The following is a 288,358-nucleotide window of genomic DNA, read 5'->3' on the forward strand; positions in this document are numbered from 1 at the left end:
CTATCTATGACTTTGAGGTTTGTTTAGCATTACTGCAAACTCACATTCTATAGTAGTATTCTAATACAACTTTCCTGTTTGCTAACAGCGTTTCACATTAAGAAGCACATGTTGTATATGTGCCTAAACGTTTATTACAGTAACGTGAAAAACTTTTAAGTAAATCAGAAATGTACATTTTGATATTTTTGGTAACGATGTTTTCCGTTCTAAATAGCTATCTAAAAACACGACTGTATTAGAATGCAACGTTATGTCAAAATCTCAACGGAATCAGTCAACAAGTTTCGGAATTATACGATTTTGAACAAACGAACATTTACATTATTATTTGTGAACTGTCACTGCTGTCAAACATGATAGTTCACTGGCCGTAGCTCCAAGTCCCGACAAAGTGGCTTTCGAAATATTGTATTGTATTGTATTGTATGTTAACTGGGGACCTAGAAACGACGGACAGGCTCTGTCCCCGCCGCAGCCGCAGTGGTCCACAACCGCACGATGACTATCACAGTCCACTTCACCCCTCCGCCGCCCCACACCGAACCAAGGGTTATTGTGCGATTCGGCCCCCGGTGGACCCCCCAGGGAACGTCTCACGCCAGACGAGTGTAGCCCCTATGTTTGCGTGGTAGAGTAATGGTGGTGTTCGCGTACATGGAGAACTTGTTTGCGCAGAAATCGCCGACACAGCGCAACTGAGGAGGAATAAGGGGAACCAGCCCGCATTCGCCGAAGCAGATGGAAAACTGCCTAAAAACCATCCCCAGACTGGCCGGTTCACCGGACCTCGAGACAAATCCGCCGGGCGGATTCGTGCCTGGGACCAACTGCTCCTTCCCTCCCGGAAATTCGAAATATCGGTTGTAATTAACTAATAAATCGCTCGTGTGTGGGTGGGTCGAAATGAGAGCGCTATAGCCTACTGACTTCGTTACGAATGTTGAGAAACGCCGTGGTGTTGCCACTACTGTATTACTAAACCTGTATTTGATGGTGAGTGCCTGCCTACACGCCTGCAGTGTGGAGTGTGCTGTGCTGCTGCAGGCACCTGCTGAGCGGCGGCTCGTGTAGCGGGCGGGAGCGCGCGCGCTACGAGGTGTGCGTGTTCCGCGGGGACGGTCTGTGGCGGCCGCCGCCGCCGCTGCTGCACATGGTGGCCGGCGCCTCGCCGCAGGACCCGCCCTCCCCGCACGTGCACGTTGCCTTCGCGGGCCTCTCGGTGAGTCAGCACGGCCCATCACACCGCGTCGTAAGCCTTCGTGATGACCACAACGGCGGAACACACTGTTTCACCTGTTCAGCCTAGAAGTGCAAGAAGGGGGTATACACAGCTTTTTTCCCACGAATGATCACCTAATGGAACAAAAAATTAGACTTTCGTATACCACACTGACGACATAGAGCAAAATATGGCGCCAACAATCTAAACTGCAGGCGCCGAAAGCTAACCATGAATACTTAACGATACCGGAGAAAACTTAGCCGCCCCCAGGGCGTAGCAAGCAAATACTATGAACCTTCACCTCCTGCTTCGATAACAGCTTCAATTAGACATTCAGTTGTAGCCACTCTTTAGTGACTAGATCCTGTAGCGTTACCAAACTGCTTGAATGCTGATTGCTGTCTTACACTCGCTCTTCCAAACAGTCCAGCACATTTATGAATATACACTCCTGGCCATTAAAATTTGCTACACCAAGAAGAAATGCAGATGATAAGCAGGTATTCATTGGACAAATATATTATACTACAAGTGACATGTGATTACATTTTCACGCAATTTGGGTGCATAGATCCTGAGAAATCATTACCCAGAACAACTACCTCTGGCCGTAATAACGGCCTTGATATGCCTGAGCATTGGGACACACAGAGCTTGGATGGCGTGTACAGCTACAACTGCCCATGCAGCTTCAACACGATACCACAGTTCATCAAGAGTAGTGACTGGCGTATTGTGACGCGCCAGTTGCTCGGCCACTATTGACCAGACGTTTTCAATTGGTGAGAGATCTGGCCAGGGCAGCAATCGAACATTTTCTGTATCCAGAAAGGCCCGTACAGGACCTGCAACATGCGGTCGTGCACTATCCTGCTCAAATGTAGGGTTTCGCGGGGATTGAATGAAGGGTAGAGGCACGGGTCGTAACACTTCTGAAATGTAACGTCCACTGTTCAAAATGCCGTCAACGGGAACAAGAGGTGACCGAGACGTGTAACGAATGGCACCCCATACCATCACGCCGGGTGATACGACAGTATGGCGATGACAAATACACGCTTCCAATGAGCGTTAACCGCGATGTCGCCACACACGGATGCGACCATTATGATGCTGTAAACAATACCTGGATTCATCCGAAAAAATGACGTTTTGCCATTCGTTCACCCAGGTTCGCCGTTGAGTACACCATCGCAAGCGCTCCTGTCTGTGATGCAGCGTCCAGGGTATCCGCAGCCATGGTCTCCAAGCTGATAGTCCATGCTGCTGCAAACGTCGTCGAACCGTTCGTGCAAACGTCCCCATCTGTTGACTCAGGGATCAAGACATGGTTGCACGATCCGTTACAGCCGTGCGGATAAGATGCCTGTCATCTCGACTGCTAGTGATAGGAGGCCGTTGGGATCCAAAACGGCGTTCCGTATTACCACCCTGCAGCCAACGATTCCATATTCTGCTAACAGTCATTGAACCTTGACCAACGCGAGTAGCAATGTCGCGATACAATAAACCTCAATTTCGATAGGCTACAATCCGACCTTTATCAAAGTCGGAAACGTGATGGTACGCATTTCTCCTCCTTACACGAGGCGTCACAACAACGTTTCACCAGGCAACGCTGGTCAACTGCTGTTTGTGTATGAGAAATCGGATGCAAACTTTCCTCATGTGAGAACGTTGTATGTGTCGCCAGCGGCGCCAACCTTGTGTGAATGATCTGAAAAGCTAATCATTTGCATATCACAGCATCTTCTTCCTGTCGGTTAAATTTCGCGTCTGTAGCACGTCATTTTCGTGGTGTAGCAATTTTAATGCCCAGTAGTGTATTTATCCTCCCCCCATGAACCATGGACCTTGCCGTTGGTGGGGAGGCTTGCGTGCCTCAGCGATACAGATGGCCGTACCGTAGGTGCAACCACAACGGAGGGGTATCTGTTGAGAGGCCAGACAAACGTGTGGTTCCTGAAGAGGGGCAGCAGCCTTTTCAGTAGTTGCAGGGGCAACAGTCTGGATGATTGACTGATCTGGCCTTGCAACATTAACCAAAACGGCCTTGCTGTGCTGGTACTGCGAACGGCTGAAAGCAAGGGGAAACTACAGCCGTAATTTTTCCCGAGGACATGCAGCTTTACTGTATGATTAAATGATGATGGCATCCTCTTGGGTAAAATATTCCGGAGGTAAAATAGTCCCCCATTCGGATCTCCGGGCGGGGACTACTCAGGAGGATGTCGTTATCAGGAGAAAGAAAACTGGCGTTCTACGGATCGGAGCGTGGAATGTCAGATCCCTTAATCGGGCAGGTAGGTTAGAAAATTTAAAAAGGGAAATGGATAGGTTAAAGTTAGATATAGTGGGAATTAGTGAAGTTCGGTGGCAGGAGGAACAAGACTTCTGGTCAGGTGACTACAGGGTTATAAACACAAAATCAAATAGGGGTAATGCAGGAGTAGGTTTAATAATGAATAGGAAAATAGGAATGCGGGTAAGCTACTACAAACAGCATAGTGAACGCATTATTGTGGCCAAGATAGATACGAAGCCCACACCTACTACAGTAGTACAAGTTTATATGCCAACTAGCTCTGCAGATGATGAAGAAATTGAAGAAATGTACGATGAAATAAAAGAAATTATTCAGATAGTGAAGGGAGATGAAAATTTAATAGTAATGGGTGACTGGAATTCGAGTGTAGGAAAAGGAAGAGAAGGAAACATAGTAGGTGAATATGGACTGGGGCTAAGAAATGAAAGAGGAAGCCGCCTAGTAGAATTTTGCACAGAGCACAACTTAATCATAGCTAACACTTGGTTTAAGAATCATGAAAGAAGGTTGTATACGTGGAAGAACCCTGGAGATACTAAAAGGTATCAGATAGATTATATAATGGTAAGACAGAGATTTAGGAACCAGGTTTTAAGTTGTAAGACATTTCCAGGGGCAGATGTGGACTCTGACCACAATCTATTGGTTATGACCTGTAGATTAAAACTGAAGAAACTGCAAAAATGTGGGAAATTAAGGAGATGGGACCTGGATAAACTGAAAGAACCAGAGGTTGTACAGAGTTTCAGAGAGAGCATAAGGGAACAATTGACAGGAATAGGGGAAAGAAATACAGTAGAAGAAGAATGGGTAGCTCTGAGGGATGTAGTAGTGAAGGCAGCAGAGGATAAAGTAGGTACAAAGACGAGGGCTGCTAGAAATCCTTGGGTAACAGAAGAAATATTGAATTTAATTGATGAAAGGAGAAAATATAAAAATGCAGTAAATGAAGCAGGCAAAAAGGAATACAAACGTCTCAAAAATGAGATCGACAGGAAGTGCAAAATGGCTAAACAGGGATGGCTAGAGGACAAATGTAAGGATGTAGAAGCTTATCTCACTAGGGGTAAGATAGATACTGCCTACAGGAAAATTAAAGAGACCTTTGGAGAGAAGAGAACCACGTGTATGAATATCAAGAGCTCAGATGGCAGCCCAGTTCTAAGCAAAGAAGGGAAGGCAGAAAGGTGGAAGGAGTATATAGAAGGTTTATACAAGGGCGATGTACTTGAGGACAATATTATGGAAATGGAAGAGGATGTAGATGAAGACGAAATGGGAGATACGATACTGCGTGAAGAGTTTGACAGAGCACTGAAAGACCTGAGTCGAAACAAGGCCCCCGGAGTAGACAACATTCCATTAGAACTACTGACGGCCTTGGGAGAGCCAGTCATGACAAAACTCTACCAGCTGGTGAGCAAGATGTATGAGACAGGCGAAATACCCTCAGACTTCAAGAAGAATATAATAATTCCAATCCCAAAGAAAGCAGGTGCTGACAGATGTGAAAATTACCGAACTATCAGTTTAATAAGCCACGGCTGCAAAATACTAACGCGAATTCTTTACAGACGAATGGAAAAACTGGTAGATGCAGACCTCGGGGAGGATCAGTTTGGATTCCGTCGAAATGTTGGAACGCGTGAGGCAATACTGACCTTACGACTTATCTTAGAAGAAAGATTAAGAAAAGGCAAACCTACGTTTCTAGCATTTGTAGACTTAGAGAAAGCTTTTGACAATGTTGATTGGAATACTCTTTTTCAAATTCTAAAGGTGGCAGGGGTAAAATACAGGGAGCGAAAGGCTATTTATAATTTGTACAGAAACCAGATGGCAGTAATAAGAGTCGAGGGGCATGAAAGGGAAGCAGTGGTTGGGAAAGGAGTGAGACAGGGTTGTAGCCTCTCCCCGATGTTATTCAATCTGTATATTGAGCAAGCAGTAAAGGAAACAAAAGAAAAATTTGGAGTAGGTATTAAAATTCATGGAGACGAAGTAAAAACTTTGAGGTTCGCCGATGACATTGTAATTCTGTCAGAGACGGCAAAGGACTTGGAAGAGCAGTTGAACGGAATGGACAGTGTCTTGAAAGGAGGATATAAGATGAACATTAACAAAAGCAAAACGAGGATAATGGAATGTAGTCAAATTAAATCGGGTGATGCTGAGGGAATTAGATTAGGAAATGAGACACTTAAAGTAGTAAAGGAGTTTTGCTATTTAGGAAGTAAAATAACTGATGATGGTCGAAGTAGAGAGGATATAAAATGTAGACTGGCAATGGCAAGGAAAGCGTTTCTGAAGAAGAGAAATTTGTTAACATCGAATATAGATTTATGTATCAGGAAGTCGTTTCTGAAAGTATTTGTTTGGAGTGTAGCCATGTATGGAAGTGAAACATGGACGATAACTAGTTTGGACAAGAAGAGAATAGAAGCTTTCGAAATGTGGTGCTACAGAAGAATACTGAAGATAAGGTGGATAGATCACGTAACTAATGAGGAGGTATTGAATAGGATTGGGGAGAAGAGAAGTTTGTGGCACAACTTGACTAGAAGAAGGGATCGGTTGGTAGGACATGTTTTGAGGCACCAAGGGATCACAAATTTAGCATTGGAGGGCAGCGTGGAGGGTAAAAATCGTAGAGGGAGACCGAGAGATGAGTACACTAAGCAGATTCAGAAGGATGTAGGTTGCAGTAGGTACTGGGAGATGAAGCAGCTTGCACAGGATAGAGTAGCATGGAGAGCTGCATCAAACCAGTCTCAGGACTGAAGACAACAACAACAACAACAGTGTATTTATTACTGAGCTAATGCAGCCTTTAAAAGGTTGAGTCTGCCGGCCGCGGTGGTCTCGCGGTTCTAGGCGCGCAGTCCGGACCCGTGCGACTGCTACGGTCGCAGGTTCGAATCCTGCCTCGGCCATGGATGTGTGTGATGTCCTTAGGTTAGTTAGGTTTACGTAGTTCTAAGTTCTAGGGCACTGATGACCTCAGCAGTTGAGTCCCATAGTGCTCAGAGCCATTTGAACCATTTTTTTGAAAGGTTGAGTCTCTGTAAACTTAAACTAAGACATACAGTTTCAGTAGCTGTTTGCATGACGCTCTATGTTGCTGTCTTCTGCCAGTTGAGGCCTCTGACTTTCTTCATCTCTTGACCTCAATTATCGTGCGATTTGCCTTGTTGTCCTCGTCTCTCTCTGGGATGAGATATCGGGTCAATCGAGGTGCAATAGGATGCCTGACTGCGCTAACCACTAAAATACGCGTAAAGCCCTGTGAAAATTCTGTTATCTTGGTAGATGGTAGTATCCACACCTTACTGATGAAGATGTGGAAGAAAGGACAACACTTTGTTACCTAGGATGTTGTACTAAACATTCTCGTTCTCGTTCACAGCAGCCTGATTAAATGGACCCAAAAAATGGTACGAAAATCGGCGCCCAAAACAGCTACTTTTCTATATAGTGTCCGACTTAGACATTTGTCGTGGCGTTGTGCGATACCCTCGTCATAGAAGGCAGCCGCCTGTGCTTTCCACCACTTCTCTCCGCTGGTCTGCAGCCGGTAATCTGTGCCAAAATGTTATCTTCATAGCCAGTGATTCATGTGAACTGAAATGAAACTCATGGGAAACCAATTACGGCCTGTGTTGTTGGTGATCAAAGGCTTCCACTCGAAAACGTTGCAGGAACGTCATCGTTGCTCCTGTAGTATGTGACCGAGAATTGTCTTGAAGAAAGAGACGCATGACAGTTACGTTATGTGGACTTGCATGAACTCAGATGAAATCTCTCGGCGGGCACCCTTATTTGGCGGGATACACTACTTTCTGGGCATCTATACGGGGGGATGCTCAGAATTGAAAAATGCGGCGTGACGCTATAGACTAGACACTGCACGACACATCTGCGTGAAGATTCTCCGGATTTTCACTGTGTTTTAATTTCTCGATCGATTTAAGGCTGAAAAATATAGCCCTCATAGTTTGTGGTTGTTTGGTTCATTGATGACCTGCAGCTTTACGTGGCTTTTCATCAATGGTTTATCGCAAGTATAGACCCCAAATGTGTATTGCATGCAATTTCTTTCGCAATGGCCACTCGGATATTGTTTGAGATGGACCTGCATTCACTGACGGCACCAATTCCTGTCGGGTTTGAAACCGATTTTCGGAGATTCTCTTCTCCTGTCCCTTTCGGTTATGGTCTTCTGCGTCCACTGTCATTATGCTGTGATAAATGGCTGCGAGTGGCGGACCATTCCTTACAGTACGCTGGACAACCCGCGTCGATACATCGACAAATCGGACGGCTTCATTCACGGCAAAGTCGTGATCACTTCCAAACACTACAGTTCCATTCTGTCGTGGTATTACGTCTCCACGTCGGTTCATTTCACTGCGCTGATTCCACACAACCGACTGGTACCTACAGGTCAGTTCACTGTCATGACTTACGTCGGAGATCAAAGTCACTTGACCGCCAAGTACTATTTCCATACCATATACAACGCTACAAACAGAACAGTGTGGCTTTTAATGCATGACTGATATTTTTCTCGGTGAGGCTACGTAAGACATTTGTACAACATTCAATGTGTGACAATGTTATTCCTTGCATTTAGTTAGGACATATTTGCTCGCATAAGAAACGTGATTCTCCCACGTACAGCATTCTTTATTTGTTTATGAAGCACTGGTCACCTCAGCACGTCGTCATGCACAGCTGCTAATCATCGTAATTCCATAAGAGTAATAAGAAATCAGGAAATTTCAGCAGCTTACGAAAAAACGTCCAACTTCCTCCTACTCCGTTTCACTATACGCTTCTGTAACAAAAATCCAGTATCATGCATCTAATAAAAAATTATCGTGCTTTCAATAGCAGTTAAAGCGTCACCTGTAATCATCAGCGTTGCTTCTCCTTTGATATACCCTAGGTGCCTGCTCCCCACCCATGACGAGGCCGTTCGTTTATCAGCACTCTCTTAGCTTGGCTTATTTGATCTCTTTCTTTTTTCTTCCATCATCACTACATATTCTTTCGTTTTTATAACAGTGCCGGCTGTCTTTTAATGTGTGGTAATGGAGTGGTCTGACCGTAAATGAGTGATCTTAATCTGTGTTTCTGGTTAAATATAGTCAAAAATGGTACTTGAATGTATTTAATATTAATTCCTATTCCTTTTTTATCATATATACTGATGATGATGTCGTACCCCATAAGTGCAATGGCCTCTCTGTGATTAATTCAAGTTGGAGGAATTCCTGCCGTATTATAATTTCTGTACCCTGACGCAACGGAAACGAGCTGCACAGAATAGCCTTATGGAGTCGTACCCAATGTTTAGCAGTACTTCATATAATTTTCTTAATCTATTGCGTCATACATCTGTAAATGACCTGCGAGATTTGAAGACGAAAAGAGGATCTAAAACATTGGATTTATTATAGTTACGCGTGTATCAAAGAAGTTTAACTGCGCAACAAACAACGTTCTTATATGCTGCTGTACCTTATGAAATACCGACTAGACAAAGTCCTCGCACGGGGCGTGCGTCTATGGGAACAAGGGAAAGGATCTTACAAGTCTGTGCTGCAACAGAGATAAGCATTGATGAGTGGAAAGAACAGGAATGAAAACTGTTGTGACTCATTCGCAGAAATTCGCAATGCTGATAGCCTTAAAATTTCGTAACGGTTTGCACGGGACAAGAGCAGAGCGAGAGAAAAAAGTGATGTGAATTACAGTCATTGAAACAAGAGAATGTACACTCTGTCCAGTTTAAAACAGGGTGAAGTAAAGAATTTGGCCTACGACACACGTGGAAAATACTTAAGAAATTCGGAAAGAATTTAGTATGAAGAATTGGGTCTACTAACCAGTTCTGATCACGAACTAACAGTACGCCAGCACGCAATTGCACTGTGTCTCACCATCAATGCTTCATGGGGGCAGTTGACCCTCTGACGGAACACGCTGAGCTACCGTGGCGGCGAGTTGCATCTGCTCGGGGCGGACGTCGTAAGACATCCATTTATGTTCGTTGTTGATCAGTTGACTCAGTTTTTTTATTACAGAGGACACGTAACCCTCTGACCGAACACGCTGAGCTACCGTGCCGGCTAAGGATCTTACAAGTCTGTGATGCAACAGAGATAAGCATTGATGAGTGGAAAGAACAGGAATGAAAACTATTATGACTCATTCGCAGAAATTCGCAGTGCTGATAAACTTAAAATTTCGTAACGGTTTGCACGGGACAAGAGCAGTGCGAGACAAAAAAGTGATGTGAATTACAGTCATTGAAACAAGAGAATGTACGCTCCGTCCAGTTTAAAACGGGGTGAAGTAAAGAATTTGGCCTACGACACACGTGGAAATGACTTAAGAAATTCGGAAAGAATTTAGTATGAAGAATTCGGACTACTAACCAGTTCTGATAACGAACTAACGGTACGCCAGTACGCAATTGCACTGCGTCTCATCATCAATGCTTCATGGTGCAAAAAAATGGCTCTGAGCACTATGGGACTCAACATCTGTGGTCATCACTCCCCTAGAACTTAGAACTACTTAAACCTAACTAACTTAAGGACATCACACACATCAATGTCCGAGGCAGGATTCGAACCTGCGACTATAGCGCTCGCGCGGTTCCAGACTGTAGCGCCTAGAACCGCTTGGCCACTCCGGCCGGCCTTCATGATACAGCTGCACAGTGTGTCCCCAAGGCCGACAGCACTCCCAACACATACAGCCTGTACCACGTCCCGTCTTCCACTGCCACCGTTTGCTTCTCTACACCTGCGAGAGGACACACTTTTTATGCACAGCTTCCGGCCAGTCGCAGCTCTAGCTTCCAGCCACAATACGATGGCCCAATCGACTCGCTTCCAAAGCGCGCCCTGTAGATTCCTAGCTCGCCAATTTCAACGGATAGAATCTCTAGAAAGACATCTAAATTTCTACCGCAAACTTCTAGCAACCAGTGGAGACACACTGCCACAAATTCGCCGGGAAAAATATTTCCACCGACAATCATTCTTCCCACGCACTATTCGCGAGTAGAACAGGGTTGGTGGGACCAGATAGTGGTACCAAAAGTACCCTCTGCTACACACCATTAGGTGGCTTGCGGACTAGGATGTAGATGTAAATGTTCCGAAGTTACTTACACCTCTACTCGGAGGGCTGGTGTCCTCTATCACCATCTCTCTCCTTGTTCGTCGGTTCCTTCACCTGCATTCGAACGGTTCAGACCTCCATTTCTAAGCTTGGAGAGAGCAGAAAATTCTCCTTAGCGCACAGCCAATCTAAGAGAATGGATTTTATGCAAGAGATTTTACGCACATAATTTCCTACAGGCGTTAGTCAAGTAGAAAATGATAAAGGTGGCATACGAAAGTGATAAAATACGATATCCAATTGGTAGGTTATACTCAAATCAAAGATGTACTCAAATAAATGGACGTCTTTTAATTACATGAGCTGATTTTCTTTAAAGTTACTCTGCTTTCCATTTCAGTAATTAACTTCTACATATTGGATTCTCTCGATATTGCTGCAATGCCTTTATACTTTTTTCACTTATTATTAACATCTGTATTATTACTGCATGCATCTAATTTTCTATGCACATTGCAGTGTAAACACTAAACAAAATTTCTTATGAATTCTTGGCTAGATATAACAGAGGGCGTGAACATCCTAGATTTGCCAGGTAAAATGAATGAACAAATAAACATCACGTCTTCCCGCGATTGTACAGTGGTTTGTGCGGTACATGAAAGATGAACCAAGTCCACCTCTCGCCACTTACTCCTGCAACTCCAACTAGGTAGGAACATACAGACGCAGAACGCACATAAACTACCCTTAACGCCAAGTTTACGCTTAACTGCATGCAGAATACAATACCGTTATAAATTGGCAATGCACCGGCGTACTAAAGAAAAATTATGCAGATGAAATTACACTATGCGTGGACATCGTTACACACTGATGGAATGGAAATAAAGGTAGACATCAAATTCAATACTCAGTTTGTTACCAGTGTAATCTTTGACACTTCCATTCCTGTGCTCGTCGCAATTTGAAGATGGAAAGTTGTGCACATCGTCGTGTCCTATTGTGATCCTTTTTATTTTATTTTACAAGTGTGCTAATGTGAAATATGTAAGACAAACACTGGAATTTTTCAAAATATTTGTTGGATACGTGGCATAAGACCCTTGTACAGATACATTCGTGTGGTTTACAGTGTTCAGAATCTCATAATGATGACCATAATTTCATTTACTTCATGAGCCAAGCATGCAGGCCTCTTCTTATCCGTCAAGTCACCGATTTCTTTGTCTTTTTTGGTATTCTGTGACTTAGTTTGGTAGCCGTTAATTGGCCATCCGACGAACATATTTGGGCCAGTTTGTCCCAGTATTTTTTTTTGTTAATATTGATAATCTCTGCAATTCTATTGTCATGTCTTCGTTGAGGATGGAATTCAGTCTGTTACCGATGTAACTTTCTTTAATAAAGATAAAATAAACTTAAAGATTACGTTGAATGAAGTCTGATCTGTGGAATGGATACAGAACTCGGACTGTCGTGTTGCGTGTTGTAACTGCAAGTGGTGTGCTTACTCTGTGTTATTGTTAGCAAACTTTCACACGAATAGATTGGGCAATGAAACTCCCAATACCAATAACGAAATACAGTCACTGCAAAATACATCCAGTCCCCTAGGCACTGAATCATCTGGCCCTGTTCAAAACTGATAACTTTGGTCCCTGTGCACGTAATAAATAAATTAAATTATATTCCCTCTAGAGCAGCAACGACGGAACGCGATCTATTCTATTCTGGTCTCTCATAAAAAATATATATATAAATACTAGCTACAGGCTCGTCAATGTGCAATGCTAGCGATAATAGTTGAAGTGTACATGAAATTAATTTGGCTGATAAACGAGAACATTTAAGAAAATCCAACTTCCTTGAAAAATATATGACCTGAACTGAGACGCGATACTGATTATGGTGAATTACTAACACTCAGTCTCTCTTTCAGAAAAATAATATTGCCAGTTAAAACATTACACCTGATGTTACATTACTCACAACTGGTTCACAAACAATGTGATTTAAACAGGAGGTATTATCTAACTTCATTGATCCAACATAAATGCAAATCATCAATTTTCACATAGCTCTTAAAAGCATTACAAAAATGAAATATCTAACTAGCCCTTTTGTCAAAACCGTTTGCGTACATTCTGAGGTTATTCAACAATTACAAATTATCAGCCAACTCATCTACACTAACGCGCTGGCAAAAACAGAAATCATAATTATTTAACATGTTTACCTTGATTGCATGAAGACTTCTGCTTCCATGTTCAACAATATTGACATATCTACATTAATGTAACACTGGGTAGCTTCTCACCGCACACCCTAAAAACCCAAGCTATCTACAAGTGTGCGCCAAGCGCTCTCTTACTCCTACACTAGCAGTACAGTATCTTTGACTCTCCGATCGCGCATAGTCAGCGATCCGCATTATCGAGCCTATCAGAGACGTTCATCGTTTATAGTATACTAGTTGCATTTTAATTTATTAATATTCTTATCTTGTTCTGGTGCCACATACAAGTGTGCGCCAGTATATTCCTTTCACAACCCTCCAGTTAGATCTAACAAATTTGACACATATTTGGAAGTACCTTGTACAACAAATGTGTGGTAAATTTATCTAACTCTATAACATCATTAAACTCGAAAGAATTGATAGTGTTCAGGTGCACTAGTATAAATCATAATCTGGTTATAATCTGAGTTAATTGTCTCGTAAACAAGGTTGCTGGAAAATGCTCATAAATCATGTTAAGCATAATCAGTACACAATCACAGTCGTCAAAATAATGATACAGGATTGGGCTAGGGAGAGGAAGAGTCATGGTTGAAGTCTAGGATCATGTTGTAGTGATTGCATCATAAAGTCCATTTCTTTTTTTTTTGTGCAGGTTCAACAACTAAGTAGTGACCAATTTGTGTTGCATTCAGTGTACCAACACATCTGAGCTCTGTATTATTTTCCTCAGTCATGTGCAGAGATACAAAAGGCACTCGGCAACAGATTGCCAACAACCGTAGTTGGCGATCACCATAATATCAGTAACGTGATGACCATCACCATCACTGCTCTTCATAGTAGAGATTCTTATGAGATCCAAACAACATATATAGTCACTTATATTGAAGTATGAATATCAGTAGTGAATTTGTTGCAATACCATGAGCAGAGGTAGGAGACTCGATAATGAAAGGTACAAAAAAGTGGTAAAGGTTAGAAAGTGGAAGATGACTATTTCTACTTATGTCGACATAGAGTAATTTATCTATTCAGCAAATGTTCATTATTCTTATGAAATTACAAACTGGATAAAGCAAGAAGGCTTTACATCAGAGTGAACAGTCAAAATTGGAAGTGAACTCTGAGTAAGATAATAGCAATAAACGTGGCATCAGGCTGCCAATCAGACATAGAATAACCTAACATTACACAGAACATCACTGGTTCATAACATTATACTGTAACTCTCAGTGGCCTTGTATACGCAATATTAAGAAAAACTTACAGTAAAATCGAGAATTCAATGGCTCCAGGTGGCCTTGTACTTGGAATACATGCAAATCTTTTTATCTAAAACAATTGTATATATAACATGAACCAGATTCTCGAAGCTGCCTTTATACATACATAATTGCTAATCTGAATAGCTATAAAATGATTGGGGCTGCAAGTGGCCTAGCACATAATATACATGCAAATCTTAATATCTGTAGCAATTATAGGGAAGATATCAATCAGAGGCTCCAAATGGCCTTTTCACATATATAAATGCTGATTTAGTAGCTATAAAATCTTACAGACATCATATTTGTTGCTCAAAGTGGCCTAGTTTTACATGAAATAATTGCTTACCTTAATGACTAAAAGTGACAAAAATCTCCTTGGAGGCTCACAGTGGCCTGGTTTCACATGAAATAAATGCCGGCCTTAATAGCAAATGTGACAGAAATCATCTTTGTGCCTCGAGGTGGCCTAGTTTCACATGGCATAAACATCAAAGTTGAGAAAGCGTAATAAAATATCATTTACCTATGACTTTATATGGTACTCAAAGGCCTATTTATGATTCATAATGAGAATGTGTATCTTGGCATGGCTTTCTAGAAGAACAAAGAGCATAAATAGCACTATTATATAAAAGTATGGCTCTGTATGGCCTGTACGAGTACATATTAGACAAATAGCGCCATAAAATCGATGTATGGCATTGTATGAGTAAAGACACAATATTTATAGGTTGTGTAGTACCCTCGGGTCTTCATAAAACTATCTATTAAATGACCTGTATCTCTAACAATGTGCATATCTACAGGGAAGAATATGGGAATTATTGGTAAGGGCAGTGCACTGTATCTGTAAAGAAAATATTAACAATCAGTCATCATTTGTCTTGAGTCAAGAACTGTTATGGCCAAAGAACAGAAAAAACTGAGATTACAGTATATGGAAGCATAAAGATCGGAGTACTAACAAGGGAACATCCCCATCGCACCCCCGTCAGATTTAGTTATAAGTTGGCACAGTGGATAGACCTTGAAAAACTGAACACAGATCAATCGAGAAAACAGGAAGAAGGTGTGTGGAACTATGAAAAAAATAAGGAAAATATACAAACTGAGTAGTCCATGTGCAAGATAGGCAACATCAAGGATAATGTGAGCTCAGGAGCGCCGTGGTCCCGTGGCTAGCGTGAGCAGCTGCGGAACGAGAGGTTCTTGGTTCAAGTCTTCCCTCGAGAGCGCCTCGGCTGGGGCTATTCGCCCCAGCCGGGCCGGGGTTCAATCCCCGGCCGGCGCTGGAATTTAAAAAAAAGTCATTCTCGCTTCGCGCGTCGGTCGACTAGGTCGTGCTCTTAGTTCCGCCTCTACCGTAGCGCAGCGTGTTTTCCTCCTGTCAGTCTAGTGCCGTGTTGGTCTCCGTGCGCGTCGCATCGCTGGTTGTCGGCTGGTGTTTGGTGTTCGTGCGGCCCTTCCTGTCGCGGCGTCGTCTCTCGCCGTGATGTCCACCATGGTTCCCACGAAAGTTCCGCGTACAGGTACAGTCAGTTTTACCTTTGACAAATCCACGCGTCACGTCCAGCCCGGTTCTTTGGAGATACATGACTGGTTAGTCGATACAGTTAAGGTCACTACTGATCAGGTGCATACCGCATATTTCGACAGCGAATTATATGTGTTTTTTGTTAAGTTTCTTGACCCGCTCCAGGTTGATAGGCTACTTTCTCGTCATGGTTCTCAGGTACCCTTTACGCACCGTGATGGTTCCACTAGTATGGTTCTCTTGGCCAATGCAGAAGTGGTATATACGAATGTTCGGGTATTTAACCTTCCGCCCGAGGTTGACGACTCTTTTCTGAAGTCCGTTTTGCTTCCTTATGGGGACGTACGCCATATTCGAAAGGAACGCTGGTCTGCTCAGCACCGCTTACAGGTATATAGTGGTATTCGGTCGGTGGAAATGGTGGTCAAAAAACCTATTCCTTCTCACCTACAGGTATGTGGCTATAGGGTCCATATCACGTACAGTGGCCAGGAAGGAACATGTTATTATTGTAATGAAACTGGTCATTTCCGTACTAATTGTCCGCGGCGTGTGGTGGTATTAAAACCTACATACGAACAGCGTAAAAAATTGACTTTAGCTGATCTTCTCCCGCAAGGATCTCGGACTGAATCGCTCACTGTTACTGAGGGACGCAGTGATCCGTTACCCGACAACGGCCGTGATTTTCCCCCGTTGTCCTTGAGTAGGGATGTTGCTGCCCATAATTCCGATGTTCCCGCGCTGATTTCTCACAACAAGCGTCGGCGAACACAGGATGATGCGGCTGATGAATCTTCCTTATTGGCTCGCCCTTCCGATGGGCCTCCGGTAAAGGACTCTCTTTCTCAGTCGGAAATCGTGGATGAGGAAGCCACAGGTGCTATCACGCCTTTGCAGAAGCTCCCTGACACCTTATCTGACGTTGTTCCTGCTACCGCGGCAGCCTCTTCGGAGACGCCCGTGACGGAACCTGCTTCTGGTTGCCACGTGTCTTCTCCGGTGCTCTCTGACACTTCTCCTATTGACTCTGTTTCGCATCCCCCTTCTGGAATTTCTGTCGCCCCCTCTGGGTCACAGCCTCCTCCCATTAAACAACTGATTGATTCTCCAGAGCCAGTGGATCCCGTTGTTATTCACCAACTGTCCCACCGTGAACCCATGTCTGCGGACGAGTGGGATGTAGAGGCCTCTCTCTCGCAATCTGACACGGAATGTCTACATGATGCTCCTACGCAGCCGAACGCTGCAGCGTCGGCACCGCGGAGCCGCAGTCGAATCCGTAAACAGCCACGGAGAGCCGCGTCACGGCCGAAGAAAAAGCAGTGGGAAGATGAGGGTTCTGTTTCGTAGTTTTTCTCTCTGTGGTTCAGCGCTTGTTTCTGGTATGATTACTTGTATGCTGCTCCGTCAGCTGACGGCTCTCTACCGATCTTTGTTTTTCTTGTAGGTTGAAGTTCCATGCAAGCATATACATTTCTTACTCTGAATATTAACAGAATATGTTCTGAGCTTCGGCTCGCCGCTTTGCGACAGTTTATCTATCAGTCTGGGGCAGATGTTGTTTTTTTACAGGAAGTCCTATTCGACCAGTTTTCCATTCCTGGGTTCTCGACGTTTTTTAATGTCGCTTCCGAACTTTCTACGGGCACTGCCTTGTTTTATAGAGAAGGCATTCCGTTGATGAATTTCGAAGTACTTGACAGTGGAAGGGGGATCGGGTGCACGTTTTATGATCTCAGTTTACTCCTTCTTTATGCCCCTTCTGGTTCGGGTTGTACTACCGCACGCTCGAGTTTCTATAAAGAAGAAGTCATTTACCTGCTTCGTAAATCCCCGACAAAGATAATTTTAGGTGGGGACTTCAATTGTGTTCTACGGCCGGTAGATCAGTCTCCTAATTTTAATTTCAGTAAAGAACTCGACGACCTTGTGCGCTCCTTGCACCTGCGTGACGTGTGGGTTTCTCGCAATCCTACACTTGTGCGACATACCTACTTTACTCCCACGTCTAGCAGTCGCCTCGATCGCTTTTACCTTTCCGATTCCTTGTGTGGGCAACTTCTGGCTGTTGATGTGATACCAGCCTGTTTTACTGATCATTGCGCTGTAGCCGTTACGTTTAATTACGAGCGACAACCGGTAAAATTGTTTCGTCCTCCTTGGATGCTCAATATCGCGTATTTGCAAGATACCTCCCTTGGTATCGTCCTGGAGGACATTTGGACACGTTGTTCTCGTACTATGGACCGGTACCCGTCTATCGTGGCATGGTGGACACTGTATGCAAAACCTCACATCCGTAGGGCTCTCATGCGTTTTGGGGCTGCGAAGGTGGCAGAAGATCGACGAACGCAAGAATTTTACTATTCTGTCTTACGTCAACTGTACGATAGTGCTACGCATGCTCCCCTCCGGGTTACTGATATACAGCGCATCAAAGCCAAATTGCTGCAGCCCAAACGCATTCAAATGGAGGGCCTGCGGACGAGGTCTCAACCACGTTCCCTTCTACAAGAGGAACTGACGTCACTCTACCATCTAGTCCGTTTACGGTCGCGCCGGAAACGTGGGTGCCTTGCCTCCCTCACAACCGCTGACGGCCGCGTGTTCACCTCTCACCGTGACATTTCTGACTTCGTTTACACCTATTTTACTGATCTGTACGATACTCATGTCCCGGCGGAAACCTCTCTTGATGACTTTACCTCCTTGCTGCCTCGCGTCGTCACTCCTCAATTAAACGACGCCTTTCTGCGTCCCTTTCAGAAGGATGACATATATGATGTTGTTGCAGGATCGCAGTCCCGCAAGTCGCCTGGATTAGATGGTATTCCTAAGGAGTTCTATGTTCAATTTTGGCCGCTCATTGGTGACACCTTAACGTCAATGGTAAATGAAGTGATGCGGGGAGTCTCACTTCCTGCTCCTTTTCAGGAAGGCAGAATGGTCCTCCTCCCGAAATCCACAGGTCGACCTGCAATTGATTCCCTCCGTCCTATTACTCTCCTTAACTTTGATTATAAACTTGTCGCTCGAGCAATTAATATCCGTCTCTCTAAGCTGCTCGATACCATTATTGCCGCCCACCAAAGCTGTGTGCCTGGACGCACGATACTGACTTCCGTTCTCGAATGTCGCGATGTAATCTCGGTGGCGGCTGCCGCTAATATCCCAGGGGCTTTGCTTTTTCTTGATTTCCAAAAAGCGTTCGATCGCGTCAGCCATGATTTTTTATCGAGAGTGCTCACCGCTGTCGGCTTTAATAATGATGCTCGACAAGTATTAACTAATCTTTTTACCGGTATCAGTGTCTCGGTGATTGTGAACGGTCACCCTACCCCCCGGATATCGATCAGACGGGGGTTACCCCAGGGAAGCCCCTTATCCATGTCACTTTTTGTTCTATCCTTAGAGCCCTTACTTCGCCATCTCACCATGCACTTACGTGGCTGGAATATATTGGGGGAAATTTTTGCAGTCCGTGCATACGCCGATGACGTCATGGTTTTAGTACGACATGCCGAGGATATACCGCGGCTTAAGGATACCTTGGATTCATTTTGTGGTCTTGCTGGTGCTCGCATTAATGATCGCAAATGCACGTTCCTGCCGTTGAGAGGCTTTGATCATGTCGTCATTCCTTGGGCGACGGTTGTCGATCGCCATAAGACCTTGGGGATCATAGTGGATCGTAATCCGATCAAAATGGCGGCACTAAATTGGCGTGAGGTTACGAGTCGTGTTCACGGGGCGATCCTTGAACATGACCGCCGTTCCCTTAGCCTCCTTCACAAGGCACGGGTTTTAGAGACCTATGTCTTCAGTAAAATATACTACGTTGCGCAGGTCTTCCCGCTTCCCGCGATGATGGCCCGCAGGCTGAAACAGCTGTCTAGTCGATTTCTGTGGCGCCGCCATGTCTTCCGTGTCCGATATGAAGTTGTGGCCAGGCCTCGGAAGCTTGGAGGATTGGGTCTTTCAGATATCAAAGTGAAGACGTCCATCTTATTTGCCCGCCGCAATGTTTTAACCTGTACGCGGGCTCCGCATTCAGTCACCTCTCGTTTACTTTCCCGCCTCCGGCCGGCCAGTCTGACCCCTCCTGTTGATGTTGGACGGATTAATCCTAAATTGCGGCACATTCGTGAATACTTTGTACTTGTCGGTATTCTGGGTGCTGATATACTTTCTATGACGCATATAACTACCAACATGCTACAAATCCGTTGGGGTACAGCATGTTTCCCTTCTTCTGTTGAACTTGCTTCCCCGTCAACGTCATGGAAAACGGTCTGGTCTCATCTTAGTCTTCCCATTTTGCCGATGGAGATTGTTTCAACGTGGTATAAGGTCATTTACCGTCTGATACCTACTGGTGATCGTCTTTTTCGTATTGGCCTTCGTCCGACTGACCAGTGTGAGGAATGTCATCAAACTGACACCTTACTTCACAGGCTAGTTGCTTGCGGACGGGATCATTGGCTCTGGGTCCGCCGTCAATTAGCTTTTCTTACTAGAGGGCCTGAAACCGCATTCCCAGACGACATCTTCTTACATCCGGACATCTCTTATTTTCCTCAGACGAAAACGAACACGATTGTTTGGCTCTTGGGTTACTATGTCCATTACGTCATTGAAGGCGGTAATGACCCAGATCCCCGAGTTTTTCACCATTATTTGTCAACTGCGCATTGGAAATGGCAGCGGTTACCACAGTACCGAACGCTTTTTGCGAATATGCTTTTTCTTGTGTTTAACCGTCAAGGGGTTGGTTAAGTTCCCCTGTGATTCCTGTTTTCTTCCCTGAGCTCGAGTCCCCTCCCTTGTTGTATTTTTTCGTAATTTTTTTTTCTCTCTCTCTTTTGCATGTATATATATACACCCAAAATTCATACGGGTGGGGTAACGGGTTGGTCTTCCCCTTCAGAAGAAATGTTTTATTTGTGTTTCACCTAATTTGTTGATTTTCTTTTTGCAGCTAATATTAAATGATGATTTGACTATGGTTGTCTGAATTCTCGTGAAATATACCAAGTCAATCTGATAATAAAAAAAAAAAAAGTGAGAAAGTTTAGTTTATTTATTTTAGCAAAGTTATGATCTGTTCGTTCGTTCATTAATGTCTCTGTTCATTGTAATAAGTTTAGTGTCTGTGTTTTGCGACCGCACCGCAAAACCGTGCGATTAGTAGACGAAAGGACGTGCCTCTACAATGGGAACCGAAAACATTTGATCACAACGTCATAGGTCAACCGATTCCTCCACAGGAAAAGACGTCTCATATATTCTATACGACACTGGTGACGGCATGTGCGTCACATGATAGGAATATTTTGTCGACCCACCTAACCTGTGCACTTGGCGAATGGGTAAAAAGACTCTTCTACGTTGCCCGATTTAGGTTTTGTTGTGGATGTGATAATCGCTCCCAAAAAAGTGAAAAAACATAACAGTTTGTCACATAAACTGCAACAAATGAATGCAACGGTTTCACAGTCGCACAGTTTTCCCTGTACTCTGTTTTTAACGTTTTCAAATTTTTCAGTGTGTAGACCGTCAAATCCTGCATATGTCCAAGCAAATCTGAACATGTCCTGGAATTCTGAAGAGCCAAGTTCATTATATAAAAAAATAAAACTTTTCACTCGAGGGAAGACTTAAACCAAGGACTTCTCGTTTTGCAGCTGTTCACGCTAACTACGGGACCACGGCGCTCCTGAGCTCACACTCTCCTTGATGTTGCTTATCTTACGCATGGACTACTCACTTTGTATATTTTCCTTATTTTTTATGTTGTTGTTTGTTGTGGTCTTCAGACCTGAGATTGGTTTGATGCAGCTCTCCATACTACTCTATCCTGTGCATACGTCTTCATCTCCCAGTACCTACTGCAACCTACATCCTTCTGAATCTGCTTAGTGTATTCATCTCTTGGTCTCCCTCTACAATGTTTACCCTCCACGCTGCCCTTCAATACTAAATTGGTGATCCCTTGATGCCTCAGAACATGTCCTACCAACCGATCCCTTCTTCTGGTCAAGTTGTGCCACAAACTTCTCTTCTACCCAATCCTATTCAACACTTCCTCATTAGTTATGTGATCTACCCACCTAATCTTCAGCATTCTTCTGTAGCACCACATTTCAAAAGCTTCTATTCTCTTGTTGTCCAAACTACACTCCTGGAAATGGAAAAAAGAACACATTGACACCGGTGTGTCAGACCCACCATACTTGATCCGGACACTGCGAGAGGGCTGTACAAGCAATGATCACAAGCACGGCACAGCGCACACACCAGGAACCGCGGTGTTGGCCGTCGAATAGCGCTAGCTGCGCAGCATTTGTGCACCGCCGCCGTCAGTGTCAGCCAGTTTGCCGTGGCATACGGAGCTCCATCGCAGTCTTTAACACTGGTAGCATGCCGCGACAGCGTGGACGTGAACCGTATGTGCAGTTGACGGACTTTGAGCGAGGGCGTATAGTGGGCATGCGGGAGGCCGGGTGGACGTACCGCCGAATTGCTTAACACGTGGGGCGTGAGGTCTCCACAGTACATCGATGTTGTCGCCAGTGGTCGGCGGAAGGTGCACGTGCCCGTCGACCTGGGACCGGACCGCAGCGACGCACGGATGCACGCCAAGACCGTAGGATCCTACACAGTTCCGTAGGGGACCGCACCGCCACTTCCCAGCAAATTAGGGACACTGTTGCTCCTGGGGTATCGGCGAGGACCATTCGCAACCGTCTCCATGAATCGGGGCTACGGTCCCGCACACCGTTAGGGCGTCTTCCGCTCACGCCCCAACATCGTGCAGCCCGCCTCCAGTGGTGTCGCGACAGGCGTGAATGGAGGGACGAATGGAGATGTGTCGTCTTCAGCGATGAGAGTCGCTTCTGCCTTGGTGCCAGTGATGGTCGTATGCGTGCTTGGCGCCGTGCAGGTGAGCGCCACAATCAGGACTGCATACGACCGAGGCACACAGGGCCAACACCCGGCATCATGGTGTGGGGAGCGATCTCCTACACTGGCCATACACCTCTGGTGATCGTCGATGGGACACTGAATAGTGCACGGTACATCCAAACCGTCATCGAACCCATCGTTCTACCATTCCTAGACCGGCAAGGGAACTTGCTGTTCCAACAGGACAATGCACGTCCGCATGTATCCCGTGCCACCCAACGTGCTCCAGAAGGTGTAAGTCAACTACCCTGGCCAGCAAGATCTCCGGATCTGTCCCCCATTGAGCATGTTTGGGACTGGATGAAGCGTCGTCTCACGCGGTCTGCACGTCCAGCACGAACGCTGGTCCAACTGAGGCGCCAGGTGGAAATGGCATGGCAAGCCGTTCCACAGGACTACATCCAGCATCTCTACGATCGTCTCCATGGGAGAATCGCAGCCTGCATTGCTGCGAAAGGTGGATATACACTGTACTAGTGCCGACATTGTGCATGCTCTGTTGCCTGTGTCTATGTGCCTGTGGTTCTGTCAGTGTGATCATGTGATGTATCTGACCCCAGGAATGTGTCAATAAAGTTTCCCCTTCCTGGGACAATGAATTCACGGTGTTCTTATTTCAATTTCCAGGAGTGTATTTATCGTCCATGTTTCACTTCCATACATGGCTACACTCCATTCAAATACTTTCAGAAATGACTTCCTGACACTTAAATCTATACTCGATGTTAACAAATTTCTCTTCTTCTGAAACGCTTTCCTTGCCATTGCCAGTCTACATTTTATATCCTCTCTACTTCGGCCATCATCAGTTATTTTACTCCCCAAATAGCAAAACTCCTTTACTACATTAAGTGTCTCATTTCCTAATCTAATTCCCTTAGCATCACCCGACTTAATTCGACTGCATTCCATTATCCTCGTTTTGCTTATGTTGATGTTCATCTTATATCCTCCTTTCAAGACACTGTCCATTCCATTCAACTGCTCTTCCAAGTCCTTTGCTGTCTCTGACAGAATTACAATGTCATCGGCGAACCTCAAAGTTTTTATTTCTTCTCCATGGATTTTAGTACCTACTCCGAATTTTTCTTTTGTTTCCTTCACTGCTTGCTCAAAATACAGATTGAATAACATCGGGGAAAGGCTACAACACTGTCTCACTCCCTTCCCAACCACTGCTTCCCTTTCATGTCCCTCGACTCTTATAATTGCCATCTGGTTTCTGTACAAATTGTAAATAGCCTTTCGCTCCCTGTATTTTACCCCTGCCACCTTCAGAATTTGGAATAGAGTATTCCATTCAACATTGTCAAAAGCTTTTTCTAAGTCTACAAATGCTAGAAACGTAGTTTTGCCCTTCCTTAATCTAGCTTCTAAGGTAAGTCGTAGGGTCATTATTGCCTCACGTGTTCCAACCTTTCTACGGAATCCAAACTGATCTTCACCGAGGTCGGCTTCTACTAGCTTTTCCATTCGTCTGTAAAGATTTCGAGTTAGTATTTTTAAAATGATAGTTCGGTAATTTTCACATCTGTCAACACCTGCTTTCTTTGGGATTGGAATAATTATATTCTTCTTGAAGTCAGAGAATATTTCGCCTGTCTCATACATCTAGCTCACCAGATGGTAGAATTTTGTCAGGACTGGCTCTCCCAAGGCCGTCAGTAGTTCCAATGGAATGTTGTCTACTCCGGGGGCCTTGTTTTGACTCAGGTCTTTCAGTGCTCTGTCAAACTCATCACGCAGTATCGTATCTCCCATTTCATCTTCATCTACATCCTCTTCCATTTCCATAATATTGTCCTCAAGTACATCGCCCTTGTATAGACCCTCTATATACTCCTTCCACCTTTCTGCTTTCCCTTCTTTGATTAGAACTGGGTTTCCATCAGAGCTCTTGATGTTCATACAAGTGGTTCTCTTATCTTCAAAGGTCTCTTTAATTTTCCTGTAGGCAGTATCTATCTTACCCCTAGTGAGATAACCCTCTACATCCTTACATTTGTCCTCTAGCCATGCCTGCTTAGCCATTTTGCACTTCCTTTTGATCTCATTTTTGAGACGTCTCTATTCCTTTTTGCCTGCTTCATTTTTATATTTCCTCCTTTCATCAATCAAATTCAATATTTCTTCTGTTACCCAAGGATTTCTACTAGCCCTCGTCTTTGTACCTACTTTATCCTCTGCTGCCTTCACTACTTCATCCCTCAAAGCTACCCATTCTTCTTCTACTGTATTGCTTTCCCCCATTCCTGTCAATTGCTCCCTTATGCTCTCCCTGAAACCCTGTACAACCTCTGGTTCTTTTAGTTTATCCAAGTCCCATCTCCTTAAATTCCCACCTTTTTGCAGTTTCTTCAGTTTTAATCTACAGTTCATAACCAATAGATTGTGGTCAGAGTCCACATCTGCCCCTGGAAATGACTTACAATTTAAAACCTGGTTCCTAAATCTTATATAATCTATCTGAAACCTGTCAGTATCTCCAGGCTTCTTTCATGTATACAGCCTTTTTTTATGATTCTTGAATCAAGTGTTAGCTATGATTAAGTTGTGCTCTGTGCAAAATTCTACCAGGCGACTTCCTCTTTCATTTCTTTGCCCCAGTCCATATTCACCTACTACGTTTTCTTTTCTCCGTTTCCCTACTACCGAATTCCAGTCACCCATGACTATTAAATTTTCGTCTCCCTTCACTATCTAAATAATTTCTTTTATTTCATCATATATTTCTTCAAATTCTTCGTTATCTGCAGAGCTAGTTGGCATATAAACTTGTACTACTGTAGTAGGTGTGGGCTTCGTATCTATCTTGGCCACAATAATGCGTTCACTATGCTGTTTGTAGTAGCTTACCCGCACTCCTATTTTCCTATTCATTATTAAACCTACTCCTAAATTACCCCTATTTGATTTTGTGTTTATAACCTTGTAATCACCTGACCAAAAGTCTTGTTCCTCCTGCCACCGAACTTCACTAATTCCCACTATATCTAACTTTAACCTATACATTTCCCTTTTTAAATTTTCTAACCTACCTGCCCGATTAAGGGATCTGACATTCAACGCTCCGATTCGTAGAACGCCAGTTTTTTTCCTCCTGATAACGACATCTTCTTGAGATCCGAATGGGGGGCTATTTTACCTCCGGAATATTTTACCCAAGAGGACGCCATCATCATTTAATCAGACAGTAAAGCTGCATGCCCTCGGGAAAAATTACGGCCGTAGTTTCCCCTTGCTTTCAGCCGTTCGCAATACGAGCACAGCAAGACCGTTTTGGTTATTGTCACAAGGCCATATCAGTCACCCATTCAGACTGTTGCCCTTGCAACTGCTGAAAAGGCTGCTGCCCCTCTTCAGGAACCACACGTTTGTCTGGCCTCTCAACAGATACCCCTCCGTTGTGGTTGCACCTACGGTACGGCTATCTGTATCGCTGAGGCACGCAAGCCTCCCCACCAACGGCAAGGTCCATGGTTCATAGTTCCACACAACTTCTTCCTGTTTTCTCGATTGATCTGTGTTCAGTTTTTCAAGGCCTATCCACTGTGCCAACTTACAACTAAATCTGAGGGGGGTGCGATGGGGAGGTTCCCTCGTAAGTGCAATATAGCTTAGTGACTAGGTAAATTTAACATACCACAGTAAATCAAGAGACAGATATACAAAGATGAGGGTTGTTGTGGCTGGCAGGAGAGCCAACCCCGTATTGCTAAAGGAGGCCGAAATGCACGCGTTTTAGCTCACGCAGGCTGGCGTGAGGTCTGGAACATGACAAGGGAATTAGAATTGAGAAAAACGGACGTAGCTGGTGGAATACTTAACTTTAATCCATCAATGACGAACGTCGCTCTTGACGATACATGGTTTACAATATCAATAGTATAGATACTGGCGCCTTGCTAGGTCGTAGCAAATAACGTAGCTGAAGGCTATGCTAACTGTCGTCTCGGCAAATGAGAACGCAGAAGTCAGTGAACCATCGCTAGCAAAGTAGGCTGTACAACTGGGGCGAGTGCTAGGAAGTCTCTCTAGACCTGCCGTGTGGCGGCGCTCGGTCTGCAATCACTGATAGTGGCAACAAGCGGGTCGAACATATACTACCGGACCGCGGCCGATTTAAAGGCTACCACATAGCAAGTGTGGTGTCTGGCGGTGACACCACAAGGATGAACCGCAGAAATAATGGAAGCTGCAAATGTGGTAGTAACCTGGAAGAAAAGCAAGTCATGCATGGTAACATAAGCAGTCAGTATCATAAGCAATCTCATAAGGAATCCATTTTATTTACCATTCCCGTTCGTAATTTTTTGTTCTTTGGGATCAACAAACCCAAGTGTTGTTTTAAATTTGTGAGTGCGTTCGTTTTAGCCACCAGAAATCTCCAGCCTCTAGACAGGCTTCCTAGGAGGTGAGGTTGCCATCTCAAACCATCCAACGTCTACGTGATTTTCTTAGAGTTGCCTCCCTTAGGCGGAATGCCCCAGTTATAAGGAACTAATGAGTCGCCTTTCAACCTTTCCTCCATGGTACAGTACAAGTGGAGTTCATTGCCCATGAAGCAGTTGTTTTTCTTTTTGGGAGCCTTAGAATAAAATTTTCTTGCAGAATTGCTTAAAGATCGCGGATACTTTACTCAAGGTTTTGTTGTTCCACTTTTTCTGGCGTAAGGCGGGACCTATAAATCCATTACAAGCCTTAGTTCTCAAATTAAAGGCCAATAAATTAATAACATGGAAGTGCGAGTGTTATTTGTTGCAAATATTTTGGCATAGTTTGGTTTCCATAATGATATGTAAGTAAAACGACGTTATGACGAGAGCTGTATTTATATGTTGTTTACAGCCATATGGAAGCCTCGTTTTCTTTATTTCATAAGGCTGCTAATGCATTTTATCATTCAGCAGATATACATGGTATCCAGTTTATCTTGACCATCCCAAATAATTTTTTGTGCAGAAAAAAAATTAAAAAAAATGTATCACACAATATACAGGTTGATTCTTGCAGAGAAGATAACAGCAACCAGCCCTTTTTTTATAATGCTGTTTATTCACATAAATAACGTCCTTACCGATTTCGACCGACAGGTTCATCCTCAGACGGAGTGTTAACGTTAACACACATTTTTCTTGTAGTATGTAATAGTTTTCACTTTTTATTCCTCCATGTAGTGAAAATTTCTTGGGGTGGTGGTGCCCTAGAAGCAAAACATGATGCGAGAAACTGTCTGTTTAACTGTAATTGTGCCTCAAACGATTTCAAACGCTGTAAATAAATCGTTGAAATGGAAATGTTTTAGCTACTTACTTTGAAAAATTCCCGACATTACGTTGCAATGACAACTGCATTACGTGAGTAAAAAGCATTATAAAAAGTGGCTTGTTGCTGTTATCTTCTCTGCAAGAATCAACCTATATTCCGCTTACGCCCGCGGTCTCAAAATGTCATTTTTCGACAAAATAGTCTCACGCAATTGTTGTTTAGCTGCCAGGTCGACGTTCACCAGCTTGATTGCGTTTCTTGTAGCTTAGTTTGTTAGGAGGATATGAACATCAGTATGTCTTTTTTAAATATTGGATCATATTTTTTATTCGATAATCAACTTCGTCTCCTCAAGCCCCGTTCAAAAACGTACACAGTATACTATTCATGTAAATATGATGTTATTATAAATGCAACACAAAACTGACTTTGACTCTCCTATACTAACTAATAGACTGGGTACCCGTGGTAACATATGTCGTTCATCTGCTAGAGCTTACGATAAACAAATGGAAACGCAAGAAAAATGCACACCAGTCATTCAGTCTGCTGTCTTCAGCTGAAGGTTGGTACACTATACACCAGCGAAAAGAAACAGAATACTACTCATCTATGGAGACTGTAAGTTAATACAACAGTGACTGCAATAATGTTCTCGTATGTACAGTACAGTTACATGTAGTACAGTAAACGAAATGTTGTGTACAGTAAAGGTAGCACTTGATTATAAACTGCATCAAAATTACTTTTATTGTGGATGAAGGTGGGCATAATGGTAATGAGGCAGACGAATTTTACAGAGAGAGATGTCCCGACAAGAACCAACTTTCCCGACTGGTGTTTTCTCGGCTTGTAACGCTTCAGGAAACAGGGAAAATTCAGTGCAAGGCAACGCATACGTCGCAGAACGTATGCCGACGAAATTGCCGAAGTTAATGTTTTAATGGCGTAATGTTTACGTGAATGGTACACTGTGATACGTTTGTCATCAGGTCTTGAGGACAACGTGCAGACATCGAATAGAAAATGTAGTGTGCTGTATAAAAAAAGCTAATATTGCTGGTTAATGTCTCGCTGTTAACTAAAAACATAACGTGATACATCTTTTAAGTATTTTGTGTCTGGACGAAAAATTACTTGGCACAGTTAACATAAATGGGACACCCTGGATATCATTTCGAAACCAGTTATCAAAATTCGTATTGAGAATGCTCGAACAGACTACGGGTATACTGCCGGTTCATACTGTCCAACGGGCACAATATTTAGGCGATCAGACATGTCGCCATCGTCAGGTGCGCTGACGAACTGAGCTCCTGAGGGCGGACGGCGGATTTAAATCCCCTCCCCCAGCGGGCCTCTCTCTTCGCCGTCCGCGCCCGCGCGCCGGCGGTCGCGAACACGTGGGCGTCGGAATCTGTCGTAGCGTCGATGTGCTTGCTACGTCCGCCCTGGGCGCCAGTTCGTACTTCTTGCTTCTTGCTGAGAGTCTTCTTAATTACAATCAATGCCGGGTCCCAAACCTTGGTGAGACTGTAGCCGCAATCTCGGTTGATGGGGTCTTCCCTGGTGCCGGCCGCCCGCCCTCAGGAGCTCAGTGCGTCAGCGCACCTGACGATGGCGACATGTCTGATCGCCGAAATATTGTGCCCGTTGGACGCTATGAACCGGCAGTATACCCGTCGACTGTTCGAGCAACAAATACGCCGGGAGAAACTGAAGAATCACATCGTATTGAGAATGTCTAAGTTATGAACGAGAGTATAAACATTCGCATTGAAGATAAGATAGCACTCTGAACTGAGAACGGTCTGCATTTCCATTTGATCGTGTGAGACGGTTGGCGACTGATGCGACGTGCGCAGGCCCGCACGAGCACGTGCAGGGGGAGCCGGTCCCCGGAGTGGAACGAGCGGCTGGTCTTCTACGACCTGCTGCCGCCCATGTGGCAGCGCGTGCGGCTGCAGGTGCGTCACGAGGACGCCGTGCTCGCAGCCGCTCACCTCGACCTGGCCACCGTCTCCAGCCCCGGACACGACGGTACGGCGGCTTCTCTGTTTTTTCTTACAGCACCATTCAAGTTATTTACTACTGAAAATGTTCAATCACCATGTTACTCCGTCAACTCGGTCAACCGGAGGGTGCAGAAGAGGCACAGAGATCTTGCTCCGTTTGCTCCCAAGACAACTATTAACGGGAGTATTCGTATACCATACTTTGATGTGTTTAGAGACGCCACGATGAAAGGGTCCTGTAGCCACTTTTTATTAGTCCGGTAGCCCATTTTCGCTAGCATTTCTCTTTCTTTTCCTTGTTTATCTTTGCTCATAACTCATAGCGGTGTGATTGAATGAATGTGGTTGTGTGTCACGTCGCTAGACGGTGGCGTGGTCTGCTGCAGAAAGTCTGCGGTAGTCATACAGATTCAGCAGCAATTGAACAGAATAGCCAACTCTTGTAGTGGTCAAGTAGGCAAAGAGGTTTGCGCTACTTGTGAGAGATCCACCTGCGTTAGGTTCGTGGCGGAAATGGCATCTTTGGGTTTTCCGAACCACTCGGAGCGTGAAAGAGGTTGGAGAAGAAAAAGGGAGGCACTCTGCCGCCGGTACGGGAAGCGTCCACAGCTGTGCTCCAGTCGAAGAAGGGTGAGTTAGACTGACCGCTTGGCACGTTGTTATTTGGCGAGAGGAGAGCAGTTAGCTTTTGGTCTCGCTTTTCAGCTCTGAAAGATTGATTTTCCTTGTCGCAGCAAGGAATGCAAAACTTTGACAGATTTTTCTTTTAGTAAATTTCTGTAGCAGACTTGGATCCACCGGAAGAGCGCCACACAAAGGTGTCGATAAGAAGTGTGCACTCGCTTCTGTATAAATGTCTGTTTGCCTTCAGCTGTGCCTGTATAATCTTTCATCTTTGTTAATATTTATAGCTTTGCCTTGTCGTAAATTTTCCTTGCTTTATGTGTCTTCCGTCCGTGGGCAGCCAACCAGGTGGTAAAACATTATAGGTTGTTGGGCTACCGGGATCACTAACTGTCCAATCTCATGTTTGTTTTAAATAATGTTAATTGTTTATGACTGTGTGATGTAATAGTTGCAATTTGGGCACTATACCTAGAAATTGTGTCTCCACAAACCACGTGGGCACGCGGGTGTACTGCGAAACATTACCGTTGCACGAGTTACTGCGATCAGTTATCAGGCAACAGCAGTTGTATCAGTGATTCACACCAATGATTTTAGGGGTAGATTATAGCGGTGAACGTATCGGCGCTTTTCTTCAATGTTATCAGGAATTGTGTACATGCCTCACATCCATGTCTTACAAATAAATGATGTTATCCACAATTTTCTCTTGTATTCCGAGGTTACGTTTTTGCACCTAAGCCACTCACCTTGTAGCTTTCCTGTTAGCACATCCAACGCGTTTCTTTACGCACAGGTCCAGTGATTAGCTTCCCGTTATTTTAAGACAAATGCCTTAGATTAAGTCTTATTTTCAGGTGTGTTGCTGGGAGCTGATCTTCTGCACAGTGTTCTTGCATGTGCTATTTTATTTTAAATGGTTGATTCTCGTGAACAGTGCACGGGAAATACTATTCATTACGTCGCACCCTCTATGAGCGATATCACGACGTACGTGTTTTTATGAGTTTTTTGTCTGTGATCAAATTAATTTATTTTCTGACTCTGCCAAGTCATTGATTACTTGTATGGTTAGAGTCGGTGGCGACCCTAATCTTCACACGTTAATTTCACAATCAATAGGCATTTACATTCCCACTCTTAACGTAATAATCCGTAGTAACAGGTTAGTTAGACGTAACTTCCGAAAGGGGGTAGTGTGATCATTTCGGTCAAATAGAAATGTAACTAGCTGAGAAGCCTGGCATTGCCCGGTTATTTATTTATTCCAGTTTCTAGTAGTACACTTTCTCCTCCCTTCCCTCTCTGTCCATCGCCTCCTTCCCTTTTTCTGTCCACCTCATACTCCCCCCTCCATGTTCTTCTCCTCCTCTCATTCTCTCTGTCAATTTGCTCCTCCCTCCTCTCTTTGTCCACATCCTTCTCCATCCTTTCTTTCTCTGTCCATCACCAAGTCCCACATGTCTCTGCCCATCTCCTCTTCTCCCTCTCTTTATCCATCCCCTATTCTCCCTCTCTCTATCTATCTTTTCTCTCTCTCTCTCTCTCTCAGTTCAGCTCCTCCTACCCATGTGTCTGTCCCTATCCTCCACCACCTCTTTGTCCATCTCATACTCCCCCTCTCACTATCTATCTCTTCCTCCCCCTTCTTCCTGCTCAGATCTGTCCATCTGCACGTATCCACACAGAATACATTCTGATAGTACCTCCACAATATGCCAGTCATGCAGGTACTCTACATGTCAGACATTACCAACCCTTTTGACCTCACCCCTATGGAAGTTAGGTGGTTCTTATCTCCATAATACTTTTTCCAGACAATAAGTAGTGTGTGTACCAAATTTGGTTTGGTTGAAATCAGTCCATTGATTTATGATATGATGAACCATGGACCTTGCCGTTGGTGGAGAGGCTTGCGTGCCTCACCGATACAGATAACCGTACCGTAGGTGCAACTACAGCGGAGGGGTATCTGTTGAGAGGCCAGACAAACGTGTGATTCCTGAAGAGGGGCAGCAGGATTTTCAGTTGTTGCAGGGGCAACAGTCTGATGTTTAACTGATCTGGCCTTGTAACACTAACCAAAATGGCCTTGCTGTGCTGGTACTGCGAACGGCTGAAAGCATGGGGGCCGGCCGGTGTGGCCGTGCAGTTCTAGGCGCTTCAGTCTCGAGCCGCGTGACTGCTACGGTCGCAGGTTCGAATCCTGCCTCGGGCATGTATATGTGTGATGTCCTCAGGTTAGTTAGGTTTAAGTAGTTCTAAGTTCTAGGGGACTGATGAACACAGAAGTTAAGTCCCATAGTACTCAGAGCCATCTGAACCATTTTTGAAAACATGAGGAAACTACAGCCGAAATTTTTCCCGAGGGCATGCAGCTTTACTGTATGGTTAAATGATGATGGCGTCTTCTTGTGTAAACTATTCCGGAGGTAAAATAGTCTCTCATTCGGTTCTCTGGGCGGGGACTACTCAAGAGGACGTCGTTATCAGGAGCGTGGAATGTCAGATCCCTTAATCGGGCAGGTAGTTTAGAAAATTTATAAAGGGAAAAGGATAGGTTAAAGTTATATATAGTGGGAATTAGTGAAGTTCGGTGGCAGCAGGAACAAGACTTTTGGTCAGGCGAATACAGGGTTATAAATACAAAATCAAGTAGGGGTAATGTAGGAGTAGGTTTAATAATGAATAAAAAAATGGGAGTGCGGGTGAGGTACTACAAACAACATAGTTAACGCATTATTGTGGCCAAGATAGACACGAAGCCCATGCCTACTACAGTAGTACAAGCTTATATGCCAACTAGCTCTGCAGATGACGAAGAATTTGAAGAAATATATGATGAAATAAAAGAAATTATTCAGGTAGTGAAGAGCGACAAAAATTTTATAGCCATGGGTGACTGGAATTCGGTAGTAGGGAAAGGGAGAGAACGAAACGTAGTAGGTAAATATGGATTGGGGGTACGAAATGAAACAGGAAGCCTCCTGGTAAAATTTTGCTCAGAGCACAACTTCATCATAGCTAACACTTGGTTCAAGAATCATAAAAGATGGTTTTATACATGGAAGAAGACTAGAGATAATGACAGGTTTCAGATAGATTATATAATGGTAAGACAAAGATTTAGGAACCAGGTTTTAAATAGTAGAACATTTCCAGGGGCAGATGTGGACTCTGACCACAATCTTTTGGTTACGAACTGAAGATTAAAACTGAAGAAACTGCAAAAAGGTGGGAATTTAAGGAGATGGGACACGGATAAACTGACTAAATCAGAGGTTGTACAGAGTTTCAGGGAGAGCATTAAGAGAACAATTGACAGGAATGGGGGAAAGAAATACAGTAGAAGAACAATGGGTAGCCTTGAGAGATGAAGTAGGGAAGGCAGCAGAGGATCACGTAGGTAAAAAGACGAGGCTAGTATAAATCCTTGGGTAACAAGAAATATTGAATTTTATTGATGAAAGGAGAAAATTTAAATGTAGTAAATGAAGCAGGCAAAAAGGAATACAAGCAGCTCAAAAATGAGGTCGACAGGAAGTGTAAAATGGCTAAGGAGGGATGGCTAGAGTACAAATGTTAGGATGTAGAGGGTTATCTCACTAGGGGTAACATAGATACTGCCTACAGGAAAATTAAAGAGAACTTTTGAGAAAAGAGTACCACTTGTATCAATATGAAGAGCTCAGATGGGAACCCAGTTCTAAGGAAAGAAGGGAAAGCAGAAAGGTGGAAGGAGTATATAGAGGGTCTATACAAGGGCGATGTACTTGAGGACAATATTTTGGAAATGGAAGAGGATGTAGATGAAGATGAAATGGGAGATACGATACTGCGTGATGAGTTTGACAGAGCATTGAAAGACCCCGGGAGTAGACAACATTCCATTAGAACTACTGACAGCCTTGTTAGAGCCAGTCCTGACAAAACTCTACCATCTGTTGAGCAAGATGTATGAGACAGGCGAAATAGATTAGATGGGTAGATCACATAACTGATGAGGAGGTATTGAATAGATCTGAGAAGAAGTGGAGTTTGTGGCCCAACTTGACAAGAAGAAGGGACCGATTGGCAGGACGTGTTGGAGGCATCAAGGGATCACAAATTTAGCATTGGAGGGCAGCGTGGAGAGTAAAAAACGTAGAGGGAGACCAAGAGATGAATACAGTAAGCAGATTCAGAAGGATGTGGGTTGCAGTAAGTACTGGGAGATGAAGAAGCTTGCACAGGATAGAGTAACATGTAGAGCTTAATCAAACCAGTCTTAGAACTGAAGACAACAACAACAACAACATGACGGAATGCTCCCTAGAAACCACTGTATGCAGTTTTCGGTATTTTTTGTGTTTCTATTGCTGTGAGATACGTGGCTGTGTTTTGTGCAGCGTTTGTAAATATTGCGAATTTTACATATTTAAGCTCTGTATAATATCTTAAAGCCATTTCGAAAGTATTATAAATTCTTCAGTCACAGAGTTTTGTGATTAGTTAATTTTTTGTACATTTTTAAAACTAGTTACGTAACGTGTGGATGGTTAAGCCACACTTCGTCGATCATCGACCCCCTTTTACGGTTCAATCACGCGTCCGGCCATCCTGATTTAGGTTTTTCGTGAAATCGCTCCAGGGAAATGCTGTGATGGTTTATTTGAAAGGGCACGGCAGACTTCCTTGCCCGTCCTTCCCTAATCCGATGAGACCGATGATCTCGCTGACTGGTCTTCTCCCTCAAACAAAACAACCCAATCCCTCTCTGCAAATGAAACATTATGCCAATGCGCAGATGCAAACTACGATATAACAATAAACTCCTATTTGTTGTAGCGTAGAAATGGCCATTGAAATGAAACATCAAATTCATCGAGTACAGCCAGCTTTATCGTAATATATATAGTCCTAAAGCTCCCGGAAATCGCGCGGTTTGTGCCGCGCGGTACTCAGAATCTGCCACGTTGAAACGCGATTGATTAGGTAGCTACTCCTCTAAGGTATAGCGTATGGATATACATTCGCTGTGTAGCCAGAGACTATGACATTTGTAACCGAGAAAATCTTTATATACACTCCTGGAAATGGAAAAAAGAACACATTGACACCGGTGTGTCAGACCCACCATACTCGCTCCGGACACTGCGAGAGGGCTGTACAAGCAATGATCACACGCACAGCACAGCGGACACACCAGGAACCGCGGTGTTGGCCGTCGAATGGCGCTAGCTGCGCAGCATTTGTGCACCGCCGCCGTCAGTGTCAGCCAGTTTGCCGTGGCATACGGAGCTCCATCGCAGTCTTTAAACACTGGTAGCATGCCGCGACAGCGTGGACGTGAACCGTATGTGCAGTTGACGGACTTTGAGCGAGGGCGTATAGTGGGCATGCGGGAGGCCGGGTGGACGTACCGCCGAATTGCTCAACACGTGGAGCGTGAGGCCTCCACAGTACATCGATGTTGTCGCCAGTGGTCGGCGGAAGGTGCACGTGCCCGTCGACCTGGGACCGGACCGCAGCGACGCACGGATGCACGCCAAGACCGTAGGATCCTACGCAGTGCCGTAGGGGACCGCACCGCCACTTCCCAGCAAATTAGGGACACTGTTGCTCCTGGGGTATCGGCGAGGACCATTCGCAACCGTCTCCATGAAGCTGGGCTACGGTCCCGCACACCGTTAGGCCGTCTTCCGCTCACGCCCCAACATCGTGCAGCCCGCCTCCAGTGGTGTCGCGACAGGCGTGAATGGAGGGACGAATGGAGACGTGTCGTCTTCAGCGATGAGAGTCGCTTCTGCCTTGGTGCCAATGATGGTCGTATGCGTGTTTGGCGCCGTGCAGGTGAGCGCGACAATCAGGACTGCATACGACCGAGGCACACAGGGCCAACACCCGGCATCATAGTGTGGAGAGCGATCTCCTACACTGGCCGTACACCTCTGGTGATCGTCGAGGGGACACTGAATAGTGCACGGTACATCCAAACCGTAATCGAACCCATCGTTCTACCATTCCTAGACCGGCAAGGGAACTTGCTGTTCCAACAGGACAATGCACGTCCGCATGTATCCTGTGCCACCCAACGTGCTCTAGAAGGTGTAAGTCAACTACCCTGGCCAGCAAGATCTCCGGATCTGTCCCCCATTGAGCATGTTTGGGACTGGATGAAGCGTCGTCTCACGCGGTCTGCACGTCCAGCACGAACGCTGGTAAAACTGAGGCGCCAGGTGGAAATGGCATGGCAAGCCGTTCCACAGGACTACCTCCAGCATCTCTACGATCGTCTCCATGGGAGAATAGTAGCCTGCATTGCTGCGAAAGGTGGATATACACTGTACTAGTGCCGACATTGTGCATGCTCTGTTGCCTGTGTCTATGTGCCTGTGGTTCTGTCAGTGTGATCATGTGATGTATCTGACCCCAGGAATGTGTCAATAAAGTTTCCCCTTCCTGGGACAATGAATTCACGGTGTTCTTATTTCAATTTCCAGGAGTGTAGTATGTCTTCGCAACTCACCTGTGACCAACATCTCCCATAAAGATAAATGATTTGAAAGATTTCTAATGCACTGCTTTGAAGGTCAAGGGCAGTTATATTGGTGGCAATACTAATGGCGTTTAATATTAAAGGTCTTAGCTGATCTACTGATAGAGACCATTATGCATGGTTCAAATACTGTGCTCGAGGAGCGCTCAATAAGTAACGCAACACTTTTTTTTAAAAGGTTGGTTTTATTAAGAATCCCAATACACCGTATTATTCGCCGCTCTTTTGGCTACAAAATCCTATTTCTCAACATAATCTCCGTTCAGTGAGACGGCCTTAAGCCTCCTTACCGGGAGGGCCTGCGTGACTGCAGATCGAAGTCCTCTGTTAGGCGTCGAGGAAACCAGCGGGCTCACACCTTTGAGTACCCCAAATGTTGGACGAGTGTATTAGCACCACAAAAAAGAGAAGCGAGGTCTTCGATTGTGATCCGTTGATCACTTCGGATGAGAGTGTCCGCACTTTCCAACATTGCAGGGTCGCAGCAGTGTGTGGCCTGCTGGCACGTGGGTATGCGCCTAGCCCAACGACTCACCATGGTTTTTTTCAGATCTCCGTAGTGATTCTGCAAGAGCCTGGTTTCTCTGGTTTCCTCCCAAAAGAAACTCAATGACTTCTCTCTTTTTGGAACGCACCTCCGTTACAGACGTTATTTTCAAGGCTACGTATAGCGCTGCTACCTATCGGAACTTAATGAAACTCTACGGGCTGAAGTGGGAATTTCCACGATATCCAACAACCAATTCCGCATTTTTTTTCAACTGAAGTCGTCCGAGGAAAACAGTGTTGCATTATTTATTGAACGACTGTCGTATTATCTGCTTGTGCTATCAGTTTGTTTGTGGCAGGTTTCCTGCCGACGTTCGGGCCTGCGTACCTGTACCTGTACGGCGGGGACGCGGCTTACCGCGGCCGGCTGCTCGTCTCGCTGCGCGCCGTGCCGGACGCCGAGGTCTCCACTGGCGGCACCGCCGTCGAGACCTTGCCGGCCCTCGACGAGGTGACTGCGTGTGTCAGGCGACAAGTTAGCCCGCGCTGCCAACAACGAAGCCTGGGCGAAATAAGCAGACCGGGTAAAATATTAGTCGCGCTTGGACGGAGCACAAGTGAAACGGCTGACTCAGTGCAGTATACACGGTGTCAGAAAAGTATTCCATATTTTGAGAAGTAATAGTACGCACCAAAACGAGCAAGAGTCCAGTAAACATGGGATCTCAAATGCGTACCTTAAGAGCTATGAGCACTTGTTCACCTTCGCTAACGAGAAACACATCTCTTCCGCTGCTAGCTCTTTCGTAGTACGAACTACTTACAGAATGCAGTAAACAAACTAGGATACATCCCTCCGTTATTATCCATGGCCACAGCACGCAGTAAATATATATTAGTGTTGTTAATGTACACCTTATTCATAGTTATAGGTAAGTGCAGCACATACATTAGTTCTAATGGAACCAGGCTGTGTTTGGGTAAATTTGTGAAATGATTTTCCATTGCAGTTTTATCTTAGCTCTCTCCAGCATAATGGAGGCTTCGGGTTGTGTGGTATCACATATCGATAACACCCCGCACGCGCCGTAGGAACAGAATTGCAAGTTTCCATCAGACGCCGATAGCGGTAGTGGGGATGAGGGGGAGCTTGTGATGCGCCCCCACTAAGCCATACCTCCAGCGACTCTAGATTATGGCCGCCCTCTGCAGTCCTGTGAATAGCCCAAATCTCAAACACCTTGGCAACGTTTGTATATGGATTCCTCTTGTATTTACTGGAATATACGTTGGCTCATCGCCGTTTACACTTTCAGCAAGTTTACCTTCGTGGCTATTGTGCACTCTACTATGGCTCGTTTCACAATCCCGGCTTTATCGTTGATCTTCTGCTTCGAGGAATTGCCTGAAGTGAATGTGACTGACAACGGACCTCAATTTTGTTGCCATTGAGTTTGAACAATTTTGCACCGCCATCGGAACCAAGCACATCATGTATGTTCGGTTCCACCCTCAATCCATTGGCGAATCTGATAAAGGGTAACAGATGTACAAACTCCGTGCCTCCCACACAAGCGATAAAGCCATGTTGTTAGTTTTGTTTTCCTGTGGCTCGCAGCCACGCAATGGGTCATCGCCGGCGGAGTTGTTACATGGATGGCGGCACCACACTTTGCTTCGATTGCTAGTCCCTCAACGATTGGCGTCGCCCTCTCCTTCCATACAGGCAAAGTACACTATGTGATCAAAAGTATCTGGACACCCCCCGAAACATACGTTTTTCATATTAGGTGCATTGTGCTGCCATCTATTGCCAGGTGCTACATACGAACGACCTCAGCAGTCATTAAACATCGTGAGACAGCAGAATGGGACGCTCCGCACGCCTAACGGACTTCGAACGTGGCCAGGTGATGGGGTGTCACTTGTGTCATACGTCTGTACGCGTGATTTCCACACTCCTAAATAACCCTAGGTCCACTGTTTCCGATGTGATAGTGAAGTGGAAACGTGAAGGAACACGTATAGCACAAAAGCGTACAGCAGACCTCGACTGTTGACTGACAGGGACCTCTGACAGCTGAAGAGGGTCGTAATGTATAATAGGCAGACATCTATCCAGACCAACGGACAGGGATTTCAAACTGCATCAGAATCCACTCCAAGTACGATGACAGTTAGACGGGAGGTGAGAAAACTTAGATTTCATGGTCGATCGGCTGCTCATGAGCCACACATCACGTCGGTAAATGCCAAACGACGCCTCGCTTGGTGTAAGAAGCGTTGACATTGGACAATTGAACAGTGGATAAACGTTGTGTGGAGTGACGAATCACGGTACACAATGTGGCGATCGGATGGCAGGGTGTGGGTGTGGTGAATGCCCGGCGAACGTCATCTGCGAGCGTGTGTAGTGCCAACAGTAAAATTCGGAGGCGGTGATGTTATGACGTGGTCGTGTTTCTCATGGAGGGGGCTTGCACCCCTTATTGTTTTGCGTGGCACTATCACAGCACATGCCTAACTGATGTTGTAAGCACCTTCTTGCTTCTCACTGTTGAAGAGCAATTCGGGGATTTCGATTGCAATTTTCAACACGATCGAGCAGCTGTTCATAATGCACGGCCTGTGGCGGAGTGGTTATACGACAATAACATCCCTGTAATGGACTGGCCTGCAGAGTCCTGACGTGAATCATATAGAACACCTTTCTGATGTTTTGGAACGCCGACTTCATGTCAGTCCTCACCGACCGACATCGATACCTCTCCTCAGTGCAGCACTCTCTGAAGAATGATCTGTCATTCCTCAAGAAATCTTCCAGCACCTGATTGAACGTATGCTTGCGAGAGTGGAAGCTGTCAAGGCTAATGGTCGGCTATGACCATACTGAATTCCAGAATTACTGATGGAGGGCGTCACGAAGTTGTAAGTCATTTTCAGCCAGGTATCCGGATACATTTGATAACATAGTACTGCCTGAGTGCAAAAGTGCACAAACCTGCTCTTTATTTGCGGTAACAGACGGGGGCTGAACACGAGTAGATGATGCTCCGATCATTCTATCAGTTCTTTGTAAATAGATTGCCACTGTCTCGCACCGCTACACATCCAGGCCTCCCTTGTTTAGACGTAGGAACGTTCTGGCTGTCCTGGGGTAGGTGGTTGGCACTAACGCACCTCAACATTTCCGCCAAAATCTGGGAATAATGTTGTTATTAATCTTATCTCTCACTAGTTTCTCTACCTTCTGCTTACTAGTATTTGCCTTAGTTCCTCATTACTCCTGCACATATGTAATTTTTCTTCTTGTCGGACCATTTTATCAACTTCCACGCAGAATGTGGGTCTCGCCATTAACAACACTCGCGAGCCACGATTGGGTAGAATGCTCTCTGGTATACTACTAATAATATCTAACTCAGAAAAGCGTTAAGACAATGATTGGACAGTACGTGCACTACTCCTGACATACTCGTCTTTTACTCACTTCAAATGCCCATGAACCAACTCTTGTAGCGCTTGAGCCGGTCTAAAACGAAGTCAGCGGAGAAACGGTAATTTTTTCACTTTCGCAAAGTTCATACATCTTTCCAAAGATGAACACTAATCAGCTAAGCCTCTAAATAACCGGTTTCCCACAGGAAGAGCTGTGGCGGTTGGAGGAGCACAGTTTGTTCGCGGTGCTGCTGGGAGCAGACTGCATCCCGCGCGCGCTGGCCGGGAAGGCTGTGGTGCTGCAGTTCGCCATGGGCGACCAGGCCGGCGGCGGACTCGCCTCCATAGCGACGCAGGCGCCTCTGGGTGAGATCGAGTCACGTTATGTTTCGTGTTATTTGCACTGACTATCTATCAAAATCTGTGGCAGTATGATAGTCAAATATGGAACAAATGAATCTATTGACTGACACATGTAGTCCATCATAATTATTTAACTGTTTGGTCTAAATAATACTTTCTCACGGTTGTGTTCCTTTCCTTACTGTAAAACGGAATAATTCACTTAATTAAAGCTTGTACTGTGCCGAAAATCTCTTGGGTTTCCAGATGGATGGCAGTATTAAAATAGCGTGTTGCTTTAACGCTGCCACCCGAGATCTCTTCACCAATACGATACTCCGGGAGTGCCTGTATTCACATAGAACTAGTACCGCTTGCCCATTCGTGATGTATACAGTTTCATCATAAAATTTTTGATGTTATTTTGTGTGACCTTCTCTAAGTATTGCTCCCTTATACGGCGAAGGAACTGATGTTTTTTTTTCATGGTTTGTGGCCCTGTAGCCCTGTTACGTAGTTATATATGCTTGAGCGAGTGAGGAAAATTTGGAATAGAAAAAAATATAGCGATGTTTTTTCGAGAAAAACATTGTGTATTAAATGTCTCGTGTTCATTTAGTTTATTTATACATAATGGATAAGATCTAAATAGTTTATTCTACTTTATGCCACGGCATTGAGAGTGCTGGATGACGACGACCCTGTTGGAGGGCGACAGATCAGTAGTAGACTTGTCAGGACAGCTGCTTCGACCTCGTCAACCAAGGCGTACCTATTCTCCAGAAGGAAGCAACAGCAACAGATACGTACGTACCTCCAACTTGTTCTACACGTGTACCACATGTTTTGCCTCTTGCGTTCCGTTTTGGAAGTTTTGACTCTTGAATTTCTTTGTTGTAACATAGTTCTGACCCTTTTATTTGTTCTTTTCATTTCTGTGAGAAGTCTATGCGGCATCTCGCCTGCTCTCACTATTCACCGCTGAACACTAATCATATGGTAGGAATACATTACCGTCGCAAGTAAATGTGAGTGAGTGAATATGAATCGTGTGACAGGAATTCATTACTGTCGCAAGTAAATGTCATCCATAGTGAGAGCAGGCGAGATGCAACATAAGACATCTCACAGAAAGTGAAGGGATTCAAGATTAAAAATGTCTCGTGTTCATTTGAGAGCTGCATCAAACCAGTCTCTGGACTGAAGATCACAACAATAACACCGTGTTCATTTAATTTATTTATACATAATGGATAAGATCTAAATAGTTTATACGGAACGAAAACTGCGTAAGATATGGTACGTGTGTAGAACAAATAGGGGGTACGTACTTCTGGAGGTCCCTTCATTACATGTCTCCGTTGCAAACTGACATTACTCCACGACACATACACAAATCAGAATATAGTGAACAGACAAGTCAATGACCGGACGGAAAGTTAGTAATTTTGTGGAAAAAGAAATTGGAGTAAGTGAGATCTGAACTAGGATCTCCCGCTGCCTAGTCCAACACCGTGACCACACAACCACGACGCAACGGTCATGTATGGTGTTCAACATTACATTGATTACATTTGGACCGTTCACTGTTTCTGTTTTCCATCATTTTTCCAGAGCTCAGTACAACTTCTTCCTATCTTCATGCTTGATCTGTGTTCAGTTTTTGACGTGCTATGAAATGGGATAACTTACCACTAAATCCGAGGGAGATGCGATGGGGAGTTTTCTCTGTTAGTTAGGAACTGGTTGTTTTGTGTATCTCGTACAACATACAGGGGTGATTGAATACCGCTGTCCAGCAAGTGGGGTTGGGAAGGGGGAGGTCGGATATATGGTCTTTGGTAGCTGTGTGTTGTCGTATCGTCAGTCCCGGTCGACATGATTCAGTGTGGCAAGAGAGCGGAGTGTTCTTGTGAGGTAAGCATTGCCGGTCTGCGACCGTAGTTGAATCACTTGTTGGTGATGCAGTCCGACACAGCTTTACCGTAACAGGGTGTCAGTCGGCCTGCCACAGCAGTGATTGGTGTAGCCACTGACATCCTGCAAGTGATATACAATACCCGACGATTACCTGGCAGTACCTGCCAGCTGTAGTCGCTAAGTGGGTCTGTGGGTAGAAGGGTTCGGTCACTTCGACCCTCAGCCCATCAGAGCTGTTGCTGGACCGTACTCCAGGCAGTCCTTAGGGTGACGGATGTTGATGAGCGCACTAGGGCATGGAGTTAAGGTGACAATGGTTTCCGGTGGCTGGGAGGCCATTAGTAAATGCCCCAGACATCATGTACTTACCTTGCCGCCATGTTGGAGGTAAACCCTGGATTTTCGTAACATCGCTAGTTGCTAACAGGGTCGTGGCATCAACTTACTGAGCCCGGCTGTGATGCTGTTCCAGCTGTCTGTTGCAATCGAGACGGTTACGGCAGCAGTGGCTTGAGCAAGCCAGCGACACTTCATGTATAACGCAATATAATAACTCTGCGAAAGGCGAAGGCCCCGAGTTCGAATCTCGGTCCGACTCACAGTTTTAATCTGCCAGTAAGTTTCATATCAACGCACACTCCGCTCCAGAGTGAAAACCTCGTTCTGGAAACGTATCCCAGGCTGTGGCTAACCCATATCTCCGCAATATCCTTTTTTCCAAGAGTGCTAGGTCTGCAAGGGTAGTAGAGGAGCTTCTGTAAAGTTTGGAAGGTAGGAGACGAGCTATGGCAGAATTAAAGCTGCCTGCATAACTCAGATGGTAGAGCACTTGCTCGCGAAAGGTAAAGGTGACGAGTTCGATTATCGGTCCGGCACACAGTTTTAATCGGCCAGGAAGTTTAATAACATTTATCACACACTATGCTAGAGTTGATGTCATTAAATTTATAATCACTGAGCTGACAGAATAAGACATAAAACTGAAAAGTACTAATCATTAAGGCATCGAAGCATACATATGGATGAACTTACTTGTGAAATATTAAAATGAAACACCTTGGTACTCTTTGTGCAGTTAAAAGCAATGATGCTGTCCTACACCGTTGTGGCATCAGAAAAGCAAAATAAGTATATAAAGATCAGACTTGCACAGTGCTTGACGATTTGGACTTCATTGTCGTAACTAACCATGTAACATATTTGACTACTTTAAGTACCTTTCAAAGATCGCTGAGTGTACGCTGACTGATTTATTTCGATCGTAAACTATTTGTGAGCTGTAATGTTGAATTAGTACTTGAAAAAAAAATTGCAAGTATTATTAGTTTCTTATTCTTCGTACACTACTGGCCATTAAAATTGCTACATCAACAAGAAATTCAGATCATAAACGGATATTCATTGGACAAATAAATTATACTGGAACTAACATGTGATTACATTTTCACGCAAATTGGGTGCATAGGTCCTGAGAAATCAGTACCCAGAACAACCACCTCTGGCCGTAATAACGGACTTGATACGCCTGGGCATTGAGTCAAACAGAGCTTGAATGGCGTATACAGGTACAGCTGCCCAGGTAGCTTCAACACGATACCACAGTTCATCAAGACTAGTGACTGGCGTATTGTGACGAGCCAGTTGCTCGGCCACCATTGACCACAGGTTTTCTGTTGGTGAGAGATCTCGAGAAGGTGCTGGTCAGGGCAGTAGTCGAACATTTTCTGCACCCAGAAAGGCCCGTACAAGACCATTAACGTGCGGCCGTCCATTATCCTGCTGAAATGTAGGGTTTCGCAGGGATCGAATGAAGGGTAGAGCCACGGGTCGTAACACATCTGAAATCTAATCACGCCGGGTGATACGCCAGTATGGCGATGACGAATACACGCTTCCAATGTGCGTTCACCACGATGTCACCAAACACGAATGTGACCATCATGATGCTTTAAACAGAACCTGGATTCATCCGAAAAAATGATGTTTTGCCATTCGTGCACCGAGGTTCCTCGTTGAGTACACCATCGCAGGCGCTCCTGTCGGTGATGCTGCGTCAAGGGGAACCGCAGCCATTGTCTCCGAGCTGACAGTCCATGCTGCTGCAAACGTCGTTGAACTGTTCGTGCAGACAGTTGTTGTCTTGCAAACGTCCCAATCTGTTGACTCAGGGATCGAGACGTGGCTGCACGACCCGTTACAGTCATGCGGATAAGATGCCTGTCATCTCGACTGCTCGTAATACGAGGCCGTTGGGATCCAGCACGGCGTTCCGTGCTACACTCCTGAACCCACCGATTTCATATTCTGCTAACAGTCATTGGATCTCGACCAATCCGAGCAGCAATGTGGCGATACAATAAACCGCAATCGCGATAGGCTACAATCCGACCTTTATCAAAGTCGGAAATGTGATGGAACGCATTTCTCCTCCTTGCACGAGGCACCACAACAACGTTTCTCCAGGCAACGCTGGTCAACTTGCATGGGGCCTTAATTATTAAAATGCAATAATTTTAGTAGCTGTGTGCCCGGTTACGACGTCTCGTAACCGGTTGGCCCTGACTAGTATTAGTATGCAATATGACTGCATAAAATAACAATAAAGAATGAAAGGAAATTTCCGTTAACACAATTGATTAATTAAGTCCCCTGCAAGTATAAAAGCTACGAAACAACAAAGCACAAGTGTAACTGTTCTGTGTGTGGTAGTGTGATTCAACGTACATGTATCTGGCACGGTTCTTCCTCAATACGACAAGATATTTTAGACGCCATTTACAATGAACTAATTGAAAAACCAGAAATACTATAATTGCATATAGAAACCAGAATTACAATTCTAACACATGAACACGACCCAGATGCTTTGTTGACTGAACCTGTGACCAAGAGGCATTGTCATTATGGAAATGTGAAATAAACCTTTTTGTTTTACCTCCATATATATTGACGAAAAATACAATGTGATCATTGCAAAATCTTCCATGTATACATTACACCAACCGAAAAGCATCTACTCTCTCGCCCAACAGAACAACAACTGCACACGACATCCTCTGAACTAGTACTGCTCTTGACACCCTCTCAACAAGCACTGCCTACGGCAACCTCTGAACTACTACTGCCCCAGTGGAGGCGGCGGAATAATAATCTTTGGCGCAATCTCTGGCGCTGTGACTCAGTGTGACCTTTCAAACTGCTGTTTGTGTATGAGAAATCAGTTGGAAACTTTCCTCATGTCAGCACGTTGTAGGTGTCGCCACCTACGCCAGCCTTTTTATTTATCTATTTACGTCCTGAATCTTTGTGGTACATATACATTACATGAATATACTGTTGCATTGATTGTATACATTACATTTATAAATTGTTACATTTTTGTATTGTTACAACCAAAATTAACTTATTTTTGAAGATACTGTGTTACTCCCCCCATGAACCATGGACCTTGCCGTTGGTGGGGAGGCTTGCGTGCCTCAGCGATACAGATGGCCGTACCGTAGGTGCAACCACAACGGAGGGGTATCTGTTGAGAGGCCAGACAAACGTGTGGTTCCTGAAGAGGGGCAGCAGCCTTTTCAGTAGTTGCAGGGGCAACAGTCTGGATGATTGACTGATCTGGCCTTGCAACATTAACCAAAACGGCCTTGCTGTGCTGGTACTGCGAACGGCTGAAAGCAATGGGAAACTACAGCCGTAATTTTTCCTGAGGACATGCAGCTTTACTGTATGATTAAATGATGATGGCATCCTCTTGGGTAAAATATTCCGGAGGTAAAATAGTCCCACATTCGCATCTCCGGGCGGGGACTACTCAGGAGGATGTCGTTATCAGGAGAAAGAAAACTGGCGTTCTACGTATCGGAGCGTGGAATGTCAGATCCCTTAATCGGGCAGGTAGGTTAGAAAATTTAAATAGGGAAATGGATAGGTTAAAGTTAGATATAGTGGGAATTAGTGAAGTTCGGTGGCAGGAGGAACAAGACTTCTGGTCAGGTGACTACAGGGTTATAAACACAAAATCAAATAGGGCTAATGCAGGAGTAGGTTTAATAATGAATAGGAAAATAGGAATGCGGGTAAGCTACTACAAACAGCATAGTGAACGCATTATTGTGGCCAAGATAGATTCGAAGCCCACACCTACTACAGTAGTACAAGTTTATATGCCAACTAACTCTGCAGATGATGAAGAAATTGAAGAAATGTACGATGAAATAAAAGAAATTATTCAGATAGTGAAGGGAGACGAAAATTTAATAGTAATGGGTGACTGGAATTCGAGTGTAGGAAAAGGGAGAGAAGGAAACATAGTAGGTGAATATGGATTGGGGCTAAGAAATGAAAGAGGAAGCCGCCTAGTAGAATTTTGCACAGAGCACAACTTAATCATAGCTAACACTTGGTTTAAGAATCATGAAAGAAGGTTGTATACGTGGAAGAACCCTGGAGATACTAAAAGGTATCAGATAGATTATGGTAAGACAGAGATTTAGGAACCAGGTTTTAAATTGTAAGACATTTCCAGGGGCAGATGTGGACTCTGACCACAATCTATTGGTTATGACCTGTAGATTAAAACTGAAGAAAGTGCAAAAATGTGGAAAATTAAGGAGATGGGACCTGGATAAACTGAAAGAACCAGAGGTTGTACAGAGTTTCAGGGAGAGCATAAAGGAACAATTGACAGGAATAGGGGAAAGAAATACAGTAGAAGAAGAATGGGTAGTTCTGAGGGATGTAGTAGTGAAGGCAGCAGAGGATAAAGTAGGTACAAAGACGAGGGCTGCTAGAAATCCTTGGGTAACAGAAGAAATATTGAATTTAATTGATGAAAGGAGAAAATATAAAAATGCAGTAAATGAAGCAGGCAAAAAGGAATACAAACGTCTCAAAAATGAGATCGACAGGAAGTGCAAAATGGCTGAACAGGGATGGCTAGAGGACAAATGTAAGGATGTAGAAGCTTATCTCACTAGGGGTAAGATAGATACTGCCTACAGGAAAATTAAAGAGACCTTTGGAGAGAAGAGAACCACGTGTATGAATATCAATAGCTCAGATGGCAGCCCAGTTCTAAGCAAAGAAGGGAAGGCAGAAAGATGGAAGGAGTATATAGAAGGTTTATACAAGGGCGATGTACTTGAGGACAATATTATGGAAATGGAAGAGGATGTAGATGAAGACGAAATGGGAGATACGATACTGCGTGAAGAGTTTGACAGAGCACTGAAAGACCTGAGTCGAAACAAGGCCCCCGGAGTTGACAACATTCCATTAGAACTACTGGCGGCCTTGGGACAACCAGTCCTGACAGAACTCTACCAGCTGGTGAGCAAGATGTATGAGACAGGCGAAATACCCTCAGACTTCAAGAAGAATATAATAATTCCAATCCCAAAGAAAGCAGGTGCTGACAGATGTGAAAATTACCGAACTATCAGTTTAATAAGCCACGGCTGCAAAATACTAACGCGAATTCTTTACAGACGAATGGAAAAACTGGTAGATGCAGACCTCGGGGAGGATCAGTTTGGATTCCGTCGAAATTTTGGAACACGTGAGGTAATACTGACCTTACGACTTATCTTAGAAGAAAGATTAAGAAAAGGCAAACCTACGTTTCTAGCATTTGTACACTTAGAGAAAGCTTTTGACAATGTTGACTGGAATACTCTTTTTCAAATTCTAAAGGCGGCAGCGGTAAAATACAGGGAGCGAAAGGCTATTTATAATTTGTACAGAAACCAAATGGCAGTCATAAGAGTCGAGGGGCATGAAAGGGAAGCAGTGGTTGGGAAAGGACTGAGACAGGGTTGTAGCCTCTCCCCGATGTTATTCAATCTGTATATTGAGCAAGCAGTAAAGGAAACAAAAGAAAAATTTGGAGTAGGTACTAAAATTCATGGAGACGAAGTAAAAACTTTGAGGTTCGCCGATGACATTGTAATTCTGTCAGAGACGGCAAAGGACTTGGAAGAGCAATGAACGGAATGGACAGTGTCTTGAAAGGAGGATATAAGATGAACATTAACAAAAGCAAAACGAGGATAATGGAATGTAGTCAAATTAAATCGGGTGATGATAAGGGAATTAGATTAGGAAATGAGACACTTAAAGTAGTAAAGGAGTTTTGCTATTTAGGAAGTAAAATAACTGATGATGGTCGAAGTAGAGAGGATATAAAATGTAGACTGGCAATGGCAAGGAAAGCGTTTCTGAAGAAGAGAAATTTGTTAACATCGAGTATAGATTTATGTATCAGGAAGTCGTTTCTGAAAGTATTTGTTTGGAGTGTAGCCATGTATGGAAGTGAAACATGGACGATAACTAGTTTGGACAAGAAGAGAATAGAAGCTTTCGAAATGTGGTGCTACAGACGAATGCTGAAGATTAGATGGGTAGATCACGTAACTAATGAGGAGGTATTGAATAGGATTGAGGAGAAGAGAAGTTTGTGGCACAACTTGACTAGAAGAAGGGATCGGTTGGTAGGACATGTTTTGAGGCATCAAGGGATCACAAATTTAGTATTGGAGGGCAGCGTGGAGGGTAAAAATCGTAGAGGGAGACCGAGAGATGAGTACACTAAGCAGATTCAGAAGGATGTAGGTTGCAGTATGTACTGGGAGATGAAGCAGCTTGCACAGGATAGAGTAGCATGGAGAGCTGCATCAAACCAGTCTCAGGACTGAAGACAACAACAACAACAACAACAACAACTGTGTTGCTGAGTAAAAACAGTTTTCCAGGAGATATGATATTACAGATTTTTTAAAGCTATGGATTTTGTTTATGGCCTTTAGGTTACTTGGCAGCTTATTAAACAAATGTGAACCTGAGTGATATACACCTTTCTTGCACAGTGTGGTATAACAATGATGTCTGTGTATGTCACTATTTGTCCTTGTATGGTGTTCATGTACAGATTTATTTTGAATAAATACATTTCCATTTTTTAGCATGCTTTTTTTAGGAACATCACAACTTCTAGTATATAGATACATGGTAGGGGTAGAATCCCCAGTTCTTTAAAAAATGGTTTACATGATTTTCAGCTGTTAGCATTTTTCATTATCCTCACAATCTTTTTTTGTTTCCGGAATGTGGTTATGCTATGAGAAGAATTTCCCCAGAATATGATGCCATATCTCAATATGGACTGTATGAAAGCGTAATACACTGCTCTAACTGTTTCAGGACTTGTGTTGTTCCATATAATCCTCATCGCATAAGTCATTTTGGATAGTTTAGAATTTAATGAAGTGTTGTGGGAATTCCATTTAAGATTGTCTTGTAAGTAGATGCCAAGAAATTTTGTTTCAGTGACACTGTTAATTCTTTGATTTTCTATTGACATGTTTGGTTTTAATGGATTTTTATTTTGTTGTGTACGTAAGTGTAAGATGACTGGTTTTTGAGGATTTATCAGTAATTTATTCCTCATAAACCACTCTGAGACATTTGCACTTGTGACTTTAGCATTTAAACTTAGAGCCATTTCATTTTCACCTCCAATTAATATGCTTGTGTCATCTGCAAATAGCACTGGTTCGGAGTGTTGAACGTGTAGGGGGAAGTCGTTTATTAAAATTAGGAAGAGAAAGGGACCTAAAATTGAGCTTTGTGGTACACCGTGGGTTAATGTGGAAGGTTTCGACTGATAAGCTTAGAGTTCGTTTTTTCCCATGTGTTTTACCTCTGTTATCTGAGAGCGAGTTTCTAGGTAGGATTTCAGCCACTCGTGTGGCAGGCCTCTTACACCATACCACTCTAACTTCATTAGGAGAATTTCATGGTCTACTAGATCAAATGCTTTTGTTAAATCCAGGAAAATCCCCGAAACATTTTTGTGATTATCCACTGAATTTAAAATACGATTTATGAGGCTAAAACTGGCTGTTTCAGTATTGCACTGAGGCCTGAAGCCATGCTGACATCCTGAAATCATTTTCTTTTGTTAAAGAAATCAGTTAGTTATTGCAGAACTAGTTTTTCAATGACTTTTGAAAAACCTGATAGGAGTGACACAGGCCTATAGTTGACCATCTGCTGCCGATCGCTCTTTTTGTAAAGGGGTACAACTTTTGCAGTTTTTAACTGTTGTGGGAAAATACCACTTGATAGTGAAGAATTGCATATATCTAGCAGTGGTGTGAGTATCTGTTCAGCTAATACTTTCACAATATAGTCTGGCACATCGTCGACTCCGGCTGAATATTTATTTTTTAATGACTTTATGCTGTTTAACAGTTCGTCCCTACTTATTGGTCGGAGGAAAATGGATGTATTTCTTACACTATTTCCAGAAATTTACTGTAATATATTGTTTGATGTTTTTCCCATTTGTTCCTTCGCTAACTCACGAGCAATATTGATGTAGTAAGAATTGAAGTGGTTAGCAATTAATTTTGGATCAGTGATCTTGCTGCCTGCTTGTGACAATACAATATTTTTGTGTGTTTCCACCTTTCCAGCAAGTCTCTGTACTGTATTCCACATTGTCTTAGCTTTGTTTGATGATTCCATAGTACGTTTGTCATTTTCCCTTAATTTTGCTTCCCTTATTACACGACTCAGAGTTAACTTGTATTTTTTGAAGTAGTGAGCAAATTCAGGGCTGCTATCTGTTTTTGATAGTGCAAAAAGTTCTCTTTTTCTTCTACATGACACTTTGATCCCTGATGTAATCCAAGTTTTTGGTTTGGTGGGGCCTTTACAAATTATTTTCTTTTTTTTGGAAATGCAATTTCGAAATAATGTCTGTAAATTTCAATGAAATTATCCAGCTTTTCATCTGTGTTGTAACTGTTGTAGATTTTATCCCACGAGTGGGTACTTAGCATATGTATGAAGTGCTCAATATTTTGCACGCTGAATTTTCTCTTGTAGATAACACTTCCATTCCGAGACAAATCAACACTTCCGCATACGGCAAGTAGCTGTGCATTGTGGTCACTGTAGCCGGTATTAAAGTTTTCTGAGGTGTGCATGTCAGTGTTTACAAATATCGGACCGATAAGTGTAGCACTAGTTTTTGTTACGTGTGTAGGCGAGTTTATTTTAGTGCACAGGTTATATTCTTGAATAATATTAAGGAATTTTTCTCTTTGGTGGCTGTGTGTTAAGAGGTCAATATTAAAATTGCCACACAGAACTATAGTTTTGCAAGTATTTTTAAGTTTCCCTAGTGCAAGGTCAAGTTTTGTAAAGAAAATGTTTACATTGCTGTTGGGTGATCTGTAAACACACATTATTATAGTTTTTCCTGATGTAATTTCAATAGCTGAGGCTTCAAAGTCTATTATCTTATAGTCTATGTTTTCTTTTACATAAATGCAGGCTCCTCCAAGATTTGATATTGATCTGCAAAAGTAGTTTGTCAGAGAGAAACCGGTTATGTTTGAATACTGTAAATGGTCCTTCTCTAGCCAGTGCTCACAAAAACATAAAACTGATACCTCCTTCCACTCATTCCTAAGAAGTACATTTAATTCATCAATTTTTTTTGGTAGGGACTGTACATTTTGATGGACGACTTTTAAAGTGTATGTATAAGTTTGTTCTGTAACACATTCCCCTGTGGCACCCTCAGCTACTCTAAAAAACGTAAACCTGTCCCTTGGTGTGTGTTTCTTCCCAGCCATTTATCTAATGTGTTTTGGCCCATTTTTGTGTTATTCGTTCTTTCCTTGGGTTTCATCCTTCCTTGTGAGTCAATTTGGACCCCGTTAACATGTTCTGATTTGTTTTTTGAGCTTTGTGTGAATGCTGTAAAAAGCTAATCATTTGCATATCAAAGCATCATCTTCCTGTCGGTTAAATTTCGCGTCTGTAGCACATCATCTTCGAGGTGCAGCAGTTTTAACGGGCAGTAGTGTATTTTGCAGACGTAGATTTTTTTTGGTCTGTACACTACACTGAATTAGCGGAACACGGAGGCAGATTGAAAGTGAAGTGTAATTTATATTTAAGAGCATGTTAAATTTAATTTAAAATATATTGAGCTTTGCGATGCTGTTCGTCCACACTGCAATTGTTCATCGTTGTGTCTTGATAACTGCTAGTTAATTACATTTAAATAAACAGTGTGGAATCGTAATAGAAAACGATGCTCAGTGAAAGAGTCAGATAAACATTTGATGAATACACACTGATCAGCCAGAACATTGTGACAGCCTGCCTAATAGCCTGTAGCCTGTACGTCCAAATTATGCACAGATAACAGTTGCGGTGCGTCGTGACATGGCAGAAATGAGGCCTTGACAGGTCGCTGGAGGGAGCTGACACCACATCTGCACACACAAGTCACCCAATTCCTTTCAATGTCGGGGAGGGCGGCGACGAGCTCTGACTCCAAGATCAATCACATACCAGATGTGTTCGATCAGGTTCAGTTCTGGCGTGTTGCGGGGCCAGAACATCGATTAGAAACTGCCACTGTGTTCCTTGAACCACTCCATGACACTCCCTGCTGATATGGCACATTATTTTGTTGAAAAATGTCACATCCTCTGGGAAGCAATATCGTCATGAAGCGTTTACGTGGACTGCAAGTAATGTACGTTTCTCCTTGGCCGTCATAGTGCCTTGCACGAACTTCCCCGGATTCATGCATACCCACGTGAATATTCTCCAGAGCATAATGGAGCCGCCGCCGGGTTGTCTCTGTCCCACTGTACAGGTGCCAAGGAGGTGTTTCTCGGGAAGAAGACAGATTCATAGGACCCCGTCGGCGTGATGAAGAAGGTATCGGGATTCTTCAGCCAATGAAACTCTCTGCCACTACCCGAACGACCAGTGCCAATGGTCACGTGCCCGTTTCAGTCATGGTTGCCGACGTCGTGGTGTTAACGTTGTTACATGCAAAGATGCTCCGCCACTGAGGCCCATCGTTAGGAGTATTTGGTGCACTGTATGTTCAGACAATCTATTGCTCTGCCTAGCATTAGAGTCTCTAACACTCTGCGTGGTGTCTGTTTGTTCTAAGTCGTGTCTCCCTACCACTTCCGCGCAACGACGCTCTGTGCGTGTTTTTTAGGGAACTGACTAGTTTGAACCTGGGACCTGTTCCTGGTAAGGAGACGCCAGACCACACATGACATGTAGAGTTCAGAAGAGTTCAGTGAGACTAGCGATGATATAATCAAATACTTAATGATTTCAGCGTCACCTCCACTGCACTCCCTGTAAAAGAATCTTAATACTAACTAAATTTAGTGGAAGGGGTTCAAGGCTTTCCTGTTTTTAGTTAGCTGGTAAAATAACGTCGAAAAATCAGTTAAGTTTACCATTGGAAATTTTATTCTACTCACAAAACATTGTTTATAAATTGCACTATTGATAAAAGAGGATATTTTAATACAGGATAATAAAAACCAACTGCGTTCAACAAAAATATGAATGAATATTCCCTGAATGGGTTTCCAGGTTCTATAATGGATCGAAGAATGACCTATGCCATATCACATCTATAACCTAGATTTATGTTAAGTTTCATAAAAGAGAAAACTTTCGAAATGGTCTACAGTAACCTTCAATTATTTTTAATCACTTATTTGACTTGTCATAAATTGCAGTGGCTAATGTGGCTTCTCAATAATTATATAACAGAAAAATCATCGCTTTTCGGATTTTAACTTACGTAGCAAATGTGAACACCATGAGCTTTAATTGACGATCGACACTATTATTACGCAAAAAGGGGGTGTAACAAATGAGACATCTGCAGTTCTGAGTGAAGCTTTATGCGCTGTTATGCGGCATTGCGTGCGTTCATTACCTTGTCATTGGTTAGGCAGCATTAGGGGGCGGCGTGCAGCGCAGCTCCAAACAGCTCGCCGTCTCAGAAGCAACTCCCTCCTAACTTCTCCTTACTACAATTTAGCGAAGTTGGTTTTAAAAAAAAAAATATCTGGCTGTGTTTTCATCTGACCAATCAGGGTCTCAATGTTAACCTCAAGCTCCGCCTACAAAAATTCTGTCTATCCAATGAGAAACGGCAATGTTTTCAACGTTTGCAACATAACAGGGACGCGAAAAAGTCTCACGCTAAAACTTGCAGCTGGGGTGGCCCTTTTAGTGTTATTGTAAGATCTATACTGTTCTCCTGGAGGGCTCTATCTTTTAACATGGGCTGGGGGGGGGGGGGTCCAGGCGGTTGGCTGGCGACGTAGGTGTCCTTCCCTTATCGTAGGGCTTTCTAGCTTAACACGATTCTGCTCTCGGCTTCTGTTCTCGTTTCTCCCCTCGGAACTGCATCTGTTTCACGGTGGGGAGGTATGACATGCATTTAGGCATTCTTGTGTTAGTCTGTGGTATTCCATTTGCTCATTAGTTAATCGTATTACTTTGGATAATTTAATGTCACGATTTATTTGGAGCTATGTGACATACTGCTGGATTTGCTTATCTTGTCAGGGTTTTCATGGAGTGTGTTGGATTTACCTGACACCTTACATATCACCACCCTTCAAACTTAATTTTTGCACTGAAGTTAGGCAACGTTTGAATCGTTGTCTAACTCAGTCAAAAATTATTCCTTTATCTAAATTTTGTTGCCTACTGTTCAGCTACGTTATTCTGGTTTTATGCTAGTTTGTATTACTAATTTATATTTTTATATTCTTCCACATTATTCTCAAAAATGTGTTTATATTGACAAGAGAAGAATATTTTTATGCTATTATTATTATTATTATTATTTTTTAATTATTTTCTTTCTTTATTTAAGTGTGAAGTTTGTTTTTTGAGTAGTTTGTTATCGAAAGTGAGGAGTCTTTCCCATCGATTTTCTTAGAAATGTTTTTTTTTTTATAAATGTAGTAATTAAGTAAAATATATTCCTAACACATTTTCTAAATATGATGCACAAGTAAAATGTTTTTGTTTCTAAACACTCATTTCAACATTGTTACACTAAAAAATAAGAATTATATCCAAAAATTGCTTTGACAAAGAAATATACATACACAAGTATTGAGATATTATCCTAACAAGTGGTACAAATGTTAAAAAAAGGGAAAACATCCAACAAAATAATTTTTTATTCTTTGTTTTTATAAGGAGAAAATAAGTAAAATATAGTTATTCTTTTATTTTTATGAGGAGAAAATAAGTGGCATATAGTTTTAGTGTTTATTATGCCTTACTTTTGTTCTTTATATAATGTCCATTTCAGAACTAATGACTTGTTTTTATCGACACTCTATTTTTTACTGAAGTCCGTTGTCAATGACTCTTATTTTGTAGTTCATTAGCTGCCTGGTGTGCTTAACTTATTTAGTTTTTCACACGTTTCTTTTGCACAATTCCTACATCACATAATTTGATTTCACATGTTCACACAATCCTATGAATGTTTAAGCATGAGGTTGGTGAATGTTTCTGCACGGAGGTGATGGACTTGAGCGAGACGGATGTGGGCAAGTATTTGATGTACAGCTTTGTTCGTCGTTGCTTGTTGGCTTTGCAACGGTTTGTTGCTGTTGTGGAGGTCCCATAATGGAATGGCGCCATGAGTGCAGAATCTCGTGGTTTGCTGGCGCCAGCTGGAGTAGCCGTGCGGTTCTAGGCGCTACAGTCTGGAGCCGAGCAACCGCTACAGTCGCAGGTTCGAATCCTGCCTTGGGCTTGGATGTGTGTGAGGTCCTTAGGTTAGTTAGGTTTAATTAGTTCTAAGTTCTAGGCGACTGATGACCTCAGAAGTTAATACGCGTAGTGCTCAGAGCCATTTGAACCATTTGGTTTACTGGCTTTGTATGTGTGAAAGTCATCGTTATGTGTTGCTGAAAGCAGTCGTTTTTTGTTATGATACTTTGCAGACGACTAGTTTATAATAGGATAGGGATTTGGGAAGGTAAGTCGTCTATTTTTCACCCATCTTCTTTCTTCGTCTCAATCTTGCGAAACTTCAACTTCTGTTCTTGCTGCTTTTTATGTGATTCTTACTTGCTTCTTGGTTCTTCTCTGGGCAGGATATGGAAATATTTATTGATAACTCGTTGCTTTGAAGTTCTCCTCTTAGTAACAGTTTGATAAATTGTTTGGATGTGTCGTTTCTACTTTGTGGACGTTTCCTTGAGTTTCGTGCAACAGCGTGCTGTTTAATAGCAATAGTGTGACTTTCACACATATTTTTTTGCCCGTGGTGACTTGCCCAAGTGGTCTTCTCGTGGGGCCGTTTTTTGCTCGCTCCACTGAGTCGGGGCATCCCAAGACCCTCTTGCCCTTCTCTGGTCTGTCCCAGCAGGGTTCCACTTAGCGGGCAGATTTACTGCCCATTTTGGATACAAGGGCCCTCTGTTAGTCTCGCTGTCCTTTCCCTTCTCTCGATGCTTCTGCCTTGTAGGAATCGTGTCTTGTTAATTATGTTTTTTTCTTTCTTGATACTTCTCATGTTGCAACTTGTGGGTCATTGCATCTGGTCCTTGCTGGAGTTTTTACAATGGTTCTTACAAAAAGATTTACTTATAATCATCTAACATATTTCTAGTACATACATTGTCTTACGCCTTTTTACAAATTTCGGAGCCCTTTCCATGTTACAATTCTAAGATATTTGGAGTCTTAACTTCTACAAGAATACTCAAATTCGTTTTTTATTTTTGTGTAGTGTCGTGTGTATAGCATTTTAGTATTTCATTCTGTTAGACTATCTACGCTTTATCCCTTCACCTTAATCTATGCTACTATTGGTGTTATTTTTATTTTTGTTTTTTTTAAAACTACTTTCTTTTTCCCACCTTCCTCTCTCTTCATTCTTGTTTCTTCTGACAATCTTATCTGCAACATAAACTTGAAATATTGTGCTAATTATTTACCAGTAATAAAATTAATCTTCAAACTTTTTGATATGGCTCACATGGTGAAGTCCTAAGGTTTTGCCTGTTTTTTGGTCCATTAGTTCCACAGCATTATCATGAGTAATTCGGCTAATTATGACAGGTCCTTTGTGTGCAGCGTAAAACTTATGTGTTTTGTGTTTCTGTTTGCTGGAGAGATGGTGTGTTTTTACAAATACTTTCTGGCGTACTGAGAATGTTCTTTTAATTTCTGTTCTATCTCCTCTTTCTTTTCTTTTAATGGCTGTATTTCTGATGTTGGAGAGTGCTGTTGCTATGACTTGTTTGTGCTGTATATGTGGTACAATAGGAAATCTAACATTTTCTCTGGTTATGTTTGAGGGTTCAATATTTTTATGTACAGTAACTGGAGGTAGTAGTGTAGTGCCATGTGGCATTTCATTTAATACTTCTTGAAAATCTTTAAGGTATATATCCCAAGTGTTGTGTCTTTTGCCTGCATATAATCGGCATAAAGTGCATAAGTCCTTCATAGATCATTCTGCTGGATTTACATTAGGTTTGTACTTAGATATGTAGATGGGTTTTATTTTGTGTTGTATTAACATGTTCTGCCATTGCACTGATTTGTATTGTGGGCCATTATCCGAAATTATTCGTTCCACTCGACCTACTTGTCTGAGAAAATGTTGTCTAAATGCTTTACCTGTAGTAAGACCTGTTGCCCGATTTAATGGTGTCAAGGTAACATATTTAGAAGTAAGTTCCAAAACGACAAATATGAAAATATATCCATTTTTGTGTGCGTGGGGGGGGGGGGGAGGGGAGGCATCAAATCTGTTGCAGCTATTTGTTTTAATTTTTTAGGGATTATTGGAAACAAAGGTGGTTTGGTTTGGAAAGTGGCGTGTTTAGCCCTGATACATTTTTTTCATTTGACTAATACTGTTCTAATTCGTCTTTCCATATTAGGAAAATGGCTTGTTTGTTTTATTTTTAAAAAGCATTTCTTTGGTCCAAAGTGGCCATTACTTTAATGTGTATACCATATGTACTTATTAATTAGTTCATCTGGGATATAAATTAACCATTGATTCATTGCAACATTTCGTCTAAAAATTCAAACAAAGTTTTTTTACGAGGTAGTGCTGTCGAATGTCTGGAAAATCCTTACTTGTGTGTGATTCCTAATATTTCGGGATCCTTGTCCTGTTCTTTGCCTATGTTTTTCAATTCTGACGTAATGTAGTTTTCGAAAGGTACTTGTTTCATATAGTACATTGTCAGGTGGTCTTCTGCTGCTTACAAACCTATGTTATGGGATGCACCCTGTGGACATCGTGATAAAGCATCTGCTAATACATGATCCTTCAATGCTTTTAGCAAGATCTTTCACCACATTCAATCCAAGATTTTTCTGAATAGGTTCATGAGGCTTCCTTCCCATGTAAACAATTACGTCTAAAGCATATGAAGATGTAGCATCACATAACCAAATTATTTTTATGCTATACTTGGCTGGTTTAGAGGACATATACTGGGTGAAGCTGCATCTTCCACGGAATGGGATTAGCTGTTCGTCAACTGTGAGTGAATCATTGGGAATCATTCTATTTCTACACTTGTCAAGACATAGTTCTCATAGATAGCGAACAGCTCCAAGTTTGTCATCTGCAGATCAAGCTTCATGGGTACACCTGTCATCAAATCTAATCATTCTCCTTATATCCTCGAATCTATTTACTGACATGGTGGCCTTATATGTAGGATTTGCCTTTTCATCCAAGAATAATTCTCTAATAGGGACATCCCAAGTTTCTCAACACCAGAAAGCAGTAAAAGAAAACCCTCCGTTTCAGCAAGCGAAACTTTTTTCTACATGTTACCACGTAAAGCAGCCTCTCTTCTGCCTTCAATTTTTGTGCAGTTGATGATTTCGTCTAGTATTTCCTTGGAGTTGAAATAGTCCCAGGCATCCTTAGGTTTACAGGGTTTCAAACCATGGGCAGGACCAGGTGCCTTCTTTACGATATTATGGACAGGCATATGAAAAGTTGCAGGAGGATCTTATTTCCAAATCGTTCCATCCTGACTAATGTATGTGTGGTCTTGTATACCTTTTTGTGGTGATTCTTCATTTTCAGGCTCTGATGAAGTAATATTATCAGAAGGACTATCATCTGCCTCAATATTCACATATGCAGGTTCATTGGCTCATTCTTCACTACTTGCATCTTCAAAAATATTTCCTTCCTCGCAAGAATCATCATCTTCAAATCACTGAACCACAACACTTTCAAAATTAGCTGAATTTGCACGTACTGACACTCTTGCTTTGCGTGTCGAAGCCATAGCAAAAGGCGTGTCTCTCGAACAGTAACTCGTGCAGTACTAAACGAGCCATACTCGTAACAATATGGGCCTTGCAGCAACAAAGAAACTACAGTAACAATGAGGCTGACAAGAGCATCACAAGATAACAATACTATGCAATAATAAAACATTCGATAGCAAAAAGATCAATAATACACCGACATCGCCAATATGTGAAAGTACTGTGTATTATTTTTTTAGTTATACTAACAGCTACTGCTGCTGTTGGCACTCCTGTTGCTTGAAATACCACTACAGTTATTGTTGAATTTATAACTGCTCCCAAACAAATGTTGAACACAATATAGGCTAAAGAACATTTATAAATGTGTGAGGGCTTCTGAAGCCCTGCTTATGCATTCAAGGTCTATGGGTAAACGTATAGAATTATACAAAAAATTTAAAAAAATATCTCGTTCAGACTTAATAGGAGGAATTTCACAGTGTTAGTGAAAGAGTACTGGAAAGTAGTTTGAAATCAAACAAAAAATTACAGATTTTTTTTTTAAATGAAGACATACAAGGGCCTCAGAGGCCCTGTATATGCATCCTAGGGTTAAAAATTATTCATTGGCTTGTTGATCCCATACCCATGGCGTGTTTTTTCCAGTCAATGCACATAGGCGTGGTGTTGCGAGAGAGTCGATCCAAATAAATTTTTTATGGAATCCGGTGAGACCTAGAAATCCTCTGAGAGTTTTCTTATTATATGCAGTACAGAATTCTTTGATTGCCATTAGTTTTTCTGGGTCGGGCATTACACCTTTCTCTAAAATTATGTGTCCTAGAAATTTGACCTCTCACCTTCTAAATTTGGATTTTGTTATATTTACTGTGACCCCATGCACTTTCATGATCTGTAAAAACTGATTTAATGTGTCGTTGTGATGTTCCCAAGAGGGTTCTGCTATAATCACATCATCAACATAGCAAGTAATTTTTGTAAAATTTCAGGACTGAGTATAGTATTAAATCCCCTAATAAACGCTGCTGATGATATGTTTAAACCAAATGGCAATCGTTTAAATTAGTAACATCTAACGATTGCGATAAATGCTGTAAATTTTCTACATTCTGGGGCCAATTCTATTTGCCAGAAACTACTCCGTAAATCAACTGATGAAAATATCTTAGCACCGTGCAAGATTTGTATCAATTTCTCTAATTTTTCTGGGTGATTTGTCTCAGTGATTATGATTGTGTTGATCTGTCTGGAATCAAGCATTAACCTGATGCTCCCATCTCGTTTTTGTACAATATGAAGCGGGCTGTTATATGTGGAGGTAGCTGGTTCAATAATATCGTCATCTAACATTTTAGATATCTCCTGGAATACTTTATTCCTTTGGCTTAATGGGATTGTATAGGGTGGCACTCTAAATGGTTTGTGCTGTTTTACTACGAACTTGTACTGAAAGTGTTTAATACTGCCAGTCTTAGGTAAAAATACCTCTGCTTTATCTCGTAAACTACCCTCTAATTCTCTTTTACTGTGTTCCGAAATACCTTCAACTTCTTGCAGTTTTTCGTCGATTTCTTTATGGACTTCTAACATGAGTTGAGGCGATTCCGCCTTTTGTGCATACCATTCTAATTCTTCATCCTCTGTATCTCCCTGCCGCCGTTGGATAAGCAGCTGCAGCAGCAAGTCGTATACCCTTAGCTTACTTATTCGTTACATAGTTTAATTCTTAATATCTTTGCGTGTTTTTGGTTTTTACATTGTTTAATTCATAAATTTCGGGCGTATTACAGTATTTGAGAGTTGTAGCATCGCGTTTTAGTACCTGAATAGTGTAAAATCGTGTAGTCTCCTTCCGCCGCCGAGCAGTGTGTCAGCAGTGCGCAAGTAGCAGCATTACTGCTTTTAGTAGGCAATATTGTATTTTAATAACCGTTTAAATTTTGTGTCGAAGTGTTTGTGCTCTCTGCAGATTAGTTCAGACGTTCTTTGCACAACAGTTTTTAGCAAGGATAGGGACTGCAACTGCTGTGTTCGGATGAAGGCTGAATTGGCATCCCTTCGCTCCCAGCTTCAGGCAGTGTTGGCTTCGGTCACACAGCTTGAGGCTGTTGCCAATGGGCATCACTGTGTGAGTCCGGTTGGGGGATTGTTGGGGACGGCCAGCTCGTCCCACGCATACCCCGATCGGACTACGACTGTGGCTGCCCGGGATACTGCCCACATTGAGGCTGATCCCTCACCTGTGGTAGAGTGGGAGGTCGTCTCGAGGTGTATCAGGGGGCAAAAGACATTCCGGAGGGCTGAACGGAAGGCCTCTCCAGTTTGTCTGACGAACCAGTTTCAGGCTCTGTCTCAGGCTGATACTGATCTTCGGCTGGACATGGCTGCTTGTTCTGTTCCAGAGGTTGCCCGTCAGCCTGCAAAATCCGGGCGGTCGCAAAGGGTGGGCTTACTGGTAGGTGGGAGCTCCAGCGTCAGGCGCGTAATGGGGCCCCTTAGGGATATGGCAGCAAGAGAGGGGACGAAAACCAATGTGCACTCCAGGTGCATACCGGGGGGAGTCATTCCAGACGTGGAAAGGGTCCTTCCGGATGCCATGAAAGATACAGGGTGCACCCATCTGCAGGTGGTCGCTCATGTCGGCACCAATGATGTGTGTCGCTATGGATCAGAGGAAATCCTCTCTGGCTTCCGGCGGCTATCTGATTTGGTGAAGACTGCCAGTATCGCTAGTGGGATGAAAGCAGAGCTCACCATCTGTAGCATCGTCGACAGGACAGACTGCGCACCTTTGGTACAGAGCCGAGTGGAGGGTCTGAATCAGAGGCTGAGACAGTTCTGCGACGGTGTGGGCTGCAGATTCCTCGACTTGCGCCATAGGGTGGTGGGGTTTCAGGTTCTGCTGGATAGGTCAGGTCACTACACGCAGCAAGCGGCTACACGGGTAGCAGGGGTTGTGTGGCGTGGACTGGTCGGTTTTTTTAGGTTAGATGGCTTCGGGAAAGTACAGAAAGGGCAGCAGCCTCAAAAGGGTACGGGACAAAGTCAGGACATGCGAGGACCAAGCAACAACCGGTATTGTAATTGTAAACTGTCGAAGCTGCATTGGTAAAGTACCGGAACTTCAAGCGCTGATAGAAAGCACCGGAGCTGAAATCGTAATAGGTGCAGAAAGCTGGCTGAAGCCTGAGATAAATTCAGCCGAAATTTTTACAAAGGCACAGACGGTGTTTAGAAAGGATAGATTGCATGCAACCGGTGGTGGTGTGTTTGTCGCTGTTAGTAGTAGTTTATCCTGTAGTGAAGTAGAAGTGGATAGTCCCTGTGAATTATTATGGGTGGAGGTTACACTCAACAACCGAGCTAGGTTAATAGTTGGCTGCTTTTACCGACCTCCCGACTCAGCAGCATTAGTGGCAGAACAACTGAGATAAAATTTGGAATAAATTTCACATAAATTTTCTCAGCATATTATAGTCTTAGGTGGAGATTTCAATTTACCAGATATAGACTGGGATACTCAGATGTTTAGGACGGGTGGTAGGGACAGAGCATCCAGTGACATTATACTGAGTGCATTATCCGAAAATTACCTCGAGCAATTAAACCGAGAACCGACCTGTGGAGATAACATCTTGGACCAACTGATAAAAAACAGACCCGAACTTTTCGACTCTGTAGGTGCAGAACAGGGAATCAGTGATGATAAGGCCGTTGCAGCATCCCTGAATATGGAAGTTAATAGGAATATAAAAAAAGAGTAATACACTCCTGGAAATGTAAAAAAGAACACATTGACACCGGTGTGTCAGACCCACCATACTTGCTCCGGACACTGCGAGAGGGCTGTACAAGCAATGATCACACGCACAGCACAGCGGACACACCAGCAACAGCGGTGTTGGCCGTCGAATGGCGCTAGCTGCGCAGCATTTGTGCACCGCCGCCGTCAGTGTCAGCCAGTTTGCCGTGGCATACGGAGCTCCATCGCAGTCTTTAACACTGGTAGCATGCCGCGACAGCGTGGACGTGAACCGTATGTGCAGTTGACGGACTATGAACGAGGGCGTATAGTGGGCATGCGGGAGGCCAGGTGGACGTACCGCCGAATTGCTCAACACGTGAGGCGTGAGGTCTCCACAGTACATCGATGTTGTCGCCAGTGGTCGGCGGAAAGTGCACGTGCCCGTCGACCTGGGACCGGACCGCAGCGACGCACGGATGCACGCCAAGACCGTAGGATCCTACGCAGTGCCGTAGGGGACCGCACCGCCACTTCCCAGCAAATTAGGGACACTGTTGCTCCTGGGGTATCGGCGAGGACCATTCGCAACCGTCTCCATGAAGCTGGGCTACGGTCCCGCACACCGTTAGGCCGTCTTCCGCTCACGCCCCAACATCGTGCAGCCCGCCTCCAGTGGTGTCGCGACAGGCGTGAATGGAGGGACGAATGGAGACGTGTCGTCTTCAGCGATGAGAGTCGCTTCTGCCTTGGTGCCAATGATGGTCGTATGCGTGTTTGGCGCCGTGCAGGTGAGCGCCACAATCAGGACTGCATACGACCGAGGCACACAGGGCCAACACCCGGCATCATGGTGTGGGGAGCGATCTCCTACACTGGCCGTACACCTCTGGTGATCGTCGAGGGGACACTGAATATTGCACGGTACATCCAAACCGTCATCGAACCCATCGTTCTACCATTCCTAGACCGGCAAGGGAACTTGCTGTTCCAACAGGACAATGCACGTCCGCATGTATCCCGTGCCACCCAACGTGCTCTAGAAGGTGTAAGTCAACTACCCTGGCCAGCAAGATCTCCGGATCTGTCCCCCATTGAGCATGTTTGGGACTGGATGAAGCGTCGTCTCACGCGGTCTGCACGTCCAGCACGAACGCTGGTCCAACTGAGGCGCCAGGTGGAAATGGCATGGCAAGCCGTTCCACAGGACTACATCCAGCATCTCTACGATCGTCTCCATGGGAGAATAGCAGCCTGCATTGCTGCGAAAGGTGGATATACACTGTACTAGTGCCGACATTGTGCATGCTCTGTTGCCTGTGTCTATGTGCCTGTGGTTCTGTCAGTGTGATCATGTGATGTATCTGATCGCAGGAATGTGTCAATAAAGTTTCCCCTTCCTGGGACAATGAATTCACGGTGTTCTTATTTCAATTTCCAGGAGTCTAGAAGGCAGATTTCAGACTACCTAACAGATCAAAACGAAAATTTTTGTTCCGACACTGACAATGTTGAGTGTTTATGGAAAAAGTTCAAGGCAATCGTAAAATGCGTTTTAGACAGGTATGTGCCGAGTAAAACTGTGAGGCACGGGAAAAGTTAGGAAACTATTGCGAAAGCAAAGAGAGCTTCACTGCAAGTGTAAACGCATCCGAAACCACTCAGACAAACAGAAGCTAAACGATGTCAAAGTTAGCGTTAGGAGGGCTTTGCGTGAATTCGAAAGTAAAATTCTATGTACCGACTTGACCAAAACTCCTAGGAGGTTCTGGTCTTACGTTATATCAGTCAATGCCTCGAAACAGCATATCCAGACACTCCGGGTTGATGATGGCATTGAAACAGAGGATGACACGCGTAAAACTGAAATACTAAACACCTTTTTCCAATGCTGTTTCACAGAGGAAGACCGCACTGCAGTTCCTTGTCTAAATCCTCGCACAAATGAAAAAATGGCTGACATCAAAATAAGTGTCCAAGGAATAGAAAAGCAAGTGAAATCACTCAACAGAGGAAAGTCAACTGGACCTGACGAAATACCAATTCGATTCTACACAGAGTACGCGAAAGAACTTGCCCCCCTTCTAACAGCCGTGTACCGCAAGTCTCTAGAGGAACGGAAGGTTCCAAATGATTGGAAAAGAGCACAGGTAGTCCCAGTCTTCAAAAAGGGTCGTCGAGCAGGTGCGCAAAACTATAGACCTATATCTCTGACGTCGATCTGTTGTAGAATTTTAGAACATGTTTTTTGCTCCCGTATTATGCCGTTTTAGGACACCCAGAATCTACTGTGTAGGAGTCAACATGGACTCCGGAAACAGCGATCGTGTGAGTCCCAACTTGCTTTATTTGTTCATGAGACCCAGAAAATATTGGATACTGGCTCCGAGGTAGATGCTATTTTCCTTGACTTCCGGAAGGCGTTCGATACAGTTCTGCACTGTCGCCTGATAAACAAAGTAAGGGACTACGGAATATCAGACCAGCTGTGTGGCTGGATTGAAGAGTTTTTAGCAAACAGAACACAGCATGTTGTTATCAATGGAGAGACGTCTACAGACGTTAAAGTAACCCTTGGCGTGCCTCAGGGAAGTGTTATGGGACCATTGCTTTTCACAATATATATAAATGACCTAGTAGATAGTGTCGGAAGTTCCATGCGGCTTTTCGCGGATGATGCTGTAATATACAGAGAAGTTGCAGCATTAGAAAATTGTAGCGAAATGCAGGAAGATCTGCAGCGGATAGGCACTTGGTGCAGGGAGTGGCAACTGGCCCTTAACATATACAAATGTATTGTACTGCGAATATATAGAAAGAAGGATCCTTTATTGTATGATTATATGATAGCGAAACAAACACTGGTGCAGTTACTTCTGTAAAATATCTGGGAGTATGCGTGCGGAACGATTTGAAGTGGAATGATCATATAAAATTAATTGTTGGTAAGGCGGGTACCAGGTTGAGATTCATTGGGAGAGTCCTTAGAAAATGTAGTCCATCAACAAAGGAGGTGGCTTACAAAAGACTCGTTCGACCTATAATTGAGTATTGCTCATCAGTTTGGGATCTGTACCAGATCGGGTTGACGGAGGAGATAGAGAAGATCCAAAGAAAAGCGGCGTGTTTCGTCACAGGGTTATTTGGTAACCATGATAGCGTTACGGAGATGTTTAGCAAACTCAAGTGGCAGACTCTGCAAGAGAGGCGCTCTGCATCGCGGTGTAGTTTGCTCGCCAGGTTTCGAGAGGGTGCATTTCTGGATGAGGTATCGAATATATTGCTTCCCCTTACTTATACCTCCCGAGGAGATGACGAATGTAAAATTAGAGAGATTCGAGCGCGTACGGAGACTTTCCGACAGTCGTTCTTCCCGCGAACCATACGCGACTGGAACAGAAAAGGGAGGTAATGACAGTTGCACGTAAAGTGCCCTCCGCCACACACCGTTGGGTGGCTTGCGGAGTATAAATGTAGATGTAGATGTATCTCGCATCATTCTTAATTGTTTGTTTATAACTGGTATTTCTTCTAATTTTAGCTTTTGCTCAAAGAGAAGTGTGACATTGCCGAATGTTACGCTACCTTTCCCCATATCTATTATCGTTCGTCTCTCATTTAAAAAGAATCTGCACCTATAATCAAATCTACAGTTAGTTTAGGTATAATCAGGAAGTTGGCTTCGATCTTTTGGCCTTGACACGAAACAGTTAACCTTGTTTGTCTCCTAACTTCCGCAGCATTGTTTCTAATAGGACCTCTTACTTTAATCTTAAGTGTTTTCAGAACTGGCAATTCGTCATTGGCATTACACTGCATAAATAAATTTTCCGAGATCGCGGTCAGTACACTTCCACTATCAATTACAATATTGACTGTGATATGCTTTACCATGGCCTTCACAACTGGTTGAATTTGAAAGGGTTGGTTCTGTTCTTCTTCTTCTTGCATCAACGAATCCTCCACTGAATCATACATGAGTCTTTTCAGGAATTTCCCTTCTGAATTCGAACTTTCTGTAGGATAAGCTCCGACTTCTACTTGTCTCTCTTTTATTTCCTCTTCTCTATTTCTTCTTTCACATACGCTTTCTTCAACATCCTCTACTTTTTCCTCATCTTCGTATATCTTTTCCTTCTTCGTCGCTACTTCCACATAATCGCATTTAAATGTCCTAATTATCGCTTCATAACTTCCCTTATTATATACGTTGGGTTGTGTGCCCACTAGTAATTTATTTTCAACTTCTGTCGACTGCACATTATCCTCATTGAATTCGCTTTCCATGGTTTCCATCTCAAATAGCTCTGCAATACTCATTACTTCGTCCTTTCCTCCTACATTCGTTGTGCATGCCTCTGGTAATTCATCTTCCTCGTCAGTATTCTCTCAATTAATTTCTCCCAACACGATATTGTTATTTTCCTGTCTTCGTTTTCATCTGGTCCCTGCGGTTTTGTAATCTTCCTTCTTCTCTTCTCGTGATAAGGTATTTACTTCTCTGTTCAAGGTGCTGCAATTGTCCTGGGTCGGTCCGTCATTCTCTTTGGCATGGGCGCCTAGCTGTCAATTCGAACGTTTATCGGGGTTTGGTGGTTTTACCTCCACGTCTTCTATCTGTATTCTCTTTTCTTGCTCCGCTTGTTGATATTGTTTTCTTTGTTGACATATTGTCGGTCTATTGGTTCTCAAATACCCGTTCTGGTTGTCGTTATTCCCTCTGTAATACTTGTTGCCGTTCCTGGGTGAATTATAGTTATTGCCATATTCTCTTCTAAATCCATAGCCGTTTTTTTGTTGAAATCTGTTGTCGTTTCTTGGTTCGAAGTTATCGCGTGGTTCGTAATTATTGTTTCTTCGTACTGTGTCTTGTAGATTCCACTGCTTTTTGCTTCCGTTTTCACGTGCGCTTCGTCTTTTTCTTGCGTCATCTTCCGAAAATATGAACTCTAGTTCCCTTAGAATACCTTTAAATGCTTCGACGTCCTTGCCTCCGCGACCTACTAATGATTGCTGGTATTTCAGTGGTAACTTCGTCGTGCATAATTTAATCAACTCTCTGTCACTGTACGCTACATCTAAGTATTGATTTTTGTTTGCGATTACTTCGAAAAATTTCACGGGTCTCTTCTCTCCTGAATTTCCAAAATATGGGTTCTGCAATAATTCGTACTTCACTCTGTTCTGTGCTTCGTTGGACCAATATCGTGAGAGAAACTTCTCTCTGAAATCTTCGTACGATCGGCATGTCGCTGCAACGTTCTGCATGGTTTCTGCGACTGTTCCTGACATGTGTGCACATATAAAGTCTAATTTGTGTGCTAGCGTCCAGAGTTCTGGTATTCCTACTCGGAATTGATCAATAAAAGTTCGTGGATGTAATGATTTTCCTTCTCGAAAGTGTTGAAATGTTCTGACTGTGGGGAAATGATCGTTGTCGTACTTCGTCATAGTTCCATATGAAATTCGCGATTCTTCGCCACTTTTGTTTCTGATCGCTTCTCCCGTCGTTCTTTCCGGTTGTGGAAGATCCATTGGATATTGTCCACTGTAACCTTCGCCTACCCTTGCGTAGTATCGTTGGAGTGGTACGCAATAATTTTCTTCCATCGGTTGTGAACGTGTAGCTGAATGCATTGCACTGTACTCTTCTCGACCTGGCTTTCCATTGTCACGTATTGGTTGGGTATCCTGTCTGGCTAACCTTGCAGCTTCATTGCACGATCCAAACTGTCTTGAAACAAATTTGTGGTTCTGCATGTGTTTGTGGTGCCGTTTGTTCATCAAGAATTTCGAAACGTGCTTGTTGCTGTTCTGATTTCACGTATGTTACTTTCCGCCTGTGATTGGAATCGCAAATGCATGATATCTTCGTTAGTTGATTGTTTTTCCGGAGCTGTTACAGACACGGATGTGATTGCACAGTCAGTGCTTGTTCGATCTTGTTCACTATGCTCTTCAGTGGTTTGCCACAACTCTGTTCGCAATTTCTGAAATTGTTGCTTCGTTTGCGCTTCTATTTTGACTATGCTGTTATCATATCTTTTCAGCGCTGCTTTCGTGATGCGTTTGTGTAACACACTGTTTTCAACAATTTCACGCGCTGTACCTGTTGCTTGTCTAGTAATTACGTTTATCTGTTTCTCTAGTTTCTTAACTTCTCCCTGGGTGTTGTTACATAATGTTTTGATCTCGTCCTGAATGTCATTATGCAAAGTTTGTACGTCTGCTTGTACCTTGTCAATGTCTGTTCTCAATTGGTTTTGACCTGTTATTAAGTTTCCTATCACTTCTCGAGATTCTTTTGCCTCGTCTTCAATATGACTTAGGTGCAACTGAATTTTTGTTTTGTTTTGTTCTTTAATCTCACGCATTTGTCTCATGGTATCTGCAATTTGTTTCCTCGTTTCTACATTCGGAATTTTAATTTGGTTCGTAATATCTTTATTTTGTCTTGTCACGGTTTCCTTAATTTGTTGTAATAATTCTGCCAGATTGGTGGGTCCTATTGCGTTTTCTTCCGACGTCCTACGCTCTGTACTTCCGCCCAAGTGTTGGTTTGCAACCGATTGCATTGAACTGTGCGGTGACACGTTTCTGCTCGAATTCTTTGTACTCTGTGGTGAAGGAGCTCTGATTACTTGTACTATGGGTTCTACGTATTCAAGACGCATGTTAGAATCGTCATCCACTGTCTCTCTACTTCCCTGCTTCTCTGTCGTATGCTGACTTACGTTTTCTATGCCTTGACGTACATTATCCTCGTTTTGGTGCATTATCTGTCCTATTTGTCGCGATAATGCATCGTCTGTTGTACTGCCCTCTATTCTCTGTCCATCTTCATGCTGGGTCTCTACCTCAATTCGGTCAGTGTCTCGATCTGCCATTGCTAATCTTTCAGAATCCATTATTTTCTGTTTGAAAAGCAATTCACGCGCCCTAATTCGCGTCAAAATGCTCTCATACTATCTGACACGTTTCGTAAACTTTTTGTTCACGCGACTTGACACTTATTATACCCAAGACTGACAATCCATTCACTTACTTGTTGGGTCAGAACCAACTTGTCAACGATATATCCGCAACCTGTGTGCTTGCATTGGAGGGAAAACTTAATTCTAACAATATTAAAATTCATAACTTAATCATGCTATTGTCTCTGCTAGAATGTCTCACTTTCTATCGAATACTTTTTTACTATCACTGTAGCTACTGTTTCCATATATTTATGCCTATCAAAAAAAATTATCACAGAAATTTTTTAACAGGATATTTTTCTGACATAGTTTGGCATGTGGTCGACCTTCAATCATGGTATTTTACCATCCCGGCAGGGTCGCCATTCTCTAACATTCTGCGAGGTGTCTGTGTGTTCTAAGTCGTGTCTCCCTACCACTTCCGCGCAACGACGCTCTGAGTGTGTTTTTTAGGGAATTGACTAATATGAACCTGGGACCTGTTGCTGGTAAGGAGACGCGAGACCACACAGGACATGTAGAGTTCAGAAGAGTTCAGTGAGACTAGCGATGATATAATCAAATACTAAATGATTTGAGCGTCACCTCCACTGCACTCCCTGTAAAAGAATCTTAATACTAACTAAATTTAGTGGATGGGGTTCAAAGCTTTCCTATTTTTAGTTAGCTGGTAAAATAACGTCGAAAAAGCAGTTAAGTTTACCATTGGAAATTTTATTCTACTGACAAGACATTGTTTATAAATTGAACTATTGATAAGAGGAGATATTTTAATACATGATGATAAAAACCAACTACGTTCAACAAAAATGTGAACGAATATTCCCTGAATGGGTTTCCAAATTCTATAATCGATCGAAGGATGACCTATGCCATATCACATCTATAATCTAAATTTATGTTAAGTTTCATAAAAGAGAAAACTTTCAAAATGGTCTACAGTGACCTTCAATTATTTTTAATTACTTAATTAACTTGTCATAAATTGCAGTGGCTGATGTGGCATCTCAATAATTATATAACAGAAAAATCTTCGCGTTTCAGATTTTAACTTACGTAGCAAATGTGAATAACATGAGCTTTAATTGACGATCGACACTAGTATTACGCAAAAAGGGGGTGTAATAGATGAGACATCTGCAGTTCTGAGTGAAGCTTTATGCTCTGTTATGCGGCATTGTGTGTGTTCATTACCTTGTCGTTGGTTAGGGATGTCAGGTGGCGGCGGGCGGCGCAGCTCCATACAGCTCGCCGTCTCAGAAGCAACTCTCTCCTAACTTCTCCTTACTACAATTTACTGAAGTTGGTTTTAAAAAAAAATCTGGCTGTGTTTTCATCTGACCAATCAGGGTCTCAAAGTTAACCTTAAGCTCCACCTACAAAAATTCTGTTTATCCAATGAGAAACGTTATACTTTTCATGCTGGTGCAATGTTTTCAACGTTTGCAACGTAACAGAGACGCGAAGAAGTCTCACGCTACAACTTGTAGCTGGGGTGGCCCTTTTAGTGTTATCGTAAGATCTATACTGTTCTTCTGGAGGGCTCTATCTTTTAAGATGGGCTGGGGGGGTGGTCCTGGCGTTTGGCTGGCGACGTGGGTGTCTGTCCCTTATCACGATTTATTCGGAGCTATGTGACATACTGCTGGATTTGCTTATCATATCAGGTTTTTCATGGAAGGTGTTGGGTTTGCCTGACACCTTACAAGTCTGATTTTAATTTCTCGGCAGATCGCCGCCTGCCCTGTTTTACCAGTCTGCCCAGCCTACAACGTCAGAATTGTCTAATGACGGGCCGGCCGCAGTGGCCGATAGGTTCCAGGCGTTACAGTCCTTAGATTAGTTAGTTTTAAGTAGTTCTAAATTCTAGGGGACTGATGACATCCGATGTTAAGACCCATAGTGCTCAGAGTCATTTAAACCATTTTGTAATGACGGGTGGCCGCCCAGCCCAACGATGTCTAGACGTGGTTTCATCTTGGTTCGCCACGTGTTGAAAGATAGCCACCACAGCAGAGCAGTTCTGTAAATGCTTGTGCTAAACCTCAGGACCACCACAGTCTGCCCTCGGTCAAAGTCAAATATATCGCGTGCCTTCCCCGCTCTACACATGGACAGCAAGCTCATTGACACTACGTTTAACGTTCTTGAGTCTGAACAAGAGTAAATCCTCGCCAGTTGCCGCTGCTATCGCTGGGACAGGTTTATATCGACAGCAGAGCAGTGGTCATAATGTAATGGCTGTTCAATGTATACAGTAGAGAAATTTTGAATATTTATGACCGTCTTTGTTAAATTTTGTGCATCTAAACCGTTATTAGTAGGTTTTATGCAGTTAAAATAATAAGTGGTGATATTTCGATCGAAATAAAACGTATTTGTTGAGAGAATTACTGCTTCACCCCCGTTCTGACAGAGTTCACCACTCGGATCAAATGGTAACGGTCGTGCGGTTGCAGACTGTAGCACCTACAGCCGCTCGGCCATCCCGGCCGGCGTGAGAGTTGTTCTTCGAGTATATCCATTCGAGATAAATTTCCATCTCCAGAGTCAACGGAGGTGGGCAATAACGTATTGACGAGTGAGGTTGCCATTGACTATTGTGGGTTGTTATAGCGGATAGGCGAACTACGCTGCAGCATTTTAGGTGCTACTTTAATATGAATTATTGGTGAATAGCCAACTGTCCAGAACCACTTCCACCAAAGAATCGTTTTTTTTAAATACTCGCGACAGTCATACCTACATTTCACTTTTTGTCTAGAGGCAAGAAAGCAAACACGTGAAGTACATACAATACATTTTTTAATTATGGAACGACTATAAGATACAAATTTTACAAATTTATCACATAAGACGTAATGACGACGAGTTTAAATCGAAACGATCACATAGATGATGTTGTAAGGAACGCAAACCAAAGACTGCGTTTTGTTGGCAAACACCTGAAAGATTCAGTGGGTGTACAAAAGAGTCTGCCTATACTACGCTTGTCGGTCCTCTGCCAGAGCATTGCTATGTGGAGTTCGTTACCAGATAGGACAGACGGAGGTCGTCGAAAAAGTCGAAAGAAGGGCAGTACGTTTTATGTTATCTTGAAATAATGGACAGCGTTTCATGGACATGATAAGCGAAGAGGGGTGACACCTAATAACAGAGGCGGTTTTCATTGCGGCAAGACGTTTTCGCGACATTTCAATCATCAGTTTTCTCTTCAGAAAGTACAGATGTTGTGTTAGCGGCCACCTACGTAGGGAGAAATGACCATCATAATAAAATGTTCTATACATTTTATATGCGTAAGATTTTGAAGACATTAAAGATCTCGCGATGCACCTGCTATGTGTATGTGACACACCAATGTGTGGCGACATAGAGATTGAGAAACACTGCAGCCACTTTCTACTACGTATACCTCTGCGCCGCATAAGTCGCAAGGCACAGAGTTGAACGAGGGTATAGACACACGGCGTAAGGACGACGCACGGAGTAAGCAAAACGTCGTCTGGACTGATGTTGCGGTACTCGTGGCGAGCACCAAGAGCTCCACACGACTGTGCATGCAGCAGTGCATACCACAAACCAACATACTGCCGTTCACCTGATGCAGATATAGTCTTCTGCGAGATTTTGCAGTACCATGAATTGAGCCTCTGATGCGTTTGTCACCGTCTCTCACCCACGATCAATTCAGAAACACACTGCTTTAGAATACTGTTTCAAAAGACTCTACGGACATAAGAATGCTTACATGCCCACCACCCCCACTCCTCCATTCCGAATATCCGACCTTAGTCCTGTCGAGTATGTCTGTAACTGCATCGTCGGGTTGTTCTCGTCTTGCACCGCTATCCGGCTAATTCTATGCGTAACTTCAGCGGTATTCTATCACAGTGACTTGAGAATTTGATGGAATCCGTGCTACCACACGCCAGTGCTACGCGGTACTATTTGGTGTCTCTAGATCGATTTCTCTTGTGTGTACAGTATTACTCTTATGGCTGTCCTAAAGGCGGCAGAAGTATTTCTAGGTATGCTACGCAGTGAGACTTTAGCGCTGTGCTCGGTGCCTTTGCTGGTGCAGAGTCTGAGGTGACGGAGAGCGGCGCCATGTCGATCCCGCTGCGGGCGGCGCCCTCGCGCGACGGCGACGCTTACTGCAGGCTGCGGCTGGGGACGCGCAAGCCGTGCGCCGTGCTGCGCCGCCGCTGGCCGCGCTTCCACACCAGGATGGCGCTCTCCAACGCGCTCGCCTCGCTGGCCGCCTCCCTCGTAAGCTTCTAAACATTCATGGTGGTATCTGTTTGTACTATATCGTGTCTCCCTACCACTTTCGCGCAATGACGCTCTGAGCGTGTTTTTTAGGGAATTAACTAGTTTGAACCTGGGACCTGTTGCTGGTAAGGAGACGCCAGACCACACATGACATGTAGAATTTAGAAGAGTTCAGTGAGACTAGCGATGATATAACCAAATACTAAACGATTCCAGCGTCAGCTCCACTGCACTCCCTGTAAAAGAATCCTAATACTAACTAAATTTAGTTGAAAGGGTTCAAGGCTTTCCTATTTTTAGTTACCTGGTAAAATAACGTCGAAAAATCAGTTAAGTTTACCATAGGAAATTTTATTCTACTCACAAAACATTGTTTATAAATTGCCCTATTGATAAAAGGAAATGTTTTAATACAGGATGGTAAAAACCAACTGCGTTCAACAAAAAAAGTGAAGGAATATTCCCTGAATGGGTTTCCAAGTTCTACAATCGATCGAAGGATGACCTAGGCCATATCACATCTGTAATCTAGGTTTAATTTAAGTATCACAAAAGACAAAACTATCAAAATGGTCTACAGTGACCCTCAATTATCTTTAATTACTTATTTAACTTGTCGTAAATTACAGTGGCTGATGTGGCTTTTCAATAACTATATAAAAGAAAAATCATCGCGTTTCAGATTTTTACTTCAAGTGGCAAATGTGAACACCATGAGTTTTAATTAACGATCGACACTAGTATTACGCAAAAAAGGGGTGTAACAGATGAGTCTTCTGCAGTTCTGAGTGAAGCCTTATGCGCTCAAAAATGCGGCATCGCGTGCGTTCATTACCTTGTCGTTGGTTAGGCAGCGTCAGGGCGGCAGCGGCCGGCGCACCAGCTATCCAGCTCGCCGTCTCGGAACTAACTCTTTCCTAACTTCTCCTTACTACAATTTACCGAAGTTAGTTTAAAAAAACTATCTGGCTGTGTTTTCATCTGACCAATCAGGGTCTCAATGTTAACCTTAAGCTCCGCCTACAAAAATTCTGTCTATCCAATGAGAAACGTTATACTTTTCGTGGTGGGGCAATGTTTTTAAAGTTTGCAACGTAACAGAGACGCTAAAAAGTCTCACGCTAAAACCTGCAGCTGGTGTGGTCCTTTTAGAGTTATCGTAAGATCTATACTGTTCTTCTGGAGGGCTCTATCTTTTAACATGGGCTGGGGGGTGGTCCTTGACGTACCTGAGACGCTTTACCTGATGCTAAAAAGTGCGGGTTGTGTGGCCCTACTGGTTAGCTGGCGCCGTAGGTGTCCAGACCTTCCCTTATCGTAGGACCTTCTAGCTTAACACGGTTCTGCTCTCGGCTTCTGTCCTCGTTTCTCCCCTCGAAACTGCGTCTGCCTCACGGTGGGAAGGTACGACACGCATTTAGGCATTCTTGTGTTAGTCTGTGGCATTCCATTTGCTCACTCGTTACTTGTATTACTTTGGTTAATTTAATGTCACAATTTATTCGGAGCTGTGTGACATACTAAAAGTTTTGCTTATTATGTTAGGGTTTTCATGGAAGGTGTTGGATTTGCCTGACACCTTACAAGCTTCAGCAGTAACACAGACCTGTTACTATGAACATCACACTACTAACTTCCGAAGAAACACGTCATTCGCAGCAATTACGCTTCTAAGTATCTTAATTTGGTTTTATACGCAGATTATCTTGGTGACCGTGGGAGCAACGGCTTCTTTAGAGGGCAGTACATTTATATTTACATACACACTCCGTAAGCCACCGTATGAAGTGTGGACGAGGATATCCTATACCACTAGTGGCCACTCTCATTCCTCTTCCACTCGCAAATGGAGTGAGGGAGAAACGGTCCAGCGCACCAGCTCTAATTTCTCTTATCTTGTCTTTGGGGTGCTTATGCGAGATATACGCTGACGGCAGTAGAATTGTTTGCTGTAATTTGCAAACGCCGGTTTCCTGGGTTTTCCCAATAGTGTTTCGTGGAAAGAACGTCGTCTTCCCTCTAGGAATTCCCAATCAAGTTTACGACGCATCTCCGTAATACTCGTGCTTTGAACAAACCTACCGGTTACAAGTGAAACGTAGGCTTCCACTGCCGATGTCAGAGTCAATAAAATTCTTGTGGGTTTGAGGCCGCATTGTCAACTGTAAAATTCCGACGTTTCCGCGACTGTTGCAAAGCGCCTTCCTCAGGGTGTATCCTTGCTGCTAAATGAGCATTTTTTTTTGCTTTATTGGTATTTTAATATCTATTCAAACAGGTAGGCTGTCAGCGGCATGCTACGCCGCTCTTCAGCCATAGTGATGACAATGACAGAACACAGGTTGGAGAAACAGAAAGAACATAGTGATGGGCTAAAAAATAGTGGTCACAGAGACACAAAAAACATGGAGCCGTTCACACTCGATGATAACGACACTGAAAACACATTGACACGGCACACAGGACACTGACGAATCCGATGGCACAAGTGAACGTAGAAGCGTGACGGCGGACACCAAAATCACAAAACGACGTCACACACACACGAGACACAGATGGCGATGATCTCCGGCGCGCGAAATTCCGCGTATTGTGTGCGAGTCTGGGGACCTGCCAAGCGGGGAAGAAAGGTGAGGGGGGGAGAGGGTGGGGAGGGGAGAACAAAGATGCCAATGGCTGAGGAGATGGGAGGAGGGGGAGAGGGACAGGGGAGGGGAAGCTCGGGGGAGGGGTGGGGAGAAAGGGAGGAGGGAGGGAGGGTGCCCAAAGGAACAGACAGAGGAAGAGGGAGGGAGGATCAAAGTTAATAGGAGGGGTAGATGGAGGGGAGGAGGACATCATCAGGGAGAGGGAGCTGCCAGAAGCCACCTTGGGAGAGGGTAAGGAGGGTGAAGAGATGGAGACCGGGTGGGATGTGGGAATACAGGCGCGGCAGCGGGCGGGGTTGGGAGAGGATGGGCGAGACAAGCGGGTGAGGCGGGTCGAGTTTGCGGGAGGTGTACAGGATCCCTAGCCTTTCAAGGAAAAGGAGGAGGTGGGGGAAAGGAATGAGATCATACAGGATCCGCGTGGGGGGGGGGGGGGGGGGAGACGGATGCGATAGGCGAGGCGGAGAGCATGGCGTTCAAGGATTTGAAGGGATTTATAAAAGGAAGGGGGGGCGGAGATCCAGGCCGGATGGGCGTAGCAGAGGATAGGGCGGATGAGGGATTTATAGGTGTGGAGGAGGGTGGAGGGGTCCAGACCCCACGTACGGCCTGAAAGGAGCTTGAGGAGGCGGAGATGGGGGGTCCAGGAGAGGCGACGGTCGAGGGTGACGCCAAGGTACTTGAGGGTGGGAGTGAGGGAGATAGGACGGCCATAGATGGAGAGATAGAAATCAAGGAGGCGGAAGGAAGGGGTGGTTTTGCCTACAATGATCGCCTGGGCTTTGGAGGGATGCTGAATGAGCACTAATTTAGATACTTATATACTACGGAGGCGTGCTGTCGTTGGATGTGAGGGTGAGGAGGAAGGGTATTAGGAGTTCATTTTATTGGTCTTTGCATTACGTGTTGTCATTGGCGGAAATGGGCGTTTCCCATTGGAGTTTCCTTTATTGCTTGCCATTGGTGGAAATCGGCGAATAGGACACTGAGGGGCGACTGCAGCGTAGCGTTGTTTATTAACGGCCTAGTATCGACTAGGCCGCGTCAGCGCTCTGTGTACCCTCCACCGCTGTGGCTTACAGAGCGCCTGTTGCTCTGCGAGAGCTGTCCCTCCGAAAAGCTGTCACAACTGGCAGCCAAGGCGCTGGAAGTCGGTACCTGTCTTCTCTACTCATATTGTCGGGTCGCTTGGCTATTTCAATAGCCTCTCTAATCTTCCTCCTCAAACTAAACGGTTGTTTCGCCAATACGCGAGCCTTTCGAAATTCGATCTTCATCCTGCACTGTTCCTGGTGTTTGCCACCGCTGATTTGTTGTATTGTTTGAGCGGATGTATCTGTCGTGTTCAGTTGTCCTTGTGCTTAATGATCGCCCAGTCTCACCTACATACACCAGTCCACATTCGCACCCGACTTCATAAACTCCGGTGGTATGAAACGTCTGGACAAAATTGTCCATCAGCAGGCATTAAGCCGATTTTTCGTAGCAACAACACAATAAAAGACATTCTGAGCTCGACGAAACATACAATTAACAAGTTTCATGCCACCGGAGCTGTGGCCGAGCGGTTCTAGGCGCTTCAACCTGGAAGCCTGCCTCAGGCATGGATGTGTGTCATGTCCTTAGGTTAGTTAGTTTTAAGTAGTTCTAAGCTCTAGGGGACTGATGACCTTAGAAGTAAAGTCGCATAGTGCTCGGAGCCATTTGAATTTCTAATACCCTTCCTCCACACCCTCACATCCAATGACAGCACTCCTCCATAGTATATAAGTATCCATACTAGTGCTCATTCAGCAGTTAGCAATACACCCTGAGGAAGGCGCCTTGTACCGGTTGCCGAAACGCCGGAAATTTACAGATGACAATGCGGCCTCAAACACAGAAGAATTTTATTGACTCTACCGGCAACAAATCTAACATCACGCTTCTGAACTGTTTCGTTGTCTTCCGTGAATCCGACCTATGAGTGGCGTCCCAAACACTAGAGCAGTACTCAAGAATGGGTCACACTGGTCCTCTATACGCAGTCTCCCTTATAGATAAGCCACATTTTCCTAAAATTCTCTGAATAAACCAAAGTCGACCATCCACCTTCCTTACGCCGCCGTTACGATCTCATTCCACTTCATATCGCTTTGCACCGTTAGACCCAGACATGTCACCAATTTGACTGTGTCTAGCAGCACATCACTAATATTGTATTCGAACATACCGAAAAGTTTTTCCTAATTAACTTACATTTTTTTCTAAATGTAGGACAAACAGCCATTTATCACACCAAGTGATAAAGAGGGAAGGCAGCATGTCATTCTCAATGGAGAGAAGTCTTCCGAAGTAAGAGTGATTTCAGGTGTGCCGCAGGGGAGTGTCATAGGACCGTTGCTATTCACAATATACATGAATGACCTGGTGGATGACATCCGAAGTTCACTGAGGCTTTTTGCAGATGATGCTGTGGAGTATCGAGAGGTTGCAACAATGGAAAATTGTACTGAAATGCAGGAAGATCTGCAGTGAATTGACGCATGGTGCAGGGAATGGCAATTCAATCTCAATGTAGACAAGTGTAATGTGCTGCGAATACATAGAAAGATAGATCCCTTACCATTTAGCTACCAAATAGCAGGTCAGCAACTGGAAGCAGTTAATTCCATAAATTATCTGGGAGTATGCATTAGGAGTGATTTAAAATGGAATGATCATATAAAGTTGATCGTCGGTAAAGCAGATGCCAGACTGAGATTCATTGGAAGCATCCTAAGGAAATGCAATCCGACAACAAAGGAAGTAGGTTACAGTACGCTTGTTCGCCCAATGCTTGAATACTGCTCAGCAGTGTGGGATCCGCACCAGGTAGGGTTGATAGAAGAGATAGAGAAGATCCAACGGAGAGCAGCGCGCTTCGTTACAGGATCATTTAGTAATTGCGAAAGCGTTACGGAGATGATAGATAAACTCCAGTGGAAGACTCTGCAGGAGAGACGCTCAGTAGCTCGGTACGGGCTTTTGTTAAAGTTTCGAGAACATACCTTCACCGAAGAGTCAAGCAATACATTGCTCCCTCCTACGTATATCTCGCGAAGAGACCATGAGGATAAAATCAGAGAGATTAGAGCCCACACAGAAGCGTACCGACAATCCTTCTTTCCACGTACAATACGAGACTGGAATAGAAGGGAGAACCGATAGAGGTACTCAGGGTACCCTCCGCCACACACCGTCAGGTGGCTTGCGGAGTATGGATGTAGATGTAGATGTAGAAGTAGAAATTCTGTCTAAGTCATCCGACATCCTTTAGCAGTCACTCAACGAAGATACTTTTCCGTATACCACAGAGGCACCAGCAAACAGTCGCAGATTGCTGCTCACACTAAGGAAACAGTAAATAATTTAACAACAGAACATGCACCCGACGGATCACCAATTTTGTCTATATTTTGCACTTTTTTAGTACTTACTTACAGCTAACAAATACTTCTCTAGTACGATGCGCTTTTCAAGCATTTTAGACAAATCGAGATTCAAAGTTGTACGAGATTCACGATTGCTAAATGAGAGCCCCCGCCGTCAAGCAGTAGCCTTTGTGTAACCGTCTAACATGGATGACTAAAAGTCTGCCTGTGCTGCATTCGACTAACGCCATTCCTTTTCTAATCTTAGATCAACTCTTCTAATGACACCAAGAATCATGTTTCTACGGGAAGAGACAATAATAATAATAATAATAATAATAATAATAATAATAATAATAATAATAATCATTTTGCTACATTAACGAACGATTGTCCTCAGTAATTAAGAACTGTAGAGTAGCAATTCAGTCACTTCCAGTACGAAAACGAAACGGCGTGCAACACCGCAGGTAAGAAAACGGGTAACTTCGGATTACTCCACGAGTAGGGGATGCAGCTACTTTATATTGACGCTCCAAATAGAATACGGATACGGTGTACATTTTTCGAAACAGGTATTGTCAAGTATTACTCCACTGCGATACGCACATGAATGTATAGATAAATAAATGTCCATCCATCACACTTCCTTATTGTATCTTGACACGAATGTACTACGTGGCTGCCATTAACATAACGTTTCCCTTCTGAATAAACAAGATTCGTTTACCGACACAAGTGTTTGTTGTAAGATTAAAAAAAAAAATCAGTTAGACTCGAATACGGTATGGGCAGACTTCAAGTGTACTGCCTTAACCGGTTGCGCTATCGCAGAGAAGGCACTGCTCATGCTGTCGTAGTGTATTCAACAGACTCGTAAAACTTTGAACTTCCATTTCTCTAAAACGTTTGAGAAGCGCATTGTAATAGATCAGCATCTGTTGCATCCAAGTATGTGCTACAATCGACCGATACACAAGCATAATCGGTGATCCGTTCGGTATGTCGTGCCCTAACAGGTGTTCTCAAAATTTTATCCGAGGACTAAGAACGAGTGATAGTAACTTTTACTTTTCCGTCGGCGTTATGGACTTGATAATGTAAACTGAGAGATGTTAATGGATACTTTGCTTCATCACTGGGTGCGGTAGAATGTAAATTTTTAAAAAAAAATACCATCGATCTAACTGCTTATGATAGCCGTGAGACAACAAAAGACAGACACACAGATCTTCCATGAAGTTTTCACAGCCTGGCCACAGGGAATTTCTATCCTATCTTGTCAACCATGCGCGTGGCGTCAGATACTAAGGGGTTTCAAACGAAGTTTGTCACTGGATTTAATATTTCTTTGTAGGCATGTTATCTTAGACTGAGAGTCACCGACATAGGGAGTCAGCTACAGAGGTAGACGTAACTTCACTCTTGTCTCAGCGAAGTGTATTGGAATCCTTCCTGTTCATGCTGTTTGTGAATGACCTTAAACGATGATATCAATCTTAATCTCAAACTTTCTGCAGATGATATGTTTAGTTATAATGAAGCAATGTCTGAAAGAACAAGTACAACTATTGAGTCAGATCTTGATAAAATTTCAAACTGGTGCAAAGACTGGGCAACTTGCTTATATGTTCAGGAATGTAATATCGTGCACTACACAAGAAGGAAGCCCAGTATTCTCTTACTATAGCATACGTTAGTCACAATGTATGAGGGCCGTTCAATACATAATGCGACACAATATTTTTCTGAAAGCAGGTTGGTTTTGTTCAAGATTCCAGTGCATCAAATTATTCCCCTCTCATTTGACTACAGAACAGTAATTTTCAATATAATCTCCGTTCAGTGTGACGGCCTGACGCCACCTCACTGGGAGGACGTTTATGACCGGATGGTACCACTCTACTTGGCGACGTCGGAGCCAACTTCTTGCTGCATCAATAGCCTCCGCATCATCCACGTACTGCTTCACGCGGAGTGCGTTCTTCATTGAGCCATGCAGATGGAAGTCCGAAGGTGTGAGATCCGGCCTGTAGTATGGAAGAGGAAGAACAGTCCAATTAAGAATTCCGAGGAGCCCGCGCTTGCGCAGGCCTGTGTGATCTTGTTGTGCAGCGAGGTATTTGGCTGTGGTCCGTCGATCACCTCGAATGAGAGTGTCCCCACGTTCCAACATTACAGGAGCCACAGCTGTGTGCCGCCAGCCGGCACGCGGGGGATCGGGCAAGTTTGCACGACCTTGTTGCGATGATGACAGTGGCCCCGCCCAACGACTCACCTTGCTTTTTTTCACTGCCGGGTTCCCACAGACACTCTGCAGGCGCCTGTGAATATCTGCGATGCTCTAGTTTTTCCGCCAAAAGAAACTCAATGACAGCTCTCTGCTTGGAACGCATCTCCATTGCTACGCCGTTTTGAAGGTTACGTGTGACGCCACCACCTGTCGGAACTTCATAAAACAATAGGGGCTGAAGCGGGAATATTCCACGATGTCCCACAACAAATTCTGAATTTTTTAAACCGAACTTGGTCGAGGAAAATATATGTTGCATAACTTATTAAACGCCACTCGTAAGTAGTCGTATCACACAAATTCCTTGGTATAATAATTTCTGGATATGTGAATTGCAATGGTCACATGATCAGCTGGTAAAGTAGAGGGCAGACTTCGGTGCGCTGGTAGGAGACTAGGAAAATTCAAACAGTTTACAAAGGAGAATGATTACACTACACTCATACTAACCACCATAAAATAATGTTCAAGTGTGGAGGCCCCGCAGCAAGTAGGAGTAAGACAGGACGTTGAATATATACCAAGAAGGACAGCAGGAATGCTCTCAGCCGCTTGTTTGATCCATAGGAGAGCGTCCCACGGAAATGATGAAAAACTTAACTGGCAGGCACTTGAAAATACTTGTAGACGTGAAAGCCTAGATATAAAATTTCAAAAACCATATTTATGCGAGGAGTCTAAGAACATTCTACAAAGCCCTAGTATCACTCTCGTGTGGATCGCGAAGGCAAGATTATACTAATAACAGGTGCGTACAGAGGCGATTAAGCTATGGTTTTTCCTTCGTTAGATGAGCTAATGGAACGAGAAAAAGCGCTACTAATAATTGGTACAATTTAAATACCCTCTGCCACGCACTTCACAGTGCTTTGTAGAATAGAAGTAAATGTAGGTTTCACCTGCTACATATTGGGTGCAGTACATACAGCAATCACTACATCAGTTAGATGTTGGAGTGTAGAGGTCCTGCTTTTCCTTCAGGCAACTCTACATACATATTTCAGTAGGACAGTGTCTGGCGAGTAGTTGAAGGAAATGTGCAAGGATGAGTTGTCACCTATACTACAAGTTGATGATAAGATTGGCCGACAGTTTGTTCTTCACTGTTCTTAAACTTGAAGCGAGGTATCTGTACTTGCATTCATCACCAGGAACAACAATAGGAATTCTTACGGCCGTCCGCAGTTTAGCTGCAAGTGATAACATGTGTGTTATCAGCCATGTAAGCGAGACAACGTAGAAAGGATGTACAAAGCCGTCAAATTGGGTTAGCTGTGCTGCCTGATTACAATTGATACCGAGGCAACGGAAAAATATCACCATGCCGCAACAGCGGCAGTAACACACCACTAGACGTGCTCCATGAAAAAAAAAAGGTAAAATGTCGCGAAATCTAGACGCAACGTTGGATTATGCATTTTCCCTAAGTAGATAATTTCATTGGAATGGGTGTTATCTGGTGTACGATCTGTATGGTTTTAATTATTTTGGTGTGATTGGTTGGGACTTTCATTGACACTATGCCATTTACCTGTAAGTTAGCAAAAAATCACAGCAATATGTTTTTTAGGATAGTGTGAGGTAACGGGCGAGTTGTGGTACACTGAAACCATTCTAAGTTCGAAACTGGCGTGGCCGTACGGGCCGCTCGGCTAGCCGAACTCGTCGGCAACCGCGTGGTGCTGAACCTTAGCCGGAGAAAGAGGGGTAGCCCCAGCACGTGGCCCAGGCCGACCGCGTGGCTGGGACTTCGTGTTGACGCTGTGGCGAGGACTGGGCTTTGTGTCTATGAAGGAGATTTGTATACCAGGAGTGCCAAAGATGGCGGACTTTGTGAAACCATAATGGTAGACATTTCACAGTTCATATAGAAATTAAGAATAGCCAGAGGAATCATGATACCGCAAAAAGAAACATGTACATCACCATTATCTGCACTATGATTCTGACGGTGTAATGAGATTTTTAATATCTCTATTAGTTTAAAGTTTAGTATCTGACTGTAAATTACACAAATAAAATCCAGCAACGAATTTCCAAAATCTAAACGATTCATCCGATTATGTCGATCGACATATCTTTAGAAAGCTCTTAGTTTACACCTAAATTGGTATAAATTCCAGGCATGTAACTTCAATAGCACATGAGTTATTGGAGGTGAAAGTGACCGATTGCTATTAATCGCGTCAGGCCATAAGTGCTCCACAGTTACGCGAAAGAACGGTAGCAGCATGCTTATAAACATATTTATTCGTCTATGGCTTTGTCTGTATCTGATATATACTATTCATGAAGAAATTGGTCAAATATCTACTGTGTTTTAGAAAGCACAGAGACATTAGGCTACTGGCCTACTTTTGGTTTCTATTCCTTTGATATATGTTTATTTGATTTGTTTATGTATTTAATAATGTGTGTTAGAGAGTGTTTATGGTCCAGCCATAGGAATATTTATTTAATTTCAAGTTATTTAAATGTAAATCCAATATTTCGTATGTGTTTCAATATGTTTGTGAGGGTGCGTTGGCTTGGAGAAATGGCGGGAGCGCTCTAGCCAATCATAGCGCTCGTTAATGGTGAGACTGTATGGAAGTGGGGGAAGAGGATCGGGTCGCCCAGGACTCATGAGTGCTGGAAAGGAAGCAGTGATGGACGGTCGCAGGAAAGACTTGGAGAGTGGAGCAAGTGTGGAACCGCTTGACCGCTACGGTCGCAGGTTCGAATCCTGCCTCGGGTATGGATGTGTGTGATGTCCTTTGGTTAGTTAGGTTTAATTAGTTCTAAGTTCTAGTAGACTGATGACCACAGATGTTAAGTCCCATAGTGCTCAGAGCCATTTGAACGATTTTTGAGAGTGGAGCAGTATTGCACGTGGTTACGGGAGTGTCGACTTGTGAACATGTGAGATTTCCGTGGTTTCTACAGTGAAGATGTAGTATGCGTTTAGAAGTAAATATCTCGCGAGCTACGTTGTTGTTCACAACTAATTACGTGAAGTAGGAATCTATTGTTTCACTGTTATTCTACCTATATTTTATGTAATTGCTGGATCATCGACACCAATAAGTGTTTTGCAGTAATAAGTAGCATTCTTAAAGGTACTTCTGCTATCGTACTCATCATTTAAAGTCGTTAAAAATAGTACCTGCAGATTTTATTTAATTGCAATCTTTCATTTATAAATTTCTATGTAACATTCAAAGTCGCAATTTCTAAGTGATAGGAACCTTCGACCATTCAATTCATGTATATATTCATATTGCATACTGTAAACTCAACAGTATTTGGCTTGTAATGCGGCAACTACGTATCCCAGCCCATAGACAACGAAACCAGCCAAAACTTTTAATATTTTAACTCCGAGTCTGAGGGTACATAGTTGAGGGCCACATTTCATTTTTTTAATATTTGAAAGCCAGCAATATGATCGTAATGGGAAGGTATTCTTACTTCCATATCGGAGGCTTAGAAGGAGAAACGGGTAAAATTTATGACAAAAGCTTTCATGAGTGGAATGGAGAGAGGGCACTGGTGCACACAGTTAACACTTGCACAAGATTTCATGGGAGGACGACGGTAAGAAAAGAGAGAACGCGGCCGACACCAATAAATATGAATTACTGCTTAGTACAAGTAATGGCTGGTGTAATCGAAAACAAGAAAGACACTACAAGTTGAACAAGATCATGAAGAGGCAAAAACCAAACAATCTCAATTACCAAAACGTGGACACAAGAGTAGGAGGCGCTGTGTAAACAAAACAGTATGATGGATAAATTTTGAGAGCATTGTAAAGAGCAACACAAGGCTTCAGTATGTTTAAACGAAGGAAGATGAAGTCGAAAGTATGGTCAGAGAAATACAAAGAAGCAGCGAAACTACCATGAATTCGATCATGCAATAGATGAATGCAAAAATAGCCACTGCAGAAGACAAAATAGCATCTGTCTCGCAAGACTTGGATTTCAAAAATCAACCCCGGAGCCCTGCTACGCTATTTTTTATTTTGAACATATGCATTTTTTTTTAATTCGAGTATATGGACGAGACAAGGCTGAGACGCAGGTCAGCAAAAGCAAATAGCATTTGCCATCAGAAGAAGTCTACTAGTATCAAACGTAGGTCTTAAACTGGGAAATGAGTTTCTGAGAATGTACATCTGGCGTTGTATGGAAACGAAACATGGTGTGTGGGAAAACCGTAAAACAAGAGAATCGAAGAGCTTGATTACGCCGTTACGGATCGGTTCAGAAAATGAAATGACCGAACTGAATGAAAGATGAGTAAGTTCTCCGCAGAATGTGCGTGGAAAGGAATATGTGGAAAGCTAATTACAAGAAGCAGTCAAATGCTGACTGATGGAAAAAGGTATGTAAAGTGTTTATTATTTCAAAAGTAATGGGCATAACTGTTAATACATTTATCTGTCTTGTGAGACAAGACTGTCAGTATCTTCATTGCAAAATGTTTACGGCTTTCTACGGAACCATGATTGTACCCAGGCGCGCAGTTCTTTATCCGAAGCAAATCGGCGACCATAAATGTCTTTCTTCGGGGCTTCAAAAATATTAAAATCGCAAGGGGAAAGATCGATGCTGTGTGGAGGATGTATAAGGGATTCCTAGCGAAAATTCTGCATCATAGTCGAAACAACCTTGGAAACATATGGTCGTCCAATATCCTGCAACTATCCAATTATCAATGAGAAAAAAAAGTCATCGTGACTTTCTCGGAGCTGGTGTGCCTTTTGTTTCGATAACGCTGCAGAAGTTTCGCTGGCTGAGACCAGTGATGTTTCAGTTCTCTGGGAAGCTCTTACACATCCTCCAAACAGTCCCGATCTCTTGCCATGTGATTTCCATATTTTTCAAGACCTAAAGAAAGACATTCGTTTTCTTCGATTTGTTTCGAACGATGAGTTGCACGCCTGGGTACAAACATGGTTCCGTAGGCAACAGCAAACATTTTTCGATGGAGGTATTGACCGTATCTTCTCACAGTGCGATGAATGTATTAAAGGCTAAGGCGATTACTTCTGAAATGATAAACAATTTACTTACTTTATTTCCGTGTGTCTAGTTTTCAGCTGGCTTCCCCTTAAAGAAGAATAGGTTGATACGACGTGCGTTAAAACACCAGGGAAAAAATTTCATAAACTAGAGGTACTCGTAGAGAGCTAAAATTGTTGCATATATAAAAAATAATTGAAGGTGCTGGTTGTGCGTATTACTTAGAAATGAAGAAATTGGCACATGAGAGGAAATCTTAGTGGGCTGCAACAATATTTTCTCGGATTTGAAGGGAAAATAAAAATAAAACTGTGATGCGCTAATGTGACCGAGGTGTCAATATTCGTAATCAGTAATTCATTGGCAATTTCTGAATCGTAGCCACGCCTCCACTGCTTGTGTTCTAACAACAAGAATTCGGAAAGTTGGTAATTGAAAGGATACTCATGGAGTGTATGGAAGGGATTGTTCATGGGGCTCTTCTGAAACTGGAAACCCTTTGTCAGAAAGTAATTCTATGGCACAGGGCAATCGCATTAACTCTTTTTCCTCCTTCGTCTTGGCTTGGGGTCATATGTCTACCAAGTAAGAAAAGAAGGAGAGAATAACCTCGGTGCCTCTTAGATAATTAAGAGAAGCAATTTCAGGTAGTGTCCTGCAGTTGGCCAATGGAATGTATACCATCGAATGCAAGACATGACTTGAATCGAACTTTGCGACTTATTCTTGTGCAGGCATCAGCAGAGAAAACATTATTTTATTTCATTGTCATCAGTCTTCTGACTGGTTTGATTCGGTTCGTCACGAATTCCTCTCCTGTGCTAACCTCTTCATATCAGAGTAGCACTTGCAGCCTACGTCCTCAATTATTTGCTGAATGTATTCCAGTCTGTGTCTTCCTCTACAGCTTTAACGCTCTACAGCTTCCTCCAGTTCCATGGAAGTTAACCACTGATGTCTTAACAGATGTCCTGTTATCCTGTCCCTTGACCTTTCCAGTGTTTTCCACATATTCCTTTTCTCTCCAATTCTACGCAGAACCTCCTCATTCCCCCCAACTAATTTTCAACTTACGCCTGTAGCACCACATCTCAAATGCTTCGCTTCTCTTCTGCTCCGATTTTCCCCAATGTCCATTTTTCACTACCATACAATGCTGTGCTCCAAAAGTACATTTTCAGAAATTTCTTCCTCAGATTCAGGCCCATGTTTGATACTAGTAGACTTCTCTTGGTGAGGAATGCCTGTTTTGCCACTGCTAATCTGCTTTTGATGTCTTCTTTGGTCCGTCCGTCATTGATTATTTTGCTGCATGGGTAATAGAATTCCTTAACTTTATCTACTTGGTGACCATTGATTCTGATGTCAAGCGTCTCGCCGTTCTCATTTTGCCATTTCTCATTCACTTCCATCTTTCTTCGATTTACTCTCAATCCATATTCTGTACCCGTTAGGCTATTCATTCCATTCAGCAGATCGTATAATTATTTTTCACTTTCAAACAAAATGGTTCAAATGGCTCTGAGCACTATGCGACTTAACAGCTGCTGTCATCAGTCCCCTAGAACTTAGAACTACTTGAACCTAACTAACCTAAGGAAAGAACACACATCCATTCCCGAGGCAGGATTCGAAGCTGCGACCGTAGCAGTCACGTAGTTCCGGACTGAGCGCCTAGATCCGCGAGACCACCGCGACCGGCTTTACACTTTCACTTATGATTGCAATGGCATCAGCGAATCGTATCATTGATGTTCTTTGACCTTGAATTTTAATTCCACTCCTGAATCTTTCTTTTATTTCCATTACTGCTTCTTCAATGCGGACAGCAGGGCAAAAGACTACATCCCTGTCTACACCCATTTCAATCCGAGACCTTCGTTGTTGGCCTTCCTAGCTTAATGTTCCCTCTTGACTCTTGTATGTATCGTGCATTACCCGTCTCTGGCTTTACCTTACACCAATTTTTCTTAAAATTTAACATCTTACACCATTTGACGCTGTCGAACGCCTATTCCAAGTCGACAAATCCTATGAACATGTCCTGATTTTTCTCTGTATTTCTTGTGTTTATCTCAGAAAAAAGAGGAATCACGGTGCCAACTATAATCGACTTTATCCAAGTGAATAAGTAAGATATACGTTATTTACGAGGTTCTTTGACTGATGTAATGCTTTTACTTGCAGGAATCTGGACTTTCGGAACTGGAAAAAGGAAAGAGCAGACCAACAGCCGGCGGTGATGCCGACCAGATATCAACTTTGATTAACGTGGGTGCAAAACTGAGAGAAGATGCCACCAGGCTCATGAAGACCACAGACATCTGGGCGGCAGCCTACACACCACTAGACATCTACAGAGCCGGCAAATGCAAGAAGCTTGTGGTACATTCAGCATCCCATCTTACCATAACTGTCATAAAATTAGAGTTGGTGCAGATGGTGAGAGTGGAATTTTCTTCAGGAAGATTATTCTTCAAATCCTCGACTTGTTATCCATTGGGTTACTGTACCGAGAATCTGCCAAATATTATTTTAGTTGATACTGCATGCTGTTTTCTATTGGTTCTCAGCAACTCATATGAGCTTTTGCCGTTTCTTCTCTTAAAAATTTCCACATGTTGGTTTTTGGGTTCTTTTGGACAGAAATTTCATATAATTTGCATCTACATAGTTATTAAGAATAAGTGTAAATCGTTTTGTTACCTGACACCTCGGCTTACAAGATCTACGTTTCTATTCATAATTGCCTTCCAGACGTTATCTTTTCTTGTTATATATAAGGGTTAGTCAATTGATAACGATACAGATATAGAAAAATAAATAACCTGTTCATTATTTCGAAGGTAATGGTCATAAGTGTTAATAAGTTTATCTCTCTATGAGACAAGACGGTCAATGCCTTCATGTAAAAATGTTTTCGGTTGCCTACGGAACTATAAGTGACCCAGGCGTGCACCTCGTCGTCCCAAGCTTCCAAAAGTATGGAAATCTCATGGGGAGGGATCGGGAGAGTATGACGGATGTGTAAGGGCTTCCCAGCTACTCTGCGGTAGCGTAGTCGAAACAGTCGTGGCAGCATGTGAGCGATCATTATCCTGCACCAGAACAATGCCGTCCGTCAACATTCCTGACCGTTTGGACTTGATGTTGCGCGTGAGTTTTTGCAAAGTGTCCACGTACCGCCGGGCGTTAGTTGTGGCACCGTGTTTCAGAAAGTCAATGAGCAGCGGGCCCTTTCAGTCAAAAAAATGGTCATCGTGGCTGTTGTTTCGACAAGGCTGCAGAAGTGTCGCTGGGAAGCCCTTACACATCCTCCATACTATCTCGATCTCTTCCCACACGATTTCCACATTTTTGGTATCCTGCTGAAAGACGTACGTGGCCGTCGTTTTGCTTCGGACGAGGAAGTGCACTCCACGATATAGTTATGGTTCCATAGGCTATCACAGACATTTTTCCATGAAGGTACTGATTGTCTTGTCTCGCAACTGCATAAGTATATTAACAGTTATGATGATCACTTCTGAAACAATAAACAGGTTACTTACTTTTTTCCGTCTGTTTCATTTTCATTTTATTGCCCCTTATATTATCTGTTGTTGTCTTCTTACGTTTTTGTGTCGTTCTTGTTGCCGTTCTCAGTCTAAAAACTGGTACAAGTCAACTCCACACATTGATCTATCCTGCGGAGGTCTTTTCGTCTGTGCAACCTACATCAACTTGAAACTGCTTACTATATTCCAGCATTAGTTTCCATCTAAAGTTTTTATTGTACACACTTCCCTCTGTTACCAAATAAATCAACCATTGATACTTCAGAATATGTCATATCAGTCTATCCCTTCTTATACTAGTGTTGTGAACCTCTTTTCTGCCCATCTCAATTCAATACATCTTCATTAGTAACTCTATCTATCCACTTCATCTTCAGCATTTTTCTATAGCACCACATTTCAAAAGCTTCTATTCTCTTCTGTACTGTGTATCTTTAATGTTTTACACAAGACTATGCTACACACAAATAATTTCAGAAAATACATTTTTACAACTAAATTAATGGTAGATGTTACAAATTTTACTTTTCCAGGAACACCTTGCTTTGCTATTTCCAGTCTGCATTTCATGTACTCTCTAATTAGGACATCAGCTACTTTCTGCTCAAATAACAAAACTCATGTATTACTTTTAGTGTCTCGTTTCCTAATATAATTCCTTCATCATCGCCTGATTTTATTCGATTACATTCCGTTATTCTTTTTTCATATTTGAAGATATTCCTCTTACAACCTCTTTTCAAGATACTATCTATTCCATTCAGTTGATCTTCCACGTATTTTGCTAATTATGACAAAATTAAAGTGTCATTGGCAAAACATAAAGTTTTTATTTTTACTGTTGAATTTTAATTTCCTTTCCAATTATCTCCATGGGTTACTTTAGCACTTGCTCTATTCTTCTCCTTCTTCTTTTCTGTTTGGTTGCTGAGGGACTTGAAGCTCCAGTGTCGATTTCACCTGTTAACTCCAACTGCTTCTGTATTGTGCTGCTTCCTGCCAATTACTCATGCTCATCGTCGTGCACATCGTTTTAATTTCATTTGTCCACGTACTCATCGGTCTCCCCATTAACAAATGACTTCTCCATGAATATTTTTGAAACCACTTGATTCTCTTTCGTTCTTGTCAGATGGCCTGCCTATTGAAGTCTTCTGGAATTTATTGTGCTCATTATTGACTTGTTGCGATAACATTTGGATTTTTGTGTTGTCTCTTCTCTTCCATCTTTGCGATTAATTAATTATTATAGTATGGACCCAAGGTTTTCCTACAAACTTTGTTTTCAAATATTTGTGACTAGTGTCCTACCCTTTTAGTTAAACCCCATGTCTCTGTTCCCTAGGTCATGGCTGATCTAATGATTATGTTATATAGCTTCTTTTGTACTACTTGGTTCCGATTTTGTTCACCTATCATTGCGTCCAGAAATTTGAACTCTTCAGTGCGTTAGCATTTATGTTTGACGATTAAGAGATGAGATTGGTTGTCTTGTTCATCTCTACATCTTTGGACTACATGTATTTTGCTTCAGATCATTAAGTTTTAGTCCAAGTTTGGATGCTTCTTCTACGAGCTCCCCAAATAACTGCCTAATCTCTATTTCGCGTCTTCCAATGAACACATATCACCTGCATACGCAAAAACGTTAACTTCATTTCTTTGGAGTCTCCCACAAAGTAATAGTTTGAGTTTCCTCACGATTTTCTCCAAGGCTACATTAACGAGAAGATGGGACATAGCATCTCTCTGTGTTAGTCCAGTTTTGTTTTAAAAGTGGTCAGATTTTATTCCACGTAGCAAATCTCTGCTTATATTTTCAACCATGCACATTTTACAAAGATTTATAAGTTTGATTCGAAATATCAAGACCTTCATTAAGTTCCATAGGCTTCACATGTGAATGGAGTCGTAAGCTTTCATAAAACCGATCAACTAGTAATGTATTTTTTGTTTACGTTCTGATACTTTTTCATTTATTATTTTGATTACAAATATACGAGGCGTATTCGGACAGTAAGGTCCGATAAGACGCGAAATAGAAACCACTTTGAAAATCCGATGGAACTTGGCACAGATGTGTTGGGCAGTGTCTTTAGTGTCCTGTCGAGCGCTTCACGTCGCTCTTTTAAGTTGAGAGTGCGAAGTGATCACGTGGAAATGCCTAAAACAACAGTGTCTGCCGCCAAGTATGTGGATCTGGTGAGAGATTTAGCCTGAGGCTATGCAGTCCGCAAAACATAAATGTCTTGCCTCTCTTTCTTCAAGACAATTTTTAGCGGCATTCTGCAGGGGCAATGGAGACACTACCGCAGCGTTTCCGATGATAAGTGTTGGATCACCCACAACACAGCCCTTAATTGGCTCCCTCCGTTGTTCATCTCCGCTCACGTGAACTGCTCGCTTCAAAGACAACCTTTTGGCAAAAAGAACGAAAGGCAGACCAGGGTAGAGAATTGGTGGAAAGCACTGTCGTCTGCTTTCTGTGTCGAGGGTACTGGAAAGTTTGTACAACGCCACGACAAGTATCTAAGTCGGAGCAGCGACTATTTAGAGAAGTAGCTAGAAGGTGTGGCTAACTGTTGCTAATAAAATATTTTAGATTTTTGCGGTGGTTTTCATTTCGCGACTGTTCGGACCTTACTTTCCGAACAGCCCTCGTATTGTCAGTAGAGCATCTATTTCTCCGAAATCCAGTTTGACAATCCCTGATTATATTTTCTGCGTATGGTTTCAAGCGGTTCAGCAGTCAACAGGATAAACTCTTACAGGTTCTATTAACTAATGATATTCCCCTGTAGAATCTGATGTCTTTCCTGTTTCCTTTTTTATGTTCGAGAGTTTTGATGATTCTTTCCATTCTCTTCGTATGGTCTCTGTTTTCCAGATTACATGTGGGTCAAGCAAACGCCTGTGCAGCGTTTCTCCACCATATTTTAGTATCTCACCTGGAATTCCGTTACTCCCAGTTACCGTGTCATTTTTCATGTGTTTGATATTCCCAGCACCTCTTCATATGTTGATTCTGGAAGCTGGCAGTTACTATGGATGCTGCTGGAATTGGTAATGGATGATTCTGTATCAGAACGGTTCAGTACAGTATCAAAATATTCCTTGATTTATGATGAAATTGTGCATGGTTTTATGCTCATATTGTCATCTTCGTCCTTCATCAACTTAGATTTGTAATTGAAGCCTCTTTTATTTTTGATGACTGCACCATATAATGTGCGAATGTTGCTATTTTTATGACATTCGTGGATAAATTAGATCTGTTGATTTAGGTAGTGTTTCTTTTTCTTACGAATTATGTTATTATTCTCTTTATGCACCAGCCATCAGGTAACTTCTATTTCAGGATTTTTACGTGCTTGTAGCCATTTCCTGTGTAATTTCATAACCTTGTCTTTAGCTTCCTTTTATTCTTCAACAAGGCACTTCTTCCTATCTTTCTTCACTCTCTCTAATTTATGGCTTGCAGCTGTGAGGATAATTTTTTTTAAATTCTATGCCAGCGCTCATTACTGACCATTTCATGACTTTCTCGCATACCTATTAGAACATCAAATCGGTTTGAAACTTCAGCATTACATTTTAGTTTTTCTTCTGTTCCTATTACATTTTCCAGATCAAATCTGGTCACGTTTCCAGGTCCAATTTTCGTTTCAGGTGCTTCCTTCAACCTTTTTCTCACTGTATTTATTACTATACTGTGGTCTGACCGCATTCCTGCTCCTCGGAGGGTTCGTATATATGTAATTGCCTTTCTATGTTATGTAGGGGAACACGGTCAATTTCATATGCTATTTTCTTGTCACTTGAATTCCACGCTTCTTTATGTATACGTTTTTGAGGGAATATAATGCTGCTAATAACCATATCCGTTGATGTAGCAAAGTTTATCAGCCGAATTGCGTTGTCATAACTTTTCTAAAGGAAACTGTCCTTTCCAAAAATAGGTTTCAAAACATCCTCTTTCGCTATTTTTGCATTAAATCGCTTACTACTATAATGATAGTGTGTTTTAGTATTTTGTTCCTAAGGTCTGATAGGTTTTCGTAAAGTTATCCCTTTGTGCATCATCTTTATCATTAGTTAGTGCATGGAAGTTTATTAGAGATGAGCTGAATCATTTGGATCTTACTCTAATATAGCATAATCTTTCATCAGCTGCTTCAAATGATATTACTGTGGATAGGAAATCATTTCGTACGCAGAAGGCTGCTCCAGATTAATGGGAACCGTTTATTGTACCGTTGTTAAAGTTGTATACTTATCCATATCTTGTATACTTATACGCAACAGTCTCGTTTCCTGCAGTGCTGCTATTTTTACATTATAAAGGTTTTGCTGTTTACTGTGTTCCCAATCTTATATCTATTTTCCAGCTAAAGATCGACGTATTTTTGGGCCCATGTGTCATCTGAGGTATATGTGAGATATTCATTATATTTCAGTATATACAACCCGTTAGCCCTGCGTACAACCCACAACCTGGAGGACTGGGTCTTTACCAGTAGAGGTCGCCCTTGCTTATCTTTTGCAGATTCCTTTACCCACCGGAAGGCAGAACTTGCTCTATTTGCAGATTAAATAATATGGGGGATAGACTGCAACCCTGTTTCACTTCCTTCCCAACTCCTGCCCAACTTTCATGTCGTTCGACTCTTATAACTTCAGTTAGGTTCCTGTACAATTTGAAGTTAACCATTCACACCCTGAATTTTAATCCTGATAACTGCTCTATCGTGCCAAATCCTGCGTGGCTCACATCTTGGGTGTTGTACAATCATTTTTATTTGAGTGTCACTCTAATTTCAATTCAGTTGGATACCTACAAAGAAAGTTAATCCATGAAATATTTTCCTGCAGGACAAGTTGCGAAACATGGCAGAGGTCTGGCAGTCCGGTGGTCCGGTTTTAGGTTTTGACGTCGCGCTCTCCACGGGAAGTCTACTGCTGGAGGAGCTCCGCGACGCTATTGAAGACGTGAGTTGTTGTCTCTCAACCACGTTGGCTCTATATTCTCTTGATAGCAAATTGTATTGGTGACTCTAGTCACCTGAGAAGAAGCCAGAACAGAAGGAGAAAATTGCAGTAAGGCTTTCTTATCCAGCCATGCATTATAATAATAACGAATATCTATCGTTGCTGAAATTGCTGATCAGCATATCAGCACGAAGCATAATTACACACAGTCCCAAGTCCGCGTTTCAGCTACCGATATTCGTCTCGGGGACTACAACCATGAAACTTTAACCACCAGCAGAAAAATGCTTCTGGCGGTGCACAAAAAAGGCGAATATGTTCCTCTTTAAAAGAGCGACAGAGAAGTGGGAAACCAGCCGCTTCAATTTTCATTACATCTTCCTCGTCGGCAATTTTGTCATGCCAACATACTCGCGTTCTTTTAACACACAACATTCTAAAATATAAATAATTTTATCCAGTCTCTCTTTGTACTCATAGTTAAGGTTCCGTATTCAGCATCTCCCTCTCACTGTCACTGTCTACATGTAAGTGGCGATCAAGAAGTTTCCTTTTGAGGCCGTTGATACAGTGTGTATTCAACCACGCTCGTTTCCGGTGCCAGTATAGAAGCATCGACATACAGGCATGGGGTTAGTCTGACCTTCGAAAGGAAACATTTGGTCAGCCCCTTATATATATCTCTCTCTGTGACTCCTTTTTTTCTCAATGATTTATAGTATTCCCACTGGCATTGTCTCCTCTCTCACTTACAGTGTCTCCTTCAACCTGTTTTTCGCACCGCCGCTGTCTCCGCAGTACCTTAACAGATCAAAAATTATGGGGTACCTTATATTTTCCTCTATACCCACGTTTTTAAAATCACGATCGAAAATGATCCCTCCCCTACACCTACGTGTTAAAAGTTCGCTGGTATGAGCCACATGCAGCTGCCTGCCCTGTTTCAGAGGATCATTCTCAGCCTTCAAGGTCCGGGCAATGGCAGGGGGTGGGCTTACTGGTAGTTGGGAGCTCCGATGTTAGGCGCGTAATGGGGCCCCTTAGGGATACGGCGGCTAAGGAGGGGAAGAAATCCAGTGTGCACTCCGTGTGCATTCCGGGAGGAGTCATTCCTGATGTGGAAAGGGTCCTTCCGGATGCTATGAAGAGCACAGGGTGCAGCCAGCTGCAGGTGGTGGCACATGTCGGCACTAATGACGTGTGTCGCTTTGGATCTGAGGAAATTCTCTCTGGATTCCAGCGGCTATCTGATTTGGTGAAGGCTGCCGGTCTTGCTTACGAGATGAAGGCAGAGCTCACCATCTGCAGCATCGTTGACAGAAACGACTGCGGACCTTTGGTGCAGAGCCGGGTGGAGGGTCTGAATCAGAGGCTCAGACGGTTTTGCGACCGTATTGGCTGCACATTCCTAGACTTGCGCCATAGGGTGGTGGGGTTTCGGGTTCCGCTGAATAGGTCAGGAGTTCACTACACTCAGCTGGCGGCTACACGGGTAGCGGAGGCTGTGTGGCGTGGACTGGGCGGTTTTTTAGGTTAGAAGGCCTCGGGAAAGTGCGGGATGGGCTGCAATGTCAAAGGGTGCTTGGCAATTACAGGACGTGCTTGGATCAAGGAACAGTCGGAATTATAGTTGTAAATTGTTGTAGTTGCGCTGGAAAAGTCCCTGAGCTTCAAGCGCTAATAGAAAGCACAGAAGCTGATATCGTTATAGGTACAGAAAGCTGGCTAAAGCCTGAAATAAGTTCTGCAGAAATTTTTACGAAGTCTCAGACGGTGTTCAGGAAAGACAGATTAGGCAGAATTGGTGGTGGAGTGTTTGTGTCTGTCAGTAGTGGTTTATCTTGTAGTGAAGTCGAAGTAGATACTCCGTGTGAATTGGTGTGGGTGGAGGTTATACTTAACAGCCGAATTAAGTTAATAATTGGCTCCTTCTACCGACCTCCAGACTCCGATGATACAGTTGCGGAACAGTTCAGAGAAAGTTTGAGTCTCGTAACAAATAAATACCCCACTCATACGGTTATAGTTGGTGGGGACTTCAACCTACCCTCGGTATGTTGGCAAAAATACTTGTTCAAAACCGGTGGTAGGCAGAAAACGTCTTCCGAGATTGTCCTAAATGCATTCTCCGAAAATTATTTCGAGCAGTTAGTCCACGAACCCACGCGAATTGTAAATGGTTGCGAAAACACACTTGACCTCTTGGCCACAAACAATCCTGAGCTGATAGAGAGCATCATGACTGATACAGGGATTAGTGATCACAAGGTCATTCTAGCTAGGCTCAATACCATTTCTTCCAAATCCATCAGAAACAAAAGCAAAATAATTTTATTTAAAATAGCGGATAAAGTGCCACTAGAAGCCTTCCTAAAAGACAATTTCCATTCCTTCCGAACTGACTATGCGAATGTAGACGAGACGTGGCTCAAATTCAAAGATATAGTAGCAACAGCAATTGAGATATACATACCTCATAAATTGGTAAGAGATGGAACGGATCCCCCGTGGTACACAAAAAAAGGTCCGAACGCTTTTGCAGAGGCAACGGAAAATGCATGCGAAGTTCAGAAGAACGCGAAATCCTGAAGATGGGCTAAAATTTACAGACGCGCGAAATTTGGCACGTACTTCGATGCGAGATGCCTTTAATAGGTTCCACAACGAAACATTGTCTCGAAATTTGGTAGAAAATCCGAAGAAATTCTGGTCGTATGTAAAGTACACAAGCGGCAAGACGCAGTCAATACCTTCGCTGCGCAGTGCCGATGGTACTGTTATCGACGACTGTGCCGCTAAAGCGGAGTTATTGAACGCAGTTTTCCGGAATTCCTTCACCAGGGAAGACGAATGGAATATTCCAGAATTTGAAACACGAACATCTGCTAGCATGAGTTTCTTAGAAGTAGATACCTTAGGGGTTGCGAAGCAACTCAAATCGCTTGATACGGGCAAGTCTTCAGGTCCAGATTGTATACCGATTAGGTTCCTTTCAGATTACGCTGATACTGTAGCTCCCTACTTAGCACTCATATACAACCGCTCGCTCACCGATAGATCTGTACCTACAGATTGGAAAATTGCGCAGGTCGCACCAGCGTTCAAGAAGGGTAGTAGGAGTAATCCATTTAACTACAGACCTATATCATTGACGTCGGTTTGCAGTAGGGTTTTGGAGCATATACTGTATTCAAACATTATGAACCACCTCGAAGGGAACGATCTATTGACACGTAATCAGCATGGCTTCAGAAAACATCGCTCTTGTGCAACGCAGCTAGCTCTTTATTTGCACGAAGTAATGGCCGCTATCGACAGGGGATCTCAAGTTGATTCCGTATTTCTAGATTTCCGGAAAGCTTTTGACACCGTTCCTCACAAGCGACTTCTAATCAAGCTGCGGAGCTATGGGGTATCGTCTCAGTTGTGCGACTGGATTCGTGATTTCCTGTCAGGAAGGTCGCAGTTCGTAGTAATAGACGGCAAATCATCGAGTAAAACTGAAGTGATATCAGGTGTTCCCCAGGGAAGCGTCCTGGGACCTCTGCTGTTCCTGATCTATATAAATGACCTGGGTGACAATCTGAGCAGTTCTCTTAGACTGTTCGCAGATGATGCTGTAATTTACCGTCTAGTAAGGTCATCCAAAGACCCGTATCAGCTGCAAAGCGATTTAGAAAAGATTGCTGTATGGTGTGTCAGGTGGCAGTTGACGCTAAATAACGAAAAGTGTGAGATGATCCACATGAGTTCCATAAGAAATCCGTTGGAATTCGATAACTCGATAAATAGTACAATCCTCAAGGCTGTCAATTCAACTAAGTACCTGGGTGTTAAAATTACGAACAACTTCAGCTGGAAGGACCACATAGATAATATTGTCGGGAAGGCGAGCCAAAGGTTGCGTTTCATTGGCAGGACACTTAGAAGATGCAACAAGTCCACTAAAGAGACAGCTTACACTACACTCGTTCGTCCTCTGTTAGAATATTGCTGCACGGTGTGGGATCCTTACCAGGTGGGATTGACGGAGGACTTCGAGAGGGTGCAAAGAAGGGCAGCTCGTTTTGTATTATCGCGTTATAGGGGAGAGAGTGTGGTAGATATGATACACGAGTTGGGATGGAAGTCATTACAGCATAGACGTTTTTCGTCGCGGCGAGACCTTTTTACGTAATTTCAGTCACCAACTTTCTCTTCCGAATGCGAAAATATTTTGTTGAGCCCAACCTACATAGGTAGGAATGATCATCAAAATAAAATAAGAGAAATCAGAGCTCTAACAGAAAGGATTAGGTGTTCGTTTTTCCCGCTCGCTGTTCGGGAGTGGAATAGTAGAGAGATAGTATGATTGTGGTTCGATGAACCCTCTGCCAAGCACCTTAAATGTGAATTGCAGAGTAGTCATGTAGATGTAGATGTATGGGAGAGACCAGACCCCCAATCCTATGTGTGGTATTCACTTATGTCTTTTCATCTCCACTATCTCCTCTCTTTTGCTGTTACTGTTTCTATCTCCATCCATCTGTGCCTCTCTTTAACTGCCATTGTCTCTCACTGACCATCAATGTCTTCTCTGTCTTTGGCTCTCCCCGCTAATGTCTTCACCCATCTTTCTTTCTCTTTCACTGTCACTTTCTCTCTCCCACCGTCACTGTTCACTATATCCGTCTCTCTCATTGACACTGTCTCCTTTCTCTTCCAGCGTCTCTGTCCCTCTGCTACTCTCTTTCAGAACAAAAGACCGAAAAAATTTTTAGCGAGGAAGGTTGAATTAGAATTGAGGTAACGAGCTACCGACTTTTGAATCACAGTCTTTTAAAACGGAACATGTCTGTCTTTTTGTGTTCCAACAGGAACATTTTTCCACTGGTTGCCTTCTTTTGGGTGATACAGCAGTGTATAATGCTTATATGAAACGAGTTTCGACAGTTGTTGTATATACTTCGATACATATATATACTTTGACACATATAAACAACACATAAGGACGAATAGTATAAGGTTAACTGAAAATCGATTGCTTTACATTTCTTCTGGACACTTGATCATCGATCACTGTACACTAAAAACGCCTGGCTTATGATTTGTGTCTTAACAGAGCGAAAATATTATTCGAAACGTTTTATTGAACTGCCAACTTTCCAGTTTTGCATAATTTTTATCAGCCATTTTCAGTTCTTTTCAGGCATTTGAAGATTCTTTTCAGCCCGTTTTTACTCTTTTTAGTCCGTTTTTATCACTGCAGTACCACTTTGGCCGTACACATAGACAGTACGTCATTAAATTTTGTTGGTGAAAAAATGCTCACTGGAAACATATTCTGATGACTTCAGATCTCTTTGATGAACCTAGAATCTTTGTCATGTGTTTACTACGTCAGTTGATACTACATTTTCGCCCCATGTGGATATTACGTGCATGTTTTAATTGCGTAAGTACAGTAACTTTGAATCTATGGATCCTGGTAACGAACAATGATGTTGAAACACGTTTCAAGGTACCCCGAGAACATTATCTTGAGAACATATGATAAAAATTTCAATCCTCACAACTGATAGTTTTCGTATCCAAAAATTGTTATTTTTCGAAGTTTCCCCGGAAAAATGGTGCTTTTGACTCTATAGTGCATTCCCGTTCTTTCTAAATGGACCGCCAGGACAAGGTCTACCCTAAACACTTGATCCCTTATCTCTGTGTTAATAGAACTTGAGATACGACAGCCTGAAAAATTGCGTTTCCGCATGCGAGTTTTTGAAATATATTGGTATCGTGCATTGCTTTGCACGAACTGATTAATACAAAATATGTTACTTCATCATATTTCATTACTACAGCGACTCACAAATGATGAACAGTGTCCATCCACAACAGGCGAAAGTTGAGGCACTGTTGCGAAGTGATTTCCCAGTGGATTTCAAAAACTTAAAACCGATGAAAGGCTCCAGAGTCATATAATCTAAGACTCAGCCTCTTAGAAAACTTCAGACCTCTGGTCATTTCCGTTAAATGATGATAGTAACAACAAAGCAAACAACTTAAGTATTGTGTTGTTATCGGGCATCATCCATGTAGCATTATTATTTAATTTCAGTTCCGTTTGCGACTCAATTTCTAGCAGTTCATGTTTACGAAAGTTTGCGATAAATCTGTCAGGCATGAAACACAACGAATTAAAAATTTAAGATGAAAGTTCATCACCAGTTTCATTTTCATGTCACACGTAAAAGTTCGTGGAACATGACATACTGTGAATTTTTCTTACGGTATAGTTCGCTAACTACGTTTGGTTCTAGTCGTCTGGGTAGTGCTGAAATAATTTTTCTGTCGCAGATGGGATACTAGACCATTAAAAATCTTTTGGTATCGTACACAAGTAAGACTTACTCATCAGATCCTAGAAGACATGAAGCAATTTAGAATCTTTAAAAGACAGTTATTTTGCAGTTGGCAATACCGTGTCGAAGCCTATCAAGCTCTTGTCTCAGTGACCTAGTAGATAGTTTCGGAAGTTCCATGCATCTTTTCGCGGATGATGCTGTAGTGTACAGAGAAGTTGCAGCATTATATAATTGCAGCGAAATTCAGGAAGATCTGCAGCAGATAGGCACTTGGTGCAGGGTGTGGCAACTGACCCGTAACATAGACAAATGTAATGTATTTCGAGTACATAGAAAGAAGGATCCTTTATTGTATGATTAGATGATAGCAGAACAAACACTGGTAGCAGTTACTTCTGTAAAATATCTGGGAGTATGCGTGCGGAACGATTTCAAGTGGAATGATCACAGAAAATTAATTGTTGGTAAGGCGGGTGCCAGGTTGAGATTCACTGCGAGAGTCCTTAGAAAATGTAGTCCATCAACAAAGGAGGTGGCTTGCAAAACCCTCGTTCGACCTATACTTGAGCATTGCTTATTAGTGTGGGATCCGTACCAGATCGGGTTGACGGAGGAGATAGAGAAGATCCAAAGAAGAGCGGCGCGTTTCGTCACAGGGTTATTTGGTAACCGTGATAGCGTTACGGAGATGTTTAGCAAACTCAAGTGGCAGACTCTGCAAGAGAGGCGCTCTGCATCGCGGTGTAGCTTGCTGTCCAGGTTTCGAGAGGGTGCGTTTCTGGATGAGGTATCGAATATATTGCTCCCCCCTATTTATACCACTCGAGGACATCACGAATGTAAAATTAGAGAGATTCGAGCGCGCACGGAGGCTTTCCGGCAGCGTTTCTTCCCGCGAACCATACGCGACTGGAACAGGAAAGGGAGGTAATGACAGTGGCACGTAAAGTGCCCTCCGCCACACACGGTTGGGTGGCTTGCGGAGTATAAATGTAGATGTAGATGTAGAATTAGATCACTATTAGAGAACACAGTGTCTTAGTGGAGTAGCTTGGCAGTTTACTGTCTAATGAGGCCTGGATGGACGTCCACAGCCGCAGCCTGCCCTGCCTGACGTGGTTGTGCGGTTGGTGCTGGCGACCGGCGGCAGCGTGGGATACGCCCGCCTCAAGGCGCGCGACCTCCTCTACACGGAAGAGCCGGGCCTCCGTGGCTCCATGTGTGGCAAAGTCTCCACAGTCATACTGAAGGTAGCAACAAATGTCACGGTAAAGTCTGTCGTCTGCCATCACTCGCTTTTAGAATTCCTCTATTACAACACAGATATCATGTTGCTGATATGGTCTTCATTCCGACGACTGGTTGATACAACTCTCCACTCTAGAATATACTCTGCAAGTCTCTTCAAAATTACGGAAATCTACATATAAAATTTTTTTCGAGTCGAGTCTTGGTGCCTCTCTACAATTTTTACCCCACACACTTTCCTCCATTACGAAATTGACGATTCCTTCATGCAGATCACACTGAGGTGCCAAAAGTCATCGGATACCTCGTAATATCGTATCGGACCTCCTATTTCCCGGCATAACGCACCAGCTCACTGTGGCATGAACTCAACAAGTCCTTGGAAGACCCCTGCACAAATATGAGCTATGCTGCTCCTATAGCCGTTCGTAATTGCGGAAGCGTTGCCAACGAAGGATTTTGTGCATAAATTGACCTCTCGATTACGTCCAGTAAATGTTCGATGGGATTTACGTCGGGCGATACCGGTGGCCAAATCATTCGCTCGAACTGACTAGAATGTTCTTCAAACCAGTCGCAAACAACTGTGGCCCAGTAACATGACATCGTTGTCTGGGAACATGAAGTTCACGAATGGCTGTAGGTGGTCTTCAAGTAGCCGAACATAACCATTTTCAGACAACGATCTCTTCAGTTTGACCATAGCATCCGGTCCATTTCATATAAACACAGTCCACACCGTTATGTAGCCGCCAACAGCTCGCACAGTGCCTTGTTATCAACTTGGGTCCGTAACTTCGTGGGGTCTGAACCCCACTCGGTCCCTTCCCTGCCTTCAGCTCATATAACCTAAAATCGGGACTTATCTGACCAGGCCATGGTTTTCCGGTCGTCTAGGGTCCAACCGATATCACCATGAGCCCAGAAGAGGCACTGCAGACAGTATTGTGAACTAGCAAACCCACTCCGTCGGTCGTCAGCAGCCAGAGCCCATTAACGCCAGATTTCGCGGTACTGTCGTAACAGATACATTCGTCCTACGTCCCACATAGATTTCTGCCGTTATTTCACCCAGTATTGCTTGTCTGTTAGCACTGACAACTCTACGCAATTGTAACGGCTCTCGTTTGTTTAGTGAAGACTGTCGACCACTGCGTTGTTTGTGGCGAGAGTTTATACCTGATATTTAGTGTTCTCGGCACACACTTGGTACTATGGATCTCAGTATATTGAATTCCCTCACGGTTTCCGAAATGGAATGTCCTATGCGCAGAGCTCCAACTACCATTCTGTGTTCAAAGTCTGTTCATTCCCATTGTGCGGCAATAATCACGTCGGGCACCATTTCACATGAATCACACGAATACAAATGACAGCTCCGCCAATACACTGCCTTTTTATATCTCGCGTATGCAACACTACTGCCATCTGGATATATGCATATCGCTATCCCATGACTTTTGTGACCTCAGTGTCAGCCACACAATGAAGCTGCATGTCCACGGAGAGTACAAGAACGGTTTATTTTCCGCTTGTTTGTTGTCAAATCAGTCAATTATCCAGACTGTTACCTGTCCTCTACTAAATGGCTCCTGACCCTCTTCAGGAATCGCCCGCAGCTCGTAGTCTAGTGAATACCGTTGCTACCTCTGGATCACGGGGTCTCGGGTTCGATTCCTGGCGGCGCTGGGGATTTTCTCTGCCCCGGGACTGGATTCTTGTGTTGTCCTCATCATTTCCTCATAATTCGTGGCTGTGAAAAAAATTGGATTTTGGAAAAGTTGCCGGCCGCGGTAGCCGTGCGGTTCTAGGCGCTACAGTCTGGAGCCGAGCGACCGAAACGGTCGCAGTTCGAGTCCTGCCTCGGGCATGGATATGTGTGAAGTCCTTAGGTTAGTTAGGTTTAATTATTTCTAAGTTCTAAGCGACTGATGACCTCAGAAGTTAAGTCGCATTTTTGTGGAAAAATTGGGACTTTGTACGGACGCTGATGACCGCGCAGTTGAGCGCCCCACAAACCAAAACATCATCATCCTCATCATCTTGAGGAACCATAACTTATTCTAGCTTCTCCACAGATATAGCTTCTATGTGGTTCAGTCTACGGCACACCTATTTGATTTAGGTACCTTGGAAGCACAGACTGAATTCTTCAAACAAACACAAACTCGACGGTAAATACTTAGAGTCTAGTGCCTTGCTGGAACAAAATTTTTACTCGTCGTAGATCTTCTACCATATTTCGTACCAGTGATAACAGTAGTGTTTTTTTGTAAGCATAATGTTTCTATTACAACCTTTGTATCAGGCCTTCTGCCACTCCAATATTACAAGAGGATCTCTATGGATTCTGTGGTACTAGCAGGAGGCACCCGCAGCCTGGAACTTGGTAAATATCGATGAAGACTAGTCAGATTGCTTAAATGGAAGAGAATATCCTGAAAAAGACAGTTACCTGATTACAACTAAAAGTTTTGGACAAATTATGTTTCATTTACGAAACTTAGCAACAATGTTGCAGAGCTGTCATGTTTAGACAGCACCTCATAGTGGTGATTAACTGGAAAGTAACGAGAAAAGTGGCTCAATGGAAGCTTTAAATCTTCAGATGAGGAACAGAGAAAGTGATCGACTTCCTTCCCCATGATTCCTTACTCCGATGGGACCGATAACCTCGCTGTTTCGTCTCCTCCCCATAATCAGTCAATTAACCAACCAAATGTGAACATGTATTTTTGAGGAAGTGTTTAAAGAAATCATTTTCTGAAAATACCGTTACTGGATAATCGAGTGAGCTGTTTCGTAGATGGTATTCTTAGTACTGGCATGATTGATTTCGAAATTATACAATTTCTTCCTCACTTGTGATGATAACAGTGCAGCCGACTGGACTTTCTATCTGCCTTAATCTTAGCTTGTGCTTCGTCTATAATGATCTTGTTCTTGACGGGATGTTAAACACTAATCTTACTTCCTTTTCTTCGCGACAGTCCAGTTCAGCTGAAACACTGAAGCGGATGAACTAGCTGAAAAAACAGCCAGATAAAATAATCTGTGATTTTGATTGGGCATGCGTGAATTTTTGGTTACTTTACGTTTGACATTTTTTATGTAATGATCTTCGATGTCGTTAATTTTTGATCGCGTTGTATACTTCATTGTTTGTGTTGACTGGACTACCACAATCACGCCCGGAGATGAAATTGTTCAGTTTTAGAAATCGATCGTTTGAACTGAATATCAACAACAAAATAGCTGACTGAATTATCTATTTATAGCATACTAATCAGAAACAGTTGAAGGCCGTAAAGGTTACACCCGTGATATTGATTCTGTCACTAACTGCTGCAAATCTGTGTGCAGTAACGTACGTCACGGTCACGATAGTGGTAAATGAGAGTTGAGGAAATGACGGAGCACGCGTGCTGTACTGATGCCGGCAGAGCGGGCAAGACGAGTGGTGCGCGGTGAGGCTGGTGCTGTGGCTGGGCGCCAGCCGCGACGCGGCCGCCTGCCTGCGGAGCCTGCCGCCGGGCTGCTCCCCACAGCAGGACGGCGCGCACCCGCTGCCCGCCACCGTCACCTGCTCCCAGCAGCAGGTCAGCCCAGTCTGCACGCACGCTTCAGGCAGCCGAGATTTAGCAGCAATATGTCATTCTAAGCCACACTCAAATCAATTACAGTCACTTTGAGCTATGTTGTGAGGAATGCGACTGTTTTCCAAATGAAGGGAGTTTATATTTCTACGATCAACATCTACATCTACATGGATGCTATGCAAATCACAAGTGCGTGGTAGAGGTTTCATCGAACCACCTTCACAATTTTCTATTATTCCAATCTCGTATAGCGCGCGGAAACAATGAACACCTATATCTTCCCGTACGAGCTTTGATTTCCCTTTTGTTATCGTGGTAATCGTTCCCCCCTATGTAGATCGGTGTCAACAAAATATTTTCGCAGTCGGAGGAGAAAGTTGGTTATTGGAATTTCGTGAGAAGATTCCGTCGCAACAAAAAACGCCTTTCTTTTAATTATTTCCAGCCCAAATCCTGTATCATTTCTGTGAGACTCTCTCTCATTTTTCGCGATAATACAAAACTTGATGCCTTTCGTTGAACTTTTTCGATGTACTCAGTCAGTCCTACATGGTAAGGATCCCACACCGCGCAACAGTATTCTAAAAGAGGACGGACAAGTGTAGTGTACGCAGTCTCTTTATTACGTCAGTTACATTTTCTATGTGTCCTACGAATAAAACGCAGTCTTCGGTTAGCCTTCCCCACAACAGTTTCTATGTGTTCCTTACAATTGAAGTTTTTCGTAATTGTAATACCTAAGTATTTAGTTGAATTTAAATTTGACTGATTTACCGTGTAACCGAAGTTTAACGGATTCCTTTTAGCACTCATGTGGATGACGTCACACTTTCGTTATTTAACGTCAACTGCCAATTTTCGCACCATTCAGATATCTTTTCTAAATAGTTTTGCAATTTGTTTTGATCATCTGATGACTTTACTAGTCGAAAACGACAGCGTCATGTGCAAACAACCGAAGACAGCTGCTCAGATTGTCTCCCAAATCGTTTATATAGATAAGCAACAGCAAAGGGCCTATAACACTACCTTGGGGAATGCCTGAAAACACTTCTGTTTTACTCGATGACTTTCCGTCAGTTACTACGAACTGTGACCTCCCTGACAGGAAATTACAAATCCTGTCACATTACTGAGACGATATTCCATAAGCACACAATTTCACTACGAGCTGCTTGTGTGGTATAGTGTCAAAAGCCTTCCGGAAATCCAAAAATACGGACTCGATCTGAAACCCTTATCAATAGCACTCAACACTTCATGTGAATAAAGAGCTGGTTGTGTTTCACAGGAACGATGTTTTCTAAACCCATGTTGACTGTGTGTCAATAGACCGTTTCTTCGACGTAATTCATAATCTTGGAACACAATACATGTTCTAAATTCCCGCTACATATCGACGTTAACGATATAAGCCTGTAATTTAGTAGATTATTCCTACTACCTTCCTTGATTATTGGTGTAACCTGTGCAACTTTCCAGTGTTTGGGTACACTATGTGACTTAAAGTACCCTAGCACCTGGCTGAAAATGACTTACAAGTTCGTGGCGCCCTCCATCATGCTGCAATTCAGTATGATTTTGGCCCGTTCTTAGCCTTGACGACAGCTTCCACTCTCGCAGGCATACGTTCAGTCAGGTGCTGAAAGGTTTCTTGGGGAATGGCACTCCATTCTTCACGGAGTGCTGCGCTGAGAAGTATCGATGTCCGTCGGTGAGCCTGGCACGAAGTAGGCATTCCAAAACATCCCAAAGGTGTTCTGTAGGAGTCAGGTCAGGACTCTGTGCAGGCCAATCCATTACAGGGGTGTTATTGTCATGGAACCACTCTGCCACAGGCCTTGCATTATGAACAGGTGCTCGATCGTGTTGAAAGATGCAATCGCCATCCCCGAATTGCTCTTCGACACTGTGAAGCAAGAAGGTGCATAGAACGCCAATGTAGGCCTGTGCTATGATAGTGCCACGCAAAACAACAAGGGGTGCAAACCCCTTCATGAAAAACACGACCACACCATAACACCACTGACTCCGAATTTTTCTGTTGGCACTACAAAAGCTGGCAATGAAGTTCACCACTCATTCGCATTACCACACCCTGCCATCGGACCGCCACATTGTGTACCGTGTTTCGTCACTCGACACAACGTTTTCCCACTGTTCAATAGTCCAATTTTTACGCTTCTTCCACCAAGCGAGGCGTCGTTTGGCATTTACCGGCGTGATGTGTGACTTTTGAGTAGCTGCTCGACCATGAAATCCAAGTTTTCTCACCTTCCGGCTAACTGTCATAGTACTTGCAGTGCATCCTGATGAAGTTTGGAATTTCTGTGTGATGGTCTGAATAGATGTCTGCGTAGTACACATTACTACCCTCTTTAACTGTCAGTGGTCTCTGTCAGTCAACAGACAAGGTCGGCCTGTACGCTTTTGTGCTGTTCGTGTTCCTTCACGTTTCCACTTCACTATCACATGGGAAACAGTGGACCTAGGGATGTTTAGAGTGCGGAAATCACGAGTACAGACCTATGACACAAGTGACACCCATTCAACTGACTACGCTCGAAGTCTGAGTTCTGTGGAGCGCCCCATTCTGTTCTCTCACGATGTCTAATGACTACTGAGATTGAAAGGTAACTCTAGTGAGACTATTTAAATGATTTAGAATATAGGCAAAATTTAGTGTAACAACATTTATTTTCCCAAAACAGACATAAATTATGCTAAACAAGTTATTGATCGAATACCGTAAACAACTAATACACTGCACAAGGATACTTGGTGGCAAAGATAGTTTAACTAGTGGATTGAGTCAAGAACTCCGGCCCTAAAGGTATGGATAACGCAATCTGAATTAATCTGACGCTGAGCAGAGTTTGGTTGATCCAATCTACTGACTTGTCTCTACATAGGTGCAACTGAGAGCAAGTGGCGATTGGGATCTGTACGCCATGACAATGCTGGAGTGGCAGTACGTTACCCTCTTTACTTTGTGCGCCGATGTAACTTGCAGCTGACGTGAAATGTGCGGCGGAGTTGAGACGCTGGAGCGGCTGCTGTGAATAGATCGCGGTCGCGAAAGAAATGCAAAAATCTCACGGTCTAGCGACCAGGAAGAAGGATCGCAAATTACGTTCTACCAGAGCCCTGAAATCGCTGTAGATTTCAGTGTGTAACACCCTTTTCGCTGGTCGTACTGAGGAGCAATTTGGCTCACTTATACGACAGAGTGCACAAGGATACCAAACGTCAAGACTGGTAAACCAGAAACGAATAAGTGTGCTCTCGGCAATCGGGTAGTCCGAGATGTTTGAAATCACACTGTCTGGACAGTTAGAACATCACCACAGGCTCCCCACTCTAAACTAGTCGCAAATGAAGGTAGTCTCATTATAGGTCCCAAGTACCAACCACACATGCCATAGTTTCGACCAGAAGAGCTTACCAGACCAAAGTCCTGCACCCGAGCGCTTCGCAGCTCCCCAGAAAAAAAATCCGTTTTCCTGCAAAGTGCACGAGCGACACCGCTTTCACCCCATCTTGAGCCAATCACAGGGCTCTGAAGGTTCTAAATCTCCCCTCCCACACGACAGCACAAACTCATGTAGAAACAGGGCAAGTGTTAAGATACTGTACCTGCGTCTGTGAAAAAAAGAAATTGTCAATTACTGGCTTTTTTATATTTTTGCATAGAAGGAAGAGATGATTCTTCAAAGTCATGTCACTTGCCAGGGCAACCAGTGAACAGATAAAATCTCGAAGATCTTTATCTAAATCGCCTGTTCCTTGGAGCTTGTTAGTCGTAGATATGAGGTCTAATAAAGATTCTAATTCTAAACGTTTCTGAGACGCCAGTGTTTCTTTTACAACAAAGCCAGTCAATGGAAGTGGTTCACTGGCCTATTTGCACTATCAGCAAACATGAAAACATGTGAATTTATTTTACACGTGGCTCAGCACACACTGCCCAATTTATGACTCACTGCATAGATGCGTTCCTTCAGACTGTCGCCCCAGCCCAGGCTTCTGCTGGCGCCACAGCAGGTAGCGTGGCATCGTTCTGCTTTTGTGCTGTCTCGATGAGGGTCTGCCTTGTATGGCTGTGGGCCTGTCCGGCAAGATTTACTAAGGGACAGGCTCGTCGCCAATTGCTTTCATCTCCTGACGAGTTGTTTCTACGAGCTAAGAATCAAAAATACCTCATGCTCGTAGTTTCCTACCAGGCTCCATCAACATCTGCTCAGGCCATAACTTTTTCGAGTCTCACTCAACGTGCATCAGGTTGTAACAAAATCTTTAATAATTTTCCGTATGCGAAAAATAGGTGAGAGAGTAACTTGTCCTTTTTCAAGGTCACTGATAAGGAGTACCTGCCAGTATGTGGCATCACAATGAACCTAATATGAAAAACTTATGTTTTGCGGGTATCTGGGTACTTTTCATCACTTAGTGTATATATGCAGACTGAAATGACGAATGAAAATTTGCACTAAACAAAACCAGGATTCCAATCCGAGCCTCCCGCTCACTAAGGAGATTTATGAGACTTGAAAAGGTCTCTGCAAACATATAGTTTCATTTGATTACAGTACCAACACCTGGGTTTCAGGTGTGATCCCCGTTACATTCGATGCTGAGGTGCTATTCCAGTACAGATGGAGAGCCTCTGCAATGCTTTCGAGATTAGGAATACTACCAAGTGAGCTGCGGCGTGAATGAGAATTTGCATTGAGGAGGGAGGCGTTCGCAGGTAGTCTGTGCAGTTGTGCAAAGCCACTGCGCCAGGCTGGCGTAGTGGTTAGCGCATCTGCCTAGCGAGCAGGAGACCCATATTCGAATCCCAGCATTGATACAAATTTTCAATCTATATGTATAACTCGTAGATGTTTGAGACTTGAAAAGATCTCTGGAACAATATTGTTTCATTTATATTTTCGAATTATTCACGAATTTTCGTTTCAGCCATTAAAAGTTTCAGTTGTTAACTATCGTCACCATCAACCAGTAGACGGCGTCTTTAACAAGTTTCTGCTAAACGTTGGTAAAAACGTGCAGCGACCGAAAAATTAGGTTGTGTATTGCAAGCTTAGGATGTCCAGTATGTGTGCTGCACTCTGCAGCTGAGATTAGAATACGGTTCTCACTGGCAATCAGTCACACAACGTTGTTGTCATGCAGAAAAGAAGTTACTTTTTTGTAGATGAGTTTGAAACCAAAGAATTTATATTACAGAATCATAGTAAACTCAAAATTGGTTAAGACATGTAGTTACAGTTATGTGATTGTGTCACAGTCACAAGGAAAATTTTTTATACATCTTTAAGAACAGGAGGAACTGATTAAACTTAATTTGAATGTCGCACTGTTGCGTTGTTACATATCAGTTCCTACTGATCTTCAATTTATATAAAAATACTAGCTGCGAAACCTGGTGTTGACCGGATATATATTTAAACCAATCTTCTATAAGTCTGTCTCCTACTCCCTCTTCTCTCTGTCAATGTCCTCCTCCTCCTTCTAAATCAATCTTCTCCTCCTTCTCTCTTTGTCAGTCTCCTCCCCACACACTCAGTCCATCTCTTCTATTCCTTCCCTTTCTCTGTCCATTCGCCCCTCCCTATCTGCCCCATCTCCTCCTCCCCCATCTCTGTGCCAGTCTCTTCCTCCCCCTATCGCTGTCCATCTCCTCCTTTTTTCTCCGTCCATCTCCTTGTCCCCCCTATGTATCTATATCTCCCCTATCGCTGTCCATCTCCTCCTCGTCCTATCTGTGCTTGTCTTCACCTTTCCCTGCTGTCTGTCCATCTCCTCGTCTTTCCTTCTCTCTCCACAAAGTCACGCTCACCTCATTAGGAGGCTATTGATTCTTACCCCTATAGTATTTTAACTAATATGTCCAGCAAATTTGACTGAAATCCTTCCAGGAATTTATGAGGAGCTTCTTAATCGTGGCTTTACTGGCATACGCACATATCGAATATACACTGACGGAAAACGTCGCAGCGCCAAGAAGCATTTGCTCGACATAAACGAAAGTTGGCAAGCATGTTTCTACATCTGAAAGATGATGTCTATACGTATTTCGCGCCAGTTCTATAAGAGTGGCGCTAGTAACACCACTATGAGGATGCAAACCAGGATTCGTTTAAATACACGCTGTAACGCTCGTGAGCGTTAGTTACCTTTGAGATTGGACGTTGTGAGTTGATGTTAGCCAATCATGCACCTAAAGTGACAAAGACGCCATTATGAAAACCTCGCTGAGCTTGAATGGGGCTGCGTGATAGCGCTACGAGAAGCTGGATGTTCCTTCTATGATACTGCATATACACTTGACAGAAATGTAGCCAATATATATGACTGCTGGCAGGGCGCTCACGACAGTGTACGGTTGCAGGAAGATCGGGCTCCGGACTGTCACATGGTCCTACAGAGAGGGAAGACTGTCGTGCTCGGCGTATCGCTCTGCCGCATCGTACTGCATTTGCAGCGGCAATTTGAGCAGCAGTTGGCGCTACAGTGACAGAACGAACTGTTACAGGTCAGTTACTACGAGGACAGCTCCGAGCCAGACGCTTTGTAGCCTGCATTGATGGCTGCGTGTTGGTTAGGAGGCGCCCAGTTGATGCCGTGCAACCAGCATGTCTATGTGCTGGTCACACTGGAACTACACATCATGTTATGATCTGGGGTGCGATTTCATATGACAGCAGGAGCACTCTCGTCATTATCCCATGCACCCTGATTGCAAATTTGTACGTCAGTGTGATGATTCGACCTGTTATGCTGGTATTTTAGAACAGCATTCTAGGGGTGTTGCCGTACCGCTTTTGCAGCTCAACAGGCTCCCCAGAGTGACGACGTGTTGCTTTGGACTGCTCGATCACCAAATCAATCCCCGGTCGAGCATATACGGGATATCGTCGACGACAACTCCATTGTCGTTCACAACCAGCATTAGGCATCCCTATACTGACCGACCAAGTGCATCAGGAATGGAGCTCCATCCCGAAAAACTGATATCCGCCACCTCTAAAACACAATTCATGCACGTGTGCATGCTTGCATTCAACCTTCTAACGGTTACACCCACTTTTAAAATACCAGGGTTTCACATTTGCAATGACGTATGACGCACTTACATTAAACTTCGATCTTGCAATGTTAATGACGTAAATATGTTACCTATACAAATGTATGCCAATAATTTCATTATCCTGCATAAACTATTTTTTGGTACTGTGATTTTTTCCGTGGGTGTATTTCACTCATATTTAGCAGCGCGATCTGAGGCGACTTCCCACGGTCCGCACGGCTCCCCCCGTCGGAGGTTCGAGTCCTCTCTTAGCCATAGGTGTGTGTGCTGTCCTCAGATTAAGTCAGTTTAAGTTAGATTAAGTAGTGTGTAAGTCTAGGGACCGATGACGTCAGCAGTTTGGTACCACAGGAACTTACACAAATTTTCAAAATCAGTGGCCAGTGTGCCAATAAAGTTATTTCCTCCTTCCAGGAGGTAATAAAATACCTATAATGTGAATTACTAGAGGTATGAGATGGAAGCGTAGAGCTGGGGAAAGTATTGTGTGGAAAAATCTAGATGAAGCCTTTGTTTTCAATGTCCTAAACTGAAAAATCTCTTTAAACTTGTGCAGCTTTTTGGTTGTGTCAGAATGAAAATCACGTCTACAACCTGGATGTAATTATAGCTGCTATGTTTATAAAGCGAATGGAAGAATTCAATTTACTACGAAACAGCCTGAATTACAAACTATCATAATGTAAACAACGCAGGATTAATTAAACTGGCTGCAGGAAAGGACAGGATCGATATATTGTCATTGATAGATTCTAAAAGGCGACGAAAATAAATCTGAATAAAATTCGGTTTTATTGGTTATTTGGAAACAGGAAACTTTTGTCTATACTATCCACTGCTTTCTACTCCTGTGTATATGATGTAATATATCTAAGAAGAGGCGTTCGTACATGGAAGGAACTGTGTTCCGTGTGACTACTCACTTAAATGAACGTGGTTCACCAGAGACTTGGACTTTATGGGAAATCATAAAAGCGCAAAACAGTGTTCTTCTGAAAATACGCATTATTATATTCATAATTTTTTCTCAGATGTGGTACTGTCATTAATGCAGGTTGAGACTATCTTCGTTTCTTTATTTATTAGCTGAACCACTATGTCGTTTGTTCCTTCTTCCTCTGCAGTGGCTAGCACACTGGACTCCCTTTCGGGAGGACGACTGTTCAGTCCCGCGTTCTGCCATCCTGATTTAGGTTTTCCTTTGAAAGGGCACGGGGCCAACTTCCTTCCCCGTCCTTCCCTAATCCCTTGAGAACGATGACCTCACTGTCTGGTCTGCTCCCCCCAACAAACAAACCCTTATTCCTCCGCTAAAGCGCAAACAAACTACTTCAAAATATAACAGATAGGCACACGTATATCTAGCAAAGCCACTTAGTGTGGTATCTGTGTTGCAGACGCTGTTGGGACTGGCACACGTGTATGGCGGTCGCTTCTTCCCCGGAGATGACGAATCCGGCCTGTGCGACCCTTTTGTCAGGGTTACCATCGCTGGAGGACACACCTTGCAGACTGAGGTACGCCTTGCACCTTCTCATTCGTCACTATTTATTACACTCATTGGATTACGAACCACCCCTACGTAACATCGAAAAATCAGTGTGTATCTGCCAGGGCGATAGCTTGTAGTACATGGTACTGCCTACGCCATAACCTTGTACTGCTTTACCTATTCTTATGAGTTCCTTCATTCAAACTGAAACACAAAATACTAACATACTGAACTGATGAAAGATATTGATTACATCGTTCCGGTCACGAATATATTTACTGGTATTTCGGTTTTTGAAGCACGTTTGATTTAAACTATAGTGACATTTCCACATCTTCATTTGCCATGTATGTACTAAGGAAATAGTAGAGAGTTGCTTTTTGTGAGTTTATAGTATGGCATATGGAATCAAACACAATTCAAGAATATCGTGAAGAGCTTGATAATTCCAGTCTTTAATCACAAACGACTACAACTTCTAATAGTTTACTATAAGAAAGAGAAATAAAAAAGAACACATCTAACAAATATCGACTGCTGACGTACTCCACAGTGGCGATGTTAGTCTTCATCGAGGATGTCATCTGGATTCAAACTTTCTAATTTCTCACTTCTCTTTGAATAGCAACGGGACCTTCAAGCGAATAGATTTTCATCTTTGACAGTCATATCGCTTCTGCACGAGTGCTTTTTATGTATTTACGTGGTGTGTGTATTACTGTCTGAAAATGATCGATCAGTAGGATTTACTTGCCCTCAATGCACTGTATTCTTGTTTAAAGTCTAATGTATAACAATACGAGCAAATATCTCATAGTATCTAACAATAAATAGCATATTATTCAACTAAAGACCTTGCAAGGAAGTCTTTTGAGACTGGCTTCTTAAATCAGTTCTTAATGTTTTCTAAGCTCATTGACGATTTTTCTAGACACTATTCTTTTTGTACCTAAGTCTTATACTATACACAAAATTGAAGCTGTACACTAGACTCGAAACAAGTCTTATGTCTTGTTGTGCCTTTTGATATTGCTGTTGTTTTATGATTGATTTTCCGAGTTCTTGATATCTGAAATTGTTCTTGTACAACCAGGTGCAGTTTGGAAAACTGGATCCAGTGTGGGACCAGACGCTACCCTTCCAGGATGTGGCCGTATGCTGCTCTTCCGGAAAATTCATCAAGAAACATCCACCTCTCGTTATTGTGGAAGTGTTCGATTTGGATAAAAGTGTAAGATATTTCCATGGTTAATTTCGGGATAAGTTAGTTAATTTCTGGATAAGTTATAAACATAAGCAAGTTGTTATTTTCTAAAGAGGCAGCGCTTGCTTTCACAATAAACCCCAGAGTGACACAGGTATGCAGGGTGTATCGTAATTAACAGCGTAAACGCGTACAGTTGAATGAAGACGATACTAGAAGTAAAAAACTCTCAGTACACATGACCTCTAAAACGCATACCTTATGAGGTACTAGCATTTCTTCATCTTCGATACTGTGAAACAAATCTACTCTTATGAAAGCTCTTTATTTTCCATATTTTGAGATCTGGTAGTATGGAGCAAAACAAGAAAAAAAGTCCGGTTTAATTTAAGAGCTATGAGAACTACTTCATTTTCACTACTGTGAAACATATTTCTTTTACTGAACAAGTGATTGTAGCTCTTAAGGTACGAAATTTTGAGACGATTTTCAGTGGACATTTTTCCCCTTTTGGTCCATGGAAAGCAAAGAGCTTGCAGTAGATAAGATTTGTTCCACAGTATTGAAGGTTATGAAGTGTTGATAGCTTTTAAGATACGCGGTTTAGAGCTTATATGTACTGAGACTTTTTGCTTCTGCTATCGTGTACATTCGACTGCTTGCGTAGACGCTATTACTTATGATACACACTGTGTATGTTTTATGAAAGTATTTTTAGTTGTATTTTAATTTTCTGAGTTGGCACTGGCTGAACAATTTTAGTGGGAATGCCCGTGAATATGAGTTATTTACGTGCCGCCACTTGAAGTTTTATTGTTTAATACCGCAGCATGAAGATGTGGTTTCTTTAACAGATTATCTGAGAAAAACAAAGTTAGGTTGTTTAGAGCAATCTGTAGACCAGTTGATATTTCATCCTCTGCTTAAGCCGTCAATGAAGTACAATACAGAAAGGTAATGTGATATCAGACATATCACCCCGTAGTTAATATAGATTTCCAGAACAAGAAAAAAAAGTTGTTTTGCGAGTCTGAGTGGGCTCATTCCGTTTCTCCAACCTAGAAAAAATCCTTTGCACCAGTGGGGATCGAACGTGGGTGTCATGAAAATGCAAGCTGTGCACTTATGTAAGTGGCAAGGTGTTAGTCAGAGAACGATTAAAAATATACAGGATATCTGTAAATATCCATTAAGCATCTTGTGAACTGGTTGTAGGGAGCAAGAAGGAATCATTTTTATCAAAAATTTTATTTTGAGATCATCTGTCTTCGTCATATAGGAATAAATATGAGATGTGTTCTAATTTCTCACATCTGCATGTGGAGAGTGATTGGACTTGCTTCAGTTTTTCACGGGTGTGGCACCGGATGATGTTGTGAAAGGTGCACAATATTTCAACAAGACAACTGCTCATCATCTTCAGGTGCTTGTATGTATGTATGGTTGTCTGTATTAAACCAGGAACTAGAAGCAACAGAGAGGCTTCGTTCCGCCTTAGCCTTCAGTTGTTCACAACCCCACACAGGTCACAGCAGTCGGCCCACCCCATCGTGGCTCCACACCGAATCCAGGGTTATTGTGCGATTCGGTCTCTCATATCAGACCAAGGGGGAACGTCTCATACCAGACAAGTGCAACCCCAAATGTTTACGTGGTAAAATAATTATGACGTACGCGTACGTGGCAACGGCGTTTGCGCAGCAATCACCGATACAGTGTAACTGAGGTGGAACAAGGGGAACCAGCCCGCATTCGCCGAGGTATATGGAAAACCGCCTGAAAATCTATCCACAGGCTGACCGGCACACCTGACCTCGACCCTAATCCGCCGGGCGGATTCGTGCTGGGTGACTGGCACGCCTTCCCGCTTGGGAAGCAGAGCGTTAGACCACGCGGCTAGCCGGACGGGCTTTCAGGTGCTCACTGACGTGTTGCTGTAGTGGCTTGCCAATATATGCGCTGGCTCGCTAGAAAAGGGTGGACGCCAAGGGTGATGCTATAACGCATCGTAGACGAATCATAGCGGACGTCGCATCCTGACGGAGAAACAGGCCACGGTCTTTGCAAGCACGACGCGGGAACCATCTTACGTGTTAGTGGATTTCTATGCGGTCTCTCTGTTCACAATGAGTACCGTACTTCTGATGGGGTCACTAGAACTCGTAAGGTCTAAGCTTACATCATCAGTGGCGCCGACTTATAAAAAATATTGGGGGGGGGGGGGGGGCTACTGGCGATCTAGCCCCCGGGAAATTTTTTAAATAGTGAGTTTTAAGGTTTTTTAAAGCATTTTAGAGCCATATGATCAACATTAGAGCCCCGAAAACTGGACTCACGATAACTCGACGCTTCGGGAAACTCGACAAGCTTGACACATTTTTTGGTTTTGAAAAAAGAAACGAAACATAAACACACACGATATTTTCGTAAAAAGCTAATTTAATTTACAATAAAAATCCTGCTTGTAGACTATTACAGAGCAGTGTATATAGAGCTCTGGAAACACTGAAATTATATTTAAATAAATCCTAAACTATCATTAAAAGAGTAAAACATAAAATATTGCTGCCGCACAGTAATAAAACATTGATTAATAAGTGAAATAACTAATTTCAGGTAACTTTGAATAAAGCTCAGGGTTCATTAAATAAAATTAATATCTCAAAGTTAATGCTTTAATACAGATAATGAAGTTAATACAGTATGCCTAATACTTTCGGTCAATACGTATGTAAATAGCGGGTATTAATTGGGTCTTGCACCCTAAAAATATTTAAGTATTTGAAAATAAATAATACAATATTATATTAATACAATACTAAACTAGCACTAATATTTCGAAACTGAAAACTTAACATTATGTATTATTTAATTCACTATTTTGTAACGACTTTTAATATTGTTCTAAATGCCATTATTAGGTTCAAATGGTTCAGTTGGCTCTGATCACTACACCGAGCAGATTCAGAAGGATGTAGGTTACAGTAGGTACTGGGAGATGAAGAAGCTTGCACAGGATAGAGTAGCATGGAGAGCTGCATCAAACCAGTCTCAGGACTGAAGACAACAACAACAAGTAGGCTGATACTGATTACCAGAGGGAAACCTGGTTGCTATTTTCTGACAGCGCTCAGTGGACCAGTAAATTTAACTCAACACATTTATTGTGAGTGTTTCGCTATATGCCAAGCCAGAGTGTGCATATCACGTAATGAAGTACAGACAGAAACTGTACAGCACCGATGAGCTGCTCACCGGGGCATTGGCCACTGTGCAGTTGACGTACCTGGCGTATCTGCAATTCTCTGCCTACACAGAGGATACAATATGTCGACCACAATCTCCCAGTGCTGAAATTACGATTCAAGATTTACGTTTGCTCACTAGCCAGAAACAGAAATTCCACCCAAGTATTTTCCCGTTAAGAAGCATTTCAGTGTGTGTCAGACTCCATAGAGAGCTAAAGAATCGTCACCCGGGTAAAATGAATAAAACGTCTGTCACAGAGACTTTCCTAGTAGATCAAAGACCTCGCTTTGAATATCGTGGGACGTCCACTTATCCTTCAAACGCCCTAACCAATCCTTAAACTCAGGTGTGCCATTTATCGGAATTCCAACAACTGAAAAAAAATTGAGTTTACATCTTCGTTCCTTCTATTACACTCCTGGAAATGGAAAAAAGAACACATTGACACCGGTGTGTCAGACCCACCATACTTGCTCTGGACACTGCGAGAGGGCTGTACAAGCAATGATCACACGCACGGCACAGCGGACACACCAGGAACCGCGGTGTTGGCCGTCGAATGGCGCTAGCTGCGCAGCATTTGTGCACCGCCGCCGTCAGTGTCAGCCAGTTTGCCGTGGCATACGGAGCTCCAACGCAGTCTTTAAGACTGGTAGCATGCCGCGACAGCGTGCACGTGAACCGTATGTGCAGTTGACGGACATTGAGCGAGGGCGTATAGTGGGCATGCGGGAGGCCGGGTGGACGTACCGCCGAATTGCTCAACACGTGGGGCGTGAGGTCTCCACAGTACATCGATGTTGTCGCCAGTGGTCGGCGGAAGGTGCACGTGCCCGTCGACCTGGGACCGGACCGCAGCGACGCACGGATGCACGCCAAGACCGTAGGATCCTACGCAGTGCCGTAGGGGACCGCACCGCCACTTCCCAGCAAATTAGGGACACTGTTGCTCCTGGGGTATCGGCGAGGACCATTCGCAACCGTCTCCATGAAGCTGGGCTACGGTCCCGCACACCGTTAGGCCGTCTTCCTCTCACGCCCCAACATCGTGCAGCCCGCCTCCAGTGGTTTCGCGACAGACGTGAATGGAGGGACGAATGTAGACGTGTCGTCTTCAGCGATGAGAGTCGCTTCTGCCTTGGTGCCAATGATGGTCGTATGCGTGTTTGGCGCCGTGCAGGTGAGCGCCACAATCAGGACTGCATACGACCGAGGCACACAGGGCCAACACCCGGCATCATGGTGTGGGGAGCGATCTCCTACACTGGCCGTACACCTCTGATGATCGTCGAGGGGACACTGAATAGTGCACGGTACATCCAAACCGTCATCGAACCCATCGTTCTACCATTCCTAGACCGGCAAGGGAACTTGCTGTTTCAACTGGACAATGCACGTCCGCATGTATCCCGTGCCACCCAACGTGCTCTAGAAGGTGTAAGTCAACTACCCTGGCCAGCAAGATCTCCGGATCTGTCCCCCATTGAGCATGTTTGGGACTGGATGAAGCGTCGTCTCACGCGGTCTGCACGTCCAGCACGAACGCTGGTCCAACTGAGGCGCCAGGTGGAAATGGCATGGCGAGCCGTTCCACAGGACTACATTCAGCATCTCTACGATCGTCTCCATGGGAGAATAGCAGCCTGCATTGCTGCGAAAGGTGGATATACACTGTACTAGTGCCGACATTGTTCATACTCTGTTGCCTGTGTCTATGTGCCTGTGGTTCTGTCAGTGTGATCATGTGATGTATCTGACCCCATGAATGTGTCAATAAAGTTTCCCCTTCCTGGGACAATGAATTCACGGTGTTCTTATTTCAATTTCCAGGAGTGTATATAGTCCTTGTCGGCATAGAAATTGCACGGTAGTAAAAATTGTCTCAAGAGGTAAACGGCCTTCCATCGTATCACTATCTAACTGTTCATTCAATTGGGAGGCCACACTTCGGTTAGTGACAGAATATAGTTTCAGAACACCTTCTTTATGCGTAAACGTATTTTCATGAAGATAGAATTTTTCTGAAGCGTTTTTCCAGTTAGAAAACCCTAAAGAAGATGCTTCATATTCTAGCCATGTATATTTGATCAACCAAGACTTCTGAAATTATATTTCCTTACCAGATTGTCCATGTTTCGGCTGAGAACGGTTCTCGCCTGAAGATGACGAAGCAATTGATGACACAATAATTGTTGAAGGTTGACATGCAATATCATCAACTCCCAAGCTCTCCTTTTTGATGACAAATTTATCCATTGCAAACTTAATTCACAATACACTAAGAGACTGAAGTAAATGAATAAAATATAGTCATATAAAATAATCCACTACACGTGACAGTCGGAACACTAAACATGTCTGCAGCAAGGACTGAACGAATCTATCCACACTGAATGACTGCGATAGCAGGGTGGGCTTTATATAGCTGCGGTGTCATAATGCCTCGAAGTGTCAAGGTGACACGAGGTGGAGGTTTCCAGGAGCGTCTTCTCCAGTCCTTTTGATGTCGCCACGGCCGAAGCGCTTGCTCGCTGGCTGCCAGACTTTACCTGAAGGTTCGCGCACCGAGACAAATTCTAAGTGTGCCCATAGCACCGTAACACTATCATGGTTCACATCAGTCGTTTTCAGTTAACCTGCTTACTATCGTAATAATTATTTGTTTTAACTCATTACTGAATTTATTTTAAAAGGTAAATATCCTCAAACAAGGAAAATAAAAAATTCCAACGTAATTTTGTGATTTTACAAAACATAATATAACTAATAACTTTATTTAATTATTGAGGGGGGGGGGGGGCTCCACCGACACAAACGAATTTTTGAGGGGCTCGGGCCCCATGAGGCTCAATGGAGTCGGCGCCTGTGTACATGATACATCTTCTCAAACGTACAGTTGACCTCCACTTAATTTTTATTTAACGAACAATATTTCGAAAAAAAGAAGACTTGGAATACAAAATCGGAGGCTTTGAAACATTAATATTTCTGGAGATATTTGGACGCCACCTTTGTGGTATGGTCACATAGGACAGTAAGGCTTCCTTCATTTCTGGAACACCATAACTCCTTCCATCCGAGTATCTGTTTCACCAGAAGTGGAGAGAAATGCAGACCTCCCGTTCTTGGATGTCATGGTCCATAGAAAAGAAAACTTTTCCTTGGATCACCGTGTTCCGACTCATGCTGACCTATGTCTACGAGCTACGAGCTGCCATCATTCATCCCATTTCGTTCAGAGAGTTTTATCACTCCTTGAGAGCTTACCCAACTTCGCTCTGTGTACTCTGAGAAAGAGATTCGAAATGCATTTCAGCCTGCGCCCCCTAAAAGTCAAGAACAGCAAGAAGGTACGAAGACTGTACGGGGATGATATTCCTATCTTACGTTGATGGCGTGTCCCTTAAGGTCGACAGGCTGTTCAAGAAACATCTTCCGTTCTCCAGAGCGATTCTGTGATCTGTAAAAGATGACCTAATATAAAATCATCCACCAAACATTGGCCAAACGAGTCGCACTGTTAAAGATAGATAAGAAAAATTACGACGTCATACCAAAATAGGTCAACCAGAAAAGCGTGCTGTTTCTGAACACCATCATGACATGGGACATAGCATTAACACGAAAAGACAAAGATCCTTGAGTCCACCTCCAAGTACTGCGACTCCATAATTAACGAAGCAGTCAAAATGAGTATGAGTAACGGGGAGTTGAAGTCAGAAAACTGTCTGGGCGCCAACAATCTGGTCTCTCGCGCTGGGCCGCGACTTGCAGCCGCGTTTTTCCCGCGTCGCGCATGCGTAGGCCGTTGCTCGTTTCTTCGGCAAGGTGCTCCGGATGTCGTCCGCTAGGATTCGTCTACCATGACGTTATATGCCCATTCCTTGGCGCCTACGCATATCTAGTGAGTCAGCGCATATATTAGTAAGGCACCCCAGCAACACATCAGTAAGCGCCTGAAAATAAAGAGCAGCTGTCTAGTTGAAATATTGTGCAACTTTCACAACAATATCCGACGCGACGCTCGTGAACCATTGAACCAGTTATTACGTCGGGAAAGTCTGAACAGCACATGTCATTGGCTTTTATTATAACAATAACGAAAAATGCTCGTGTCACAGCACAAAAAGACGTGTATGCCTTGAGCAGAATTAAGGATGTAAAAGTAGGGAACTAGCTTTTCGGGTTAACTGTCAGCTTCGAAGGCATTTAAATTAAAACATTTTAACGTATTCGCGCTTTTTTACTTTTTTGTATTAGTATTCATGTCACGTAATATAATGCATTATGTCAATTAAATTACTGTGATACATGATATCATATCGTATAAAATGTCACATATCATCTTACAAGACATTTGTCATGTCGTGCACTATGACACAGCGTGTCATTAAAGTTTAGGGTGTATGCATCCTACTTTCTGGTGTACTTCCTATTATAGATGCATCTCCACTCTCTGATACTTCCTACTATGGATAAATCCCACTCTCCAGAAGCACATACATTTGTGTGTATTTTTTATTACATCGAAATCCATATATGTAATATGGGGTGGGTTTGATGGAGAAGTGATCTCTGTGGGGAAAAAAATGAACTCCCTCCCTAACCCAGAAAACAAAAAACAAAAAATATATATTAGCGCCTTCCTCCCTCTCATCACACGCGGATGTACAATACTAGCAAATACAGAATACCCCAGAAGACATGACAATGTAGCAAGAATAATACATCAACAATTTGCCATACAACATAAACTAATAAAACAACACGTTCCCACATAAGCATGTACCACAAAATGTACTGGAGAATGATGAATACAAACTATACTGGAACACAACCATAATAACAGATAAAACAATACCACATAACAAACCTGACATCAAACTCATCAATATAAAGAAGAAATTAACACATCTAATCGAAATATCCATACCCAATACCACAGATATACAGAAGAAAACGGGGGGAAAAAATTGAAAAATACATCCAACTGGCTGAGGAAGTCAAGGACATGTGGCATCAGGATAAAGTTGACATTATACCAATTATACTATCAACTACAGGAGTCATACCACACAGTATTCACCAGTACATCAACGCAATACAGCTACACCCAAACTTATATATACAACTACAGATATCTGTAATTTTTGATACATATTTAATAACCCGAAAGTTCCTAAATGCAATGTAACATATACCGTACAGTTAAAAGGAAGTCACGCTTGGTCAAGGTCCGCTTCAATTTCCATTTTTGATCAGACATAACGTCTGAGAAAAGAAAGAATAATAATAATAATAATACTGTACGTGCCTTGCGATCTAGACTGTTTTGTAGTAAATTGCAGCTTCTCCTGAGGAAATCAGATGCAAATTCCATGTCCTACTTCCACACAGACATCCACTTTAGAATTCTTGATTGATAATAGAATCTATTCTCATATTCAACGGAGTATTTTATTAGAACGTAGTGTACCATAACATCGATGTTGACCGTAAGCGATCAACACAGGCCGACGTGAGCTTCTACAGCGCGATGACTTTCGTTTAGCGGACAATAGCAGTCAGCTCTGGCTTGGCGCCTGCGCGGAAAATGCTGCCGTCGCAATGTTAATGCGCGCTCACGACATGAAACGGATACAAACTAACCTCTTGAGTACACTATTCCAACTTTACAAAACCACCAACAATATAGACAATAATCTTACTAAATATCTAACGTTATGCTCGTAAAATACATACTACATATGATTAGGAGCAAACTGAGTGGTGGGGTTGGGTTGATTTGGGGGGAAGAGACCAAACTACGAGGTCATCGTTCTCATCGGATTACGTAAGGATGGGGAAGGAAGTCGACCGTGCCCTTTCAAAGGAACCATCCCAGCATTTGCCTGGGGCGATTTAGGGAAATCAAGGAAAACCTAAATCAGGATGGCCGGACGCGGGATTGAACCGTCGTCCTCCCGAATGCGAGTGCAGTGGGTTAACCATGCGCCACCTAGCTCGGTGAGCGGTAGTAGACATGGTGTAACTGTCTTCACATTTAGTTACACTGTAGTTCTCACTAGGACTGTCGATAAAATATCAATATAACGATACATTGATGTTTCTCCCAAACCTCTCGATATCTACTTAGTCGATATTATATACTACGGTATAAAGATATATCTATATCGAAATAGCAACATCGAGTGTCGATATTTTTATTTTATATTATTTCCGTAATTTTTGGTAATATATAAAACTGTTCTTTTGAAATTGTAGTAGAACATAATTTTACTTTCACTGTGTGAAGGAGCCGTACTACTTTTTGAGCTTTCATCATGTCCAGTGTTTCTCTTTGATTGTGTGAAGCAAGAATAGGTGGCACAAAGAAGAAGGCCGATTGTACTGGGCGTGGCGGTGTGAATGGAATAAAAAGATTCCTGATGTGAAGAAATGGCAAAACCGTTGCGTTAAAAAAGTGTGCTATTTCTCCATATCAGCGTTCTTCTAAAACAGTTGCTGAAAATGATGAACAAAAATCTAAATGACAAGATTGGTCTTTGCGGTGAGTAGAGACGAGTGAGGGGAAATGCTGATATAATTGGTGATCGGCGCTACCAACAGAAACTGAAACGTTTAACTTCATCACGCAATTTTGACATTACGACTGCTATGACGCTGAGGTTGGCAGAAATGAAGAAAACAGGGAACTCGTCATTAAGTGTTCCAGACAGATGTGACGAAACCGAACGAAGGACACCTTTTATTGCACCACTTACTTGCGGTTACCATTGTTAGCAAAGTGGTTATCGCCAAGTGTGAATGTGTATCGTTTTCCTTTCAGTTTTTGCTCCAAGGGGGATAAACAGGTTCCTAGCTTGTTAAAGTACAAAATATCTGTTGTTGTTGAGGTCTTCAGTCCTGAGACTGGATTGATGCAGCTCTCCATGGTACTATATCCTGTGCAAGCTTCTTCATCTGCCAGTACCTACTGCAACCTACATCCTTCTGAATCTGTTTAGTGTATTAATCACTTGGTCTCCCTCTACGATTTTTACCCTCCACGCTGCCCTCCAGTACTAAATTGGTGATTCCATGATGCCTCAGAACATGTCCTACCAAGCGATCCCTTCTTCTAGTCAAGTTGTGCCACAAACTCCTCTTCTCCCCAATTCTGTTCAATACCTCCTCATTAGTTATGTGATCTACCCATCTAATCTTCAGCATTCTTCTGTAGCACCACATATCGAAAGCTCCTATTCTCTTCTTGTCCAAACTAGTTATCTTCCATGTTTCACTTCCATACATGGCTACGCTCCATACAATAAGTAATAAATATTAAATAATAAATCAGTACTTAAATATACAGTTCTAAAACTGGAATTATATTTACAATGTGCAGCCGATATTTTTATAGGCTGGTACGTTGACATCGATACGTTTTTTGATATATCGAGCGCAACATTATTCTAAATATCGATATATAGGTTTCCCGATATTTATGATAAATATCAACAGTTCCAGTTGTCACCTTGCCCTGGCACATTATTACAGTAAACGGGCATTCTGAAAGTCAGTTGTTGTACGTGTGAGGCTTGCTGCGGTGAAGAGGTGAGGCGATGCTTGCCTGATTGCGTTGCCAGGTGGTGGGGCAGCGACGCGAAGAATTGGTGGGCCGCGCGCTGACGTCAACGGCGGTGCGCCTGCAGGGCGAGCCCCACCGGCCGCCTTCGCTGCGTTGGCTGCCGCTGCACCGCGCTCAGCTGCACGCAGGAGACCTGCTCTTCTCTGCAGAGGTGCTGCAGGTGAGCCGAGCACTGCACCTGCAAGTACAGCCGCGGCTAATCAAACGTCGGGCGATCGGATTACATCTACAACTGTAATAATCTACACTGATGCCGCAAACAGAGATTTTGCGCAACTCAGCTCGCTCTGTTCCTTCATGAGATCCGTAGCGCTGTAGAAGATGACCTGGAATTTGATACACTTCCGCACTGCCATTTAGTGAAAAAAAAAAACCAACTTACCGATCATCAGGCCAGATTTTCGACTGGAGCCAGGGCTTTATTACAGACAGAATTCAACACATCGCTATTAAATCGACAGACGTAAACGTAATATCCGAAGTACCCCAAGGAAGTGTGATAAGACCGTTACAAACCCCCGTGGTATTTGTAACATATAGCGTGTGTATATCTGACTTCCTAATATTGTCTCCTAAGGATTTCTATAAGTGTCGTGTTTTAGTTTTCAGCAGTTCAGTTTAGTATATCATACCCATCATTCTTAACGGAATGCTGCTAGAATGAATCACAACGAGGATAACGTAGACCATTTATTTTCAGAAAACATATTGAGAGCGAAGAATTGTATAAATATGAAGCACACAATATCAGAGTCTACGCCAAATGTAATTTTAAGATTGGCGCAACGTATGTTTGACGTTCTTTAGACCAAACCCCATCTCCTGCACCCTATCCTCCCCCCCTTTATTAGTCAAACACAAATAGGACTTGGAAGAGCAGTTGAATGGAATGGACAGTGTCTTGAAAGGAGGATATAAGATGAGCATCAACAAAAGCAAAACGAGGATAATGGAATGTAGTCGAATTAAGTCGGGTGATGCTGAGGGAATTAGATTAGGAAATGAGACACTTAAAGTAGTAAAGGAGGTTTGCTATTTGGGGAGCAAAATAACTGATGATGGTCGAAGTAGAGAGGATATAAAATATAGACTGGCAATGGCAAGGAAAGCGTTTCTGAAGAAGAGAAATTTGTTAACATCGAGTATAGATTTAAGTGTCAGGAAGCCTTTTCTGAAAGTACTTGTGTGGAGTCTAGCCATGTATGGAAGTGAAACATGGACGATAAATGGTTTGGAACATAAGAGAATAGAAGCTTTCGAAATGTTGTGTTACAGAAGAATGCTGAAGATTAGATGGCTAGATCACATAACTAATGATTAGGTATTGAATAGAATTGGGGAGAAGAGGAGTTTGTGGCACAACTTGACAAGAAGAAGGGACCGGTTGGTAGAGCATGTTCTGAGGCATAAAGGGATCACCAATTTAGTATTGGAGGGCAGCGTGGAGGGTAAAAATCGTAGGGGGAGACCAAGAGATGAATACACCGAGAAGATTCGGAAGGATGTAGGTTGCAGTAGGTACTGGGAGATGAAGAAGCTTGCACAGGATAGAGTAGCACGGAGAGCTGCATCAAACCAGTCTCAGGACTGAAGACAACCACAAAAAGTAGGCCGATACTGATCACCAGAGGGAAACCACCTGGTTGTTATTTTCTGACAGCGCTCAGTGGACCAGCAAATTTAACTCAACACATTTATTGTGAGTGTTTCGCTATATGCCAAGCCAGAGTGTGCATATCACGTACTGAAGTACAGACAGAAACTGTACAGCCACCGATGAGCTGCTCACTGCATTGGCCACTGTGCAGTTGACGTACCTGGCGTATCTGCAATTCTCTGCCTACACAGAGGATACAATATGTCGACCACAATCTCCCAGTGCTGGAATTACGATTCAAGATTTACGTTTGCTCACTAGCCAGAAACAGAAATTCCACCCAAGTATTTTCCCGTTAAGAAGCATATCAGTGTGTGTTAGACTCCTTAGTGAGCTAAAGAATCGTCACCCGGGTAAAATGAATAAAAAGTCTGTCACAGAGACACGGCTTCACGCGCTCTCAGTGTCGAAAGCAACATTTTGTAAAATGTAATCGCCTGAGTCCCCTTTGTTTCTCTCGCCAACGAAATCTCTAGGTCGATCCCTAGGGGAAACGGGTCTCGAATTATCGCGGCAGGGAAGTGCCCTCCATCGAGCCCCAGAGGGAAATGTGTTTCCATGCCACACCCCACTTCCTCCTGCACACCCTACGTTTACATTTGCCCTCAAGCGATGATTTCCAGCAGCCTTTACAAAAACATTACCTGCCACTAAATGGACCACAAATCTGCCTGCCAGTTACCTGAAGCTACTACTCCTTTTACAAGATTTTCTGGAAGTTCCCATTTCCCTTCCTATATCCTTAGCACTCCGTCAATCAAAAACTCATCATTGCTTTTCAGCAGGAAGGGTGACGTGGTGCTTCCCATGAGAAAATTCAACTCGTAACCATCATTTGTGATCCTGTCCTTTTCTTCGCATTAAAAGGGATATCTTTCGCCTTGTCCCGCTCCCGATGTTATTTCTTCATTTACGAAAGTCTGAAATATTTTGTTCCACCAGATAGCAATCTTCCGCCTGCTCAATCCACACTACGGGGATTCTGTTGCTTCAGCTCTGTAAATCTCTGCCTCCACCCTCCGCTCTTCCTCAGGGCAGTAAATGTCCACTTCTGCAGAACACAAGTCTCTCAGTCCAGTAGAGATAACTCAGAAAAAGGGGTTTGATTGCAAAAAATGGAGTAATTTTGATTTTCATGTATGTCGTATGTATTACCTCTCTCACGAAAAATTCAAGTTTTAAACCTTCTTCTCCTTGTGTACTATCCACCAGCTTGAAAAAACCTTCATTCTTTTCTGAGTAGCTCGCTTCAGGTGTATTTTAGGCAAAAGATATCAGTATCAGTTTTAAAGCGGGGTTAAATTTTCTCCATGTTTCGTACAGAACATGTTGGAAAATTTGGAACATCTACTGAGACACGAGGCTGTGAAAATCTACAAAAATGTCAAAAAATCGCAAAACATTATAAATGTTAGTGGTTTCACCTTAATAAGTATCTTTAGTGCACACAATGCACTGTATTGTAGAGGTTTTAATTTCCTTCTAGATACATACACATTATTTCTAATTACTCCCTATAGATGCGGAGAAATGTTGCATTAACAATTTTAGTAGAAGTGGACTTGAAGCTGAAAATACCATCCACAGTCATAAATAGTATTCCTGGATGTAATATCATCTTCAAGCCATTATGGATGCAATCTGTACAAATATTTCATGAGATTCAGGTAGTTTCCAAGGAATAAGTATTATTGAAAAAGAAAAACACCGAATTTTCAACAGTATACATACACTTATATTTCAAGAAAATACAGTTTAAAATGAAACCTTATTTCATTTTCACTGTTGGCCCTTTGTTGACACGACTTCGTCTTCTCTCACTTCATTCCCTCTTCAGCAGCCCCCCTCCAACTGGACAGCCCTTGGCGTTTTGAAAAGTATCTGTCAGTTACTATTTAACTGCTGTGAATGCGCTTTTGTGCTGTATTGTAGAATGTGCTCGTTTGTTCGAAATGTCGGATTCATATCGGACTGCGTGCTTTATCTGTGCTGAAAGTCTAGGTGAAAGTGAAACGTCGTTAGTGAAAGAGAGGGGTGTAAATAGACTACGTGAGTCGAGTGCAAGACGTAAACTTACAGCACGCTCTGATTTTGTAAATAGTGGGAACGAAGTCGCATTTCATTCTTCACACCTAACGGATTATAATAATGACGAGCTGCAGCAACTTACCTCCGAACAGGGGCTTCTCAGAGTGGTTTTTAATTTCAAATATTATTGCATTCTCTGCATCTAAGGATTTTGAGGAGAAACGGAAAAACTCCCTTCGGCTAGACGTAATCTAGTGTTTTTGTGTGAAAAAACTGTCCATGAAATAATCAGTTCTCAATATTGTCAGTGCACGAAGGGACCAATGGGCACAGGAAATTCTTCAGCGCATTTCCACCTTACGTGAGGAAACTGATGTAGTAGCACCTGATGCAGCTCACCATTAATAATTGTACATTAGGGTACCTACTATGATGGAAAGTAACGTTTATGAAGCCGCGAAACCAACGACATACCTAACGATTCGCGATTTCTTGACATTTCTGAAGATTTTCGCAGTCTCGAATCTCCATAGCTGTTTCGAATTTTCGAACGAGTTATATACAAAACTTGTAAGAAATTTAACGCTCTTTGAAACTGGTAATGGCGGATAGCACGCAAGGCTGAGAATGTCTGATACTTAGTTTTTTCACGAGAGGGGTAACACATAAAAAAAGTTTTAAAGTAAAAGTTACTCCACTTTTTGAAATCCAAAATGCTCTCTCTACTGGGATATTTTCCCAGCCTCTCTTTGCTGACAGCGGCTTTTGAGGAACGAATTGCCTACTTCGCGTTTCCTGTCAATGTTCAACTCCAGTTAACTCCCAAACGTGCATTGTTACAGCAGTTTTTAGCACTTGGTGGTGGTCAGTGTCAGCCAATGAAATGATTCATCATCCGACTGTGCATCTAAACAGTGATCCAATATAAATTAAATTTAAGAGAATATTAAATGTATGGTGGTAAAATATTGTCGCTTAACACGGTTACTGTTTACATTGTATGTAAATGATCTAACAGAAAACGTTGACGCTCTTTAAGACTGTTCGCAGGTGATACGGTTGTGTATAAGAAAGTAGCATCGCCAGAAGACAGTATCGATTTGCAAAATGACCTGCAGAGTCCTGATGATTGGCGCAAACTGTGGCAGTTGACGCTAAACGTAAATAAATGAGATGTATTGTGCGTACAAAGGAAAAGAAAGGCACTACTGAACAACTACACCATTGATGAGAAACTGCTGGAAACAGTATCTACCGTAAAATATCTAGGACTATCCAGTGCGCCCTTAAATGGAATGACCACATAAAACAAATAGTAGGAAAAGAAGATGCCAGAATGAGAGTCATAGGAAGAATCTTAAGGAAATGTAACTCGTCTACTGAAGAAATGGCTTACAAGGCACTCGTTCCACAGATTCTTGAGTATTGTTCATCAGCCTGGGATTCTTACAAGGTAGTACTGATACAAGAGATTGAGAAGAACCAACCGAATGTGGCGCATTTCGTCGCAAGACCGTTTAGTCCTCTCGAGAGAGTTACAGACGTTCTTAAACTCCCTCCAGTGGCAGGCATTACAAGAGAAGCGCTGTGCATCACGGAGAGTGTTACTATAGAAATTTCGAGAGAGCGTTTTCCAGGAAGAATCGCACACTACATTACTTCCACCAACATACATATCGCGAAATGACCATGACGAGAACATTCGAGAAATTAAAGCTAAGACGGAGGCTTGTTGACAATCATTCTTCTCACGCCCCAATCGCGACTGGAACAGGGGAGAGGTGATCTCTTAGTGCTACCAGAAGTACCTTCTCCCACGCATCTTTTAATGGCTTTCGGCGTATGATGTAGATGTAGATGCAGATACAGTACGTCACTATCGTCTCAGCAAAACAGACACAGTGTCACAGGTATCAATCGCTACTGCATCGCAAAACCATGTCTCGTCGCGGTACCTTGTCATGAAAATACAAAATATAACACTCAGATTAGAAAAGAAATCACAGAAATCACAGAATAAACGAACGCCATCGATACGCCTTAGTAACAATCAATCCTTTATCTCTATGTAGCCAATGTAACTAACCAAACGTATTACTACAGCATTATTTTCGTTACCGCATAATAAAATTTTAGTGTCCATATCTACCATCAACCTCATACACGTTAAAGCGTATACCTTTTAGCTGATCGCCACGTTCTTTGCTTTCTGGACAGGTGCCGCAAAAGCGTGGACATTACCTGAAGATTGTTGTTCTCTGACAATTCAACAAACCGTTTCCAATTTTTGTTATTGTTTTTATGTGCAATATAGCGGCCATCAGTATTTCTAAACCCTTGTTTGCCTACCATTGTATGCACTAAAATCACGCAGTAAGAATTTCATGTTGTATTTCATGATTTTCATGAGTCTGGTATCTATAGCATTTCTCGATTTGTCTATGTTTTCAGACCATTTCTAATTTTTATCGTTTGTTGGTGCTACGGCGTTAATGATTAGTAGGTATCTAAAATTAGTCTGGAATACTGCGATTCTGTAGAGAATGTTTAGTAAAATACTAATTTATGAACAACAATGAAAATGTTTCGAAACAAAGTAAATACTATATATCTGAATTAAATTTAGTGACAAAGATGGCAACAGAAGATGACCGTCACGGACGACTGCTCGATATCTAAAATGTGTATTAAGGCGTTTGAAAGGTTGGATACAATTTGTGCCGATATTCAGTCTTCAAATGACATACATCTTTATGGTGTAGATGGTGTTTCATCCAGGAAAAGTGTCATAAAATGCTGAAGAAAAGTTTTGCAGATATCTTGACGTCATTCTTCAATCTCTAAAGGAATGCAGTAACTTGGTAAGAAGTAGAGACCATAGTTTCCTAATGTCAAGTAATCTAGTAACAACATGTGAAAATTTGTGTAAGAGGATTATATCTATCCAATGTCGTCTTTATTGAGAAAATAATTGTCATATAACATTCGAGAATGAAGACTGTAGTTTTAAAAAACATGCCCGCAAACTACAAAACTACAATAAAAATTACGGCTTTTAGACGTGCAGCGAAGTGACCATGATATCGACTGGACAAATGGTTGGCCGAGCTCTGGAGGTATGTTGAATCCTACTGTTTGAATAGGTCCTAAAAAATCCTTGATATTCGAAGATATGGGCTGGTCGTTTCAAGACGATGCGTCCATGAAGTTTTGTAAACGAGCCACTGGTGTGACGTCAGAGCATCGTAGTTTTACGTCATCACGACTACCGGTTTTTCCTCTGTGGTTGTTTCATTATATCTACAGCTATAAACATGTTCTAAAAACCACTCTGAAGTGCACGGTAGAGCGACACTTATGGGACCGGGGCATACTCCGAGATTTTTCGCGTAATAGTTGTTATTAAAAGTAAGCTTCCGCAAACATCTGCCAGTGCCGGCTTTTTCAGCATTTCTGTGGCGCGAACCAGTGAGACAAACACATATGTGACAATTGACGCTGCCCTTTTTTGATTCATTCAATGTATCCTGTTATTGCTGCGCCAACATCCTTGCCTCGTCGAATACAACGGTCCCCGTAAGGTCCCCGAAGTTACGGATCGCCAGGCGTTGCCGGTGCTTGGTTGAGTTACCGCTCGGGTACGTTTCGCGCTGCTGACGAATTTCCCTTTGCCGTTCCGGCAAAGCGGAGGTGGGGTGGTGGCGTAATGTTCCTGGTCACCAGACTTTGCGTCAGTGTCATCATTTAAATTTTAAACCTATTAGCAGTGTCTCATGAACTGAGGACATGTCAGGCTGTTTAAGAGTAGGCTGTGTGCCGGCACTGCGTTTGATCATCTCCCTTCTCTCATCATCACACAACGAAAAGGAAGCACAACGCTACACACACGCCCATTACAGTCTTCTAGAAGAATCAGGTACAATTAACATACAAATCTCAAACATCGCGAAGGGAACGGCCAGCGTGGGTGACGGACAGGAAAAAGCGTTCCAGTTAGGCAGCTGAACCTGCCCTTAGGGGTTGTAAGTAGGCTGTTTAAGTTTTTTATTGGTAACGCCGCCGCCACGTAGCGCTCTGTATGAAAATCACTGGCTGTGCCGTGTGCAGTCTGTGGCTGGTTGGCTTTGTTGTAATACTCGCCATTGTAGTGTTGGGCAGATGGAATGAAGTTTTGGGTTGGACTCCAGTACCAAATGTTACCCTGAAAACAAACCCTGTCCTTTCCTTTTGTGTTATCCCACTATGTGTTTGTGTACCCTTGTGAATTTATTTTCTTCCTGTCTCTGTGTACTGTTTCATAGAATTTTTTCTGTTCTAATACTAAGCTACATTCACTATGATGGGAATACTGTTATCCTCAAATATAATTTGCATCAATAATATGTTATTTACTTTGTAAAGATGTTTAGACATTATTTATTCTATTTTGTTTTAATGCTCATGTGTGAAGTTGATGTTTCGAAATTTATTCTGATTTTTTATGTATGTGCTCCTGTCATAATTCCTGTAACACTGATGTATATGTTATTTCGATTCTTTTGTAAAGCCTGTATTACTGCAAATGTTATCTGTACTAGTATGTTCTTTAATGATATATTTTGTACCTTTGTTATTGTATTCTCATGTTATAAAATTGTAATTGACACCTGTTCATCAAATTAAGTAACTTGTAAGTTACATTTCACTGCACACATTTCTGTTGGTCATAGTATATGGACAATATGTGAGAAGTAGGGCCTGATAGTGTTTGCACGTGTGTTAATAATTCAGTAAGGGACTGGATAACAGCATTCCTGGTTCTAAGGACATTTCAAAAATAATTTTTGTGAGTGCACAAGTGATGGTTATGGACTTGCTATATTATCCGCAATACTCTTCAATGGTGATTGTGCGCCTGCACAGTCAAACAGATGGCTGCTGGCCATCTCTACAAGGACTACAGTGGGTCTACACCTTTGATGACCCACCAATACCATTATTTCTACAAGGACTGCAATGGGTCTGCACCTCTGGTGGCCCACCAATACCGTAATCTCTACCAGGACTACTCTGTGACGACCTACCTACCAATATTCTTTAAAACTTCGACTGATTCGTCTGTGAGTTTGCTCTGTTGTGGCCCATTACCTGTCTGCATGTCAAGAGTCAGCACTGTCTTTCTGTTGGAAGGACAACACTACTTCAAGACTGCATGGAAATCCACTACTTCCGTGTGCATTTTCTTTTACTACTCAGACTTTGAGAAAAACACTGCAATTTTACTTTGATGAATGATCAGGACTGTCTTTATGGACTGTGAGAAAATTTTAGCTTTTGTATCGATAAGTGTGTGCATTTCATTTCTTTGTTATTATAATTATGAAAAAAATTTTCAAATCTGTATTGGCCACGGCCCAAAACAATTTGTAAATTTTTTTTTGTGGGGAGCATGGGGGCTATGTAAGTAGGCTGTTTAAGTTTTTTATTGGTAACGCCGCCGCCATGTAGCGCTCTGTATGAAAATCACTGGCTGTGCCGTGTACAGTCTGTGGCTGGTTGGCATTGTTGTAATACTCGCCATTGTAGTGTTGGGCAGCGGCAGCTGGATGCTAACAGCGCGTAGCGTTGGCAGTTGGAGGTGAGCCGCCAGCAGTGGTGGACGTGGGGAGAGAGATGGCGGAGTTTTGTAATTTGTAAGACTGGATGTCATGAACTACCATATATATTATGACTATTAAGGTAAATACATTGTTTGTTCTCTATTAAAATCTTTCATTTGCTAACTATACCTATCAGTAGTTAGTGCCTTCCGTAGTTTGAATCTTTTATTTAGCTGGCAGTAGTGGCGCTCGCTATATTGCAGTAGTTCAAGTAATCAAGATTTTTGTGAGGTAAGTTATATGTGAAACGTATAGGTTAATGCTAGTCAGGGCCATTCTTTTGTAGGGAGTATTGAAAGTCAGATTGCGTTGCGCTAAAAATATTGTGTGTCAGTTTAAGCACAGTCATGTATAATTTTTCTAAGGGGACGTTTCAGGGTCTTCCAGCCAATCCTGTCATATGGCTTTACTTTTTATTGATGTTATTTGGTATGGATCACACGCATTTCAGAAAATGCTAAGATGGTACGCATACCTATTTTATAAGCCTAGTACAATATAATGAACCAAAATCTTCCGCCTGCTTTAATTACGATTGAGTTTATGTGAACATTCGAGTTCATATCCATAGAAATTGTTACATCCAGGTCTTTGTATGAGTTCACAGATTCTAATTTTGACTCACGGATATTGTAGTCATATGACATTACTTATCTTCATTTTGTGAAGTGCATAATTTTGCTTTCTCGTACATTAAAAATAAGTTACCAATCTTTGCAACACGTTGAAATCTTATCAGTTTATGAATGTATATTTGTGCAGTGTTTTTCAGCTAGTGCTTCATTACTGATAACTACAGGCACTGAGGTGGCAAAACTCATAGGGTACCGATATGCACATACAGAGATGACGGAACTATCATTTGTACTCAGGTGATTTATGTGAAAATGTTTCCGACGTGATTATAGCCGACGAATTATTAGACTTTGAACGCAGAATGGTAGTTACAGCTAAACGCATGAGGCATTCTGTTTCGGAAATTGTTAGAGCATTCAGTATTCCGAGGTCCAGAGCATAAAGAGTGTGCAGAGAATTCCAGCGACCGAGAGCAGCGGCGTTTGCATTGAGTTGTCAGTGCTAAGAGCCAAGCAACACTCCGTGAAATAACCGCAGAAATCAGTGTGGACCGTGCGACAAACGTATCCGTTAGGACAGTGGCACAGGCCCTAAGAAGCCAACAAGGCAATCTGAGATTTAAGTAAAATTATTAATCCGAAAGTTGATGGTGGCTCCATAATGGTGTGGGCATTGTTTACTTGGAATGGGTTGGGTCCTCTGGTGCCAGTGAACTGATCATTGAATGGAAACGATTATGTTCGGCTACTTGGAAGCCATTTGCAGCCATTCATGGACTTTGTGTTCCCAAACAACAATGGAGTTTTTGTAGATGACAGTCAGCCGTGTCAATAGTCCACAATCGTTCGCAGTAGGTTTGAAGAACATTCTGGACTACTCAAGCGAATGATTTGGCCATCTAGATTCCCACCGAATATTAATGGGATTTAATCGAGAGGTCAGTTCGTCCACAAAATCCTGCACCGGCAATTCTTTCACAATTCCGAACGGCTTTAGAGGCAGCATTTTTGCAGGGGACTTCTAACGATTATTTGAGTCAATGCCATTTCGGGTTGCTGCACTACTTCGGGAAAAAGAAGGTCCGACACGATATTAGTAGATACCCCACGACATTCGCCATCTCAGTTTAACCTGAGGTTAGTATCAATATTGTCTCGCTGGTTATTAATATACAAAACGAACGGCAAAGGCTCCGTTCCCTGGGAGACGCCTAAACTTTTACTGCTTTTGCTGATGACTCTCCATTCAAAATAACTTTCTGCATCCTTCCTAGCAAGAAATCCTCAATCATGACATTCTCTGATAATCCATTTAAGGAAGTTAGGAAATACAGCATCCAGCTAACTGACCTGTGTGGTCTTTCAGTATTCCATGTGAAAAAGAACGTGTTGGGTTTCGTATGATCTGTGTTTTCGGAATCCACGCTGGCTGTAATGGAGGAGGTTCGAGATATCTCACTATATTTGAGCTCATAATAAGTTTTAGGGTTCATCAAGAGACTGGTCGTCAGTGAAATTGTACGGTAGTATTGTGGGTTACTTTTGCTGCCCTGTTTTAGAGCTAAGTGATCTGTGTTTCTTTCGAACCACAGGGCACAGTCTTTCGCGTATTCTACTTTGAAAACGAACTGTCGGAAATCACACGCAACCGTGCAACCTCTGTAATATGTACGCTTGCTTCTTCTTCGGCGCACAGAGGATGCCAGCGCAGTGCCTTGCTATAGAGCAACATAATTTCTGAATGAACTGGAGTTACTTCAGTGTGAATGTCACTAGGTTGTAAGTCATTTCTCATTCGTATTAGTGTACTTCTTTCTGGCAGAAGATGTATGCTATTCCCATGCTGTGACATTATTTCCCAGAGCTAGGTTTATAATGAACTACTTCGGTTTCTTGCCCTTCTGCGTATGCGTCTCCAAATCTGCGATAGAAAGGACTGCAATGGTTTGCAAGCAACAGGCAGCGCTCGTTATTAGTTTGGGCAGTAATAATTTATTATTGGAGCATATTTCACTCTACAGAAAATCCGATTGTCTTGATTATCATATTGCTACAGAAATTAAACATGAAGCTGCCCTTTACTTAAGCATAAGATACCGCAAGTTCTGATAGGAATACACTCAATCAATTCCTCTGACCTAACTCTCAAATTTTAGTACAGCTCGGCGCCATAGTGTACACAACTGCATGTCTATAAAAGTTTTTCGCATGGGGCACAATATATGTTTTCATGATCGGGCCAAATATCTCACGAAATAAGCGTCGAACGAAAAAACTTCAATGAACGAAATTGTCTAGTTTGAAAGGTGAAACCAGATGGCGCTGCCATAGATCAAACGGATAGCAACTGCGTTTTTAAAAATAGGAACCCCCATTTTTTACATATTCGTGTAGTACGTTAACAAATATGAATGTTTTAGTTGGACCAATTTTTGTAGCTTTGTGATAGATGGCGCTGTAATAGTCACAAACATATGGCTCACAATTTTAGACGAACAATTGGTAACAGGTAGGTTTTTTTTAAAATTAAACTACAGAACGTAGGTACGTTTCAACACTTTATTTCGGTTGTTCCAATGTGATACATGTACCTTTGTGAACTTATCATTTCTGAGAACGCATTCTGTTACAACGTGATTACCTGTAAATACCACATTAATACAATAAATGCTCAAAATGGTGTCCTGCAACCTCAATGCATTTGGCAATACGGGTAACAACATTCCTGCAATAGCGAGTAGTTCGCCTTCCGTATTGTTCGTACATACATTGACAATGCGCTGACGCATGTTGTCAAGCGTTGTCGGTGGATCACGATAGCAAATTCCTTCAGCTTTCACCACAGAAAGAAATCCGGTGAACATGTGGGCCACAGTATGGTGTTTCGACGACCAATCAACCTGTCATGAAAAATGCTACTCAATACCGCTGCAACCGCACGCGAGCCATGTGCCGGAAATCCGTCATGTTGGAAGTACATCGCCATTCTGTTATGCAGTGAAAGATCTTGTAGGAATATCGCTAGAACATTACGTAGGAAATGAGCATACATTGCACCATTTAGATAGCCATCGATAAAATGGGGGCCAATTACCCTTCCTCCCTTAATGCTGCACCATACATTAATCCGCCAAGGTCACTGATGTTCCACTTGTCGCAGCCATCGTTGCCCAATAGTGGATATTATGCCGGTTTACGTTACCGCTGTTGGTGAACGTCGCTTCGTCGCGATATAGAACGCATGCAAAAAATCAGTCATCGTCCCATAATTTCTCTTGTGCCCAGTGGCAGAACTGTACACGACCGTCAAAGTCGTCGTCATGCAATTCCTGGTGCATATAAATGTGGTACGGCTGCAATCGATGGTGATTTAGTATTCTTAACACCGACGTTTTTGAGATTCCCGACTCTCGCGCAATTTGTCTGCTACTAATGTGCGGATTAGCCGTGACAGCAGCTAAAACACCTACTTGGGCATCATCATTAGTTGCAGGTCGTGGTTGTCGTTTCACTTGTGGCTGAACGCTTTCTGTTTCCTTAAATAACGTAACTATCCGGCGAACGGTCCGGACACTCGGATGATGTCGTCCAGGATACCGATCAGCATTTTGATCACAATAGCCATACATCAACACGATATCGACCTTTTCCGCAATTGGTAAACGGTCAATTTTAACACGAGTAATGTATCACGAAGCAAATACCGTTCGCACTGGCGGAAAGTTACGTGATACCACGTACTTATACGTTTGTGACTATTACAGCGCCATCTATCGCAAAGCATAAAAAGTTGTCCAAGTAAAACATTCATATTTATTCACGTACTACACGAATATGTAATAAAAAATGGGGGTTCCTGTGTAAAAAACGCAGTTGATATCCGTTTGACCTATGGCAACACCATCTAGTGGGCCAACCATAGCGCGATCTGGTTTCCCCCTTCAAGCTAGTTGATTTTCGTTCTTTGTAGTTTTTTTCGTTTGATGCTTATTTCGTGAGATATTTGGCCCGGTCACTATCAATGGACCACCCTGTATTTGATGTTTCAGCTGATAAATGTACAGGCATCTTCAAGGCGACGCGACGACTAAATTCAAACCATTGGAAGATGGTTGTACGATTAACAACTGAAACAATGGAAGAGGAAATAAAGAGTGTTTCAAAACGATCTTTACAACTTCCATCACAAATATTTCAGATATGGGTACAGGTAGAAAGCCGCGGTTTGCGTCATAATGTTCACACACACCTCAAGTTTTAACACTGTTTAACACCATTCAATGTGAACGCTATCAGCAGCATTTCCAGTTCCTTCTATGGCGGATCTAGCATGTCATCATTAACGCGTGCAGATGCTGTGCCGATGCGAGCTCACGGTTTCTGCAGATCCCAATTCGGGCCTGATAGACAGCGGCCCCACGGAAGAATGCGTAGTGGGGTTACGTCTGGAGACCTTGTGAGGCAGGAGATGAGTCCTTCTCTGCCAATCCAGCAACCTGTAAATGTGTCGTCCGAAGCCTTCCTAACGATCGAGGCCCACTGAGGGGCGGTATCATCTTACTGCAGCTTATGTGGGGTTTCAGTTCTTCGACCAGTGGAAATGCAGACTGTTTCAACATGTCCAAATAATAAATCGGGGATTCTCAGAGCCCACATCCTAACACTTTGTCCATTTACCTTCCTGGGCACATAGAAGCTGGCTTCATTCTTGAACGTCAACTTTTTCAGTTAGTCTGTGTCATCGACGATGATACTGTCTCTCAGCTGCAGATTGCGCTTTCACTTGTCATCACGTTGAAGTGCATTCAGCAGTTGCACCCATAGACCTGAAGCTTCATTCTTTTGTGCAGCATTCTGTGCACTGTGGTTGGTGATAACTGCAACTGTCGAGACGCTTGACAGACTAGTTTGTTTGGGCTCTGGATAAATGCTTGTTGCACCCGTTCCACATTTGCATCACTCGTACTCGAATGCCCAGAACGCGTTCCCTTCATCATACTTCCCGATTCCTTCAGCATTCGCGCACCATTGTCTGATGGTCCAACGTGGTGGTAGAGTGTTTCTTTAACGTGTCCGGAAATTCATCGGGACCTGAATGTCAGCTACAGCCTCTGTCAACTATTCCAAACACTATGGCATCTGCTGCGGGGTAGCCATTGTCGCCAATAACTAACCTGCAAAAACAAAACTGTTTGGGCCTGTGTGAACATCACGCTGCAAACTTCCTCTTTCCAGCTTTCCCCATTTCTTGAACATACGTGATTAAAACAGTAGACAATGCGATCGAGAACAAGATACGTCAGCTCTCCAAGCCGGCCACACGTAGAGGTTCATATGGCTCTGAGCTCTACGGGACTTAACATCTGTGGTCATCAGTCCCCTAGAACTTAGAACTACTTAAACTTAACTAGCCTAAGGACATCACACACACCCATGCCCGAGGCAGGATTCGAACCTGCGACCGTAGCAGTCGCGCGGTTCCGGACTGAGCGCCTGAACCTTAGACCACCGCGGCCGGCCACACGTAGAGCTCTAGATGCAAGATTGTACGACCGTAGTATACTTGGCATTGTATTCCTGGTTTCACGTTCCTTAATGCTTTTATTCATCCCATGACGATGAGATAATGGCTCCTTCTGAAATTTTGTGTTAATGCCATATGTGGGTATGAGTGGACGAATGTTGGTTTTCCACATTAATTTTTAAGTAAGTTCACAGTTATGATCAATTGTAGAGACTGCTCCATAGCCTGGACCTTTGCTTCTTTTGTGCTTTTATATTTACTTCATTGCCTTACTTTAATCTGCATATGCCTCACCACTGTCATTTCTCACCCATTTTAGGCCAATCTGATGACGCCCAAGAACGGCGAAACGCGTCATCTCTTGTAAATAAAAAAGATTTTGCAACCGAGACTGTCGTATTTGATGAAATTCATAACCGGTTGTTGTACAAGGCGTCCAGTTTGGAATGGAACCAATTATATCGTATTTGTAGGAGGCCAGTAGATTATGTTGTATTGGTAACTAAATTAATGAAAATCAACTTAATCTTTAGGAACTTTAGATAAAGATTCGCCAGCAAAATTCCTTTTTTTTTTTTTTTTTTTTTTTTTTTTTTTTTTTTTTTTTTTTTTTTTTTTTTGTCTGCTGCGAACATCATATGTGGCTGTCATCTTCTTGAGCTCGGGATTTCTGTCGGTGGTCCACGTCTTTTCAACACGATATTTCGACACCGTATATCGACGTCTTCATCAAGTGTCCCCTGACCGTGTCAGCCAGGAAGCCAACCTCAGGGAACACTTGATGAAGACGTCGAGTTATCTCTGCCTCGTGACGACTGGGTGTTGTGTGATGCCTTAAGTTAGTTAGGTTTAAGTAGTTCTAAGTTCTAGGGGACTGATGACCATAGATGTTAAGTCCCATAGTGCTCAGAGCCATTTGAAACATTTTTGAAGACGTCGAGTTATGGCGTCGTAATACCGTGCTGGGAAGACGCGGAGCACCGACAGGATACCCAGATTCAACTAGATAACAATGAACTACCGGCAAAGTCTAATAGATTGTATCATCTGTCACGATTAAGAAAAACTGTTAATGACCTTTCTACGTATATAGTGCTGCTCTTTTCCTATTCAATTACAATCATCAGCTGTAGGCGGGTCATTGACCGAAGACTAACTGTTACTGGGTAGGCCATACTGAAATTACCTACAATATCGGAAATCACCATGTATTCTTCAAATTACTTGCCTGTAACGAACGTAATAACTGTATCCTTAGATTATAAACCCTGTGCGTTAAAAATGCCGTATGGCACACAAATTATAATGAAATTAATTCATTATGGAAGAAATTACGATCTGGGATGCAAGTCATGGATTAATGGCCAGGAGGTGATTCATTTTCAGTGTAAGAAAAGTAATAAATTTGTCATGCATTTCTTTATACGTCCAGAGGAGATTTTGATGTTTTATTGATTCACTTATGTGATGCTATTGGGCTGTTCTTTATATGTATTCATATTTCCGTAGGTGGGAACTAACGAAGACGTGGCGGTGGAGACGTGGTCGACTCGTGAAGGCGTGGTGGTACCCATTCCAGTGGAGATCCGTCCGCGTATCATCACCTACAAGTAAGAACAACGTAAGAACTAACAATGCGTTTGTCAGCCTCGAAGCTATACGGACGAGAGGCAGTTCTTAGTGATAATTCACGGAAGAGCCAAAGAAACTGGTGCACCTGCCTAATAGCGTGTAGGGCCCCTCGAGCACGCAGAAATGCCGGATAACGACTGAAGTAGTGCTGGAGAGAAATGACACTATGAATCCTGCAGGGCTGTTCACAAATCAGAGTACGAGGTGGTGGAAATCTCTTTTGAATTGCACGTTGCAAGGCGTCCCAGATATGTTCAATAATGTTAATGTGTGGGGAGTTTGGTGCCCAGCAGAAGTGTTTAAACTCAGAAGCCACCTGTAACAGTTATGGACATGTGGGGTGGCGCATTGTCCTGCTGGAATTGCCCAAGCCCGTCGGAATGCACAATGGACATGAGCGGGCGCAGGTTATCAGACAATATGCTTACTTACGTGTCACCTGTCAGAGTCGTATCTAGAAGTATCAGGGGCCCATATCACTACAAATGCACATGCTCGACACCATTACAGAGCCTCAATCAGCCTGAACATTTCCCTGTAACATGCAGGCTCCATGTATTCATGAGGTTGTCTCCATACCCGTACACCTCCATCCGCTAGATACAATTTGATACGCGACTCGTCCGACCAGGCAACATGATTCCAGTCATCAGCAGTCCAATGTCGCTGTTGACGAGCCCAGCAGAGGTATAAAGATTTGTGTCGTCCAGTTATCAAGGGTACACGAGAGGACCTTCGGCACCGAAAGCCCATATTGATATTTTGTTGAATTATTTACACGCTGTCACTTGTTGATGGCCCAGCATTGAAATCTGCAGCAGTTTGCGGAAGGGTTGCACTTCTGTCACGTTGAACGATTCTCTTCTGTCATCGTTAGCCCTATACTTGCGGCATCTTTTTCCGGCCGCAACAATGTCGGACTCTTGATGTTTTACCGGATTCCTGATATTCACGGTACACTCGTGAAATGGTCATACGGGAAAAACCCCTCTTCATCGTTGCCTCAGAAATTCTGTTACTCGTGCGCCGACTATAATACCACGTTCAAAATCACTTAAACCTTTGATAAGTTACCACTGTAGCAGCAGTAAGCCATCTAAGGATTGCACCAGACACTTGTATCACGCTACTGGCCACTTAAATTACTACACCACGAAGATGACGTGCTACAGACGCGAAATTTAACCGACAGGAAGAAGATGCTGTAGTAAGAAAATGATTAGCTCCTCAGAGCATTCACACAAGGTTGGCGCCGGTGCGAAACCTACAACGTGCTGACATGGAGAAGTTTCCAACCGATTTCTCATACACAAACAGCATTTGACCAGCGTTGCCTGGTGAAACGTTGTTGTGATGCCTCGTGTAAGGGGGAGAAATGTGTACTATCACATTTCCGACTTTGATAAGGGTCGGATTGTATCCTATCGCGATTGCGGTTTATCGTACCGCGACATTGCTGCTCTTGTTGGTCGAGATCCAATGACTGTTGGCAGAATATGGAATCGGTGGGTTCAGGAGGGTAATGCGGAACGCCGTGCTGGATCCCAACGGCCTCGTATCACTAGCAGTCGAGATGACAGGCATCTAATCCGCATGGCTGTAACGGATCGTGCAGCCACGTCTCGATCCCTGAGTCAACAGATGGGGACGTTTGCAAGACAACAACCATCTGCACGAACAGTTCGAGGACGTTTGCAGCAGCATGGACTATCAGCTCGAAGACTGTGGCTGCGGTTACCCTTGACGCTGCATCACAGACAGGAGCGCCTGCGATGGTGTACTCAACGACGAACCTGGGTGCACGAATGGCAAAACGTCATTTTTTTCGGATGAATCGAGGTTATGTTTACAGCATCATGATGGTCACATCCGTGTTTGGCGACATCGCGGTGAACGCACATTGGAAGCGTGTCTTCATCATCGCCATACTGGCGTATCACCCGCCATATGGTATTGGGTGCCGTTCCTTACAAGTCTCGGTCACCTCTTGTTCACAATGACGGCACTTTGAATAGTTGACGTTACATTTAAGATGTGTTACGAACCGTGGCTCTACCCTTCATTCTATTCCTGTGAAAGCCTACATTTGAGCAGGATAATGCACGACCGCATGTTGCACGTCCTGTACGGGCCTTTCTGGATACAGGAAATGATCGATTTCTGCCCTGGCCAGCACATTCTCCAGATCTCTCACCGATTGAAAACGTCTGGTCAATGGTGGTCGAGCAACTGGCTCGTCACAATACGCCAGTCACTACTCTTGATGAACTGTGGTATCGTGTTGGAGCTGCATGGCCAGCTGTACCTGTACACCCCATCCAAGCTCTGTTTGACTCAATGCCCAGGCGTATCAAGTCCGTTATTACAGCCGGAGGTGGTTGTTCAGGGTACTGATTTCTCAGGATCTGTGCACCCAAATTTCGTGAAAATGTAATCACATGTGAGTTGTAGTGTAATATATTTGTCCAATGAATACCCGTTAATCATCGGCATTTCTTCTTAGTGTAGCAATTTTAATGACCAGTACTGTGGATAGGCACTGCCGATCGCAGTGTGTTATTCTGTCTGTTGACGTATCTCTGTATTTGATTACTCATGCCTGTACCAGTTTCTTTGGCGCTTCGGTTTAATCGAGGACTCTGGGTGCCAGTGCTACTCTGGGGTGAAGAGAGCGGCACAGGAGAGGAGGTGGCGGCTGTGGCCTTGCAGGCTGGAGGCGGTGTTCTGGGGCGTGCGGCGGCTGCGGCGCGTGCAGCTGCTGCCGGTGTCGCGGCCGCGCGTCGCGCTGCAGGTGGCGGGCCGCCGCCTCTGCTCTGCCGTCATCCCGGACACCGCCGCCAACCCCAACTTCCCCACCCCGCACATGGTCTTCACTCTGGTGCGTTCCTCATTACCCCACAGTGAGCAGTTCCGAGCACCAGGCAAACTCCTCTATTTCTCTGCAAGAGTCACTCTTTTTGCCGGATTTTCGCAGAAGCAGGAATTTTGCACCGCCTAGTACGTAATGCACCGCCGTAGTGTATCGTCCCCTCGAAAGTGACAGAACAGTGAAGCCGTTTTCCGACAGAACCTAATGCATGGTCCAATAGTCCACTACGTCAAGTCCTGGCGGCCGGCCGATGTGGCCGTGTGGTTCTAGGCGCTTCAGTCTGGAACCGCGTGACCGCTACGGTCGCAGGTTCGAATCCTGCCTCGGACATCGATGTGTGTGATGTCCTTAGGTTGGTTAGGTTTAAGTAGTTCTAAGTTCTAGGGGACTGATGACCACAGATGTTACGTCCCATAGTGCTCAGAGCTACTCCTGGCAGAGGTTCGAATCCTGCCTCGGACATCGATGTGTGTGATGTCCTTAGGTTGGTTAGGTTTAAGTAGTTCTAAGTTCTAGGGGACTGATGACCACAGATATTAAGTCCCATAGTGCTCAGAGCTAGGTCCTGGCAGAGGTTCGTGTCCTCCCTCGGGCATGGGTGTGTGTGTCTGTCCTTAGGATAATTTAGGTTAAGTAGTGTGTAAGCTTAGGGACTGATCACCTTAAGATCTAAGTCCCATAAGATTTCACACACATTTGAACATTTTGAACACTACGTCAGGCGTGACAGGCCAACTCGTTCTGAGCGTGTCTAATGAGTTCTGTGTTACATTATAAAGAAGCACCTGCTGCATTTCAGGTAGAATTCGAGTGAAATTAGCCTGCATAGTTTACTAATAAGGTACAAGTGACGTTCAAATCCAAAGAAAACGAACTGTTAACTGACGCAGTGTCAAAAACATATTGCTGACTGCTACTCTGCGCTTCGCATACATCTGGAACAAATAACTCTATTCGTCATCGCACTTTACATGTTTAGCTGTCAGCAAACCCAGGAGTTTCCTATTCTTTTCTCGCACTAAATCCATTAATACTGTACTGTATATCAGCTCTTCGGTTACTGTAACATTCTTCCCAGAAAGCACACGTGGACTGAATAGTTAATGTACTCGAGGTTTCATTTTCTGGAAAATCATAAATACGAAACCTATTTAGGTTTCGCGTCCTTGCTCACACGACGTCTCGTCTTAACAAGTGATGGGTTCAAGACGTCGACCATCTGCACGTATCGTAATAAACTTTCCCACAGTGAGATGTTTCCACACTTCCTTACTACTGAACGTCACCGGCGTCTCTCGTCTGCATTGAAGTTTGTAAGGGGAACATACCGTCCTAAAAATGTCATGTCACTGTTCAACCAGAACAGCACCGGGAAAATTTCGGAGGTCGTTCACGGATATTTTCGTACTATTTTGATATAAGGAACATGTGCTCTGTGGTGTCTCGTTAGTGAGTAATTATATTTCTTACATCAATTTATCTTTGCATCTTTATTACACTGAAAATGTCAGCCCAACATTACAAATGTTGACTTACGCGTTGTGTTCCTTGCTTGGAAACAAACTTGTTCCATTCAGTCACAACACTTGCTTTTGCCGACAGTTATAGCCACTTTTCTCTTTGACGTCAAGCTTGCATTCGGTACTTCTCGGTTCTGCCACAGGTTTCTTTTCATACGCAGTAGGATGGATTTTTTACCCATGAAAAGATGGAACGAGTGCGCGTCCTGTATGACCGCAGCGAACGCAATGGAAGAGAGTGACATCGTGCTATGCTGAGCTGTTCACGCAGCGACGTAACCTACATCTCTGTATTTTGTGATGTAAGGATTGTTACATTACACTCTGTTCTGAATTGTGCGTGTACATGAATGCATGGTACAGATATTTTCACAGGAGCGTGTGAAAAATGCGGTAACAAACCAAATAAATCATCATTGCATTATTTCACTGTACCGTGCCACGGGAGCTACAGGTTCCTTGTACCGGGCTACTCAAAACATATCCCGGAACAAACGCCGCAAAGTTGTCGAGGGAGTTCACTGAGGATAGCAATATCATCAGCGAGTATTATCACTGATATCCTTTCACCTTGAATTTTAATCCCACTCTTGAACCTTCCGTATTTCCGTCATTGCTTTTTCGGTGTACATATAATTTACAATTTCGTGCACATTGGCTGAAAGATAATAACTTTAAGTCTCCTGCTAAGTTTTTCTGTTTGTTACTAACGCTAATCTCAGGATTTACTGTAGTGATTTTGATACGGTCTTCACTGATACATAGACTGTCCGATGAAGAACGTCTATGAGTATAATTTATTAACGCTACACCAGGGAAATCGTCCAGTCGTACATACTTAGTTCTACCCATGTGAAGCTGGTGCACGACGGTAGTGTCATGACTGATGGAAAAAAAACCGCAGCACCATGAATGAGTTGTGCGACGTAAACTAAAGCTGATAGGCATATTTATTCATCTGAAAGATGTCTTTTCAAATTTCGCGACAGTCTCATGTAAGTGACGCTAGTAGCCTTACTTACCTTCGAGACTGGACTGATGAGTTGATGTTAGTCAAGACTGCTTTTACAGAATCCTGCCTCGGGCAAGGATGTGTATGATGTCATTAGGTTAGTTAGGTTTAAGTAGTTCTAAGTTCTAGGGGACTGATGATCACAGATGTTAAGTCCCATAGTGCTCAGAGCCATTTGAACCAGCCAGTGTTTTTACAGCGACAAAAATACCATTATGAGCACCTCACTGAGTTTGAACGAGGTCGTGGAATAGGGCTACGAGGAGCTGGATGTACCTTGTGCGTTATTGCACAAAGACTTGGTAGAAAAGCACCCACCTTACATGATTGCTAGTTGTGGCGGTCTCGAAAATGTACGGCGGTCGCAAGGGGGTCGATCTCTGGACAACCAAGTGGCACTACTGAGAGGGAAGACCATGGAGTTCGGCATATGCAGCTGGCGCATCGTACTGCATCTGCAGTAGCAACCTGAACAGCGTCTGGCAGTGACACAACGAAGGCCTACTAATCGCTTGTTTCAAGGACAGCTCCGAGCCGCACGCCCATAGCCTTCATTCCACTAACCCCAGACTACCGACTTTACGACTTCAGTGGTGTCAATCGATAGCACACAGGATGGCAGGGTGGAGGCCTGTTGTATTTTCTGATGAAAGTTGGCTGACCCTCGGTGCCAGTGATGGCCACGTGTTGCTTAGGAGGAGTCAGTTGAGGACCACCAACGAACCTGTTGACGTGCTAGAAACCTAGGACCTATCCCTGGAGGTATGCTCTGGGATGTGATTCCGTATGACACCAGCAGCGCCGGTCGGTGTGGCCGAGCGATTCTAGGCGCTATAGTCTGGATTCGCACGACCGCTACGGTCGCAGGTTCGGATCCTGCCTCTGGCATGGATGTGTGTGATGTCCTTAGGTTAGTTAGGCTTAAGTAGTTCTAAGTTCTAGGGGACTGATGACCTCAAATTTTAAGTCCCATAGTGCTCAGAACCATTTGAACTATTTTTGACACCAGCAGCGCTCCCGTGTTTATTGCACGCACACTGACTACAAAATTGTACGATAATCTGATGGTTCGCCCTTTTGCGCTGCCATTCATGAACAGCATTGTAGAGAGTGTTTTCGAACACTATAACGCTGGCCCATTTACTGCTGTTGTAGGCCAACATGTTCTACAGAGTGTCGCCATGTTTCCTTGGCCTGCTCGATCACCAGATGTGTCCCCAATGGAGTACATGCTGGACATCATCGAACGATAACTCCAATGTCATCCATAAACGTCATTAACCGTCCGCGTATTGACAGACCAAGTGTAACAAGGATAGGACTCCATCCCAAAAACAGACATGCGGCACCTGTACAACACAATATATGGACTTTTGCATGCTCGCATTCAACATTCTTGCGTCTACACTGGTTATTAATGTGCCAGCGTTTCCATTTGCAGGCAACGGCTTTGTCGCAGTGGATACACCGGTTTCCGTCAGATCACCGAAGATAACCGCTGTCGGACGTGGCCGGCACTTGGGTGGGTGACCATCCGGGCCTCCATGAGGTGTTGCCATTTTTCGGGGTGCACTCAGCCTCTTGATGCCAACTGAGGGGCTACTCGACCGGTCAAAGAAAACCATCATAACGGCCGGGAGAGTGGTGTGCTGACCAGACGCCCCTCCTATCCGCATCCTCCACTGAGGATGTGATGCGAATACATAGAAAGATAGGTCCCTTATCATTTAGCTACAAAATAGCAGGTCAGCAACTGGAAGCAGTTAATTCCATAAATTATCTGGGAGTACTCATTAGGAGTGATTTAACATGGAATGATCATATAAAGTTGATCGTCGGTAAAGCAGATGCCAGACTGAGATTCATTGGAAGAATCCTAAGGAAATGCAATCCGACAACAAAGGAAGTAGGTTACAGTACGCTTGTTCGCCCAATGCTTGAATACTGCTCAGCAGTGTGGGATCCGCACCAGGTAGGGTTGATAGAAGAGATAGAGAAGATCCAACGGAGAGCAGCGCGCTTCGTTACAGGATCATTTAGTAATTGCGAAAGCGTTACGGAGATGATAGATAAACTCCAGTGGAAGACTCTGCAGGAGAGACGCTCAGTAGCTCGGTACGGGCTTTTGTTAAAGTTTCGAGAACATACGTTCACCGAAGAGTCAAGCAGTATATTGCTCCCTCCTACGTATATCTCGCGAAGAGACCATGAGGATAAAATCAGAGAGATTAGAGCCCACACAGAAGCATACGGACAATCCTTCTTTCCACGTACAATACGAGACTGGAATAGAAGGGAGAACCGATAGAGGTACTCAGGGTACCCTCCGCCACACACCGTCGGGTGGCTTGCGGAGTATGGATGTAGATGTAGATGTAGATGTAGATGAGGATGATACGGCGGTCGGATGGTCCCGATGGGCCACTTGTGGCCTGACGACGGAGTGCTTATTTCCATTTGTAATGGCTTATCTCCCACTTACATTAATCTGTGATCATGCGATGTTAATCACATAGGCTTAAATATGTTATCTAGAAAAATGTATTTCCGAAATTTCATTGCTCTACATTGATTATTTTTTGGTAGTGCGACTTTTTCCGTCAGTGTGTAAACTGAAGCGCAAATCTAATATTAACTAAAGTAAATGCACATAATTTTGCTAATGGCGTCACGACAAAATATAAAAAATTATTTTGCATATAGTAGTGGGCAGCAGGATGAGTATTCTGTCCTATAATTAGAACTCATCATTTACTTCACTTGTTTTTCTACAAAGATAATAATGTAATTTCTTTAAGTGGGTGGCATATTTCTTTGATGGATACTGTTTAGCGCGGCGCAAGCTGGGTTGAGGTGACATGTTATCTCTACGCTAAGAGTTCATTTAGTTTATCTTAAAAATATTTCAGACAAACTTTGACTATCATTGCACCACTGTACATTTTTTCAAGAGCTCTCGATGCCATTCTCATTTCGGATAAAAGGGTGCATCGTTCCATTTTAAAACACTAACTGTATCTATTTCTCGGTATGTGTTGATAACCTGTTTAAGTGTTCCAGTCACTATAATGCAGATATCCTTAGAACAGCTTCATCAATGCGACGCAAACTTTTTTTCGGTTAAATGTAGTCTCTATTGGTAGGTATAGGTTTGTCTATACTTAGTATCCTCATTACAACTGTATCTCAAACGCTCACTAATGCAGTCCGCTGACAGTAAAAAAAGGACGTACCTTAACTAGATGTAGGTCTGGCATTCTTCGCTTCGCTTATTCGGACTTTGTTAGGATGTTGTAACACAGTTGATTCTCACATGTTTGCCTGTTGATGTTGGAGTAATCACAGAGGTTAATGTATTATCTAGTAGGGTACACTGCAGCCACGCTACGCACGCAGCAGAAGTGTCCTGACGCCGCCCTTGGTTGTCGCCAGGAGCTGCCGGAGCAGGAGGAGTACCTGCCTCCGCTGCAGGTGGAGGTGCACGACTGCCGCAGCTTCGGCCGCGAGGTGCTGGCCGGCGTGCACGCACTGCACAGCCTCGCCGACTTCGTCGTGCCGCCTCCGCCTTATCTCACTGACAAGCAGGTAAACAACAGCGTGCGACTGTGTTCAGTACACGGGGATCTGCATGCCGGGAAACTAACGCTGTCTTTGTCACACTTGAATGATCAGTTTTATCTGGATATTATTCAGTATTCCTGGCAAAGAATTACGTTTCGCGGTTCATCCTGATATGACTGCCAGTGTGACTCTGGCTTCCGAAACAATACATCGATATTGCTGTCTATGGTGAGAGGGCTTCAGACGGCATTCGGAGATTCAAGAATGTTAAATTGTAGACACTATTTCTCTCTTCCATGCGTGCGGTTCTTCGATTCATAGGGGAAATCTCAAACATTAAAAACAATGTCTTTACAGGCGAAGCACAAGCTTCGATTCGAAAAGGGTGCGAAAGGAAATCTACCATGCCCTTTAAAGAAACTATCTCGAAGTTATCTTTGAACGACTTACAGAAACCATAGAAATCTTAAATCTAGCCTGGCTAGACGGAGATCTGAACGACCGTCCTTCCCAATAGAGAGTCCAGTGTCTTAACATTGCGCCACGTCGCTCGCTGGCCTACAGTAAAATCTAACGGGACCCGAGCCTCCAACTCTTGCTTCAGAAGAGTCAAGGTTGCTAGCAATGTCTGATGTTCTCCTGGACTAGGCAGCATATTTCATAGCTTTCAGTATCAACCCGTCCGCCCCTGGTAGCTGAGTGGTCAGCGCGACGGAATGTCAATCCTAAGGGCCCGGGTTCGATTCCCGGCTGGCTCGGAGATTTTCTCATCTCAGGGACTGGGTGTTGTATTGTCCTAATCATCATCACATCATCCCCATCGACGCGCAAGTCACCGAAGTGGTGTCAAATCGAAACACTTGCACCAGGCGAATGGTGTATCCACGGGAGGCCCTAGTCACACGACATTAGTGGCAAAACGACGCGCAGCTGCAACAATACTAGGCCAGGGATACGGTTTTCGTGGCTCTACTGCGATAAAGTATACTCTAAATTAGTATGTTACTCAGTGATTTTAAAGATGTGTCCATCCTTGCAAGACACCCAGACTCATTTCTGACATAAAGTAAGGGACCCTAATATCGTGCCTACTCCTAATTTCGTACTACAAATTTGCGGTTTCCGGAGTTGGTAATAACTGTTTAGTTGTCGGCTCATACGTGACCTGAGATCATTATTTTGTTATGAGAGCCTATTGTGTACAGCACGTTTAGCTTCCATGAATGAGGGAATTTACCTTTTTACGCTGAAGTAAGCTAGCACAGCAGTCAAAAAACAGCTTCTTAGTTTTAATGTGAGTACTCATTTGTGTTCAAATATTGGCCTTTATTTCAGTCGTCTATTTTAGTATCTGGTGTGTGTTGATTACAGTCAAATGTATGGCCTTTGTTGCTGTAGCGGACGTCATAACAAGTCTGGGGAAGTTCGTAATTTCGTCCCGGGGACGAAATTTGGAACTGTTATTAAAAATTGATTTCATTTTCTGTTTATATAAATTATTTTATTTGCTTCATATGGGAAAACGTAAGAGGAGAGAAATAGATTCATTGCACGAAATACTTCGTTTATTATCACGAACATGCTCTTTAACTACACCGACAAAGAATTCATATCCGGCAGATGTTTATAAGGGGGAAAGGACTTGGAAACATGATACATTCATGGCCGTCATGTGATTTATAATAGAGGAATAGTTTGACAACATCAGAATGGAAAATGCATTTAAATTAATTATACTTTTGCGAATTTTTATAAGGGACGAAATAATGAACACACTTTTTGTATTGACGTTTCTACCATGTTAACTTTTATGTCAAATACTGGCTTCAGTCTGTTATAACACTTTAATTGCATGTCGCCTAAAGTGGAGAGTAAACTGAGGAATGAATTTACCAGTTTTTGGCATTTCCCCTAACCTTTCAGGAGTGATACCGTTCCTAAACCACAAAGAGAATAAATTTGAACCCCTTACCCTAATTACGTGTTTCTCAAAGGCCTGGTGCAAGTATTCCAGCGGGATGCCGCTTCGGCAACTTGAGTATTTCTAATCTACTCCAGTTATTCCACCAGGGAAAGGGAACCCACAGTTTAACGTGGATTCCGAACCACGTGTTGTCTCTGGTGGATGCCCATATCATTGACAGGTGAATGAAGACTAAAAACCAGACTGAAAAATCAGTGTTCCGACTGGAATTCGAACCCGCAACCTTTCAGTTTCCATTCACGCACTTTACCGCTAGACAAATGGGCCCGCCATTTGTTGTGAGGAGGCTATATTATTTATAAATTACGTTGATGGAAAGACAACAGGTGAGACTCTAAGAAAGTTGTACGCCAGAAGTAGGACTAACCGTCTGTATTGGAATACAATCATTCGTTGAAATGACACTGAAGCACATTATGTACAATTAACAATTCAAAAAATTGTGCTTATGTTCGTACACGAATAATACGCGGTCGTGTCACATTAATGTGACAACCTGTCAGAAGCCTGAATAACTACCTTCTGCAGAGTGGTCGTGCTGGAAGGGATTAGATTATATTATATTAGGTTAATTATTCATTCCATAGACCCACAAAAGAGGGGATCGTCCTGGGTGTGGAACGTGTCAGATAAACACATTACAAAAACTTAATTAGAAACACTTGAGTTTCATTAATATTAATCATCCTCAGTCAATAAACAGGAAAATTATGTACATGAATTAAACTTAAACTTCTAATATTTACATGTTTAATACTTATATCTGCTTTCATTAAGTCCATAATTCAGACATTTGCTAATTTCTTGGCTATTACAACCAAGTATTGTCAAAAATTAAAGTAAATTATTCACTTCAGTGATTCTCAATTAAGAACAGTCAGATTATGTACAAGGTTTCAAATTAAACTTCCACTATTTACAGACTTATGACTTACATCCGCTTTCCATGCATCGATCATTCACACAGTAGGCAGTTACTTGGCTGTTGCAACCAAGTATTTTCCAAAATAAAAGTATAATAAATTTTCATTAAAATGATCTACTGCAATTGTTGAGAAACTCATGGATGGAATAGAAGGAATTGGCCACCAAAGATCCTTTTAAATTATGTTTAAATTGTGCCTTGTCTGAAACTAAACTCTTAATGGTTGCTGGTCAGTGAGGTTCTGGAATGTACCGACAGGGATGTGGAGCCATGCTGACTCCAGTACTGTGGCAAGCTGAGCTAAGTTTCTCGATTGAGGATCCATGACACAAGCAACCTGATCGAGGTGGTCCCACAACCAGTCGAATGTGTTTAAATCCGGGAGTTTGGGGGGAGGGGGAGTATAGTAAACTCATTCTGGTGCTCTTCGAACCACGCACGTACATCGCGAACAATGTGACACTTTGCATTGTCCTGCTGGTAGATGCCATCGTGATGAGGAAAAACAAACCACATGTAGGGGTGGACATGATCCTCAAGGATGGAAGCATACTTGTGTTGATCCATTGTGCCTACCAGAAGGACGAAAACATTCTCCAGAACACAACGCTCCCTCCTCCGTCCTGGACCCATCCGACGATCCAGCGGTCATCTGTCTGATGGAACATAAAACGTGATTCATCTGAAAAGGCCACCTAAGCATGGGTGCATGAACCAGGCACTTTCTGTGGATTCCATACGCAGTAATGTGCGCTGATCGGTCGTTGAGGAGACACTGTTGGTAGCCCCTTAGTTCATCCGCGTGGTCAGCTGCTCAACAGTTGACTGTCTATTCGCCCGTACACATCTACGGCCCGTGGCGCACTATAGTTGTCCCGGCGCCGGTTTTGCATAGCGCCATTTTACCATGCACGGTATGCTGTACTTTCACCACGGCGTCAGGCGAACAGTTTACAAACTTAGCCGTACCAGAAATGCTCTCGCTCTAGGCCAGGAAGCCCACGATTATTGCCTTTCGGACGTCAGATAAATCACTGTGCTTCTGCATTACGACGATTGCACTGTCTTCCACGTACTCCGACATGCTTCATACACCCTCCTCTGCTAGTGTTGATACCTACCGTCTGTGAGTGGTTATTGCGCGTTGACGTGAAACAAAGGCAATGGTCACATTAATGTGGGCCGTGTAGGAAAGCAGATTTAGTTCCGTATAGCCATGTTCGTCTAGCACAACCAAGAACAAAATGTTGTTGACTTCGAACTTCAAAGAGGAGATAACATTGTTAACTATCTATTCACGTTGTCAAAACGAAATTCGAATAATTAAGCTTCTTTAAAAAAATGCAAACGACAAATACATTCAAGAAACGGTGCAGGTAGTAGGTGCTATGTGAAATTGAATGTAGCTACGTGGCGTGAGTCGTTGTAGATAAGTCTATTGTCAACAGATATGTGATCTCCTGAAATCAATGACACTCCTCAATTATCAATAAGAGAGTACAGAAAAACATCTCCTCTTTACTCAGTACCTTTGAGAGTGTAGTTTCTTCTTTTCAGAAAAACTTACCACATCCAAGTATGCGATAAAATGTGCCGGACAAAAGTTTCTGAATCTGATCGCGCATGAACAAACCCACTATATAACTTTATCCAATCTGATAATCGTAACGAGAAACTAATATAATCTGTGATATGAAAACCTTCGTTCAAAATCACTCATTTTCTTTCATCACTGAAATCATTTTCATTTCCTGATGCAATCGTGTGTATATTTTTGTGTTACCGGTTTGAACCGTAAAGAACGATCTTCTTCAGATTTTACTGAGTTTCCTGTGTTTTGTTAGCTGATGCGTTTCCTTCCGAACATCATTTGTCGCATGCCACAGCTAGTCAGATGCAGAATTGCACTGATTGTCTTTTGCAGCTAGCAGAGATCCAACAGGGTCTGGAAAAAGGCCGTGATGTAAAGGAACCACCAGCGATTGCTGTGAAGAGAGAGATTCGAAAGACAATGACAGCAGTACGCCATTCGCACATCGAAGATGTTCCCGCCACGCCTGTAACCTACAAAGAAGGTATTGCTATTGAAAAACAATATTAACTTAACATCAAATGTACATTGTGTGTTTCGACGTTTTGCTTGCTGTCTATCGCGCCATGTCGCACTTTTCAGATCTGAGTGCACAGTGAGTACATAAAGATGTGTGTCTCCCGCCACGTGTGAAATGCCTGCTGAATGGTTCGCCTAATTTCATGCAGCCCACCTAATGAAACTGTCATGCGTTTCCTGCTTTGTGTCAATTCGGCCGCAGGTGCAACGAAGACGCTCTTGCAGCGTTCTCGATGAGACGTTTTTCATCGCCCACCATAGAGCCCGAACTTGATTCCCTTTATTTTTCATCTCGTAGCTTACATGAAGCGCTGACTGTGGGGAGAGTATTTTGGCACAAACAAAGACCTGCAGACCAAGAAGCGCTTATGGCTGCCTTCTACGACGAGGGCATTGGCCTGTTTATACATGGCTACGATAATTGTCTAAGTCATATCTAACATTTTTGATGGTTCAAATGGCTCTGAGCAGTATGGGACTTAACATCTGAGGTCATCCGTCCCCTAGAACTAAGAACTTCGTAAACTTAACTAACCTATGGACAACACACACACTCATGCCCGAGGCAGGATTCGAACCTGCAACCGTCGCGGTCGCGCGGTTCCAGACTGAAGCGCGTAGAACCGCTCGGGCACATCGGCCTGCAACATTTTTGATTTTCACTGTGTTTTCAATTTCGCACCGATCGTAGGTTGAAAAATAAAACCGTCGTAACGTACTCGTAGATTCATAACGCTGAGGAAGCAGATTTGCAAAGGCACATCACCACCAGGGACGAGGAAGAAGCTCTATTATAAATGGCGTCAAGGGGGCTATCTAAAAGAGTTGGTACAGATAGCTCCCAAGGTCTGCACAGGGCCATCTCAAGAAGACACTTTTAAAGAAAATGATAATATTAACTCGAATGAAATCTAGAAGTAACGGACATGTTTGTTGTCCATAATATGTAACGAAGAAATTCCGCATAGTGTTCATCACATATCAAGAATTGTAACCCGGATACCCTAAGGGACGTACATGGTTCAGTGAACGATCGTACCGTGTTAAAACCGTGAGTCTGAGTCTCTTTGTCTAGTATCGGGCCCACGTGTATTGTGCCACCACAAACAGTTCGAAGTTACTATAGAGTGTGAGGCAACTAAGATGCGAACCATGGTGTTTACAACCCGTTAAATTTCTTGAAACATCGTTTTAAGGGCACATTAATACACACTGGGGTGAATATTTTGGCGTTTCGTTAATGGTTGTAATTATCTACCAAAATAGTCATCACTTACACTTGCCCCAATTGCATTTGCTGTGTCTGCGGTTGAAATTATTTGATATAAGACCGCCTCGTATACAAAACACTGTATTTTTTTCATGGCCCAAACATGTTTCAGCACTTCTGTTTCTTCATTCAAATCTGAGAAATGTGAACATATTTTAAGTGATAAATAATCGCCGGCCGCGGTGGTCTAGCGGTTCTTGACGCTCAGTCCGGAACCGCGCGACTGCTACGGTCGCAGGTTCGAATCCTGCCTTGGGAATGGATGTGTGTGATGTCCTTAGGTTAGTTAGGTTTAAGTAGTTCTAAGTTCTAGCGGACTGATGACCACAAATGTTAAGTCCCATAGTGCTCAGAGCCAGTTGAACCATTTGATAAATAATCTATGACAATTAGGCATAAAGAGAGCTTTTGTTAATGATGGCCAAAACAAACAAAAACTGTCTTTAGGCCTAATTTTTCGCAGATCAGTTATCACGTAAAATGTGTCCACATTCCACACATTTGAATAAAGAAATTCCACAGGTGATGGCATAGATGTGCTTAAACATGTTTCCGCCAGATGAAAAAACATGTTTTGCATGTCTGGCTGAATTATATCCAATAATATACCAAAATGTTTTGGTGTAACATCGAGTACCACAGCGTATTAGTCTAGGACACCCTCTTCCACTCTTCGAACGTCCGTTGGTGCTATTCTTGTGCCAATGCTAATTTCTGTGTCGTGTTATCGCTGATAAGCAGAGATACATGTGTGAGACGACAGATTGCTCATGTGATAGCGGTTAGGTGATTCTGGAAGCCGTGGGTATTGTTTCCAGTACTGAACCGGCGAATGATTTTTAATACTGTGACCCTTCGATTGCTAACGCCGATCTTTGTCATCTACAATTCGTCGCCCACAGTGTCGATCAAATGGGGGTGTTTTCTTCTTGACACGGTGGTACCTGAAAAGCTCGGTAGTTGCGTCCTCTCGAAATTTGAGTAATACAATTGTCACGAACCTACGACCTAGTCATGATCAGAGAAGCTGTTACCAAGATCTTTCCCCATCTTGCACTCAAGTTATACTGATGCTATTGCATAACCTGAGATACCAACCTTCTACTAGCACAGTACCTATCTGATATTGTTATATTGCTCATGAGAGCACAGAAATTTGCCCTCGAAGCGTTTCTCATTGTCCGGAATTCGCCGTAAAACGCTCAATATCTTTGAATACAGAGAATGTTTTCTTGGAAGCTCTTTTTTTATATCGAACCTACAGTTCAGATACGACACATTGGTACCAATACAACACCACTACAGCGTTACAACACTATATCACTACAGCATCTTCCGAGCACAGAACACACCAACGCTCGAAAATAAGTAATTCAAAACAAGACAGAAGAACACAGTAGTTACTGACACTCTGCACAATGTGGTATTGTTGACTGATGGTGGATCAATGGTATACTTTACTACGTCAACTGTTGGTGATGCGTTAGATTAAGTCATAATGCAATTAGACACTTCATTTCCCGACAGAAAGGCATCACATGACTTTGTGAACGTGTTTCGTCTACTAGCTTAAGTCATAAATTCATTGCGTATTCTTGTATTTTAGATGTGTAGTATCTCGTTTTAATAACGGTCACGTGTATATGTGCGCAGTCTGTAGCGCAGTAGACATTTATTCGTTTGTTTTGCCCAGTACCTTGACTACAGCTCAGTCAACTGCCAGCCTCAGTTGGTGAAGCACCAGGAGCCTATAAACTCATATATATTTAACATTCTCTCTATGTTCTTATGGTTTAATTCTTAAGTTAGTGAAATGGACAGGGTATGTGTGTGCTTGCTGGAGAATGCAGTTCGCGAACAGCAGAACGCTAAGGCAGCGGTCAGTCGTATGCAGGCTGCTGTCTCAGGGTGTGGCGGCAGCGGAGAAAGCGGCCCGACATATGGAACACCACACTTTTCTCTTGTTTCGTCCACAAGATCTTCTGTTGGGGCACCTTGCAGCGTATCTGACGCGGGGGATCGGCGCTGACTGGCTGTCGGAGGCGTCTGGTCTTGTGGCTTCACCCATTCACTCTGTGAGTGGACACGTTGTCGCTCGATCAGCTGGTACCGAGCAGGCACACCGGAGGGAGGTGTTTGCTAGTCATCGGAAACTTCAATGTTATGTGCATTACGGTACCTCTTAGAGACAGAAGGAGTTCCATTGTATACTCGATGTGTCTGCCTGGGGGCCTCATCCGGCTATCGAGTGGCCATAATGTGGTGAACAGCGATATTGCTTCAGTCGGCTTTGCTAACCACTGTGCCCATCAATGTTACATAAACGTCCAACGCCCAGGAGTGTCTCGTGGAAGAGGCTACGGGAGAATGGACATCAGCCTGTTGCAGGACAAACAGCTGGATACAGACATTCAACGGACATAGGACCAAGTAAAGCTCTCCAACCCGCTACAGATCGACTACTGAATGGTGGCTACATAGAGCCAAAGCAATGCTTAAATGAACTGTAAAACGTTAAGCTTACCAGAAGTCCTATTGGGTCAAACAAACAATAGAATTTTACTTCCCACGTCTCTGTGAAAAATACGACGCCACCGACATCACAGTTGATTACGCTTATCACCGAATAAAGAAGTATAAGGCGACAATTACGAACCTACATCGCCAGCAAATATAAACCACGATAATGCGATCGCAACCACATGACATCGGGTCAGAAGAAACAGCCTCACTGTACCACTCTTTACAGACATTGCGGCGGTAGAAAGCGAAGCTAATTGAAGAAGTTGTTTAAGGGACGGGGACTATAGTTATAAGACAACGCGATATCTTATCACAAGTGTATAACAACTACAGAGAGCTTTACGACAGGCAGGAGATCAGTGATGCGCTTTGCACCGAAGTACGCAATCAAATAGTTTCTGTATTGTTTCGTGACGACAATGATACCCTTGAGGTCCCATTCAGAGAAGACGATGTAAAACCGGCTGTGTTCAGCGTCACGGAACGAAAATCTACTGGACCCGACGGCCTCAGAGCGGAATTTTATCAACACTATTGGAACATCGTGGCACCAACATTAAAATGGTTCAAATGGCTCTGAGCACTATGGGACTTAACTTCTAAGGTCATCAGTCCCCTAGAACTTAGAACTACTTAAACCTAACTAACCTAAGGACAACACACACATCCATGCCCGAGGCAGGATTCGAACCTGCGACCGCAGCGGTCGCGCGGCTCCAGACTGTAGCGCCTAGAACCGCTCGGCCATCCCGGCCAGCACACCAACATTAACTCAACTTGCTAATGAATTGTGGCAGCTTGAATTTGTACCAGAGGAACTCAAAGAAGGCTTCATTGTGCCTTTACCAAAAAAGGAAACTGCAAAAGGATACATGCAATGTGATCTGTCACCTTACTTAACTCAAACTTTAAAATTAAAACACGGACTGTGGAACAGCGAATACAACTAATGTTATATAAACTACTAGGAAAACGCCAATATGGTGTTGTACCTGGACGCATTGCAATAGCAGCTGCCATGGATCGGCGGGATGTCATTTGTACTCTGGCGGACAGTAGAGCCCCAGGCGCGCTACTATTTTTAGGCTTTGAAAAAGCGTATAACTGCATAAACCATGAATATCTGATTAAGGTATGGACGAAGATGGGTTTGGCCAATATTTCGTCAAACTATTGCAGCACTTCATACCACATCACGTATGTTGATTAATGGCCACCTGTCCAACAAAATTGTAATTAAGAGATGTATCAGGCAATGCTGTCGCCTATCATTGTCGTTGTATGCCATCACAGTAGAACCCTTACTTGTACACATAACCCAGTGACCATTTGGAATTAACATCAGAACGGAGAAAGTTGCTTGCACTGCTTATGCTGACAACACCTGCTTAGCAGTACGATCCATAGCAAATCTGACGGAAGTGGAGACCCTCGTCAACAACTTTAACACGGACACCGCCGCAAAACTAAGCAAGAGAAAAATGACGGTACTCCAGGTAGGAGGAGGCATTGGTGATGCTACCCATCTTGATTGGTGTGCAATGAGGGCACAACACAAATCTCTCGGAGTCTGCTGGGGTGCAGTACCAGACGCGATAGCGATAAAAAGCGGGACAGATGTGCTGCACAAGTTCACAGTGACAATATGCATTTGTTCTGACAGGGAATTAGATCTCCTGCAAAGAGCACACAATCAGAATATCTATACCGAGCAGAATGTACTTCCTGGGCCAAATTCTACCCGTCTCAGATCACCTACCAAACACCATAAAGAAGTCGTTGTGGTGACACGTCTGCAGAAGCCACATCTTCAAAGTAAGTTTTCAAACGTTGACCGTATCAACCTCACGAGGGGGGATTGGTCTCATAAATGCCAGGCATAAGTGTCCGACCTTACTAATCAACTGCATGCATAAAACTATCACTAATGACACACTAAGCTTAATTAAAAACGTAACACTAAATTGAAAGCTACACAGTATAATTCCACCAATTAATGAAGTTGTGATACCAATAACCTTACGCCATGTTAGACTCTACTATCACGAGTTCAGTTACATACGACAAGCTGACAACATCCATCCACTTTATACCAACGCGAAAATTCATAATTTTCTCACAACAGATGGTGAAGAAAACAGTCATTCAAAAATACCCGCAAGCTAAGTGGAATACCATCGAGCGAAATATCCATAGCTCTATATCGCCATCATGCGTCCGATCTTCATGGTACCTAATCATCAACGACAAAGTTCCAACCAATGAGAAATTCCACAACATCCACCGGAGCCCCACAACTGCCTGTACGATATGCGGCCACGTGGACGCCTTAATTCATGGGTTCAACTGTGATACAGCTGGACTGATTACGGAAAACATGCGAAGTAGACTGGCGATAATTGACCGCACGGTTCTGCATAACGTCGACATCGTGGAATTAACCAGACCAGTAAAAATACGATACCCAACAAGAAGCAAAATGCCGGCATTTGGATTTTAGGTCACACCGCTGCTTACATGATCAACCATCGTCATACAACACTTGAAAAATACTTTGCATTTATAAAATACAAAGGAGAAATGATAAGAGGACCAAAAGATTAGTTTGACACATCTACATCTACATTCATACTCCGAAAGCCACCCAACGGCGTGTGGAAGAGGGCACTTTACGTGCCACTGTCATTACCTCCCTTTTCTGTTTCAGTCGCGTATGTTTCGCGGGAAGAACGACTGTCTGAAAGCCTCCGTGCGCGCTCGAATCTCTCTAATTTTACATTCGTGATCTCCTCGGGAGGTATAATTAGGGGGAGGCTATATATTCGATACCTCATCCAGAAACGCACCCTCTCGAAACCTGGCGAGCAAGCTACACTATGCAGAGCGCCTCTCTTGCAGAGTCTGCCGCTTGAGTTTGCTAAACATCTCCGTAACGCTATCACGGTTACCAAATATCCTTGTGACGAAACGCGCCGCTCTTCGTTGGATCTTCTCTATCTCCTCCATCAACCCGATCTGGTACGGATCCCACAATGATGAACAATACTGAAGTATAGGTCGAACGAGTGTTTTGTAAACCACCTCCTTTGTTGATGGACTACATTTTCTAAGGACTCTCCCAATGAATCTAAACCTGGTACCCGCCTCACCAACAATTAATTTTATATGATCATTCACATTCGACGTGGGAAAAATATATCTAAAAACAAAGCTGATGCGACTCACCAAACAAAAGCGTTGGCAGGTCGATAGACACACACACAAAATTCAAGCCCTCGCAACCAACGGCCGCCTCCTCAGGAAAGAGGGAAGGAGAAGGAAAGACGAAAGGATGTGGGCTCTAAGGGAGAGGGCAAGGAGCCACTCCAATCCCGGGAGCGGAAAGACCCACCCTAAGGGGAAAAAAGGACAGGTACACACTCGCGCACACACACAGACACAAGCAGACATTTGTATTTACAAATGTCTGCTTGTGTCCGTGCACGCGCGGATGGATATGTGTGTGTGTGCGCGAGTGCGCACCCGTCCCTCCCTCCCCCCAAGGCAAGTCCCTTACATATGGTAAGATGTTGAAAATAATGGTGCAGATGTGAATCAATTTAAGTCACTGCGTAGCACAAAACAAAGTATCACCAAAGCGTGGAAAAACCAGCAAAACTTACAGTATTGCTCTATGTTAATATCATTATTATTACTATTATTATACTCGTAGTCGATCCTTTGTGGATCACAGGAAGCTTCTACAGTTCTTCCTTCGGTTTTTTCCATGAAACCTTCATTTTCTCGCTCATGGCTTTCTTTCTTTAATCCGTCCACTTTGTACCGTTTTTTGGCTCTTGTCTCTGGCTGGACTTCCCATTTGTCTGTTTTGCCTTTGTAGATGTTACTGTCTGCAGTGTCCTGAGTGGTCAGTTGAGCATCAGTAAGGTCTCTTCGTACTTGTTCGGCCCATGTCATACCTTTAAGGTTTTCAGTGGCTATGAGTATCTGGCGTTTTAGTCTACACTCAGGGAATCTATGTATGTGTCCATAGAATTTTAGGCGTCTTTTTCTAATGTCAGCAGCAATATTTGAAATTTCCTCAGTAGTTTAGTTGGTTAGCAGTCTATATTCAGCTTCGGTTTTTCATGGTCCAAGGATTTTCCTAATGATCTTTCGTTCCTTTTTTTTTTGTAGATTTTGTAGTCGCATCTTGTTATGGAATGACAAGGTTTCTGCTGTGTATAGCACCTTGGGTTTAATGACAGTGCTGTAGTGCCTGATTTTTGCAAGCATGGACATGCACTTTTTGTTGTAAAGTTGGTGTTCGACCGTAGCCTCTCTTTAGTTTCTATGCTCGAGTTTCTTGAGATTTTTTTCTAGTCCAGCGGGTCCCAAAATTTCCCCCAGGTATTTAAAATGTGGAACTCTGTTTATCCGTCCATATTTTGTGGTGCGATTCTGTATGTTTAAGAGTGTACACATAAATTCCGTTTTCTCAAAAGAAATTTGCAAGACAACCTTCTCAGCGCATTTCTTGAGTAATTCTATTTGATGTATCGAATTTTGTTCTCTGTCTGTCAAAATTGCAAGGTCATCGGCAATGGCTAGGCAGGTGACTTTAGTTTTCCTATCAAACTTCATTGGTTTCCATAGGCCACGTTTTCTAAGCTCACTCTCCCATTCCCTTATGACCTTGCCCAAAACGATATTGAACAGAATTGGAGACAGTCCGTCTCCTTGTCTTACACCACTTCTAATCTCAAAACATTCCGAGATTCACCCATGAATTTTACTTTAGAGTTTGTGTTGGAGAGTTTCTGTTCAATGAGCTTACGTGTTTTCTGGTCAAGTCCTAGTTCTATTATACTGTTGACAAGGGATTTACGGTCGACTGAGTCATACGCCTTCTTGAAGTCGACGAATGTACATATGGTGGGCTTATGTCTAATAGCTCTGTAGTTCAACGTTGTTTTAAGATTAAAAATTTGTTCAGGGCAGGATCGTCCGGGTCGGAAACCCTCTTGATACTCCCCAATCTTGTGTTCAATTTGTTCCTATGTTTTCTGCAATAGGCATGAAGAGAAGATCTTGTAGGTGATTGGTAGTAGTGAAATGCCTCGGTAATTGTTGACATCCGTTCTGCGTCCATTTTTGTGCAGGGGGTGGATATGTGCACACTTCCGATCGTCAGGTAATTCTTCTGTTTTCCAAATTTCTTTGATATTTCCGTGAGCTCCTCAAGTGATTTATGGCCTAATTTTTTCAGTAGTTCTGCTACTAAGTTCTCTTCACCAGCCGCTTTGTTGTTTTTAAGATGGTGGATGTGCTTGAGGATTTCTTCTTTTGAGGGTTGTATTGAGTCTTGAATGGTGTGTGCGGGTTCAATAAGCTATTACTATTATTAGTTATTTTTTACTTTATTTGGCAGGGAGTTAATATACGTTTCCACAAGAAGACATTTTAAATCATCACAAGAATACTTTCATCTGCCTGGAGACAGATATCGCTTGCCACATTAACGTGGCACTATTCTTTACATTTGTTGTTGTTGTTGTTGTTGTTGTTGTGGTCTTCAGTCCTGAGACTGGTTTGATGCAGCTCTCCATGCTACTCTATCTTCTGCAAGCTTCTTCATCTCCCAATACCTACTGCAACCTACATCCTTCTGAATATGTTTAGTGTATTCATTTTTTGGTCTCCCTCTACGATTTTTAACCTCCACGCTGCCCTCCAATGCTAAATTTGTGATTCCTTGATGCCTCAGAACATGTCCTACCAACCGGTCCCTTCTTCTGGTCAAGTTGTGCCACAAACTCCTCTTCTCCCCAATCATATTCAATACCTCCTCATTAGTTACGTGATCTACCCATCTAATCTTCAGCATTCTTCTGTAGCACCACATTTCGAAAACTTCTATTCTCTTCTTGTCCAAACTATTTACTGTCCATGTTTCACTTCCATACATGGCTACACTCCATACAAATACTTTCATAAACGACTTCCTGACACTTAAATCTATACTCGATGTTAACAAATTTCTCTTCTTCAGAAACGCTTTCCTTGCCATTGCCAGTCTATATTTTATATCCTCTCTACTTCGACCATCATCAGTTATTTTGCTCCCCAAATAGCAAAACTCCTTTACTACTTTAAGTGTCTCATTTCCTAATCTAATTCCCTCAGCATCACCCGACTTAATTTGACCACATTCCATTATCCTTGTTCTGCTTTTGTTGATGTTCATCTTATATGCTCCTTTCAAGGCACTGTCAATTCCGTTCAACTGCTCTTCCAAGTCCTTTGCTGTCTTTGACAGAATTACAATGTCATCGGCGAACCTCAAAGTTTTTATTTCTTCTCCACGTATTTTAATACCTACTCCAAATTTTTCTTTTGTTTCCTTTACTGCATGCTTAATACAGATTGAATAACATCGGGGACAAGCTACAACCCTATCACACTCCCTTCCCAACCGCTGCTTCCCTTTCATGCCCCTCGACTCTTGTAACTGCCATATGCTGTCTGTACAAATTGTAAATAGCCTTTCGCTCCCTGTATTTTACCCCTGCCACCTTCAGAATTTGAAAGAGAGTATTCTAGTCAACATTGTCAAAAGCTTTCTCTAAGTCTACAAATGCTAGGAACGTAGGTTTGCCCTTCCTTAACCCTTTTTTCTAAGTTAAGTCGTAGGGTCAGTATTGCCTCACGTGTTCCAACATTTCTACGGAATCCAAACTGATCTTCCCCGAGGTCGGCTTCTTCCAGTTTTTCCATTCGTCTGTAAAAAATTCGCGTTAGTATTTTGCAGCCGTGACTTATTAAACTGATAGTTCGGTAATTTTCAGATGTGTTAACACCTGCTTTCTTTGGGATTGGAAGTATTATATTCTTCTTGAAGTCTGAGGGTATTTCACCTGTCTCATACATCTTGCTCACTAGATGAGAGAGTTTTGTCAGGACTGGCTCTCCCATGGCCGTCTGTAGTTCCAATGGAATGTTATCTACTCCGGGGGCCTTGTTTCGACTCAGGTCTTTCAGTGCTCTGTCAAACTCTTCACGCAGTATCTTGCCTCCCATTTCATCTTCATCTACATCCTCTTCCATTTCTATAATATTGTCCTCAAGTACATCGCCCTTGTATAGACCGTCTATATACTCCTTCTACCTTTATGCATTCCCTTATTTGCTAAGAACTGGGTTTCCATCTGAGCTCTTGATATTCATACAAGTGGCTCTCTTTTCTCCAAAGGTCTCTTTAATTTTCGTGTAGGCAGTATCTATCTTGCCCCTAGTGAGATAAGCTTCTTCTACTTCTACTTCTTCACAGTTATGAAAAAGGTTAAGGAAATTACAAGAAGGCAGAAACGAAAATATATGTTTCACAACTATCCAGAAGAAGGCTATTTCGAGAACAATAGCAGGATACTGCTTGAAATTTAGTAGCTACTGTGTCTATTATTACAAATATCAATATATTAATATGCAAGACAAAAATAACTTTCATGATTGAAAACTAACCAGTTCATTGTGAATAAGTGCTCTGGTGTGAGGAATATTAAAGATTCAAAAAGACTATTTCATAAGAGCCATGTGTTGCCAGCTGTATAAAAGTGATTAATTTATCCTGTGGTTCAATGATGGAAATGGAACAATCTACCACAAAAAAAGGAATTCTTTAAATAAAGTACTGTTTGAACATAAGAATATTGGATACAGTGCAAAAATAATTTTCGTGAATCCCCTGCTTAATTATTATAAACTGTTGACTTTATTTGTATTCAGCGCATACTTATGCGTTCACATATAAAGAAAACTTTCATACAAAGTAAACGTAAGTTGCAGTTTGTACATTTAACTATTGCATACAGTTTAAAAGTATTTCTTTTGTGAAGCTAGGAGCTATTTCTTTTAAAATGTTAATTATATTTGCATGGAGGGCTTATTTATGTATTTATGCATTAATATAATCATATGCAATTATAAAGAAGAGAGTGCAGTGTGCAGTCTTCTGTAAGATATTGCGCGTGTCGGCACCAATGCCGCCCGTCGCTTGGGTTGTGAGGCTGTCCTCGTACCTGCAGGCGATTTGCGGGAATGGTGAAGACTGCTCGGTTCCCTCGTGGAAATTAAGCGGAGCTCACGATTTCCTACATCGTACCAAGAATCGATCGTGGCCCATTAGTTTGGAGCCGAGTGCAGGGTGTCAACCAGAGGCTTCGTCGATTCTGTGGCGGTCAGGTCTACAGATTTCTGGACGTGCGCAGTGGGGTGGAGAACTGCAGGGCTCTCCTTGATAGATCAGGGAACACTACACAAGGAAAGCATCTACTTTGGTAGCAGAGTACTTGTGGAGTGGACATGAGGATTTTTTAGGCTAAGCGGTAGATTAAGGTGCTCTGATGAACTTTAGCCAGTCGATTCGCAGAGAGTGAAATCAGATCACGTACAAAGTACAGACACAACGACTGTCGAAGTTTTAAAAGTAAATAGTCGCAGTATTATTAAATTGTTCCTGGACTTACTGCTTTCCAGGAAAGTTGCGCTCAAAATATTATCGGAACAGATGGCTGGCTGAGACCTGAAGTAGAAAGCTCCAAAATCTTTAGCGAAACATAGACGTATAACGAAAAGACGGATTAGACGCCGTATGAGGGGGGGTTTTCATTACTGTCGACGACAATATAGTGTCCACTGAGGTCAAAATTGAGTCTGAGTGTTAAGTTACATGGAAACGAATATCAGGGCGAGGGTTGTTTTTACCGACCACCTGATTGTGGCGTAACAGTTGTAACATTCAAGGACAGTTTACGCGCAGTAGCGCGGAAATATCCAAATCATGTATTATTAGTTGGAGGGTTTTTTATTCTAACGAGTATAAACAGAGCTGTCTATGGATTCAGTGCAGATGGTATGGATCACGTTACCGAAGACTGCCTCGAATAACAGGTTAGACAACCCACACGTAATGGAGATATCTTAAACCATGCTAAGTTAATAAATCCATCAAGTGTGCTAGGAACTATTTATGCCAGAAAATAGCAGATAAGCCGGTGTTAGCATTCCACATAGGACATAATTTTTCTTCAATATGACGGGTGCAGAGGAATTGTGGGCTACGTTTATATTGATTGTATATCACACTCTGGATACGTATGTGCTAAGTAAGTGGGTTAAGAATGGAAGAGACCCTCTGTGGTTTAATAATCATATTTGGAAAATTCTGAGGAAACAGAGATTGGTGCACTCTCGGTTCAAAAAAGGAAGCGCAAATGTCGGCAGAAAAAACTTAATTGAAATTCGTTCGTCCATAATAAGATCAATGCGCGAAGCGCGCAGCTTCCACCGGTTTAACTTAGTGAAAGATATTGCCGAGAAACGGAGAAATTTATGATCATACAGAAAGTCACTAATCGGTTAGAAGGCTTCTATCTGGTCACTTGACGATCAATCTTGGGTGGCATTACATGACAGCAAAAGGGAAGGTGACGTTTTGAATTTCACTTTTAATAAATAATTCATTGAGGAGGATAGTACAAACAAAACGTCATTTGATTCTCCCACAGAGTCCCGAAATTAGCATCCCTGACGTAGAGAAGCAACTGTAGGAGATTAAAGGAAATAAATCGTTAGATCCTAAAGGAATCCCAATTCGGTTTTACCGGTAGTACTCTATGGCACTGGCACCTTACTTACTTTGCATTTATGGCTAATCTCTCGCCCGTCGCAAAGGCCCAAGCTACAGGAGAAAAGCGCAGATGGCTTCCGTATATAATACAAGTAAAAGAACGGAGCCGCATTATTACAGGCCAATATTCTTAACATTGGTTTTTCTGAAGAATTATTGATCACATTATGTGTTCGAATATACTACGAATTTTCTTTGAGACAGAAATGCTTCTGTCCTAATATCAGCACTGATTTAGAAAGCGTCGCTCGTGCGAAATTGAGCTTGCCCTTTCTCTCATGAAATGTTGAAACCTTTCACAGTCATTGATTTTCGGAAAGCGTTCGACACGTTGCTTCACTGCAAACTGTTGACGAAGAACCGAACATACGGATTAGGTTCCCAGATAAGAGACCTCGAAGGGTTTTTAAATAACCCAATAGGTTTTCCTCGACGGTGAGTGTTCATAAAGAGACAAGGCTATCGTCAGGAGTGCCCGAGGGAAGTGTGATGGGACCGCGTTGTTCTCTATACATAAATGATCTGACGGACAAGGTGGGCAAGAATCTGCAGCTGTTTGCTGATAATGCTGTGGTGTATGGGAAGATGTCAAAGTTGAGTGACTGTGGGATACAAGACGACTCAGACAAAATTTCCAGTTGGTGTGACGAATGACAGCTTGCTCTAAATGTAGAGAAATGTGAGTTAATGCGGGCGAGTAGGAAGAAAAATCCTTTAACGTTCAAGTACAATATTAGTAGCATGCAACTTGACACAGTTACACCGATTAAATATCTAGGCGTAAAGGTGAAAATCGATATGAAATGGAATGAGCACCTTAGGTATGTTGTAGCGAAGGCGAATGCTCGACTTCGTCTTATTGGCAGAGTTTTTTAAGAAAACTCTACCTCATCTTTAAAGGCGACGGCATATGGAACACTAACGTGACTCATTCTTGAGCACTGATGGAGTATTTGGGGTACCGACCAGGTCGAATTACAAGCAGACATCAAAGCAATTCAGAGCCGTACTGGTAGATTTATTATCGATAAGTTCGATCAGCAAGCAAGAATTACGGAGATTGTTGGTGAACTCAAATGGGAATCCTTGGAGGGATTGCGACGTTATTTTCGAGGAACACTATTGAGAAAATTTAGAGAACCGACATCTGAAGCTGCCAGCAGAAGGATTTTACGGCCGCCAACATAGATTTCGAGTAAGGACCACGAAGATAAGTCGAGAGAAATTAGGGCTCGAACATAGGCTTGTAGAGAATCGTTTTTCCGTCACTCTGTTTGCCTCACATTTGCACTCCATTCTTTTGTATATAAAGCAGTTAAGGAGTTTTTCAGCGATATTATGTGGCATTCAACTATCTTTTTTCCATTGCTTTAGAAAAAAAGAAACTGTGGGACTTCTTTCGGTGTAGAAAAACTCCGCTGGACGATAAGGAGAAACTTCTACAAGAAATACAGGTATTTAATTTTTTAATACGAAGAGACACAACTGTCCCTATCCGTAGAGTATTAAAACAAACTTTCTCTTGAAAATTAATCCAATAATATTGTACGTAAATGATATTTGTAATGTTAAATATTGCACATCTCGATTAATATGCCATGATCCCATCTACAAATACGCTATTGGATATTCGAAATATGTAACATCTGTAACTCGTTTGGTATGATCTTATGAAATAGTCACTATCAGAAATATTATACTGAGCAGCCCTTACGTATATCGTATATGACAGAGTATTATCTTATTTACATTCATTTCTTACATTACTTAGAATAATCGGGGAATATACCGTTAGATTTTCACTAGTGTGGCAAGACTTTCTAACATCCGTGAAAATGCTCGTGGTACACAACTGATACATAGTGGTCAGATATTACAGATCTAGATATTGTTTTAGGACAAATTACTATTATTGACTACGTTGCTTCGGTGCTGTATTTGTTGGTACTGAAGCAGTTTACGTCTTTGAGCTCTGGAGTGTTATTATAAAGGATGATGTGAACGTGTAATATAACATTTGACTACACGAGTACTCTGGCAGTGACTGCACTAATATTTTCGCAATCAAGATAATATTTCATGCTGTAACATATGTAGGAAAGAGCAAAGTAATGCATTTTACGAAACGCAGTCTATATACTTCCTTCTGACGGCAAAATTAATAAACCTTAACTAGAGTCCATTATGTAACAATAAAAGCTTAGCACCAGAGAATATAAACTAATCGTCACATATTCCAGTCATGCATTCAGCAAGAGTCTGCAGCTTCAGACCTAAGATTTCTCTTCGAAAAATATATTAGCTTGGATAGATGAATCAGACTAGTCAACAGGCATAAGACCACAATATCAGCAACGACAATTTAAAAAAGTAAAGATTTTTTTATTTGCGAATACTAGGAATAGAAGTAGTTGGTAAAGGTCTCATGGGTTTTCAGAGATTTTCAGAGATTACACTTCAGATGCAATAATAAAAAAGTTGGTTTATCTAAATAATTCTGATATGCAGGATTGATTTTGAGTTCGTATCTTCAGACCACTGTGGATAAATATCTGTGTTTGGCCACATGCAAAAAATTCAAGCGTGAAGGTCTACACTCATTCGGCGTGAGAAAGAAGTAAATTATATAACTGACCACAGCGGCTTTTTACATCCAAACCGTACGGACGTACACTGAAGAGAGAAAAGTCGTGGGATAGCGATATGCTCGTATACAGATGCGGTGGTATCGCGTACACAAGGTATAAAAGAGCAGTGCATTGGCGGAGGTGTAATTTGTACCAGGTGATTCCTGTGAAATTTTTTCCAGCGTGATTGTAGCCCGATGAGGGCAATTAACAGACTTTGAACATGGAGTGGTAGTTGTGACTAGACTCATGAGACATTCCATTTCGGAAATCGCTAGGGAATTCAATATTCTGAGGTCCACAGCGTCAAGAGTGTACCGGGAATACCAAGTTTCAGGCATTACCTCTCACCACGGCCAACGCAGTGGACGACGGCCTTCACTTAACGACCGGGAGCAGTAGTATTTGAGTAGAGTAGTCAGTGACAACAGACAAATAACACTGCGTGAAATAAGACCAGAGCTCAATGTGGGACATAGGACTAACATATCTCTTAGGACAGCGCGGAAAAATTCGGTGTTAGTGGGCTATGGCAGCAGACGATCGACACGAGTACCTTTACTAACAGCACGATAAGTCCTCCAGCACCTCTTCTACGCTCGAGAGCATATCGGTTGGACCCTAGGCACTGGAAAACCTTGGCCTGGTCATATGAGTCCCGATTTCAGTTGGTAAGAGCTGAGGGTAGGGTTCGAATGTGGCGGAGACCCCATGGACCAAAGTTGTCACCAAGACACTGTGGAAGCTGGTGGTGGCTCCATAATGCTGCGGGGTGTGTGTACATGGAATATAGTGGGTCCTCTGGCCCAGGTGAGCCGATCATTGACTCAAAATGTTTATATTCGGCAACTTGGATATCATTTCAGCTATTTTTGGACTTCATGTTCCTAGACAACAACGTACCACAATTATCCGCGATTGGTTTGGAGAACATTCTGGACAATTCGAGTGAATTATGTGGCCACGTAGATCGCTCGACATGTTTCCCGTCGGACATTTATAAGGCGTAATCGTTAGGTTAGTTCGTGCAAAATACCTCCACTGGCAACAATTCCGCAATTACGGACTGCTATAGAGGTAGTATGGCTCAATATTTTTGTAGGCAACTTCCAACGACTTACTGAGTCCATGCCACGTCCAGTTGCTGCACTACGCCCAGCAACAGGAGGTCCGACACGATATTAGGAGGTACTCATGACGTTTGTCACCTCAGTGTATAGTGTATAGGTATGGCAATTTCCATAATGACAAAGACTAGTATATTTTATAATCTGAACGGAGATAATGAACCTTTGACTCCAACTGATAAAACTACAGTCTGAGACGCGCTGTCGTCGGAACACATCTGATTTAGTGTGTCTGGTACCAATAACGAAGTCATGAGATCGTGCATTTATTGTTCCATAAGTACAGACAAACAATCGCGCGACACATTGCTGACACGTTACTGGTGCACACATATTCATAATCACAGGCAGTATAACACGCTCTGACAAGTTCTGAAAGTGTCTGGATCGTACTGCAGCGAGGCACTGAATGTGTTTCAGAACACTGCCTTGTTGCATCTGCGAGAGTGTTGCTGGCATTAATTATCCAAATAAGGATAGGGTTTAGTGACTAGGGCGACTGCACAGCGCGTATAGAAAGTAGCGTAGCAAAATGGACACAGGTTGGTTTGACCACAAAAACAAACGGGACTGGATTGTATTTTAGTCACGAAACTAAATCGCTGGTAAAATATCATTTCTGTTATCACTACTTCGTAAGACTAGGGTACAGACTAAATAAGTTGCCAGTAATTTAAATTTTCAGATACTAGCATAAATGCACGACACGATGTGTTTTAGATTACAGCTTGTGAGAGGAATGTATGAACAACATCTTCCTCACGTAATTCACCTAATGAACACATGCTTGGTACTTCGTACTGAGCACGTACGACAAAGAAGTGAGACGTACACGTGATAAAAAAAAATGGTTCAAATGGCTCTGAGCACTATGGGACTTAACTTCTAAGGCTGTCAGTCCCCTAGAACTTAGAACTACATAAACCTAACTAACCTAATGACTGCACACACACCCATGTCCGAGGCAGGATTCGAACCTGCAACCGTAGCGGTCGCGTGGTTCCAGACTGTAGTGCCTAGAGCCGCTCGGCCACCCCGGCAGGCACCTAATAGAAGCTTCACTATCTCATGGCAATGCTTTCTCACAGTTCAGACAAGAAATTTCTTCTCTGCTTCCTTAAGTACTTCGCAACAGATAATCGAACAAATTGGCATCACAATACAACAGTGATAACATATTGGCTACTATACTGCTGAACACTATATTAATTGTAATTATTGTTAGTGAACAGTGCTCAAACGCAAAGCATTGGGAGTGTGAAGTATGCCAACTTGTACTAGTTCAGAAGCAAGAAATCCAGTGATCAAGTGATTTACAAAGAGCGGTGGGGGGGGGGGGGGGGGGGGAGGGCGGATAAGTATGATATACACATTTAAATTTGGTTGATTTTAAATAGGGGTGCAGGGTATGGGTGAAGAAAGTGTCGTTAGAGAGGGGTTCGGTGCAGAGGAGTCATGTTTTGTAACAAATATCTACCCTCAATACGGATAATTAGCTTCCTTTTTTAAGAAGGAATTGTAGGAAGCACTCGTAATGCACTCAGAATGGCTTCCAATTCTATATATGTATATAAAACAGGTTGTTTAAAATAAGCGAACTGTTCGTGTTAGTGTTTTAGTAGAACGCATATGAAAACTAAGTATTTATCGTTCGTCGTTTTAAAAATAAAAGCTCCAAGAAAATTATTTTTCTTTTTAAAGTTTAGTTAGGCGCTGATATTGACGGCGGTGGTGGTGAGGAAGGGGGCTGTACTATTTAATATCTGACTGCACACAAAAAGGTTTGGAACCGCTGGACCATAGGGGTGGCTGAAATGCCGAAGAAGCAGAACTAATAGACGTTGGGAAAAAGCTTTATATTTTTCAAAAGCCAACTCAAAAAAAAACTTGAAAACATTTTCTATACATCATAGATAATGAAAATAATGCCAGATAGCTAAGAAAAATGTGCAAGGCTTAGCTGAAGGAAGTATACTACTAAAAGAGACTAATGTAGTGCAAAATATGCAAACGTACAAATTATTACAGATTCAGCTCCACTGCATGTACAATTCTATGAAAGCACTCAGTTAATCATCTAATATATATTCACCTAAACGAATTTCGAAAGGGTTAGAAGAAAAGAACATTATAGAACTATATTCATAGAAGCTGCATGACCGGTTTGTCTCTGTTTTCCGATCCTCAGTTACTGTTCAGAACAAAGTCCTGTACGTTGTAAAATTATATAGTATTGATCTTGACAATACAATGAGAATCTACATTCGACGTACCTAGAACAACCAAGTACAACGCTACCGTATCTTTTGACCTCTTGCATTCCAAAAACTGCGGATAAATTATAGAAGAAAAATAAAGTGACATAATTAGCTGTCGATTTTTCATCGTTACTTTATTGTCAAGTAGAAGAAGCTAAGACCTGGAAGTCTGTCACTTTTAAGAAATTTCACAATAGAATGTAGTTATCAGAAGCCGGAAAACTGAATCACGTTATCACTTCTTCATTTTCTCCGTGAGTGGGACATCTTTCATTGTAACTGTGATTGACATTACACTGCTGATATTATTTCAGACCAGGAGTGTTTCTTATTGCACAAACCATTTCAAACTCAATGTATTTATGTTCTCGTACTTTTTACAGTTTTTGCCTTAGTTTGTTGCGTTTTGAATATCTGTCACACAAGTATTCTCCAATTTCTACATTTTCTCTACGTTCCTACATCAATTTAAAACAAAATCTTAAAGATATTTAAAGTAGAATACAGTGAATATTTTTAACAAACTTTTTGCGAATTTCCATTCGCGCTACACTTATAATTTAAAAAACTCAAACATTTTTACTTTTTTGCCAGCTGAATAATACACGTCACAGACACAAAATTATTATGATTCTCTGTTTCCATGTCTGGGCTATGGGGCGTACAAAACTTACTTTTAACAGTGTGAAAACCTCGTGTTCGGATTTACTAATGCCGTAGGAGCCAAAGAAAGACGAACCTGAGCGTAGTAAGAAGGGTCGCCTCGGAATGGGACTGGCGTGGCGCCGTAAGCACGCAGCTCCCACCATTGCCGAAGAAGAAATCGAAGCCCCCGACTGGTGGACCAAGTACTACGCCTCACTGCCGCAGGTCAGCCTCTGTTCTACGCCCAGCTGGCGTGGCTCGTTCGGTGGTAACATGTAATTAGTTCCTCCTAAACAGATTTAAGCCAAGTGGATCGCGTAACAATAGAAAAGTAAGTACAAAAGCCATTCACAGCAGAGACAGAGTTCATGTGCAGTAGGATTAGAAAATTCTCAGAAGGTTTAACGGTTTTTCAGGCTGTCCAGAAAATAGAGAGTAATTTCCCTCCACAGCAGCAGTTTCAGGGCACTCTCGTAGTCACGACCAATGCAAACTTTCATGGAACAATGTCGAAATAATCTTCACTCCTTTCTCTGCCGGAAGCGTGTAGTGTGAAAGCAGTTTCACGCACCGCCCTGTATCAGGTATTCAACACAATAGAGCACACAGAGACATTCATACATATAAAGACAAACGCAAAGTGGTGTGGGAAACATATGGAGAGAGACACTCACTCAATATAAGTGCTCATCAGAGAGACTATAAGTCTCTACCAGAAGATTACAATAGAAGGCTGCTAACACACACGAAAACAAGTTAGACATGGAAGGAGAATTTGGATCGAATACACAATACTATGTAACAAAACACTATTTGCAACAGAAAAATGGTTCAAATGGCTCTGAGCACTATGGGACTTAACATCTATGGTCATCAGTCCCCTAGAACTTAGAACTACTTAAACCTAACTAACCTAAGGAGATCACACACGTTCATGCCCGGGGCAGGATTCGAACCTGCAACAGCAGCAGTCGCGTGGTTCCGGACCGAAGCGCCTAGAACTGCTCGGTCACCGCGGCTGTCTCTCTCTCTCTCTCTCTCTCTCTCTCTCTCTCTCTCTCTCTCTCTCTCTCTCTCTCGCTCTCACACACACACACACACACACACACATCAAATTAGTTTCTTACTAGCAGACGCATCACGAAAACTTGCACCAAAAATTTAAAATTAACGCCCCATTGGACAAAACGAGAAACAAGTGGAGTGAACGTTGATAGTAACATAATCGTCTCTCGATTAATAATGGCGACATAATCTTAAAGCTACCTGCTTCTTTTAATTGTTGGTTCTACCAATTTTCACGTGCTCTATATTGCATGCTGTCTTAATATTGTTGCTTTCCATGGCATTTCTCTTTAAAAATATTCTGAATTTTTAGCTTATTAAGTATTGTCTTTAACTCAGATATAGTTAGTTCTGTATCCAGAATAATACTAATAATTAATACAAGTAACTGCACACTGTCGTTGGCGATACCTTGAATATTGTTTTTTAGGACTGTGTTATTTATTAGACCTGTCTTATCAATTATTGGTTTTAGCATTAGGCTGTGCTAGTCTGCAACTTTGTGATAGGAATTAAAGAAGCTCAATGGTTGCCAGAAATTCATTTCGAAAGAAGTGTCTCAGAAATATGTGATGAAACCATAATCAATCTCCATTTCTTTGTTGTTTTCTGTTAAATATGCCAATAGATTTTTAATATTATTTATGATGAGGTTAAAATTTTCTGTAGATGCTCCGTACATATTTAAAATTAGAAAGCACTAGATATGAAATACTACTATCATCATATATGCTTGCAGATATTGTACTGCTGCGAAATTTATTAATATTACTAGCTGCAATATTACCCGCTGTTAAACAATCATTCATAAAGAATCTCGAATTTTGGGGGGAATTTCTTTGTCTCAGAGCTGTGCTGATGTCTCACTACACCCCCCACCCGGGATTTGGCAAGGAAATTAAAATGACTCTGCCCTTTCCAGGACTCAGATGTGGTCGTTTTGAACGGAAAACCCAAGTGCAACTCCCCCCCCCCCCCCCCCCTCGCCCCCCGCCCCAATACATGCAATACATGGAAACTGTCTAGATGCACAAGAGGAATGTCAGGTTAGTGTACTTTATTTACTTTGGTTGGAAAACTCAAGTAGTGAAAATAGGTTCTAATACGTAATTAATCATAAAATCGGTCCTAACTACATAACTATATGCATAGCGCTACACAAGGAGTGCCTAGAATCTCAATACAGTTCAAAAATTGAAGACGCCATACAACTTGTATCTTCCTGCTGGGAAAATATTTCACAATACCACTCGAAACTAGGAGCATATGTACTCAAACTCTTTGCTTCACCTACAAGCTGGTGGTAAAAATGAATGAGTGAAAGGTACTATCTTTATTTTTGGTGGAATAGTGTTCAATTGATGAGTTGCTGGTGTTGGATAGAGTGTAATTTATTAAGTGTATTACCTGTAAGCATACAGCTGAGGGTTGCATCTATCACTTATTGATATCGGAGTTCGCTACAGATGTCTCCCCCTGCATTTCTCGACAATCAGCCTGCAGCCCAGGTAATTGAAGCCAACACTTGCTGCCACAACTGATGGAAAATGCTTCATTGTTCTACTTAGACAACGAAATTGCCATGAAAAAAATCACACTTCTAATCAACAGGTCATAATACAACACATGTGCTGGGGAAAATCGTCGTCCCAGAAGACTGCAACAGGACAGAGGGGCAGTTGAACTTACATTCTCCTTGACGTACAGCCAGTAACTAGCGATATAATACGCACTCCTACCTCCTACGGTGAAGACACAAGCTTTTTCAAACATGCAACTGCTACCACACTCCACATATTTCTCTGCGGCATACCATTATCCCCTGCGGTCGCTGGCTGCACCCATACCGCCTTGAGGCTATGGTGCAAGCACTGGCTCTTTGCCAAGACAAAAGCATGTAACGCCAACTAAACAATGTAAAATAAACGATGTTAAAATGTAGCCACGCTTTAGCCAGAGCGGAGTTGCGTTGGGCGACAACACACAGCAGACCGACCACCAATACCTCCAGCAGTCAGCCATTCTGCTAGGAAAAAACAGTTCACTGTAAAGATTGCATTTAACGTCAACACATCTCTTACAAGCGAGCATCTATTAAAAAGGAAAACAGAATTACGACCGTAATAAATGTCCACATTCCACGAAAATAGGTGCAGTCCATTTTCTTTTAGTTTTATGAGCAAAATCGGTATTGTTTTTACTTTTGACTGCAGGATACATTTCGCAGGGCATTGGTGGTAACTTAATGTATATTAATAAGTACAAATAATGCGAGAAGTGTGATTGAGGGTACTTACGTTTCCTACTTGAAAAGACATGTAAAATCCATTAGTTTCCTAAGAGACAGAACAGCAGTCTCCTGACTTAATTCAGGGGGAGATATACACTGAGGATGCCTTTCTAGGACATCAGAATAGTATAGAAGGAGGTAGTTTTATCATTTTAAAGTTTGTCACCATAGTGACTGGGTTAGGAAACTTGCATGGTGGTTGTATGATTGATGTTGGACAAATATATCCTGCATTAGGGTATTAGGATCGTTGAATTCTGCAAGACTTATAGTTCTGAATCAATATGGATTTAACATTATAGCATTTTTAGGTGATGCTGTCATGCGATCTACACTTTTCTCTTTTTTTCACCAATAAGATAACAGAACCTCTCTTTATTTCTACTAGCTCACGCATGTTGTGAACAGCACCATCTGGCGACAGTCAACCCTGGAACAGTAATCATATACATGACTGTACAACGAGGAGACAATGCTCTTCCAGATGGAACACCAAGACATCCGCTATCCAGTTACTGTGGAAGATGAGATTACATGTATAGGATACAATGCCGCAAACTATTCCAGTTTCCATATGTTGCGATGCCTTCCACATGTTTGTCAACGAGAAACATCGCCTCTCAGTTTTATTCATCCTGTGTGTTGTGGGAGCTGCAGAATTTACGCCATGTGATGTTCAGTTTTCTATGAGAGCCAATGGATCGAAATGTGTTAATGTCGATTTTAACACAGACCTCAGAGTCATGGTAGAAAAGAAAAGTGCCTGCTGCTGTACAATGCTGCAGTCATTCAATGCCTGGATGTGTAACAGCTATATAAACAATGAATTAAACTGCTCATCAAGGAACAATATAGGAACCCCTCTCTTTTAATTGAACATCTGTTGATTATGGCCTTCGTCCAGTGCAATCGACAAAACGTTATGCGGGATCGATGACCAAGCAGTTTGGTCCCTTCCCACCCCATTTTAAACCAACCAACCATAACTTGATGCAGGTCTGTATAAGACTTCGCCAACTATCCACCTGCTTCAGTGGAGTGATTGGTGTGTATGTAATATGCGCGATGTCAACACGCAGACGGTGTTTGTTTTTTTCGATATATCAGAAGAGATGGACATGGTAAAGTTTTATAGGAGATTCTATTACAAGGAGTGGTATAATTGGTTAAAGTTTGGATAGATATAGTCCTCTCAAAACTACACCGATTCTGCTCATAAAGCTAACAGAAATTATCTGTATCTGTTCTCTTGGAATCATGACTGTTTTTATTATTATTGTCACAACTGCAAAATGGTTCAAATGGCTCTAAGCAGTATGGGACTTAACATCTGAGGTCATCAGTCCCCTAGAACTTAGAACTACTTAAACCTAAGTAACCTAAGGACATCACACACAGCCATGCCCGAGGCAGGATTCGAACCTGTAACCGAAGAAGCCGTGTGGTTCCGGACTGAAGAACCTAGAACCGCTCGATCGCAATTGCTTGTTTAAAAATAGATATTACAACAAGTCCTGTGTTGTTTTATATTTTATAACTTCTAATTATAAAGTAGACACCACTTGAATTATAGCTCATTGTGGAACATAGAAATGATAATGTTTTTCCCGACATGTGACTAGTTTGTGTGAAACAGGCATTGATGATCAAATTGCTTACCAAACTAGAACACAAGAATCTGCTGCTATTGCGACTGATTGTCTGCTGGATGACAGAAACTTTACAGGCAGATCGACAGAGGGGAGTTATGGAGCAAAACGTGTCGAATGGAAGCATGCAAACGGTATTTGTTTTTGATGTATCGGAGAGAGAGATGTGGTAAAATCTTGTAGCAGGTTCTACGAGGGTAATCCGGAATTTAACGTTACAAGTCATGTAACTTTACCATGAAATGTCCGTGAGGGAAGTTGGTATCACTGCCGTGTAGCGGGAAGCCAGCACAGGGAACGCACATTCCCAATACTCAATAGCTCATCGATTAGTACTGTTAGAAATGAGCGTTCTCATTCTGGCTGCCACGAAGTGTGAAATGCGCGCTGTAATTCGCTACCTAAATGCTAGGGCCATGAAAGTCGCTGTGATTCATTGCTAAATTCTTTCAGTTTATGGAGAGGCCGTCAAGGCAACATGTTGCGAAATGGGTACGGAATTAAAGTTTTGGAAGGACAGAAGTTCACGATGGAGATAGAAGAGGAAGGCCGTCCATTGTGACTGATGATGTGGCGCAGAAAATTGAAGATCATCTTCTCTCTGATTGCCGTTCGACAGTTGACAACCTGCATGCAGTTTGTCCAAACATTTCACGAACTGTTGTTCATGAAATCGTAATTGATCGCCTAAATGATCAGAAGCTGCGTACTCGGTGGGTGCCCAAGATGATTACCGAAGCACACAAAATGCCAGTGCCACTGGCGAATTTCTTGACCGTTTTGAGACTGAAGGCGAGTCTTTTCTCAACTCTCTAGTGACAGGGGATGAAACTTGGGGTTATCACCGTACTCCAAGAGCAAATGACAATAAATTCAGTGGCACCATAGTCATTCTCCTTTAGCCAAATAATTCAATACTCAGCAAACTGCGAGGAAAATCGAGGTGTCAGTTTTTTGGGACAGAAAAAGGGTTCTACTCGTCGATTATTTTGGAAAGAGTTGGAACAATAAATACTGCAAGATATTATGGGACCATGATGAAACTTGGCAGAGTCATACAAAACAAACGTCCTAGGGTGCTTACAATGTGAGTCTGTCTCCTTCATGACAATGTCCGTCTGCACACTGCTCATGCAACACAAGAGTTGTTGACTTCGTTTGGTTGGGATGTTTTAAGCCAACCCTCTTACAGCCCCGATCTCACACCTAATGACTATAATCTGTTCACTAAACTGAAAGCGAGCGAGGTGGCGCAGTGGTTAGCACACTGGACTCGCATTCGGTAGGACGACGGTTCAATCTCGTCTCCGGCCATCCTGATTTAGGTTTTCCGTGATTTCCCTAAATCGTTTCAGGCTAATGCCGGGCTGGTTCCTTTGAAAGGGCACGGCCAATTTCCATCCCAATCCTTCCCTAACCCGAGCTTGCGCTCCGTCTCTAACCACCACCACTAAATTGAAGGAACACCTTCATAGAAAATACTTTTCTAACGACGACGAGCTGCAAATCGAAGTGAAGAACTCGCTGAAAAATGCGGTGGGAGATGTCTATGACACAGGAGTTGAAAAACTCACCCCACATATGACAAAATGTATTGAGGTAAATGATGATCATGTGGAAAAATAATGCAAGACCTATACTACAAAGCATATTAATATTTAAAAATAAATTCATTTTTTGTACATCAAAAATTATTGTAATCTTACTTTCCAGGTTAGACTTGTACTACAAGACAGCTCTCGCGATTTTTTTTTTTTTTTTTTTTTTTTTTTTTTTTGTAGACGCCAGTGCGATATAGCATCACACTGGCAAAACGGGGTCTGCCGTAGTGTACAACATAACAACAACCTCTTGAATTATTGCTTGCTGCTGTCGAACACAACACGATTTTGTTTTTCCGATATGTGAGAAAGTGGCATGAAAGGCTGTGTTCTCTAATATTATTTCATCTGTCTGAAATATTTATAACTCATCCGTGCCTGACAGTTTATTTACAGAGATTGGTTTGAATGCGAGAGACGCTCCGAAACCATGTAATTTGTGCATCAAGTTGAAAGAAATCGCTTAACATAAATTGTTTTTTGTTTGGAGTTTAAACTCTCATGTTATCTTTACTCTGATAATGATTTCAAAATAATGAGGACATTTTGCAGCAAAGTAATGGAAGTTCCTTTTTTGATTTGACACTGGTTGGACATGTATAGGGGTACATAGTTCGAACTTAGCAGTTTGTTCATCTGTAATGGGGTGCAGTGCTGCAGTTTTCTTTTTTGCACTTTCTTGAATGTTAAAAAATAACAGGAGAGGGGAAAGAGGCAGATATGAACTGTATCCTGCAGTTGAACCTAAAAACTACACCGATTTTTCTCATAAAACTAAAAGAAAACTGCGACTGTTTTCGTTGATGACATTTATTAACGTCGTGATTGTGTTTTCCATTTTAGTAGATGCTCGCTTATAAGAGATGCATTGACATTAAATAGAATTGTTGTAGCGAAGATTTTTCGCCGGCATCTCGTGGTCGTGCGGTAGCGTTCTTGCTTCCCACGCCCGTGTTCCTGGGTTCGATTACCGTCGGGGTCAGGGATTTTCTCTGCCTCGTGATGGCTGGGTGTTGTGTGATGTCCTTAGGTTAGTTAGGTTTAAGTAGTTCTTAGTTCCAGGGGACTGATGACCTAAGATGTTAAGTCCCATAGTGCTCAGAGCCATTTGAACCATTTTTATTTTTTTGAAGATTTTTCCTAGCGGAAACGCTGGCTGCTGGAGGTGTTGGGGGCGGGCATACTATGTGTGGTTACCCGACACAGCTGTGCTCCGATTAGGGCGTGGCCACATTTTAACATCATTAATCTCACGTTGCTTAGTTAGTGTTACATCCTCTTGTGTTGGCGAAGGGCCGATACCTGGACCGCCCCACGGCGAGCCGGGTGCAGCCATTTACGGGGGGATGGTGATATGCCACGGAGAAAGGCGCGGCGTGCGTTACCAGTTGACTCTTTGAGAAAGCAGTGTGTCCCCGTCGTAGGTGGAGCGACGAAGGGAGCGCGGGAGGGAGGAGGAAATGAGGGGGAAGGGATGAGGGGAAGTAGAAGTGCCTATAATTTCGCTAGTTCCTGGCAGCACATCAAGGAGAATGTACGTTCAACTGCCACCCCTCTCTCCTGTTGCAGTCTCCTGGGACGACGATTTTCCCCAGCACATGTATTGTATTATGACCTGTTGATTACAAGTGTGATTTTTTAATGACAATTTCGATGTCTAAGTAGAACAATGAAGCATTTTCCATCAGTTGTGGCAGCAAGTGTTGGCTTCAATTACATGGGCTGCAGGCTGATTGTCGAGCAATGCAGGGGGAGACATCTGTAGCGAACTCTGACGCCAATCAGCGACAGATACAGTCCTCAGCTGTATGGTTATAGGTAATACACTTATTAAACTCCTGTCTATCCAACACCAGCATTTTGTCAGTCGAACACTATTCCCGCCAAAAATGTAGATAGTGGCTTCCGCTCCTTTATTTTTTCCGCCAGCCTGCAGGTGAAGCATAGATTTTCAGTACATCTGCTACTACTTTCGAGTGGTATTGTGAAATGTTAGTGATTGTAGGTACTCCTTGTGTAGCGCTATGCATATAGATGTATAATGAGGACCGATCTGTAAGATTGATTACGTAATTAGGAGCTGTATTTACTTCAGTTTCCCAACCAAAATAAATAAAATACTGAACTTCCTCTTCCGCATCTGGACACTTTCCATATGTTAGGGGGGGGGGGGATGCAGTTTTGGTTTATGCCCAATTTATGTCCAAAAGTACCAGGTTTCGATTCCCAGAAAAGGCATGGTATTTTTTTATTTCCCACCAATTCCTGGGTGGTAGGTTCGGTGGGACATCAGGAAAGTCCTGGGACAAATAATTTCTCCCCAAAATTAGAAATTCCAGTCAAAATTCGAAATTCCCACCAATAGGTTAGGTGGGAGAGGGAGAAGGGGAGGGATGGAGAGGGGGATGGGGAGGTGCCGGGGACCCACATTCTGGCTGAAGAAAACATGTGAATGGATGGGGATGGGGTGGTGGTGAAAGGGGTTTGGGGTAATTAATTGATCAATTTAATTGATTTGCATATCTATTTGATATCAAAACTTCACCCCGGCTGCCATCTCCCTGCTACTCCCATCATGGTGGGGTCGAGAAGCTCAGCTGATGTCACCTGATCGATATGGTTTAGCCGCGATTTTGTATTACCACAGCGGCAAGTGCACCTGTAGCAGGTCGCTTTTTTACCATCAGTGGAATATATGAAGCATTACACCTCACCAAAACTGACCCTTTCGCGAGGAAGGCCACTACCTTTTTCGCTTTAACCTTAAAAAGTCACGTTACGATATTGTGGCGATCTGTCGGTTTCTGCCCATCCATCAGTTCTTTCCTTATATTGATCCAGGCTAGGCTGCATGCGAAGGTGCCCAAACATAATTCCGGATGTAGAAGAACGTGTCTTACATGTATTCGTGGAGGTTTTTCGGAATGTTCACGAACGACGACGGGAGGATGTCCATTTGACCTAAGTTGTTCGAATTCACGTTGCCGTCGTTCGCAGGTGAATGTAATTCTCTGCTCGCAGCTTGCGTTGGTTTCACGGTATGTACCTTAGATGCTCGCTCTCCATCTTCATTTATACCTCTATCAAAAACTGGGAGAGAAGTACCCTACAACGCAGCCTTTAATTGAAGTTCTGTTGGTTGTTCATCACGCGAAACGTGTAAAAATCCATACACGTCGTATTTTTGATCGGGTTCGGTAACCCAGTCGCCGGATTTCTGTGAGGGATACTGAGATGATATCCCCCTTTCCAGAACATAATGGGATAGTGTAGAGTAACGTAGTAGCAGTGCGTCTCCGTTGTCCGGCGAGGAAGTCGCCGTGTTGGCGTAGGACAATGTCTCTCTGGCGGTGGAGTCGACGCCCATCACCATAGCCTCGACCTCGACCACAGCAGGCGCAGTGTAGAAGCACGCAGGCCGTCCGCTCGCCACGCGATACGCTTGGATCTCCACCTCGCAGCTCCCTTCGCGCATGTTCTCGAGGGCTGTTTCAGACTCATGCACTAACACAATGTGATCCACCAGAACTTTTTGTGTTTTCAGAGCAGTCACCCATGCAACTCTTTAATTTTACACTCTCTATGAGTCTCTGCCTCGTCGTCTCACATAAAGTAAACTTGAAAAAATTGTGCTTGGGCATTTGATGGAGGAAAAAGGAATACTACTTTATGGTGCACCTGCCCCTGCACTATGAAGGCCGGTTAAAACCCAGGCATGACCTGAATTCTATCTGCCCCAAACGAGATCATGTGAAAACATAAATTATATTTTTATATGCGGCTCCTTCAAAGGATCGAGCGGCTCTCCTATTGTGGAAATGGATACCATGCCATTCCCTCCCTCCGTTTCGGTGCCGCACAAAATCCACATGCCTTGTTCGTATTTTCAGTTGTGATGAGCCTGTGATTAGTGTATTCTGAAGTTGGATCGTAGTCTAAAGCACTTTCCTTAGATACTCCCCAGGTATTTATTGCAAATATTTGCCGACGTTCAACTTATCGTTCATCAGCAACGAGTAGGCACACGTCTGCCTCTCCGACTGTTTCAGAGGGACGCCTAAAGGCCATTCGTGCTGCATTCTTCTGACGCCTAGAAGTCGGATCTCCTGCTGTCTCGGAAGCACGGTGATAGGCCATGCGTTCTGCTGTATACTGTCGTCGAGCATATGACTGCTCCGCCGCCACAGGTGCACGCCGAGACGCAATGCGTTCAACGCTCTGCTGACGCGGTCCATCAGCTTGCACCGAGGTCTGAGCCACTCGAGCATTTGTCTCACACTCTGCCATCTCAGTTATGCTCTGTTCGGCATGAACGAACGATTGTTGCCGTCTAACCACGTTCATAGCGCGAGCTCGTTTTGAGCCCCGCGAAAGATGCGACTTGCGTTTTACAGTCGTTGGATTTCTGAACAGTAATACCGAAACCGACGAACAGATGTCGTAAGATATCCGACACGGACAACCCAACCTAGTAACTCACTACACTAACAGTAATACATACAAATGGAAGAAACGATCGGAAATCCAAAACAAATGCCAATTTAACCAAGGAAAGAAACCTACAAACCTAACAGAGGAACGAACTATGGAGATAATACAGACCAACCAAATCACCAGACAAATTATGAATCACTGAAATCCAACGAGAAAACCTAACTCATTGTTCAAGAATCACGATAATATCATAATCCAATGGACTTGTAAAATCCAGGTTCTGTACTATCGAGAAGATAGAAGCAAACTGAATCTACCATTCAGATCCAAACTCTGTTAAGATTTCCAATAATATCCCAATCCAACACACTTCTCAAACATTCTATGTGCTGCGAAATATTTTCATGATCATATGTTACATTGCTATGGAGTTCAGTAATTGATTTTATTCTACAAGAATTTATTCTGCTGTCCTAGTTCTGTGTACAAACTTATTTCATTTGTCGAAACAGCTAAAAAACTCTCCGCTAAATTTCGTGCATTCATTTGATAGTTAACTTCCGTGGATTACTTTTTAGTCACGTTACTCATTCCATGGGAACAGCAGTCACGTTGACGTTTCATTTTTATTTTTTATTTTGTTTATTTATTTACTTTTTTTTTTTTTTTTTTTTTTTTTTTTAAACGAAGGTACCCTATTTCTCAATTCATGATAAATTATATTCTCCAAATCAATACACACTTCTGGAAGTAGCCTATGTGTTAATTCACCATATAAGCTTATTCCATGCCAAATTTCTCCCAAATGTAACCAACCGTTTCAGCATGAAGTATCAAACATCCTCAGACACAACCTCTCACAGTTGTAATATACAGGACCCATATGGTATTTTATTACTTGTATATCAGTTTTGTTAAATGAAGCAATTCCTTCTTTTTTCTTAACTGCTCTGCAGAAGTAAAATCTGTAACAATACACCCAAACTGCTTGTTGCAGGGTCTCCAGAGAGCAAATAATGTCATTTGGATGTGACAAGTATTAGTGGTCATGCAAATACGCAGTTCAACTGTTTGTCTCCACTGTCCTCGAATATTCTGATGTATTAAGTGTAGTTGACTTAATTATTATACTCACTGAATTATGAATGGATACAAAGATGTTATTTTCTGATAATTTCTGAAAATGCTGAATCACGATCTGTTTGTATGTGTGCAGTGTACTAAAGTACTAAATTACTTTTCGAAAGTGAATGTTCGTTCCATTCTTAATTTCTCTTAAACTATTGATACTTTTCTTACTGAAAATAAGGTCCTACCTGACCCCCATAATCGCTAATATTTTGCCACTAATAAAGGTGCCACCCTTCCTTAAGATACTTGCTACTGCTCTATCCATTTCTCCCTATACTCTTCTGTACAGAATGACCAATATGAGGCACAGTACTCGTCAGAAGCCACCACTCCAACTTCACATTATCTTTCGCTTCGAAATACCACTCTGATCATCACAATATACACGAAATACTAATGTGTAATCTCGATGATGAAGCTGTATTTACAAGGTTGTATTTATTTAGTATCTCAATGAATAGTTTTGCCCTCCACCTGGCACAGATCAGTTCTTCATTTAAAAAAATTGGAAACCTTGTCTTCTAACTATAGTGTGTCCTCCAAAATGTGACCTATGCTTCTTGTATGACAACCAACCTACGACAAAATTGGTCTTCTTTTTACTGATTTTCATACATCGCAGTTTTAAGACTTTTACTAAAATGTTTTTGAGCCCTATTTAGAACTACATCTGCCTGAGGCTCAGTGTATTATCTAACTTATTTGTCACACAAACCAAAAAAGTTGTCTTCTACATCTACATCTACATCTACATTCATACTCCGCAAGCCATCCAACGGTGTGTGGCGGAGGGCACTTTACGTGCCACTGTCATTACCTCCCTTTTCTGTTCCAGTCGCGTATGGTTCGCGGGAAGAACGACTGTCTGAAAGCCTCCGTGCGCGCTCGAATCTCTCTAATTTTTCATTCGTGATCTCCATGGGAGGTACAAGTAGGGGGAAGCAGTATATTCAATACCTCATCCAGAAACGCACCCTCTCGAAACCTGGCGAGCAAGCTACATCGCAATGCAGAGCGCCTCTCTTGCAGAGTCTGCCACTTGAGTTTGCTAAACATCTCCGTAACGCTATCGCGGTTACCAAATAACTCTGTGACGAAACGCGCCGCTCTTCTTTGGATCTTCTCTATCTCCTCCGTCAACCCGATCTGGTACGGATCCCACACTGATGAGCAATACTCAATTATAGGTCGAACGAGTATTTTGTAAGCCACCTCCTTTGTTGATGGACTACATTTTCTAAGGACTCTCCCAATGAATCTCAACCTGGTACCCGCCTTACCAACAATGAATTTTATATGATCATTCCATTTCAAATCGTTCCGCACTCATACTCCCAGATATTTAACAGAAGTAACTGCTACCAGTGTTTGTTCCGCTATCATATAATCATACAATAAAGGATCCTTCTTTCTATGTATTCGCAAAACATTACATTTGTCTATGTTAAGGGTCAGTTGCCACTCCCTACACCAAGTGCCTATCCGCTGCAGATCTTCCTGCATTCCGCTACAATTTTCTAATGCTGCAACTTCTCTGTATACTACAGCATCATTCGCGAAAAGCCGCCTAGAACTTCCGACACTATCTACTAGGTCATTTATATATATTGTGAAAAGCAATGGTCCCATAACACTCCCTGTGGCACGCCAGAGGTTACTTTAACGTTTGTAGACGTCTGTCCATTGATAACAACATGCTGTGTTCTGATTGCTAAAAACTCTTCAATCCAGCCAGACAGCTGGTCTGATATTTCGTAGGCTCTTACTTTGTTTATCAGGCGACAGTGCGGAACTGTATCGAACGCCTTCCGGAAGTCTAGGAAAATAGCATCTACCTGGGAGCCAGTATCTAATAATTTCTGGGTCTCAGTGAACAAATGAAGCGAGCTGGGTCTCACACGATCGCTGTTTCCGGAATCCATGTTGATTCCTACAGAGCAGAGTCTGGGTTTCCAAAAACGACATGATTCTCGAGCAAAAAACATGTTCTAAAATTCTACAAGAGATCGACGTCAGAGATATACGTCTATAGTTTTGCGCATCTGCTCGACGACCCTTTTTGAAGACTGGGACTACCTGTGCTCTTTTCCAATCATTTGGAACCTTCCGTTCCTCTAGAGACTTGCGGTACACGGCTGTTAGAAGGGGGGCAAGTTCTTTCGCGTACTCTGTGTAGAATCGAATTGGTATTCCGTCAGGTCCAGTGGACTTTTCTCTGTTGAGTGATTTCAGGTACTATACAGTTTCTCCACCTTTGGTTAAACTTCTCTCTTAAATCTGTTCAGATCTTTTGTAGTCTTATCTAATTCACCCTGATGGATAACAAACTTCCGATTCTGTTTCACTATGTTTCTATCTCTATCACACATCTCACATAACCAGTGAAGGGTATTATTTGGTTCCTGGTTGACCATTCCAATAGAAGACCGAGAACAGTCATATCTAACCACATCATTAATAGGAATTACAACAATTTATCAAGAATAATGTTGTACGTTATATACTTAAATGCAAAAGTCGTCCACAAAAGTTAGGGCTATACGTAAACAAACTAATATTTCTTTGAATTGACTTATCTGCAAAAGTAGCATTTAAACTATCCTTCATTAACATGTAGTGAGTAAGAATGGTATAGATTTGACGTAGTTATACCGCAATGAAAAAAATCAAAGAAAATCGTTCCTATTTAGTCCATCGAGAATGTAAACGTAGTTTACAGATAGAAACGTGTTTACGGGTTGTTTTTATAATTTTCTAACAATAATGATTATTAATAATAATTAGTATTGATGTGTCAACAGGCAGAACGAGACAGGAAATTGTCTCTAGCTGGCCATGTGGAAGCCGAGGCGACAGAACCGGTGGAAAAGTTGGAGGTAAGTGTAATTGTTCGCTTTATTTTTTTGACGAAACAGTATTCAGAAATGAGTGACACGAGTTATACATTATTTACTGAAGCAATATAAGTTTTCGGCACTCGATTTTCGATACATGGCCTTTTTTTATGGCTACGTTTTCAGGTTATTAGACTTGTATGAAGTCTAGGATACAATTTGAGGGTGGACAGGCGGAGGTGGTAGGTGGGGAGGGCAGCATGCTGCAGGAAATGTGTAATGCAGTTTACTCCCAATAGTACTGCCCTTTAAGCTGTTTTTCAGGTTTTCAATTTTGCTTATTGTGAGAACGAATAAGTGGATTTTAATTTTACGTTTGATTTCTTACGGTATTGTGGATGGTGATAATTTCAGTCACTTTCGATACATGAACAACTACACGATTGAGAGAAATATATTAAAATTCAAAACTTCCTGAAATGTAACGCTTTCTAATTATACCTGAATTTAATCGTCTTTTAATTGGAGAAGAGTATGTTTCGTATAAGAACCGAAAACAAGCTTAAAATGTTAATTCTGTGATTGGTCAGCGTGCTTGTTTCGTGTGTTATAAGGATGGCTCAGTGTAACAGAATAATGCCTTTCTGACATTCTGGCAGACATTTCCTCAGTCATAATTTTGGAGATGCATAGTTAAAATTTTCGACGGTTTGCTTGTGACGGTAACTAATGGTTAACGCTGACGAGCGTCTCTTTTAAACAGCATCCCACAGGAGCAAATCAGTTGCGTGTTTATCTGTGTTATTCGTACCTTAGGTACTTGGTCTATGCACGCTCTATTTAAAAGATTAGTTTGGTGTAGTCATAGGGCCGAAACGCGCACGTCTGTCTTCAAATCCTGCACTTTACTGCAAATATTAAACTGTTGCTGTGATCCTGCAGTCAAACGGTACATGCATTGGCTGGAATTTCGAGTTAATAAAATACACAGAAATAAAAAATACAAGTTAAATGAATAATTTAAAAACAAGGTCTCTATCCTAACGTTTGTAATTGTTGTAGATGGAAGAGAATTACGTTAAATAATGTTTCCTCAAGAAAGGCCATTTCAGATAAACAGGAAGGGATCCTATGATAGTAAGTCAAAGTTCAGACGGAAAATACTCTCATCAAATGCAGTAAAGTTACGTTGAGAGCATTACGAGAACGGTAGCAAAATCCCGAATCTAAATGGTCATCAAAGATACTTGAAAACTAAATCCATTCCGTGCTCACAATACACGAAATATTCAGGAGCTCAAAACAGTTCACAGTTGAAAATGATGATTCACAAATTAACACACCCGATAGAAACAGTAGTGTTCTACTGTATCCTGTACCATTGGCTGAAGGCCATCCCCACCAAAAATACATTGTTCTTACCTGCTATAAAAATGACTTGACTCAACATGACCACTTTCCCACACTAAACTATTACATTACAACAATATTTAAATAAAATAAATGTTATAAGCATTTGGTCACACTCAGATCATTTGCAGGAATTATAAATAAAGGAATGTTCATAAATAAATAAGCCTGTGAACTTGCACAAATGCGCTCATGTTAAACGACAACGAATTGTACTTAAGTATTATTAAACAATTATTTATGCCTTTTTGTCAACAGCGTCTTTTGGTTCTCTTTTCAGTCATGGTGTCCACTAACACATGCGACTGGCCAGTTTTGAATTTGAACAGTTTTCTAATACCAATTGCAGTAAACTTGTACATCAAGTTACTGGCAAAATAGAAACCTGTTGATTAAATAAAAACACGAGTATGACAAAATATGAACTGCTGATGCTGTATTCATTTGCTGTGCAAGTGTGGAGAATACGACCCTCTGGAAAAATTTTATAGTAAAAAAGTTATAAAAGACGTCGTAAATCAATAAATAATGTAGATACAGATACGTAGCTTTCAGGGATGGCAATGTTATCATCTGAGATACCGTTTGTTGAAATCGCATGAAACAGTTAAATGTTGTTAATTCCGAGATACATCGAGTAAATATTTATTCACTGTGAAATGTTAACTAATGTAGTTTTCAAGATATTGAGATACTATTGTGTCATTGGATGTGCCTCATTTTTCTGAGATCACAGATGTATTCAGAGTAGCGTTAATGTTTGATGTAAATTGTTGTCGAATCTCAACGACCTGTAACTTAACTATCTTTCTGCTTTGTCTGACACCCTGCCATGTCTTGGAGCATTGACCCCGCACAAACGCCATGTAAACGACAGTCGTCAAAATTCCTCGTACTGGGGTTTTCCCTGTTTTCTGCGGCTCTGCTTGTCTTTGAACCTGGATTCGCTCGTACCGGTCACCTAGCCAGAAGCTGAAACTGCCGTGGCGTGTCCTGAGTCCTTGCAATGGCCAGCTTTCAGCTGTGTATCAAATTCACCTTACTGCTAGCAACTCTAGGCGGCCGATTAGGTCGCCTACATGCTCGTAACTTTACACACTGAACAAGGAAACTCTATGTAAATAATAATAACACTAATATGTGTGTATTTACGGAAAGAATTATTCATATCTATTTACTAAAAGGAAGGTTAGGTGAGAAAGAGCAGGTGGAATACCCACCAGAGAAAAAGAAATGCGGTCAGTATGAGAAACATACATGTTAGACAAGCATTTTAAATTAAGTTTCGGACTTATTACATTGTATAAGAAAATTGCCCTTAAACGTTCTGTTACAGTAAAGAGAGCTCCCTCTATGGCTGACTACAGAACTTCGCCAGATAATGAAGAAACATAATCTGTACGTTAAAGATTCAGGCTACTGAACAAAGAAGCAAAACGTGTGCAACACCAAAATTAGGTTGTATGCTGCACGTAGAATCATGCAGCCCCTCAGCTTCGGTGTAGGAAAGGCAAATTCTTACACTGTTTTTGAAGCGTCTACAGACGAATTAAAATACGTTTTCTCAACTGCAGTCAGTTATCAAGCCGTGATAAATTATCAGCCACAAGATAGCAATTTCTAGACAGACGCGTTTTCCTTAAAACATCTTTCTACACCCACAGTACGAAAAACAATCATGAGAGTCTCTCCTGAGGCAGGGGGTAATGTTCGGATGAGCATAGGTATAATTAAAAATGTAGCCGATACTACTTCTCCAGTGCTCAAAGACATCTCCAGTCTCTCTCTTGTAAGTGATACATATTCTAGTGAATGGAAGCAAACCTTAATTCAGCCAGTACCCAAGAATGATTATCCAAAATCGCCAAGCAACTATAGGTTGATCAGCATATTACCCGGAATATCTAAAGCCTTTATGTTCATTGGTCATAAAAAACAGATGAAGTATTTTAAAACTTACAACATCTACAATAAATATCAACCAGGCTTCCGGACAGATCATAACACACTAACTGCATTAACCAAAGTAACTGGTGACATCAAATATGCCATGGACAAATGTCAAGCGACCATTTCAACACTGTTCGATTACAACAAGTATACGATCTATATCTACATGAATATTCTGCAGTTCACAATTAAGTGGCCCGCAGAGGGTTCATCGAACCATCTTCAAACTGTTTCCCTGCCGTTCTACTCTCGAAGAGAACGCGAGAGAAACGGATACTTACAATTTTTCCGTGCGTACTCTTATTTCTCTTATTTAATAACGATGATCCTTCCTCCCTATACAGGAAGGCACCAAAAAAATATTGTCGCATTCGGAAGAGAAAACTGATGTTTTAAATTTCGTGAAAAGGCTCACCGCAACGGAAGATGCCTTCGTTTGAATGATTGCCACTCCAATATCATCCCATATCTGTGACACTCTCTCCTCTATTTCGCGTTAATACAAACGAGCTGCCCTTCTTTGAACTTTTTCAATATCCTCCGTCAATCCTATCTGATATGAATCCCATACCGTACAGAAATAAGTGAGAAGAGGACGAGCAAGCGCAGTGTAAGTAGTCTCTTCAGTAGGCCTTCTTCTAAGTGTTCTGCCAATAAAAACGCAGTCTTTGGTTTGCCTGCCCCACAGTATTATGTATATGATAGTTCCAATTTAAGTAATTGCAATCACTAGATATTTAATTGAATTGACAGCATTAGGTTATTGTGATTTATCGTATTACCGAAATTTTGCGGTTACCTTGTAGTACCTGTGTGGATGACCTCACACTTGCAGTGTTTAGTACAAATATATATAAATCATTTTGCAATTGGTTTTGATCTTATGAAAACTATAATAGAGGGTAAATGACAACATTATCCGCAAACAATCTAAGAGGACTTCTCAGATTCTCTCTTAAACCGTATATATAGACTAGGAACAGCAGGGGTCTATAACACTTTCTTGGGGGTTCCAGATATCACCCGCGTTTTACTCGGTAGATTCCCATCAGTTACTATGAACTGCGACTTTTGTGACAGGAAATCATGAAACAAGACGTGTGACTGAGACGATACTCCACAGAGACGTAATCTGATTACGAATCACAAGTAAGGAACATTTCAAAAGCCCTCTGGAAATCTAGAGGTAGGGAATCAGTTCGAGATTTCCGAGCGCGGTCCAGGGCCATTGTTTCGCCTCTGGAGTAGTGGTAATTCTTAGTCTCTTACTGGTCCTGTTGAAACACGTTGTTAAAACAAATATCGGAGTAGACTAATATTGGACCGCTCTGCGAATGGACACGTAAAATTACACTCTAAAAATAATTTTATTATTAACTGGAAACAAACCGATGCTGGGCTTCGCATAAAAGACGTGATAACAGCTCTTTATTGGGCTGACTCCGCTTACGCGGTGGAAAAACAAAATTGCAAATATCTGCTGAAACACCATAGAAAATGCACCTCCTACTTCTCAGGGACACACCCTGCATATCTTTCTCCATCTTCTGGTCCACCTCCTATACGAATGTGGAACAAAGTACCCTGTAAATTGCGTCTTATCCTAAACCAGTTAGCATTCAAGAGAAGATTAAAGCTTTATTTGTTATCAGCGGCGCAGCTTTCTTTTGCGCGTATCCCAGCTATTTTCTTTATCCCAGCTATTTTCTTTCTGTCCGTAAGAAACCAATATCTATGTCACTAAACGTCTTTTTCTCGTTGCTTTCTACTTCCGTTCCCGTCCTTCCGTATCATCTGCTTCACTTTTTATGATCATACAACCTCATATCCTACTTTGATTAGTTCAGTACTTTTACACTGCGTTTGTACTGGATGACGTTACTCAGATTCGCCACAAACTTAATGAAGAAATTGCTTAATACAATGTTTATACGACTGACATTTCTTTAATTTCGTATATTGACCACTGTAAACATTGCCATTATTATTATTGTTATTGTGTTTAACATTATTATTACATATGTCTCCTATGCTATTGAAATTGTAATGTTCATTTACTAACGACGTCTGGTTAGATGTAAGAGAGGATCTGAAGCCACTAATTTTGCCAAGTGAAATCAAAAGAAGCAAGGTTGGTTTTATTCAGGATTCCAGTACACCATATTATTAACCACTACTTTGGCTATAAAACCCCAGATTTCAATGTAATCACCGTTCAATGCGACGGCCTTACGCCATTTTGCAGGGAGGGGCTGTATGCATCACTCTACTGGACGACGGCGGGTCCAACACCCTGCTGCAACGCTAACCTCCCCATCATCCAAGCATTGCTTCCCGCAAAATGCATTCTTCATTTAGCCATGTAGATGGATGTCTGAAGGTGCGAGATCCAGCTGTAGTATGGCAGAGGAAAAACGGTCCAAATAACTTTTATGTGATTTTCTTGTGTAAAGCCTTGCATTGTCACGCATAAGGAGAAGTTCGTCAGCCGCGCGGGATTAGCCAAGCGATTTAGGGCGCTGCAGTCATGGACTGTGCGGCTGATCCCGGCGGAGGTTCGAGTCCTCCCTCGGGCATGGGAGTGTGCGTTTGTCCTTAGGATGATTTAGGTTAAGTAGTGTGTAAGCTTAGGGACTGATGACCTTACCAGTTAAGTCCCATACGATTTCACACACATTTGAACATTTTGAGAAGTTCGTTTGCATTTATGTGGCGACGAAAATGCTGAAGTCGTTTCTTAAATTTTCTGAGGGTATCACAATACACTTCCACGTTGATCGTTGAACCATGACGGAGGACATCAGAAGACTGTCGCCATGGCGTTACCGTCTGACGGTGCGGATATGAAGTTGTTCCTCGGAGGAGAGGTAGTGTCGCGCCACTCCACGGAGTGCCGTTTTGTTTCTGTTTCGAGATGATGAACCGATGTTTCATCGTCTGCTTCGACACTCGACAAAAAAATTGTTACGATCAGCCTCGTAAGGAGCGAACAATTCCGCACAAATAGTCGTTCGTTGCTTTCGATGGTCATCTGCTAGGCGGCGATGACCTCAGCTGGCATACACTTTCGAGTACTCGAACTGGTGGACGAGGGTGGCAGCACTATCGACAGAGACTCCAGTTGAGCAGCTTGGTGCTTGATTCTAATATGTCACCTCGAATGAGAATGTTCATACGTCCCAACATTGCAGGAGTCACAATTGTGTGCGGCCAGCCGGCACGTGGGAGATCGAACGGGTTTCCGTGAACTTGTTGCGTTAATGACAAACGCCTCACCCAACGAATAACCGTGCTTTTGTTGACTTCCAAGTCTACGTAGACATTCTGCAAGAGCCTATGAGTAACTACGATGCTATTGTTTTCCGCCAACGGAAACTCAATGACAGCTCTCTTCTTGGAGCGCACTTCCGTTTCAGACGCCATTTTGAAGGCCATGGATAGCGCCGTCACCCACTGCAACTTCATAGAACTAAAGAGGCTGAAGAGGGAATATTTCACGATAGCCTACAACAAATTCCGCATCTTTTCAACCTTAATTGGCCAAGAATATTGCATTACTTATTGAAGGCCCCTCGTGAATAAAGTGACTGTGCATGGATTACGGTTTAAGACTTGATTTTCAAGCGTTCTCTTTGACTTGGTGAGTTAGGTTCTTTACATTGGTACTGGCCTGCTTGCAGCTATACCCGTGCGAGCTGGAGAAGCTGTCCCAGTTCAGCGCCCTTCAAGACTGGCTGCGCTGCTTTTCTCTGCACAGGGGCAAGCGCGCCGATTCCGGCCGCAGCCCGGTCGTGGGGCACGTCAAGGTGAGACTAAGTCTACAGCTGTAACTTTACACCAGAAACTACTGGGCATCATACTCGAAAAGATCCATACAATTTTGTAAGACTGTATCCTCTACATGAGTTAAGATAGGAAAACGCTTAGATTTTAGCATAAGCAGTGAAACAAGTAGTTGCCTTGGCCCAAGTTGTAAGTTGCCGATTCATGTGGTTGCCTGTAGCGGCCTCCCAGATGTATCTAGTTCGAACGCTCGCTCTCTCATTCATATCCCAAAACGTGTCGAGTTGAGCTGGCAACAGCACATCAACAAAGGCCTTTTGCGTACTCAGATTCGACAGGTGCACTTAAGTCACAGCAGCGCGGCGGTGCTTGATTCTAATATGTCACCTCGAATGAGAATGTTCATACGTCCCAACAGTGACAGTACGGCACTGCAACTCCTACAGTTCAAAGAATTCGTCGATGGTATTAGCAGCTTCGAGACACTGGTTTATGTGAGGAGGAATCCACAAGAGTCGCACTCTTCCTGTCATGAGGTGGAACACTTTCAAGAGAGTGTCGCACGGAGTCCATGCCGTATCTTCAGCTGTCGTCTCCGCCGCAGTTACCGTCTACCATACCGGTGGACAACCATTGGCCCGCGCATCCGGCATTCAGTTGATTTCACTGCGGCCCGCGGAAGAAATTTGTGGGAGAGAAAGAGAGGAGATCGCACGTACACCGCCCGGGGAGCATTTCCCGATATTTTCGCGCACACACTCGGCTCGTCTCGGGCTTGCAGCTTTATGTCACAGACCAGTGGAAGTTTCGGGTACTCAGCACATGCGCAATGCTAATTCGACACCGCTGGATTTGAGCAAAAAAGTAAAACACAGTTGCAGTCTGAGCACTTAATTTATTTAGTGATACAGAAACAGTCCATGCTTTTGGATGAGACATCAAAAGTGTTTTTGCTCAAATATTTAAAAAATGCTCACTAATAATGTTTGTCGACATTTCCACATTAAATATCAAACATTCGAATAACCTGTCAGTGGCCAAACATCGCACAATTTCTCCTAATGCGTATAGATTGCGAATGCGTATCTCATTGCCGTATTTCGTTTTCCTGGTATTTTTCGCATTAACATTAGTACGTCTTACTTGTCCTGTGAGGACGCTTTACAAAATTTCAACTGTTGAAGCTGGAGGTAGTTTATAATGAATTAGCAGCAATCAGTTACTTTTATAGGCAATTAGTTTCTCATGATGATATTTCAAGATGCCTCACAACCGATCTTCACATGTTTGCATTTGTTTACGTGTCACAATAATTATTTATTTATTATCGACGTTGCATAATTTTGCAATGGAAGATTTTAAGACAGTTACTGCAAAACGTCGTCGGCAAAAAACAATGTTCACGACGCCCAGTTGATGTAAACAGTCGAAGATGGGGTGAACATAAAATAAATGTGCTCTCAAAAATGGGTATTTTAAGGCATTGTTTGATACCGTGTCGTGTTCGGAAGGGGTGCCACCATATTGATGCTTTGCCCCTTAAAATTTAACTTCACGAACGGTATAATTTTGACTTTCTGCACTAGGAGAGATGCTGTCGGGTCACAGAGCGAGGCGATCCGCGGACTTAACTAAGTATTTGAGTGGGGCCCGCAGGTAACTAAAGGTTGCCATGGTTGATCTGCGCAGTGGCATGGCTCCGCTATCACCTCCGATGGCAAGAGGAATATTGCGTACGACAAGCGCCTTACGATCCAGCCACACGCCATACAAGAGAGGGCCACGGGTTGCCGACCGGTCAAGGCGCCTGCAGTGCAGAGATAACTCACTCTGCCTGCGACAGTTACTGCATCAGTGGGGATGCCAAATCTGTTGAATAAAGCGCTCTTGAGCCAGCACTAAGAACCGTGTAATATTAGCCTATGGCCTTCATAAGATGCCGCCTAGCAGTTCGCCAGACAGCATTATTACTGATGCTCAGCTATTGACTTCACCTTTAAAAAAAGTAAATTCATGGTAAATATATCTCCTTATTTTACGTTCAGCTTCTAACATAGTGACTATCGTCTTCTTGGTGAAGAGCAGGTTGGCTGTACAGGTGCCAGCCCCACGCCCGCCCACACGGGGCGAGGGAAACGTAAAACAGTCCGTCAGTCAATGAGAGTTTCAGATTCGACGTCAACGTTCTACTTCGGAAGTGTCGTCATCGGGAGCTAGGACATCGCGAGTGCAGCCCTTACCGACCGCGCTGGCATCTGTATCTAGCTACATCAATACTCAGCAAGCCACCTAATGGCGTGTTGGAGAGGATACTCCTGATACCATTAACTGATCCCCTCCTCCCTGTTCCACTCGGAAATGGCACCTGGGAAGGATGATTGTCGGCAAACATCCGTATTTGCTCCAATATCTTGAATTTCCTCGTGGTGATTATTTACAAAGATGTATGTGGGAGGAAGTAATATGATGTCCGACCCTTCCCCGAAAGTACTTCCTCCAAATTTCAATAGGAAACCTTTGCGTGATGCGCAACGCCTATCTTGTAGCGTCTGCCGCTGGAGTTTGTTGAGCATCTCCCTAACGGTCTCGCGCTGTCCAGTGAATGACAGTGTTTGTCGATCGTGACAGATTGAGTCTCAACCTGCACCTTCAAGAACTATTATTGTATTAGTGACAATTTTTCATCAGATCAGGATCATTTTATGTTGCTTTCACTCGGAAGCTGTTCTATTGGCTCAACGTTATCGGGTACTTTCTGAGTCGTAATAAAGTTCTACTGCTATTGGGCACCTGGGAATGTTTTTTTTTTCTTGCGCGTGCCTCACCCATAACGGGATACTACAGTTATCATTTCTTGTGTTTCATATCATACAGGATTCAGTTGCTAGAATGGTGGTAAACGAGAATATGTAGCTTTTTGTGAATTCATTCTGTACGTCGCGATGGAAGATGTCGATATCTATGAACGGTTAGTGTTCAGTGATGACGCTACGTTCCATTCAACACGAAAACTGAACCGTCACATGTGGAACACAGTAGCCACATACCAGTCGAGCATGCTGTTTTTTGAGGAAAAGACGATTACTTGAATCACGTCTCTGGGTATGATGGAAATATGGCGCACTCCTGTATTATGAGAACATTCCGAGAATTTCATTATTCAACAGGACAGAACAACACAGCAATTGCATCTGCACGTAAAAGCACTTTTTAACAATGGCCCACCTCAACGAAAGATCGGCCGTAATGGGCGTATGGCTCTCGCATTTCACTGTCTGGCGGTTTCCGGTGATTAGGGGTGGGAGTGTAGTACTGGTGTACAAGACTCACACTGCCCCTTGGTTGTTGAACTTACCTAAAGTTGCTTCGCCGATCTTCTTTCAGAAAAGCCGTCTGCGATATTCTGCCCAGCTTCTTCTGCGAAGAATAGATGCTACTCTGGAGGAATTTACTATATTTTTAAATAACTCGGTACACTCGAGAATACTTTGTACTCTAGAGGAATTAACTATATTTTTAAATAGCTCGGTACACTCGAGAATACTTTGGACTCAATCTCACTGTATTTTCATAACACATAACAGTTTTCCTACACTAAAACATTTCCCGTAAGCTCGACACCTTCCGGTCCGACAGAAGCTATTACAATCATCTTTCTATAAATACAGCCTATAAATCTCTCCAAGTTTAACAAGACAACTGTCTAGACTTTACGACAGTAAGTGAGAGAATGAATGAATAAAGTCTCTTCTTTTCTTTCAACAACCTTCAGATGTTTACACCAGCAATATTTTATATCTCACAGAGTACGACGCGTTTACCCCATGGGTGGGAAGTGTAATTTCTTAGGCGGGCTCGGCGACTACCTGCTCTCGCCTATCGTCCGTCCGATACACGTCCGTCCTGCACACAATGTGGGGCAGTAGATATAGTCCTTCTTGACCACACTTATCCCTAAAATAACGTGTGTTCGAGACGGTGGAATTACGAGTGTCTCTAGAATTTACCCCGGAATTCTCGAGGCACTACAACTGTTCGCGTGCAGCTTCCCCTGATCTCACAAAGTGTGAATTTTTTTGGTGGTTGAGGCTCTGTAATACAATGTGTAAAATATATGGACTTGTGAATTCGGATGGTTGTTTTGACGCTGTACTCCTATGAGTAAGTTAAAATTTACCCCCAGTTACTAGGCTCGTTAGATGAAGAGGATACAGTCTTGCGAGATAAGATGGACATTTTTGAAATACCCTGTACAACGCAGTTTACTCCACGACGGCCTACAGACGCTACGCATCGCTTATGAAATAAATAGCTGAAATAAAGTTTTACACCATATCAGTATCCACAAATACCTTTGGACTTCAATTCAAATGGAGTTGAGCGTGAAAGAATAAGGTTAGGAAACTAAAGAAAATAAAATAACTGTGAAATAAGTTTCTCTTAGAAAGTACGCGTCTTTGTACACCTACGAAATCTAAATCTGTTTCTGGGCAACATTCGATGGCATATTACCCCACGCCGTGTATTAACTGCTGCCAAGCGTGCTCAGTCGGGTTAATGTCAGCAGATACCACACGTTCACCCCTGTGGCCTGGAGGAAGACGTTGACGACTTGGGCGCAATATACAATTCTACTGTCCTCTTCATCGCCGAAATTTTGACTGTAGGGTTGGACAACATGTTGGAGAATTCAATGTGGAGACTGAGCAGCCCTCAGAGTACCTTGTATAGCGTTGTGAGCCGTCCAACACCCGTAAATGGTACCGGCCCATGACATGCCTGACTCACTTTCCAGCTGAACCCGTGGAACACCATGCGCTGCTACCCTGGCGACTGGCCGTTTCCATACTCTTTTATGAAGATCATCAATCCCCTGAAGTAACATGCCCTCGTCGATGAAAAGAACACGAGCTCATTTTTTCATCTTCCACTTTGCGAGAGTCCTTGCCAACCGTCTTCGCGATGGAGACAGTTACAAAATGTTTGAATTGACAAAGCCCACACATTTACTTCCTAAAAGGCAACGCGCAGTTCTTTTGAATTCTCCTTGGAATAGCTACAAGTCATAATTTGTTGGTAACAGTCTTCAATGTTTTGTCTTTGAGGGTAGCAGTTAAATTCGCTGTGGTTTCTTATGTTAACGACTGTTCTAACCGTTGTAGGTCTTATTAGTCAACGACGAGGTGTCCGCCCCCGGTAGGTGAATGGTCAGCGTGACGGATTGTCAATCCCCTGAGCCCTGGATCGATTCCCGGCTGGGTCGGGGAATTTTCTCCGCTCAGTGACTTGGTGTTGTGTTGTCCTATTCATCATCCTATCATCCTCATCGAATGTAGGTTGCCGAAGTGGTGTGAAATTGAAAGAATGGTCTGCCCGACGGGGGGCCCTCGCCATACGATAAATAATAAATAAAATGACCAGCTAGCAATCTACATAACTACAGATAACCTAACAGACGATAACCAGTCACTACATCTGCCTTAATAACGGTAACAGATGACCTCAAGCTTGCCATGGATGGGCAAGAGACAGTTATCAAGGAGCTTCTTAGATTTCAGCAAAGTATTTGACATTGTTCAGTTTCATATTTTACTTGCCATACTTAGTAGCCTAACTTACTTGCCATATGCAGTACAGTGCTTCTCTCATATCTGAAGCCTCAACAACGATGCGTAGTGTTCGGCTGCACAAAGTCACTACTGAGGCAGGTAGAATGAAGCATCCCTCAGGGATCGTTATTAGATCCTATACTCATTTCGTTGTGTATCAATGATGTGTCATCAATTTTGTCTTGTTGCAGATATCACATTTATGCTGGTGATCTTTAAATACAAGACAATATCGAGAATTTCAGTACTGACCAGTGTGTACTAACAAAATATATTTACCCAAGTGAAACTGATTGGTCAATCTGCACTCATTAGCCCGAAATTCCTACCATCTTTAATTCAATATGGAACAAATATCAACTTCTTTCTTCAGCAAAGAATCTAGGAGTAATAATAGGTGAAAATCTAAATTAGACTTAGGACGTAAATGCAATGGGCAATGAAGCATCAGCATCTCTATATGCCCTACAAAAATTTGAAAAGCTCTGCCCAGTTGGTATAAAAAAGAAATCTTCAAATTACTGATTATAGGAGTGTTATCATGCAAGTTCTCTCTAAGAAAAGCGGCGACTGGAACTGGTTATGAACGCCTCTGTTTTACATATCTGTAACGTTCGACGCTTTGATCACGTTTCGCCATCATATGCATTGCTATAGCGATTGCATGCAGACAAGCGGACATATTTCGATAACCTCTGTTTTCTCTATTGTTTTATCGACGTATATTGCCCTCATATCTCTCCTCGAGCTTAATGCTCTTGTTTGAACAACATGGCAAAAACAGCCATTCCCATCAGAGCAAAATCATTTCTGTCGCCGTTGTTGTGCACTAGGCTGCGCTATGCCTGTACCCGTCCCCGTTCCCGGAGCGGCCGGCTGTTCGCTTGCTGTCGCGACACGAGAACAACGCGCCGGTGCGTGTGTGCGTGCGCTGCTACTGCGTGCGGGCCACGGAGCTGCACCCGCGGGACCCGACGGGTCTGTCCGACCCCTACGTGGAGATGCGGGTGGGCGGCCAGGTGGCCGGCTCCAGGGACGACTACATCCCGCAGCAGGTGGAGCCCGTGTTCGGCAGGCAAGTCACATGTCACGCATGTAGCTGCACGAGCATCGAACGGTACCAGGGATAGTCGTATGTTTCGAAAAAACTCGAGCTGCGACCGTAAGGTTTGTTGTTAGTCCTTTTCTTCATATTCGGCTATTAATGTCACACGTGACATTGCTGTTTTAAAGACTACGGTCTTCTGGCAGTACGCCGATGATACTTTTGTTGTATGGCCTCATGGCAGACAAGAACTGGAGAAATTCCTTCATCACTTAAACTCATTACATGAGAATATCCAATTCACGATGGAGATTGAAAAAGATGGCACGTTACCATTTCTAGACGTGCTAGTACGCTGTAAAAATGATGGGTCATTAGGACATTCTGTTTACAGGACACCGACTCACACAGGTCTGTATCTCCAGGCGTCAAGCTGCCATCACCCAGCACAAACAGCCGGTGTTCTCAGTACCTTAATACATCGAGCGCATGTGATCTCAGATGATGAAAACCTCCACGCAGAATTAGAACACTTGGAGAAGGTTTTTTTTCAAGAGAATGGCTACACTTCACGCCAAATAAGGAAGGCCATGCGCAACTGTCATAACAAGAAGCAAGGCACTGAGGGTGCTGATGACGACTCTAAATCAACTGCGTTCCTTCCATACGCCGGGAATGTGTAGTCTAAAATAGCCCAAATACTGAAGAAAAATAAAATCAAGGTTATCTTCCGTCCACCAGCAAAATTCAAATGGTTCAAATGGTTCTGAGCACTATGCGACTTAACTTCTGAGGTCATCACCTAGAACTAACTTGACTAACCTAAGGACATCACACACATCCATGCCCGAGGCAGGATTCGAACCTGCGACCGTAGCGGTTGCTCGATTCCAGATTGTAGCGCCTAGAACCGCACGACCAGTCCGGCCGGCCCCACCAGCAAAGAACGGGGCCCTGGTTGGATCCGTTAAAGACGATTTACAACTGAAGAAAGCAGGCGTCTACAAAATTTCCTGCGAATGTGGCTCTGCATATATTGACCAGACGACAAGAACTGTCCATGAACGATGTGCAGAACATGAAAGATACACCCGTCTGCGCAACCGTCAAAATCGGCAGTAGCAGAGCACTATATTTCTTTGGGACATTCAATGGAATACAATGGAACAAAAATTTTAGCTCCGGATTCCGGTTTTTGGGATTCCGTAATCAAAGAATCTGTGGAAATACGTCTTGCCGATAATCTTATAAATCGTGACAACGGCTTTCAGCTGGATAAAAATTGGAATCCTGTTATTAAAATTATACAATAACAGCGGAATCGACAGCGTCATTCGATACTCAATGACTAGATGATCGTTTACTTTCACCACTGAGGGCATGTCAACACCTGACGCATGCGCTATAGGATGCCAGTACATTTCACATGCGCGCTATTCGTCATAAATACTGCGATTGCACCTGGGCTCTTCAGTAGTTGTGTACTCACCTGATGATGGCCGGACGTCTCTGGGCCGAAATATTGTGGCAGAATGTCGACGGGATGCGGCTGCATGCCCGGAAATTATTAGAAGAATGTCACACGTTTTCCCAAGGATACATAAGCTAGCAGAGACTTCGTTGTAAAAGTTAGTATTTCAGCTGTTCGGGTAACGTTCCACCACTAAACACAAATTGTCGTCATTCAGGAAATGACTTCGATGCAAAGAATTGTTCATCCGAAAGAAGAGGAGAGAAAGAACTCACTGACTCATATGTCAGGAACATCAGGAACATCGTGGAGGACGGCAATATTACGAAGTGTGATAGCTCACAGAAGCAGCGTATGGGAGTATGTCCTCTGCAGAATGAGCTGAGCCGCGGAACCCGGCGGACGGCGACTTTCATCGCGACGCAAGTGTTCAGTTTTAGATGATTTTTTTATGTCAATGACATTTTCGCGGATATAAATAAACTCTTTGTCACTAAATTTCGAAAAGACGTTGAGCGTGCACTCCGGAAATTGTGTGAGGTTTCCATCCAGCATATGAAGAGAGGAAACTAAAAATGCCCTAAATGTCAAATCTCACATTTGCCAGGAGAATGAAAAACCAATGTATCTCTCTTTCTAAAAAATCGATTTGTATCCAAACGGTGAGAAGGTATTCTCATACCACATTCTGTTTACTTCATCACTGAAGAAATATTACGAAAAAATAAGAAAATGATTCATCTTCTTCTGGTTGAAAGTTACGGTTGAGTCTCTGGAAAGAAATTTTCACTCTACAGCGGAGTGTGCGCTGATATGAAACTGTGTGCCGGACCGAGACTCGAACTCGGTACCTTTGCCTTACGCGGGGCAGTGTTCTACCAACTGAGCTACCCAAGCACGACTTACGCCCCGTCCTCACAGCTTTAATTTCGCCAGTACCTCGTCTCCTACCTTCCAAACTTCACAGAAGCTCTCCTGCGAACCTTGCAGAACTAGCACTCCTGGAAGAAAGGATATTGCGGAGACATGGCCTAGCCACATCCTGGGGGTTGTTTCTAGAATGAAATGTTCACTCTACAGCGGAGTGTGCGCTGACATGAAACTTCCTGACAGATTAAAACTGTGTGCCGGACAGAGACTCGAACTCGGGACCTTTGTCTTTCGCAGGCAAGTGCTCTACCAACTGAGCTACGCAAGCACGACTCACGCCCCGTCCTCACGCGAAAGGCAAAGGTCCCGAGTTTGAATCTCGCTCCGGAACACAGTTTTAATCTGCCAGGAAGTTTAATATCAGCGCACATTCCGCTGTAGAGAGAAAATTTCATTCTAGGAACAACCCCCAGGCTGAAACAACCCCCAGGCTGTGGCTAAGCCGTGTCTCCGCAATATCCTTTCTTCCAGGAGTGCTGGTTCTGTAAGTTTCGCAGGAGAGCTTCTGTGAAGTTTTGAAGGTAGGAGACGAGGTACTGGCGGAATTAAATCTGCGAGGACGGGGCGTGAGTCGTGCTTGGGTTGCTCAGTTGGTAGAGCACGTGCCCGTGAAAGGCAAAGGTCCCGAGTTCGAGTCTCGGTCCGGCACACAGTTTTAATTTACTGTTGATGTTTGTATGTGTTTGCGAATTATTATTTTTTAACTCTGTCCTATGCAAAAAAACATAATGTACTTCTTTGTCTATTTACCGACATATGTTTCGACTCCAGTCTGTCATCTTCTGTGGTCTCATTTATTTCTGTAAACAAAGGTGACATATACTATAGCGGACCCACCACAAAATCCCGAAAAATAAAGTGAAAGAATTCTCGGTCGCCTGAGGATAATACTGAATTAAAATCTTCCCAGCATTCCTGCCGACTCAGGTGACTATACACTATCTGATCCAAAGCTTTCGCACATCCCTATACAATGAGGAATTGACCACTTGATGTCACGAGAAGCAGACCCATCAGTATTAAACTAGGTGGGAACTATTGTCAGTAGAGAAGGAACAGGAGTAACGGGGGCCTCAGTGACTTCGAATGTAGACTAGCCATTCGGTGTCACCTGAGTAACAAATCCATCAGAGACAGTTCAACCCTAAAACTACCCAAGTTGACTGTTAGTGATGCGAATACAAACTTAATGGCTTTTCCTGTTTTAGATCTAAAAACAATAACATGTGGATTTTTTTTCTATTGCTCACCTGAAATTACAAGCCATTTTCACAAGTAAAGTAATTTCAGGAGATCAACGAAAAAAATTTAAAAAATTTCGCATGTTGTCGTTTTTAGGCTTAGAATAGGAAAAAACCACGAATTTGCGTGCTTTTTGCACTAAATCGAGACTCAAGATGAAGTCACACAGATATCGAAACATGGCCTCGGTAAATAGAAAAAGAAATATTTCATGTTTTGCATAAGCCACACTGAAAGAAAAAACAAGTTTTGAAAATAGATACTTTATTAAGAACGTTCTAAATGCAATACCGGGAAACTGACTGGTCCCTGTTGCCAAGAAAGTTGCATAGAAGAAAACAGCCATCACCAACAGGCACTAACGCTATTTCTTTTCAAAAATAGCGTAGGTATAGGTTTCGAACCGACAGGTTCGCCTTCAGACGCCTCTTCACGTATACATTGCATTACTTGTTGGCTGTTTTCTTTTTCAACATTTATTAGGAATTTTTTGTTTCTATTATTTGTTCTACAACCATGATAATTTCATCTATAAAATGACGGCGTATGTATCTATCTCTTTATCTAAGTATTGTCTGTGGCACTGTAATTTTATCAGATAAGGCAAATGACTAAGAAAAACGGTGGAACATATAGTGAGTGTCTTGAAAAGAGGTTATAACATGAATATCAACAAATTTAAAACGTGGGTAATGGAGTGTTGTCTAATTAAATCAGTTAATTCATAGAGAATCAGACTAGAAAACGACAAGGAGAATGTAGTGGTCAAGTTTTGTTATGTGGAACAAAATAACAGACTATGTCCAAAGTAAAGATGGTATAAAACGCAGACCGGCAGGAAAAAGTTCTCTCATAATGAGAAATGAGTTAACGTCTAATGTAAAACTGAGTCCTTAGAAGTCTTTTGTGAAAGTATTTCTTGACAGTCTGGGTGTTATATGAATGTGGACCGTGGACGATAAACTGTTCAGAAAAGCAGAAAAAAAATGTTCAAATGTGTGTGAAATCTTATGGGACTTAACTGCTAAGGTCATCAGTCCCGAATCTTACACACTACTTAACCTAAATTATCCTAAGGACAAACACACGCACACCCATGAACGAGGGAAGACTCGAACCTCCGCCGGGACCAGCCGCACAGTCCATGACTGCAGTGCAGAAGACCGCTCGGCTAATCCCGCGCGGCCAGAAAAGAAGACAATAAATCGTTTGAAACGTTATGTTTCAGAATAAGTCTAAAGATAAGATGGATAGATAGAATATGAAAGAAAGATGTGCTGGATCGAATCGGGAGGGCGAGAGATCTATGACTCAAAATTACTAAAATAAGAAAACATTCCGAGGCACCAACGAATAGTTAGACTGCTAATGGACGGACATATGTAGGGTCAAAAGTCCAGAGTGAGTGAATAATTACGTTCAAGTCGATGTAGACTGCAGTTGCTATGCATCCAGTAAGGGAGTTTTGCAGGATAGACTACCGTCTAGAATTACACAACACCACTCTTCCAGCTCCCCTAACATTCACATCGGCTCTTAAGGCACATGATGCTGTAGATGTTATTCTTTATCACATCACTTTCATAGGGAATGCACTACAGTGCTGCTCAGTACTGACAAGTTAGACAAAAGGGCGTTAACGGAATTTTTATTCAATAACTGTTCTTTGCTTTCAGATACAAAGATTATCATGCGCAATTCACTTGCCTAATAATTGTTTATAAGCATACCGAGATAATTATGTATGGTTACTCTGCGGTTACCGAGTAATCGTTCGGAATCTTCGTCTGCGTCCTTACTGGTACCGTAGAAAGAAGGAAGGCTATAATTTAATTTCCCATCCTTGCTAGAGAATTATGAGGCAAGAAATCAGCAATGGCCTCACTGAATGTTGTAGCCCAGTATTCACTTGAAGAGATCTAAAGAAAACAAGCCTAAATCTGAACAGTCGTAAGTAACCTGATTCTGTCGTTCTTAATCAGTACATCAATTTACGAGCATCAAAAAAAAAGCTGGTAATATGAGAGACCTAACGGTTTCACACTGCGAAAGTGCTACCAAAATGCTTCCATTCTTTACACCGAAATATTAGGTTGGCGTCTTGTTGACGGAGTGCCCTCTGGTTTGGTATGACGAACTGATATGCGATGTATATCATAGGGCTGAAGCATTTTGGACATCAAAATGTGGGATGGCCATTGTGGCAACTATGGATATTCGATGGGCGCTTCAGCAGAGAAGATACACTTTTTGGCCGTATTTTCCGCAGTGTTATTGTCTTCCGCTCTTCAAGGATCCTCTGTAGAGTGCAACCTTTCAGCTCCTCTACGGGAGTCAGATAACTATTGAGTTTGAAGAGAACGAGTCTGTATTACTGCATAGGTCTGTAAGGTCATTTAATTTACATACTTGACTAGTTCTGAGTGTATGCTGCTGGTTGCATCAAGAGTGTGCAGTGGTGGCAAAGATTTACTCCTGGCGGTAGAAGACGAAGCTGCTGCCGCCTCGCGATGCCGCAAAACCAGTCTCTCTGTTGTGTGGCTGCAGATTCGGATGTGCTATTTCTTCTGGATGAAGTGATATAAACACTTGCTTCATCCACTGGAGAGCAGAGTGCTCATAGTGTTCACGTTTAGCATTAGGTGGTTTGTATTTACTATAGACCACTCACTCGATTTATGTTTCGGTAGAAGTTGGTAGATCGTGCCGTCAGTTTTTTCTTTGGTACATTTCACCACAAATGGAGAACACGAGGTAACCGACTTTGTTTCACTTTTCCTAAGGGTTTTCTTCGTTGAATGCATCCTGAACAGTCAAATTTGTCGGATCTGCTAAACCTTGATATATGACAGTGATAGTACCAAAAGTAGCAATCGGACTACTTCGATCTTCTGCGGTAATTCAGCTGTGAGGATGTCCAATAATTTACGTTACGTCAAGACTGAGCGGCACGGGACTGCTATGTCATCGTTCTGCTGAAATATATAACAAAAGCGATGTCAGGGTTGAAGATTGGTACCACAACCAATCATATTGAAAATTATATGCTTGAACATGAATCTTGAATTTAAAAGAATGCTTGCTAGTTAGAACCTAACCTCACTTGAACTAGACATTATCTGCATCCACTGCTCTTATTTCTTGATAGTGATTAAATTTTAGCTTAAATATGAATGTGCTGACTGAGAATTATGACGCACATCTGAGACATCTTAAGTTATACCTGTGATTATGCGCAGTGGCTATTATGTGTGCATGTCCGACATCTCGTGGGCTCTTACAGCGACGAACTTACAGTCATGCCCATAAATTAAGGATAATGCTGATACATGGTGAAACAACTCTCTGGTGGGCGGTTTGCGGGTTTAAATCACCTCGGGGTATGACCATGCGGTGCATTTGACCTGCTCTCGTCGCAAGGTGGCTTTGGCAGTAGTCCACAGACGCAGAGGTGTGTTGGTGCATGACAGAGTACGGTAAGTGGGCAGACGTTTTCAGACGTGCTAATGGTGACTGTGAGCTGATAATGGTTCAAAGAACACATTTTGGTGACGTTATGAGGGGTTGAACACTAGGGCGACTGGAGGCTGGTCAAACGTAGCAGATCGTAGCACGGGCCCTCCGTGTGCCACAAAGTGTGATCTCAAGATTATGGCAACAATTCCAGCAGATAGGAAACGTGTCCAAGCGCTACAGTAAGGGACGCCCACAGTGTACAAGAAGACCGATATCTCACCATCAGTGCCCGCAGACGGTCACGGAGTACTGCAGGTAGCCTTGCTCGCGACCTTACGCAGCCACTGGAACAGTTGTCTCCAGACACACAGTCTACAGACGACTGAACGGACGTGGTTTATTCGCCCGGAGACCTGCAAGGTGTATTTCACTGACCGTGGTAACAGCAGAGCCCGTAAAGCCTGGTGTCATGAACACAGTACATGGTCAATGGAACAGTGGTCCCAGGTTATGTTCACGGACGACTCCAGGTATAGTCTGAACAATGATTCTCGCCGGGCTTTCTTCTGGCGTGAACCAGGAACCAGATACCTATCCCTTAATTTCCTTGAAAGGGACCTGTGTTGAGGTCGTGGTTTGATGGTGTGGGGTGGGATTATGATTGGTGCACGTACACCTCTGTATGTCTGTGACAGAGGAACTGTAACATTCAGGTGTATTGGGACGTCATTTTGCACCAGTGTGTCCGACTTTTCAGGGGTACAGTGGGTCCCACCTTCCTCCTGATGGATGATGACGCACGGCCCCACTGAGCTGCCATCGTGGAGAAGTACCTTTAAAGAGAAGATGTCAGGCGAATGGAGTGGCCTGCCTGTTCTCCAGACCTAAACCCCATAGTGCACGTCTGGGATGCTCTCGGTCGACGTATCGCTGCACGTCTTCAAACCCCTACGACACATCAGGACCTCCGACAGGTACTGGTGCAAGAATGGGAGGCTACACACCAGGAGCTGCTGATCCACGTGATCCAGAGTATGCCAACCCGTTGTGCTGCCTGTGTATATGTATATGGTTATCATATCCCATACTGATGTCGGGGTATATGCGCAGGAAACAGTGGCGTTTTGTAGCACATGTGTTTCGGGACGGTTTTCTCAACTTATGACCAATACCGTGGACTTACATATCTGTGTCGTGTGCTTTCCGCATGTGCGTATGCTATTAGCGCCACATTCTGCAGTTATCCTTAATTTATGAGCATGAGTGTAATTCGTGTGTTGAAACAAAATACCTGCGTATTAGTGCTTGCTGATTTCTTAGCGTCAACTGTTGTAAATCGGTAATTATGAGCTTGGGGAACTATGGAAGAAAATATGTCGAAAATTATTGCTCTTGGTTGCAGAAACGGTTAAACAATATTGTGTAAATCACCATAATGTAAGCAAAATTATCGAAAGTTGTCGGGCTTCTAATTAAAGATGTTGACAAATGTACATGGCCAAAAGTTGAAGCGATATAATACTTGACCACGTGTTACAAACCACACAAAGTCATGCATCAACTGTGCTTAGAAGATGCCGTGAGAAGACACACATTTCAGCAGTGTAGCTTCACATGCTTTCTGTGATGCAACTAGAATAATTCTTTAGTGACTGCGTGTTCCTGCTCTAAGAAAATGCAACACTTACATCATCCAACTAAACGAGAGGCAGGCTGAAGACCATTTGAAACATACGTAATATAGACAACCTTGTCACATTAATGTGACCATTGCCAATGGTCGACGTCACCCATCAATAACCACACACGCACACGGCACGTAGCTGCACTAACATTGGTTGGTGCATAAAGCGTTTCGGGAGACTCGGTAAACAATGTAGTCGTAGTCGTAATGCAGAAACGGAGCTACTTATGCGACGTCTAAGAGGGCATGATAATTGGCTTTCGGCCAAAGGTGAAAGAATTTCCGAAACGGCTAAGTTTTTTAAACTGTTAGGGTGCCACCGCGATTAAAATATACCGTATGTGGCAAAAGGGCGCTATCCATAACCGTCGCCAAGGCAACCGTGGATCACAACGGGCCATACGTGACAAACGTGAACGACGGCTGAGGAGATGTGTACGGGCGAATAGACGTGCAACTGTTGAGCAACTGACCGCCCAGATGAACAAAGGGGGTATTATCACTGTGTTTTCAACGACTGTTCAGCCAACGTTGCTGCGTATAGGCCTCAGCAGCAGGCGTCTGGTTCATGCACCTGTACTGACTGCTGTTCAGCGGTGATGAAGGCTGGAATTTTCACGTCAATATTGCAACTGGACATTCACTGAGCAGCTACAGGTGGCCATTTCAGATGAGACACGATTTGTGCTCCATCAGACAAATGGTCATTTGCATGTAAGGCTAAATCGTCTGAAAGCAAACACGGAGGGAGCGTTATACGGTCTGGAAAATGTTTTCGTGGCATTCACTGGATGATCTCGTCCACCGGATAATGCAACGTATCACACAGCTCGCGCTGTACGTGTGTGGTTCGAAGAACACCAGGATGAGTTTCCCCTGGCCACCAAACTCCCCGGACTTAAATCCCTCGAGAGCTGTTGACACCATCGATTCTCAACTGAGAAATCTAGCACAGCTGGCATGGTACTGGAATTGGCATGGCTCCACATCCCTGATGGTACCTTGCAGCACCTCACTGAGTCTCTTCCTGCAAGTATCACAGCGGTCCGCACTGCACAGTAATGTGATTGGACACTGCATAATGATTTCCGTTACCTGCACCACATCTCTCAGTGCGATCCATATCAAGTGCCCGAAAAACGCCTCCTTTCTATCGTGGCAGCCAAAAGGGTAATGCCTGTTCAGACAGAGGCCTTTACCGGCATTTTCCGGAAAAGAAGTGGGCATCACGTTCCCTAAAAACTTTACAGAAGAATTCCAAAAGTCAATAACCTTTTGTCTTCAAGACAACCAGAAGTCTAACGGAAATATGGCGTGAACTCAAAGACTTTCTTGCTTCATCTTCACTCGTAGTTAACTAACATCTCTGAGTTTTGCCACATTTAATCTGCTGTAAGAGTAGTGTGAGGAAAATTTATTATCCTACATGCAGCCACCTTTATATATATATATTAATAGGCTTGAGATGCTATGGAATTCATTTGATGCACTGACTATGTGTAGCAGCGTATGGAACATGTATTTCTTATATTTTGTATGTTTATAGATTGCTACGACCGTTTGCATTATCATCAGCTATTCTTCGTCACGACTACCATACCTTATCATAAGACCACAACGTTCAGCCTGAGACGGGTCAGTGGACAGTGTCGTTGGGCGGGCAGGCTGCTGCAGCTGGAGTGCGTGCTGCCGAGGGACTGGCAGTTGTCGGTGCGCGTCATGGACTGGGACCGCACCACGCGCGACGACCTCATCGGCGAGACCAGGATCGACTTGGAGCAGCGCCTCTACAGCGACCACCGAGCGCACTGCGGGCTCCCGCGCTCCTACCACACGTTGGTAACACGCCCTCACTTGCTTTGCCTCTCTCTGCGATACAACATTCACGTGCTTCCGGTACTTTCCACAAAACTGTTTCGTTTATTTAAATTTAATTTACTCCAGGAGTGCTACAAATCAGAAAATTCCTCAAGTGGAAAGACAGTAATGTTCCGGGCCACTGCTATATTTGTCAGAGTCATTCTTTCGATTTGCATCTGTATACGTGTTGAACCAGCTTTCGTCTCCAGTTCATTATGGCTGTGGGCTGATTAAGTACGTAGTTATGTAGCCAACCACCAAAACTTTGCGCAATCTGGCAGCGGGCTCTTCTGTTTCTAATACGAATAACTTAAGCCAGAGACGAATAATTACACTTATTGAAGATGACAGATTTTCCTCGCGGAAAGTTTGTTCCTATTTAATATTACAGTCATAGTCTGTTCAGCAGCGGTGGCAAATGCTTATATCTAAACATCGTATGTGTTCATTGTTAATTACTATAAACAACGATTCACTTTCGAAACTTCATATGTATTGCTGTTGCCTATTAACGGTACCAGGTAATCTCTGTGTAAAATTTCATGGTAGTATTTTAAGGGAGGCACTTAACTCATATGTGTCTATCTATCATATCAGCTCAGTTACAACAGTGCGAGGACACATTGAGATCCAGACCTTCTATTTCAGCAATAACTTGATGTAGAATATCTAAGAATAATAAGTAGGAAAACTATGATGACGAACGCGGCCTTAAATGCATCGCAAACTCTAGTTTGTCAGTTCATTTGTCCAATGGAAGATAACATCAAAATTAACATTCTGCCCTCTACTTTCTGACACATTTTTCTGTATTTTACCGGTCAATACTCTTCCTTTCTTACCTCCGTTTCCTCCCTGAAGTATCAAAGAAGCAACAGTTAATGTATACGTACACAACCTGTAATATGCGCTGTACAGCTACATTTGATGTATAGCAGAACGAAGTCCAAAGTCTGGTATGAGGTTCGTTCTATTGTCACTAGCTATAAATTGAAATGTGATACACTAAATAAGCAGATAAACAAAATATGTTGTTATTTCCTGATCGTAACTGATGGAGTCCTTAGAAGAAAGTACTAACTGACAATACTAACCCTCAGTTTCGGATCACCCAAAATGTTGTGTTTTGGAATCCACCACATGCTGTTAATAAGTAGTTCCATTGTGCCGGTGCAAAAGAACTCTCTACAGCGTAAATAGATTTTCGTAATTACATTTTATATTATTGACTTTGAATTTAACCAACATGTAACATGCAGTAACACAAAATGAAAGTCACCCTTTCAATTGACCACCCTTCACACATTGTGCTTGGTGACTACACTTTCATGAATAAATGTCAAATAAAAACTAAACAATGACGTAAATACCGAGTCTGAAGGACGATCTCTTACTCTGAAAAGTAATTTATGTAGTAGTTTTAATTAATGAATGGACCTAGTCGTTTGACATAATCCGTCTGATAAAATTGCTGAAATCGAATCTTCCTGTCATTTCGTGTTTCTAATATGTTAATATCCCTTATAAGCTCGTAATCTTGCCGCCATGGGACTTAACACGCACCACGGAGTCCACCCCACTAGAGCTCCAAAAATAATTAGTTGCTTTCGCGTGGTGGAGAAGCAGAAACATTTAGAAATGAATTGAATTCACTGAAACGAAACGAATATATCGATGACGATGACTCAGTAAAGATGCAGTTTCACGAAACTAAATCAGTGCTATCCGTTCAGAAGTGCGGAACTTGCAATGTTTGGAATATGTAGTGACATTTGAAAATTTGTCCCGGTCGGATGTTAATTTTCAGTACCTACCAGATATTCAAAACATTGATTACCATCAGATTATACTGTAACTTCCGCTAACACATTACTCGTTAAAGCCTGTGCTATGGTAAGTGAGCGGTATCTACCTTATGGGAAAGGATTTTCGCATAGATACCGACCGTGTGTACCTGGAAGGTGGCAAATCAGACTTACATCTACTCTGTAATAACAATGATCCGTCAAGTAAGTTCGAAATGCAACTACACGTCAGGATGGACCAAAAGTAACCCAGAAGATGCTACCAATTACATGATAATACGGTCGCCAGCTTAATTAGGCATTAACTGAATTTCTTCCCTGTACAAGTTGGTATATATTCATGCAAAACAACAAGTTGTAACACTGCATAAGATAGTCGAATTTTAGAAGCAGAAAATCTATTGAACTGATAGTTTCACGTTCTGTACTGATATGTATAAATACATAACAGTACACTATAATGTATACTACAAAACATTACGCTGTCTATTAATCTGATTAAAATTTGGCATAGGTTACCCTAGGAATTGCACTTTCGTGCCACACACAATATATCAATTTTGATAAAGATAAAACACTGATAAATTTTGACTTTTATATTGACTTTAACTTTTGCTGGTCGAACCAATTTAGAACACTTCAGAATTCAAATGACTGAGGGGGGACCCTGAAACTGTTATGATCGCAGTATTTAAAAAATGATTACTGAGTTTATTATGCGTTCAAGATTTCCAGTTTATAAGTTACTACTCTTTTCATCTTATTTACTGCTCATTTAAATGCCTTTAAATCTGTCTTGAAATAATAAACTTCATTACTGTATCAATACTAAAGTTATCTTTCGACTTCTTTAGTTCTTCGCTATACATTTACTGGTTCATTAACAAAACATTTCTTTAAACACCATTCCAGTGTAGCTAGTTCTGCAAATAATTAACACAGTTTTAATTTTCATTTCGGGACACTCGGATTGCACAACGTTTGGAAAGGGCCCTGTCTAGGTTAGTTGTGAGGATAATTAAATGATGGAAAACTTCTGGTAAAATTTAGGTTATTATTACACCAAACAAACACTCCAAACAGTTCACTCTCTGATCCATTCGAATACAGTACTAAAAGTTTCAACCTGCTAGTATCGATGCGGCGGTTGGCGGGCAGCGAGATGACGAGGCACAGAGCACACATACAACGACAGCTATGGCACTTTAATTCTTCTTAGCGTCGCAATACTTTCCCATTTAGTGCCTGTGGAATTTTGCCATGCTGTATGGGTGTTGGAACGACATACCCGAGGCTCAGTGAAGCTACGTCTTCCAGGAGGGCCTCCTCGCTCCAGCAGGTGTTGCTCAAACCAGTGCCAGACTCTAACTGCTGCTGAGCCCGTTGTGCCGTGCAGTGCCCGTCCACATTTTCCCGCGCTCGCCTGCCATCCACCTTTTACCGCTCCCTGACAGGCCGGGTATTCACCCGAGGTTTTGCATTCTACATATCATAACACATTGCCTACGTATGGACCAGACGCATAGTTATAATTTTAAACATCTTACAACACTCTCAACATTTGTTACATTTCAATTCTATTACAATATTACTTGGCATTTGACATAAACATTAATATTCACATTGAAACTTATTTACAGTTTTCCTAACACAATGGCGTGAAACAAAAAAATTGAAATCAGAACATCAATTACACAAGTTTATCGAAAAATCAGATGGAAAAATTACTTCTATGTTTAATAGTACAGCGTCGTTGTTGTTACAATACGTCCTTTCTGTAGTCAACCTGTTAAAACTTCCGTCGCAGAATTCTAGTATACCACTTCTAATTTATTCGAACTAAAATTTTATTCTATTGATAAAAAATTAAGTCTTTAAACATTTCAAGGTTATTGTCAGAGAGATAATGTTCAAAAAATGTTCAAATGTGTGTCAAATCTTATGGGACCTAACTGCTAAGGTCATCAGTCCCTAAGCTGACAGCCGGCTGCTACAGTGTGGAACCGCGCGACCGCTACGGTCTCAGGTTCGAATCCCCTCTCGGGCACGGATGTGTGTGTTATCCTTAGGTTAGTTAGGTTTAAGTAGTTCTAAGTTCTAGGGGACTGATGACCTCAGCAGTTAAGTTCCATAGTGCTCAGAGCCATTTTGAACCTAAGGTGACACACTACTTAACCTAAATTATCCAAGGACAAACACACACATCCATGCGCGAGGGAGGACTCGAACCTCCGCCGGGACCAGCCGCACAGTCCATGACTGCAACACCTTAGACCACTCGGCTAAGAGAGATAATGGTAAATAATTTGTGCGAGGAATATGTCATGACAACATTGTTTCATTTGATGCAGCACCCATCCACTAAATGTGACGTTATTATACCGTACAAGCAAATAAATCATTCGAGGAGCTTAACATCGAATGCATACCCATACCCATCATGTTGCAAACATATATAGCCAACTGTTGGTAGCGGGTGAGACGTTGAGCACTGAAGGAGCACCTGGGATGCAGGAAGGGCTACAACGCGTGGCGCGACGCAGAGCGGCCGACGCAGATCCTGGATGGCCTGTGCAGGAAGCAGGGGCTGCGTCTTCCTGAGTACTTGGCCGACGACACGCTCAGTGTTGCCGGGGCCACGTACTCCCTGCCGTTGACCGACCAGTCCACCGGTAATTCACTGCAACACCTTGCAGTGTCGACTTGTTGTTGTGTTTGTACACTTAGAGAAAGCTTTTGACAATGTTGACTGGAATACTCTCTTTCAAATTCTGAAGGTGGCAGGGGTAAAATACAGGGAGCGAAAGGCTATTTACAATTTGTACAGAAACCAGATGGCAGTTATAAAAGTCGAGGAGCATGAAAGAGAAGCAGTGGTTGGGAAGGGAGTGAGACAGGGTTGCAGCCTATTCCCGATGTTATTCAATCCGTATATTGAGCAAGCAGTAAAGGAAACAAAAGGAAAATTCAGAGTAGGTACTAAAATCCATGGAGAAGAAATAAAAACTTTGAGGTTCGCCGATGACATTGTAATTCTGTCAGAGACAGCAAAGGACTTGAAGGAGCAGTTGAATGGAATGGACAGTGTCTTGAAAGGAGGATATAAGATGAACATCAACAAAAGCAAAACGAGGATAATGGAATGTAGTCGAATTAAGTCGGGCGATGCTGAGGGAGTTAGATTAGGAAATGAGCACTTAAAGTAGTAAAGGAGTTTTGCTATTTCGGGAGCAAAATAACTGATGACGGTCGAAATAGAGAGGATATACTATGTAGACTGCAATGGCAAGGAAAGAGTTTCTTAAGAAGAGAAATTTGTTAAAATCGAGTATTGATTTAAGTGTCAGGAAGTCGTTTCTCAAAGTATTTGTATGGAGTGTAGTCATGTATGGAAGTGAAATGTGGACGATAAATAGCTTAGACAAGAAGAGAATAGAAGCTTTCGAAATGTGGTGCTACAGAAGAATGCTGAAGATAAGGTGGGTTGATCACATAACTAATGAGGAGGTATTGAGTAGAATTGGGGAGAAGAGGAGTTTGTGGCACAACTTGACAAGAAGAAGGGACCGGTTGGTAGGGCATATTCTGAGGCATTAAGGGATCACCAGTTTAGTATTGGAGGGGAGCGTGGAGGTTAAAAATCGTAGAGGGGGGCCTAGATATGAATACACTAAGCAGATTCAGAAGGATGTAGGTTGCAGTAGGTACTGGGAGATGAAGAAGCTTGCACAGGATAGAGTAGCATGGACAGCTGCATCGAAACAGTTTCAGGACTGAAGACCACAACAACAACAACCTTGCACCCTGCTCACTTCCATAATACAGTGTGTTTTACTGGGAGATGCAGTATAAATACAAATTGAAATGGCTGATTAACAGGTACAAAACGGTTGTTATGAAAGAAATATGCAATTGTTTGTGTCATGATGACAAAAAGTTACTTTATAGTTTCAGATGTAGATGAGTCATGCGGTTACTGGAAAGGTTTACCAACCTACGTGTGTGTAGTTATACACTGAAGAGTCAAAGAAGCTGGTGCACCAGCCTAATATCCTGTAGGGCCCCCGCGAGCACGCAAAAGTGCCGCAACACGACGTGGCATGGACTAATATCTGAAGTAGTGCTGGGCGGAATTGACACCATGAATCCTGCAGGGGTGTCCATAAATCCGTAAGAGTACGAGGGGTGGAGATCTCTTCTGAACAGCACGTTGCAAGGCATCCTAGATATGCTCAATATCATGTCTAGGGAGTCTGGTAGCCAGCGGAAGTGTTTAGACTCAGAAGAGTGTTCCTGGAGACATTCTGTAGCAATTCTGGAGGTGTGGGTGTCGCATTGACCTGCTGGAATCGCCCAAGTCCATCGTAATGCACAATGGACATAAATAGATGCAGGTGATCTGTTAGAGTCGTATCTAGACGTATCCCTGGTCCTATATCACTCCAACTGCACACGCTCCACACCATTACAGTGCCTCCACCAGCTTGAACAGTCCGCTGCTGATATGCAGGGTCCATGAATTCATGACTCTGTCGCCATACCCGTACACGTCCATCCACTGGATACAATTTTAAACGAGATTCGTTCGACGAGGCATCATGTTTCCAGTCATGAACCGTCCAATGTCGGTGTTCCGGGCCCAGGCGAGGCGTAAAGCCTTGTGTCGTGCACTTGTCAAGGGTAGACGAGTGGGCCTTCACCTCCGAAAGCCCATACCGATGATGTTTCGTTGAATGGTTCGCACGCTAACGCTTGTTGATGGCCAAGCATTGAAATATGTAGCAATTTGCGGAAGGGTTGCACTTTTGTCACGCTGAACGATTCTCTTCAGTCGTCGTTGGTCCCGGTCTTGCAGCATCTTTATCCGACTCCAGCGATGTCGGAGATTTGATGTTTTACGGGATTCCTGATGTCCACGGTACACTAGTGAAATAATCGTATGGGGAAAACCCCCACTTCATCGCTGCCTCTAAGATGCTGGGTCCCATCGCTCGTGCGCCAAATATAACACTACGTGTTGTCTTACATAGATGTTGCTGATCCCAGCGATGTATTACGTCTGTTTACATATCTCTGTATTCGAGTACGCATGCCTATACCAGTATCTTTGGCGTTTCAGTGGGAAAGGAGGTGAGTGTAAATTTGGTTCTTACGGACATTCTACAAAAACATAGGTGAAGCAAAAGAGCAAGACATTATAGTACAGACGGGCCGAGAAGACACACCTCTGCACTCAGGATACCTATTGGGAACCTATGCAGCATCTTCGGTGCCAGTAAAACATTGTCAGAGTTCAATCATTCATTCACAGTGTTTACAGGTCGTCGTTCTTCCACAACACCCGCACATGTTGCTCATTCAGCTGAGCGTATTACTCTAACTGACGTTTGTCCAGTCATGTCGGTAACTGCACTCCCAGGAGAAGTGTTAGCGAGCCCAGGCTGTGGGGGTTTCCGGCGAGCAGGGGCGGCCGTTGTCCAGCACGAAGCCATCTCGCTCTAGCTGCTGGAATGTCTTCAGTCCCACTCCAAATTCCACGATGACCCTTGATGATCCTACTGCGATTTACTGTGTCGGTAGTCGGGTGGTAGGTTGATCTCTTCTCTACCACCTGGTGGGCACCTGAAGATGCAGGAGTGTTGAACAGGAACATGAAGCTCAAGAGGCCCTGTTACTGTCTTACACGTAGAAGTTCAGTGGTGGTATCACCATGCAGTGTGGTGTTGTCGAGAAACAGTGAGTTTCTCCATCAGTAGGTGAATGCTCTTTATTTTGCTATATTCGTTTAACGGGCTGTTAACTGTTGTGTCAGTTCCTCGCTATCTGCTCTTGTGTAAGAGGTAGAGTGTCTTACACCTTGTCTTACGAGACACATATCCGTGTCTCATATTCTTTGGTTTTCTGTTACAATCGCTGAATGCGTATTGTCACTCGGCAGACAGTGTTGTAATGTGTTTAAGGCCTGACTCACTTGCGATATAAAGACTGGCTCCGTGCTTCAACCTCTGTCTCTAGTATGACTTGAATTTGCTTGTGGCAATGTTAGTGAGTTTTAATATAAAAAATTAATATTTTCAACCCCTTACTATTCAGTACTACAACAATATTATTTGTTTTGTTATTTGATATTCACAATTTTCAAATCACATAAACGAATTATGTCAGTAGAAGAATGGTTATTATTTAATGGCTAATAGAAGTCGCATCAAATGCTAATGTCGTCAGTACAGTGCAGAATGGGATATGTCAAGTTTTCTTTGATTTCCGTTTTTCCTAGAAGCTTGGTTATTTTTCATGTCGTGTCTTATCTTTCAACTTTTATTCAGATTCCATCTGACATGTCTGGGCTGGATCCTAATTTCTCTAATGTCTTTCATTCATTCTCAGTTTTAGAATATGTGTGACAGTTTTTGGTAGACGTTTCACTTATTAGTTGATTCTGAATCCTATCAGGATGTTTGTTACTGAACATTTGCGATTGATGCATTGGTCAATCTTCTTTACATAAATATTATGGCAAGTAAACTCTTGTGAGACAGAGTTACTTGGACCTGCAGAGTTTCAACGGACGCTAACTATGGGCCTCCATTTAGCCAGCTGGTTCAATCCTGCAGTATCCAGATCTGTTGATCATTTGGATTTTACTGTGGCCTGGTGTTGGACTGCATAGGAACATAACGACAGGCATACTCGCCAAAGTTCCAGATGACCGTGTCGAGCCATCACAAGGCAGGACCACTGTATTTTGTACCAGGGTCATGGGAACCCCTTTACATGTTCACCTGCGATCCGAAAACGTACAACGAATCCGCTACAACTTTCTGATCATCCCACACCATTTTTCAGGGACTAACAGCTGTGGCGCTAGTGCATTACTATCCAATGACTTGGCTACCATTAAGAGCACTATACAAACATCTTAGTTTGGAATGTTGCCACGGTTGATAAGCTTGGTCTGTTCGTGAATGGTATCACATAGTATATAGTGACAACTTATGGTACTACACTACCTTGGATGAGCACTGTCGCCGAGTCTTACGGTGACCTGAAGAAAGTTTCCATTTTTCTTGACTTAGAGGGCACGTCTGTCTTGGTCCAGGCGTCACTGTTTCGGGTACCACCTCGTGTGACTTCAGGTCACTGCTTGTAGTGACTGAGGAAAATCTGAAGGCACAACGATTGGTCACAGACATCCTGCGCCCTCCTGTGTTAGCTCTTGTGTGACAGTATCGTGAAACCTTTTTTCAACAGGACAATGCTCGTCCACACGTGCTACGTGCCCCTATGAACTGTCTGCGATATTGTGATGTTGTACTCCCATGGACAGTAAGATTCCCAAACCTGCCCCCGATATAACTTGTGTGGGACCAGCTCAGCCGTGAACTCCGTCTCAGTGCCAGCATCAAGGATGTTGAGAACAGCTGTGCGCTAGCTTACCTCAGGCGAGGATACAACGACTTTATGACACCTTTCCTGACCGAATTAGTGCTTGTATCCAGATCAGAGTGGGTGCCGTGTCGTAATGACAAGTGGATTCATACTAACGAGGTTTTGTAAATTTGATTCGATATTGTAATCATTGAAATAACTTAAAGTACAGTCTTAATCCATGAAGTTTCATTTCATCTCTTCCTCCCCTTCTCCTCTTCTAGGTACTTAACGGGATTTTTTTTTGTTTTTTTTTTCAGGCAGTGCATCCACTTTTTTTTGCGGGTGTGTTTGTTAAGAAACTTATTTCTCTGCCAAACTGTTCGCTGAATGCTCTTTTCACAATTTTTATATGTTGATATGGAATTTTCGGTTACGGATACTTGTAACAGTTATCAAGAGCCTTATAAATTTTTTGATTATTCTTGGTATTTTTCGGTGCTTGTGACTTGATTTCCGAGTTGCTATTATTTCCTGAGTTCAGTGATTACACTTTATCTTTGCTGTTGCTTGCAATTGGAGCCACGTGCGATGTTCTGTAGTTTTATTGCTTTGACAAGAGTATGGAGACACTGAGAATGCCTGAAGCTTCAAATGCTCTGTAATGAAGTATTCTTAAATCGTGTGTGTGCCATCTCAGGATCAGTCCACTGGTAGACATGGCACATAGATGTGATTTTCAATACCTATATTATTACTGTGTCTTTGCGATAAAATTACTTAAGAATGTAGTTTAAATATTTAAAAAATATTTCAGTCACTATAACTAAAGCTTATACCGTTGAAATGTCTTCGTTACTTGTGAAGAAAGAGTCTCTATTCCAGAACCACTTTGATTCCGACGACGACAACAACGAACCTGACGTTAAAATGATACTTATATAGTGCCATGATTATATCAATGACCAGATTCGGCTTGTGCTTGATTCTGAACGGTAGTATGATGATGAATAGTTGTCTACTTTACATTTTAAGCAAATGGCGAATTCTACATCCAAATTAAAATTACAAATGCCTGTTATCTTTTCATGGCTAAACAGCTGAAGAGATTTCGATTAAATTTGATATCGAGATAGTTTGAAACCTGAGGAAGAACGTAAGAACTTTAGAAAATGTGTAGTAGAAAACATTTATTGATTTGAAGAATATTGCACGGATTAAGGAAACATACATATTGAAACTCTCTGCAGGGAAGTTTCATATCAGCACACACTCCGTTGCAGAGCGAAAATTCATTCTGGAAATATATATAATCTTTGAAAACGCTGTTTACTCTTTGTAGAGTTATGTTTATGTTCACAGGCTACAGTACTATAAATAGTTGTTCTTTGAATTGCCTTTATTTTTCTTTGAAAATAAATTACATTCTGAAATGCACAGAGAGAGAGAGAGAGAGAGAGAGAGAAAGAAGTCTAGACATCAGTTGCTTTGTTTGAGTGTGTGCTATTTGTGCCCAAATAACGTTTAGAATTTAAAATACTGTGTTTTGTGATTAATTGTACTACAGGACCAACAAGTGGTGACCCCATCGTGATCCAAACAAAAAATATTCTCTTAGGTTGATCTCCTCAAAGCATCTTACCAAATCGCACTAGCTGAAAGTGATAAGAAAAAGTGTGCTGTGAGTGCACCATCTGAACTTTGTGAATTCCGTTTCATTAGCCTCAGGAATGCACCCAGTACCTTTCGGAGATTTTCTAAAATTTCGAGAGATTTAGATTTCTGTTTTGCATTCTTAGATGATATACTGATAGTTTCTAGCTCTCCAGAAGAGCACACTCAACATTTAAGCATCCTGTTTGAACGATTCAACAATGTTGGTTTAAGAATGAATATTGGAGAATCTGTGTATTGAGTTCACGAATTTACTTAAATCACTTAATAAAAGCAAGTCTTCTGGTCCAGATTGTATACCAGTTAGGATCCTTTCAGAGTATGCTGATGTAATTGCTCCATACTTAACAATGATACGCAACCGTTCACTCGACGAAAGATCCGTACCCAAAAACTTGAAAGACTGGAACAATGCAGAGGCCACTCCAATATTCAAGAAAGGTAGTAGGAGTAATCCACCAAATTACAGGCCCATATCACAGCGTCAATATGCAGCAGGATTTTGGAACATATATTGAGTTCGAACATTATGAGTTACCTCGAAGAAAAGGTCTAGTGACACTAAATCAACATGGATTGAGAAAACATTGTTCTTGTGAAACACAACCAACTCTTTATTCGCATGAAGTGTTGAGTGCTACTGACAAGGAATTTCAGATTGATTCCGTATTTCTCGATTTCCGGAAGGCTGTACCACACAAGCGGCTTATATTGAAATTGCGTGCTTACGGAATATCGTCTCAGTTATGTGACTGGATTCGTGATTTACTGTTGAGAGGTCACACTTCGTAGTAACTGAATGAAAGTCATGGAATAAACCAGAAGTGATTTCTGGCGTTTTCCAAGGTACTGTTACAAGCCCTTGGCTGTTCCTTATCTATATAAACGATTTGGAGACAGTCTGAGCAGCTGTCGTACGTTGTTTGCAGATGACGCTGTCGTATATCGACTAATAAAGTCATCAGAATATCGAAATAAACTGCAAAACAATTTATAAAAAATATCTGTGTGGTGCAAAAATTGGCAGTGGACCATAAATAACGAAAAGTGTGAGCTCAAGTGTGAGGTCATCCAAAGCTAAAAGGAACTCGTTGAACTTCGGTTACACGATAAATCAGTCTAATCTAAAAGCTGTAAATTCATCTAAATACCTAGGTATTACAATTACGAAAAACTTAAATTGGAAGGAACACATAGAAAATGTTGTGGTGAATGCTAATCAAAGACTGCGTTTTATTGGCAGGACACTTAGAAAAAAGTAACAGATCTATTAAGGAAACTGCCTACACTACGCTTGTCCGTCCGCTTTTAGAATACTGCTGCGCGGTGTGGGATCCTTACCAGTTAAGACTGACGGAGTACATTCGAAAAGCCTAAAGAAGGGTAGCTCGTTTTGTATTATCGCGAAACAGGGGAGACAGTCACTGAAATGATACAGGATTTGGGGTGGACATCATTAAAACAAAGGTGTTTTTCGTTGCGGAGGGATCTTCTCACGAAATTCCAATCACCAATTTTCTCCTCCGAATGCGAAAATATTTTGTTGACACTGACCTACATAGGTAGAAACGAACACCATGATAAAACATGGAAATCGGAGCTCGTACGGAAAGATATAGGTGTTCGTTGTTTCCACGCGCAATACGAAATTTGAATAATAGAGAATCGTGAATGTGGTTCATTGAACCCCTGTCAGGCACTTAAATGTGATTTGCAGATTATCCATGTCGATGTTGATGTACAGCAGATGTAGATGAACACAGAAGGTACCAAACCAACCCAAAACTAGTAAAATCGATAACTAACTATAAAAATCCAGGAACCGTCTCAGAATGACTTCGTTTCGTTGACACAGTGAATTTTTACCGAAGACGTTTGGAACATGTCGCTGAACATCAAGCTGTTCTAAATGATTACTTGAAGAATACCAAGAAAAACGACAAAAGAAGCGTACAGAAGGTAGAGGATGAATTAAAGCAGTTCGAGAAATGCTAAATGGATCTTGCAAATGGAGTTCTTTCAACATTCCTGAACGTAAACAATGAACTTGTATTACTTGTAGATAATACTGTGGCAGACAACCTATTCAGACCGGAAGAATTTGTACCAACTAGTTATGAAAAGATAGCAGACTCTCAAGTGAATGATCAAGAATTCGAAGTTTAAACAGCAGGAAATTCTTTGTGGAAGATTATTATTGAGTGATGTATCAAAGAGTAACATTCGTCCTTATTTTCCTCAGCAATTTAGGTATTAGGTTTCTTCAGTATTACCACAGTATGTGAAATTAGTAACGTGCAGATTTATTTGGTAAATCATCGAACAAGGAATCCAAAAATGGGCGAAATCATGCACTACACGCCAAAGGAACGAAGTCACTACACATACTAAATCTCCTATTGGCCAGTTTCCAGCCACAGAGGGACTATTTAGGATGGTACAAGTTGATCTAGTCGATCTACCTTTGACATTACATCGGTCGGTTCCGACAGAAGTCATTCTACTACGTGAGGGTCGAGCAGAAACAGTGTCGTGAGCATTTTATATCTCCTGGGTCACTAGATTTGGAGCAACTAACCAAATAGTAACTCACCAAAGAACACAGTTTCAACCAGAGCTGTCCTTGCATTGGGTAAGATTTGAGGTTCTAAATTATCACAATCTACGGCATATCATTCACGATTAACTGGGAAAAATAAAGAGATGCCATCGAACATTCGAGGCAGCCTTCAGAGCACATGGTAAAAATAAAGGAAGTGACATCATTCCGGAGCAAATGGTGAAAATAAGTGGAAATACTTCATTTTTAAAATTCTCCTAGGAATGCGTTGATTTGTGACCAAAGAAAATAATTCAAGAGATACTGAAATGCTGTATGGCACAACTCTAATGTTGCCTGGTGATATCACTGTAAGGTTGGAAAACAAACTAGAAGTATATCGTCCAGCATTCACTTCTCAGTTACGTTATAAGTGGATAAACTACGCCGTTCAGAATGTTCACACAAGGTAAAGGAAATACCATTTCGTTGTAAAGATTTGCATAATACAACTCCTGAATTTGTGAGGATGTGCCAACTGACATCTCATTTGACGGACTAAAACCTGCCGACATCCTTGTGAACTTAAATACCAGTGGCCGACAGGATAACCTACAGAGCACTTCACCTGTGAATGAGTAACCCATACCTCCAAGAGGCTCACTAAAGAAAGTTACCCGATTTGGTCGAGTTGTGAAATTCTCGAGAAGTGTAAGCACCTGACTTACATTGATTGAACGTTCCGTCGGTTCTTGCTAAAATATTTTATACATAATGAATGGAACACGAACAACAATGGTGTAATATTCTACAGTATATATTGTATAATATTACACCAATGTGTGTGTTTCATTTGTTCAGCAATTGGTTTAGATGCTGAGGGGGGATGATGTAGGGTTGGTCTCTGCTTATAACCTACAGTTCTGTAACCAGTTCTTCTTTATACTGACTTTTTCTTCTCTCTGAAAACATATGACATTTTGAAATGCACGCAGTAAGATGTCTTGATATCAATGGTTTGTCTGACTGTGCGACATTTGTCTTGTACCGAATGGAAGTTTCCAAATGATAGTTTCGAATTTAAATATTCTGTGATTGCTTGTACAACAGGACTAACAGTCTTTACCTTGTGAACTTTATCATACTTGTGAAGATGTTGAATAAGAAGGACAGCCGCAACTGTAAAAAATCTTTATTCAAAGACACAAACGGTTTCGCAAACTATATTTGCATTACCAGGTGTTTACCTGTACACAAATACATAAAACAACTTACTAGAATTTTGGCAGTGTCAGGTAATGGGAAGTAAAGTGTTTAGCTCCGTGTCTGCTTACAGTCAATCGATAGAAGTAATCTATTTGAAAGCCGAAAAAAGTACAATTCCCAACATTCTCATCAAAGTATTTAAAACGTCTCGCTTGAAAACGTGCAAACGTCCAAAAATAAGAAAAAGGGCTAAGGCCATCCGGAAACCTAAAAAAGAAACCTGTAAAAAAGTGAAAAGCGGGAACGAAGTGGATATTAATTAATAATATACAGGGTGTCCCAGCTATCTTGTCCACCCAAAATATTTCTGGAACAATAACAGCTATTGGAAAACGACTTTCACCGGCATCAATGTAGGGCTGGGGCCCATGAATGTACATATTTGGAAATATTCTAAAACGAATGCATATGTGTTTTTTAACACAAACTTATGATTTTTTAAATGGACCTCCTATATTTTTTCTTCAGAAATCCATAGCATGACAAAGCACATACATAATGGCGTTGATTGTATCGAAATATTCCCATTACATCCCGAGATATTAAGACGCGAAGTTGACGCTTGAAACACCCGAACATGCGCTGCTAGCGCACGTCCTGAGGCTCAGGCGTGAACCCCATGCTGCCCGTAATCGCGATGTAATTGACATGCGTAATACACTTCCATACTTATCGAGATAAGTCTATGATTAATGTCAATATTGAAATTAAGTCTACAACCACAGAAAACACAAGGTCCATCGACAAGTGCAGTAGCAGCAACACTATCCACTGGTATGCGGTTCTTCTTGTCTCCAGATGTTGTGGCGAACTCGATGTTCTCGATCGTTTTATAAACAGTCTGTTTAGAACGGCGACGAATTCTCCTCTAAGTATGGAAGTGTGATTACGCATGTCAATCACATCGCGATTACGGGCAGCATGGGGTTCACGCCTGAGCCTCAGGACGTGCGCTAGCAGCGCATGTTCGGGTGTTTCAAGCGTCAACTTCGCGTCTTAATATCTCGGGATGTAATGGGAACATTGCGATGCCATCAACGCCATTGTGTATGTGCTTTGTCATGCTATGGATTGCTGAAGAAAAAGTATAGGAGGTCCGTTTAAAAAAACATAAGTTTGTGTTAAAAAACACATATGCTTTCGTTTTAGAATGTTTCAAAATATGTACATTCATGGGCCCGAGCCCTACATTGATGCCGGTGAAAGTCGTTTTCCAATAGCTGTTATTGTTCCAGAGATATTTTGGGTGGACAAGATAGCTGGGACACCCTGTATAAGGATATTCTGAAGAAGAACAACATTTGAAACTTTGATGGAGTAAGAACTGTGTAGTCGACAGTTCCGTACTAATATTACAAATGAGAAGGTAACTTAGTATGAAATTTGTATGGAGAGAGCTGGAAACCTGAGTAAGAACTCAGGCTATTTTAGAAAACACAAAATCGACTCTAGGAGGGTAAAATAGGGATTGAACGTCTGTTTTACATTAGTGAACATAAACCATGTTAAAAATTCATTGTACTTGTTGTATGATGTACACAGTATATAGTGTGTGGATACTTCAGTAGCACGATGCATAGATGCGCACTCTTGCCCCTGTGTGTCTGGAGACGCCCCGCAATAACCCAAACCTGTGCCTTACCTTTTTTACGGTTTACTGGATCGCCATCTGACTGCTACATGGAACTGCGACATGAATATACTTACTCTGTGTTACTATACTCTATTAGCTGCTAGTGGGCTGTCATAATAAGTGGCTGTATTTATTACCAAAGCTGACGTTATTCTTTAATAGCAAAGCTGACGTTACTCTTTAATTAATTTGACTGAAGTTACGTAATTCATAGTTAAACTTTTTGTGGACAACAATAAAATTTTGCAAAGTTTTACGTTGATGGTTTTGGGATGGATTATAATCAGTAATGCAATATTGCTGGCAAAAATTAATTATATTCTGAAAACGATTCTTCAAATATTTACTGTTAGTAATGAAACGATTTTACAAACGTTCGAATGGGACTTAATTTTGTCAATAATGTTACAATTAGCATTGCGCAAACATACCTTCAGTAGTCTTGAGCTTCTCACAAAAATAATTCAATAACATCAGTTCCTCTTATGATAATAGTTAGCTGGTGTCTCTGTACATCCGTTTATTATCCTCTTGTGAATCATAGCTGGTGGCTGTCAAGTACACCGCTCCTCTCAACCTCTCACTTCAGACCAGCTACCGACTGGCTTCGCATCTCGCTTACTACTGACTTCCTACGAACGCTTAAGTGCGGTTTCTCCCGCCAACAATACTTTCTGGTGCAGACAATCCCTGCTACCATTACAAAATGTATCAATGTCTTTCCCACTCTTTTCTTAAAATGTATCCATACGCGGTCTCTCACGCCTTTTTAAAATTATATCAATGAGCGGTCTCTCCCGAGAACAATCCTTTGGTGCAGACATTCCCTACTACCACAATTATTTCCAAAATGACAATTATTAATTATTCCTACTTAATCCTATTAATAAAATATAAACATCTTTCATAAATAGTGGTTTGACAGCAGAAATAGAAATACACTACTGGCCATTAAAATTGCTAGACCAAGAAGAAATAGAGATGATAAACGGGTATTCATTGGACAGATATATTATACTAGAACTGACATGTCATTACATTTTCACACAATTTGGGTGCATAGATCCTGAGAAATCAGTACCCAGAAGAATCACCTCTGGTCGTTATAACGGCCTTCATACTTCTGGGCATTGAGTCAAACAGAGCTTGGGGGGCCTGTACAGCTACAGCTGCCCATGCAGCTTCAACACGATACCACAGTTCATCAAGAGTAGTGACTGGCGTATTGTGACCAGCCAGTTGCTCGGCCACCACTAACCAGATTTCAGTTGGTGAGAGATCCGGAGAATGTGCTGGCCAGGGCAGCAGTCGAACACTTTCTGTATCCAGAAAGGCCCGTACAGGATCTGCAACATGCGGTCGTGCATTATCCTGCCGGAATGTAGGGTTTCCCAGGGATCGAATGAAGGGTAGAGCCACGGGTCGTAACACATCAGAAATGTAACGTCCACTGTTCAAAGTACCGTCAATGCGAACAAGAGGTGAACGAGACGTGTAACAATGGCACCCCATACCATCACGCCGGGTGATACGCCAGTATGGCGATGACGAATACACGCTTCCAATGTGCGTTCACCGCAATATCGCCAAACACGGATGCGACCATCACGATGATGTAATCAGAACCTGGATTCATCGGAAAATATGACGTTTTACCATTCGTGCACCCAGATTCGTCGTTGAGTACGCCATCGCAGGCGCTCCTGTCTGTGATGCAGCGTCAAGGGTAACCGCAGCCATGGTGTCCGAGCTGATAGTCCATGCTGCTGTAAACGTCGTCGAAATGTTCGTGCAGATGGTTGTTGTCTTGCAAACGTTCCCATCTGTTGACTCGGGGATCGAGACGTGGCTGCACGATCCGTTACAGCCATGTGGATAAGATGCCTGTCATCTCGACTGCTAGTGATACGAGGCCGTTGGGATCCAGCACGGCGTTCCATATTACCGTCCTGAACTCGCCGATTCCATAAGCTGCTAACAGTAATTGTGTCTCGACCATCGCGAGCAGCATTGTCGCGATACGATAAACCGCAATCGCGATAGGCTACAATCCGATCTTTATCAAAGTCGGAAACGTGATGGTACGCATTTCTCCTCCGTACACGAGGCATCACAACAACGTTTCACCAGGCATTGCCGGTCAACTGCTGTTTGTGTATGAGAAATCGGTTGGAAACTTTCCTCATCTCAGCACGTTGTAGGAGTCGCCACCGGCGCCAACCTTGTGTGAGTGAGCTAATCATTTGCATAACACAGCATCTTCTTCCTGTCGGTTAAATGTCGCGTCTGTAGCACGTCATCTTCGCGGTGTAGCAATTTTGATGGCCAGTAGTGTACACACATCTTACAGAGTATATTTTTAAGCTGATTAGGTTTTGACTGAGACTAAGGGAAAGCTGTGGAGCAAAAAACAAAATGTTTAAAAAGTAAGATTTTTCCGTTGAACTCGTAGCTGTGACTAGGCATATACATGAAAGTCAAAGAAGAAGTTAACCGGGATCTCCATACTGCATTGCCGCCCATGCGTCTAAAGTCTGCAAGAGACGTTAAAGAAACGTCTCAGTAGAGAAACTGGCGGTGTTTCTCGCGTCGCAGCGGAGCGGCGGGGTTGGGAGTGGCGCGAGCAGCTGGCGCTGGAGGCGCTGCGCGCGTGGCGGCCGCGGCTGGTGGCGGAGCACGTGGAGCGCCGGGCGCTGCTGCACGCCGCCTTCCCGGGGCTGGCGCAGGGCTTCCTGCACCTCTGGCTGGACCTCTTCCCGCTGCCGTCCGCCGCCGCGCTGCCGCCGCCGCCCCTCGACATCTCGCCGCGGAAGCCGCGGGACCTCGAGCTGCGCGTCGTCGTCCTCGGCACCGAGGATGTCCCGCTCGACGAGAAGGACTTCTTCGGCGGCGGCCGCTGCTCCGACGTCTATATCAAGGGGTACGGAGGTCGCGCATTACAGTGCATACGGTTCGCGCAGTGTGACGTATAATTTTATATATATAAATTTTGAGTGCCTACAGTGTCACGTGTTTCAGTGTCACACAAATTTTTATTTTTAAAGGGGATCACTAAAGACTATTTCCATGGGTTCGCCACTCAGATTTCTCCCTCATTGATAGTGCCTGTACGCGCTGTACACGGTACGGAAACAACTGGTTCTCCCGTAGCACTCTCCATACAGTGACTCGGTCAACGTTACCTTGTACAGCAGCAACTTCTCTGACGCTGACATTAGGGTTATCTCTCACAAAATTGTCGTCTGATGTACTACAAACTGAATAAATAAATTCCGTTTACAGCACAGTTTCGTATATAATTTATATTCAAAACCTTACACCCGTGTCAGAGAACAAATCCTACATCGAGAATACTTTGCACAAGTGTAAGGGAAGAAATGCTACCGATAATTATTACAGTATTTAAAGAACATCAAAATATGAACAGGCTGAAATGAACAAACAGTACATGAGACTATGTTAATCAATCAACTGTAAAAAGCTAAGGAGCATATTATTAGCAAAATGAGAAATACGCTAAAGTGAAATGCCAAAATGAGCACTTCTCAATTGGGAGTAAATCAAAACAATCAGAATGGCTGAAAGAGAGAACAATAACATGAGCCACAAACGAATAAGAGCTAAGCAACTAAGCAAATAAGAGAATAGGCAAAAATGAGATGCCAACAAAATTAGAGCTGTCCGACGCAGACGCACATGACGGAGGGTTGTACCCTCAGCTGGGGGGCGAAGTCTTAGCGCTACTGAGGCGCTTCTCCTTCTTACATGGTGGTTATGTTCTTTACCTGATTTTTGTGCTGGTTCTTTTTTAAAGTTGAAAGGATAGTCAGAGCCATAGTAGAAGAGGTAGAAAAACGATCAGAGCTGGCCGAACGCCGTCGGCACTTATATACGGTTGCGCTCGCGGCGGCGTCTAGCGGCCAGTACGCAAGTTGTGCGATTGCTGTCGCAGGTCGACCCTTAATCTATGATGTTACAAGTACCAAGCACCAAAGCATTTCTTTGCGATGAGCAACCGGCGTGATCGAACTTTCGGAATGCGTTAACCACGATCTAAAGCAGTGGTCGTCAGCCTTCCGTGGTCAAGAGTCGATACTGATATTGCGGGGTGGTAATAATCTACATAAATTAGTGTTTTAGCACGGGCGCGGTAAGTTGGCCGCCGGCCCTCGAGCATTGATCCTTAAATGTACGCACTATTCGTCACACTTCATGTCGACTGTTCTCTGTTGCCAATTGTTTCCAACACCAGTGAAGCGAAAGTTGTCACACTGTAGTTGCCTTAGGATGTGTTATTGTGTTGCCTGTGTGAGTAAACAAAATGGTTCAAATGACTCTGAGCACTATGCGACTTAACTTCTGAGGTCATCAGTCGCCTAGAACTTCGAACTAATTAAAACTAACTAACCTAAGGACATCACACTCATTCATGCCCGAGGCAGGATTAGAACCTGCGACCGTAGCGGTCCCTCGGTTCCAGACTATAGCGCCTAGAATCGCACGGTCACTCCGGCCGGTTGTGAGTAAACGATTGATTATTAATGGTAATTGCACTTTTATTCAAATGCATGAAATGTTTTCAGTGTAATTTTTCTTTGTACTATAACAGCCGTAGTGTAATTACACATTCCTTACTACAAATATGTACTGCCCTTTAAGATGACCGTCTCTGTAATGCACATTCGAAAATCCATGGCACCTCCGTCTCAAAATGTATCCCATAGCAACTCATTGGTAGAGTCGCGCTCCCCCTTGAGTTGTCACCACTGGAAGACAAACGATAAGACATTCCTCCTCTCACATCCTCTAACCCTGCAGTGGCCGTGCTACTTACCCCTCTGGCCGTAAGTTAAGCGGCCAACTTTACTTAGCTCACGGTCAAATTCGCCGACATCAAATTAAAATTAAACACATCTTGAATTATTATTATCTCTGTTAGTATGTTTGTTTATTACCGAGAAAGAAAAGTACGCTCTTAATATGCTCGTATCGCTGTTTGACGTTTTTGGTAGTTGCTACATGCTTGTTCTTACAAATAGCAGCTCCGAACCCTGGACGCCACGAACATTGGATTCATGTCGCATGCTACCTGCTGGCCGCAGTTCGACGAACAGTGCTCTAGAGGAATACAGGTGTTGGTCCTCATTCGGTGACAGTGTGGAGAGGGAGGGACGGAGGGAGAGAGGGGCACAGAGAATAAACCTGCACAGCTTGGTGGAAGTTGTAAAACAAAGGCGACACTGCTCCTACTAAAGTATATTGTCAGTTTCCTTCACTCACCACTACCCCTTGGGCTCCGTTGGGACATAGCTAGCTGCCATTTCCTTAGTAATGCCGTAGGGTCACGCACCTGTTTATAGAGGGTAATTTAAATAATTGGACCAAGTTTTTGAAATATCTCCTGAGACGGTGAGAAACAATGTAGGTATAACGAACATATGTCTAGGCACATATCGCTTCCACGCCAGTAAATTTCCGTGCGCAGTAAAATTCAGTGGACGACGCCAATCTCAGCATCTGTAAGTGGACTAATCAGAACATTCACTACACAATTGCCACGGACAATCAATCTCAGTTAAGCCTCAGTGTGTGGGCAGAAACCTTTGACGACCAGCTCGCTGAGCCTGTAGATCTGCTCGGAAATCTCAACACGTAGTGTACTAGATTGCCAGACAGGGAAGCGTGCTGGTGGCGGTGGTATAAGTTGTGAGTAATGGTACAGGGTGTATTATGCAGTTACTGAGCTGTGCTAGTGCATATGGATTCCATCATCTTCGGATTCCAGCACATCGAGATCTATTTTGCACTGCTGCGACACAACTGTATCCGAAGTATTTAGTTTCACTTGAGTGCTCCGGTAGTTAGATTTTCGAATGTCTGCGTATTACTGGGCACAGTTCATGCGTTTGCGGTAGATTCTACAGTAGAGTTACGCAGCACGTGCCGATAGTCCGTTTATCTGCATAGTTTTGTTTTCCACTGTCTTTGGTATGGACACGGACAGCGATTGTTGTGTGCGGATGCCAGCCGAGTTGGTGAGACTTCACTCTCAGCTTCAGGCTGTGATGGCTCCGGTAACACAGCTTGAGGCTGTAGTGGATGAGCACCACTGTTGTGGGCCGGCCGTGTGGATCCAACGGACGTCCAGCACGTCAGAGTCCTCCGATCGGCCCTCACCGGTGGCCAATCCAGTTACTGCTCGCACTGAGGCTGACCCCTCATCTGTGGTCGAGCGGGAGGTCGCCCCGAGGCGTAGCAGGCGGCGAAAGACTTCCCAGGCGGCTTCAAGTAAGGCCTCCCCGGTTTGTCAGGTTCCAGGTGATGTCTGTGGCTGACACTGTCGCTGAGCCAAATGCTGTCTCCTGTCCTGTTTCAGAGGAAAACACTCAGCCTGCAAGATTCGGCCAATCACAGAGGGTGGGATTATTGGTAGTTGCGACCTCCAACGTTAGGCGCATTATAGGGCGCCTTAGGGGCTTGGCTGACAAGAAGGGTTAGAAAACCAATGTGCACTCCGTGTGCATACCGGGTGGAGTCATGCCAGATGTGGAAAGGGTCTTCCCGGATGCCATGAAGAGCACAGGGTGCAGCCAACTGCAGCTGGTTGCTCGCGTTGGTACCAATGACGTGTGTCACTTTGGATCGGAAGAGATTCTCTCCGGTTTTGAGCGGCTTACAGAGGTGGTAAAGGCTGCCAGTCTTGCTTGCAAGATGAAAACAGAGGTGACCATTTGCAGCATAGTCGACAAGACCGACTGCTCACCTCTGGTACAGAGCCGAGTGGAGGGTCTGAATAAGAGGCTCAGACGGTTCTGCGACCGTGTAGGCTGCAAATTCCTCGACTTGCACGAAAGGGTGGTTGGGCTTCCGATTCCGCTGAATAGGTCAGGTGCCCACTATACGCAGGAGGCGGCTACAAGGGTAGCAGGGGGTGTGTGGCATTTACTGGGCGGTTTTTTAGGCTAGAGTGTCTCGGGAAAACACAAGAAGGGCTTCAGTCACAAAGGGTGCAGGCTGAACACAGGAAGAACGTCGATTCAGGAACCATTGGTATAACAGTTGAAAATTGTCGTAGATGTGTTGACGGAAAGTCATCGAGTAAAACACAAGTTATTTCTGGTGTTGCGCAAGGTAGAGTTATAGGCCCTTTCTTGTTCCTTATCTATATAAACGATTTTGGAGACAATCTGAGCAGCCGTCTTCGGTTGTTTGCAGGTGACGCTGTCGTTTATCTACTAATAAAGTCATCGGAAGACAAAAACAAACTGCAAAACAATTTAGAAAAAATATCTGAATGGTGCGAAAAGTGGCAGTTGACCCTAAATAACGAAAAGTGTGAGGCCTTCCGCATGAGTGCTAAAACGAATACGTTCAACTTCGATTACACGGTAAATCAGTCAAATATGAAGGCAAAAAATTCAGCTAAATACCTAGGAATTACATTTACGAACAACTTAAATTGGAAGGAACATATAGAAAATATTGTGGGGAAGGCTAACCAAAGACTGTGTTTTATTGGCAGGACACTTAAAATGTAACAGACCTGCTAAGGCTTGTCCGTCCTCTTTCAGAATACTGCTGCGGGATCCTTACCAGATAGGACTGGCGGAGTACATCGAAAAAGTTCAAAGAAAGGCTACACGTTTTATATTATCAAGAAATATGGAAGAGAGTGTCACAGAAATAATACAGGATTTGGGCTCCAAATCTTTAAAAGAACGGCGTTTTTCGTTGCGACGGAATCTACTCACGCAATTCCAATCAACAACTTTCTCCTCCGAATGAGAAAATATTTTATTGACACCGACCTACATAGGTAGAAACGAACAACATGATAAAATATGGAAATCAGAACTCGTACGGAAAGATACAGATGTTCATTCTTTCCGAGCACCATACGAGATTGGAATATTAGAGAATTGTGAAGGTGGTTCGACGAACCATCTGCCACTCACTTAAATGAGATTTGCAGAGCATCCATGTAGATGTAGATATGCTGCCCGTGACACAGTGACCGAGAGGTGACGCCACAGAACTCGCGCCCATGTGAACTGAGGTACAAATTCCTGTCCAGCTATCAAGATAATTTTTTATGTTCCCTAAGTCCACAATGGTTTCTTCATAGTTGATACTTCCGTTAACCTTCCCCGTCCTGTCTTAACCAGGATTTTCTCCGTCTGTAATGACCCCAGTTATTCTTCTTTGCCCGCGACTCCAGTTCATGGCGAACATGTGTGGGAATGTACGGATGCACCTGGCAGTCACTCTGAACAACTCTTCTTCACCACATCACAGGCGTCAGCAGGAATGTATTGTATGTTATACATAATATGGGGGATTTCATATATAATGTCTAAAATGTTGACTTGAGCTGCATAGGTTTTATTTTAAATTTATTATGCCGGACCGGTATCTGGCTACACCCCGCACTTCAGAGCCTTACCAATACTGTTATGCCACATGGTAGTTATCGATACGTGTTCAATGCTAAATATAAGTGTGGCACTACATATATAATGTTGCTGAAAATGAGTGATAAACAACTGCAAAGAGATTCACAGAAATTCTGAGAAAACATGAAGTGGTCCCTAGAATCAGAAATATCCATTTCCTGGTATCTGTTCTTAGGACCCGAAATGTTTGTTATCCTCCCCGAAATCGTTTTTCTTCTGCCGGTGACAGTTATATAGAAGTTTTCTATGTGTAACGTAGTATCATGTTGTAAAACACGTGTTGTTAAACTGATTAAACTGATGTTATAGTCAATGTGTCCGTGACCGAAATGTCGATTTTATTCATTTATGACAGAAAACTTCGTAATAAAAACAACCCTTGTCAATGTTTTTAGATTCTAATTTCAGCGCAGTCTTGTAATCATCCCCGAAATTCGCACTTTGTTCTAACCAGATAAGGCACATAATCCCTTGTGATTTATTACAGCTTCACAGCATGATGTTTCTACAAAAACAGCCTCTGCCAAAATAATTTCTGACGAAAGCAGCGTTTGTCATTTGAAAAAGTCTATTTTGTGTGAAAGCAGATAACAATGCACCCTCAGTGTTCATTTCACCTTCGTGGTACTTGTTGGATTATTTAAGTCTACTCTTTGGTAAATAACAGTTCAGTGTCTGTAGTTCTGTAAAGAATCTCTAAGATAACATTAAATGGGCTAAAAATCAGTAATGCCAAGAAATAAAGAAAAAGGTAATAATGAAAAAGAAGCTGATGGGCGAGGAACACATGAATAAGCACTGTCTGCGTTCTTTATTTCCAACAGTAAATTATCCATCTGTTTTTCTTGATGAGTAGGTATTTGGTTGACCTGACCACCGCTTCCTTTGGTTGCAGACCGCGAAAGACTGCGGCGCTTTCAAACGACAACATCTGAACAAAGGCAACAGTTTTTCTCAGAGATCTATAGAATGGGGTCAAAAATGCACAAGGTTCCTATTCGGGTGGTCTTATCAGTTTCGATAGTGTGAAACAGAGAGGGTCGCGCAAATCACGAGTACTGCATGAAGAGGGAGCAAGTGATGGCGATGACACCGGTTCAGGTTCGTTGTCCAGAACCCCTTTTGCACGCAATATTTATAATAAAAAGGAAAAACGAATGACTGCAGATGTTACTACAGCAGGTTTATCGGTATGTAGCTAGGCATTCACGCCTTTTCACGCAATCTGTTGACATCGACTATGCACTATCCAACAGCATCCGATCCCAGACAACGCTTCCGCAACGGCTAAGAGATGCAAGCACAATAATAGACTTCGTGCATTTCGGCCACTCAGAGACCTTGCCAAATATCACATATCTTTATGTAAACCAAGAGGTTCTCCTTACCCATTCCGTGAGAATTTGTCCAAAAGGTATCTGCCCAAAACTCTAACTGTGAATAAAATTCACTGAGTTATTTCTGGATAAATATATAATTACTGTGTCTTACAAACTCTAATGGGAAGTTTTCAGCATCTTCAGTATATCATTTGGATATCCTCGATCTGAGGCTTGGATTACCTGCGTCGCTTTAGTGAAACGGATGTCTACTGCTAGCGCCAGTGACGGTTCAGGAAGTTCACTTAAGAAAAGCGGAAGCTTTTTTATTAACTGAAAAGACTCTTCAAGCAGACTGATCGACAGATGTTGATGACAGTTGTATCTACGATGACATACAAGGAACCTTCCTGTACCTCAGCTAACAACCAACGCAATATTTTTATGAGACAGCTATGGCATTATGTATTTGGCGTTTATAACCTTGCCAGTAATGAAACAGTAATGTTTACATATCATGAAGCCGTTGCCAAGATGGGGCACAGTGAAGTGACCTCTTAAAAAGTAGGCAATATCTGGAGAGAAATTTAGTTCTGACGAAACGCTGGTCAGAATAATAATTTGGCATGATATATTTCCTGTATATGCTGTTGCATAGTCTGAAAATGTTCAAGAACTATTTGCATCTTTTCCATGAGAGGCCATACTTTATGGCCCAATGAGCAAGATTTCTCCTCAGTTTCACGTAAGAAACAGAGTCAGATCACTGAAGTATCTGATGATTAAGACACAGTCATTACCTCTTCTCGAAAACATCCAACACCTTTCCACGTCTGCAAAGCAGACTTTCCAGTGATAGATCCTGGCATACGGTTGCACTTCGGAGAAAGGTGAAGCTTTCACATGAGTTGACTTTCAGTCAGAGTTACTAGAATGTAGTCAAAATTAGGAAATCTGAAACTCAAGACATTACATCGCTTTTTGCTTATTTGACGAGTGAGAGCGAAAACTTTTTCTAAACATAGATTGTCTATGGAGAGGGAGAAGGTGGGCCGAACCTGGTTACGGTTGAATCTGATGAACTATGTATCTTTAATGTAACTTAATCTTATGTTCTGAAAAAGATTAGCGTATTATGAGCATTATGAGGTACAATTAGTGCACCTATCGAGTCATTCGTTCATACACCCAGCTACATTTTCTGAAGAAAAAGCCATGTCAGTGAGGACTGTAATTTGAAAAAAATTAAAAACTTACACTCAAAGGTACGATAGTACAGTGTCATAGAAATGTCAAGAAGCTATGCCAAGAAGCTACATAAAAATAAAATGAACGTCAGTACGTTATACAACTATTTAGAACGCTTTTTCACTCTCCTTAAAAATTTAATTTTTATTGTAAGGGTCGTTTTTGTAACGTAGTCTTTTATTATTTTACGTGATGTGACTACCTCTAGAAAACTTTTTTATTAAGTCTGTGCATTGTTTGCACAGACGACATTCCCAACTTTACAGATGTGTACGCCATTGACATAGTTTTATTTAAAAGTAGTTGAAAAGTTAAATATATAAAGAGGAAACTTCAGTAGTTTCTATACAATTCAATGTCTGGGAAGCCAAACATGTCTTGTCATGCAGACTCCGTTGACAACTGAAATTTGTTATGGGGTGTTCAGAAACACAGATAGATAGGATGTTTAATTTTTTGCGTCAATATTATCAGACTACGTTACATTTAGGTTCTAAGTAAACCATCATAATGTAATAAAATGGGGAACACAGCAGTGACTTTCCATAGCTAAATACGAGAGAGATTTTCCAAGGTTTCATATGTTTTGCAGTGTTTCTCCTGAAAGAGCTCGTTTTTGCGGAAAATGTGGTTACAGTAATCGCGCACGAGGATGTGTTAGAGATATAATTTCTCCCATAATTGCAAAAACATTCCGAAAACTTCATGTTCCAGCACGGCGGAACAATGCATGTGAGAGAACTTGTTAGTAGTGAGATGCAGCAATGACCGATCAGCCGTAGTGGGGTACTGATCTCTCATTGTCCCATTGGCGCCACAGGTCCGATATCTAGCGGTATAACTTTCTTTGTGGAGTGTATTAAAGAATCCGTCTGCGTGACTGTCCTTCCAAAATTTTGAATGAATTACGACGCGTTATAACAACAACTGTCACTACATACATCGTCCCCAAAGCGGGAGGAAAGTTTGATCATCGTCTAGTTGTTCCAAGTGTGTCCGGTGGAGGTCACAGAGAATATTTGTGAAAATTAAATGAAAACATTGATGTGCAACGGAATTGCAAAAGTACCCCCAGGTTTACGTGCATGCATGCGAAAGTATGCCGTTGTAAAATCGAATGAATCTTGCGACAATAAAAAAGTTGTAGTCGTATACATAAGCTAAGATTCATGTCAGTATTCTATCATATATATTATTTCACAAGTCAACTTCCATTTTTCTCAACACATACTAATCGTACAGGGATAAAGAGATTTTTAACCGGCTGCGTAGCTAAAACTTACTATTTGTAGAAAATTCTAATATAAAGAGGCTGTCAACTATCATAGGCAAAAGGGCATCATGGATACCCAGCTTCATACCTATATTCTACGAAGATAGGTTATTAATCACGAATAACAGACTCCCTTTTCAATTTACGTCATTACAAATACTATTTTACTTGTTTTGAATTACTTAGTAATTCGGTAATTTGTATACAGCATTGTAATAGATAATAACTGATCATTGCGGTTGTCCATTATCCCTGCCCGGGGAACAAGGTGATTTTTCTGAACGAATATACTTTCCGAAGCGACATTACTCATTGTTGCCTTGAATTGCGATTTACCTATTATTTCTACGGCCTAACGTGCTTACTGTAATTGAACTTTGTTCAAAATTATGTGCATGGAAATGTATGTACAGGGATGTAACATAACTTCATGATTATTATTTCGTGCCGTTCGGTTCATTTTTAAATTTTTTTATCTTCATTCCCTCAACTACCCTTATCTCAAATACTACACTTAGCCGGCCAGAGTGGCCGAGCGGTTCTAGGCGCTTCAGTCTGGAGCCGCGCGACCTCTACGGTTGCAGGTTCGAATCGTGCCTCGGGCATGGATGTGTGTGATGTCCTTACGTTAGTTAGGTTTAAGTAGTTCTAAGTTCTCAGATATTAAGTCCCATAGTGCTCAGAACCATTTGAACCATTTTTGATTACACTTATTCGAAACACTGTCATTATTTACAGCTATAAAGCTGGGAAATTTTCGCAAAGAGTTCCCTATTCTCAATTAATTCTGAGTTGACTGACTCTGGGGAAATTGTTGTAATACCACGAATAAAGTTAACACCATCTGATAAAAGCATGTTTGACATGACGGCAGTTGTCTATTAAGAATGCATTTGCCACCACTATAAAAAAGCCACAGGGAAAAATGCCTCAAAGAGCAGGATTACATTTACGAAATCCCGTCTTTATTCGCATTTTCAAGAGCAAATAAATTAACTGCCATTTGTGTATCCCTCAAAGAAAATTGAAAACAAAAAGTACAGGAAGATGACATTCTTACGTTATTTATCGTTTACACCGAAGTATTGTAATGGTATGTAAAGAATTTTGTTCAAAGTTATGTGCATCGAAGTGTAAATACAAGGACGTATCATAAATTCATGATTATTATTTGAGATCGCTCGGTTCATTTTAAAGATGTTTTCTCTCCCTTCTCAACTACTTTTATCCCAACGACTACACTTATTCCAGATACTGTTATGATTTCCAGCAATTAAACTGCGAAAGTTTCGTGTGAAAGATGCAGGCTTGTGCAATCGAATGACTCGTGTGGAGACATCCTATATTTTAAGAGGCCTACGAGAAAGATAGACCGGAGCGCGTACGTCACAACACGTGATACTGGAGGTCTCTCGGCTGCCAGCAGCCGTCCCTGCAGGGGACCGAGTAACCATTTGAGACGAGTTTAATGATACTTAACTGCGCGTTCAATTCATGCAGGCTCTCGACAGCACACGACAAAGCTAAGATCTTTCGTGGGTACCTTTTCAATTACATATTGATTTCCCGTGGGCCCTCCACGAGGATGAGCTTCCGCGAAGTGTGGCGGGCAGGCTGAATAGTCTGACGTAACAAGTTCGTTGCGGGGCCCGTATTTCTTGTGGGCAAGCCGCGTGCAGGACTTATACTTGATGAATGTAATGGAAATTTTCTACTACCAACACGCTTTCGTAATATTACTCATTTTAGATTACGACTGAAAGTCAATTTGTAACCATCTATTAGTACTATATGAGACTGATACTTCAGTAACATTGCTGTAAATTAAATAAATATTTATCAAGTAGCTTTGTGGAAATACGAGCTATTAACTCCTTTCTGTATCATGTAAGGCGAATAAAAACAGCAGATCAATTCCTGTATGCCCGTCTGACCTGTGAAAATTAATCAAATCTGTGTTTGAATAACAATGTAAAAAGTCACACTAGATAAAATTGTTGTTGTGGTCTTCAGTCCTGAGACTGGTTTGATGCAGCTCTCTATGCTACTCTATCCTGTGCAAGCTTCTTCATCTCCCAGTACCTACTGCAGCCTACATCCTTCTGAATCTGTTTAGTGTATTCATCTCTTGGTCTCCCTCTACGATTTTTACCCTCCACGCTGCCTTCCCCAGCTAAATTTGTGATCCCTTGATGCCTCAGAACTTGTCCTACCAACAGGTGCCTTCTTCTTGTAAAATTGTGTCACAAACTCCTCTTCTTCCCTATTTTATTCTCCTCATTAGTTACGTACCACATTTCGAAAGCTTAACCACACAGTAAAGGTACATGCCCCGTGAAAAATTACGGCTGTAGTTTCCCCTTGCTTTCAGCCGTTCGCAGTAACAGCACAGCAAAGCCTTTTTGGTTAGTGTTACAAGTCCAGATCAGCCAATCATCCGTACTGTTGCCCCTGCAACTACGGAAAAGGCTGTTGCCCCTCTTCAGGAACCAGACGTTTGTCTGGCCTCTCAACAGATACCACTCCGTTGTGGTTGCACCTACGGTACGGCTATCTGTATCGCTGAGGCACTGAAGCCTCCCCACCAACGGCAAGGTCCATGGTTCAAGCTTTCCGATTTGCCCCTCCCTCTCTCCCTTTCCCCCATCTTCTCCCCGAAAAATAATGCTGTGTGCGAGTCTGCTCAGGGCCCCATTACTTTATTCAAGGTGTACACAATATGCAGCATAGTGGTGCTGTATTGCTCGACAGCTGCAAAGGTCAGGCAAAAGTCGCATACGAACTCATAGGCGTCGCCGTGGACCACCTACTGCCATTCTTAAAATACCCAAGTTACATGCTGCAGTGACGATTTTCTCTGCGTGAACGCTGTCCAGGTGGGTGCCGGAGCAGAAGGCGCAGTCGACGGACGTGCACTACCGTTCTCTGAACGGCGAGGCGATGTTCAACTGGCGGTTCGTGTTCCCGCTGTGCTACCTGCCGGGCGAGCGCCGGCTGCTGGTGCAGCAGCGCTCCGGACCGATGCTGGGTCGCTCCACCCGACGTACGGCGCCGCCTCGGCTCCACCTTCAGGTCTGGGACAACGACCACTTCTCGCCCGACGACTTCCTCGGTGCGTCACAAGTAGCAACGCCTCATTGCAGCCTGTAAAACAGCGCAGGTCACTTATGTTTGCAGTAGTGATAGAAAGCATACATAGCAGTGCATTCCTGATGGGAAGAACACTCTATGATATATAGTCTGTATAAAGAAACGTCTAAAGAAGCGATGACTAAGTCACAATAGGTACAAAACACAGCATAGTACAATAGATAAAGAGATCCTAATTTAACGCACTTGACTGTGAAAATGACTATACGTAAATCTTCCAATCACTACTATAGCAGAATCAAATCGCAAAATGTCTGAAGAAACCCAAACAAAAAACCCAAGGTAACATACAGGGTGCCCCCGGAGAAATGGCCAATATTCAGCGACATGACATTAACGATAGTTCGAAGCAAAAAGTCTAGTAAACATGGGCTCTAAAGTGCATATCTTAAGAGGTATGAACGATCGTTCATCGTCACTAATGTGAAACCCATCTCCTCTACCGAACTAGTTGCTCGTAGCTCTTGAGGTATACGTTTTACAGCCCATGTCTACCCGACGACTTTTCCTTCTTTTGGTCCATAATACCTCCTCCCAAACTACGGGAAGCAAAAATCTTGTAGTGGAAGAGATTTGTTTCTCAATGTTGAATGTGAATAAGTGGTCATAGCTCTTCCGGTATGAATTTTAGAGCCCATGTGTATCAGACTTCCTTGCTTCGAATGATACTGCCTCTTATATCCCTGAATGTGGACCATTCCTCATACTGAAAGGCTATTAGTGGCGCCAAAGTCTCACAGATCACGTACGATCTGAAATTGAGGGTAGAAAAGCAAAACCACCGATGCTGAACTGTGTTTACAAATGTTCTTTTACGAAGGAAGGCACAGGAGTACTTCATCAGTTTAATCCTCACACCACCCCAAAGATGGCGACATAGATGATTGTGTCAGTCTATGACATTTTACAAGAAGTCAATTCCAGTAGCTGCAAAGTAATTTTTATGTGCTTGTATCTAGATATTTCTGCCCAACAATCTTACTTATATTCAATAAATGTTTTTGTAGATTGAATTTCTCCTTATGTGTGTGTGGAGATGACGTTCATATGGGACCCACGGGCGAAATGTGAGATTTGCGTTGTGACAATGTTATTATAATCGCGTAGCTCCAATCCCTACACACAAAAAATTGTTGGTGTCGATGCCTCACACAAACAGCTGAACAAATCTCCAGGGCTCGATGGAATCTCTACCACATTCCACAGAGAATTTGCGGCTGCATTAGCTGTTCTTTTAACCTTACTATACCGTACATTGCCCCATTTCTAAAAGACCATCTCAACCAGTTGTTTGAAGAAACGATAGATCATATCCGTCTACAAAAAGAATGGCAGAAGAGATCCATAAAACTATCATCGAACATCTTTGGCAACCGTCTGCTGTAGTATCTCAGAGCAAATTCTGAGTACAAACATAGTGAGGTATTTCGAACAGAACCTTTTCCATAGCAATGAGCATTAATTTTGCAAACATTGGTCATGCGAAATCCAATCCGCACTTTTATCACGCGATATACTGAAAGCTAGGCAACGAAGCAGTCAGTTATCTGCAGTATGTCTTAACTTCCGAAAAGCATTTTACCCAGTACCACACCTAGACGTTTCGAAATTACGGACATTTGAGATATTAAACGATAATTGTGGATATGTTGCTAGAGAGGACGAAGCGTGTTCTGTCGTATGAAATCACCAACAGATGTGGAAGTAACTTCTGGCGTGTATTAGGGAAATGCATTTGGATTTTCGTGTTCCTGTTGCATGTTAATGACCTCGTGGATAATATAAATAGTAAACTGAGGTGCCACAATGATCTACAATGAAATGCCTGCTGGAAAAAGGCTACAAAAATATTCATTACTGCCTTGATAAGATCTGAAGGTTGTGCAGATTGAGAATTTTCCTGAAATGTTCAGAAATGTCAAACAGTGGACTTCACAAAATGAAAGTAAGCTGGTATCCTGTGACTACAACAAAGGAATTAATGTACAATCGGTCAGGTCACTCAAATACCTGAGTGTAAAAATCTGTACGAATATGAAATGGAACGATTGCATATGCTCAGACGTACGTAAAACAGGGATAGTCTTTGGCTCATTCGTAGGATACTAGGAAAATGTCAGTCTATGAGGGATTTTTGTTACAAAAGAAGACTGCTTCTTCAATCGATGGACGAAGGATCGCTTTGTTGAAACTAGAAGTCTACGGGTACCAGTTACTTAATAATGGCCCCTATTTCCTCTGCACATGCGGTACGTTTCCTCCCGCTCGTTGGAGAGCGAGCCTGAAGATGCCATACAGAAAATGGTCGCATAAATAAATTACGGCTGAAATTATTTTCAAGGTTGCACATTACAACTTAAACTTTTCGGGACCCATAGCAAATAGGACTAATAGGGGATGCTGAAGGTATACAAAGAAGGGCAGGACTAATGGTAACATGTTTGTTTTATCCACGGAAGAGCGGCACGTAGATACTGAAAAACCTGAAATGGCAGATGCTTGATGATATACGCGACTATCCCGTGAAAGTCTACCTACAAAGTGTGAAGAACCAGCATTAAGCGAGGTACCTAGAAGTATACTACACCCTCCTACTTATCGATCTCTTGGGTATTGTGAGGATAAGATTATACTGCTTACAGTGCGCACAGATGCGTTTAAGCAATCATTCTTGCGCACTCCATACGCGAATCAAACGAGGAGAAGTCCTAATAACTAATGAAATCGACGTAGCCTCTGCCTTACACTTCACCATTGACTGCAATGTCCGTCTGTTGATGCATATTATAAAGTCGAACATTAAGATATTCCCACAGGAAAAGAATCATCTCGTAAGGAATGAGAAATTTATCAGTAAACAGGACTCATTTGAAACACTGCTTTTTATTTGAGAAACAATATCATGAGAGTAGTAGACGCAGATAAATTGATAGATTGTGTTGTCTTAGATACCCAAAAGGCTTTGTGTACTGGACCCCAGTGACAAACTGCGTGTCTTGAGATACTCTACCCCACAAAAAGTATTCGGACACCTATTAACGGACATTAATATTGGATGCATCCATCCTTCGCTTTTGTCACGGCCTGAACTCTGTTGGGGACACTACAGATGAGGCCGGCCGTTGTGCCGAGTGGTTCTAGGCGTTACAGTTTTGAACCGCGCGACCACAACGGTCGCAGGTTCGAATCCTGCCTCGGGCATCAATTGTGTGATGTCCTTAGGTTAGTTAGATTAAAGTAGTTCTAAGTTCTAGGGGATTGATGACCTCATAAGTTAAGTCCCATAGTGCTCAGAGCCATTTGAACCATTTTTTGAACTACCGATGAGGTGTCTGAATCCCTGTCGAGGAAGTGCAGCCAATTCTTCCTCAAGAGCGAAGCCAGAGAAGATGGTGATGGTGGACGCTGCGGTTTGGGGTAATGTCGACGTTCTAAAGGATCGCGAAGGTCTTCCATCGGGTTCAGGTATGGGCTCTGGGCAGACCAGTCCAGTTGAGGAATACTGTTGTCCACAAACCATTGCCTCACAGATGCTACTTTATGAAAGGCTACACTGTTATGCAAACGATCGTCGTCTATGAAGTGTTCCTCCGCTCAAGGACGACAGGCGTGTGGGATGCCTGGCTAGCGTTACTGCCTTACGCTTCGCCAGCATGTCATACCCGCTCTACAGGAGAGAGACGCAGTGAACTCAAAAGTTTTCATGCAAGATGGGGCCCCACCGCACATCGCTCGTGAAGTTCACCTGCTTGTCCGAAACACATTTGGAAACGATCGAATCATCAGTCGATCGTTTCGACGTGCTTGGTCGGCACGAGCACCTACTCTCACTCCCTGTGAGTTGTGGGTCTAGCTAAAGGACAATGTTTATCAGGGAAACATTCACACGTGTGCTGACCTGCCTCGTTCTGCTGTGTAGGATGCAATTCTGCGCTTTCAGACTCTTCTGGACACTGATGGGCGCCACACTGAGCCCTTCTGTAGCAGTAATGTTACCGGTAGGTAATGGTACGATGTAACTAGTAGCACATTAAAAGTATTTCAATTGAACTGATTCAGCATTATTTCCCTTCCCCACGTTCTTGACATTAATGCTACCAAGTTTCATACTCGTACAGTAATTAGTTTCCGTGTTATGATGCGTTGAATAGGGATATTCTAATTATAACTACGATGTATATACAGGGTGTTACAAAAAGGTACGGCCAGTCTTTTAGGACAAATAAAGAATAGATGTTACGTGGACATGTGTCCGGAAACGCTTAATTTCCATCCTAGAGCCCATTTTAGTATCGTCAGTATGTACTGTACTTCCTCGATTCACCGCCAGTTGGCCCAATTGAAGGAAGGTAATGTTGACTTCGGTGCTTGTGTTGACATGCGACTCATTGCTCTACACTACTAGCATCAAGCACATCAGTACGTAGCATCAACAGGTTAGTGTTCATCACGAAAGTGGTTTTGCTGTCAGCGCAATGTTTACAAATGCAGAGTTGGCAGATGCCCATTTGATGTATGGATTAGCACGGGGCAATAGCCGTGGCGCGGTACGTTTGTATCGAGACAGATTTCCAGAACGAAGGTGTCCCGACAGGAAGACGTTCGAAGTAATTGATCGGCATCTTAGGGAGCACGGAACATTCCAGCCTATGACCTTGACTGCCGAAGACCTAAAACGACGAGGACATCTGCAATGGACGAGGCACTTCTTCGTGCACTTGACGATAACCCTAATGTCAGCGTCAGAGAAGTTGCTGCTGTACAAGGTAACGTTGACCACGTCACTGTACGGAGAGTGCTACGGGAGAACCAGTTGTTTCCGTACCATGTACAGCGTGTGCAGGCACTATCAGCAGTTGATTGGCCTCCACGGGTACACTTATAGGAATGGTTCATCCAACAATTTATCAATCCTAATTTCAGTGTAAATGTTCTCTTTACGGATGAGGCTTCATTCCAATGTGATCAAATTGTAAATTTTCACAATCAACATGTGTGGGCTGACGAGAATCCGCACGCAATTGTGCAATCACGTCATCAACACATTTTCTGCGAACGTTTGGGCAGGCATTGTTGGTGATGTCTTGATTGGGCCCCATGTTCTTCCACCTACGCTCTATGGAGCACGTTGTCATGATTTCATACGGGATACTCTACTTGTGCTGCTAGAACATGTGCCTTTACGACACAACATGTGGGTCATGCACGATGGAGCTCCTGCACATTTCAATCGAAGTGTGCATACGCTTATCAACAACAGATTCGGTGACCGATGAATTTCGTAGAGGGGGACCAATTCCATGGCCTCCACGCTCTCCTGACCTCAACCCTCTTGACGTTCATTTATGGGGGCCTTTGAAAGCTCTTGTCTACGCAACCCCGGTACCAAATGTAGAGACTCTTCGTGCTCGTATTGTGGACGGCTGTGACACAATACGCCATTCTCCATGGCTGCATCAGCGCATCATGGATTCGATGCGACGGAGGGTGGATGCATGTCTCCTCGCTAACGGAGGACAATTTGATCATTTCCTGTGACAAAGTGTTTGAAGTCACGCTGGTACGTTCTGTTGCTGTGTGTTTCCATTCCATGATTAATGTGATTTGAAGAGAAGTAATAAAATGAGCTCTAACATGGAAAGTAAGCGTTTGCGGACACATGTCCACATAACATTTTCTTTCTTTGTGTGTGAGGGATGTTTCCTGAAAGTCTGGCCATACACCCAGTATGTAACTACACGTACGTTAGTCAGCGTTTAGCAACATGTCTGAAGAGTGAGGCGTGTGGCGGCAGGCGCGGTGACGCTGAACCTGTGGCAGCTGCCTGTGGGCGCCCCCTCTGCCAAGCAGTGCTCGCTGGCCATGCTGGAGCGCGGCGCGCCCACCGTCAACCTGTTCAGAGCGCGCAGGGCGCACGGCTGGTGGCCCTTCAGGACACGCGAGGAAAACGTGTACAAAATCGCCGTAAGTCTACGTACAACACGCTTCAAATGTATGCAACTGCTTTTCCTCTTCCAGTTTACGGCATTCTTTCTTAGTTAACATTCATATGTTTATTCGTTCACAGTGTTTCTCGACTCTGAAGATCCGTGCTAGCCTCAAAGACTGCATCCAATAAATGCGTTTGTCCGCGTTATTCATCCATATATCCTTGACATTCAACAGCCGTAGATCTCTTTGGACTTACCCACCCGCTGCTTGTCGGATTTGCCGAACAGAAGTGTTCTCTCTCGCCTTTCCACTTAACAGCTTTATGATCGAAGGTGTCCAGTCAGAGCCATGTTTTGCACTTCGAAATCGTTTCAGTACCATGTCAGGTTCTAGCATCAGTTTTCAGCATTTTTAATGTTTTTATTTCGCCAATAAGTCGTATGCAAACAAAGATCTTCCTCTAGATTCTAGAGCAGAAATTGTTATTTCTTATCGTCTGCTTCTGTTTTACTGAAGGCCTCAGTCCCATATGGCAGCAGTAGAACTGCTATGTGCGTTATGCAGGGTGAACATTGATAAATCTCACAAACTGCAGGGACGGATCCCTGAGTGGACATGGAGGGATAAAGGTGCTGTGAATACGTCTCCGGAAATGCATCGTTGCCACGGTACACAGCGCTAACGAATGACAGTTCCTCTGACGACGTGCTGTGTGCTCCTTTTGTGCTGCAGGCAGTGTGATTGACGCAGCGTACTGTAAGCAGCAGGATGGTCCGTTATTCACGTTGGGAACAAGTAGAGATGGTGTTTGTGTACGGCTAAGTAGATGGAAGCGGTCGAGAGGCAGCACGACTGTACCAAAACAAGTACCCTCGTAGACACCAATTACGTCACACAACATTTCAAGCTCTTTTTCGGCATTTGTGTGATCGTGGGTCCTTTCAGACAGATGATTGCTCAGGGAGGCGCGGGCTGTACGTACATTAGATTTGGAGGACCAGGTTCTACAAGGTACTGAGACGATCCCTAGTGTAAGTTCCAGGCAAGTGGCCCGCTAACATGGTGTTAACCAAATTACGATTATGTGTATCCCGCGTGACAACCGCTACTACCCTATCACCTGAAATCCCATGGAGGCCACTCTGAACATCTCTTGTCACGTGGATACTATGCAGCTCTGTACTGTGTTACCGAACGATTTGCAGTCGTTGCACGCAAACCATCCATTTCTGCATACATCTTCATTGGACCTTTTTCCCTCTCTTTCCGTTCTCGAAACCGTATCTGCCGTTTGTCGGTTTTATTAATGTTTACACTGCATGCATATATTTTTACTGAATGTAGTGCTGAGATCATAACCTGTCTCGTACTGAAGCAAGTTTTGTATATATTAATAATCCATATTGTTATCTAAAGCTTCCCAAAGGAATTAAAAGTGCATCAAGAAAATTTCCTATAGTTATAGGCCTCTATTGCTGTGGTCTATATTTTCATTTCGTGACAGTGGTCTACAGAAAACTCATGACTAATCTTTCATTACTTAACACTTTCTCTGTCTTTCAGTTCGACTTTCGGTCACAGTCCTCTCCAGAGTCATGTGCAATTTAATAATAATGAACTGCTGCAAGGTCTAAATAACAATAGATTGCCTATAAATACATTATGTAACCTTGACAAGGACTATGATTTGGTGGCCCATGAAATTAAACTTGGAAACTAATACATTATAGCATTAATAGCATTGCTGTAGCGTGGGTGGAACCTTCCCTCTCAACAGTAAGCAAAGGGTCACACTGCATAAAAAATTACGATGTTCTACACGGTTGATTATTACATTCACACGTGTTCGTAATGTACGTAAGTTACCTTTGAGTGCGTTAAATTTTTGTTCAAACACTGAAATGTTTGCTCTTTAGGGAAGCACACTAATCAACGGCTCAAGCTTAACAACACGGACGGTAGTTGAACAGACTTACTAGTGACTGACAACGAACAGTTTCAAGTTCTGATTTGAAATAAACGAAAACGACATACCGGTAGCTGGAACTGACATGAATTGAAACACATTAAACGATATCAATGGATAACAAGATGTTAACGCACAGAAAAGGAAATGAAAAAGCCCACTTGAACAAAATATGTAGTTAGAAATATATCTCGATGTGTAGATTTGAAGACGCTTTTTTGCACACTTTTTCTTCTTTTTGTTTCGGGGATAATTCCTATGCGGATACAGTAAACAAAATACAACTTCAGTAAAAATGAGCAGCAAAAATACTGTGTAGGTCATGTAAGAGGATATATCGTACAATCCTCTTTAAATGTCTAGGTATTCACACGCACATTTTTAATGCACCACTTGTGTTATCGGATTTTCTTCACCTTTTTGTTGTACAGAACTGAAAACAGTAGATATTGCAAAAATACTGACGTTCAACCAACAGATACACCGTTGTATAAATAGAGAAGCTGGTGTCCATTCGTGTAAGAGACAATGAAATGGGGTTCGGTAACTTTTAACAGGCCGTCGTGATTTTAAACAGATAACCTATACAGTATTCGCCCGTGCAGGGCGTCGGTAACTTTCCTACTAGCAGAGAGTCCCCGATTTGTTGGATACTGGGAAAGGTGAGAGGATATTACAGCTCTAATAAGAAAGAACAACGTGTAACCAAATATTGATATTTTGTAAAATTAGAATTGGGCAAAAAACGATATTTAGCCGAGGGCTGGCGCCTCTGGTTTGCGAGATAACCGCGCTTGCCCAGCGAAAGAGACAGCGTGCGTGTCTGAGCGAGATTGCTGGTATCTGATCAAGCCGATGATCATCGGAGTTGCTACTAACAATAGCTGGGTAAATGCCTGTAGCATGGCGCGTGTGCGACGGTGACGAAGCTGTAGCTGCTGCTAGGCCTCGGAGCTCAATCGGAAAGGGTGGGAAGTGGCGACGGCCTGATCTTTTACGGCTTTGCTGGCGCCGCGTTCCTGTAAGTTTCCGACTTGAAAGTAGAGCTAATCAAATGGTGCAAATGGCTCTGAGCACTATGGGACTTAACATCTATGGTCATCAGTCCCCTAGAACTTAGAACTACTTAAACCTAACTAACCTAAGGACAGCACACAACATCCAGCCATCACGAGGCAGAGAAAATCCCTGACCCCGCCGGGAATCGAACCCGGGAACCCGGTCGTGGGAAGCGAGAACGCTACCGCACGACCACGAGATGCGGGCTAAAGTAGAGCCACTGCCATCTACTTGAATGGTATTTAATGGTTGTCGCCATTTTTAGTAAATTTTTAGGTCCTCTCAAAATGACGACAGGCGAAATCTCATTATGTTAGGAATCATTATCATGAAGGTTCTTTTATCTTGAACATTTCGTTAATGATTTATATCGCGACTGAGTTTCAAGGAACTGGAAATAAAATTTACTGGCGAAGTATGTCTATACCAAACTGTTCCGGATCTGTCATCTGCAGTACAAATTTTAATTCATTTCTTCTCCTTCGATCATTATCGTACATTGCTTATTGGTTTCCACTACAATCTTTCTTAGTTTGCGGGTGGCCATGGGAAGATATGTTCGTGTTACAGTTTACATAAAGTACGGTAAAAACATGTAAAATTAGATAACTTGGCTAATATAGGGGACAGTATCGAAACACTCGTCCTATACTGAAAACGAAAATGATACCACACGTATTTCCCAGTACTCTGACTCCTAAATGATATTTGTTGTTATTAATCGGAATAATTTTCCGTTAAATTGTGATTTATACAGCCATAATACAATAGATGAAAGAAACTGCACTTAAATTTTACTACGTTGTCTAGGGTTTTGTATTCTGCTGGGGATGTCTAAGAATCTTTCATCCAAACTAAAGCAAGAAATTATGGACGCCTATATATACCAAATAAAAATAGAAACATATCTTATTAAACTCTCTAACAAATAATATAATCGCGTTGATTAAATGATCTAAGATCTCTGTTCGCAGCATTACAAATAGGTGTGCACATTATGAACAAGGCATCTATTCTTCTAACATTCCGATAACTGTCTCTTTCTTGAATATTAATATCGCTGTATTGAAATTAAGGTAGGAGAGTGTACAGACAGCAGCTGTGAAATGTAACTGAGTTAGCAGTAGCGTTTTAATAAGTATTCTCTCTTCCATGAATTGCTAGGTGAAGGTCAGCCTGAGTAAGCACAGTTACTAGTTTACACCAATTTAACAGAAACCTACATATTTACAGAATTAAAAAAATGTTACATTGTGTAACATATGACCGAAACTTGGCCAGTTCTAGTGCATTCTCCGACGGGTGATACAACTCATCTTTCGTGCTGGATTGGATTGGATTGTTTGGGGGAAGAGACCAAACAGCGAGGTCATCGGTCTCATCGGATTAGGGAAGGACGGGGATGGAAGTCGGCCGTGCCCTTTGAAAGGAACCATCCCGGAATTTGCCTGGAGCGATTTAGGGAAATTACGGAAAACCTAATTCAGGATTGCCGGACGCGGGATTGAACCGTCGTCCTCCCGAATTCGAGTCCAGTGTGCTGGAGTTTCGACATAGTCGACACTGAAGCATTTATGTAACTGTCTGATTTTTCCACAGTCACACTAGACGTTTCCTTTTTTGTCTTAGCTTCATCTTGACAAATTAAATCACGACCTACCCCCCTCCTGACCACAATCTATTCAAGAACTTCCATGTCAGCCATACCTTATCATAACCTGGTCATACAAACTGAGATACTATTTTCCAGCTAGAGGGAACAGAGTGCTTAGATTTATGCAGTTGTAACTTGGGTATTCTATCTGTGGTTATGAGTATGTTTGATGTTCTGACAAAGCTCTTCCTGGATTTCAGTCTTTGCTGGTGCATTACTCTTCTAACCTAAAACGGATCTGGTCTGCGAGGTTGTAAAGCCACACTGTTGGAGTAGATTTTAAAACAGCCTATCGTAAGTCTGCATGAGTCGTTGACTGCTACATCATCTTGTTTGGTGACTTGAGTTACACCAAATATGAGAGGCGTACTCTGCAGCGGAATAGCGCAGTATGACTGCAACAGTCGAATTGTTTCGTCTTGACAACCATGCTGTGAACTAGCTAGTTTCTGAGGAGCTTGTTCTCTGGCGCGAACTTTAAAATTCGTTTCCGTGAAATGCTTCTTGTATATAAGAGATCTGTCGAGTGTCACTCTCAGATATTTAGGTGCCTCACATAATTCATGTGCTCCCCTTCCCGATTTCTCAAATGTAAAGCACATATTTGTGTTTTAGATGGATGTGTTTTTAGCTGGTTTGCTCTGCAGTATCTTGACAGTACTTCAGGATCATCAGTAAAGGTGACTTTCAAATAGTCAAAATGGGTGTTCTATGTTGCAACAGAGAGATCATCTTCACATAATGAAGACCCGGTGTTGCTCATTTGTGTGCATATTGACCTGGACAGACAACTGTACACTTCCTTGACGGAGAACAATCTTCTGTAACCTCCATCGGCCGTACTATCCTTGAAACTCGAAGTAGAACCTACGATTGTGAAGGAGAATAACGATGAATCTGGTTAGGCTGAGGTCCTTGGTCAGGTTATGGAGCTTAGTTAACACAAGCTAATGGTTGATGGAGTAGTAAACTAATAATAAGACAACAGATACTTCTCCATTCACCTTACGAGATTCTAAACCATCTACTATGAAGTGTGTGGAATTTAGGAGTTTGCCTGTGAAAGTTTTCTCACGACGAAATCCAGCTCACTGAGGTATAAGAAAGGGGTCAATTACAGGCAGCAGACAATTTAAGATCAGTCTAATCTTTAAATCTGTTTGTAGAGGTGTCACAGTAACTCAGCTTGTCTAAAGTTTTTGGGTTATCCCTGTCTTTGCCATTTTTTATCAGGGCAACTACTCGGCTCTTCCACTACATCTTTGGAAATTGGTAACTGCACGAACAGTTGTTGAACAGCTGGAGCACCCATTTCTTTGCTGTTAAGTCAAAATACTTAACCTGATCTGTTCAAATATCATCCAAGCCAGCTGTATTTCTATTTTCAATCTGTTTGGTAGCCTTCTCCAGTTCAGTCGCGCACAATGTTATTGTAAGATTATCACTCCCCTCTTGGACTTTCATACAGATTTGTGAATGTTCCCCTGACTCTGTCCAGAGTACTGAAGTTTCTTCTCCATAATGGGTCCTACGAAATGCGACGAATGATTGAATGTACCAATATGTGAGCCAATATTAAATCCCCAGCTTTCAGTATGGACCTCTACGCTGGCCCTCTGGAGAGAGCAGTCACTTCTGTCTTCTCAGTACTGATATTCAGGCCAGCTATGATAGCATTTTGACCAGATACCTCACTTCCTCAACCACCTCAGTTTCCGACTCCGAGAGGCCTGCAACGACGTACGCATCTATTAAAATATAGGTTTTGCTGTACAGATTAATAGATTTCGCATTCATTTGTCAGTTACTATTGCAAGTACAATTATAAAATAACATCTAATATATGCTGTAAAAAGAGTTAAACAGTAAGTTTAATATTGAAACATCTAGTTCCGAAATTAATCTTTTCTGAAATTAATCTTTATCTAAGAGATTACTACCATTTGCAGAAATGAAGATGGTTTATTTTCCAATTTTAGTTTACTCGGTTTTGCACCACTGATCTCGAGGTGTGCCCTGGTGTATCAATTATTGCAGCGTTGACCAGAACGATCTTAAAGAGTTAAAGCAAATGTTTGTCTCACTTTCTTGGTTCTTCATTCCCTTGTCAAGTTATAATACCTTCAATTTACAAAACAAATTGTGTTGAACAGAACTTGTGACGTTTATGACTGTCCATTAAGCATTAAATTCTGAGAGTTCCTTCTATTGTGTGTCAGGGAAATCCCCTTAGCGTTTGCCAGGGAAATACCGTACAGTATTAACCAGTTGTTTGCTTCAGAAATGAATACTGCATGGAGAATTTTTGAATCCTGTGAGGATAAATAGCAGGAGGTGCCTAAGTAGTTCTCACTCAAGCCGGATAATACCGGTATGCCTTTCTTTTTCTTTTTCCATTTGTTCCTTCCTTGATATGGGGTTCGCTACTTGCCACGTCCGTTTGCAGGGTGACTGTGACACTCCTCGCAGTAGTCCTATTTTCTTCACTGTATCTCTGCTCTCAGAAACAGTGCTGATACCTAGAAACTTCATTGTTAGCGCCAGTGAGCTCCAGGAAAAAAAAATCAGCTCGTACAAAACTCGAAGGTCTGGTCAAGCGCAATACAATTGAGGAGCGGCAGGTGGTGCAGAGCTTGCCCACTAACGAGCACGATCACAATATACCGTAATGAAGAGCGACAAGTTCATTTACAGGTTTTTCAGTCAGACGGAATTTAATGTGTAGGTGCATCGGGTCAGTTTAAAATGTCTAAATACGAATGAAGTTGCACTGAGAAGAGACAGGAGAAAAAGGAGTTTAGTAGGAAAACAGGCGGTTGGAATGAAGGAACAGGCTTCGACTCATTCCGTATTAGATGAATTGCGTTTTAGAGTAGAAACTCTAGATATGTTGCGAGATGTACAGACAGGAACGTGAGGAACATATTGTTGATGGCGGTAGCACTAGAGGCACGTCAGTTGCACAATATAGCAAGCAGTGGAGAATTAAGAAAAAGTTTAAGTACACATGAAATGGAACTGTGTGAGAGCCGGCCGCGGTGGCCGTGCGGTTCTAGGTGCCGCGCTGGTGCTACGGTCGCAGGTTCGAATCCTGCCTCGGGCATGGGTGTGTGTGATGTCGTTAGGTTAGTTAGGTTTAAGTAGTTCTAAGTTCTGGGGGACTGATGACCACTGCAGTTGAGTCCCATAGTGCTCAGAGCCATTTGAACCATTTGAACTGTGTGAGACAGTTTTTCGGTAATGCTTGAGTAGTGTGGCGCTTAACATGACATCATTACCTTAGTGTCTATACTTTCGTGTGCCGCCTCTGTGCGTTGACAGATTGCGGGATTAATTCTTTCCACGGTATTAGGTAGTTTTCAAATGTAGGAAAAGCATGGAAACTAGAGAATAATCACTCTTAAATGTGTGTAACAGAGATTCAGTCGTATCAATGTATGGTATCAGTGTAAATGAAATGTTGTTGGTTAAAGAGCGATACTTTTCTCTCTTTATTCTTTCCTATTATTGCAGATTCAGTGCTACAATGTTGTAGGAGGTGTAGTAGCACCCATTCTTGAAGGAATGTCTTTTAGAGCCAAATATAAAGAACATATGTTGTTGTGTCGGTATGTAATAGTACAAACTTTAAACACACATCAAAAAAAGTTTTGCATCACCCTGGTTCCCAGAACTCCTGAAGATAAACGTTGATTGTGGATACTGTGTCACAGACACAGTCTCTTTGACTGTTCAGAGATGTCACTAAACCCGTCAAAAGATGTAAAACAACATGCATGAGCAGTGTCTGTTGGCATGGAGGGGATCCGACAGCCGATGAGTTCCAGTCATTCCACAATGAAAGGGGTACACGGCTCGTGTTGTCTGTAGTTCAACCATGCCTAGACGGTCAATATCGTGGTTCGATCGCGTCCGCATTGTTACTTTGCGCCAGGAAGGACTCTCAACAATGGAAGTGTCCAGGAGTTTCGGAGTGAACCAAAGCGATGTTGTTCGGACATGGAGGAGATACAGAGAGACAGGAACTGTCAACGGCATGCCTCGCTCAGGACGCCCAAGGGCTACTATATCAGTGGATGACCGCTACCTACGGATTATGGCTGGGAGGAACCATGACAGCAACTCCTCCATGTTGAATAACGCTTTTTGTGCAGCCACAGGACGTCGTATTACGACTCAAACTGTGCTCAATAGGCTGCATAATGTGCAACTTCACGTCTGACGTCCATGGCGAGGTCCATCTTTGCAACCACGACACCATGCACGGTACAAATGGGCCCAACAACATGCCGAATGGACCGCACAGGACTGGCATCCCGTTCTCTTCAACGATGAGTGTCGCATATGTCTTCAACCAGACAATCGTCGGAGACGTGCTTGGAGGCAACCCGGTCAGACTGAACGCCTTAGACACACTGTCCAGCGAGTGCAGCAAGGTGGAAGTTCTCTGCTGTTTCTGGGTGGGGCCGACGTACGCCACTGGTTGTCATGGAAGGCGCCGTAACAGCTGTACCATACGTGAATGCCATTCTCCAGCGGATAGTGCAACCATATCAGCAGCATATTGGCGAGTGATTCGTCTTTATGAACGACAATTCGCACCACCATCGTGCACATCTTGTGAATGACTTCCTTCAGGTGAACGACATCGCTCGACTAGACTGGTCAGCACGTTCTCAGACGTGAACTCTATCGAACATGCCTGGGATAGATTGAAAAACGCTGGTCATCGACGACGTGACCCACCAGTCACTCTGAGGGATCTACGCCGAATCGTCGTTGAGGAATGGGGCTATCTGGACCAACAGTGTCTTGATGAACTTGTGGATAGTATGCCACGACGATTCAATGCAAGATGACGTGCTACTGGGTATTAGAGGTACCGATGTGTACAGAAATCTGGACCACCACCTCTGAATGGTGGTACAACATGCAATGTGTGGTTTTCATGAGCAATAAAAAGGAAGGAAATGATGTTTACGTTGATCACTATTCCAATTTTCCGTACAGGTTCCGGAACTCTCCGAACCGAGGTGATGCAAAACTTTTTTTGATGTGTGTATAAATCTGTACGGTTTATTCAGTTACAAAATGTTGTCAAACTGTTCCTAAGTAGAACATTCTATCTTTATAATATATTTTCGTTCCAAATATTTATAATATATGACGTTAACGATACGTTTACCTCGCGTTTTCACCAGTAGAAAAGAAGTACATCTATGGTCGCTGTTGTAGGGCAAAGTGGAGCTGGTACTGGAGGTGCTGACCAGCTTGGAGGCGGAGGCGAGGCCTGCCGGCAAGGGCAGACAAGAACCGGACGCACTCGAGAAGCCCAAGTGAGTTACCGTGTCAGCAGCGGCTCCTGGCTGCGCACACAGCCTCTCAAACACGGTAACACGCGCACGCTAGCAACTAAACTGGACAATACTGCTTCCATCGATTCTGTGAATGGGAGAGTCCAGCGAGCCACGTGTCCACAATACCTCGAGGCTTTGTTTTGCACATCATTGTAGCAGTTTTAACATTTTTAATATTCCGATAGTAAGTTGCCGTCTCTTTAATCTAAGAATAGATGATCAATGCAGCTAGCCGCTATCTCTGTGTAATGTCTTATTTGTATAGACGTGTGTATCTATTGTCTTTAAGATCCATTCACCTTCACACATACGTCTATACAGTAAAGTAAGGCCCTCCCAGTTCTTGGCTGATCCGTGATAAGACAGGCGAAAAATTAGACTAATGGAGGATTATTAGTATTATCTCTATTTTCTCTCTTTCTCTCCTTTATCTATGTATAGTTTTAATATAAGGTTTCATTACGTGATATAGTGATAAAAGGAATCAGCCAAATAGAATCTTTGGCGGAGTCCTTCGTCTTGGTAATCAGCGGCTGGCTTGCTGTAAGAGATCTTTACATTTATTATTACTGTTAAACACTGCAGTCAGTCGGGAGAACCAATCGTTTGGACAATTTGTTCCTTTTACGAAAGACTGCGAATTCCATATGTGTACGAAGCCTTTTTGGACGATTTAACACAGAATCAGTGATTGCAAGCTCTCTTCGACACAGCTGAAACTTCCCCACTAATTACAGGGCCAACGTGATCAATAAATGAGTCAGAAAAATCTTATTCGTTCATTCACTCCAGAACAAAAAATTCATAAACCTTATTTATGAAGGAAATCGTGCATTAAATCCAAATTACATGTCCAGATCTCCGGTGATTCCACGCTTTAATTATTTTCCTTTGACAATCTTTCTCTTCAAAGCAAACCGCTAGCGGCACAAATGTTAATTGGCTCGCTTTAGCGAGAAGAATAGCAGAATATGTATCTCTCAAACACGCCAATCCCTCAACAGATACTCCAGAAGCTGTCCTAGTTACCACTCTTCTAACAACCATGGAGAATGCATATATGCATCTGTTATTTCAAAAAATAAATGCAGTAGAAAATACTTTGGCGTCGACGAGCTGTCGCCGCATATATTACGAGAAAATCAGATCAGATAACTTTTCCAAAGTGAATGAATGTGAATGGTTTGATTGAAAATGATTAATTGGTGCGTGGTAGAGGGAATTTGCTATGGGGACATTACTCAGTCTAGAGCAGGACAGCAATGCACTCCAAACAGGCGCCTTTGATCGCGTCCAGATCGCGGTTGCCCGACGCATGCGGTACTCATCTTTGATGTCGTCTAGGCACCGGACGTCGATGTACCCGTGCTTTATCCACGTATTGTGAATACCTCGACGAGGTGAGAACCCCCCTGACACCGTCAAGTGCCGTGACAAAGAAAGCGTGGCGTGGTGGTAGCCGTCCAGTACCGTGGATTCAATAGGTGGACGGGCCACAGTGCATATATCACCCACCATTTCAAAAGACGAAAACAGTGACAGGCGACCAATCATATCGTCGATATCCATCTTTTTTTGTCAGAGAAGCGTCAATAAATTCGAAACTAAATTCTTAACCGCGGGATGCTAAAAAACTTTAACACAATATGGTTGTACGTTTGTAAGTACTTATAAGGTCTAGAACGAGATTTTCGCTCTGCAGCGGACTGTGCGCTGATATGAAACTTCCTGGCAGAATAAAACTGTGTGCCGGACCGAGACTCGAACTCGGGACCTTTGCCTTTCGCGGGCAAATGCTCTACCGACTGAGCTACCCAAGCACGACTCACGCCCCGACCTCACAGATATAATTCTGCCAGTACCTCGTCTCCTACCTTCCAAACTTTGCAGAAGCTCTCCTGCAGTTTTAATCTGCAAGGAAGTTTCATATCAGCGCACACTCCCCTGCAGAGTGAAAATCTCATTCTGGAAACATCCCCATGTTGTGGCTAACCCATGTCTCCGCAATATCCTCTCTTTCAGGAGTGCTAGTTCTGCAAGGTTCACAGGAGAGCTTCTGTTAAGTTTGGAAGGTAGGAGACGAGGTACTTATAAGGTCTGTCTGTATATAGAAAAACGGTATGTATTAATTCATACAGGTGCCAGCTCAATGTACCAAAGATATATTAATTCGTATTACGCTGCATTAACACAATTTGAGAGGGTGGCGGAAAAATAAAAAATAAAACAACTCTATACCTTCAAACTTTTTAACACCACTTCTCGTGTTTTAATGCTTTTAACGTAGCTCTTCTGTTCACCTCTGCCATGGTGTTCGGATACATCTTGTTCTATACGTGCCTAACAAATAAAGTGCGGGAAGCTTGTGCAAGACAAGTATTTTATTTCCACAAGCATCAGGTACATCTTTTCTCCTGTATACGCATCATGAACTCTTAGGTGAAATCTTCGGATTCACGGGAGTAATCTTCGAGAAGATGACCGCCGGATAGTCATCGGCACTGTGGTACTACGAAAGAAAATACGTAATTATCATTAACAGGAACAAAACTTTCAAAGTTAATTATGCTAGTTCATGTTGCAGAAGACAAAGCAGTACCTATCGTCATGTAAAGAAAAAAACTTTCGACAGGAGTTATTGTTACGGTGTTATCGTCATACCTCTCTCTTTTGCCAAGTTAGTTGTATTTTTATACAGGGGCGACCGCTCATTCGACAGTGCCATAGAGAGCAAGTATCACGCTAATGTTTGAATGTTATGTAATTGCATGTTTAGTAATCTTTCATTATATTAATTGTCATTGTCTTTTCGTTACATACTTGGAATATTGTTGTTATCACAACAGAGGAGAGACAGACATACGATATGCATGAACCAGAGAGGATTAACTGGAGAATTAATATCTAGAAGACCGAAAAAGAGTGCCTTGAAGGCAGAAAATATACGACATATTGCTTGCGTGACTGGCTTTATCAGCGCCTCTTCCAAAAGTAGTCACACACATTTTCTAACTTATATCCGAATTTGAAACAATCGTTTCAAAAAAGTTGATGTTTATGTTAAGAAATTACACTGAAGCGCCAAAGAAACTGGCGTAGGCATGCGTATTCAAATACAGAGATATGCAAACAGGCAAAATACAGTGCTGCGGTCGGCAACGACTGTATAAGACGATAAGTGTCTGGTGCAGTTGTTAGATCGGTTACTGCTGCTACAATAATAGGTTATCACGATTTAAGTGAGCCTGAACGTGGTGTTACAGTTGGCGCACGTGCAATGGGGCACAGCATCTCCGAGATAGCGATGAAGTGGGGAGTTTCCCGTAGGACAATTTCACGAATGAACCGTGAATATCAGGAATCCGGTAAAACATCAAATCTCCGACATCGCTGGGGCCGGAAAATATCCTGCAGGAACGGGACCAACGTCGACTGAAGAGAATCGTTCAGCGTGACTTAAGTGCAACCCTTCCGCAAACTGCTGCAGATTTCAATGCTGGGCCATCAACAATTGTCAGCGTGTGAACCATTCAACGACACATCGATACGGTCTTTCTGAGCCGAAGATCCACTCGTGTAGCCTTGATGACTGCACGGCACAAAGTTTTACGCCGTCAATACCCACATTGGACTGTTGATAACTGAAATCATATTGCTTGGTCGGACGAGTCTCGTTTCAGATTGTATCGAACGAATGGACGTGTACGGATATGGAGACAAGCATGTCAGCAGGGGACTGTTAAAGCTTGGTGCAGGCCTTGTAATGGAGTGGGGCGTGTGCAGTTGGGACCCCTGATACCTCTAGTCGTGAATCTGACATGTGAGACGTACGTAAACATCCTATCTGATCACTAGGATCCATTCATGACCATTGTGCTTTACGACGGACTTGGGCAATTCCAGCAGTACAATGAGACACCCCACACATCCATAATTGCTACAGAGTGGCTCCAGGCACAATTTTCTGAGTTTAAACACTTCCGCTGGCCACCAAACTCCTTAGACATGAACGTTATTGAGTATATCTGGGATGCCTTGCAACGTGCTTTTCAGAAGAAATCTCCATCCTCTTGCACTCTTACGGATTTATGGACAGCCCCGCAGGATTCGTTGTGTCAATTCCCTCCAGCACTACTTCACACATTAGTCGAGTCCATGCCACGTCGTGTTGCGACACTTCTACGTGTTCGCGGAGGCCCTACTCGATATTAGGCAGGTGTACCAGTTTCTTTTGCACTTCAGTGTATTTTGATGTAGAGAAGTATGTGCTCGAGTTAGGTCAGGCTAACAATGAGTTGTAGTATACGTCAATGACTTACTGCAGATTACGTTGTGATGTGGTATAATCACAATTAAGAAAAAATATTTTATTTCACAATTTTCAGTTGTTTAAGTACTTTATTGAAAGTAAGAAAAGAGTAACACGTCTAAAGGCCCATTGCTGGTAGTCCACTAGCAAATATGCGGACATGAGATGTCGCCGACGCGGACATAATAACAAATGATAGTGAAGTTGAAAATGTCGGTCGCCGTGATGACGGTCAACTGCACCCTTTAAGTGCTATGGGCAGACGACAGAAATGTTGTATCCGTGATGTTACCATGAGTACGGTAGAAGAAACGGCCGCTTCGTTTTAGCCGGGAAGCACTTTCTCCCACGGTGGGAGCTCAAGTTCGTTAAATTATACTTTTCCTGTGACACAGACACCCACCGGGAGTGAAACTGAACAGCCCATGGTTGGGACATTCAGTACCCCGAACATGACGCAATTAATGCAAGAGATAACGAGATACTTTGATGCGAAATTCAGTACACAAGAACAACAATTCAATGATTTGAAAACGATTTTAAGGAACAAAAGCAAACGTTTGACAGATTTACTAGAAAACAAACACAAAACTTTAACACTATTAAAAATGAACAAAAGTAAACTTTTGACGAAGCTCATTTAACATAGCAGTTCGATGACCTTAGAATTTACATACTGACCTGTGCAGTGTAAGCTCGTAAACATCGGAAAGCATTTGAAAACAAAGTTGCTCACCGACTTATCCCAGTAAGTAAATAACTTGAGTCAAAGACTGTCGTCGATGGACGAGGAACGAGAACAATTGACAGGTTAGTTAAAAGGTGTGAGTGATGTACAGACTAAAATACAACATACACATTCGCAAATATATAATTACGTGGATACCGTGGCAGATGCCGTAAACAAGTTGCAGTCAGTATGTAAAGGTTTACCAGAAGAGATACACGAATTGCCATTGCAACTACATCATTTAAATTTAAACATTCAGTTTGTAGAAAAGAAGCAGAAAGAATGTATTCTAGAACAAAGTAGCACCCTGGCGCAAAAGGTAGCTCAGGAACATGGAAGTAGTCGACTAGGTGATGAAAGAAAAAGAGAGTAGACTATTGGCTAGGATAGAATGGGGCATGAAACCAGCGGAGGAAAGTTACGGAGTAACCTAATCAATGTTGCAAAAGTAATACAATAAAATCCGACGCCAAGTAGTCAAGTGCTGTTAGACCGGATAGATAATCCTAGTACCAATACGCAGTTAGTTCAAACCAATCAGACGAAGTAGATAGCAGTTGCAAGTTCCATCAGGCGCTGCCGACTTCTGTACCTGTCACGCAGCCGTACTCGGAATGTAATTCCACGTACCAAAACAATGCCACACCGGCAACGCTGCGTGTCTTTCCATCTTAATAGGTGACGAAGGTTTATTACGGCATAGACAGTTCCCTAGTTTTTCATCGGAAGGCAAAGGAACGAACCCGATGATGTTCATAATGGCCTTCCGTAATGTATCGCCTAGAAACTGGAAATAGACATAAAAGATCTGTTTTGTTGAAGGATACACGCAAGGCCATGTCTTGCGATGGGCCACGGACATGTCACAAAGATGCCATACTTACGAAAAGTTCGAGAGAGCATTTTTCGACAAATTTTGGACTGCTGCGGTACAGGAGACACTGCACCGTGAAGTTTTTAATCCACCACCATTCAATAGTAAACAGTGGAGGGGGTTAAGAAAATATTTTTCAGAAGTACTTGAATTAAACTCGATACTGGACGAACCCGGTCTCCCATGTCGATGTGTTAAAGATTTCGAAAAGCCATCTGCCTGCCCACATCCGTGAAAAATTAGTGACCATTCCAGAACATGACAGAGTATTTTTTATCAGTTCTTGATTCCATTGACCTTATTTATGAGAAACGGCCAGCGCAAACGCTCAGGTTAAGCCCCCCCCCCAAGATTTAACGAATAGCAAGATGGAAATGGTTACAATAACCAACACAACTAGCAACCATGCCTACCTTGCAACAATGGTAATAAGAATCACTTTGGCAACGGGAAACGCCAAAAATATAAACTGGATTACAAGAACCATTATGAAAAAATATCAACCGATGGGATTATACTGATCAGAGCGGGTACAGGCAGCTGGTGCACAATACATCGCCGACTGATGGCAATAACCAGTGCGGCAGTTGGCAAAGACAGAACATAAACAGGCAAGCAAACAATCCGCCAACAGCTGATTTTAGTCAACATAACGAAAAGGCGAAATACCCTCAGACTTCAAGAAGAATATAATAATTCCAATTGCAAAGAAAGCAGGTGCTGACAGATCTGAAGATTACCGAACTATCAGTTTAATAAGTCACGGCTGCAAAATACTAACGCGAATTCTTTACAGGCGAATGGAAAAACTAGGAGAAGCCGACCTCGGGGAAGATCAGATTGGATTCCGTAGAAATGTCGGAACACGTGAGGCAATACTGACCCTACGACTTATCTTAGAAGCTACATTAAGGAAAGGCAAACCTACTTTTCTAGCATTTGTAGACGTAGAGAAAGCTTTTGACAAAGTTGACTGGAATATTCTCTTTCAAATTCTAAAGGTGGCAGGGGTAAAATACAGGGAGCGAATGGATATTTACAATTTGTACAGAAACCAGATGGCAGTTATAAGAGTCGAGGGACATGAAAGGGAAGCAGTGGTTGAGAAGGGAGTGAGACAGGGTTGTAGCCTATCCCCAATGTTATTCGATCTATATATTGAGCAAGCAGTAAAGGAAACAAAAGAAAAATTCGGAGTAGGTATTAAAATCCATGGAGAAGAAATAAAAACTTTGAGGTTCGCCGATGACATCGTAATTCTGTCAGAGACAGCAAAGGACTTGGAAGAGCAGTTGAACGGAATGGACAGTGTCTTGAAAGGTGGGTATAAAATGAACATCAACAAAAGCAAAACGAGGATAATGGAAAGTAGTCGAATTAAGTCGGTTGATGCTGAGGGAATTAGATTAAGAAATGAGACACTTAAAGTAGTAAAGGAGTTTTGCTATTTTAGGAGCAAAATAACTGATGATGGTCGTAGTAGAGAGGATATATAATGTAGACTGGCAATGGTAAGGAGAGCATCTCTGAAGAAGAGAAATTTGTTAACATCAAGTATAGGTTTAAGTGTCAGGAAGTCGTTTCTGAAAGTATTTGTATGGAGTGTAGCCATGTATGGAAGTGAAACATGGACGATAAATAGTTTGGACAAGAAGAGAATAGAAGCTTTCGAAATGTGGTGCTACAAAAGAATGCTGAAGATTAGATGGGTAAATCACATAGCTAATGAGGAAGTATTGAATAGAATTAGGGAGAAGAGGAGTTTGTGGCACAACTTGACTAGAAGAAGGGATCGGATGGTAGGACATGTTCTGAGGCATCAAGGGATCACAAATTTAGTACTGGAGGGCAGCGTGGAGGGTAAAAATCGTAGAGGGAGACCAAGAGATGAATGCACTAAGCAGATTCAGAAGGATGTAGGTTGCAGTAAGTACTGGGAGATGAAGAGGGTTGCACAGGATAGAGTAGCATGGAGAGCTGCATCAAACCAGTCTCAGGACTGAAGACCAGACCAACAATAACCAGAATTAAGTTTCAAATAGTGGGAAACGCCATCGAAATGTCGATTCAAGAGCTGTCCAAGACACCAATTGGAGAAACCAAACCCACAAAGAACACTTAGCGGACATCATCTGAAATGAGGCGGGTAGCCGCGGGGGCTAACGCGCTGCTTCCCGAGCGGGAAGGCGTGACGGTCCCAGCACAAATCCGCCCGGCCGATTAGTGTCGTGGTATGGTGTGCCGGCCAGCCTGTGGATGGTTTTTTAAGTCGGTTTTCCATCATCCTCGCCGAATGCGGGCTGGTTCCCCAGTTACACTATGTCGGTGACTGCTGCGGAAACACTGTCTCCACGTTCGCATTCACTATAATTACTCTACCACGCAAACATTTGCTGTTACACTCGTCTGGGGTGGGGGGTCCAACGGGGCCGAACCACATACAACCCTGGGATCGGTGTGTGGTGGCGGTGAGGTGGTGTACTGTTGTGGCTTGTTGTGGGGTTGTGAACCACTGAGAGCTACGGTGTGACGAAGCCTCTCCGTCGTTTCTAGGTTCCCGGTTCAATGCACAATACACAATACACACCCCGGTTCGGTTAGCCAGAAAAACTTAAACAGGTCTCGATAGGCCTCCGTTAGACAACCAATGAAGCGGGTCGGGGCAGGGGGGGGGGGGAGGATGAAGATAATTAAAAGCTGTTTTATTGGATATGATCAGAGAGGAGATATCAAAGATGAATTTGCCATGTAGATAACAATAATCATTAAAGGGGAGGTGAGGGAAGAGTGCAAGCAACAGCTATTGAGCCTAAATTTTCCTAAGGTACTAGATACCGGCGCCACAAGTAACGTGATACCTCAGGAACTTTTTGATGAATTGGAAAAGCGATGCTGCATACCAACACTTCCAGTTTAGATGTGCAAAATACAGACACCTGTAGGAAGCAAGTCTAAGGGAGTCAAACTGCAAGAATTAAATCCCTGTTGAAACTGATAATTTATCTTTACAGTGTAGTTTCCAAGTGTTTGAGAAGTTAATGGCAAATTGCTTTATTGGTATGGCTACTTTTAGAAAATATCAGACACAAATTGATATAAGAAAAGGGAAATGCCATTTTACAATAAACGATTAACAATTCTCAATAGATTTGGTTAAAACAAACAGCAATGAAAATAAACAAGAGCGCTCCTCAATTATCCACATACAATTATTTTATCCAGCTGTCATGTTTACATATATATAAGAGGTTGAACAGCTACCAGAGGAGGGTATAGATTATAACATCGTACATAAAATGGTAAGTGAATCTGCGTGTTTAGGCGAAAACCAGGTACTCACATGTTTTTGGGAAACGCCCTCGCGTAATTTAAAAACCAAGAAGTATTGTACTGATATACACAAGATGACACAATTAACTTGAACTTGTATGTCACAATTTTACGCTTACTATTAAGGAAAGATTATCATATACTTATTCTATGTTTGTTAACTGAACAGAATGTATGTTTTAGTTATTTAAGATTCTGAGTGAATGTCCACGAGCCATAGAAAGCTCTGAAAGCACTTGCATCGCCGAGCGCGCGATTTATTTTAATAATCTGTGCACTCTTTAAATGCACTGTAGTAATATGCCTGAGACACGAAACACGTGGTGTAATGAAGAGAAGGAGACACTACTCACTAACAGATCCCGTGCGACGACAGAGGCAACCAACGCCGTGAACCTCGATAGTGGCGATAGTAGACAACGTCGCCTGGAGCAAAAGCAGGTGTCTGCCGTGGCGCAGGAACCTGATGCGGCGGATGTAGCAAAGACATCAAGGTTCGATGAGGGCGACCGTGGAGCAACTCAGCCGGCGAGCGACCATCTCGGGGCTGAGAGCGATACGAGGACAAAAAGAGCAATAACGCGTCCTCCCGAGAATGCGACTCTTTCAACTTCAACATCTGTGACTTGAAAGTCCTAACCAATCGTTCAGCGGCACCGTTTGACTGTGGCGAAAACGGCGCGGACGTCAGATATTGAATACCATTGGTCTCGCAGAATGACTGAAATTCTGCGGACATGAATTGTGGGCCATTGTCGGAATCAATAGTCTGTGGAAGACCTTCAATGCAAAAGAGAGCGGATAACGCTTGGATAGTGGCAGATGACGTCGTGGAAGACATCCGGACAACAAAAGGAAAATTACTGAATGAATCTACCACAACCAACCATCGAGCATTCCAGAATGGACCAGCAAAATCGATGTGTAAGCGTAGCCAAGGGGAAGTGGCTTTTGGCCACGGAAAGAATTTCCGCGGTGGCGCTGATTGTTGTTCGGCACACACCATGCAAGAAGAGCACATATTCGTAATTGCGGCATCGATTCCGAACCAAGTACAGTGCTGACGAGCAAGTTGTTTCGTTCTCACTATACCCCAACGTCCTTGGTGGAGAAACTGTAAGACAGAGGACTGTAACGAACGTGGTACCACGACCCTGGACTGACCATTATCAGAACGCAACAGCAAAACACCACGTCGAACAAAAAGTCTCTCCTTGTGAGCAAAAAATTGGCGAACCAACGGGTCCCCGATCCGTGACTTTGACAAGGGCCATTGCGTAGCAACAAAACGCAGAACGGGAGCAAGGACAGGGTCGGCAGCTGTGGCTGTAGCTACACGACGAAAATCAATCGGAAACGATTCGACCACGTCATCGGTTTCCGCATCAATGAACATGCAAGCAAGTTCGGAAGAATCGAATGCCCTATCCTCAGCAACAGGCAAGCGGGACAACGCATCGGCGTTTCCGTGCTTAGCAGTGGACCGATACAAGATATCGCAGCGGTACTGCGAGAGGAAAATAGGCCAGCGAATGAATTTCTTCGCTGTACGTGGCGGTACAGGCTTGGTCGGATGAAAAAGCGATGTCAAAGGTTTGTGGTCTGTGATTATCGTACAGTGACGACCAGACAAGAAATCATGAAACTTTGTAACACCAAGTATGAGAGTCAGTGCTTCTTTCTCGACCTGGGAATAATTTCTTTGCCCAGACGAGAGCAATTTGGACGCAAAGGCAATAGGGCGATCGTGCGCAAGCACAGCACCGATCCCGAAATCCGATGCATCCACCATCAACAGAAGGGGCTTCTGGGGATCGAATGGCGTAAGACAAGTATTGGAAAGCAACGCCGATTTCAACTGGCGAAAGGCGCGTTCGCATTCCGTCGTCCAGACGAATGGAACACCTTACGGCGTAAGCGATGAAGCGGAGCTGAAGTGGAAGAGGCATGCGGCACATAGCGATGGTAGTAATTTATTTTTCCCAGCACACTCTGTAGCTGCTTCAAATTCTGCGGCGAAGGTAAGTCTTGTATGGCACGGAGGTGCGTTGGACTGGGATGTATGCCTTGGGCATTGAGTACATGTCCCAAGTATGGTAAGTCCCGAGCAAAAAACACACATTTGTCCTTCCGCAAGCGAAGACCATTTTGTCGCAAGACCTGAAATAATGTTCTGAGATTGGCCAAATGTTCTTCTTCCGTCTTTCCAGAGATCACAATATCGTCCAGATAATTTGCTGCAGTAGGGATCGAAGCACAAACAGTTTGTAGATAATGCTGAAACAATGCAGGGGCGGATGCACACCCGAATGTCAGTCGTTTGAATCGATACAAACCAAGTTGCGTGTAAGCCACCAAAACGCGCTGGGATTCTTTGTCCACCGGTATTTGCAAGTACGCATCTGCTAGGTTCAACTTCGAAAAATATTTACCCTGGCACAGGTTGTCAAAAAGATCTTCCGGGCGGGGTAAAGGAAAAGTTGCAATCACTAGTTGCGGATTCATTGTTGCCTTGAAGTCCACGCAAAGTCTCAACTTTCCGGAAGGTTTTGGCAAAATTACTAAGGGTGATGCCCAGAGAGAAGCCTGCACACGTTCAATTACACCTTGTGATTCCAAATCGTGTAATGTTTTTGCGACCTCATCACGCAATGCGTGGGGAACATTGCGCGCTCTGAAAAACTTCGGTTGCGCGTTTACTTTCAGTTCCAAATGTGCTTTATAGTTCTTAGCGCAACCGAGGCCCGGTGCAAAAATGTCTGCAAATTCTGCACATAGACGAGAAACACCTTCTGAAGGCACTGTCTGGTTCACTGATAGGACCTGATTTACTATAGACAAGTTAAACAACTGAAATAAATCGAAACAAGTTCACTGCAGAAGAAGAACGAAGGACGTAAAATGACACAATTTTTGTTTGTCCTTTGTATGTTGCAAGAAGGCTGCACTGTCCTAACGCAGGGATCTGTTGACCTGAATAGCTGCTTAGCTTAACATTTGCGGCACGCAACGGAGGTGTGTCCAGCAGTTTGTAAGTGTCTTGATTGATCAGTGAAACTGCAGCTCCTGTATCGAGCTGGAATGGTATCACTTTGCCGTTAATGTCCAAGTCCACAAAAAGTTTATTGTCCTGCTGACGACAAGAGCGACTGTCTCGGCAACGTGAACTGACACTGGTACATAATCTCCTGCGACTTGACAGGAGTTCCGGCGATGTCGACGCACACTATTTTTGGGACGAACACAGTCACTGTTAGAAAGAGTGGCACTGAGCAGAGTGGAATGAACTACATGAATTTCCATGGGCGAAGTTTCGCGAGCCTGAGTATCCTCGGTTCGATTCCAATTCCGGCGCGAAGCAAAGGGCCTGGAACGGTTTTGAGCTTCCGATCTGAGCTTTTTCTGGCAAACACTCTGAACATTTCCTTTTTTTATTACAATAAAAGCAAATAGCTTGGCGTGACGGGCAATTCTCGTACGAATGTTTAGTAGCACACCGCGGGCATGATTTGATCACTGCATTTGCTTGCCTGCGCGGTACACGTGGCTGAGAGCCTGGCGGCAGCAGCGTGGCAGGGCGCGAGGGCTGTTTACTGCTCCGTGCAGCTCGCCCGGCGGGCCGGTTAACCTGACACACTGCTGGCGAAGATGCAAATGATTCCTGAGCAAAGTCAAGTGTGTCCTGACGATCCAATATGTCCATCACTTGTTGAAGGGAGGGATTTACCAGTTTCAAAATCTGTTCCCTTATACGAACATCAGAAACGTTCTGTGCAATTGCATCACGTACCATAGTACCTGAATAAGGGAGTCCACATTGACACTCAAAAGCACAATCCCTAGTAAGGCCTTGCAAGGTTGCAACCCACTCCCGATTAGTCTGACCTGCCGTACGTTTTGTACAAAAGAAGGTATACCTTTTCGCAACTATATTGACTGATTCTTTGAAATATGCATCTAATGCAGACAAAATTTCTTCGTAGGACAGAGTTGCTATGTCGCGTCGTGGAAATAATTTGACTATCACACGGTACGTGGTCACCCCGACGGAAGATAACAAAAAAGGCTGCCGCTCGTTACCTTGAATTCTGTAGGCGGCGAGATGGAATCCAAATTGGCGTGACCACTCCGTCCAGCTTTCCAGTGCAGCATCAAAATGACGAAAAGTTGGTGCAACAGCGTGTTGTGGTTGCGTTAGCGGTGAAGCGGCTGCTGCCGCATCGCTTTGCATCGCACGTTGACCCTGGACGAGCTGTCCAAGGGCATCCAGTAAGGCCAGCGTCTCCTGATTCTGTAAGCGATAAAATCAGGACAGTACATCTGGAGATTGTGGCGAAGCCATTACACAAGTAAATCAGGGCAATATCGATAAGAACACTTTTACTCTTGTTGCCAATGTTGTGATTGGCAGGAGAGCCAACACCTTGGTACTAAAGGAGGCCGAATTGCACGTGTTTTAGCTCACGCAGGCTGGCGTGAGGTCTGGAACATGGCAAGGGAATTAGAATTGAGAAAAAAGGACGTAGCTGGTGGAATACTTAACTTTAATCCGTTAATGACGAACGTCGCTCTTGATGGTACATGATTTACAATATCAATAGAAACTGATCACGGCGCCTTGCTAGGTCGTAGCAAATAACGTAGCTGAAGGCTATGCTAACTATCGTCTCAGCAAATGAGAGCGTAATTTGTCAGTGAACCATCGCTAGCAAAGTCGACTGTACAACTGGGCAAGTTCTAGGAAGTCTCTCTAGACCTGCCGTGTGGCGATGCTCGGTCTGCAATCACTGATAGCGGCGGCACGCGGGTCCGACGTATGCTACCGGACCGCGGCCGATTTAAAGGCTACCACCTAGCAAGTGTGGTGTCTGGCGGTGACACCACAGTTATGTCAGGATTTACCACTACGTAGAAAACACTAAATAAGTGAGGAAACACAAAAAGGAGTAAATGTTCATGGGGAATGTACTCAAAAGCTATTACAGATAAACGAAAGGCTGAAGAAATAGACCAAAATGAATGCTTCTTCCTTTCCAAACAAACTTACGTATACATTTTGTCTCGTTAATACTGAAAGATGAAACTTAATTTTCTTATGTAAAGCAAAGATAGTAAAATATAATTTCTGTTCGTTTGTAATTGCATTAACTAAAGGTCCGAGTTGTCAGTTCCAGATTAGATCGACCGAAGAAAATGATAGAAATCTAAACACAGAGAAGAGGTATTTCCGAATCCGCCGAGGCTGTCAGAACAGGAATTTCTCAACATTCGCCACAAGAATAATACTGTAGTGGCCTTTCAACGAAAGGCTATGTTTCGGATTCCAGGTGAATTGTCAATGACGGAACACTAAGTCATTAAGAAAGGGAAATACAGTGCTCTTCGTAACCACACGCAAATCATGAATGAAGTGAATTCTGAAGCAACTTTCAGAAATAACTTGCGTTGATTTGCGTTTTTTTAAAGGAAATGTCTTTAGCACACCGCCAGTCTCACATATCTTGGCTGCTGAGAATTACATTACAGTTTCTTCCTCATAACAAGGTTAGCTGCACATGTATTAATTAATACAGCTTAAAGTATTATTAAGAAACAACAGTTCCCATCAGAGCAAAATCCTTTCTGTCACACTCTGTCGTTCAGCCACCTTCCAGAAGTCCTTCTCAGTAGCAGGAGTCCGACTTCGGAGCAACCTCCTGCGTTATGTTAGAGAACTAAATAACATCTGCAACTTCAGAAGATAGTTAGTGACACATCTACTAAAGCGATAACAATGACAACCATTGTCTATGTACGCACTTATTACCCTCGTACATCCTTCTTTCCAACGTCATCTTCATTTCCCAGCATTCTTAGCAGATATAGTCTCCCTTTTCCAGAAGTCTTAGAACCACAAAACTTTTATTTTGTAGATGTATAATTTCTTCTTTTATCTGCTACTATTATTATGTTTATTATTGCCAAAATTACCGTCATTCTTCCTTTTCTTCTTCTTATTATTATTAGGTTATTATTATTATTATTATTATCACTATACATGTCTGCAGTTGCAGTAGTATAAGTATTGCCAGTATTAACTTTATTACTTCATAGTCATCTTATTTACTCACAGCGCCACTGAAGATACTCAAATAATTTTAATAATAATTATCATAATTAAAATCGTTATTTTCTTAGGTAACTATGATATAATATAGGGTGTTACAAAAAGGTACGGCCAAACTTTCAGGAAACATTCCTCACACACAAAGAAAGAAAATATGTTATGTGGACATGTGTCCGGAAACGCTTACTTTCCATGTTAGAGCTCATTTTATTACTTCTCTTCCAATCACATAAATCATGGAATGAAAACACAGCAACAGAACGTACCAGCGTGACTTGAAACACTTTGTTACAGGAAATGTTCAAAATGTCCTCCGTTAGCAAAGGATACATGCATCCACCCTCCGTCGCATGGAATCCATGATGCGCTGATGCAGCCATGGAGAATGGCGTTTAGTATCACAGCTGACCACAATACGAGCACGAAGAGTCTCTACATTTGGTACCCGGGTTACGTAGACAAGAGCTTTCAAATACACCCATAACTGAAAGTCAAGAGCGTTGAGGTCAGGAGAGCGCGGAGGTCATGGAATTGGTCCGTCTCTACCAATCCATCGGTCACCGAATCTATTGTTGAGAAGCGTACGAACACTTCGACTGAAATGTGCAGGAGCTCCACGTGCATGAATCACATGTTGTGTCGTACTTGTAAAGGCAAATGTTCTAACAGCACAGGTAGAGTATCCCGTATGAAATCATGACAACGTGCTCCATTGAGCGTATGTGGAAGAACATGGGGCCTAATATAGACATCGCCAACTATGCCTGCCCAAACTTTCACAGAAAATCTGTGTTGATGACGTGATTGCACAATTGCGTGCCGATTCTCGTCAGCCCACACATGTTGATTGTGAAAATTTACAATTTGATCACGTTGGAATGAAGCCTCATCCGTAAAGAGAACATTTGCACTGAAATGAGGATTGACACATTGTTGGATGAACCATTCTCAGAAGTATACCCGTGGAGGCCAATCAGCTGCTCATAGTGGCTGCACACGCTGTACATGGTACGGAAGCATCTGGTTCTCCCGTAGCACTCTCCATACAGTGACGTGGTCAACGTTACCTTGTACACCAGCAACTTCTCTGCCGCTGACATTAGGGTTATTGTCAAGTGCACGAAGAATTGCCTCATCCATTGCAGGTGTCCTCGTCGTTCTAGGTCTTCGGCAGTCGCGGGTCATAGGCTGGAATGTTCCGTGCTCCCTAAGACGCCGATGATTTGCTTCGGACGTCTTCCTTTCGGGACACCTTCGTTCTGGAAATCTGTCTCGATACAAACGTACCGCGCCACGGCTATTGCCCCGTGCTAATCCATACATCAAATGGGCATCTGCCAACTCCGCATTTGTAAACATTACACTGACTGCAAAACCACGTTCGTGATGAACACTAACCTGTTGATGCTAGTACTGTAGAGCAGTGAGTGGCATGTCAACACAAGCACCGATGTCAACATTACCTTCCTTCAATTGGGCCAACTGGCGGTGAATCGAGGAAGTACAGTACATACTGACGAAACTAAAATGAGCTCTATTATGGAAATTAAACGTTTCCGGACACATGCCCACATAACATCTTTTCTTTATTTGTGTGTGAGGAATGTTTCCTGAAAGTTTGGCCGTACCTTTTTGTAACACCCTGTATGTACTGTATGTGTGAAACCCTGATGGGATGTAAGAGAGGGCCTGATGGCCTTAATCAAATCAGCTTTAATTAATCAATTAATTAAACATGAGATGTTATCTAGGCACGGAAGCTCTTGCTTTACTTTTTACTATCAGGATCAGCGGACCGTTAAACTTACCGGCCGCGAAGTATCACAGATATTTCCTAGACATAAAATGTTTCAGTACCGATCAAAATTTTTAGTTTTCAAACCTGAGCGAATTTTTCAAAAGGCCTATGGAATCCTTCACGGGTTCCACAGAGTACGCTTTGGTAATCTGTGAAGCGAAGCATAGACAAGTCTCCATATATTTCCATACTCTTTAGAGAAGCGAATGTTACAACGTAAGTATAAAAATACAATTAATTTTGCGAAAGAGAGAGGTATGACGATAACATAATCAATAGCATCTGTCTAAAATTTATTCTTTTACACAAGCACCTTGCTGGACGTGAATAGAGGTACTCCTTTCAGTCTTCTTCAGCATAAACTAGGAATAATTAACTTTGAAAGTTTTGTTCCTATTAATGATAATTACCTCTTCTCTTTCGTAGAATGACAATTCTGGTAACGATGTCGCGGTCGTCTTCTCGAAGATTATTCCTGCGTATTCCAAGATTTGACCTAATAGTTCATGATGCGCATAGAGGAGAACAGGTGTACTTCAAGCTCGCAGAAATACAATACTTGCCTTCCACAAATTACCCACTTTTTATTTGTTAGGCACATATAGAACAAGATATGTCCGTGCACCACGGCGGACGAGAGCGGAAGAGTTATGTTACAAGCATTGAAACTAGACAGTTGGTGTTAAAAGATTTGCAGGTATAGTGTTTTTTTCCGGTGTCCTCTCGGATTATATTAATACGGCGTAACATGGATTAATATATCTTTGGCGCATTCAACTGGCGCCTGTATGAATTAATACATCTCGTTTTGCTATAGAATAAATCTTATAGATACCTACAACAACTGCCCCCCCCCCCCTCCCTACTGTATATTGACATGTTTCACTATCAACAGACGACAGTATACCTTAGCGGACCAATCTATCCTCTTCAATTTTCTGTCTTTAAGCATTTTAAATTACGATTTCTGGCCTGTATGGGTACGAAAGAACTTTATTGGTGGCGAAATTCTTAATTTGTTCCTTGCCCAGGACTTGTCAGCGTTATGATACGTACATTTATGCTTACAGATAATTTACAATAAGCGCATTTGAAAGTCAAACTTTTTACGCCTCTTATTGGAGTACAATCATTGCCGGCTACCGGCATGGTTAAGCACATGCGCATCACGTGGTGTACACTGCAAGCGTACTTCGTGAGTTGATTGGTACCACAGCTGCAGATAGGCTCTCCGAGTTTGTAATACTATCCCAGTTTTCATCACGAAGTTTGCTCGGAAAGTGTTCATCACGTTGCTTCAAAGTGCTATGATGTGGCGTGTGTACACTTGTATTATCGTGCTTCGACGGGTAGGCTCATCATTTAAGGCTCAAAGCAGAGGTGCCCTTTCGTAATTCACATCTTTCAGTGAACGATCCCAACTCGTGCGTCGAGACTTGGTCGAGGTTAAGGTAAGTTTACATTGTTTTATACTTCATTCCGATCCCTCTCTTTTGTAAAATGTCTGTCGTCACTCGACGCTAACGAGGGTAGAAATGTTTTGCTTTTGGTAAGCACTTGCACTTGTTTTTCACTTTGACACATGGGTACACTAGTTTGCTGTATTTGTTAAGCTTTCGTATAACTTCAAAGTCCTTTTTTGTGATTCGATCTTTGAACATAGTCCTGGCCTTGCAGTGGATTACATACAAATGTATTTCACAATACATCATTATTCTCTTGAACTAGGCATCTAATGATTTATTGGCTTCACTACTCGTTCGAACTGATACTACTATGTACATCATTTTCTATGATCTTCGTCCCAGGGATCTTTTCAGCATCGCATAACGATTTTTGATCACTTCGAGCTACGGAAACTAAGACAGATTGATGATATGCCCGACATCTACCACAACCCAGAACCTAATCTCATATGACAATACTTGGTGTCTCATACGGTATTGAACGCGATGATTAATGCCAAAAATTTCTTACAAACAAAAAAATTTGAAATTCGAGCTGTGTGCTGTGTTGTAGCGCGCCGTTATCGCTGCGTGTGTTAGTGTCAACAGTGCAGTGATTGCCAGATCGACCGGAGCGGCTAATTAAGGAAGCCATCAGCATGCTGCAGCGAGTGTTTAGCTTTGCCCCACTGTTAACACAGCCGCCTACCGTTACTCGGCGCCACCCAGAGTGTCAATAACGCGGGCGAAAGCCACGCTCTTTCCGGGGAATGTGCTAGCTGATATATAGACTCTCACGTTGTCTTCAACATCTAATCCTCATTACAAGGCTTATCTTATCGCAAATTCCTGTTACAAAACACTTACATGACGTAAAAATAACAGCACAACCGAACTTCACACATTAGATACCGCATGAACGTCCTTTTAGGTAGACTAACACTGCAATTCAAGCTGACTGTACAACTCGACCAGCAAGGAGGAATGAAATAGACTGCCTGACAAAACAGGTGAAGCACTCAGAAGACATGGTCGGATGTCAGTGTAGCTTCATACACGTACACATCATGGGCAGGTATGTAAATCATTAGATTTACAATTCTCTCTTATGACAGACAGCGTTACCAGCACCTGAGGCGATATGAAAGTGATCTGATTGTTGGGCTCCATTTGGTCGCTGGCTGCTCGAATCGTGCCGTATGCAGATTTTATGGGGCATTAAGATGTAACAATGACCACACGTTATAGGTCCTACTGCATGCGAACTTGAGGGAACACAGACTCACCGTCAAGGTTCCAGTTGACCACATCTGACCACAACAAGGGGGTGTCGCTGTACTGCTCACGAAGCATATTGAAACCCTTCACTTATGTATATGGCATCAGAGAACAAGAAATGGACTCCCTGCAACAGTATGTGTCATCCCGTCACCGTTGGTGGGACACTAGCAGCAGCTGGACTACGGAATTACCGTCTCACTCAAAGGCTGCTGTTAACACCACAACAGGTATGGGTGTGTTTGGAGTGGTGCAGTGTGCGGGAAGCATGGACTGCTGATGAATGGCGCCACATTGTGCTCATCGATGAATAGCGTTTCCCCACCACCTCAGATGACCGTTGTATGGCGGCAGCGTGGGGTAGGTCCCATTCTTCCACTGTTTTGGACTGGCATAGCGCTGTTATTCCGTGGCATGGGGAACTTCCAAGAATTACTGAAGGTCTTGGCTGGTAGTGCTTGAAGGAACACAGACGGCACAACAGTATGTAAAGACGTTATGCATTCTTATATGATACCTCTCCTGTAACAGTAACATGTTGCCATTTTTCAACAGAGCACTGCTCGTCCACAGATGGCACACGTGTCTCTATGAAATGTCTGTGTCATGTTGATGTTCTACTGTGGTCAGATCCCCTGATACATCCCCATAGAACAAGTGTGAGACCAACTCAGATGTTACCTCTGTCCCAGTGCTAGTACCGAGGCTATCAAGGACCAGTTAGAAGAGTTATGGGGCAGCTAGGCTCACGAGAGGATACAACAGGCTGATGACTTAGTCCCTACATAACCGAATCAGTGTATGCATCTATAGCTGGGTCGGCGTAAGTTGATGCCTGACAGATGCAGTGGGACGGGAGCGGCAGCTTCTCACGCCTCCCGCACCCAAAGCCGTGTTGTCACCGCTCTGTAGACGTCCATTGTTTCAACTGCAACCGCTAGCGCTACGCAATTGAACGCTCGCAACAGCGCT

The 288,358-nt window shown here is 42.9% G+C and overlaps 1 protein-coding gene and 1 non-coding gene across 2 annotated transcripts; one reads left to right on the forward strand and one right to left on the reverse strand.

The window, feature by feature from the left end:
- The first annotated feature begins 29,822 nt into the window (after window positions 1-29,822).
- LOC126272809 (otoferlin-like) lies at window positions 29,823-219,670 on the forward strand. The gene is made up of 20 exons (XM_049976035.1): window positions 29,823-30,012; window positions 38,001-38,176; window positions 41,286-41,445; window positions 75,287-75,474; window positions 91,007-91,204; window positions 97,249-97,365; window positions 104,801-104,974; window positions 108,398-108,553; window positions 117,047-117,166; window positions 118,235-118,372; window positions 129,223-129,384; window positions 146,157-146,257; window positions 148,989-149,179; window positions 155,048-155,265; window positions 160,075-160,225; window positions 175,095-175,174; window positions 180,453-180,602; window positions 195,349-195,423; window positions 202,422-202,547; window positions 219,508-219,670. The coding sequence occupies exons 1-20, from the start codon at window positions 29,823-29,825 to the stop codon at window positions 219,589-219,591; spliced, it is 2,955 nt and encodes a 984-aa protein (XP_049831992.1). The 3' UTR covers window positions 219,592-219,670.
- A 49,592-nt stretch (window positions 219,671-269,262) lies between these two features.
- On the reverse strand, window positions 269,263-269,337 carry Trnas-cga (transfer RNA serine (anticodon CGA)). The gene has a single exon. It is a non-coding gene; the product is annotated as a tRNA-Ser (tRNA).
- Window positions 269,338-288,358: the final 19,021 nt, after the last annotated feature.

The sequence above is a fragment of the Schistocerca gregaria genome, chromosome 1 (genome assembly GCF_023897955.1).
Source record: "Schistocerca gregaria isolate iqSchGreg1 chromosome 1, iqSchGreg1.2, whole genome shotgun sequence".
In the NCBI taxonomy this organism is placed as follows: domain Eukaryota; kingdom Metazoa; phylum Arthropoda; class Insecta; order Orthoptera; family Acrididae; genus Schistocerca; species Schistocerca gregaria.

Bases quoted from the DNA above. Each gene is read 5' to 3' on its own strand.
- LOC126272809 (XM_049976035.1), top strand. From the start codon at position 29,823: ATGCGACGTGCGCAGGCCCGCACGAGCACGTGCAGGGGGAGCCGGTCC. The intron at 91,205-97,248 runs GTACATTCAGCA...ATTTTCCTGCAG, and splicing joins GCAAATGCAAGAAGCTTGTG to GACAAGTTGCGAAACATGGC. The intron at 108,554-117,046 runs GTCAGCCCAGTC...TCTGTGTTGCAG, and splicing joins TCACCTGCTCCCAGCAGCAG to ACGCTGTTGGGACTGGCACA.